Raw genomic sequence first — 255,835 nt, forward strand, 5'->3', positions numbered from 1 at the left:
GGCTTCTGTTAGTCTTTTCCTGTTTTGGTTCCTTTCTTATGCTTTCCCTCTGCTGACTGGCTCGCTGCCAGCTTCTCGCTTCTGGCTCCCCTGCTTTCTCGTCGATTTTGCCCCTCTTTCATACTTGTCCTTGAGTCATTGCCAAAGGTTATTGGTTGGTTTTGTTTTGCTTGTGGTTTTTGCATCATTTCTTGCATAATTTCTATTTCATATTCTCTGCGGGTGAGCTAAAATTGCCTACTGTTCTTGGAATCCCATAACGACAAGCGAAAAGTATTCTTAGTCCAGCAACAAATTGTACAAAACTGGCTATAACTCAAAAGCTAGTAGTAGCATTGTGAAATTAATTTTGCAGTAGTCCTCATTCTACGACGCTACTAGTTAGCAAATTTATATGAAGCAAGAAACAAGTTGTCATTTTATGCTATTCTTTTTACAGCCATTTCATCAATATTTGTGCATAAAATACAATATCTTAGTTAATGAAAGATTATGCTGTATTTTTTCTACTGTTATAATGTACAACATTTTCTAGACTAAAATTATGTTATAAGCTATATCTAAATATACTAAATAAAGTGTTGTAAATAATTGTCTCGCTGATGACTGGTTGCTGATCTGGTGCATGCTGACTGCTACTTCGCTCCAGCAAGTCATAAATCTAGCTGGCGCCTGTAATAATGGTGATATACCTCTCCTTGTGCCTGACACTCTGTAGAGTTGTTTGCTTCACTGAATAGCTATCAGTAATTGTTGTAGCCAGTTAGTTTCTTTCATATTAGGTGGTGTTGGTCAATAATAATCATGATTTAGTAGCAATTTTGTGCTGTTTTTCATTCCTAAGCTCTTCATTATAATGATCAGACAACTCCCAATCCAACTGATGTCCCATATAGGTATTCACACTGCATCAGCAGTGATGGGTAGACAACTCCCATGCTTGACATTTTTAGCAGCATAGCAACTGCCCTAGATTTTCATGTTTGCTTGTTGATGTACTGCAGTGCTTGTTGCAATGTTTTGCAGTAGTTGTGGTATTCGTGTTCCCACGATTTATTATTTACTAGCTGCATTACTCGTGTTCGGGAACGGATTTTGTAAGATTCTGCAAGTTCTGTAGTTGCTGTAGTTCTGTAGTACTCATAGCTGGAAAAAAGTTAAAGTAACTCAGCTGCGGAAAAAAATGAACATGTTTACATACTTGCCAAGTAGTTGAGAAAAAAAAGGTGAGATTGATAGTAAATGTAGTAGTTGAATCTGAAGCCTAGATTTCTTTGTGAAGTTTCTTTTTCTTCAGTGGTACCTACATAGGAGGCCCTTCCACGATTTTATTTAATGGTCAGGTACTCTACTATCAATGTGAGATCATGGTCGTTTGCCAACGATATGTCACAGCTCCATGTATAATCTTTATTTATTGATGAAAAACTGTAGAGCAAATGTTGCTAAATCTAAATAGCCCAGGTTTTATGACAAACATACGGTTTAATAGCAATCTGTTTCATTGTTGCTAACTTTGTATGATGATGGGGGCTCACAACTAATAAACAAAAGGAAAACGGCAAGTAAAAAAATTAAACCACTACTTTTATTGAAAACGCTGGAGGAAAACGGGAGATTTTGTGCAAAAGGGAAACTGACTTAAAAAAATTGGAGGGTCCCAGCCAAACCGGGAGACTTGGCAAGTATGCATGTTCACTATCACAAACAGTGGCAAATCCAACGTTTTCTATCCTTTCACTGAATAAACTCATTCATGCGTTTTCTATGGTCGACCGCCATAGACACATTTTTGCGACTTTTCCAGCAACTGCTAGTAACTGAATTTTATTATTCGTTGATAACATAACCAACGATCTTTAAGACTTTTATGGTAGTGACAGTGTTGTCCAAAGATTTCTCTATAAAATTAGCCTGAAAATTAATTTTAAAACTTTGAGAATTTCTAACTTAAAAACAACTGTTTGTTTGTGTAAGTTTTGAAAACGCCACCGAGTTAGAAAACAATTACTTATGTTGATGACATTATAGCCGATTCAGATTTTTGTGATTACACAGATAATTATAATGCACAAAGTATAGATACAATGAATTTTTTGCATAGCAGCGCTTGTTAATATGTTGGCAAAATAAAATATATAACCAAAACAAACGTTCTACATGTAAATCAGTGGTTCCCAACTACCTTGGAGCCATGGACTCCCTGAGCTCTTTATCTAAAAGTCATGGACCCCTTTATAAACATCATAATATATGGTGTTAAAATGTAGAATAATATAAGAGTCAATAGATTTGACATGTTTCTATTTATTTACTTACATAAAGCAATGCTATACTAAATTGCTTTGACTGTTAATTTTCAGTTTGTTAGTGAGATAAATTATACTTTTTGTTTTTCACCTAATTCTCAATCTTTGGGGAAATGGTTGACAAGGCGCATCGCATGTCGTCTTCAAGTCTTAGTCGGTTTCTTTGTTTCGATTTGAGAACAGCTATGGAGGAGAAAACAGACTCGCATAGGTATGTAGACACAAATGGGAGCAGAGTTCGAAGGGCGTGTTTGGCCGTCTGTGGATGAATCATGGAAGGCCAAAATTCTTCAATGGTTTTATCTTCATAAACATCTTTGGTTATTTTACCGATCTGCTGGTTTCATTTTGTTGTCAAATAAATATAGTTGCCAAATATTGTTACAATTATGATCAGTCAGCTTCCATTAACAAGCATTCATGATATTAATAGTAGCCATTGTGAAATGACCCAAATTTGGTTTTACATCTAGATTTTGAGTATGAAAACTAAACTGCACAGCTTTGCTGCTGTCCCATCTTATTGGCCAGGTCAAACAATGTGACAATGACAAAAGACTATGCCATTTTATATTATAGGTGGAAAAATATTAATCAAAAACTAGGGAAAAAAGGCCGTTGTTTGGGTGATTTCGGGTGAAATATATTTAAATTTAAGCATATACTAAGACCCCTACCAATCTGAAAATTGGTAAAAATAAGTAAGTTGAAATGTTTTATTTTCCATGGATCTTAGTATATCGCTCAAACTGAAGAGAGAAAGAGAGAATTATGTGTTTGCTGGTTACAGGTTTTGTTGTTTTGTACTACTAACCAGAAATCAGGTACTATCCAGCGATTGATGCAGATAGGTGATAAAAGTCTAGACCCAAAAACCTAACATGACAACGCGACCACCTCGCAAGAATTGCATTAGCCTGGAAACCCAGGCTAGCACAATCCCAACAGACTTCGATCATTAAACCCGCCCATATGATAGCCGTCGTCTATCCTTTTAGAGTTTTATATCATTGATCCAACCACTATGACAGAAATAGCTGTAAATATCTAGCTAGAAAAACCAATACTGGCACCAGCCTGTGGACCCCCTCAAAACCTCCTGTGGGCCCCTAGGGGGTCCATGGACCACTAGTTGGGAACCACTGTTCTAGATGGAGTTTCGAATTAAAAAATTATCATGAAGCAATATCGGCAAAATGGCTGACACTAGGCCGATAGCTAAATTTGTACATGGACACAAATGAAAGGGTTATGTATCGGAAGTGTGGCAATTTATAGACAATACAGCATTGAATAAGTACTTACCTTTTTGATGTGGAAATTTAGTAGGTGAGAACGGCGTTTTTCCAGTGACCGCAAGAAACAAACGTTTACGTGACCTTCTCGGTACACGTTGGCAGTAAATATTAATTGCATGTAAATAACTACTCTTTAATTTATTTTATTTAATGATTAGTAAATTTGTATAGCTGTATTGGCACCTTTGTATAGCTGTATTGGCACCTTTGTATAGCTGTATAGGCACCTTTGTATAGCTGTATAGGCACCTTTGTATAGCTGTATAGGCACCTTTGTACAGCTGTATAGGCACCTTTGTATAGCTGTATAGGCACCTTTGTATAGCTGTATTGGCACCTTTGTATAGCTGTATAGGCACCTTTGTATAGCTGTATAGGCACCTTTGTATAGCTGTATTGGCCCCTTTGTATAGACCGCAGTACTCAAGACGGTGCTTTTTAACACGGCAGCAACTTTGCTGTTTAAAACAGAACAGTGCCGTTGGGCACCGTAAAGAGGTGCGCTAACCAGAGATCACGTGACTTTTGTGTAAAAATGATGAATAGGTTATGTATAGAGGCGCACTAACCGGATATTCTCGTTAATGCGCCCTAGCGGTGAAAAAAAAACCACAGAACAGCCGCACCCTTATATAAGCCACATAGCTCAAACCATCAGAAAAAAGTAGTGGGTAATAGTCCGAAAAGTACAGTACTCTTTAAGGCGGATACACAATTACACACACACGCGCACACGCACACGCACACACAGACAACGATTGCCGTTTATATAGTAGATTTTGGCTTATTGGTCATCTATCGTTTCAAACCCTGACAGTAGTGTATATAGATGCAGTCAAGTTCAGATAAATTGGTTATGAACTAATAAGATTCCAAGTAATAGCCAAAACGTTCATCAATATTGGCTATTTATTACTTGGAATACCAACATCAATATCCCAGCCAGCAGCCAACAAATCAACAGCCAACATCGATAAATACTTATATTTACACCCTCTGGTGTTTAATACTGCTGGGCTAGCAACATTTTCCAAATTCTTTTTTCTGCTAGTTGCAAAAGTCGGGAAGGCATTAGGAGTTTTATTTACTCATGTTATACATACTGCGACCAAGGATACCACCGCAATGTGCTGCTGCTTTTGGAAATGGATAAGCATGAACTGCCTGAGACACTAAAATATCAGGAAGGTCTGACTACAGAGAGGAATCTTTGTGTTGGATGCAAAAAAAACTACTAATGAAAATATAGTATAATTATGTACATTGGTAGCAGATGTGAAGAAATGAATACAGCAGCTATAAGTAGCAATTATAGCAGCTTCCAGCAATACTAAGTCAGGATTTCCCAGCTTACTTTGACATAGAGAAGACAACTCAATTCAGCCATAAGCAAGCACCTAGATGCTATAATAATGCATAATACATACATGAAAAAAATGTATTAATACGTACATAACTTTTGGTAAGTTTGATACACTTACCAATAAATATCAGAGTTGTTTTTGTATCTTCAATGCATATAAAATATAATCAATACATAAAATACAACCTATACAACCTATACAATCAATGCAATCAATACTTGGTTCATAAAAGGAAAACCTTACGACTACTGTATACTCTTACAAGCCAAAACTCTTAGAAGTCACACTCTTACAAAAACTGATTATAATTCTGAATAGTAAAGTTAAGGTTTTCGACAAAGAGTTTAAAAGGCACAAACTCTAATGTTTCGTGTTAGCAAATTTTGCAGATGAACGTATATTACATTAATTTTTAGATTTTTTCAGGCATCAAGAGTATTTAGACAATGTTACTTGTAACACCAATCCACTTTCATCAACCACAAAGCAGTGAAAACTGTACAATTGCACAGATAGCGCTCTACAAGCTTTGAATGTGTGAACTACGAACAAAAAAGGTCCAACTATTTGTTTGAAAAACCAAAAGGCTCTGAGAAACCTTCAAAAGATTGACTTACAATAATCCTTGATATGTTCTCAATCAGTTGAGAAAATTATTTTTTTATAATGATTGACTATGATTTATATCGGATTTCTAGGGAATGAGAGCTTTCCATGTTGTCCTGTTACAAATTATTTCAGTTGTTCTTATACTAGTACTTTATATAACAATCTTAATTTGTTGTACTTTACTTCTATCAAATTGTTTCCTCAACTTCAGCACCATGCTAGTAACATTAAACAAGTTGCAGAGTCGGAGTTGACTCTAAAACTAAACACAATGCCATCACTAACCTTTTTGATGCAGCACACAAGATTAGTAAGAAAACCTGCCCATCTGTTATGTTTGCAATGGACTCTGATATAGCAAGAGTCATTGTTTGCATATCTGCCAGAAGTGGAACAAGTTACGGCACGAACCAAATCTGCAGCTGATAATAATATTACTCATCTGATTGTGAGTTAGCCTCCATCTTTGTTCATGAGCTAAAGAATCCAGATATTCAGCACTGATGAATTTGTTTCAATGCTACACTGCACATGTCATCTCTCCACACCGTATTCACTGGCCACTAGGAATTTCATAAGATTAGAACAGTGGCTGTAGCCAAATGTGAATCTGCCAGCAAAGTAAAACTGGCAGTCTCTTCTGCAAAGTTCACTTCTATGGTGTTACATATGTACCAAACGTTAGCCTAAGAGTGAGGGTGCTTAAGGGAAAGTATGATTGTTCAGTTTGGACATAGTCTTTGTTGGGTTAAAAATCTGATAAAAACAAGAGCCTTCGTTAAAAAAACTACATTGCCTCGATTTGGAGTCATCTGATCATGCAAACCTCATATCCTCGGATGAGTTTACAGAGCTGCCATACGGTGTAAGAATCTGGCAAGTGGTGCACAACTCCCAAATGCTGGTATAGGATTGGGAAACGTGCATGTAAGGTAAGATGACCAGAAAACCATTCCATGCGGTCCCATGAATAATGCATCACTGGTTAGTAAAAACATTTTTGTAACTGTATTGTTGATTTCACAGGAGATACTTATGTATATTTTATATACCAAAAGGCTCAGGTATTTTTCAGGGTTTTAGAACTCATCGTTATGGTTACTAATCAGATAATCCAGTCACCAAGATGGCAACCTGAGATGACAGTGTAGAACTTGAGAGTTCGATGCTTATCTGAAGGTTCATGGTATACGACACCAAGTAACAGTTTGTCATACATAAGAGTAGAGTGGTGTCTAAGAAAGATATAACATAGCCTTACATTAATCTGCTTGTGCTATGCACATGGAGTCTGATCTATCTAAGTTTCTATGGGCTGAAGATATGGCTACGGCTGTTCATACCTGCAATTGTGTACTAACACGTGCTACTACTGTTTTCAGCTTACAATTTCAAGTAAGGTGTGACATGACAACAAATCTACACCCATTTTGGCACAAAGCATGCTCCCACATACCTAATAAAAATTGCAGTGTTAGATAAGAAAGCTGACGCATTGATCTATGTAGGCCTCAGATCTATGACTTATCATATCTAGGACCCAAACATCAGCATTGTTGTTGTTTGCCTAGATATAATTTTCAATTAATCCACACGGAGAGTGGTTCCTGACAACTCAACTATGTCACTGGTGAATGGGAAGATAACTCCTAAATGATAAAAGTTAGCCCTGAGATGCTATTCTAGTAGAATCTCTTTAGCTGCATAGATCCACTCATAAATTTCAAGTAACAGATCGTGATCAGGTCTTACTAGCTGAGCTTCTTACATATCCTGCGTGTGACATACATGTAGTTGAGCTTCAAGGTATAAATCAAGCAAAGCAAAGCTAACTACGATTTAGTTAAATGTCAGCAGCAGAACAGGATTACAGTGCATTATGGGTATTCAAGCTGAAATACTCACAGCATTTAGAACGCCTGACCTACAAACAACAGGTTCAGAGGTCACCAAAAAGGTCACTGGTGATGACAAGAATGACATCCAACCTTAAATTGCTTTTTGCGAATAGGTATGTTTCGGGTCATCAAGGTTTTCTTTGCCACCGGACTCAGATATGTCCAGCCAAGATCACTGAGCCACTGTTTGTGTAACAATCTTCTTAAAAACATGCACAGCCTCTGCTGAACAGAAATTGTACCTGATCTTCGCAGATTCGCTCACGCAGCTATCTAATTGATGGATACAAAGTGTAACTTATGGCCCAAGGAGCGAGTCAATACAAAAAAGGAACTCTCTCGCCTATATTCAATTTTACCTCACAAAAGCGGTAACTCCATACGTTGTTACAAGGGTATGCTAATACATCAGATGGATGTCACTGCCTCTTTTCTAAATGGTAGGATCTAAAAAGAACTTCATGCGAGAAGAATCGACAAGAATATCATGCAAGCTAGCTCAAAAAGTTACCGTTTTAGATCAGTTTCTTAAAGCACTCAACTCAGATGCTGGACGAAGTGTATATGCATGAGATGTAGGTTTCAAGGCTGTTATAGTTGTATATGTTGGCGTCCTGTGTGTAACATTATTTAAGAGTATTCTGTCATAGAAAGGTTATTCATGATCTTCCCTAATTCATTAGACAATACATAGATTTTCTGGAGATGGTATTGAAGTGGTTTCCCACTCTCAGTCTTGGGTTGACTTCCTTAGTGGTGCAGCACAGGAGCAATTTTGCTTGCTTTCCTAATACCACCGATGAATGTTTTAGGTTTTGAACCAGCAACATACTGATCGTAAGTCAGCATACTAACCACTGAGCCACAACTGCTCCAGTGAAAACTAGATGGGTGATATAGAGCAATGATTCCCATCGCCTTTCCTTAGCCATTATTCACTGACTTGTGTATAAAAGTGCATGTAAAGTAAGTGTAGTGGAAGTTTTTCATGAGCATCAATCACATACCAAGTTGGTTTTGTGTCCTTTTTATCTGCACTACTTAGCTTATTTCTTTTACATTTTACCATCAATCAAACTAAGTGAAAGTATTATTATAATAGTTTGCTGGTACAATTGGGAATTGTTTACCCATGTCATTTTTTTAGTTTGATATATAAAAATAGTGTTTTCTTCCTCTCTTTTTTTTTAGACTTCTTTCCTTCACTGTTACTCAGTGTAAGGATTAAATAGTTCAACAGCAGATTCAACTCTATAAACATCCTTCATCATACTCAATTACATCATTCAATAAACATTGTGTCAATCCTATTGACATAGTCTGAAGATTATCTGTACAAACGTTTATAAAGTCTATTTGTGACGGTGTCATTTCAAGAGTCCTGAATATTAGATGCTGACAGAAAGTCGGTGTCACAAAGTGAATGCAGCATATCTGGATAAACCATGTCATCAGGAGACAGAATCGTTCGGTCATGAACCATCTGGTGCATATTGTTCATCATAGAGACTGTCTAGTAATTATTTCAAGCAACACAGCTCCTATTTTTTGAAGAATCAGAGCTTTCTAGCAGACGGCTAGAGAGACAAGGATTTAGTCATATATTACACTCATCTGCTGGTTCACAGACTGGTTTGCTGAGTGTCTTGAAAGCAGCTAATCCATGTGCCAGTGAATTAGACTAAACTCTAAGAATGCTTAAAATTCTTGATGAGAAAAGATACAATTTTATGGTGATGCCAGCACTCACAGAAGATTTCTTTGATTAGTTACTTGTGCTGAACAGGTTCTGAGTCAATTTTCTTTTTAGCCTCAGCGCCTACAGTTAAAATTGTAGGATAAGGAACGCAGTGGCTACAACCCGGCATGAAGTAACAAGTGCATATAAACACACGCATTTGTATACATCAGATGATGCAGTTGAAAATAAACAAGGCAAGCTAAATGTATTAATATTGTGGCCTGCAAAAGTCTGATTTGTGGGCGGATTTAATCTCGATTAAATCTCCCAGAACTAATGATTTAGATATCCTTAACTGTTCTAGTCAAAAGTTTGCCGCAAAACAAATAAAAACCAAATCACAAGATGTTACTGGCTTCAATTATTGCTATTGTATTCAAGGTCTGCGATAGTTACTGTTTGCTGAAAACCGTGATTGCTAAAAAACTTAAGTCATCATTCAAAACAGTCAGAGAGGAGACAACCCCTTTATGCCTTATACCATCAAGTACCACCCCAACAGGTACAAGACAACTAGAGTTAGTATCAAAAGTAGCGGACCGATAAAAATTACAAAAAAATACAATTTTCACAATACAGGTAATGCATTTTTTTCAGTTATTTTGTTTTACTCGATCTGCCCCTCAATCTTTCAATCTGTAAGATATAGCTCAGCCAGTTCTCTAGATTTTCATATAAAAGATAACAGCCCATGCAATTACCATAATTATTATCTGTTAAAATTAGTCAGAGTTTTTTATCAAGTTCAGCTCTTATTCATGTGCTGCCATGAACCTCATCAGCAAGTTAGAGTCATGTTCTACTAACGGTCATATAGTACAAAAGGAAATTAACAAAAAACTTTCAAAATGTTTATATCGGCAAACGTAGCACTCTGTTTCATGTTTGAACATATAATCTCCAGGTTCCTACTACTCAACTAACAGTCTAACTGTGTGTTGATTCAATTTTCAACCAATATATAAAAATAAATTTTTGTTTTAACCATAGATGTAGGATATTATGTGAATATCTGTGGCATTTCTGTGATTAGCCAGAAATACAAAATCTGGCTTTCATAAAAAGCCTGGGGACTGGTTAACAGGGACAGCCTGGGGCAGTCTTCCAGAGTACTGGAGACAGCCTGGAGCAGTCCTCAAGGGGACTGGAGACAGCCTGGAGCAGTCCTTCAGGGAACTGGGAGACTCGCTGCATAATGGGCAGTGAATCATTGTTTGGGTGGAAGCCTAATGAAGGAAAGCTGAACATGTGAACTGAGCTACGCAGTTGCCGTGCCTTTCCCGTTTGCTGAGCTGACCATAAAACCTTCAGCTAGTAGTAGTCTAGGCAGATAGGACCATCGTGTAGCTGAGCAGTTATTGGCTTGCCCACAGGTATTGACAGTAAAGACTGCCGTATTTCCCTGAGGTTGATTGTAGCTGTTGTATTGTGCTACGGAGCTGTAATGCCATTGTGGTGAAGGCTGGTGGCAAAGGGGAGGTGGTTGCGCCATAGCTGCAGCTTGATGCTGCATAATAACCTTTGGTTCTTCTGCTCACATTAGATGCAGATTTACGGCTGACAGGTTAAGTACTTACTCAACTTGTCAGCTCTGAACACATAACTTAACGTAACTTAATTACTATAATTTACTATAACACTTAGGCCTACTTAGATCATTTCTATTTATATCAATTAAATCACGGCAAATAAATGATTTATTAAAACAATTAACTGAACACATTCTGATATGACAAAACAGAGATAACAAAATGTTTATTAATAAAAAAAGTTGTATTAAAAGAAATGCAAAGAAGGGGAATCATTCCACATACCAAAACATTATTGCTTTATTAGAAGCTGTGATATAAATGGTGAGAACATTAATTAATTTTATTTTGTTTTTTATACAAAGGTTTTGTGTATTTTGTGACCGCAGTAATGCAAAATCAATTGAAAAAATACAAACTTGTTAAAAATGATTATATAGACATGTATATGATTTTCTCAAACAGGCGGTATCGGTCACACCATACTTCTCAGGAATGGTGGTACAACACTCTCTAGTTATATATACCATTATTGCCCTCTCTGTACTCTCTAGATACTTGTACATTTGTATACTATCTAAACACTCATGATCCCGTACACATACCATCTACACCTTTACAGTGAAGTACACATGCAATCTATACACTTATAGTCCTGTACACATACTCTCTGTACTCTTATAATTCTGTACATATACTCTTTACACCCTTATAGTATTGTACATATACTCTCTATCTAATTATAGTTTTGTACACATACCCTCTGTACCCTTATAGTTCTGTACACATACTTTCTGCACCCTTATAGCTTGTACACGTACTCTCTATACACTTACAGTCTTGTATACATACTCTCTATACACTTATAGTCTTGTATACATACTCTCTATAGTCTTATAGTCTTGTACACATACAAGACTATACATATATGCTACATATACATCCCTGTACACATAAGTTTGCTTGTACATGTTAAATTTGTACTTTATAACAGCTTGCTATATAGTTTGTCATTCTTGTATTATTTCTGTACTAAATTATATAAACCACTCACGTCATTAATGGCAGCTTGGTATACTAACTCTGTGTTCCCCAATCGTTCACTAGCACTTTATACTAATTGCAAATACTTTGGCTTGCTCAGATGCACTTGCATTTGATCATTTGCATACAAAGGTTGTTTGTTTTTATACAGTTTGGACCATCCAAGCTACAGATTATGCCTATGGTCTTCTTCCCTAGGCCTATCACTTGTTTTCTCATACAAAAGTAAATGGTTAACATTATGATGGATGGTATGGTATAGCTAATGTATTCAATGGGTGAGAGTTGTGATTGTTAATGAACTGTCTATGTAGTTATCTGTCCCTTAATTATTATATGGTTATGGGTGATAACTCCTGAAGTTGTTTGTTACAGGCATTGCATATTTCACTCGCTAATAACTGACAACTCCGGAAAATTGCGATTGCAAAACTTTTTACCAAAATATTATTATGCTGCATTTTAATCAACAAACAGGGTCTCTAAAATTTTGTCATACATATTATAATAGCTGCATAGTTAACAAAAAGGGTTTTGGCATAAAAATTTTATTTCTAATCAACACATACAACATTTATCATTTTAACTTTTCAATGAAGGTATTTGTTTATTTCTGTGTGTCTAGCCGATGCGTGGTTCAACTATTTAAAAGCTCGAGGCACAGCTAAAACAGATTGTTGAAAAACATGTCTTATTTCTTATGCTACACATTCGTACAAGATTTTAAACAGCTTATAATGGCAGGTAATGTAGTCGCCATTGGCTAAGTTTCTTTACCGAGTGAATTTGAGTAACTTAAGCTAGTAACTTAAGCTTATATCTTAATATTTACTATAATAAGAACTGTGTTTCTCTAAATCCAGCTTATAGCATTCGGACAAAACTTGCTCTCCGCAAGAATCAAACTCATACATCCAAATGCACAGATGTGAAGCTGAGCACACCACCACTAAACTATGCAGCCAGCTTCACACACTGTAAAAAAATGGTGCATGTAATCATTGCATATGATGATCTTTCGATCTTTGCTGCAAGCGTGCAAGCGTGCAAGCATACGTATTTTAACCAATTGTTGTTACCTGAGTAATAACGGGACTCACGAATGACGACAGACAAACAATTGATTTTATATATATATATATAGGTATATAATGCTATATATAGCTTATACAGTATATACAATATTCCTGCTGCTGAAACTATAAAGCTTTGTCAGTTCATGTGTGAAGTATGCCTTGCTAACACATTTCACATTTGCAAGTGTTGAACTGCAGGCCATACACCAGATCAAACTGTTCAGTGTTTATTAAACCTGCTGTTAATGAAAACGCCAAGCATTGCTTAAAATAGCCGCAAGCGGTTAAGCTGCACCAAGCTGAGTGCTAAACACTTGTGTTTTCCAAGAGCTACTCTCTGATGAATTTTAATTAAATACTAGTGTAATTGCGTTACGTCTCTTGCACCGATTACACTCAACGTTGCACTTTAAGCCCTGGAGGCCCGTTTCTTTTTTGCAAAATTAAACTATATTTAAATTTAAGGCATTACTGTGACAGACTAAATTTTTATTAAGTCTTTCAAATTTTGCCCTACATATTTATTAATACTTTTCTTTACTTTATTTGATGCATATTTTCTTTTTCTTCTGAACATATGCAGCTTTTCATCTTAGATTTCTTAGCCTTCCTCCAACCAATTAAACACTTGTGAGATTAAATCGCTTGGCGCTATCATCCGCAATCTAAAGAAAAAGCATTCAGCGGCTCTCACAGTCCATTAGCTCTTTTCAAAAGCTTTTATTAGCTGATTTAATTTGAGCCCGTGTACCTGAAAGGCTCGCTTGAATGTAGACACAGACGTCGTTCACAAACATAGTTGATAGCTGGAAACTAAACAGTCTTACCTAGTCAACAGATTCTAATGTAGGTGGGCACTATTCTATCATACGCTTACAGTTGTATCTTTAATAAACCCTTTTGGCTTTTTAATTTGTGACAATTATTTAGCACATATATTAGATGATGGTTTTAATAAATCGTAGAGAAATCTTGCAAAATTTAAAATGAAATTAGTCAAAACATGAGTTTATAAACCTCAAAGCAGAACTTTGAACACATGACGTTACAGTTGACAGAAGAGTCAGCTAGGTCAAAAGGTCATGCTAGAGATGGAGAAAGTAAATGGTTCGATAATGAGTGCTTTTCCCTTAGCTGGCAGAGATTTTGGAAGTAGCCACAGGCAAGCTGTGCCAAAGTATTACAAACGTTTCAGCATTGCTTCTGATTGCTTTGGTAGTGGAAAACATGAGGTCAAACACTGTCACCTTCCAGGTTATACTCTGTCACCTTCCATGTTATACTCTGTCACCTTCTAGGTTATACTCTCACACCTTCCAGGTTATACTCTGTCACCTTCCAGGTTGTACGCTGCCATCTTCCAGTTGTAAAGTTCTGGGGCAACTGACAAATGTTCCCATTCAATAGTGAATTAATACAAATCGACCGCCAGAGTTTATCTTATCACTACCACAAGCATTACCAGCAAATTGTCAATGTGTAACTTATGCATATTTTATGGTTGACTGGTTAGACTCTAACATTTCTTTGCCCGTAGTTGACAGTTTACTACTATTAATTATTGGCGGGTAGAAGTGACAGGGTGCTCAGGGTGCTTGTTGTTTGCCAGCTTCCACAATTAGAAACGCTGGTCACAGTAAGTTGGACGTCGCTAGCAGACATGGAGCTCTCACGGCGCATCATCAGTAAGTACTAGTGATGCCTTCCATTCATTCATTCATAGTTAGATTCTTGTTAGCTACTAGTTTCTTGTCAGTACTTACACTTGCTCTACAGACAGCCTAAATTGAGCTTGTGTGAAACTACTTCAAAGTGTTTTAATAATGCGGAGCCTAATCGGTATTGTAAAGATGATAGTGATACACGTGTATGCTGTAACTCCTAAAAATTCTGGATGAGCTTATCAGAACTAATGTAATACATATTCGCTATATTTCTTTTCATCCGCACTGTAATCAAGGTAAAAGCGTACTATCATTTCTATCTTGTCGCTGTGTCTCGGCATCAAGTTGTGACAGGTTGTGACAGGTTATGACAGATGTGTAACGCAGCTATCAATGATCAAATGATAAAGAGAACCATTTCTTAGTGGCATAGTACAGATGGTTTACAACTTTAGTAACTTTACAACACCGATTAGGCTGGCAGTATTGGCGTCTATTAGCGAGTCTGTATACGCTACAGATATCAACCGTTTGGGTAGTGTAGTAGCTACTAGTGGCAGCGATGTCAAAAAAGTGCTCCATCCGCCTATGCTCTGCTTGTTTTAATAAGTAATATCTAATCTTGCTTGTGCCAGTTTTAAGTTGGGAAAGCAATGGTGGTATGAGTCTGTTACAAACATCTGAGCCACTCGAGTTGTTACTAAGTATCTTGTATACGCAAGCTTTCTTACGCTATTTATGCCTTTCAATGCTCTACTGTTATTGCAACTCTAAATGCACGCGTAGTGCTAGTACTGCGAATGCTTGAGTAAATTGAAGAGGGACGCGTGAAAGAAGCCCTTATTAGCCTTAGCAGGCTCTCAGGCTGGCTGCATTTGATGTTTTCGTGGATTAAGACACTGAGTCATTAGCGGTAAGGTAAAGGGGTAAGGAATGGCCTGTAAGAATCCTCCTACTACAGCTTTTACTATTAGTGGTAAGTGTTGATGAAAGCTTTAGTGGAGGGATGAGTAGCAGAGTGGCAGTGATAGCAGGTGCTTTTAGGGTTAGTGTCAGTCAAAACTGTCAGCCAGTCTGATGTGTCACTCCCGCTCTTACTACAATTTTTACTATTAGTGGTAAGTGTTGATGAGAGCTTTAGTGAAAGCCCGAGTAGCAGAGTGGTAGTGATAGCAGGTGCTTTTGAGTTAGTGGCACAAGTGACAGCGGAGTCTGATGTATCACTTCTGCTCTTGCTACAGCGCTTTAGTGGAGGCACCAGTAGCTGAATGACAGTGATAGCAGGTGTTTTTTGGTTAGTGCCACAAGTGTCAGCAGAGTTTGCTGTGTTGAGAATTTTATTATGAAATATGATCTACATGTACAATTACATTGAGATGTTATTCCTAAAGGCGTTAGTACAGTTATTTTTCTGACTTTGGTGTCAAGCAATTAGATTATTCCCTTGAGATGTGATGGAGTCCTCGATGAAATCTTTCAATCAGATTCAAAGTGATGGTTTTAGGTCGTTTTCCGGCATCTTAGCAAAAGATTTGTTGCCGATTTTCATCCTTGATCTTCATCACTGTAATTTTGCTATAGAAAACTAAGATCATGATGCAAGATGTCTTATAAAATGTATTATTTAAACTGTTACAAGGCTGGCAAAGCGGTAAGATAAATGACTTTTTCATATGTTTTAGGATCATACCGTGATGAGGGCGCACCAAATGCCATGACAACCTACCCGGCGCAATCAAGCTCTGCCCTATACCAATGGCTCAGCAGCTCTGTTCAAAAGTGAGTTACAGATGTAACATTCTATTCTATTGATGTTTGAAAAAGACAAGATTTAAGCTTTTGATAGTGCACTGCAGTTGTAAAAGGTTGTTATTCATACAATGTCTCTTTAGACCTGCTCTAGACAGGTGCGTATGTTTATGTCGATATACCTGATGCGAGTATCGGCATTGCTGTTATATTGGCTGAAAGTATTTGCTTTTCTACTATTAAGTATTTCATTGATTACTTTGAGCTGACAGTTAGTCATAGCTTGTATTCATGCTATCTGTCATTATAGTAGAAGTGTGGTGCGGCCATTCTATTTAACCTTTGTCTCATTTCTTCTGAATTGCAATGGCCAAACAAAATGTTTAAAAAATGGGTATTGAAATGAAAGGGGTCAGACTGTTCTCTGAGCAATGACTGATCTGTGGTAATCGTATCAGAGGCTTCCGACTACCCGAATACATGTCCTTCCCACAACAATGTCTCATCCAACCTCATAATCATTCAAGATAATTAATGGTTATTGTATTAAATGAATGCTGTCATTGATGCTAGTTCACGATACTGCCCGCCTCTCATTCACTCGGTTCTCCAACATCGATTGCCCCTTTTGTTGAGCTAATGACATTCAGGCTGCTGCTAGTCGTGTGCCTACCTTCTGTCAGTTTGTCTCAGTTTATCTCACAACTCTAGGCTTAGTTCAATCTCTGCAAAGCTTCTATGGAATACACGTTGATCTGCTGGTATGACATAACATCCTAAAGGATATAATGGAAAGAGCAAAAATAAGGTAGGATTTGGCACTAGAAAGTCAGCAAAGGTTATTATGAGGTCGGCGACAGCAAGAAACCTGCGGCGAAGAATTGATCAGTAGCAAAATATGCGTCACGTCACGGCGATGTTAAAAGGTTTGAGATTAGTTGGCAGAGCTTCAAGTTGAACAATAGATGACAGAGGAAGCCCAGTAAATAGATTGACAGCGGTTAGCTGACAGGCTCGCTCTACTACTTGCAACTAGCTTTTCACCTTTTTTACACCACAACAACTGTTTGTACAAACATCCTTCCCTATGCTTGGTGCCATTCAATGTTGATCATGTGACTTTTTATGTTTTTCTCCACAGTACATAGTTTGGTGTGAGCAATCCGTCAAATATCGAGTATGATGTCTCCTTAGTAGAGGCTGTGCAAATGTTTAACAGCATTGACAATATCTCTATAATCTTGGCTGAACATGTCTGATTCTAGTGGCTAGGGAACCTCGAGAACTGAATACATGTTCAGTTGCAGAGAGCAATTTATGTTCAATTTGCGATCAATTTGCGATCAATTTGAGAGCAATCATGTCATTCCTGTCACCATCAGTGGCTTTTTTCGGGGCTTGAACCCCAGCCAGTTGTTTGCAGGTTGAGGGATCACTAAGCTAATGCTGCTCTCTTGTACATGTACATGGTACACTACTTGTACATGTACATAGTACACTACTTGTACATGTACATAGTACACTATTTGTACATGTACATAGTACACTACTTGTACATGTACATAATACACTACTTGTACATGTACATAGTACACTATTTGTACATGTACATAGTACACTACTTGTACATGTACATAATACACTACTTGTACATGTACATAATACTACTTGTACATGTACATAATACACTACTTGTACATGTACATAGTACACTATTTGTACATGTACATAGTACACTACTTGTACATGTAGATAATACACTACTTGGGGTAAAGGCAGCACATCACTTATTGGTTTATTGTTATCTATCCAAGTTGCTTTGGTCACCGCTTTTTCTGCAGTAACGCAAAATAAAAAATTTTACTCCCTAACATCAAAGCCCCTGATCAGATTATATGAGTCAGATAGAACAGAATGAATGGGATAGTCGCACATGCAGTTCATACAGATAGTCAATACAGCTGCATCTTTGAACAAGTTGTACATTGTCAATCAGCCTGCCTATCTGGCGGTTGCCTAGTGCACTCTGTCTCTCATTGACAGCACAGCTGCTGCCTGAAGCTACCTGCGAAATCACTGTATTGCACTTTATCCATATTTGCAGGATGAAGATATCAGAAGGCGCTCCCGTAGTGAAATGGCTTCAAGACCTGAGGCTAACTACAGAGTCGGAATGCATGTCCATCTTACAGGGAAAATCTGTGGCCAAAGAGAGCCTCTCAATAGATGGTAGAGTGCTACATACAAAGAAACTAAAAGGTGAGAGTGGTGAATCCGTTGCATCAGAAAAATCATTTTGAAAATGACAACAAAAGAATGCTTCTTCAAAATTCAGGTTTAGAGTTTTAATTGAAATATAATTGAATAGCACCTACCTTTACATAAATCAATTATGTGAAATGAAAACAGTGAGTTCCTTTTGTGATGCAAAACTGCTTTATTCTGTTTCGAAAAATGTAGGAGGGTTCCATTAAAAATGCAATTATTTTTCACACATAGATTCATGAATTTCATTATACACTCATGTATAACTTATGTCGTACTCCCAATAAACTAAACATTTGTTAAATATAAATAAAAAATATAATGAAACTAAATATAACTAAAATTTTATAACTACATTAAACTCGGTTCGGAATAACAAGATAATTACAGCTATATCACAGGAAAAATGAAGCTTCACTTTGTTGTCAAACAGTAGCTTGTACAGTTTTGACTCAATCAAATTTAAAATACCGGTGAATTTGTATTTCTAACCTATCAGACTTTGAGGAAGTTTTTCAATTCCGTTAAAAGACTTATTTATTTGTCATGGACAAATTTATTCATTCCGTTATGTTGCCATGTTACGGTTAGTTCACAAGTTTGCATCTGCAAGATAGAAATGGCACAGACATCTACTCACAGACATCTACTCACAGACATCTACTCACAGACATCTACTCACAGACATCTACTCACAGACATCTACTCACAGACATCTACTCACAAACATCTACTCACAGACATCTACTCACAGACATCTACTCACAGACATCTACTTACAGACATCTACTCACAGACATCTACTCACAGACATCTACTCACAGACATCTACTCACAGACATCTACTCACAGACATCTACTCACAGACATCTACTCACAGACATCTACTCACAGACATCTACTCACAGACATCTACTCACTAATTTTTATCAAACGCTTAATGCTCGCGAAAGATGGATGGAAACTGCACTTGCAAATGATTCGCAAGAACATTTTACACAAGCTATTCTATTTGAAACATTTTTCATACTTCAATCGTTCCTATTTCAAAAGTATGACGGAAGTTCGTCGCTCCGACCTCTGACGTAAAATTCATTACTTTTTTAACAAAGTGCTCGTGTTAATCTGCAAAAATCGGATGTCCATTAAAACGCTTATTCTATGGTAACTCAACGTGTGGACAACTCCAAATCCGTGTCTTCTGCGCAATGGAAAGAGTGATTGGCCATAGAAAATGATTGAAATTGTTGTGAAACCGCACTGACTGACCTAACATGGTTTTGTAAACCAATCGCTGCCAAGGATAGTACCTTTTGTACGGTTTGTAAGGTGGGCCCTATTATGCTGACCTCTTTTGTTTGGCCTTCACAAAAAATTATTGAATGGCTGGGAACTTAATTTCTTTTTTGTTACGTGACTAAGAATTAGTAAGACTTCCAGAGACTGCACTAATGATAGTTTGATTGTCACTTCAGTTAACCCATCCTATCAGTAATGCTCATCATTGCCTCAACATCTTCATCAAAGTCGACAATCGTCTGTAGCTAGATGCAGTTACTAATTGTTCATGAATGTCCCGACGCTGACAAGATTGGAAGCTGTTGCTTCGCTGAGACTTCTGCTGACCTTTTTATCTCAATAATAATGAGCTGTGTGTTTGTAGATGGTATCGACAGCATTCGCAATCGAGCACAGGTAGCAAACAATGAGCTTAGCAAACTGCTCAGGTAAATATTTGCTACTTCAAAGTCACCTTCTTATTTGATAACTAGACAGATGGTGTGTAGGGGAGGGAGAGACTCGTAAAGCTTCGTAGAAACCGTTGTTTGCTCTGTTACACAAATTTTTTGTTGACTTAAGGCTGACAGTTGACTAAATGGGAGGAAGTGACAGTTAATATGATCTGTAGCTGATTTTGCGAGAACTTGGCTTCAACACATGATAATTACTGTTTCCACACTTCCATATGGTGCTGCAATACCATCATGGAAACAGTTGTGGCTCATTCTGTCCATGATTCAGTGTCGCTGTTTGGAAGCAGAACATCAGTGTGATGGGCCATCTTTTTTCCATGGAAATGGTGTTAGCGACCAGCTTATGCTTGAGCATAGATCTTGCTTGACCTAGACCTTGACATAAGGCGTCGCACAACTATCCGGAAATATAATCTGAATGTCGGCCCAGCGTAGCGCTTCGGCACTGTAAACTGAATCACTGGCACACCTGTTTTGGGATTTCAAAGGCTGTATGCAGCTTACCCCCTTCTTACAATGCATTGTGGGCAAAGATGGCAGCCCCTGTGACACTTGGATGTATAAGAATGTTAGAAGCTTATGGCGCTGAGATGCCTGGAGTTTATCTTGTGAGATCTCGGTGTCGATTAATCTGTCTGCATTCCTGTCATACATTTACTCAGAAGGTATATTAATTAATTAGAGAGGGTTTAAAATGGGTTTAAAATGGTCACAAGCTATCAGATACCGGTTGTAACGACACACAAAGTTTGGGCTATATCAAGACCTCTATAAAATTGCAATACACGCGGCGCGCGTGCTTTGGCAGAATTTAAAGTATTTCTGACACGAGCCTTTGTGTATAGAATTGTGACTGCGTATGTTAGACTTGCATCAACTAGTAGCCTACTACTGCAGGAAGGTGGAGAAGGGTAGGTGGAAGCATATGAAGTCATCAGGTCTATGGCTCACCCACCATCTGAGAAATCTCCTTCATGAGATCAACTCCCAGATACCTGATCCGCCTATGAGAGTGTATACGGTGAGTCACTCTGTCCAACGCCCTGCGCTTGTGACCTTTGTTTGCCTGTGGCTCTCTCTCTTGTACCGATTAGCCTCTGTATCAGTTCACGGCTCTAACAACAACTCACTTCTATATTACTCCATGGCTGTCTATCAACGATCACCTCTGTCAGACTATTACAGAGATACTTATGTGGTTAAATGCATCTATTTGGTGGCTTAGTATTAAACCTGTAACTAATCAAATTTAGCCATCTTGTGCAGCTAGTAACAGCTTGCCTGAACACCTTGCCGCTTCTCAGATTCATTTAATGACTTTCATGTATTTGATTTCTTTGTACTCTCTAATAAATTGAATGGTTGGCCTTTGAGGTTAAGTTGAGTTCAAATATGGTTAGTGAGATAGCCAACACCCAAAATTTTGATCAAAAATGGTTGTGATTTATTCACATGCAAGAGTTGTCACATGATGCATATCTTATACAGGAGGAACAGTCTATCTTGGCGGAATGTTCCGGTCTCGTACAAAGCACAGAGAGGTAAGCCTAAAAAAATGTTCTACACTTTATCTTATAAATTGAATGCATTTTACTATCTCTCTTTCAAGGTAGAATGAATGGTTGTTATTTTAGAAATGATTGACCTAAGAGATCTTACATAATGCGAGTTATGCGAGTAGATAACTCCCTAATGGGGGCATCTTCGCATCATTCGTTAATCAGCTCTATGAGTTGTATTCATTTCTGAAATCGTTGAGCGAAATGACTTGTGGGTCATATGAACGCGCAAGTAAAAATATTTTTCATTACCATCATAGAGGTAAACATTAGAGCTTGATCACAAATATTATGTTAGATAGTGAGTAATAGTGCTTGTTCTCTCCCTCTCTCTAATAGCGCTTACTAGTAGATAGCATTACAGCTCTGTATATTTAGATTTCTCCAGTCATTAGAATGTCAGCCAAGCAAAATTAAATAATAGAAGTCAGAAATAGATTGTTAAAGATGGGCTTGCACGAAATTTTCGTATCTTTTATTAGAAAGTATTTGTATTTTTCTAATGTTTGCGATTGTTTTTGATGTTGAGGTCATCTGACTACCAGGATGTTTTAGGATTAAAATCGACAGAGCTTGATCGCTTTTAAAACGCTCAAATCAAGCGAATGTACGATTATTAAGTCTATATTTACAGAGAGATCATCAGATTAAAGACTTTCAATACTCCAACTTGAATGCAATAGCCGAAATCAACTATAGCAATCATCTATAGCAATCAACTATAGCAATCAACTATAGCAATAACAGCAACTAACGACATCATTTCACACATATGTTTTCTGAACATTTCAACAGCAATCAAGTTTTGTGGATTTTAATCTTGTAACATCCTGGCAGTCGGATCCTCTCAAACATCAAAAACAATCGCTAATAATAAAATCTACTAAAGTTTTGTACGAGCGCATCTTTAATTAAGAACTCGCCAAGATTGACCGTGTATTAATGCCTCTCCTGGCAGCATACAAGATGGAGTCATGAGCGGCGCAGCAAAAAAGAGTTTGCTCGACCTCCTTACCAAATTGGGTCAGTCGGTGAGTGCTTTGGTGGACACGGTGCTTGGGGTGCAGGTGGAAGCCCTGCTGGATACCCTCGACTCAAGAATATCTTCTACCCACTGCCTCACATCAAGTGTTGGACATATCATAAATCTCGGGCTAGAAGGGGAGTATATGTGCTACATCATAGCCAGGGTAGGTGAGATATTCACATACTTGTACATGTAAACACACTGCTGTTCTGACTAAGTCTTCACACAGTGATAGCATATCGACACACCCCCATATGGTGCTGCAATGCCATCATGGAAACAGTCGTGCCACTCTCTTTCCGTCGTGATTCGTTGTCACTGTTTGGAAGTAAAAAACGCGCGATGTGGCATCTTTCTGCCATAGAAGCGGCCAATAGTGTCGCACTTGTGCGCGCATAGGTTGTGACATAAGGTGACGCACAACCATCGGAAACGTCCTCTGCTTGTGGGCCGAGCATAGCCCTTTGGCACTGGTGCACCCGGGTGTTGCTACGCTACCTCTGTATGGAAATGTTGTATGATTGCTGGATGAAAGCAATTCGTTCGCAATAACCAGTAACAACTAATTGATACCTACTACACATTCCTCAATTAGTAGTGAAACAGCCATTTTGGTCACAAGAAATTAAGCATGTAAATAACGTTCTGTTACCAGAAGACGATATGCTCAGCGCTAACAAGTCATTGCTATTGGCTTTTCTATAATGGTTTCTATTGGCTAACAGTCAAAGTAAACAAATCAGACATTAAAAGCCACCAGTGTAAACTAACTTTTGTTATGGTGTTGTCATAAGATTTGATTACAAGAGCTGCTTCTCCAAATTGCCTTTTGTAAGCCTGATTTCATATTAGAAGGAATAATATTAGCTTCTTGAAAGCTCAGCTCATTCTAGCGCTTAGCTATCGAAGGTTATCTTCTCATGGTGAACAGGAAATGTAAAACCTGTGTAAGGCAAAATGCGAGCATTGTACTTGAGGTGAAGCCTATATCATACAGCGTGAAAGGTGTGGCATACGGCTCACCTATCATGTGTTTTCACTAACTGCACCACTGCAATACTCCTAGCTGATTAAAACATGACTCCTATAGCGGTCGTGAGACCTCAGTGGCAGCCTTGAGCAGAAAGACAGCGATCACAGGCTAGGCGACTTATCTTCACATAATATTGCGTCGCTAGTGATTGCACGACCGGGCTGGTACAAAATCTCAAGGTTGTTTTAAAAAGATTGTTTCCAGCCAACAAAAATGTTTTGGCCGCAGCTCCTGGTAAAAGGGAAGTAGTCTACTCTTGCAGCTATACACAAACTTCATTTTTAAGCTTACAAAAATTTTAATTCTTTGTTACACGTTTTCTTGATCCATCATCATCATCAGTTTTTAGTGGTAACTTCTGTTCCAGTCAGGTTTGTTTGTACTGAGGCGATAATTTACAGGAAGGAGGGGTACAAAGACTATTTGAACTCTGCAGAAGTGACATACTAGAGGTTCTTAGAGCTCAATGTCTTCGAGCCATCGCCACTCTCTGCTGTGTGTCTAAAAGCATTCTAGAACTTGAAGAGGTTTGTGCTGTTATTTGCTGCCATGTACCTTGGGAACAAGCCTGTGCATGCGGCATTACTATGGGCAGTGGCTTGGACATAAGAGTAGAGGTTGTGATTTGGTTCACAACTTTGCAAAGCTATTTCCTTGTTACAAGCTTGCAATCTCATACCATACGTAATATATCAGCCCACTAAGGTTTCAATGTCAGAACAGTTTTTCTGACAAAGGATCCTTGCTAGGTTCTCCTACATTTAAAGCATCAAAAAATAATCAGTTTCTAATTCCCATGATTTCGCTTTAAGCAGCGCATTAGAAGAGACTATCGTTTTGATTTACTATGATGAAATGTTTTTGTTCAGCGTCATAAATTCCAGATTAAGAGCTGTGTTACTGATTGCATAAATCCTCAAAGTGCGATAAATCAAAGGCTAAGGCATAAAACTGTCGCAATATTTGCACCTACATGTAATTGCGGACTGAACTGTAAGCCAGCTACAGCTCGGTATGCTTCATGTGTCAAGGTCATATTCGAATACCTCCTCAAATATGCATCAACAATACTTCTTAGAGCATGTCATTCCTTCTCCTCAGTCTTCTGGAAAACTCAATAAGTCTATTGACCCAATATAATTCACTTCATATGATGATTCAAATCGTTTTGACTAGACGTTGGGCACGACACTATCAATAAGCCACTTGCATTAGCGATGTATAGCACGCACCTTCTACCCTACACTGAGCATTCTCTCATGAACACAGGCGAATGGGGTGGAAGTTCTCTCAGATATTTTGAGTGCAGAAAGATATAATGAGATGGTGAGGTCTGAGGCCGCTGGAGTGGTTGCTCAGATTACGTCTCCCACCCTTGATCATTATCAGCATATCAATGGCTTTATCGAGAATATGGAGGATTTGATCCGTTCTCTCACGGGTTAGTCTTACTGTTTATCTGTACAAATTGGTAGTCGATGAGCAGACGTATGTGTGTGCGCGCGTGTGTATGTGTCTGTGTGTGTGTATGCTATCCTTTTGCTACATTCCACTTTTCCTGATCTGTAGGCACTTTACGCAGGCTACCAATTATAATATTGTGGCATTTACAGCGCTGTGCTTGAACGCCTCATCCCACGAAGTATTTCTGCTTGGTGCTGCGGCTATTGCTAATATTACATTTATGGACCCACTTTCCTCAGACTACCTCCTCCAGTACCATACTATGATGGTGCTCGCGCAGTGCTCAACTCTCCAAAAAGCTGAATCTCTTTTTGCCAAAGATCAGGTTGGTTTAATGCTATACAGTGACAAATTCTTTCTTCTACTAAAATTTCGACCAACAGTTGTGTGCAATTACAGAGCTGATACCTTAGCAGTGTTCGGTTTATAAACATACAAATACCTGCTGGTCAGTGTCATAGCAGTCTCTTCACTTTAGGCTTGGTCTCTAGCTGATTAATATAAAAAAATAGCTCAACATGACGAAAAAACGTACATAAGTGGTCACAAGCGGATATCCCCCGATAATCTTTTCTAATTGATTGTTGGCTTTCGTTGTATGTGTGTTTGTATAACTTTTATTCGTTAGTGGAATTTTTCTCTAATTTTGCATTCTTTTATATTTTCCAAAGATTAACTTTTAGAACATAGCATTGACATCTTGAAATAAATCTGTGATTAACCAGTTTTTAAACTAATTTAGTGATGGGAGGTCCCATGTCAACATTATCAACTGGTAAAACTTGCATGACAAGTCGATTCTTTAGCAAAATTTTTTTAGCCCTTTGACGATTTTTGCAAAAAACAGTGTTTGGCAATAAAAGGCACTGCTGAAGCAGCTCTACAAAATGAACAAAGTGCAAAACACAAGCCTGATAAAAATATATGATGAGTTGTACATAATAATACACGAGTTGTACATAACAGTACACGAGTTGTACATAATAGTACACGAGTTGTACATAATAGTACACGAGTTGTACATAATAGTACACGAGTTGTATACAATAGTACACGAGTTGTACATAATAGTACATGAGTTGTACATAATAGTACACGAGTTGTACATAATAGTACACGAGTTGTACATAATAGTACACGAGTTGTACATAATAGTACACGAGTTGTACATAATAGTACACGGGTTGTACATAATAGTACACGAGCTGTACATAATAGTACACGAGCTGTACATAATGTAAGGCTGACACCAAATATGGTGTTAAACAACCCATTAGCATGATTAACCCAGTTTGCAATTAAATGACAACTCGGCTTTCTCATCGCCTACCTCATCGTCTACCTCATCGTCTACCTCATCGTCTACCTCATCGTCTACCTCATCGTCTACCTCATCGCCTACCTCATCGCCTACCTCATCGTCCACCTCTTCCACATTCTTGTTGCATTTGGTAAAGGTTGATAGTCATTTACAACCAAGACTGGTAGCATATAAAATCATTACAATAGCGTACGATGAAATAGCAAAAGACGAAGATTTTATTAAGCCAGTTCAATCTCTAAATCGTTTAGTTTTGTATCTACTTTCTGTAATACACGTGTTTTGGGTTTATGTATGTAATGCGTGCAGAATTTTTACCAATTGTGTTCCTTACCAAGCTAAGACAAATTTTATGATAATCACATAACAAGAATTACACATATTTAGTTTATCTATGCTCTTTACAAAATAAGTTTGTCATAACATGTTCTTTTAATTAACCTAAATATAAAATACATAAATGTATTAAATCTATTAAAATTGCGGACTTTTAAAATAAATATTTCTCAGGTAAAATATTATTTTTATTTTGTGTTTTAGTAAGCCGAATTTCTTTTACAGATAGTGACAGTACTAGCAAATATGGCTCAGAGTACTTCCTGTTTTGATGAAATTGTCAGTAATGATTGTCTCAGCCTGCTGCTCACATTCCTCAACATTAGACCAACACCGAAGTTGACTGAGGCTGAACTGGCAGCTTGCGAAAGGGTTCATCAAAAGTCTGCGATAGCGCTCACTAGGCTAGCCAAAGATCCAAATAATGCACGCATAGTTGTAGCCCAAGGAGGTAACTGCTTCGTTTTCTATGATCTTAGGCTATACTTGCTATCTCAGATATGATACACATTACTATTTATTTACAACAAAGATCAATAGTTTCCTATTAAAGTGTTATACTGAACATTTGCAGGAGAGCATCGCCTTGTACAGCTTTGTAAGGATAGTGCAGCTAGAAATGGTAGTGATGTTGTACTGGTAGCTGCTTTGGTGAGTATTACCTATGACCTATTTAAATGCTTTTTTGTGTCATTGCTGCCGACTGCCAAACGCTGACCAAATTGATTGGCTTGAAAAGCGTAGGAATCAAATTTTTTTAAAGCTTCAATCATGAAAGCCAGAGTTAAGATTACAACAGCATTGATAACTGCCGCGTTATTGACACGTAGATATCACCTAGCTGCAACTTGATCACCAAGTACCATAAAACTCATTTACATGCTGAGGATTTTCAAGAGAGACACTTTAAAGCTATAATAAAAACTCTAACCAGAAAATTCAATACTTAATATTTTTCTCAATTATTTAGTATTTCATTCGTCAAACTTTTAGGAGCACACAACTCCCTCTCAACTAAATGGTAATTTTTGCAGGCAGCCCTGAGGAAGCTTGTTTCAACTTGTGGCAACAGCAACCTATCCTCTCTAGATATGAAACAACTGGTACAGCCAAAGATTATGGATTCCTACCTCATGTGCTCAAAGCATAGTGAGAGTTTTGTCTGACGAACGACCCGTTGTTTCATGTTTTATCACGTTCCTTGGTGCTCTAACCACATGTTGTTATTTTTAATACTGCTATGCTCTATGCTTTTCTAAATGATACTGCATAATACTGCATACTTATACATAAAACACCGGCCACGATGCGATCTACCATTGCTCATTTATTTATGTTACTACTTTATAAATTTATTTACAAAATGAAATGTTCTTTTTTACAAAAAGTCTTGCGTATTTTTTGTCTAAGTAAAAGTAATCAAAGTCAATATTTCATGCTGAACGACAACAAAACTATGGCAGCTGCAATCAAATCGCAAACCAAAGCATGTAAAACAACATAAACTAAAGATAAGAATAAGATTTTATAGCTCAAGTTCCTATAATACAAAAATATACATAAATTGAAAATATGCATTAACTATATTTATATATGTACAGAAGTAATGTAAGTCTAGGATATGTAAGTAGGTTCAGATCATGCCTCCGTGAGCTACTCTCAAAGCCTGTTTAACCTTTGTAAAAAATGTTTAATTTATTATGTCAATTGTAACCTGTCCTAACTGTCATAGAAGCGTTATAACCAGTTATCAAATAGAACCAATCTATTGAATTTTGAGGAATGTGTCACCTCTCAGCTCACTGGCTGTACTTCGATCTGATGGCTCTACCTGGAAACAGCGCGAAAGGAAGTCTATTCCTTCCTGATGGAAATTTTCGGGTATTGTAGGGATGTTGCCCATGCCGACCTGTGAGAAGCAAAAACTATATAATAGCTTATCTGCGTGTGAAAGCTAGCGAGAGACAAGCAAGCGAGAGACAACATAGCGATAAGAGCTATCGAGCTGACCTTAAACATAATTTGATGCATATTCTCCATCTCGTGCCACGGTCGTTTTCCTGTTACCATCTCCACCACAACACATCCAAGACTCCAGACATCTGCAGATCTCCCATAGCCTTTGTTAGTCACAACTTCTGGGGCCATGAAAGCTGTGAATAGACACCATTAGTCCTCACTAAAGCGTGCTAGTAGGAAAAGTTAACAGAGTACATGTACATCGTAATTTGTGAAGTACCAAAGGCTCCTATCCATACCTCAAATAACCTCAAATATTATTAAGAGATTCACAACCCCAACACCTATCAACCTTTTATTTACAATAGTGCGCTGGCCGTACGGTGTAACGTGAGGGGCGATCAAGGCCTGATAAAGCGCAGAGTATAACTTTTTATGTATACAATTATTGAGAAATGCTGCAAGGTTTGTGGATGATTGGTACGGGTGTGAGAGTGTTGGGCTACCAAGGTTTGTGGATGATTAGTACGGGTGTGAGAGTGTTGGGCTACCAGGGTTTGTGGATGATTAGTGCGGGTGTGAGAGTGTTGGGCTACCAAGGTTTATGGATGATTAGTGCGGGTGTGAGAGTGTTGGGCTACCAAGGTTTGTTGATGATTAGTGTGGGTGTGAGAGTGTTGGGCTACCAAGGTTTGTGGATGATTAGTGCTGGTGTGAGAGTGTTGGGCTACCAAGGTTTGTTGATGATTAGTGCAGGTGTGAGAGTGTCGGGCTACCAAGGTTTGTGGATGATTAGTGCGGTTGTGAGAGTGGTGGGCTACCAAGGTTTGTGGATGATTAGTACGGGTGTGAGAGTGTTGGGCTACCAAGGTTTGTGGATGATTAGCGTGGGTGTGAGAGTGTTGGGTTACCAAGGTTTGTTGATGATTAGTGCGGGTGTGAGAGTGTTGGACTACCAAGGTTTGTTGATGATTAGTGTGGGTGTGAGAGTGTTGGGCTACCAAGGTTTGTGGATGATTAGTATGGGTGTGAGAGTGTGGGGCTGCCAAGGTTTGTTGATGATTAGTGCGGGTGTGAGAGTGTTGGGCTACCAAGGTTTGTGGATGATTAGTGCGGGTGTGAGAGTGTTGGGCTACCAAGGTTTGTTGATGATTAGTGCGGGTGTGAGAGTGTTGGGCTACCAAGGTTTGTTGATGATTAGTGCGGGTGTGAGAGTGTTGGGCTACCAAGGTTTGTTGATGATTAGTGCGGGTGTGAGAGTGTTGGGCTACCAAGGTTTGTGGATAATTAGTGCGGGTGTGAGAGTGTTGGGCTACCAAGGTTTGTGGATGATTAGTGCGGGTGTGAGAGTGTTGGGCTACCAAGGTTTGCGGATGATTAGTGCGGGTGTGAGAGTGTTGGGCTACCAAGGTTTGTGGATGATTAGTGCGGGTGTGAGAGTGTTGGGCTACCAAGGTTTGTGGATGATTAGTACGGGTGTGAGAGTGCTGGGCTACCAAGGTTTGTGGATGGTTAGTGTGGATGTGAGAGTGTTGGGCTACCAAGGTTTGTGGATGATTAGTGCGGGTGTGAGAGTGTTGGGCTACCAAGGTTTGTGGATGATTAGTACGGGTGTGAGAGTGTTGGGCTACCAAGGTTTGTGGATGATTAGTACGGGTGTGAGAGTGTTGGGCTACCAAGGTTTGTGGATGATTAGTGCGGGTGTGAGAGTGTTGGGCTACCAAGGTTTGTGGATGATTAGTACGGGTGTGAGAGTGTTGGGCTACCAAGGTTTGTGGATGATTAGTGTGGGTGTGAGAGTGTTGGGCTACCAAGGTTTGTGGATGATTAGTGCGGGTGTGAGAGTGTTGGGGTACCAAGGTTTGTGGATGATTAGTGCAGGTGTGAGAGTGTTGGGCTACCAAGGTTTGTGGATGATTAGTGCGGGTGTGAGAGTGTTGGGCTACCAAGGTTTGTTGATGATTAGTGCGGGTGTGAGAGTGTTGGGCTACCAAGGTTTGAGGATGATTAGTGCGGGGGTGAGAGTGTTGGGCTACCAAGGTTTGTGGATGATTAGTACGGGTGTGAGAGTGTTGGGCTACCAAGGTTTGTGGATGATTAGTGCGGGTGTGAGAGTGTTGGGCTACCAAGGTTTGTGGATGATTAGTGCGGGTGTGAGAGTGTTGGGCTACCAAGGTTTGTGGATGATTAGTGCGGGTGTGAGAGTGTTGGGCTACCAAGGTTTGTGGATGATTAGCGTGGGTGTGAGAGTGTTGGGCTACCAAGGTTTGTGGATGATTAGTGCGGGTGTGAGAGTGTTGGGCTACCAAGGTTTGTGGATGATTAGTGCGGGTGTGAGAGTGTTGGGCTACCAAGGTTTGTGGATGATTAGTGCGGGTGTGAGAGTGTTGGGCTACCAAGGTTTGTGGATGATTAGTGCGGGTGTGAGAGTGTTGGGCTACCAAGGTTTGTTGATAATTAGTGCGGGTGTGAGAGCGTTGGGCTACCAAGCGGAATGTCATGAGTTCGAATACCGGTTTAAAGCAATTTTTACCCCCAACAGCGGCTCCAAACAGACGAACACATCCCATATGACTGGGTCTAAATAGCTAGGTGGCTGGTAAGTGTTCAACCATAAAGCGTATTTTTAAACTTACAATATGAGTATGCATATGATAAAAGGCGGTCAAAGTGTGTTTCCTAGAGAAAGTATTGATGCATTGATGAGTTTTACAAGAATATTTTTCTCTATGCGTTGATGTATAAACTAAATTCTCATTATAACATTTTCTATGTGCCAGACAATTCTGGCTGATAAAGTGTTTTTGGCTCCTAAAACTACATGCCAATGCAACAACAAACTGCCGGTAATTCCAATCTGGTAAAAACTCAATTTATAGGAGTTATCTTCTTGTTGGAGGCCAGTATTATAGGCTGTTGGGTACGATGATGAAATGCAATATTGGTAGCCATCAAATACCACATCAAATAGTTGAAACGTTAAGTAAGGCACATTGACATTCGTATTCGAACTCTCAATAGTTAGACATGTTTTGATCTCCAAAAACTAAAGTCTCCTGTAACACACAAAAAAAATCAATAAATTGTAACCTACAGCCATGTACGGTCTAAGGACTGCTTCAAATAACTACCACAAATGTGCCATAACTAAAGATGTAAAAGTTAGGCGAGCTGTCATCTAAACTCTCAAACTGATTTTACTATATAGGACATTCAACCAGTCATTGTACTTGTTGAGAAGATGAGAAATGAGATGTAACAAGATACGGGATGTGTACCTGCAGTGCCGACCATAGCCACCATTTCACCAGGAAATGTTGTGTGATCCTTAAGCTTGGCAGAACAGCCAAAGTCCCCTAACTTCAGCTTGTCATTGCAAACTAGAAAGATGTTTGCTCCTGGAGAATCATAAACAGAAGGTTTGTAAGTAACATAGAGAACCCAACTGATGTCTAGTGTAGGTAGTATGTGTGGGTAGTGTGTGTATGTAGTGTGTGTAGGTAGTACGTGTAGGTAGTACGCATAGGTAGTACGCGTGGGTAGTACGCGTAGGTAGTACGTGTAGGTAGGGTGTGTAGGTAGTGTGTGTAGGTAGTGTGTGTATGTAGTATGTGTAGGTAGTGCGTGTAGGTAGTGTGTGTATGTAGTATGTGTAGGTAGTGCGTGTAGGTAGTGCGTGTAAGTAGTGTGTGTAGGTAGTGCGTGTAAGTAGAGTGTGTAGGTAGTGCGAGTAGGTAGTATGTGTAGGTAGTGCGTGTAGGTAGTGCGTGTAGGTAGTGCGTGTAGGTAGTGCATGTAGGTAGTGTGTATAGGTAGTGCGTGTATGTAGTATGTGTAGGTAGTGCGTGTAGGTAGTGCGTTTAAGTAGTGTGTGTAGGTAGTGCGTGTAGGTAGTGTGTAGGTAGTGCGAGTAGGTAGTGCATGTAGGTAGTGTGTATAGGTAGTGCGTGTATGTAGTATGTGTAGGTAGTGCGTGTAGGTAGTGCGTTTAAGTAGTGTGTGTAGGTAGTGCGTGTAGGTAGTGTGTAGGTAGTGTGTGTAGGTAGTATGTGTAGGTAGTACGTGTAGGTAGTACGTGTAGGTCGTGTGTGTAGGTAGTGCGTGTAGGTAGTGCGTGTAGGTAGTGCGTGTAGGTAGTTTGTGTCGGTAGTGTGTGTAAGTAGTGTGTGTAGGTAGTGTGTGTAGGTAGTGTGTGTAGGTAGTGCGTGTAGGTAGTGCGTGTAGGTAGTGTGTGTATGTAGTGTGTGTAGGTAGTGTGTGTAGGTAGTGTGTGTAGTGCGCACACATATAATAATAATGCAAATATTGGGCCACGACTGCCTGAGGGCACTAATCCATAAACAATGCGCACTTAGTTGACCAACAGTGGCAGGTGCTAGTTATCACCTTTGATGTCCCTGTGTATGATATTATGTTCATGGAGGTATTCTATCGCAATGACTAGTTCCCTCGTGTATCTCCGGATAAGGGACTCAGTCAGTCCGATCTTAGACATTTCTTCCAGCGTGCCTTCATTGCAATATTCCATAAATATGTAGATTTCCTCCTGTGAAGTAAGTCTTACAGCTGACCAAATATGTAGCGAGTCAGACACAACAAATAAAATGCAATCAGTTTGTTAAGCATACTAAAATTAAAAAACTTGTTAACGTATAACTTTGTTTGACTAGTTCACACGGATGAAACAGAACGCCTTGAAAAGTTGTTCAGAAGCCAACTAGATTTAAGCTATATAAAATCAGCATTGACTGGCCACAATATTTGCGATAATGTGACTCTTTACCATTTATGTGTTCAATCCGCAATGTTTAATAACATAACCTTTAACCACTCAAGAAGTGAGAGTTATTATCTCCTGCATTGATAAGTAATATTTGAAATTCCTAGACTAATATTATGACACCCAATGCCAGAATATTTAAGGGTGATGGTATGGTTTGAAATGAACCGAAAATCTGACTTTATCATAATTCTTTAAGACAAGCTACATAAAAGATACAACTGCTCCACACAATTTATAAATTAAAATTGTTCCAACCAGGCTATTCCGTATATTCTCAACAAATTCCTCTCAAGAGAGGATAACTACTTGAATTTCTAATTTAACACTGAATGGATGTTATTTGAGTGGACAAAGAATTGCAAAACTGCCTGTGCAATTTTCCCTGATATTGCATGTTTTGTTTGTTTAAGATTTGACTTGATCCTCTTTTGGCATCGAGGTGAGTTGACCCGCTTCACATGGCATGCTGCCACTGTACATACAGGCCATGTTTTTATATCATGAAGTTTTGTAGTGAATAAAGATCACACATTGATGCTAACTAGCAAGTGAGAGGCGAGTATTTTCATGTACCACTCCTCCCATCAGACAATAGTTATGATAAATAAAGACATCCTCTTAATTAAAAAAAGGGTAAACTAACAGTGATGCTGATTCATTCAAATAACAAGTAGACATTACCTTGTGTACCTCTATGCCAAAGTACTTGACTAAGTTAGGATGATGGATACCCTCAAAGGTCTTTAATTCATCAGCTATGGATTTTATCGTTTGCACGTCGTTAGGCTGAAATCTTAACTGAAAGAGAAAAATGCATAACGCTAATCTAGGTGTAGTAGCCCGATAGCCTAATGTAAGCAATGAAAGAACCAGTGAAAGGCAGTGGAAACACATAATATGATAAGAAATAAACTCGCCTCTTTCATGGCCATCATGCAGTTGGTGTCAACATTGATGGCAGTGTAGACCTTCCCAAATGCACCCTCTCCTGAAAAGAAGGAAAACATAAAATAGCATCACTTCCAATAAAACCATCAATATCCAATAATGCTTATAGGAATGACAGAAAAATATATACATACTAGCAATCTAGTTTAAGTACACTTTGTACCAAAACAATCTCTAGACAACCTTATTGGTTATGTTTTGAGCCACATAAATGTCTCAGAGGTAAATGTGGTCAAATATTTGCTATCTCAAATGCAAGTGTCCATTTCACTATTACACTGATCATTAGCGGTGAGACAAATGTGAAGAGCATACGTTTAAATGTTATTGAGAGACATGCGAACCGCAGTGAGCGGTATTAGCTTTCTGGAATGCAGACCACAGGAGTGAAGGTAGTTGTTCTCATAAATAATGTATTAACTAAACTGATACCGATTTTATAATGATGATTTAAGTTAATCAATATTTTGACAGCCAAGTACTGACAATATTATCGACTAGTTACCAAAAGGTTGATATTACTTCTACAGCACTTATGAAAACTTTGGACACTGATACCCTTGACCTCATGTATACAAAATGCTATTCCTATCACAATAAAAATGTTAAATGTTGCATAATAATGTTCCGATACTAAACTCAATTTAGCCTTATAAACAGTGTTTGCTGTGTGTGTATCTACCGCTAGGTACTTAGAGATTAGTATTTCATACCTGACTTTCACTATGTTTTCATGATGCGCAGTGCTTCGGAGTTGCACCCTCTCCGAATCATGGAAATGGCGTCTTCGCACTGAAATCACTGCGCAGTGATCAGTGCGAAGACTGCTAATTCGCAGCAAGGAAACAGCGATTGCGCAGTGGCTGCGCATGACTCTCTTGTTGTGGAGGCAGATTCATCGAGCGCCATAACCACGTACGTACGAAGGTTTTCTTTTCTATTCTTCTGCTCTTCTTTCAATTAAATAATGGTCTGCACTTATGAGGATGATGAAGTGATTACTTTTTTGGACTTTATTATTGATATCAACACTTTTCGAAAGATAGATGGCAAGTCCCAAAGTAATATTAAAATATTCGATATGCTGGCTGCAAAGATGGCTGAACGAGCTGCGGAGGGTGAAGGGAAGTCGTGGAGTCCAAAGACAGGGGCTGAGTGGCGTATTAAATGGAAATCATTGAAGTCGAAATATCTACGCTACAGGCTGAAGCATCAAAGTCAGGTAAGTAGAAGTTTGGTCAAACAAAGGACCAGATACTTTTTCCTATCACGTAAAATTAATTCTATTTTGCAGATAATCGGTGATTGACTTACCTATTATGTATTACACGATGTATTATCATTATTTTTGTTAAAAATAATTATTTTCTAATAGCAATAAAACATGTAATGTACAATAGTAACATTTTATCAATATGTTGTTTTATCTTTGTGATATACCATACACAACTGCTCACACTCACACTGATACAGTTGTCATTTCCGTTATCCAAGAGCACCAGCACCCTCGTGGCGCTTTTACCAAAAGCTTCAGGAGGTTATGGGTCATAGATCCATAGCTAATGAGATCGACACGGAGGAGCAGGCAGAAAATACACAAGGTTTGTGAAACATGCTATTTACATACTATACTATGTGATTGATCTTAAAAATCATTGAACAGAACTTGATTTCATGTAAAACCAAACCTGCTAGCTGCTGTTGAATTGTGTAAGGATCGTGTAAGGATCGTGTTGAATTGTGTAGGGTATTTGGGTCAACAATACAAGACATATTAATAAAATTTTTATGAATTTATTTAAAAATATTCAATTTTAACAGATATTGACTCTGATCAGGAGAGGCCCAGATCTGCTGTATCAGCATGTTCATCTTCTTCGACAAACGAAAGAAAGAGGTCGAGAGATGATGAGGACATGCGTGAGTTGAAGAGGATACTAACAGAGCAAAGGCAAGACGACCTAAAGGCTGTTGCTGCCATTATTGAAAAGAGTTCAATGACAATGTTGAATGGAAATTCTACTATTATGCAACAGATCATGCAACAACTCTCTACACCTTATGCCATGCCAAACCACCTCCAGGGCTCTGTCCCTTTTCCGCAACCTCCTAACGATACTTTTAGCAGCCCACCCCACACCATCAGCAATACATTTCCTCACACCACCCATTCGTCAAATAATGCATTTGCTTCAAGCATACCACCCCACCACCACAATATTTCCCCGGTGCACCCCACACTGCAACCAATCCTGAAAGGCTACCTACCTCATTGGCCAGTAATGAATTGTCAGGGTATAATGTGCCCACGTTAGACTAGTACTTTGAACTATGTAAAGACTTCACGTAAGTATTAGAGACAGTTCATGTATGTTCAGTTGAAATTATTATTTACATTATTATTTTCTATTCTGTAAAGATTTTACATAAATATTGAATACAGTAACACAATTAGTTCAACTCATTCACAAAATTAATGTAACAAATTCAGATGTGGTTTTACATGTGAAAGGAATGGCGTAATGGCTGGGTGTGAGCAAGGAACTCCTTGATAGTATCACGGATCTCAACTGCATCTCTAGTTTGCTCATGATTAAACACAGGTGGCGGCTGTTCACGTTCAGCTGGGTCATCTGCTAATCTGTTGAGAAGGTGGCGGGGAATCACAACTTTTCTAGTTTCTAGCATGTTATGCAATATACAGCATGTAGTAATAAGCTTGGGCACCAACTTATACTTGACATCAATACACTTTCGCAGCATTCTCCAGCGTGCTTTGAGTCTTCCAAACGCAATCTCGACACACATGCGTGCTTTGCTGTGGTACACATTAAATGATTCCTTTTCGGGTGACAAGTTGGCCCCTGTGAAACCTTTAATGATATGTCTAGACATAGGGTATGCAGGGTCGCCAAGGATGTGGAGTGGAAGACTCTCCCCATGAACAATTTTATCCCGCTTTGGCATATTTTGCATCACTAATGTACTCAGCCTTGATCTTCTAAAAACGGTGGCATCGTGAGCACTGCCTGGGGTGTTGACATAAACGTCTCTAAACAGATACTGAACATCAACCATCGCTTGCATGACAACACTTGGGTATATTTTCCTACATAGAAAATCAGCCATGCCATCAGCAGGTGGTATGATCTCAAAGTGTGTTCCATCAACAGTCCCTATGGCTTGTGGGTATTTGTAATTAGCTTCGATGATATCAGCAATCGCCCCTCCTTCTACATCTGAGTACCAGGTGATGAAGAAAGCATACAAGCATCGATGAACTGTAGTCTCACTGACCCCGAACACTGTTGCAACTTTGCTATAATCGCAGCATGAAGCCAGTTTGAAGATTGCTATGCACACCCTGTGAATAAGAGAATATTGCCACAATTAATTGATCAGTCTTACAGGATATATTGAAAATTGTACCATTATTCCTATATGGCATGTTTTCCGTATGCCACAATTTCCACATAACATAATAAATGAATGACATTACCTCTTCTTCAGTGGAACAGGTTCCAGCACACATATTTCTTGAGGAGACATATCGTCACGTACTAGCTCACAAATCTCACCCACAATGGTTTCTAGCATTCTAAAATGCTGCAGCCACACACCTGGCCTTGACTTGGGCAAAACCTTATAATACCAAGAGGGTGCCACCTGTGGGGAGAGAGGAGACGATGAGTAGAAATGACAGAATGGTATGATGTGTTTACACTAATATTTTAGGATGTTTATGTTTTAGCACTGTATTTCCAATTATTTTTATAAATTTTATTGTTATATGTATTGTGAATATTGTTTGAAAAAAATAAATGTCATACAGAAATTAAAATAAAAGCAACTAGCATACTACTAATGAATGACAACTAAACAGACTTACACACTGAACAGATTCCCATTCAACAGGTAACTTTCTCTTTCGTCTTCTTGTCTTCTTTGTCTTTGTCTTATTTTGTCTTCTTGTCCTTCTAGAAGTAGTTTCTAACAGTATGGCGTCCTGTTGTGTGTTACTTTGTAAAAATTGTGTTAAAATTAGTAATACATTGTGAAGGTGTATTGTAAATAAAAGTATAATTACGAGAAAAGCATAAAAAAGACGTTTCTGGCGTTCGGTCTGCATGATCGCTGTGCGCAAGTGCGGCGCGTTCCCATTTATAGAATTGCTCTTCTCCAGCTGTTTTGCTGGAAATCACTGCGCAGCATGGAAATGCCTGATCCCCTCGACTTCGGAGAGCGCAACTCCGAAGCACTGCGCATCATGGAAACATAGTGTTTGTTGCTCTATAACCAGGTCTATACAGAATTAATTTTATAGTGTAATTTAAGAATAATTAACGAGAAAGTTTACGCTCATTTTAACAAGCAGGTAACTAACTAGTGTGTAAGAAGCTAGCAGGTACCTAACTAGTGAGTAAGAAGCCAGCAGGTACCTAACTAGTGAATAAGAAACCAGCAGGTACCTAACTAGTGTGTAAGAAGCTAGCAGGTACCTAACTAGTGAGTAAGAAGCCAGCAGGTACCTAACTAGTGAATAAGAAGCTAGTAGGTACATGTACCTAACTAGCGAGTAAAAAGCCAGCCTAGGTACCTAACTAGTGAGTAAGAAGCCAGCAGGTACCTAACTAGTGAGTAAGAAGCTAGCAGGTACCTAACTAGTGAGTAAGAAGCTAACAGGTACCTAACTAGCGAGTAAAAAGCAGCAGGTACCTAACTAGTGAGTAAGAAGCTAGCAGGTACCTAACTAGTGTGTAAAAAGCTAGCAGGTACCTAACTAGCGAGTGAAAAGCCAGCAGGTACCTAACTAGTGTGTAAAAAGCCAGCAGGTATCTAACAATCAGGTAAGGTAAGCACCTACCTATCTTCACTCCTCTTTGCCATTTAAAGTTTACTCTTTTAACGTTTATCTTCACCACATTCACGTGTGGCTGTCCCTCTACAACTCGCCCAATCACCTGCTTCTTACGCAGGTCATCGTCCCTCTTATGGTCCAGAAGATTGACCGCTGCTTGTGCCCTTTCGGGAGGACACATATCCGTTGAGTAGTTTGGCCCTTCTACAAATCATATCTTCCAGACAACCAAGAATGCCAAAATATGGTTAGACCGAGAGCAAATGGCATAAAGCAATATAAAATATACTTTTGAAAGGTAGTTTAAAAGTTTAATAAGGGAGTTTAAAAAGAAAACATTTTTTTGCTCAGCTCATGATGAAAAAACTGAAATTTCAAGATTTAAAAAAAACTTTAGGCTGGCCTACATTTATTTTATACATCAGGTTTAGATGTCTGGGTCCTTGTTCAGACCTTCAACATGAAATGTTTTCTGATTATGACAAGATTTTAAGCTAATTAAACCCAATTTACAAATGACACATAATGTAACATAAAGGAAATATACGATTTCTTACAATATTATAATTTTAGAAAACTATTACTTTTAGGCAGTATGAGGTGATTTTAAATAAATTGTTACTAAAATCAGAGATGCAGCAGTGGGGTCAATGCAGCAGTCTTCTCTGACCCCTCAGAATGGTTGAAAGGAAGCACTGTTATATGTATTATCAGCATGTCATTCAATAATATTATTGTCCGCTTAAAGCACTTAATTTTTATAACAAACTTGATTATAATAAACATCTCATTTCAGCATTTTACTGAAGCCTTTATTCTTCTTTTAACAAAAAATAAATAACAAAATTTACAATGGTTGAAACAGCACTCTTGTAACAATTCACTAGGAAGCCTGTCTAGAGTATTCAACTAGCTGAGACGGGTCCACACCAGGTGACTACATGACGATTTTATAGTCGCGTATCGTCTGTTACAAAACTTTTAGAGCTGAAGCCCTCTGAAAGTGAAATTTAAAGCATTAAGAAATGCTAGTAGTAGCATCAGCCTTTCAATGAATGCTTCTTTCATATAAATGTCAATGATCTTTTATTATTGACTTAAATTTCCGTTATGCCGCCTTTAATACAAATTGTACATTTTAAAGTATTAGTTTTAATAGTTTTATTTTTAAAATATTTCTCATTCTAGATGATGAAACATCATTTTAAAGCGAGAAAATGTTATTATAAGTCACGTTACTTTCTTTCAGTGCATTTCTTGTTTCAATAAAAAACTTACTCTCCGAGGGTCATCAGCAAATCACGACAGAAAAGGACGGCGTAAATATCAAGCACTTCTAATAGACATGAATACACTAGGACTCAATTTTAGCATATGCCGCGGTGTCAACTGCAGCTTATGCTTTATGTTGTTTTATGCAGTGCCAACGAATTCGCTCAATATTTTTTCAATGTGCTTCAGCCTTCACACACAGAGACTATATTACAAACACCAACAGCGGTTGTAGTAATTGTCAGCAATCTTGGCTGCGTTAAAGAGATTTCTCCTAGTCAAATGGTTAACAATTGAACTTATAGTCAGATGGTTAACAATTAAACTCATAGTCAGATGACTAACAGTTAAATTCATAGTCAGATGGTTAACAATTAAACTCATAGTCAGATGGTTAAAAATTAAACTCATAGTCAGATGGTTAACAATTAAACTCATAGTCAGATGGTTAACAATTAAACTCATAGTCAGATGGTTAACAATTAAACTCATAGTCAGATGGTTAACAATTAAACTCATAGTCAGATGGTTAACAATTAAACTCATAGTCAGATGGTTAACAATTAAACTCATAGTCAGATGGTTAACAATTAAACTCATAGTCAGATGGTTAACAATTAAACTCATAGTCAGATGGTTAACAATTAAACTCATAGTCAGATGGTTAACAATTAAACTCATAGTCAGATGGTTAACAATTGAACTTATAGTCAGATGGTTAACAATTAAACTCATAGTCAGATGACTAACAGTTAAATTCATAGTCAGATGGTTAACAATTAAACTCATAGTCAGATGGTTAAAAATTAAACTCATAGTCAGATGGTTAACAATTAAACTCATAGTCATATGGTTAACAATTAAACTCATAGTCAGATGGTTAACAATTAAACTCATAGTCAGATGGTTAACAATTAAACTCATAGTCAGATGGTTAACAATTAAACTCATAGTCAGATGGTTAACAATTAAACTCATAGTCAGATGGTTAACAATTAAACTCATAGTCAGATGGTTAACAATTAAACTCATAGTCAGATGGTTAACAATTAAACTCATAGTCAGATGGTTAACAATTAAACTCATAGTCAGATGGTTAACAATTGAACTTATAGTCAGATGGTTAACAATTAAACTCATAGTCAGATGGTTAACAATTAAACTCATAGTCAGATGGTTAACAATTAAACTCATAGTCAGATGGTTAACAATTAAACTCATAGTCAGATGGTTAACAATTAAACTCATAGTCAGATGGTTAACAATTAAACTCATAGTCAGATGGTTAACAATTAAACATTTCTCAATCAACACGTGTGACCATGTTTTATGCGGCACGTCTGGCTCATTTATACTCATTTTTTTCGCGAGTAAAATCCTTAAACTGATGCACCAGATGTGAGCTTTTGTTGCCTTTTTTCAAAAGGTTCGACTACCAGCGCTTATCTCCCATCACGTTGTGTAGACCCGTCGTCAGCAAAACTACATTGAAAGTAAAGCGTTATGTGATGCAAGAAGATAATTGTACATAGCATCTAAAGCCTACCAAGGTCAAGGACTCCACCACAACAATGAATAATGGTTTCGCATACCACCACCGAATGTTAATAAATGAAGAGCAGAGCTACGATAAGGACTTGGGATAAGGTGAGGGAGATAATAACAATGAAAATGATTAACTAGCAAAGGTCAAGGACCAACACTAGGACTCATCTACAGGAAGGATAGGTAAGGGCTGACAGGACAATTAATCACCATGAGTGTGAAGAGGTGAATTTGTGTATCTTTCTCCACTTCGCCTCCGTAATATCCCTAAGAAAATGGGAGGAGCTGTAACAATCTAGTGTGAAACAATACTTAGATACAATTTGTATCTGCGGGTCCAAGGCCTCAACCAAAGACCATAAGGAAAGAGTTTAGTTTCATTGCATCAAGGTCAATAACACACTAGAGCGGGTTGCAATAAACACCAGCGGGACTCAAGTAGCAAAAAGGCGTTAATGTGTGAGCGAGGGGTGAGCAAGCTGCAAAACGAGAGATACCTGGTATGGATGACATTGACTGACCGCTAGAGACACTACGCCAGCTATCTGTATGACAAGTCATAACAAGTGATGACAGAATAGAAATAGAGAACGAGCCCATAAAGAGCTTGGAGTGCAGCGGCCAGTCTCCAGACATCCAAGCTAAACATGCCACTCAAACAGTCCAAAATAAGGAAATGAGGAAATTGCACAATGTAGTACCAATTGTTGGTGAGGGTGTGGTGTCCAAAGGGCACATGCTGCTGCCTGCCACATTACCATAGTACCACTGATTCCAGCTCCTGGCAACTGCACAACAAGCATGCAGTTAGTCTAGTTGTGTTGTATCAAATTGGAAAAGTATGGACATGGAAAAGTATAGGATCACATAGCATGGTCTAGAGCTAAACACATAGATGAACGCAAACGTAAGTGACAGGTCATGACAGGTCATGAAAGGATGCAGTCAGTGAACGCATGTCTTTTCTTCTGTTCAACAGTAAAACCTTAATGGACCAAAGCTTGGATTTTACCTATATACTTGATGTAAACATGCAGAGCAACCATAAAATTTGTCTACCATAATAACATATTGATAGATATTAAGTCTACAAGGATACATACAGAACTTTCTCTGAGACACACAAAATGCAGGCTTCCTCAATAACACAACAAACATTCCCTTACACAGCAAATAGTCACATAGAGCAAATATGCTGAAACTATGTGTATTTTGTCAAGTTTCTGAGGTGATCGAGCAGAATACATTTCTTCAAGCTCAAGTGTTCTCCCAGACAGTGCAGCTGGTAGTTATAAAATTTTTTAAGGAGATATGGCCTACCGGCACGTCATGTCATAAGTAGGTCTAGCCCAAGGTCAGCCCTAGCAGCACCTATATTGTCATAACCCTGAAAATTGTTTAGTATGTTGATTTGAAACTAATAACAAAAAGGATTAATAAGTTATATTTTTACAATAATTGAAATTTAACATCTCACTGTACCCTCCAGTTGTTTTTGCTATGAAATAACTCAACGCTTTTTAGATGCAGTTTTCCGTTTGTTGAAACAATTCTCGCAAAACTCACTTGGTAAACAAAAGATTGCTTTGAAACACTCTTGCTTCTGTCAAAAGCTTTTCCAAAGCAGAAATAGTTTTATTAGGAACAGATAAATCGCAGTTAGACCAAGTGTATACTGCTGCAGGAACCTAGGCAGGTAGCACAAGAGAAGATGTGATAATTGCTTCACATAGAGGAGCGTGAACATGACATCGATGTAGTTTAAGTCAGTGTATTTCTAGCTTTTGTATCCTGTACAAGTTTACACTGAGCTCTCCATTTAGTTAGCTATAGGATATCATAAAGCTACAAATATCTGTATAGTAAAATCTAGTTTTCACTTTCACCATTGCATATTAAATTGATGCTGCCATACGATATATGGTAAGATTTATCTGTAAAACAGGAGCTATAAAGGACGAAATTATAAAACTTGCAACTACTTTCAGCATATGACACTAATTTTAGCTAAAAAGAAATAATTGTGAAATTTTAGGTTTACCACTGTCATACAGCGTATATCCTAAGGAATCTCGAGCAAACTGGTTGATTGTGTTCATCCTGATAAGGGGAAACATGGCTCAGTTTAATAACTAGACTTGAGTCAAAGGCTGTGTCAACACCTAATCCAATTGACAAATCAAATGTCTAGTTTTTCATATCACATGTATATACATTCTAATATACGTATTCTACTCCATCTCTTACTAGCTGTTTACATACAGCATATACTATCCACTACTCACATCATATACTCATTTAAGTTCCATCTTCTTTTTTTCTTTTTTAGTATTAGTGAGGTCAACAGAATTCTGTGTTTTCATACTAACCTCAATAAATATTATATACAAACAAACAAACCTAACGACTAACAAACGATAGCGCTTTTAAAGACTGAATTTGAACTGTTACTAATAATCTGTCTAAAACAAACTAGTCAGAGAAATCTTGTTGTGTTGGGTTTTGTTATATTATGTTCTTTGGTTCAGAAACTATATTACTCATATACTCAAAAAGGCACTATTCAAAAAGAAGAGAAAGACTGATGTTTTAAGGTATGATTCAGTTATACTAGTTGAAATGACAAGGTCTGTGTACCACTCCATAGAATCCTAAAACTTATAGCCAACTGCTCAGACAATCCAATCTTTTCTACCCCGCATTATGCAGTGCTAAGAATAAATCTCAATCTGATATCCATGTCTATCAGCAACACGGGGAGACTAGCTCAGCCTGAGTATTATACTGTAGCCTGTGTTTAATTACAGCACAATATTCAATGTTTTATTTCTGGTTGTTGCGTGTTAGTTTTTATTTGAAGAGAGATACCAAAGATTGCATAATGTTTATAATTTATTAGCCATATTTTGATTCACTCCTTGTTTATCAAGTTGAAAGTGACAGTTGATGAATATAGAGTTGGTTGTATAGAAGCATGAGTAGATTGCGTGATTGTCTCATCAGAGCATTGCTTATCTCTCACCTGTCATAGTCAGTCAGGCTAACCCTAAAGGCTGGTTCACACTATATCGCGGTATCTCGGCAATGATGCCACACTACTTCTGGTGATCGTCCATGATAATAATGTTCACACTATCATACACTCATCCGCGTTGGCACAGCAAATATTCTGTAATGTAGAGTTCTCTTTTTTTTCTCAAAAGAACCTCTTTGCCTTTGCGTGCCCGAATCAAATACTACCAGCAGCAACTACATGTATAATAAAAGGAAATAAATGAATCAAACTATTCTCGACAGCGAATTACCATACAGCGAATTACCATCGTCATAATGGTGTATATTGTATAGACTGTCATCAATGACCGGCGAAATATCGGTAAGGTTTAACAGCCGCAAACTTTACTGACATCCGCATTGCCTCGTCGATGCCTTTGGTTTACGATGCACATAGTTAAAGAATAATCGCCAACATACGGTGACATAGTGTGAACCAGCCTTTAGGTACAAGCGTCAGTAGACTTGCGTAATGTGATATTAGAAAGAGAGAAATTGAGCAAACAAATACAGCAACAATAGAACAGAAATACAACATTTTAGTATTTCAACCATAAAAATTCTAATAACCGATTCTAATAACTTTCCTCCAGCACCATCTCTCAGCAGCAAAGAGTTTTTTATTCTATAGAATGATTACGCTTGAATGGTCCACTATGTACCGGTATAAATGCTTACAAGGGGAGATACGGTATCTGCGTTATTTGCAATCTTACAGCTATGATAGTCAGTGTGCACCATACTCTGGGGATATATCACACTTGGAAACAAAAACACGCTACATCTATCATCTTGACAAAAAATAAGCCTAACACACTCTGGAAACCAATGCCATTTTGCTAAACACTGGTCATCTTTTGAATCATTGACAAGATTTCTAGGCTCTTATCGATATCATAAGCAAATGCCAGATAAAGATTTCTAGATTCTTATTGGTATCATAAGCAAATGCCAGATAAAGATTTCTAGATTCTTATCGATATCATAAGCAACTGCCAGAGAAAGATTTCTAGATTTGTATCGGTATCATAAGCAACTGCCACATAAAGATTTCTAGATTCATATCGACGCAATTGCCCAAATAAAGATTCCTAGACTCATATCGGTATCATACGCAACTGCCAAATAAAGATTTCTAGATTCATATCAGTATCATAAGAAATTCCATATAAAGATTTCTAGAATCATATCGGTGTCATAAGCAACTGTCAGAGAAAGATCTATAGATTCGTTTCGGTATCATAAGCAACTGCCACATAAAGATTTCTAGATTCATATCGGTATCACACACAACTGCCAAATAAAGATTCCAAGAATCATATCAGTATCACACGTAACTGCCAAATAAAGATTCAAGACTCATATCGGTATCATCAGCAACTGCCAAATAATGATGATAATAGCTAATAACACAACCACTAATAATAATAATAATTAAAACTAAAACAAAAAGGATCATCACAAGTATTTTTCATGATCACAATTTGTCGGTTTACACGATAGCCACAGCTCTGTCCGTTTATAAGCCTTCTAATCGACAAATAAGAAATAAGGTACGTATATTTGATTTGTTGAAATGAGTGATACTCATTGAACAGATTATAAATTCCATTGTAATTCCTATGTGAAATCAGCTTCAACTGAGATTCGTTTAAGACGAGTCACAGACTCCAGTTGTTAGTAAAAGGTGACTTATGACTTATGAATCAATGTCACGATGTAAACTGCCAGAAATGATAAAGTGCATTATGAATGTCAAAGCCTATGTTTTCTGTTAAAAAAGCAGACTTTTAAATTTACCAATTTTCACGCATTCATGAAATTTTGGACATAAAATTAATGAGACAAATAAAGCATTGGCCAATATGGGGCTCAAACCCATTCAGCTTGTTAGCCAGATGCTCTAACCAATTGAGCTGACCAGCCTTCAAAAGCCTCAGAATAATTGCACCGATCTTCATTCTCTCCGCTTTGCAACAAAAGAGCAAACAGACAAATGGATGGACATGGCCAATAATAATATAGATAATAATAATATAAATAATAACAATAATAATAATGTAGATAATGATAATATGAATGAAGCACATAACTGAGTGGTATAGTAAAAGAAGTCGCTGACTTCCTGCCCCTCCAGTAATAACAACCTACATATATAAAAGGTATACTCACTAACACAAATTAAAATTACCTGTTCGATCATAAAGATTCCCTGGCTCACTGGCCACCCCTCGTTTGGAGCCACTGGAACTGTTGGAGCCCGTACTAAGTTGCCGAGAACTTTTTAGGCCATCGACTGAGAGATACCTACAAAAAATATATTATTTGCTCTATCTCATATTATTATGAGGTTCATAACCTGGTGCCTGTTCACCTGGTGCCTGTTCACCTGGTGCCTGTTCACCTGGTGCCTGTTCACCTGGTGCCTGTTCACCTGGTGCCTGTACACCTGGTGCCTGTACACCTGGTGCCTGTTCACCTGCTTATCAAAGAGAGTCATAATGTGCCAAGCATGAAGAAAAATGCTGGGAAACTGCTGAAAAAGCTAAAAATTAGTCTAGTCTAACAGTAAGTCTACAGAGGATGGTAAGAGAGCAAAGATATACAGTAGACGGGTGAGAGATGGAAGATATACAGTAGATGGATGAGAAAGGGAAGTTATACAGTAGATGGGAGAGAAAGAGATGGAATATATACAGTAGATGGGTGAGCGAGGAGGATGTACAGTAGATGGATGAAAGAGATGGAAGATAGACAGTAGATGGATGAGAAAGGGAAGTTACGCAGTAGATGGTGAGTAAGGGATTATATACAGTAGATGGAGAGTAAGGGAAGTTACACAGTAGATGGTGAGTAAGGGAAGATATACAGCAAATGAGTGTGTGAGATGGAAGATATACAGTAAATGGGTGTGCGGGAGGGAAGATATACATGTACATTAGATGGGTGAAAGACGGAATATATGCAGTAGATGGCTAACAAAAGGAAGATATACAGTAGATGGGTGAAAATGCAGGGTGTAAATCAGTGCAGAAAGGGAGAGGGAAGTGGAGATGGATAGAACAGCTGAAAAAATAGCAATTCTAGAGGAGAGACAACAAAGGAAAATAGAAAGATACCTTTGAGGGTGGTTATCACTGACGGGCTTGTTCAAAGTGTGCAGGCTACCAGACATGCTGGCGCTGCCTGAAACACTGCTGCCGATGATGTGTTTGACAACTTCTTCTACATCCTTCTGCAGTTGCTACAACCCAGGTGTCTACGATGTTGTATAGGTAAAAATTATATTCCTCTAGAGTGTACTCATTTTGAAATGTGAATGGATATGCAAAATATGCCTCTGTACATGAATATATAGAACATAACAGCAAAGCGAGTACAACATAATATATAGATGTGTTAGTTATGGGCATGAGCACAAAGGCAGGTATAATATACATGTAATGTATAGCTGATGTGTAAACCGATAGACATGTTGGTTAAGGGTATGAGGATACGCCCACCTCAAACTTTTCATCTGATAGGAACTTGGTAATAGACGGCTCGATTACTATGCTGAGGAAGTCAAAGCCGGGATTTGCCCACCTACAGCAACAGGATGCAAATGCTTGGAAAACAGAGTAGAGGCATGGTATCAAAAAGCAGCTTGAGTATAGCAGAGAGAAACCTTAACTTACGATCACCTCGACATACGATCACCTCGACATACGATCACCTCGACATATGATCACCTCGACATATGATCACCTCGACATACAATCACCTCGACATATGATCACCCCGACATACGATCTCTCGACTTACGATCACTTCGACTTCTGATCATCTTGACTTCTGATCACCTCGATTTCTGATCACCTCGATTTCTGATCACCTCGACTACTGATCACCTCGACTACTGATCACCTCGACTTACGGTAATTTTACTTACGATCACTTCGACTCACGGTCGCCTCAATTTACAACCTCCTCAAGCAGGAATTTTTCAACATTCAGCTTAAGATGTTTGCGTCAACATGAAAAATAATTTTTTAACACACGGCATCTGAAGCTTCTTGAAATGTAAGTCCTATAGCTCAGTACAATTCTCTTTCACATAGGTTGATGCTTGGAAAATATTAAACAGTGCTGCATACTTTTTTACTTTTACAATCATGGGTTCCACAAAGAAGAGTGAGATTATTGGTGGAGGTGAAGAAAAAAGGTCTTTTCTTTGAATTTAAGCAAGTAATAATAAAAAAAACATGAGCAAACATCTTTATATAAACTCTTGAAAAATTCTATGACACTCTGCGGGGGTTATTGCAATGCAGGAAGCAGAAATTATGCAAAAAGAAAGCCTGAAATGAGATGAAGCGAATAGACTGGCCATGATAATTAGAGATAAAATTGGAAAAACTTGAATATAAAAACAAAAATATTAATGACACAAATGATCGTTTAATGTTGACATAATTAAAGTCAGAATCAGTTCGTATTCTTATCTTAGCATCCATCTACGCACTGTCCGTGTCCTATAGTACCAAGGCTATACTTCAACACACCTGTTTTTAGCATAGAGACAAAATGACAATCAAAATCTCTTTCACTGATTATCATCTTATTTATTTAACTTCTTAGACATCATTTAGTATCTTTACACAGCTTTATATACAGTCGAATCTTGAAATATGCGTTTAATTAGCCTTGTATATCCATCTACATGTACTCGTATGCCAATCGAAATAATCCTATTTAAAAGGTTTGAAATTGAATAAGTGTGTTCAAAAACTAAAAACATCTTGCTATTAGTTTAAATTATAAAGATAGGCGTTTTAAATAATCAATAATTCCATATATTTTATCAATGCATGATAAAAGGAAAGAAAGAATTATAATAGAGCCACAAAGATATTCAATCATCACATCAATTTGCCTTTTCAGCTGAACTTCCATCAGTTGCATTTATGAGAAAGCCTTCGCTGCCGAATAAACACACGATGTAAATCAGGCCGTGTTCTCTTTGTGCACTCTATATGTAGTAACAGCTTCCCCTAAACAATAGCTCGTATCCCTAGTTGTAGCTCATGTGTAGTAACAGCTTCCCCTAAACAACAGCTCATATCCCTAGTTGTAGCTCATGTGTAGTAACAGCTTCCCCTAAACAACAGCTCGTATCCCTAGTTGTAGCTCATATGACAAACAAAGATTCGACTCGAATCATGGTCCGTAAACCAAAAAATCGGGTATTGAGCGGCTCGTATATTGAGGTTTGACTGTAAAGCATTTATTCTAATACTATATGTAATTCCCTCAAGTACTCATCATTAAATTTTGAAGCTGTGAAACGAATTAAATAAAAGTTAATAGATTCCTCTCCGAATATTTGCTCCAACATACGACATTTCTAATAAAGAAAACAAATACCAGAATGGAATACCTCCAGATGCTGAGTAATTGCATAGACAGCCAATATAGGTTATATTATAATACCTGGGACGTGTTCCCTTCCCCTTCTCACAGTGATGCAGCACAATATAGGTTATATTATAATACCTGGGATGTGGTCCCTTCCCCCTCTCACAGTGATGCAGCACAATATAGGTTATATTATAATACCTGGGATGTGTTCCCTTCCCCCTCTCACAATGATGCAGCACAATATAGTTTATATTATAATACCTGGGACGTGTTCCCTTCCCCCTCTCACAGTGATGCAGCACAATATAGGTTATATTATAATACCTGGGATGTGTTCCCTTCCCCCTCTCACAATGATGCAGCACAATATAGGTTATATTATAATACCTGGGACGTGTTCCCTTCCCCCTCTCACAGTGATGCAGCACAATATAGGTTATATTATAATACCTGGGATGTGTTCCCTTCCCCCTCTCACAATGATGCAGCACAATATAGTTTATATTATAATACCTGGGACGTGTTCCCTTCCCCCTCTCACAGTGATGCAGCACAATATAGGTTATATTATAATACCTGGGATGTGTTCCCTTCCCCCTCTCACAATGATGCAGCACAATATAGTTTATATTATAATACCTGGGACGTGTTCCCTTCCCCCTCTCACAGTGATGCAGCACAATATAGGTTATATTATAATACCTGGGACGTGTTCCCTTCCCCCTCTCACAGTGATGCAGCACAAATTTTATCCACTGCTCGGCGAATGATAATAGAATTTCATTCTTCTTTTGGCCACAGCCTGCAGCTACCCTGTTAAATTCCTGTCAATAACGACTAAAATATGTAGTGTATTAATTACAGTAGATGCTCCTACAGCGTAAACAATCCGTTCCAGAAACGCTTACAATAATATAGGAATTTTACATTATACCAACAGTAAAATACACATAAATTGCCTAATATGTTCCATGACCTTTTCAAACTTAACCCATTAGTCCTTCAAAATGAATAAACAGACTAGACTTACCTTTTTAATTTACTTTTAGAAACCGTAACTGTAGTATTATTGGTTTGTATCGACAACTTGTATTGTTTCTTATCACTTTCACTCAGTTCTCGGTCCATGAATATAGTAATTTTACAATGAAAACACACGACCTCAATGTCAATTCCCTCGACTATCTTTTTATTTTAGACAGCAAAGCCTATTTTTCAAGAAGGAAAACAATAACAACGTTTTATATGTATAAAATAAAGTGAAACAAAAACGCAACTTTACTTTAAGAGCGATGTCTATCTGTCTATCTGTCTGTCCACCTATCCATCGAACAGGTTCAAGGTTATGATAGAATACAGCTTTCAACGATATTCCAACTCATGACATTCAGATCAGTAGATAACCACTCTAACACATGCACGGAATAATTGCACGACTACTCTACTTGTTATCTGTGCTCTATCAACACACCTTCTGACAATTTCTCATAGCGAAACAGACTGCCAGGGTACTAGTTTTTATATAATAGAGGTAACAATATACGCCATTTTTTCTCGAAAACGACAGGTGGGAAAGAGATATTTCAAGGGCGTTATTCAAATCCAATCTCAGAACTTTTGCTGACTTCACACTTTACATTATATGAATTTTTTTTCCGTTGTACAAAGCAACAACTTTCTATAAATTCTTTACGTTATACGGAATTGTTGGAATGTTATAGGAGCGTCTAATGTACTATTAAATATGTAGCGTATTAAATACTATTAGAGTAATAAGATTAGACTAGCCTGAGAGACTAACATTGAAAAAGATCTTGTAGCGATGTTGATATGCAAATGATTATGGAAACATCAAGCCGCTACCTGGAGAAACTCGAAGCCAAAGGAATAGCACTGATGTAGAGTCTCTTTGTAAGCAGATTTAACAGTCTTCCTATCAGCGTCTGTATCAAGACTCTGCAGGTCTGTGCTGTCCAACTGATTTTCTACATGCTCTATCGCCGTTTTTACACCCTTTGCCAATTCAAATGCATTTGCCTGTAAATGAGCAAAGAACTCGTGGGGCTAACAATACGGCTCAGAAGATACACCGGCAAAAGGAATGGATAATTATTAACAACCAGTATGCTGACATTGAGAGAACAGGCGTAATAACTATGTGTACAATTATTCGTAGATGTGCACATGGTGTTGCTTGGTGCAGCGGTAGCAAACTTCGAATCCATTTGGCTTCAAAATTGTTTGACTTTGAATTCACTTGGCTTTGAATTCACTTGGCTTCAAATTTGAATACCTTGGTTTGATTCATATGCAATGCAATATTTTTTCCTGACATTTTCGGGATGGTTTTAAACAGATGGCCAGACACGCCTTTTATTATAGAAAAAACTGATGATTGCCCTTACTCTCAGGTCACTCCAGGCTTCAGCAATGGCTTGATGGCATGTTGTTTGCTCATTCACCAACTCGACCGCGTCTCTCGTAACTTCACAGAAAGTTTTTCGTTGCTTTGACAGCAATGAAGAGTGGGCGACTATAAGGAAAAGACCTCTTACCTAGAAAAGAACACGAAGAGCTTGTTTTTTGTCTGGCTATTTTACAAGTTTTCAGTATTTACTGCATTTAAAAGGCTGCCAGAAAAGAGGAGCTAAAGACCATGACAAACTGATGCTATTCAGGTGAAACTAACGCCGCTCAGGTTGACAAGAATATGCAGGTGAAGCATTATTTCTATAGTCAAGAATGTATGAGTAAAAACAGCATAATCCTTATTGGTGAGAGCGTGCAAGGAGACTTACACAGTTCTTGTTGATGACACCTAGTAGCTTCAACAGTATTATTATTATTATTGTGTTTAAATGTTAAGATTTAGAGATGAATAATATGAACACGATAGAAAAGAGAGCAGAGGAAAAATGGCAAAATGGAAAAAGGCATATATTGTAGACATTCCTATATCGTATATTTCCTATAACGTAAATTCCAGATAACGTAAAAAATTTATGTAAAGTTTTTGCTTCGTACTACGTAAAATATTCCATATAACGAAAAGCGCCAAGTCGGGCGAGTTGTCAAATTCGATTTGAACGTTAATCTATCTCGCCGCACTTGCGAAAGAAAAAACGACGCGCATATAGCGTTATACCTAATATATGTATATATACAACTTTTGCAACAATCTAGTTTGTCGTGATAGATCGCCAGATGTGTCAACAAAACAGAGAATAGGGTAGCTGTGCATTGGTCATAAACACAAATGCGATCGATTGGTGCAGACGCTATGGCGTCGGTCCACCGATCCGAATGTCATGAGTTGGAGTATCATCGGAAATTATCTTTTATCTTAACCATGACCCCACGACCAATAGGTAGTACTGCTTTTTTTTTGTCAGATATTTCGTTGTTTTGCTTTGTTGTAGACGTATAAAATATTTGTTATTAGTTTTACTTTGCAAGTACAATTTGCCGTTTAGAAAAATAAGCAAATCGTTGCAAATGAACGTCGAAGATGTGCGCTCCCATCAAGTTATCGTAGAATTACCGCAATCATGATCTATAAAACCAGAGAGATTGATCATGAAAAAAAGAGAAGTTGTTGATGCAAACCAATAATACTGCAGTCACAGTACAGCCCACAAATTAAAAAAGTTGTGTCAAGTTTTTCCTTTTTGCATGGCCAAAAGGGGTGAGTTTAGAAAGATCTTAGAGTGGATTAGGCAATTTGCATGCATTTTACTGTTTCTATAATGTAATATCCTTATAATGTAAACATTCCAGGAACGAATTATTTACATTGTTGGAGCGCATACTGTATTGTGAATGAGAAGAGTGTGGGACACGGGAGCAAGTGGGAAGAACAGCGGATCAGTAAATAAGGAAACATCCGGAATATAGAAGTAAAATTAACAAAGAAGAGGAACAGAGAGCTGACAGATGTAAAATTAGACAGAATCAAAGGAAAACATGTCAAAAGGAGCAAAAACATGAAATAGGAATGTTGTCTAGCAGTCAAGCAGAAGGCATGTTTGTGGTAGCCATGGATGTGAAGTCTGTAGGTTCGAAGGCCCGAATCTAGCCTGTCTTGACAAGCTGTTGTTTTTGCGTAGTTGTCCCCCGTTGAGCGGCGAGCAACAACAGCTTGTCACAAGACGTACTGCACCTGATGCATCAGCTGCACTTATAAGGAGTTATTCTCTTCCGTCTATGCGGCTTGGTTGCGATGTTATGTCGGTCGCTCCATTGGTAATCATAACGAATTTTGCGCAAAAATTTATGTAGAAAAATAAGATTATAACGTTTAACCAGCGACCAGTCTCTGCGGTAAACTTTAGTAGAACTTGAGAACTTAGGCAACAACAGCGACTAAACATGTCGTTATTTGTGCGCTCAGTCAGTTTTAATTCTATTTTTGTATCAGTCAGTTTTATTTGTTCTAATGGATTTTATTTTGAGTTTATTTTATTCTTAAGTTCTACTAAAGTTTATCACAAAAACTGGTCTTTGGTTAAACGTTGTAATCTTGTTTTTTTTCTACATAAATTTTTGCGTGAAATCCGTTATGATTACCAATGGAGCGACCGACATAACATCGCGGCCAAGCCGCGTAGACGGAAGAGAACAACTCTCTATAAGTGCAGCTGATGCTTCAGGTGCAGTACGTCTTGTGACAAGCTGTCGTTGCTCGCCGCTCGACGGGGGGACAACTACGCAAAAACAACAGCTTGTCAAGACAGGCTGCCCAAATCATACAAAGCAGTTTTGGTCGCAATTAGTTTTTGCTATGCCTTCTATACTATGCCACAACCTTCTATACAATGAGCGCTGCTTTTATTCTGGATTACAAGACATTGCTTTGTATTCTCACTCGTTTATCAGTATCAACAGTAGCAGTAGTACTCGCTATTAGTAGCGGTAGTACTTGCTATCAGTAGCGGGAGTACTTGCTATCAGTAGCGGCAGTACTTGCTATCAGTAGCGGCAGTGCTTGTTATCAGTAGCGGCCGTACTTGCTATCAGTAGCGGCAGTACTTGCTATCTGTAGCGGCAGTGCTTGCAATCAGTAGCGGCAGTACTTGCTATCAGTAGCAGTAGTACTCGCTATCAGTAGCAGTAGTACTCGCTATCAGTAGCGGCAGTGCTTGCTATCAGTAGTAGCAGTGCTTGCTATCAGTAGCAGTAGTACTCGCTATCAGTAGCGGCAGTACTTGCTATCAGTAGCAGTAGTACTAGCTATTAGTAGCAATAGTACTTGCTATCAGTAGAGGTAGTACTTACTATCAGTAGCAGCAGTGCTTGCTATCAGTAGTGGCATTACTTGCTATCAGTAGCGCCTGTATTTGCTATAAGTAGTGGCAGTGCTTGCTATCAGTAGCGGCTGTACTTGCTATCAGTAGCGGCAGTACTTGCTATCAGTAGCAGTAGTACTCGCTATCAGTAGCAGTAGTACTTGCTGTCAGTAGTGGCAGTACTTGCTATTAGTAGCGGCAGTGCTTGTTATCAGTAGCAGCAGTACTTGCTATCAGTAGTGGCAGTACTCACTATTAGTAGCAATAATAACACCGTACTGTATACCAATAATATTGGTAAGATTTGTGAAAAACTCACTCCAATGTGTGATAGAGCTATAGTAGTTTCCGTCTTTGGTTCAACGCTGATAACCTCACCCTCCCAAAAGTTTGCATCCTCACCAGTGTTACTAAGCAACAGATAACCTAAAGTAAAAAAGGAAGAGAAAAGAGAGAGGCAAATTGATAATTCGCACGTTTTATAAACGGAGCGCCTATTGAGTTAGACACTCTAACCAAGTCTGAGAGCTTCATACCCCATTTCTGTAGATTAAAAAACCGAAATTTACCTTCTCTTGAAGCCTCGGCAGCGACATCCTCCCGACCACAGGTAACATCTAAGAGGGCGAGTAGAGTCTGTTTATCATCTTTGATGCAGTCAGGTGCGAGTATGATGTAGTTGGCTGTGTGAGGTACTATCACCTGATCAGCAATTCCATAGAGTTACTTATGTAGAAATCAACTTATTGAGCATTAATTGAAACTAAATCAGGTGTTATAATGGGCTATGACTAGTACTGCAGTCAAACCTCTACATGCCAATTTTCAAACGCATTATGTGAATTTTAAGCAAATATTTGACTCCAGCCCCATAACAATTTACAATATTTGAAGTTGAAGGTGTTGTTAGAGTAGGTTATGTTCTGTACCTCTATCATCTCTCTGCCTCTTCCCTATACATTGCCAAACTTCACCTGTACTCATGTGTCTCTAAAGTACATCAACACAAACCTTCTTTTATTAAAAGCTTGTTAACTAATTTATTTTTTAAATCTCCGTTATGATGTGTTTGTTTGTGCAATGTTCTAACTGCAATGTTCATCAAGGAATTAGCAACACGAATTAACTTAGGTTTAGAAACTGTGGAACCAATTAAACGAATTACGGTTTACTCTTCAAATGAATACAAAACGAATAAAATTCCTAAGAAGAGGTTCGACTGTACAAGTTGTACTAGATCGACACTAAGAAATAGTGATATAGAAGTTCCCTTCACCATGCCAGCATGTAGGATTAATGACACCATGCAGAAAGGCACCTACAATAGCTTGTTATACTGTGCTATCTAAACATGGCGCTATGCACGCAGCACTCGCCATGGCTTGTCATCTTCATCTATAATTCTATATATTCATGAGATGTTGTACCAAACACTGTCCATTGAACACTTTACTAACATATATGGATATGCCAACAAGTAGTAAGCACTCACCCTGACATGTTTTGTGGATTGAAGAACTCTCATCAGGTCAATGGACTTGATCTTCACCTCAAACTCTGCTGATATTTCAAGATCCTTGCGCAGTTGCTTAGCAAATCCTAAAGCTTTGGATGCCCACTCTCTCTTTCTTGTGAAAAGGGTTTTAATTTCTCTACATGTCTTAATAAGCATTTGCCTGTAACCAAAGAGCACCCTGTTTATGTAGCAGTACATGCTACACGCAATACAGCAGGTCACTGTAGATTATCTGACACTGCAGAGAACCAGACACTGTAGAGAACCAGAGACTGTTGAGAACCGACAATGCAGAAAATCAGACACTGCAGCGAACCAGACACCATAGACAAAAAGACACTAGAGAACAAGAGACTGTAGAGAATGAGACATTGCAGCGAATCAGACACTAGAAAACCAGACACTAGAAAACCAGACACAAGAAAACCAGACACTAGAAAACCAGACACTAGAGAACCAGATACTGTAGAAAACCAGATACTGTAGAGAACCAGACACTACAAAACCAGACACTGTACAGAACCAGACACTAGAGAACCAAAGACTGTAGAAAACCAGAGACTAGCGAACCAGAGACTGTAGAGAACTAGACACTGTACAGAACCAGACACTAGAGAACCAAAGACAGTAGTAAACCAGAGACTGTAGCGAACCAGAGACTGTAGAGAACCAGACACTGTACAGAACCAGACACTAGAGAACCAAAGACTGTAGAGAACCAGAAACTGTAGCGAACCAGAGACTGTAGAGAACCAGACACTGTACAGAACCAGACACTAGAGAACCAAAGACTGTAGAGAACCAGAAACTGTAGCGAACCAGAGACTGTAGAGAACCAGACACTGTAGAGAACCAGAGACTGTAGAGAACTAGAAACTAGAGAACCAGAGACTGTAGAGAACCAGACACTGTAGAAAATCGGACACTGCAGCGAACCAGACACCATAGAGAAAAAGACACTATAGAGAACCAGAGACTGTAGAGAATAAGACATTGTAGAGAAACTGACACTAGAGAAGCAGAGACTGTACAGAACCAGACACTAGAATACCAAACACTGTAGAAAACCAGAGACTGTAAAGAACCAGACACTGTAAAGAACCAGAGAATATAAAGAATTGGATACGTTAGATGCATATACCGCAGAGAATAGCTACCGTAAAACGTCTAATTGAACGCCATGACGCTCTATTTTTCAACTCTTCCACTATAGTGGTGGCCAATTGGGAGCGGCGTTCAAATAGAGGTTGGCGGTGTATTTTTCAAACAGCTCGTCAGTATTTTTGGAAGATACATTTAGCCCTAACACGGGTGAAGTGAATGTTGCCTATATTTTGCTCTCTTTTTTCGGCGTAGTGATATTAAACCTTTTGGATGCAGTAAATCTGCTAACTTACCTCTAACTTGTCAAAGATCCTTTAATAAATGTGCATCGAGAAATAGCTCTAGCAGTTAATATCTATTGGTTGCAATTGAACTGCGATGATATTATAGCCTGTGTCCTTCTTTGCAATCTGTTGGCATTTTCAATTTTTATTTCATTTTAAATTTGAAGACATATATTTATTTTATGTCTATATTTAACATTGCTGAATAAAAGCTCATTGCACTCACTGATATGTTTGCTACAGTTTACAGCCAAAACTAGCTTTTTATGTGCAATAGAAGTGGAGTTATGAGCATCGATTCATTGTAAGCTGAGTTGAGATAGCCGCAAAAATGCTATTGAACAACATGCAATAAATCTGCTTATTTAGAAGTTACACAACAATAATCTATCAAATGATACAAATATATATTCATGAACAAGTGACATAAACGAACCATACTTATATTACAAGCAGACACTAAAAGTAACATTTTTCAAACAATATTTTCATTGTTGCTTTCGATGAAACGAACATCTAGTTGTCTAATACCTTCCACAATATCTTCAGGCTTCAATTCTTCTTCTGAACTGCTGAACTAGTCGATATTAGCGTTTAAATAATTTTTTAGCAGAGCAAAACTTTTACGCGCTGCATTTAGCACTAATGCAATGTATAAAAGTTTGCTTGCTAGCGTAATCTTTGGTCCAAAATTTGCGAACCGGGTTTTATATACATGTCCTTCAAAGTATTAGGACCGCATTAAACAAAGAACTACTATTAGCCCGAGACAGTAGTAATTTATATTATGTTGCTTTCAAAGTTCATCCACCATCGTAAATGTAAGCCTTTTTTTTATATATTTAGGCTACTTCGAAGTAGAAAGGCTGCGTTAAACAGGGAGCTACTACTAGCCTGAGGTGTTGCTTTCAAAGTTTTAACGGAAAAATGAAAAGCTATGGAATTAGACGAGAGAATTAAATGTTATTGATATAAACAATTCATTATTAATATAATATTGTGGACACTTTTTTTACTTATCAGTTGATTTTATGGACTCGTAAAGATCAAATAATGTCAAAGTGGTGGTCAAATGGAGGGGGCGTTCAAATGGAGAGTGGCGGTCTATTATTCAACCCTTCTCTCAGGCTGGCGGTCAATTGAAAGTGGCATTCAATTAGAGGTGGCGTTCAATTAGAGGTTTTACTGTAAATACTGGTTCACTATATCGCTGCATGTCGGAGTTGTCCTTTCAAAATTCATCCTCAACTATGTGTACCAGGGATCGATAGCATCGACGAAGCAACGTGGATATGTCGAGAAAGTTTGCAGCTGTCAAACTTTCCTGATATTTCGCCGAGCATCAATGACAACCTGTACTATGCATACGATTTCAGCAAAGGTAATTCACTGTGGCGGATAGCATGATTTATTTATTTCTGTTGAGGATAGAAGCTGACTAGTATTTGATTCGAGCACGCAGAAACAAGAGGTTTCTTCGAGAAAAATTAAAAAGAAAAATGAGAACACTAAGTCACGGAGTATTTGCTGATGCAAACGCGGATAGGTTTGTGATAGCGTGAACACCGTCATCATAGACGATCATCAAACTATTTGGTATCAACGCCAAGATACGGCGATATAGCGTGAACCGACCTTTAGATACTAACCTGTAATGAGCTGTTGTACAGTAATCGTCAGTCAAGTGCTCCATATCAGAATCAATGTTGCAGAATGGATCATTGGTGGGTGAGCATGGGCTATCCAAAAAGACAGTTGGATTACTGTTGAACAAAGCTCTATCTAGCTCCTGCTCTAGCTCATTCTGTATCCATTGTAGCAGCATGGAGCACATGCCACTGTCAATATATAAACAAAAGGCTTGGGATGCATCATACAGACAACTCATTAGCAATCAGCAGCAGGTAGTTAACAAAAAAATTGCACGCACCAGAAGCGTTTGCTCGCCTCAGCCATGCCTCCAGTTATGAATGGACAAATCTCTTTGCAGAAGCTCCACTCTTCTTCGAGAAAAACCTTCAACTGATGGGCGGTTGTCTCTTTCTTAAGGGTATCCATGCCGTATTCAACGTAGCCAAAATATACCTCGATTATTTCTTTCAAGTCATTGTTGAACCGCTCGATGTTTCTCTCAAAGAGTTCATCAGTGATCGCGTACTTCTTAGTAACAGGGGAGAGAATGTACTGGTAAGATTGCTTCACAGAAATGGCAACCTTGGCTGTCTCAGAACACTCGTGAACAACCTGCAAATATCAACATATGATTCCAAAATGGACAACTACAACTCAAGATGTCTACACAATCATTCATTCTACTTTCGACCAAGAATAGAGTAAGATCCTTAGTTTTACCTGTCTGATGATGGGCAGTGATGGGTTGTCCACATGCTGCTCCAGTCGTAGCCTGAGACACTCGTGAGTGAGATCGAGTGGAAACCTTGCGAGGAAGACAAACATAGGAATGATGCTGGGCAACTTCATGCTTTGCCATTCAGGATAAAGAGTGAAAAATCCATCCATTGCATCTCGTTCTTGCACCTTTTGGTCTGCTGTTATGACATCTCCATCAGAGGAAAGTGGTAGGACATCACAGTGCTTTACATGCGGAGAGACCAACTGGATAACAACAACAGAAAGTTATGTGAATAATATATAATACAGAAAGGTACAATACAGACATACATGTATATGATAAAGATATACACGATACAGATATGCATGACACAGATGTGTGGTATGTCAGGGACATTATATAAGTACACCGGGGTAGGTCAGGGGAATTATATCAGTACACCGTGGTAGGTCAGGTGAATTATATCAGTACACTACGGTAGGTCAGGGGAATTATATAAGTACACCGGGGTGGGTCAGGTAAATTATATCAGTACAATGTGGTAGGTCAAGTGAATTATATCAGTGCACTGTGTAGATCAAGTGAATTATATCAGTACACTGTGGTAGGTCAGGTGAATTATGTAAGTACACCGGAGTGGGTCAGGTAAATCATATCAGTACAATGTGGTAAGTCAGGTGAATTATATCAGTGCACTGCGGTAGGTCAAGTGAATTATATCAGTGCACTGTGTAGATCAAGTGAATTATATCAGTACACCGTGGTAGGTCAGGTGAATTATATTAGTACACTGTGGTAGGTCAGGTGAATTATATAAGAACACCGGGGTAGGTCAGGTAAATCTTAGCAGTACAATGTGGTAGGTCAGGTGAATTATATCAGTACACTGTGGTAGGTCAGGTGAATTATATAAATACACCGGGGTAGGTCAAGTGAATTATATCAGTACACTGTGGTAGGTCAAGTGAAGTATATAAGTACACCGGGGTAGGTCAAGTGAATTATATAAGTACACTGTGGTAGGTCAAGTGAATTATATAAGTACACTGTGGTAGGTCAAGTGAAGTATATAAGTACACCGGGGTAGGTCAAGTGAAGTATATCAGTACACTGTGGTAGGTCAAGTGAAGTATATAAGTACACCGGGGTAGGTCAAGTGAAGTATATCAGTACAATGTGTAGTGTGTCAGTTAGAATGTTTGGCTAGTAAAAATCTTGTATAGATTAGTCACACTGTCCAGATGTTTGTATAATATAATGTTTAACATATAATATAATGTTTAATGCTAATATAAAAATCAGTCTTTGTATCTGCATTTATTGCTGTTTAATTTAAGAGTAAATGAGTATATCTTATGTCATAACTCTTACAACACCCGTGTAAATGAGGAAACGTAGAACATATAATTTATATATCAAACTTGAGTAACATAGATAAAGGCTATATAAAACAGTATTGATAGTTCAGAGGTGTTAGATGTAGCCATGTTTCACTGTAGTTACTCTCCTAGCGCTTACAAAACTTTCATATCTTACAATACTCTCCTATATACTTACAGTGCTAATAGTGACTACATGATGTACTTACCATACTCTCCTATATACTGACAGTACTAATTGTGACTATATGATGTACTTACATTACTCTTCTATATACTTACAGTACTAACTGTGACTATATGATGTACTTACATTACTCTTCTATATACCTACAGTATTAATTGTGACTATATGATGTACTTACATTATTCTTCTATATACTCACAGTACTAATAGTTACTATACGATGTACTTATAATACTCTCCAATATACATGTACTTACAGTACTAATAGCAACTATATGATGTACTTACAATTCTCTCTTATATACTTACAGTAGTAATGGTGACTATATGATGTATTTACAATATTCTCCAATATACTTACAGTGCTCATGGTGACTATATGATGTACTTAAAGTACTCTCCTATATACTTACAGTTCTAATCGTAACTATATGATGTACTTACAACACTATCCTATATACTTACAGTGCTAATAATGACTATATGATGTACTTACAATACTCTCCGATACACTTACATGACCGAGCTCCATGACGGGCTCCAGTTCCAGTTTAGCGACAGCATATTTTGCCTTTAGTCCAGGTCTGAGCAAGGCAGGTGACCTACTTTTTATCATATCTAACACGCTGCTTTTTCTACAAATTCAGATGCATCAAGCATTGGACAGACAGGAAGATGAGAGTAGAGGTGTGAATGTATGTGGCCAAAGTGACATCTCAGTAATTTATTTCTTCTTTAAAACAAGGAAACTGTTTTCATATTTACGTTTGGAGAAGATGCAACGATCTACAGCACTTACAACACCTAGCTAGTTGATCACACTGTTAGCGCATCCGTGCAAGCAAAGTTTCAATTAAATCAGAACATTAAAAATGCCATGGAGATTATCAACCAAAGGTGATCTATTCTAAGTCAAGGCATGATATACATAAACATAATGTGAGACACGAAGCGTGTCTTCTTATGAAATGCACTTGAATCTGCAAGACAATGTCACTGACACAAGACTGACACCCAACACTAAACATAGATACCAACCTAAGAATCCTGTCTACTTCTGGCCTGTAGAAGGAGGTGGGTGAGGCCTGTATGTCTACGGTAGAAAATGGTGTGGATATAAACATGTGTCTGCTATCGCCACTCGTGCCAGGAGAGGTGAGTTGGGAGGCACTGGTACTTGGACTGCTGGACAGAGCTCCGCTTTCAAATCGCACCTTCTATAAATTAAATGGCGGAATGATATACCATATAGCGCATCTACTCTGTACTCTTGTATAGTGTACTAGAAACTTATGCACTATATACGTACCATTGTAAACTGTGCAAAAGTACATACGTAACACATCTCTACACATACAAAACGTAATTTGAAAGAGAAATCGGCATCATGCAGAAGGATGAGGTGTATACAGTACAATGTGAGGTTTTAACCAAAATCCATAACAGAGAGCTGTTCAAAGTTATCTGTTTGAATTTACAAACAATCTTCCTCATTACAAATAGAGTAAATAATTTTATTCCTGTCCAAGACTAGAAAACCATTTTTAAGTAATTTTACATTACTTCACACCATAAACTGAATATTAAAAGAACAGGCAATATACAAAGAACAATGAATTTATCAAAGTATTCTATTAATAAAGGAGGTTAAGCTGAGCTGAGGCTAAAGTGAGCTGAGGCTAGGATGGCAGCCTGTTCCCAGCCCTGTCCAATCAAATTTTTGGGTAAAATAACGAAGCACAAGAATAGCTTGTATTTTATGCCAATGAAATAAAATAATACACGCAGGTATTATTCTATTGTTTTGTAAGTTTCCGTACAATGTAAAATTTTTCGTATGTTTTAGTAAACATTACGAAAAATTTAAAAGTAGGTATTTTGTAAGCCACAGTAGACAAATCTGCATACAATAGTTAAATGCTAAAGATAATGAGTAATAGTGCCAGTTGGCTTATTTTGAGTGTGTTTGAGTTTAAAATTTTTGGTCAATATCCAAATAAAAAAATTTTTTTAATGTTTGTTCCAAGTAAAATTTGTTTGAGAGCTGATACATTTGAAAACTGAGGTTGAACTGGAAATATGTACATAAAAAGTTGTTTCCTCGCCCTGTTTAACCCAAGTGGGCAGTAATGCCTACTCAAGCTCAGGTCTCCTACGAGAGACCAAGAGGTTTGAGCTTTAGGGGCCTCCGAAGTTTTAGCCATTCCCAATAATACACTTATTAGAACTCACTTGTGTTGATTGCTGATGTGCATGTGTTATTGCACCCAACGCTCCAATAACTACCAGAAATACATAGGCTCTCTCTCTATATACACATTGCATATATCTGCTCTCATCTATATATATATAAATCTTAAAGTTTGTGAGCTATTAAAATCTTGGAATGAAGACTCCGTATTGCAGAAGATTTGATCTTGGAACCTCTTGTTACCCTGACGATATGCTAAACCATTGAGCTACGCGAGATTGAGGGTTTCATAGGGCGATATGAATTATGTTGCTATGTGGGTGAAAATACGCATACCGCTCTCCATTATGGCGCATCCTAATGGAGAGCGCAACATCATTTTATGTTTGCTCTCATGGCTCTTATTAGTAAGTTTAGCAATAGGTTAATAGGTTACTAGCTTACTCAAATTAGCCATTGGCAATGTGCCAAGCTAATGGCAAGCAGCTACATAACCTGTCACTGTTTATAGGCTGATTTTCAATACCGATGCAACGCCGGATATTCCGCTAGTCTGGTGATAACTTGAGAATCTTTCTCCAGTTATCACCTGATGAGGGCAGATATATATTTGCTTAAAACATTCCAATAGTGATTAACTAACATCTAAGTGCTCTTTACATTTTATATTATAGTACATATGTAGATATGTACTGCTGAAGTAAATAATTATAATAATAAAGATAATTACTCATAAGAACAGCCAATAAAGAGTATAAACGAAGCGAGCAAAAGAGCTAAGTAAGTGAATGTAATAGATAAAGAACAGATGGTAGCCTACCCGCTTATTCAGACTGTTGCCTGGAGAGTCATCACTCTCGGCTGTAGAAGGAGATTCAGGGGTGGAACCAACATCACCATCTGTGACACTTGAGTTCATCAAGGGTGTCCCTGCGACCTCTACAGGTTCTATGAATGGCCACGGTACCTGTATACAGAGAAAGCTATACCGTCTGCGAACCTACAGGCCACTGTCTCACCTGTGAGCGTGCGCAGACAATAAACCTGCAAGTTTGAACCGAACTTTCTACAAGTAAGCAAACAAGTTGGATGCGACACCTGCAAGCATAGGCACTTGCAGGCATAGGCACTTGCAGGCATATGCACCTGCATGCATATGCACCTGCATGCATAGGCACCTGCATGCATAGGCACCTGCATGCATAGGCACCTGCATGCATAGGCACCTGCATGCATAGGCACCTTCAGGCATAGGCACCTTCAGGCATAGGCACCTGCAGGCATAGGCACCTGCATGCATAGGCACCTGCATGCATAAGCACCTGCATGCATAGGTACCTGCATGCATAGGTACCTGCAGGCATAGGCACCTGCAGGCATAGGCACCTGCATGCATAGGCACCTGCAGGCATAGGTACCTGCATGCATAGGCACCTGCATGCATAGGCACCTACATGCATAGGCACCTACATGCATAGGCACCTGCATGCATAGGCGCCTGCATGCATAGGCACCTGCAGGCATAGGCACCTGCAGGCATAGGCACTTGCAGGCATAGGCACTGCATGCATAGGCACCTGCATGCATAGGCACCTGCATGCATAGACATACATCTACATTTTATTTGTGTTAGTATATGCGCTTCATTATGCTCATCTCCACTTCCTTATTCGTGATTGGTTAATTCCACCAGTTACTAGTCTGCTATGACTAAAAAGGCAAATCAGACTTTAGTAACTGATTGAATTAACCAATCAGGAATAAGAAATCGCTAGTTTTCAAATATTAATTATTATTATTTCTTTATTATTAAAATAAATAATTTTAATAAATTCATTTTATAGGCATATCTTCATCACAATTCCTATAGATAGCGCATTTTACTCATGCAATATCTTTAGGAAGAGAAAATTAGTTGCCTGCAATACTATTCTAAAGTGAGTCAAAAATGACATTCAGACTTCTGAATAACTTTGATAAAAATGGCCAGCTGACTAGCAGTGGATAACTCCAAAGGAAAACAGGACTGTCATTAGCAAATACAGTCAAACATGGATAACTCGAACTTCAAGGGACCGAGCAAAAGTGTTCGAATTATCAGAGCATTCAAGTTATCAGAGCACTGTCACAAGTCCATATATTTACTTATTTATTAGTAGATACATGTACATATACAAACTATAATATAAATCAAAAGCACAAATGGCTTGTTTCAAATTAAATGCTTCTAATGTAAAGTTTAAAACGTTTTCATGAAAAAGTATAGAGATTTTTCTATCACTTGAGATTGGTTTGTTGTTTGAGGTGATGTTATTGCCAGGACGCTTTTCAGATTGACATTGGCAAAACTTGATCGTTGTTGAAATGCTCAAAAGAAAAGACATTTTTTTTTTGGGGGTTTTACCCACGATCAATTTTGCCGTTTTTTCTTGAAGTTTATGCAGATTACCTTACTTTACCTGGGATTCGTTAAGAGCAACACTCCGAGGCAGTTCAATTAGAAGTTTTACGAGGTTTTACGGTACATTCTATATCACTCACGCTTTTTTAATAGATACTTATTGAATGTACACACGTATTCTGTGTTTAGGTCAAACGATGAATAGTTTTTTGTAGCTCAGACAACGTATACTTTTAATTACAACATTTTTTAAGACGTTTTAAACATTCAACATTCCGACGTTGATTCAACACGGAATCAACGTCGGAAAACTATTCATCACGGGCTAGCCGAGTCACGCACTCAAGGATTTTCGCCACGCACATACAAAACAACATGCGATTTTTGTTTTGTATGTGCGTGGCGAAAATTCTTGCGCGCGTGACCCGGCTAGCCCGTGCTATTCATCGTATGGCAGTATAAATCAAATTTCACCAAACTTTTAGAAAAGTCGTTGACAAAAATATTTTGCCGATGGTGGTAATAACGACGCTTATGAATTACGAAAAGATGAAGTTTACCTCTATGGCTTTGAATAAAGTGATTTTCTAAAGCGAAAACAACCGTTTCGGTAGCTGTTGGGCAAAAAAACAGTTCGAATTAACAGTGTTGAGTTCGAGTTATCTATAGCAATTTATCATTACGTGGGAACGGACCAAAGGAAATGTTCGAATTAACCATGTGTTCGAGCTATCCGTGGACGAGTTATCCATGTTTGACTGTATTGAAAACTATAACCAATACATGCTGACTGTTGTGTCATCACTTATTGCTAATCATTCTGTACTCATAAGTAGATATATTGTACATCAGAGGATGTTTTCTGTAACATCAAGCAAAACATTCTAATCATGAACTAACACAAATGACAAAAGCTGAGTCATTACAAATATAATCAGGCGAAGAGAGCTTAGCAAAAAGCAGCTAGTTTACTGTTGCGGTTGGTATGCGATGAGTTAAAAAAAATATTTATTAGGTTCAACGCATTTTTGCTTTTAGTGTAATCTGACCTCATCTTATCCTTAACAAAGTTGTCCAGTCATATTTGCTTGTCCCTTCCATCATTTTAAATGTGTTAGCATCTCTTAATGCTTTGCAATAGGGTTTAATCTAACTGGAGGTTAAATCAAATAACATTATTACAGTTATCTTTGTCAGCTGATGTACTAGAACTGAAACTTGCAGTACAGAAATCACATGTGACAAATAGTTTTGCAAGCAGCCAACATTGACGAACAGACCGTAGGACTACGACAAATAAAATGATGCCTATCCCTCATTTCAACCAGCGACACAAGCATGGCTATGGACAAAAGCTACCAATAGTGTAGATACTATACATACGCAAGACATCTTCTCTACGCCCATCGCCGTGCCAGCAATTTTGATGGCAGATATCAGTGCATACGTATTGTTTAGCCACATGTTGAGAGCGCTCACTCGTCTCTACAAAAAGCGGAGATATACTATAGGCATTTGTTGAGAGAGAAACACTGTTCATCTAGCAACCTTTTTAACTGTTTCGTCTGAAAAAATCTGTTAACACCATGTTATGATCTGTTAACACCATGTTATGCACACAGAGAGCTTTTTTATAGATGACAAATTTTAGACGGTTTGAAGGACTAGACTTCTTATAATATGTATATAAAAAAGACCAAATAGCCTGAAATTCGGTGACTATATGTAGAAGACTTTGCCGCATAGCAATAATTAATATAATATCCATCTTCTAACGAAATTGTAGACTATTTATAAAATAAGATATGGTCGTTTGGATGATGCATGACAGGGGCTTGTTGTTCAAGGTCAAATCTCACGTGTGTTTCATTGCTTAATTCCGTGCCATTGAGAGTACTTCAAAAATAGATCACCATCAGATAAAATATGTCTAAACTCTCATTAGCATTTTGTAAACGTAAGCACATCAAATGATGTATACATAATTTAATGACTAGTTGACACCAAGGATGTTGTTTAATTTTAGACCAAACACACATGTATATTTTATCCAACTACAAGAGAAATCCTTCAAATAGCCTGAAACTTGGTGATTTTATGTAAAAGACTGCTACATAACATGGCGTTAACAGATCATAACATGTCGTTAACAGATTGTTGAGCATGAAAGTGCTCTAAATCACCGTGAAATAAAAAGCAAGGATGGAGAATAGCTCACCTGATGATTTTCAGACATGTGCTGCACCAATTCCTTCGTCAGAGACTTACTAGTCGGGTAGAGTGACTCTATCAAATCTATCGACTCTAAAACGTTTTTCACGGATTCTATGGCAGCTTCGATATTGTCCAGATATTCATCTGATATTTGAAAAGGATTATTTAGCATTTCCCTAAAATAAAATGAGATACATCTGCAGAAATGTCTCAGAGACAAGCAACCACGTGATACTCGTTGCAAAGTCTGACTGTCGTTACTTACAATATGTTATCATCGACGTAGTGTCCCTCAGGCACAAACTCAAATTGGTCAATGAGGGCAAGCTTGGCAGGAGCCCTATCTCTGTATTCCCATAGCCTCTCAATGTAATCTTCCCTCCTCCTGCATACCAACAGAGCATTGTGCAACCGTAAATGAGATCAGACACAGATACAGAATAGCAGAAGTGGCAGGCAGCAATAAATAGGGTGAAGAATGACCTACATCTTTTTACGATAGGCTTGCAGAGAGACAAAGAGATTTTCTGGGCTCAGTTTATCCCAACCATTGAGCAAAATCTCACTGTGCTGTCGTGCATATGGGACCGGTTTACTTGACAACATGCGACCTTTTTCTTCTCTGTCTTTGAATGCTTTCTTACCTGCGCAATAAAAATTCAAGCAAATTGTCAAAAAGTAAAACATATCAATCACCTATGTCATAGTCTAGTAAAACATGTCACCTACCTATCTCATAGTCTAATGAAACATGTCATCTACCTACAATGTATCTTAGAGTTTAGTGAAACATATCACCTACCTATCTCACAGTCTAATGAAACATGTCACCTAACTATCTTACAGTCTAATGAAACATGTCACCAACCTATCTTATAGTCTAATGAAACATGTCACCTACCTATCTTAGAGTCTAATGAAACATGTCACCTATCTATCTTGAAGTCTAGTGAAACATGTCACCTACCTATCTCAGAGTCTAGTGAAACATGTCACCTACCTATCTCAGAGTCTAGTGAACCATTTTACACACCTAACTTAATAGCCAAAACAAACTTCTTATGGAACATCTTTCTTTCAGATTCTCCATCCCTTTCTCTTGCGGTATCCCCACTCCCATGGCGTCTTCGTGACGAGTTAAAGCTTCCGATGCGCTGCCGAACTGTAGCAGCTGCACCGTTCTTGGCCATCGTTTCAATAGACAAGTCAGAAAGCTGGTGAAGATTCTCGACTCCAACACTGTCCAAATCTGGATCAATCGCGGCTGACCTGTATCACATTACAACCCCAATGGTAGTGCTAATGAAGTGCGATGTGGCAAATACTTTTATAGCTGAGACATAAGGCTACTTATTTTTCTGAAAAAGAAATGATTAACAACTATCCTAAGGAGACAGATATTCGTGTATCAACTTCAACTAAAGGTTCTGACTACATAAGGGTCAATAATATGTATATTATTATTATCGCATGTTATATATAATCGCAGCCTGACGAGCACCAAGTGCGAAACAACGCTGTAGCTGTAGTTTTAATATACTCAACTCACATAGTTTAGAGTTCTCTCTTTTAACTTAACTTCTTTGAAACTACATCTCTATACATCTTATATATATATATATATATATATATATATATATATATATATATATATATATATATATAGATATATATATATAAATATATATATATATTTATATATATATTTATATATATATATTTATATATATATATATATATAGATATATATATATAGATATATATATATATAGATATATATATATATATAAGATATATTTATATCTTATATATATATATATATAAGATATATTTATATCTTATATATATATTTATATATATATATATATATATAAGATATATTTATATCTTATATATATATATATCTACTGTATATAAGACTAAGTGTTTATTTGTTGGTTTTTTGGTCTGTTGTGTGTCCAGTTATAGCAATAAAATATGCACGCTGGCTAGCATTGGAAATGAAAAACCGCTTTGCACCGGCATTGAACTTAGAAACACCGGTTTTGCAGACTGGTGCGCTAACTACCAAGCCACGCGGCCACCTTGCCATACCATTTAATAATTGTGGACATACTTATTACACTTGCTAATCTCTAATGGCGCACAGGACTGCCAGTGTACTAAAAGAAAAATACGTGCCCAGACCTTCCAAAATACTATAAATATATTTGCGTATATATAATATAAACTTGATTATTTTCTGTGCAAAACACTTTTTTATTACCAGTACAAAGCCCCGCATTCAGTAGTATATATATACCTCTGAAGAGGAACTGTGGCAGATGGATTTGTGGTTATGGTTGGATCATTTTTATCATCTCTTTCCATCGACCGAGACTTGTGTCTAAGCTTGGCTTCATTGCGACTCGTCTTCTTTCTGTAATCCACAGTTAAATAAAGTTGTACAAATGAATAGTAAAATAAGCTGGACAAATGCATAGAGAAACCTATAGTCATACTGCACACAGCAAGACTACCCATCGAAAAGTGAAAAGAGTGAGTGAATATGCAGAGATATACATACAGAGATGCATGATAAACAGACTGAAGCATATTCATCATTTTTAGTGAGAGAACTCGAACAAGACAAATCGATCTACACTGATGAAACAAAATTTAAAAATAGGTTGTTTTACTCAATTTAATATCGATGTAGCTCTTAGAAAACTAAAAAACTGTTGGCTCTGTTCAGACCACCAACATATGAACCAAAACATTCAGTTATTTTTTTGAAGACGGCATTTCAGTCGCTAGACACCAGAGGTAACAGATCTATAATATCGATGCATATCATGCACATTGCAAAGAGTTCATTAGCTGATGTTTCAGTCGCTAGACACCAGAGGTAACATATCTATAATATCGATGCATATCATGCACATGACAAACAGTCCATTGGATGATGATTAAATATGAAAAGACTGAGGAAACAAAATTTCCTATTTATACCGGCCACTTCGAATGAATGGTATTGGGCAATGCTAAAGGTATGTAAACAAAATGCTAATGATGGTGAGTGAGCTCGCACGCAAATTAGCACTGATCTTCTTCAGGAGACTTGACTAAAAAATAGGGTCACAGACTACGTTTAGTATAATGAATAGGAAGGATCATATAAATATTAGAAACACTAACCATATTAACAGCTACCTTGATCCTGATTGATTAGCGATTAAAATCAATCAGTCCTTCTGCCTGCTAAAGCTCCTAATTAATCTATGAAGAAGAATGGGGAAGGTTGGAGGTAGGGCAGTATTTAATCTATTTGCTATATTCAATCTGAAGAGGCCATCGTTTAGTAACATCTCAATAATGGAATCAGTAGTGATACGTTTGTAAAAATAAAGCCCAAGCGCCTCTCATGACATCTTCTTATCTTCACCTTTTATGAAGATAATTTATAAACGAAGAGACACTCAAGTATCTTGCGAACAACTTCTTATAAACTTTGATTGCCCTCCGTTATCAGTAGAAGAAGTGCTTTGGGATGCGAGTGAATAAGAAACTTAAATACCCACTTGCAGCAGTGCTCATCCGGCTGTGCGTGGTGGATCTTGTCATATTTTAGATCTCTGGCAGCCTGCTGTCGTTTTCTTAACTCCTTCTCATCAGATCGTGTCTTCGGATATCCCCTTTTGTGTTTTTCCTGCGAGAGTCTCCTATGAGTACGATAATATTTGGATAGACCAGACTGACCATAACTACACAATGAGACGCAATGGTGTCTCATGCATTATTTACTAAATATGAAGAAACCGGTATGATGGCTTCTAAATACTAACTACATGTAGTAAACAACTCCCAAAAGCACGCTTATAAATATATGGATTTATGGATATATTATATCAGAGATAAGAAATGATGAACCATTTGTCCAGTTTTTAAAGTTCAAACAGCAAGTCCAGTATCAAAAGCTGTCCTTATTAGATCGAATGTGTATATGATAGGCATATTAATGTTTTAAACCTGAGTATGAATCTGTTAAAGATGTAGTTGCGTCAAAAAGGTCGATTTAATGAAATTAGGACACTTAAACGGCTAAAACATCAGCTACAATTTGATGTCATTTTTGTCTTTGTAGACTAACCCTGTCCAGAGATACAGGGTTAGTCTACAAAGTGCTAATGTTTATGCGTTTGAATGAGACCATCTTTTAAAAAGCTCAGATTCCAGCCGGTGCTTCATTCGTGACGTAACGAGTGATACATCTGAACATAGTCCATGAGCGATAAATATAAGATCGCTTTATTAGCCAAACACCAGCAAGGAACTTTTATATAGGTCATAATAAATGTTATCACTAGTAAAACGCGTTGTCTGTGATCTCAAATTTAGGGATTTTACTATATTATTGGATCGCATTGACATTTACTAAATTAATGTTACTGTTGACTGTTACTTTAATGAATTACTTGATCGACACATTTTATTGACAAACAACAGAATTGTAAAAATGCTTCCAGTTACTGCGAAGGTGACTCAGAGTTTTCTGAGCATCTGGTTGTTAAAGTTTGGGACAGACAGCTTATAGTTAGAATTGACAGGCGTCAGCAGCGTGATGTTACAGAGGAAGATAGGAAAATGGAGGTAAATTTATCTTTTACTATGAGTCTCCTATAGATATACTGTTGTGTTTACATTCAGATTATATTTCCCTGTTTGAAGCTATAATGTAATTTCCTGTGCGCGTGTGCGAGATACGGATGCACAGTGAGTTCTTGACGGCTTCTTTTTAATCCATAGCATCTAGTAATACAATGTCTTAGATTGATGAATATACTAAAGGTAATAATTTTAGTAGGCCCTACTCATGAATACATTTACTAATTAATAGAATTATAACTTTTTGCTATCACTAATCATTGTTTTATAATTTTTTGATCGTTTCACCTAGCTATGTTTGCTTCAAATTTTCTTTGGCAGTTTTAGCTAGTAAGTTAGATTTATGATTAGACTTTGGATGTTCACTTCTCACTTGTAGAAAGTGAGGCAAATCGATTGATCCATGCACATCTTTAACTTCCAGAACCAAAGCTTCGAATCGTTGGCTTGGCGTACTTATGCTTTTGTTAAACATTTATTCATTTTTAAAATTACACTCGCAATCTAACTCCCAATTTGAAAGCTTTCAGTAGATACACGTTAGAATAACATATCTATGAATGACGTATATTTATTGCATTTGTTTTATTGATTACAGGATGTTTATGTGGTCCCACCAGCTGAAGCAGCTTTGTCAATGTGGAAACTGCTATAAATGGGAAAGAGAGACTTGAATATGTGCGGCATAAACCATGATGTTTTGTTTGAGTTTGCTGCAGTAGATGAATTTGTCCTATTGTATGAGCTGAAACTATGTGAGTGGCCATGACTTAGATGGATATTTTTAATAAAAGCTTTATGCCAAGATGAAAATGTTTTTGCTTGTAAAAATTATATAATAAAATAATATTGTTGAAGACAATGCAAAACATGATTTGCAGAACATATTGAATACATTATAGTGCTGTTATCATCTGTGCTAAAATCTTCTCTGATAGATGGATTTATGAAGTGTAATCAGAGCTGTATTGGTAGGTAACTCTGCATAGTTCGACTCAATTCCAACGGACCAAATAATAAGTTCAAAAAATTTTATGCTCCACCTACTAAGAGAAAACAGGTGAGTCTACAAACTGCCAACCAGGTGCAATAATGGTTTTATTAATCCTTTACCAGAATCGATGGGTTAATTGATTTCAACAAACTTGATGTTGTTTTGCGTTCACTATTTCGGTCAACTCATAAAACCATTTGTTTTGTACTTGAATTAATTAACCGAATGGACCAGTAAAATTTTCTACAAATTGATACTAATAATGACTAGATAATGTAGACTATACATGACTTTTTGGGATGCAGTTGGTTTTGGCATATATTCGAACATATTGTTTCCAAATATGGCGGCGAGCCTATTTTATTTAGTAGCTAGTTTCCGGTGTGTGCGTAGCAACTGAGAACTTAGCTGATACAAAGGTGTGATGAAATAAGCTAACTCGACCCTAAATAATTAATCTAGGGTAAATAATTACCCTAGACCGGTAGAATTGGTAGTCGGTACTCAAATGTTTACACAGCATTTAGAGGAAGTTAATAAGACAAGTTTTCAATTTCCCTTATTTGAGGCGTTTAAAACATTCATAATAATGTATCTGTAGCTATATTTGAAATTTTATTCTAGCCAACATGAGCAAATACAAAATGAAATATATACCAATAGAGCCGTGTAGGACTAGACTTTTATCGCATTAGCCGATGTGAATACGAGAGATAGAGACGGGTTGTATCACGCGTTACATCATTTTGGGCAAGTCTGCGCATGTTTTTTTGGCCTGAGCGTTTTTACTGCGATCGATTTTTTTCGATTTTAATCTTCAAATATCTTGACAATCAGATCGCCTAACACAACAAACAACATATCAACTGATAAACAAAAAGAAATACTTTCTTTTTAAATTGACTTAAATTTTACGCAACCACATCTTTAACAGCATTTAAAAAGCACCTAACCAACATAAAGTAAAACCTACTTGACCCGTGGTCCTGGGACAGCAATAGCTGCTTCAGGAGCATCGAAGAAATCACTAGAGTTCAGACGATCGACAGAGTAGCTTGAGTCATCATCATTACTGCTCAACGGCTGCGATTGGAGGAGACGCTGAGAGGCATTTTTCAAGTATGACCTAATAAAACAGATGGTTGTGTTTCCATACAGCAGGTAGGATCATTGACTGAAGTTAAAATGAACTCGATGATATAGATTTTTATTTTATCAAAAGTTCAGCCACATTCACAATATTTACAGAATGATCTGATCATTATCGCTACACATCTTTGTCTCCAAGCAACTAGCTTTCCTTTAACTTTGCTGGTACCTACTCTCATCATACATACATTTCCAACAACACAAATAAAACTGTGTGCATCAAATATGTGATTAAATTGAAAGTACGCAGAATATAAGGAAAGGACATTAGCTTAACCCCAAGTTTTTCCAAAAGACAAAATGTTTGAAGTAACAAGGAGTGAAATGTACATGTAATGTACTAGCTGTACTTGAAACTATGTTAATGTTATGCCTTTTGATTCATCATAACATTTAGTAACATTTGGAACTTTCTGCTTCAAACCATTTGGAATTAGTGGTATGACTTACCAAGCAAATGTGATAAACTGAGTGTATTCATGCTAATTATGACTGATGGCTAAGTATATTGTACTAAAAGCATTTTTATCAGAAATATATCTTGCTTAGTGCCTGTACCGAATACTTGTATCTGTGAAGCATGCCCTATAGTGTCCTATGCCCTAAGTAGTGAAACAGATCTACAACCTAAACTAAAATATATTAATACGTATCAAGAAAAGTAAACTATACCAACATTAATTTCTTTGAAAATAAGTTTCGTATAGTGCTATCATGTTAAGGCAATGATCATTATTCGGTAACACCACCTTTCATCGTCGCTATTGTCACCATTGCCTATCGAAAACTTCACGCCGGCAGCCGAATTGTGTGATGGCAATGAGCAATCCTTCGAATGGTCCATACATCTGAAAATCAACTGTTTTCGTGCCGACGCTGCCGACTTAACAGGAAAATAGCAAACAGCGCACGCCCTGCGTTTTGGCGAAACAGCTAAAATCGAGCATAAATATTTTGTGGCGAAAGTTTCCGTGCGTATGTTTGTCACCGAGCAACCAATAAGCAAGAAGTGTGGAATAGCTGGTTGCTGCATCGGATATATTTTGAGCGAATATATTAATATAAAGTTTGATCAGTTCTGGTTAAATTGTAAGAATAGTGTTTGCTATTTATCTAAAGCAACATAAAGTAAAACCTACTTGACCCGTGGTCCTGGGACAGCAATAGCTGCTTCAGGAGCATCGAAGAGCATCGAAAATACCTGACATCTAAAGCTGTCAGGTATTTTTGCTAGAAAAGATCTTTCTAAGAAAGAACAAGAAGAGGATTTTCGGCTTCGAAAGGAGTTGAGAGAAACGAGGGAGGCAGACCCAGATTCTGCGTACAAAATCAAAAAAGGGAAAATAATAAAAGTGAACAAGTAATAACATCGATTAAAATCTTGCTGCTCAATGCTAGATCTGTTAGAGGCAAACTGAATGACATCCAAGTTCTGTCTTCGGAATATGATATATTGTGCATAACCGAAACCCATCTTGATCCATCATTTAATAATGAAATGATTCTGAGCTCTTCTCAAAAAATTATATACAGACATGATCGAGATTGTCATGGTGGTGGTGTTTTGTTAGCTTTGACAGCCAGTTTGCCTCAAGAACAAGTCTTTTTCAAAAGATCTTTCTTACCCGTTGAGGCTGTTTGTGTGAAAGTTGGATGTCCTAGAGATGAAAATGAATTTTTTGTTCTTTGTTGTTATGTTCCGCCTGGGCTGGCGAGAGAGGCAGTTGCACCACTTGAGGAATTGCTGGATTTTATGACCTCTGACTTTCCAGGGTCTAATGTACTAGTTGTGGGGGATTTTAATTTTCCAGATATAGATTGGTACAACCTACAAATTCGATCAAACTCAAATCAAAAACAATTGCATAGATCTTTTTTGAACTGCATCTTGTCTCATGATATGCGCCAGATTATAATGGAACAAACACATCAGCTAGGAAACACTTTAGATCTAGTTATGACAAATAAGTCTAGTTTTGTTTATGACTACAGGATAATCAACCCCGGTATCAGCGATCATTTTTTAGTTGAACTCTGTGTAGCAGCAAATTTTAAGACATCTCATGAACAGCCTTCTTTTATCAAATTATACCACAAGGCTGATTCTACTGCTATTAAGGAGCTTTTGACTGATTCTCTGACAGATATAGTACAGGCAATTGAAAGTAAAACGAGTATCAACTCCGTCTGGCAGATTTTTGAGACGTCCATGAATCTAGCTGTCAGTAGATTTGTTCCTAAATGTATCCCTAAGAAAAATGATAACAGGGAGCCAATATGGTTTAATAACTCAGCCAGGCGTGCAGTGAAACAACAGCGAAAACTTTATGACAGAAGTAAGCACACTGGGTTAGAAGTAGATTTCTCCAAGTATAAACAAACTAGGCGTACCAACAGAAAGAGTTTTCGTAAAATGGAGCAGGAATATTACCACCGAGTGCTGTTTGAACCCTTGGAAAGGGGTGATAGCAAACCATTTTACTCTTTTTATAGGCGGAAAACTGGAAAAAACTCACAAGGCACTGCGGTTTTCAAAAATAAATCAGCCTTAGAATCATCTGAGATTTTTAACGAATTTTTTCAGGGTGTTTTTTCAAATAGTGACTGTTTTTCCACAACTCAAACTGAACTTTCTGCAGATAAATGCCCTATACAAGTAACAAGTGATGGAGTTCTCAAACTTCTAAATACTCTTAAGCGCGGGAAAGCCCCGGGCCCAGATAAGTTTAGAAAAGAAGATCTTTGCCTAGAACCTGAAATTATTAGTAAGATATTGGCGAGCATATTCCAGTACTCGTTGAACATTGGAAAACTTCCAGATATCTGGAAAGTGGCCAATGTAGTTCCGGTACATAAAAAAGGCAGTCGGGAAGATCCGGGAAATTTTAGGCCCATATCTCTGACATGCATTGCTTGCAAATTGTTAGAACATATTGTGCTTAGTAACATCAATAAAGATCTGGTAAATGTCATATATTCTAACCAACACGGTTTCAGAAAAGGCCTATCTTGCTCCACCCAGCTAGTCTCTACTGTGAATGAAATAATGAAATTAGTAGATAACAATAATATAGTACATGCAGCGGTACTGGATTTTTCTAAGGCATTTGACAAGGTGTCTCACGGCTTGTTGATCGACAAATTGATAAAATCAAACATAAACCCGTACATGGTAAATTGGATTAGGGACTTTCTGTCAAACAGACTCCAAAGAGTAGTGATAGAGGGTGCTGCATCTTCTGACCTGCTGGTTTCATCGGGCGTTCCACAAGGGTCTGTCCTCGGGCCCACCCTATTTTTGGTGTACATAAATGATATCTCCGATAATCTAAATTTTTCTGCTATCAAGCTTTTTGCAGACGACGCTTTACTTTTTTCTCAGGTAAACACCCTTCAGGATTCAGTGAATTTCCAGGAGGATTTAAACATATTAGACCAGTGGGCCTATAACTGGAAAATGAATTTTAACACTGATAAATGCCAAATCGTTCGTTTTGCAAGGCAGAGTAGCGGAAACCCAGATGTGGTGTATTACCTAAGTGGCAGACCTTTATCTGTAGTAGACAGTTTTAAATACCTCGGAGTTTTTATATCAAATGATTTTAATTGGGATTTACATATAGACTCAATCATATCTAAGGCAAGTCAGCGATTGGGAATGATGAAGCATGTTTTGTTTGATGCGCCGATGAGGGTTAGAAGGGTTGCATATCTCACTCTGTGTAGACCAATATTGGAATATGCGAGTGAAGTATGGGACCCTCATTTGATGCGACAGGTAGCATCATTGGAGGCAGTTCAAAGAAGGGCGGTTAGGTTTATATCTGGTTTGAAAGGTAGGCAGAGTGTTACAGAGGCAAGAATTTTTATAGATCTAGAACTTTTAGAACTAAGACGCAAACATGCAAGAATGTCTCTCATGCTAAAGATTTTATCTGACGACTGCCATGAATCTCTTATCGAAAGTTTTAACCAAATACAAAATGTTCTTCACAGTCATGAAACAAGACTGGTTACGGGGGGTGCTCCTTCAGCTGTATGTGCAAACACCGGGTTTTATATGAATAGTTTTTTACCTAGAACATCGCGCAACTTGCGCGGCTTACCATAATTTTATGTTTTATTGACTATTTTTAAATAAAGTTCTCAACGGCCTTCTTTTGCCCGATTTCGGGATTTACGGGTTCTTAAAACACCTAGACCTAGACCTAGACCTAAACTAATGTAACACTGATATAAAAAATGACTTCGTAAATAGAAGCAATAAACTTTCCACATTAAAGGGTCGATATAGTCAGTAATACATTAACAGCTGCAGTTTTTCAAGGCTGTGAAGGCAAAGTGTAAAAATTACAGTTGTGTTTTTATATCATAAATTTTTTTGATTGACTAGCAGAATCACCAATGTGGCTGAGACAGGCTTTGTCACATGCAACTCAAAAAAATATTGTTTCTCGTATTCTGCAGCAGTGAATCACTAGGCCTAAATGAATTTAAAACGCTTTTATTGGCCCGAGTTTGTTCTAAAACTTAATTAAATAAATCTTCAAAAAGCAACCTTGTTGAGTTATTGAATGTATTTTTTTTAGTAATTTATTAATCGATGCTGCAGCTCAGCTGTTATTACAACTGAAAGCAACAGCAAAAGTTGTAGTTCATGTATAAAAATAAAAAATATAACAATGTTTGTATGACATTTGCACAAACTATTTTTCTATGTTAAAAGTTGATAAAAATCTTAAAGCATGCTAAAGATATTTTTTAGCTTTGCTTGACTATTCCATCTTATTTTTATATCGTGATGCTAACCAGAAGGTTCTGTATGGTTATACAACTCATTTTAGCAAGGATAGTGTTTGTTATTTAGCTACAGTTACTTGCTAAACACGCATCTGACTAGTTGAACACGCGTATTTTGGTAAAGCGTACAATTTTTGGCATATGCAGTACTCATGAACTTTTACAAAATGACAATCTATACCATCAAGTTCATCTTAACTTGTAACCACAATCGATCAGTGTATTCACGCGAAAAGAGACACCAGAAACAGATTATGTTGCCTTTACTAACAAGTGGTGTGAATTGGTTTGACTGATAAAATTGGTATTGCCAAAATGAAATGAGTATTCATTAAATATACTTTTAATGTAAAGCTTTAGACATTTACAATTTAAGCATTACTTGAGCATGAACCAAAATTAAAGCAACCAAAACAATGGAGAAGCTGCTTTGTTAAACCGAAACCAAACTGAACACTGAACATCATAACTTACCACATACCTATAACAATAAGGGGCTAAAAGATTTGGACAGCTACAGCTAGAATTGAGCAATGAGCCACAACTCTTGGTGCAGATTTGGACAATGAGTCAAGAATTTTATTTTCATTAAACTACAAGAACTGAAATGTGAATTGGTAAGCAGTCAACATGTTTTTAGGAGCTGTCATTGATTGCTTAGAGTGAAGCTTTTGTTTTACTGATTTCTGCAGGCTGGAATCAAATAGGTAGCGCTGAATTCACAGGATCATGCTCTGCCAGTTACAGCTGGGTGGGCTGTACTTTGTCATAGTGTGCTAAATACAGTGCACTGTTATGTGTAACTATAAAGTTGAGATGGCTGCTGCTCTCATGTTGAGTTCAATAGACTATTCTAGATATGACAGAAAAATATGTTGGAATTGACACATGTTAGGCTTCAAAAAATTACAGATATATTTTTAAAAGGAGTGCACTTCACTACAAAATCAGCTGTTTTATCCATTGAATCAGCGGAATGCTCGATGTAGAACAGTCAGCACGGTTTATGAAAAAATAGAAGCACTCCATTCCGCATTTACAGTAACATGTTCTTATTTTAAAATTAACATTTAAAATTTTTTTTAACAAAATCCAATTAAAAAAAAAGTTTTTACATATAAACATATTTATGTGCTTTTCAATAACACTAAATAGGTCACTTCTAAAATAATTATCTTTTTGTATACAACTTGCTTTGCATTTGCAATTTTGGTATGGAGTTTGACTTGCTCATAATAAGAAATGGAAGCAAGACCACTTTACTTACTATGCTATCATAGCTGGCTAATAAAATGATGCTAATTACAGAATTACTAAAAAAATATTCGAACAAAAAACATTAATTAAAAAATAATAAATATCTGCTTTGGTAACAACATATTCCAATCTACCAAGCAATTGACATAGAGTGCTGTCCAAGAAGGCATCTGATATATTCAGTACGCAGTCTTTACTATGTGGGACGTGTCTGGCCATCCGTCTATCTAAACCCAAAATTAGAAAATGGGATGGAAGATTAATTTAAGCATGATTTAAACTTGCAGCTTTCATCTTAGTACAGCAACACTTTAACAGTACAGTACTAGAACAGCTAGTACAGCAACACTCTAACACCAATGCCGATCGACTGCCTTTCAGCATTTCTGAACAATTGTGCAAATCGTCGTTCGCTGGGATTTATAAGTTTTGATTTGATTTTTGATTTATAAGTTTTGATCTGCAATCGTCGTTCGCTGCACACATGATGATCGCTCATGGCGCTAGACTGCCAAGGTGCAAGTATAAATAATTCTAGAAGAATAGTTAGGTTTGGCTCTAATCAAGGTATACTATTATAATGTATTAACAACTTTTGATGCAATTTTAAGTTACTTATTTAACTCTAATTTTTTAATACTGGTTTACGTCTGACAATTAAATAACTATTATCAAAAACAATCAGATTTTAGATTCCTAATAAACGCTTTTCTTTCTTCTGGACATTATTCTGTGGTTCATGATGCAAAAGTACAAAAACAGTCTCTTTCTCAAATAATTATAACCACTTTATAATTATAAAGTGATTAGCTACCATTTGTCCATTTTTAAAAATAACTTTAGCACTCTAGTTAGGAGTAAACTGCGCTGGGATACTCTGCAAAAACATTATTCTTTGGAAGCTATTGCGCTAATAATAATGCATTCTTCATTTTTTGAAATGGTGTCCATATAACTGTTGGCTAGCAGCTAACAGTTATATGAACAGTAATCTTTTTTACTGTAAACATTGCCTTTTTTTGTAGTTTTGGCTCTAAGATAGAATGTTGGAAAGACCCTCAAGTAGGGCCCCCTTTGCTGGCCACCCTGCATATGATGAATCGACCAGATATTATGTGGCCACACCCAGACCTGGTCCACGAGTCAAACCTGAAGGACAAGAAAATGCTGAGCGGTGGGTTTATTAATATTCTTTTATATAATATATTTTTCCTCTTTCCACGATCGTTTAAAATGACTGAGCAAATTATCATTCGCATGTAGCATGTTTTTCTACGCTGAAACGCTTGGTGTGGTCTGTATGTCAAGTTTAGTGATAGGTTTTGTTTAACAGGAACAGAGGCAGCTTAGACTTGAGCTGGGAAGGAAGGAGACTAACTAGCGAACTGAACAGTGGCAACACAACTGGCAGGTATTGCTCATCGGAAGGTCGAGAAAATCTCGTAAGAAGTCGAGGCAATCTGTCCAATATACTTTTTACAAAAGGTTAGCTTTTATCTGAGCGCATCAACAAAAACTAAATTGACAAGTTTATTTAAAGGTTTTCAAAATGGGCGGCGTGTGCTTGCCGTGAAAATTTTTAAGTAGACTTGAGGCATCTACTTTATGTGGCAAACTTGAAGTGGATGCCTCAAGTTTTCGAGCTGTTATGGGCCTACTGATTACAAGAGTTATACCAGCTACTGCAAGTAACAGCAGTAAAAACAGGTATCGATAAAAGATACGGCCCAAGTACAAAAAACCCAATTCTCTATTTAAAAAACAAATTTAATAGTTTTCGGTTTAAAAAAGTTAATATTTTCATTGACCAGTCAAAGCTTGTTACAGAAAGTTCTATCGTTAAATGTGAAGTTGAGCGGACCATCGCAAGTACTATGATTGCCGTATTCTGTATTCACAACTTTCTAAAGCTATATTTTTATCATACGCTTCCACTTGTAGTGTTTGCAGTCCATAAAAATTGACCAGAGGCCTAACAAATTTATTATAATAGGTTATCTAATGGCCTTAGTGATCTTTGTCTACGCGACACGCATGTTTCTGTTTGATATTAGCATAAATCATTTTTTAGACACTACTCTTTTTCATTGTTATAGTTACGTAGATGGTACACAGGCTATTTAATTCAAACATGTTTCTACTTGTAAGCAGCATCTGGACAAACACCGAGAGTTGCTGTTCCGTGTCGCGCTGTGACATCTCAGGGTGAAGCAATTGCAGAACAAAGCAAAGGTGGTAGAGTTAGTCTCTTGTTTTCTAATTATGGAAGAAATGAGTCTACGCCGAGAGCTCCACCGAGGGTCAAAGTTGAAGCAGCAGTCAACTACCACTTGAACAGAGGTATTATATATAACTACATTCATAGCAAGTTTGCCAGCGACTAAAGCTGCTCACTGACATTTGTGTTCTATCATGCTTGCGATGTTTTCAAAGGATGTGCGATGAACAGCCTATTGCATGATGTGAAGTCCGTGCCGAAGTCAGCTCGCCCAGGGCCCAGAGTCAAGCCTGAAGCGGAGAATAATGCAATGAAGAATCGTGGGTCAATGAACAGCATCATGAGGGTCTGTACACCTAGGTACTAGTGAGGAGTGGAGGTGACAGCTCCATAAATCAAATTTCTCATTGTATGCTGAATAATGACTGCGCTGACGCATGTAGTCAAAGGATGATATTATTTCGGGTAATTTTATTCAATGTATGTGATGACATTACATGTCTTGCAACATTCTTCATTGTTCTGGCAATGTACACTGGCTCTGCTTCTAAAGCTTATGCATTTTCTTATTGAGCAGTGAATGTTTTCAGACTAGGGAAGACAATATTAGTATTTTTTATTTCTTTTTGCATATTTATTGCAATATATTGTATTATACTTGATTATTTTAATGCATAACAAGGTTGTAAGGGATAATTTAACAGTATAATATCATAATGATAACCTATTTTCAACGGCACAGCTTTAATTTATGTGATAATCGATAAGGCGAGGCAATACACACTGGAGTCGTGCTCTCGCTTGGCACACAAGTCCAACTCCTGCCATATGCAGAGCACGTTATGGTGGACGGTTGATGGGTCTTTTCTAAATTTTCTTCCAGCAACCGGTTGTTGACAGCAGTCATAATTCAGGATACAATGTATATGCAACTAGAGATTAAGGTATTCAGAAAAGATAGTTTGTTTTACAAAAAATCCTTTTAAATAAAGTCCAGAAAAATATGATGCCAGGTATAAATAGCTACTGGTCAGGCAAAATCTTCAACAAAATAGTATATCCATAAGGTTAGATAATAATATAATGATGATATTGAGGCTAATATCTAGCAAAATTACATTGAGATTTAATTACAAGCTCCCTCCAAAACCATGGACTAGAAATGGCCACCCACATAGGATAACATGCAGACAACACAGCCTACTAACAGAGGCGAGGGACCAGTACTGGTTCTAGAAATTGTCCCCGCTTTAGGTGAGTCATTGGGATACAATCGACAACAAGTTTAGCAATAATATGGGAAAGAGAGGGAGTTAGTTATTGATTGAGATAGATAGAGTTACTATCCACAGGTAGCAAGATTACAGCTTCGTTGACAGGATAACTGTGTGTGTGTGTGATCGTTTAGTGTTGAGACATTGACGTCAGCTGTCAGATGCGCTAGACGAGTCTATCGCCGCTGGTTATTAGCAGTTTCAGAGACAAGCATGGTGCGACTGATCGGCCAATAACAAAGCTTGTTATAGACATGTATGTTGACCTTGACCTCACATTTATAATTCTCTGTAAGACATACACAGACATTCAATACATATGGGCTACAGAAAATGAGCAACAGCAAACTACTAGTCGATCCTCAGAAAATATTCTAAGGAAAGACCCTGCATGCACTGTACAACACAAAAATGCAAGGCTAAGCATCGGCAAATCTGATATCTATCTCAAAACCCAGCCACCTGTTGAAACAACTGCATGATGCCTGAGCAAAAGACAACATGGCTCAAATAAGCCATCGTATTTAATTACACCAACAAGCCAGACACATTTTACACCAGAGCTACAGTGTCTACCGAATAGCACATATGAAGTTCTGACAAGATAGATACACAGATTGATAATAAGTGCATACAAGTATACAAAGCAGCTATAACCACATAAACGTAATGTCTGCCACAGATGCATGGATGTATCACACCGCAACAGAAGGGATGGACGTGTCTTTCTGCAGCAGACACATGACCATGTCACTCTGCAGTAGACACAGATGTGTCATTCTGCAGCAGGCACATGGATGTGTCTGCTGCAGAATGACACATGGATGTGTCAGTCTGCAGCAGATACATGGATGTGTCATGCTGTAACAGACATTTATGTATATAGCTGCAAGAGATTCATTGTATCACTTTAAAACAAGTGTAGATGCAAAGAGTTGTGACAAGTATATAGATGTATAGAGCTACACACACATAGAGAGTGTATAACTTCTTGATGCACAGATTTAGTGAGCACATGACAACAAATGTAAAACATGCAACGTATTTCCACCGAGCAGTAGAATTGGAGCTAAGCTGGGACAGCACAAGTCTAACCTAATGATCTGCACACTTCTAGCAGCTGACAGGTAATTGGTGGATGAGGTATTAATTAAGATTGTTCTGTGCAGTTGTAGTAGGTGGCCCCATCGTACCAAGGAATGGGTGTATTTACAGATGCTTGTGCGCTAGAACAAGTGTTGAAAGACTCCAATTATGTAAAATCTTTGTAAAAAATATCGCCTAATCTACTGTTTTTGATTAAAAAATAAGTTATCACCTCGAATATTGTGTAGATAAACAATAAACTACAAAATTAGTAAAAAATAAAAAAGGAAAAGTTAATATATATTCTGAGTATAACAGTGAGGTCGGACATGATTGGTCGACTGAGATCATTCAACGAGCTAGCGAGGCTAAACTGAACACTGTTCCCTTGATTGTTCCAATACATACCAATAAGGCTTATTCTCATTTTTTGATCGCTTTAGTTGAACTTTTAAACGTTTCATTTTAATCTGGTAACCATTCATAGTAGCGATAGCTGCTTGGGCTGATGCTGGATTATCATAGCTCACAAAGCCTGCAATAAAAGTGTTTCTATGTAAATGCAATAGCAGACAACTCCATCATAAAGCAATCAAGAGCTATTTGTGAGTTCTGGCCTATGTACAGATACATATCTACTATCTTCTAATTCCAGTCTGTCTTGCTATTTTAGCTACATCATCTACACCATTAAAGATACGCTTGTAGGAATTCTAATTGCTTCAGTTTAAAATACATTTTACTCAAAACTTCAATTTTTTGAGTTTGTAAATGCGAGTAGATTGGTCACAAATAGCAAGCCACTTCAGTAGTTCATGTCATCCCTTTACTTTCACTCTCGTGGTAGTTACAACATCAGAATTAACCAATGACTGATAAAGATGTAATTATCATTTCAATCTGCACATATTTCATTTTGTTAGTTTTTCATGGAAGCGCTGCAAGGCCGAGTTTAGCTCAACAGGTTTTTGCCATTTTTGCATAACTCTTTAAACGTTGTTTTTTAAAATGAAACAAAAAAGAAGCTTATAATTCCTAATCATTGAATACAAGTTCTGTTCAAGATAGTTATATGAAGTTACGGATTAATCATGATCGAGTTTGAACAGCGATGGTTCCTAGTACTTGCTGTTACTAGCACAATGTTTGCGCAAAAATTAAGGTGGCTACACTGTTTGTATCATGTTTATTATGCTTTCTCTATGGTAGTATAAGGAAAGAAGGCTACAAAGGTTCTTACCAAAACACTTGCTGAGGCTTGTCTGCTTGTCAATAAAAACCTTGGAGCTAATGACTGTGCCAAAAGACTGGAAGTGATGAAGCAAGTCGAGGTCAGTGAAATCTTGGGGCAAGTGATAGATGAACAAGTTTGCACCGTCAGGGCCTTCCGTTTGCTTTCCAGCGGGGGTGTCAGCAGCGAGAGCCGTCTGTACTGGTGCATATGCGTGTGGAAAAGAGGCTGGAATAGTAGAGAAACAAGCATACAAGTGCTGCGGTATGACCAAGGACAATAGGGCACGTGATACATAGCGGACATAACAAGCTTTGAAGACAAGACTGCATGCTGTTAGATAGCCAGCTACATACATCTGTGATAAGACATCTCCCTATTGTTATGTTATGAGAAATAACATTCATTAAGCAAATAACTTTGGAAAGTTATCACGCTGTCTGAGAGACCAATGGGTTTTTACATGTGCAAAACAAAACTCAAAACATTGGCGATCAACGTGCCTTAATCACCAGACAAACTAAAACAAATGGGACAGGAATACACACAACACCTAGACACATGACAAATCACATAGACATGGGCAGACTAGATAAACATATAGAGCAAGACAAGGTGTGCTTTTGGGCTGTGTACCTGCATATTGTGTTAGACCGCTGTAGGCTTGTGCGAGTGTGGCATCTATAGAGTGCTGCGTCTGCAGAGCAGAAATAGGCCCACCACCTAGAGTGTGAGCCGGGTACCCGGCAAGGGGTGGCTGCACTGGTGCCCCGGCCAAGTTAAACTGTTGCTGCATTTGAGCCGGCGTCAAGGCACCACCAGCCGCAGGTTGAGGCGCCGCCTGGGCAACCGGTGCAACCGGAATGCCTGAAATTAACAGACATGAAAAGGTAACACAGATGCTGAACGTTAAGAGAGCGGTGAGTAGAGACCAAATCCATGACATAGCCAGCCACCTCCGAGCATGCACCTTAGATGGTCAACGCAAAGATATGTACTGCCCAAACCAATACAGACGTGAGACCCGAAGCCACTAACCACCTGCTTTCACGCTATTGAACCTAAGAATAACAAGCTAAGAACCAGCACAGAAAGCATCACGTAAATTAACTCCCTAAAAATGGTGTCTATAACACTGAGGGAAATGAGTGTTACAGATATAGCAGCTATACTCGGAGTCGGGTAATCAGTAAAAGCCTGGAACAGAGGACAAGACAATAGGCAAGCGAGTAAGCAGACAAACAGACAACAAACACACACACACATTTTTAAGGCGACAAAACTGAGCAAAGCTTTCGCGTATCTTAATTCATTACAGGACTAGGGCTGATAGGCTATGGCTATACAGGATTTGCTGGGTGCTCGAGTGAAATGCTTGACTAAAGATAGCAGAGTGGGGAGCCAAGGCTACACGCCTAGCAATTCAATTCACCTGTGCTATTACTAGACGTCGATGAGCTGGCTATTTTTAAATTCCCTAAAACAAATGGTCGCAGCATCACCACAGTTTTGCGAGTAGGCTTAAGACATAATGGCCATCATTGTAATCGATGCAGTGAAAGAACCAGCTAATGGTAGGTTAGTGAAATAAAGGGTTCATCGCTGCTTTTAAAAGTCTGTTACCTACATGTAAATTGAAGAAAATTTTTGGCCATGGTATTTAAGTTTGCAAAATTTAGACTTTCTCTGTGTATAATTTCATACAATAAAACATTTACCGAGTATTACCATGCAGCTTTTTCACATAATAAAACACCAGAAACTTGATTAGAAAATCAGCAAATAATTTTAATGCTTTTTGTCCAAAAAAGCTGTTGTTTACATTGTGGCACAGTAAGTATATGGCAAGTTGAATATTCCTTATTTTAACTTGCTAACATTGTACATAAAAGTGAAGGAATTTTGAACTCGATCACAAATAATTTTTGTATATATGTAGAATCTGCTGATACACCATATACAGGTGAAGGCAGATGTAAATGAACTCGGGACTATTTTGAGCATGTTTTGCATTGCTTGTATTATGCTGTCTAAAAGTGAAGCATAAGATCTCTTAATACCTAAATCAACGTAAAGCGGTTGACAATATTTTTTTACACAGGTTTAAGAGAGCCGAGCATTAAGCAGTTAACTATGACTAGTTTTTCCCTCCATATCATTAAAACTTTATAATGATAGGGTATGACAGCCAAGATAATTGCCTAAAAGCTTGGTTTTGTGATGTCCGTAAAGAGACAACCAGCCATTGCCGTAATCACTGTTTTATAATTACGATTTTTAAATTTAAAAGAAATCCAAGTTTTACCTATGTATTTAAGGACGTTACCAAAGCATGTATAGCCTTGAATATTTCTACATCACTTATCAGTGTAATCAGTGATATGCCAAGACTTTAATTGTAGTAATTTTAGGAAAGAAGGACGGTAATGTGCCCTATACAAATAGAGAGACAACTCCACATTAAAATCTGACCTACCAGGCATAGAATTTATAGCTAATGTATGTCCATTGGTCGGGCTTGTCACGGTGCGTGTCATGGAAAGTGGTGTTGCACTGAGTGCTGGAATACCAATTAAACTCTGTCCCGTCAACATACCTGCATCAACGGAACATCTGCATTGCACGAGTGACAGGCTTTTAGAAAATGGATGTCAATTTTGTCCTGAAGATTTCCACTTTCTAAACTAACATCATTTAACTCTTACCCATATTCTGTAGGTTCTGCATGTTGTGGTAATTCATAGAAGCAACATCTAAAAAATAAACGAAGACGACCATCTTTAAACTAGCTTAATGATTGTCGTTTGTAAACTGTATCTGGAAAACTGTATATAATGAGCTTGCGGTAGCGAAATTCTACTTACCCATCGGATTAGGAGGCACTGTCAAACCCATTTGCTGCAACAACTACAAAACAAATAATAGTATTGCACCAAAAACCATCGAAATCTATTTTTTTCTCACAAAAAAGACTGCAATCATGAATATAGATAAAGAATGAATCTATTCATATATACGTGAATCGTAAAGATATGCATCAGTATATGCATACGAATAAACCTGGTTACACAATTAGGTTGCTTTGATGTCAACGAACGGTTTTTAAAGGCCAAAAAAAGGAGTCTACAAGGACAAACAAGTTGGATGCAATTGCTGCAAGGCATGAGAAACCTAATTTAACCTAAAAACCTAATAAAACAGAAAAACTGATTAACCGACAACAAGTTGAAAGTTTTTCTCGCATGTTTGACTTTTGGAAAAAGATTTTACAAAAAGGAACAAACGTCGACAAAAAGATTGAGGTTCTAGTTTATAAAAGCTGCTATTTATGCGGACAGGTTGAGCTGAAGAGCATGGAAGACGTAACGTAAGCTGGCTGACATTTTTGCTGAATGCCATATTGTTGAAATCAATTAGCAGCTCGTGAGATAAGATGGATAGAGTTTATGGAGGCCGGTGATGCAAGAACACAAAGCAATTCCCATGACATGGTTTACAATCTATGCACTACATGACAAGCAATTACAGTCAGAGCTTGAAAAGGCTGAAAATTAAAATCTTTGGCAACCGCTAAACTATCACAGCAAAACACCTTCACTTTACCCACTTCTTGCATTTTCAGAATTACTAGCAATTTTAAACAACAAAGAGCAGTTAATTCTTCAAAGAGCCAGCCGTTAGACGACGCTCACCAATGCTATGCAGAAATTAACTACATCTCTATAGAATAAATCAAGCTCAGCCAGGTGTAACAGCAATGAGCCTTTTGCTGCACATCACGTAGCATCTCATGTACTGCGACACAAAGCTAAGCTTTAAAGATGATAGTTTGAGATCCTTAAGATGATACGTTAAGAAGTTTGAGACCTCTGATACTTACGGTGAATGACAGCTACACTTTGCACAGACAGTCATGAAATACTGAAGTTACCAGAGTTAATGATTACGTTGATAGAAAATAAATTTAAAATAGTTACAGAACTTAATTTGTGAAAGAATTGAACAAAAGATCCCAGACAATTGCGACAGACTCAAAAAAGCTTCAACTTCCACAATGTTATTGCTAATTATTTGATATAAAAACTGTGTTGCATTGAAGCTGATATGAGTAGGACCTGCAGTGGGAGATAGGGATAAAGCTAATGTGAGTGGTACCTGCAGGAAAAGATAGGGCACAAGTTAATAACGGATGGTACCTGCAGAAGGAGACAGGGCTAAATCTGATATAGGTGGTACGTACAGGAGAAGATAAGGCTAAAGCTGATATGGGTGGTACCTACAGGAGAAGATAGGATTAAAGCTGATATGGGTGGTACCTACAGGAGAAGATGGGACTAAATCTGATATAGGTGGTACCTGCAGGAGAAGATAGGACTAAAGCTAATATGGTCGTACCTACAGGAGAAGATAAGGCTAAAGCTGACTTACTGCAAGGTACTGATGTGGCGACATCCCGGCTGGAAGACTGCTTGGGTAGGGATTTGCCGTAACGATATTGTTATTTGGAGGTAGCTTTATTCGAATATCTTTGTCTTTTTGAGTGTCAGCAAATTTCACTACAATTGGAGAGGCGCATCCCTGCAACAGATGACAACGTATTTTAATTTAGTACCAAGTACTGTCAATAAGAGGTTTAAGATAAGATATTAGGAAAAGAGAGGCTTACTTCCATTGTGAGATTGTGATGCATACTTTGTATGGCACTCAGTGCACTTTGCCTAGATGCGAATGTCACAAACGCGCAACCTGCAACAAAAGAGATGATATTCTTACTTAAAATATTAAGTCAATCAAGGTAAAATAAAGGTGATAACAACAAGAAATAAACCCAACACAAAAACAAGAAAGATTTTTCATGAGGCTACGATCCTCAGTGCTCAGAAGCCAACTAAAAACCATGTCATTGTCTGTTAAATCAACCAAAGCAATTAGATGAATTTTTAGCAATAGGTAACTTTGTAGGTAACATGGTGGGATGAAAGGAACCATTACAAAATAATAGATCACATCAGACTTTCTAGGTGACATGTTAAGATAAAAGGAACCATTCCAAACTAGGAGATGATATCAGTCTCGATGGTCACGGCTGGCGGAGAGACTACTATGAGATTAGACAAAAGCATTAATGGTGAAGATGAAACACATCTGACTTGTAGAAGTATTAGCTAAACAGGGTAAGAGAAAGGACAAGAGAAAGATAAGGGTAAAAGAAAAAGGTAAACAGGGAAAGAACGAAGTATCAGATAGAGCAAAAAACACCAGAGGATAATGAAAACAAAGAAAATGGTGAGAACAAAAGCTAAGAGACAGCATAGTATGCATAGATGCAACAGATGCATAGTAGAAAAATGGAAAATAGGAGAAAGAAACGGAGAACAGGAGAGAGAGAGAGAAATGGAGAATAGGAGAGAGATAGAGAAATGGAGAATAGGAGAGAAAGCGAAATGGAAAATAGAAGGGCGTGAGAGAGAGAAAAACGGAGGGCGTGAGAGAGAGAAAAACGGAGGGCGTGAGAGAGAGAAAAACGGAGGGCGTGAGAGAGAGAAAAACGGAGGGCGTGAGAGAGAGAAAAACGGCGGGCGTGAGAGAGAGAAAAACGGCGGGCGTGAGAGAGAGAAAAACGGAAGGCCTGAGAGAGAAAAACGGAAAGCCTGAGAGAGAGAAACGGAAAGCCTGAGAGAGAGAAACGAAGGTCTGAGAGAAACGGAGGGCGTGAGAAAGACACTGAAGGCCTGAGAGAAATGGAGGGCGTGAGAGAGACACTGAAGGCCTGAGAGAAATGGAGGGCGTAAGAGAGACACTGAAGGCCTGAGAGAAATGGAGGGTGTGAGAGAGACACTGAAGGCCTGAGAGAAACGGAGGGCGTGAGAGAGACACGGAAGGCCTGAGAGAAACAGAAGGCGTGAGAGAGAGACTGAAGGCCTGAGAGAAACAGAGGGCATGAGAGAGAGAAACGGAGGGTGTGAGAGAGAGAGAGACACTGAAGGCCTGAGAGAAACGGAGGGTGTGAGAGAGAGACACTGAAGGCCTGAGAGAAACAGGGCGTGAGAGAGAGAAACTGAGGGTGTGAGACAGAGACACTGGAGGCCTGAGAGAAACGGAGGGTGTGAGAGAGAGACACTGAAGGCCTGAGAGAAACAGAGGGCGTAGGAGAGACACTGAAGGCCTGAGAGAAACAGAGGGTGTGAGAGAGAGAAACTGAAGGCCTGAGAGAAACAGAGGGCGTGAGAGAGAGAAACTGAGGGTGTGAGAGAGAGAGACACTGAAGGCCTGAGAGAAACTGAGGGTGTGAGAGAGACACTGAAGGCCTGAGAGAAACAGAGGGCGTGAGAGAGAGAAACTGAGGGCATCATAAAGATATCAATGAAAGTATAGGAAGAAAGATATCAATGACAGGATAGAGAGAACTGGAGAGAGAAAGAAGAGAGGGCAGAAGAAAGGAGGGGGCAGGAGTTGAAAAGAAAGAAAGGCAGAAGAAGAAAGGAGGTTCTTAGGAATAACAAGAAACAGGAATGAAAAGGAGACCAGAAAAACAAGAAAAAGATAGAAAATAAGGATTAAGGATAGGAACAAAGAGTAGATCATGAACAGGGAGACAAAGAACAGCGAGTAGAGAAGCAAAAACATGGTAAGTCAAGAGACAAAATACAAAAAATGATAGATAGATATATAGATATAAAGTGGTACCTCGACTTCCCCCTGACGTGTCACGTAATATCATGCAGTCATCTATCGCACCATATGGCTGAAACATTGTCTTTATGTCATTCTCAGCCAACTTCTTGCTGATCATACCAATAAATAGCTTCCTGTCCTCAACTGAAACAAGAACAAGTAATCAATGTCAAAGCTTTGACAATTTTCTCAAATGTTGAGTAGACTATCATGGTCAGTAGTGAGTAAAAAGGAGCTATAATTTAAACAGCTGGCATCGAAAAACTAAAACGCAATGATCGGCCTCTACAGAACTGTTCTGTAGAGTCCACAGAAGTACTCCATCTCATGAACAAAAAACTATACACAATAGAAGTTTAAGTATTTCCGTATCTCGACTGCAACGATATGACAAATGATTTTCAAGGACATTAACTCAAGTTCAGAAATACCACTTACCATTTTTTTTCTCGTTGTCGGCAGGTTTCATCTGTATTGGGTGGTGCATCTAAAAGCAGATAATCAGACAGATTATAAACGCGAGACACGCGCAACCACTAATTCTCTACCAGCTCAGTGATTTACTTGACCGGCTAAGTATAACAATCTCCAGTAATGTCAGTCAACACAACTCAAGGGTACATTCTAGCCGATTACAGCCAAATTATCAAGATCTTCGAATAACAAAACAACCGTCAAGGTAGCCATTTTGCTAGGTAAAAAAAAGACTCGACCAGAGTAAACCGAAGCACGCAAACAACTAACATTATATAACTGAGTAGATTGGTAAAGACACAACTGCTAATTGGTATTATTCAAGAGCAGGCAATAATAAGGGGGCCATCAATTTCTAAGAGCTCAACGCTAGACCCAGTTCTATGCCCACCAATTACTAGTCAATTTGCTACAATTTTAGCATCAAGCTATGTCAGAGATAACCAGTAATTAATAAACACAATTGCGGGCAATCGATTATCGTGCCTGAAGTCTAACCATGTCTGCTAGTCTACCAAAAGCCATTCTAAATAAATTCTTTGCGACTTGCCAGCCAATCAGCATCCCTATTATAACACTAAAGCAACCTTATTGGTCAGAGAATGCGAGATGTGTCATTAAGAGTCACTTAATCAAGCTACCCAAATACGAAATGGATTTAACTTGTTTTCCTTCGGACTATGAGTAATAATTTTAACAGAATTTAGATTCACAGGCTAAAGAGAAACAACCTTTACCAAGAACCATGCCGAGTTTAATCCTGCTCACAAACACTTATGACCATCAAATGTGAATGTCACGCATACTAAAGCACCGCATCCAGCAAGGAGTAATAATGTTAATATAAAATACCATTGAACCAAATGATACTGGCACCCAGCAGTTATTGCGAGCTATGAAATGTCAGTGTGGTGTGAGACATACTCACCCCTGGTAAAGTGTGTCGTCCGTGGAGCTCGTCCTGGGCCATAATCGCTCCTTTTCTTGTGTAAAATGTCACAAAGCAGCAGCCTACAAGCGTATGACGGATTAGAGCAAGAATGGTTAAACTACGGGAATGGAAAGAACCCAATCAAATATGGGAAAGCAATCAGAGTGCTTTGGTTGAGGCTGGATGAAATATATCGTTAAGCATTGGTGTAAAGTCCCTCATTTCATAGCCACAATCTTAATAAATTGCCAATCTTCTTCAATTAGATAATTTATTTAGATTTTTAATTAAACTAATAGATGAAAGAGTATGATTGAAGTAAAAGATTAACCTATCACTATGGCAACAGGTGATTTGATATGTTCTAGACTCCTTGACGACCCCCTTGTCTCATGTTTAAAGCCAACTGGGAAAGATAGGTGCTTAGAAAGCATCCAAAAGTAGGAAGACCAATAGTCTTAGTAATGCACCAAATAACTAAGAGGAGCGTTAAAGCTCCCACCAATAGGAACGATGGTAAGAAAACTAAAGATCTGAGGCAATAGCTGACAACTTATAAAAACAAGCTTATAAATGGCATAAAGAGCAAGGGCACCTATCCTTATCGAGTGTTCGAACCAAAACTGCAATACTAGCAAAACAACAAACAAGAGGTACAGCTAATGCTAGGGACTGAGGCGTCATTGAAAAATCTTATCTAAAATAGTTGGAAAACTCAGAAAAACTGAGGCTATCGCGAGAAAATGTGAAACAGCTGTCAAACCAGCATACGTAACCCTTCTCCGCTTGTGGATGCTAGAGATGAAGCTAACAACTGTGATGCCAACTAGAGAGTGGACTAGAGTGGCAGCTGAGAGAGAGAGACTGGAGGGTACTCGGTGTCACGAGTGACGTGCTCCGGCACATCTGTGCCGCTACTCCCCCACCACTCATTACCATTAGATGCCATTCATCAGCCGTATTACGGTGTATCTACCATGCTCGCAAGCTACCAGCTACATGCACTACGATTTGGCTGAGTGACTACGCTTGTGGGTTGGTTGGTAAATAACTGACAAGCTTGCCTTCGTATGAGTTAATAATGACAAATTAGCACCTGAGCACCGCGGGAGATGTTCAGCCGTGGGCATGACAAGACACATCTCAGAGGCCATGTTGTGACAAGGCGGCAGATAAGAACAGCAAGAAACATCGAAGAGCACGTCTTAGTTGCCTGCAACTAGTCTATTACCTGTCACGGCAGCCTCTCAGTCAGCACATGTCCTGGCCATGATTAGAGCCGATCTGGTTGGAGGGCAAGCTATCCCACAGTCTGTCATTACACTCGAGTGGACTCGAGTGGCACAATAAGAGCCCCTAACAAGCCATGTACCTCAAATCTTGCAGCCAAATGTCAGCCAAATAACTTGCGTTGTTTAATATCGCTGCATCAATTTAAGATGTAATAATGCCTGCTTTAAAATAGCCATGGGTGCGACAGTATTCGAGTTACTTTGATTCCGAAGGTCTATAGAAAGCATGACACTTCTCATGGTTGAGGGACCTTGTTGGCATCCGATTCCCATCCCAACCATCATCGCCTCTAGCCCAGTAAAGGCTGTGGTAACGACATTTGCCTCATTTGTCAGCCTTCCCTAAGGCTGTAACAATTTAGACTCTAGTCTTACTACCTATCAAAAATTAGCTATCATCTAAACCATCCAATCCTCAGATTTCAAAACAAGTATATGAATATTCATCCAAGTTTATTTCTGTTTTGAAGACTGCTACAGTTACTTTGTTATGCTTTTTCCCAGCAAGTGTTGAACACGGTCACTTAAAATGAAGGCAGTCTGAGCTCTACTGTCAGGCTATTATGTAACAGCTCTAACAAAGAGACATACAGCAACCTGTCTAATTCCAGTGCATTTTACAGAGCTGAAAAGAAGAATCTTACCCGCTACTTGCCATTGTTACCATTCCTCTTGCTAAAACAAGAAACAGCAGTAGCAATAGCTACCAACCTCTTGGGTTATAAGCAGAAGAGCAATTCCGACCTACGTACGTACCTAGTGAGATGGTGACGAGCCGTCGAGAAGAGCTGAGACGACTGGTGACGGTGCGCCTGCAGCTAGACAAATGACAAGTTCAAGCAAGCTAGTAAACCCTTGGTTGATTACCACTTACATCAATCATTATAATCTCCTAAATAGAAGCTCAAATCTCTGTATAACAGAGCTATTGATGCTCCATTAGCTGGTCACACCAAGCATTCTGAGAAGGCACAGATGGAACACTCTTCCATAAACTTCAGTGTAAAAGTTTTTTGAGGTTTAAACTGCACACCACCAGGGTTTGGCCGCATAATTGATTATGGACCTCATTGGAAGATCTTACAAGTCCATTACAAGCAACGTAAAAATTACTCTTTCAATAAAAAAACTTCTAAGCTTATCGAAGGGTCATTCTGCTTAGTATAGTTTGTGTTTTTTAGTTACTAAACAAGAGGTAAGGTTAAGGGTATTACAAAGTTATAGGTAAAGATAATCAATCATCTCTAGCGGGGAAATAGACAACAAGCTCGAAAGAAAGATATCCAAAGCTTTGAAGGAGGTCGGCTTATCAGCCACGAATCAGAACATAGAGTGAATTCATTTCAGAGTGAGTCACATTTTCTGCCTCTTTATAGAGGATATGAAATCCTAGCAGTTTTGTCAGCTTTAGATTAACAACACCTAATTCATCTGTCAATCTCTCAGACTAACTGGGTACAAGTGTTCGCGGTTTTAAAAACTGGAGTGGAACAAACGACAAGCCTGTCTATTATGGCTTCCACTATGTGGTTCCGCTTCTTCAACTAAAGCCTAAATTTCACAAAAATTACAGTACTTTCATTAGTTGCAAATATTATTTTAGGAATGTTTGATGTAGGTATTCGATAAGCGGAGTAGACGTACCACACCAACAGCCAACAGTATCACAAGAGATCAGGTATAATGTGTGACCTGGTCATTTTTATCACAAAGGAGAGTTTATGGGAACTGCGGCACACGCAAGGCGCGTGGCACTCCAAACAAAACTGCGAGATAAAAACCAAATTGCCAACAAGCAAACACTCATCACTAAAATGTAGAGATAAAAGTAGGTAAAAGCTTTAGCCTCTCTCAATTCGACTTACCAGTAGAGAGTTGGCGAGGAAGGCGGGAGAAGGATGACACAGACAGGATGCAGAGGCAAGCAGAGAATGGTTAGATGCGCATTGCAGGTGTTACCCCTAGCTCTATAGACATTATTATGAAAAGCTTTTGTCACCCAGAGTTATTATCGGTACAATGGATTCATTCGGCGAGTCTTACTGACCGCCTGTTATGTTTGAAGTCGGCTAATAATAACAAAATCATCTCAGCATTTGCACAACTTTCCTACTTCTATGGGACGCATAACACTTAAACAGTTTCTAAGCCTTTATTTACAGCAGCCATGAGATGGTAGCGAAACTGTGATGCAACACCCCCAACTAAACTTAGCCATTCTCAAATTGCCAAAACTGTTCATACCAAATTTGGGTCAACTATGTAGAGCAAACAAAACTCGTACGACCTTGAGTTACAAAGTCAAAAGGCATTAACCATTTAATTATAAACAAATTCTATGTGAACATCTTCTAAAGGATACTACAATCTCTATAAAATTCTTGAAATTGCAGGTTAATGCTGCATAATGGCAAAATAGATCTTGGAGTTATCTGCTCTTACATTATAAAATCCTTAGCAATTTTCAAATACTAACACTAGAATAGGATTGTATGCAAACACCATAATCTATAGTCTTCTTTGTCTTTGAGCAGCAAGGTGGAACTGAACAGTAATATATGCAAATGTAGCGATACAATCACACGCGCACACTTCTGAATCAAAAGTGTTATAACAAGGTTATTTATCTGATACTTCTAAATTAAAAATATTAAAAGATTTTCTTTCCAAAACATTGCAGCAGAAGCATTCCGTTTAAGGTTGTGCCTACTAAGCCCTATGTCACACATGTTTTAGTTACTGGAGTCCCAAATGTATATCAAACCAGCTTGGAAAATGTCACCTTAAATTCATTGTTAAATCAACAATCAGTAGTAAACAAAAATGCAAGAAAACAATGATGAAACTATCAGTTAAAATCTAACAGGAACTTGCGAGATGATACGTGTAATAACCACATTCAACAATAACAATGCGGGTACCACCTGCTATGAATTGTCATATCTACGCGAGCCACATACTTGCATGTGGTGGGTCATTGTCAAGACAGAATAAGCTAGTGGCTATAATGACGAAAGCAAACAAGTGATAAGATGAGTATAAAGCTTGTCAACAAACATTCTATTGGTCAGTGATATGGATGGCACACTCCGCAAGCTGTATCTATCTGATCAACTATTTCTTGGCATTAAACTTCTTAATTTTACAAAATTTCAACGACTACAAATCTAATCATGCACACCACATCGGACAGCGACCAGGGAGACTAAACAAGCTAGCTTAGCGATAAAAGATTTCAGGCTATATCCATGGTGCAGGCTGTTTCTAACTGGTCTTCTTTTAATCCATTTTTATAGAATATATTTGCAGCCTAGATTCGCCTGCTTTCTTTCGAATATAAAAGCAAAAGTTTAAGAGATGAAACCTTGAGCTATTCCTAAATTCTTGAGATTTATCTCACAGCATTAAAGGTTGACTTGCAACAAAATTCACCTTACAGTTATTTGATATGAAAAGATTCACCATGTCTTACTCTGTTGTGTTGTAGGTGCAAAATATGTGGAAATGTGATTATAAGCTCTTAAAAGCTAAAAAATGAACAGTTAATCGCAGCCGCACGAGACCGTCGTAGTTTGGATTCTCTTTCCAAAATGGCTCAAATATGACGTAGCTGTGGTAGATGGTTTCTGTTTACACTTTCGTCGAAATATTTTCACAAACATACTTCACGCATTCAATAAAGCCATGTCTATTGTTCTTACGCGTCTGTTCTATCATCATCGTAATGCTGTCACTTTTAGCAGTGATATCCTATAACTTATCGTAAAAATTTGTGTAATTTTTTAGTCTTAGTTTGAAGGAGTACATATCATTGTCTAATAATCATGGCAAGCCTGTTGGTCACTTGTGATAATCGAAAAGTGCTGAAGAAATTATTTACGAAGTATTGGGTCACATGATCAGATTACGACTTGACGACTGAATAATGCGGAAACAAAACTGTAAAGTAGCGAGCATCTATATTTGATACGGGGGTCTTCGGTTAAACCCGAAGTGTTTGTCATAAACGAGTGCTACGATAAGTTTTATATTGAGCTTTTTATTGGCCTTTCAATTCACGTGAGAACATCACGTGACAAGACAATAACCAAATTTCGTGACTACGTCATCAAAATAAAGAGATTCCAATCTACGGCGGTTTGTCTTTTTTGAGCTTTTAAAAGCTTGTAATCACATTCCCACATATTTGGCACCTACAACACAACATAGTAAGACAGTGAATCTTTTGATACCAAATAACTGTTATGTGAATTTTGTTGCAAGTCAACCTTTAAGAAACGGCAAAAGAAACGAGTAAGCGCTCACCATTGTTCGATCAAAACCTACGCTAAAACGGTCTCCAAAAATTAAAATGCTTCCCATTTGGGCACAATTATGGGTGTCTACCGACGCATCTTCACCTGATGATGCCTCCATAAGTTGGCAATATACACCAGCCAATGAGCATTCACTGCTTCCAATATAATGATGCAACAGCTCATTGCACCCAAAAGGCTAAACAATAAGTACTACAAATGCTGAGCGCACTACAAATGCTGAGCGCACTACAAATGCTGAGCGCACTACAAATGCTGAGCGCACTACAAATGCTGAGCGCACTACAAATGCTGAGCGCACTACAAATGCTGAGCGCACTACAAATGCTGAGCGCACTACAAATGCTGAGCGCACTACAAATGCTGAGCGCACTACAAATGCTGAGCGCACTACAAATGCTGAGCGCACTACAAATGCTGAGCGCACTACAAATGCTGAGCGCACTACACAGCGAGCGCACTACACAGCGAGCGCACTACACAGCGAGCCCACTACACAGCGAGCCCACTACACAGCGAGCCCACTACACAGCGAGCCCACTACACAGCGAGCCCACTACACAGCGAGCCCACTACACAGCGAGCCCACTACACAGCGAGCCCTCTACACAGCGAGCCCACTACACAGCGAGCCCACTACACAGCGAGAGCACTACACAGGGAGCGCACTACACAGCGAGAGCACTACACAGCGAGAGCACTACACAGCGAGAGCACTACACAGCGAGAGCACTACACAGCGAGAGCTCTGCACAGCGAGCGCACTGCACAGCGAGCGCACTGCACAGCGAGCGCACTGCACAGCGAGCGCACTGCACAGCGAGCGCACTGCACAGCGAGCGCACTGCACAGCGAGCGCACTACACAGCGAGCGCACTACACAGCGAGCGCACTACACAGCGAGCGCACTACACAGTAAGCGCACTACACAGCGAGCGCACTACACAGCGAGCGCACTACACAGCAAGCGCACTACACAGTAAGCGCACTACACAGTAAGCGCACTACACAGTAAGCGCACTATACAGTAAGCGCACTATACAGTAATCGCACTATACAGTAAGCGCACTACACAGCGAGCGCACTACACAGTAAGCGCACTACACAGTGAGCGCACTACACAGCGAGCGCACTACACAGTAAGCGCACTATACAGTAGGCACACTATACAGTAAGCGCACTACACCATAAGCGCACTACACCGTAAGCGCACTACACAGTAAGCGCACGACACAATACACACTACACAGTAAGAGCTGTTATCAACTAAAATAGCACATATGTACTACACAAACACAAAACCAACCTCTGTGGGCTCCTGTTGACTTGTCCCGCAGCACGTTCAGTTGGTAAATATCTCCGTACTTGCTGAACATTTCTTTCAACTCCGACTCTTCCATAGTTTTTGGAATCTGTAAAGATGAAATGCATTGTGACTGCTTATCCTCTGTGACAAGACAAAGACATCTCATACCAAATGTTTTAGCAAAATTAGAAAGCAAATAAGAATACTAAGCAGCACACAGATGGCCAGCAACTTTGTAGATTGGTCTGAAGCACAAATATGATTAGAATAGCGGGCAGTGCATGATGCCTCCCTCACCTGTCCTACGAACATCTTTATAGAATCGTGTTCTGGCTCCCTTTTATTCTGGTTGAAATCATCCGTCTCTGAAGAGCCTGGAGAAGTCCCAGGACCATCACCTATTGTGAGAGTGGTGTGCGGTGACGTCTCCATCTGTATGCAGTTGGATAAACTATGAGGTTGCACAACTCTTTAAAATTGTTGAATTCTGCTAATTAAGAGTTGTTTCATACCGTTTGCTATTCAATAAGTTAGGGTTACCATGTTAATAAAGAATCAATCAATAGACTCCCAAGAACTGTCAAATTTTACTTCAAGCTTTTTTTGACACTTGTCCAGTTTTCAATATAGCTGTTCACCACTTGGAGTGAATGTTGTCTTCGTTGCCAACTTCTGTAGGCCTAGCGCCTCGACAAGCTACAGTGTTACTGCACATGTGGGCTGAATCATTCCTTACTTATGTAGGAATTAGGCTTTCATTTACTTTTTTATTTTAATCAATATTGTAACTATGTTTGTTTTTGCTTAATGCTATATTTTCACTAATTGATTAAATAACACGGACATACACGCGTGTGCACGCCTGAGCCCATGCACGCACACACTCTTTTGAGACATTCTTGCACAAACTCAAATGCAAAGTGGCATGAATAACTTTCCAAAGCACAGATAATTCATGCCTTGCTTCTTGTGTAAAAATAAGTATAATGGAATCAAATAAAAAATAGATTTTGAACTGCAGTCATAAGACATTTTAATATTAAATGTTATTTTAATATTAATTATGGTATTTTGATTAGCTATAATCAGAAAAATGCAGTCCATGCAATGCTTCTACATGTGAATTTGAGAAATTTGCATAGAGACAGCTCATTTGTCAATACAGGCCAGCATAGAGCTACTTTTTTTATGCGCGATGCTTTCAAGTGAAGCAAGTGGAGAATGTTTAATACAAAAATCGTTTTAAATTGCCTGAGAAACAATAATAACTAATGCTTTTTTTCAGAACAAAAATATTGGAGCGGTTTCAACAAGAGCAAAGTGACAAAACACAACAATCAAATGAAAGAGTTATAAGCAGAAACAGTGAAAAACTCCTCAACTCTTTCACTACTGCGCTAAAATCGCTATTCTGACCAAATTAATTCAAACGGATTTTCGGAAATTTGATATATCGCTAGTATTTATGCAATATCTCAAAAATCAATGCAGATATTGTTTTACTGTAAACTGCATCTTACTCAACAAAATTCTCTTCAAGTACAACTTTTTAGTGAATCACTATCGCTTTCTTTGCATTGAACGAACACGGTGAATTTGTCATGACTTTAGCGATCTGGCTTTCCTGTTTTCATAAATAATTAGAAATGGAATTGCTGAGCAAAATAGCAGAAAGATTTTTGATTGGTTGCATGTGATTGGCAACTAGGTTTTTCGTTAGAGACAAAATTTGATTGGTCTACCTAATGTGTAGGCTTCGTAATGAAAAGAAAAGTGAAACTCTATTGATAAGCCGATATTACCGCCACTGACTTACGGCAGCAAAAGAGTTGATCTTCACATGAGAAAAAAATTTGTTCGTCCTACGTAAAACTTTCATGGTTGCCAGGAGTGATATCGGAAGCTCTGTGTACAAACAGCCTGTTACCACTTCTCTGAAACAGCTCATACAATTAGTAACACTACCTTATCGCTAAAGGGCAGATTATCTCCCTTGTTGCTCTTAGTTTGTGACAGTGACATCATAACTGGGTTGATAGTAGCGGCAGGAGATATGGTCTGCATGGTCAGAATACTCATGGTACCTACTCAAAAGTTGCCTGTCTACAGCTCATACGGTAGTCCTTCACAAATCCTTTTTTTGTAGCTGAAAAAACAAATGTTAATGCAGGAGTTGCCTCCTTCCAAGCTGCAGCTGCCTAACCACCACTGAGTATTTACTGGTGTTCTGCAGCAGGTCATCACCAATTCTTTAGTTAAAAATTTGTAAAAATCTACAGATGGGATCTCAAAATCACTCCAATAGACATGGAAATGCATTTCCATGTCTGTTGGAGTGCATTCCTTCGACTAACTGGTGCAGAGAGACGTCTGCAGCGATAACGCCTAAAGATTTATTAAAATTTATCCAATAGAATATTTCCATGACCAAACACAAGCGAAGCGATTGTTTGGGAGCTTTATGATAAATGCAAATGCGCACACAACTCCCGAAAGATTATCCGTCAACGGCCGTTACCAAACCCTTGTACCGAAATCCCATAGATAAATTTAACCATTTTTGTGTAGAGTCGTTTAAGTATAATAATGATACAAAACACATATAACCATATTTAAATATGTTACCAAGTCTTTAAAAAGTTGACGCAATATCCTAAAACTAACCCATCTGATCGGATTATACATAAATAGACAGATTAATTTGGCCTAAAATCGCAATAAAAACTTGACAAGCCTTTTTTAATCAAAATTAAGACCGGCCAACGAAACGCCAATAAGGCCGTGCGACAGAGAGTAGAACCATTAAGTCGTGCACATTTCACGAGAAAAACGTGCACATTTCACCAGTCTATGGCATTGTCCGATTGCTGAAGGTTTAATTAATTTAACGTAGTAAGTAATTAACGTAGAAGTGCTGAAAAGTAATCATTTCTTTTTTGCCGATTCTACCGGACTCTGACATTTTGGACACTTATAATGAGTACTTTGGCATTCCAACTGATGTCCAAAGCAGTAAAAGTAAAGCAAATGACAATGATATTTTTCTAACAATTCTTATAAGAATATTACAATATTTAATTGTAAGAATAATTGTTTGATTTTATAAGATTTAGTTATAAGAATAATCATTCGAATATACAAGTTCGAAGTATATAGTGACCGATGGTGGGCAATATGTTACTGTTAATATTTTTCTAAAGATTTTGTTGGTGATACTGCGGCTGTGCCCAATATCGTGGTACTGCCAAGCCGTTTTTAATATCTGCAAAATTAAGTTATAGGCCTACATTTTCTTACAGATATACATCTATTTCTATGACAACCAGCTAAAATCTGTTTAGATTTTTAAAATCACCATAATTTTTTAGATATAAATACAGAAATCTAGATAAATATCACAACTTCTTGATATTGGTTGCTATGACCAATGATATACAGCCCCAGCCTGTGAATATTACACAGCAGCTTGCCATTTTACTTCAAATATTGCACTTCTCCTATTGCAGGGAGAGATATAATCATATAATCTTTTCCTTTCATTATTGCTGTTTGTTGAACATAATAACATCCAGTACATTACAGCTACCATTGCAGCTACCATTGCAGTTCTCCTATTGTACTGCAGTGCCATTTGACTGCTAATATTGCGTTTCTCAACTGGCAGTACCCTTTCTTTTTCCATTATCACTTTGGTCGTGGGCTGTATGACAGGGGATTTCTAGTATACATTATGTTGGATAGGTTTAAATTACGATTTTCTAGACTTTATCGCTGCAGACATCTCTGCACCAGCCAGTCAAGGAAATGAACTCTAATAAACATGGAGTAGGAAATGATAAAGCCATGTACAGCATTAAGGAAAGAACACCGGTCTACCTGGCTCTTGCTGAGCTAACAAGGCGGTGCTAAAAGAGGATGACGGCACAGATTATATGGACATTTTAGTAGAGTAACAGTGTGTAGGCTATTAAATGATGCTCTCGTTGACCAGAGTCTAATGGCGATACAGGTACAAGTATAATACTCAAACAATTGCAAACCCTGCAATGGATAGCTATTGTAGAATCATTGCTGAACGCACTTCTCGCACTTCTCACAGGCCTACACTTCCCCGAGGTCAGATCATAAGAGCACAATGCGATAGCCTACAGACCTCTACAGACCTCTTATTTTAGAACCGAGGAGTACTCGGGTGTACTCCTCCTCCTCCTACTCCACTCGCCGTTCACAACTATGGCTACACTCATTACCCATTGAAACTATGATGAATCCATAATTTGCATATTTGGAAGAGAATTTTATGGGAAGTAATTAAGAGTTGATGAAAATATGATAAGGCGAGCCTCGAGTGCTCTCGCTAAAGACATCACTAGTGTAGCCAGCGGGACATCAGTGTATCTTCCAAGTCAGCTGCCTACCAGCAGATCTGTCTCCTCATTTGGTATTTGTTAATTGACATACATACTCTATGTTTTCATGATACAATGATGGAAACTACACTCGCGAATGATGCGCAAGAAAATGCAGCGCAAGCTATTTCATTTTAAAACCCTTCACACTCCAGTCGTTATATTTTCATTTGAGCAGTTCTGAAAGCTCCGTTTCGAATGCTGCTAAGCGTGACAAGATTGCATTGCTAATTATTGACCTATGACGTAGAATTTCTTACCTTTTTTTAACAAGGCGCTGACGTTAATCCGCATCATGCAAATATCCATTGAAACAATCATCACTGGAACTCAATACGCGCACAACTCCAAATCTGTATCATGCACACAACGAAAACATACTGATATAACACGACAATGTCACTAATAGCAAAAACAAAATGACCAAATTACGTACAGACCACGGACACACATTATCTACTCAGAAGTCGCGCGTGTATGTGTTCATAAGACATAAGGCGCAAGAGATACTTACCGGCAGCGTTGGTCAGGAGACCTACTGAAGAAATGTTGAGGGTGCAACTGGTCATACGCCGTCAGCTTGTCCTTGCATTTGTCTGAGAGGCTTGATGCAAGATATAAAATTGGCTCCTTTATGTATTGTACGGCTGGCTGTCGTCCACTCCTACAGGATAAGTGTTCTATACTTGAGAGCCTTACTAATTTGCCTATTAAATTGTAGCGGGCTAAGTGGAGCCTTCTAGGAGCGGGCTATATCAGCTCAAAGACTCTCAGAAAAAGCCATGCTAAACTAGTTCGCTGGCTGGCTTACCCCAGCTTGTCGTACCTATAGCCAAAGGGTAATCTCGCTTAACCGCTTTCTGTTGGTAGATAGCCAGCAGAAACGTATCATTATGGATGTTCACGCCAAGCTTACCAATTTTGTAATTATACAATGAAGAGGACACCGCTTGGTGTGAATGTAGGCTGTCAAACTACAGCACGCTATCGGCAGCACGCTATCGGCAGTCCGAGCATAGCTCCAATTACCCTACAATGCTGACATCAAAAGGCTGTCTGTTCGTTTAATTACGTTTAATGACAGAGAAATGATGGCAGCGGTGGAACGACCGTGAATCAGGCTGCTCTGTGGTTGTAAGGTGAGACGCTGCCCTGTTCACGTACCTAACAACATAGCAAAACAAGATGGATGTGCGGCACAGTAAAATGCCTATAAACCCAGTGCAATAGAGGGTTACGGGCAGTGAGGCCAAAACTGCTGGAGTTATCTCCTCCTAATCACCAGCTGGCATAACTCTCAGCTGACATACAAGGTTGGGCTAAAGAGATAAGCTATCAGCAAGAAGGCCAGATGTCGGTGCCCAGAGAGGTAAAGGTAAGCGAAGTCCGTTTCCCTATCACATTACGCCGTGCGCTGGAGGCCAAATGGTCCAATCGGGTAAGCACGCGCAAATTCATAAGAATTGCAAATGCACTCACGGAATTGATGCCGCGGCTTGTACACAAAGCTATCTATGCATTAAATAATCAAATAACAAACAGAAACAAAAAAGCCCTCATTGAAAACACTCAAAAGAGTATGACTTACAAAAATAATATATCAACAGGCGAAAGCCCATTAGCAAATGTAAATATAGTCTGCACAATAAGCAATAGCTAAGTCAATTACAAGTCATACCTGGTGGATAGACGCCCATGGCCAGAACAACCCAGTTATGCATCGCTGTCAGCCAGCTCGCTGTCTTAAACTCAACTTTGAGATAAACATCCAAATACGGTAGACATAATGAGAATTGACATGACAACTCACTATCTATGTACAGTTGGGACGGGACGGTGTGCATGAGCCCCACAATGCGACAGCAAGCCTCATCGATAGGCTGGTCTACTAGCTGAGCTAGTTGCTCACATAAAACAGGTGATATAAACGTCAGACAACAGCAGATGTACAGTGCTAGTTTATCTGTGTGCAGGTAGATAGGCCATTGCTACCCTCCTTACGTAACCAGAACTCTTTCAGCAGCAAGAGAAGCAGCATGATTGCCGCTAGCTGCCACTGGGGATCAGACAGGCAAAGAACGGAGCAATTAAGCAACTATTATATAACTAGAGAGCTCACCCCAACACGCATTCCTCTAGCCTTAATCCTGTTATGTTGTAACTCTCTGACAAAAGAACAATTACTAATCCAAGGCATTGACTTAGGCTAAACCATAGAGGATAAAGGTGTTTAGAGAGAAGGCTAGACTTGTCCGCTGAGTATCATTACACCAGGTTCGGCTAACGTAAATCAACTGTCAGCAAGGAAGAGCAGAACAACAGCCAACTAAGCCCGGATATTGGCCCATAAACTGATGGGCAGGATGCAACATTCATCTACTAGAAAGTGGCTCGAATGAAATGACATCATTCATGAGTTATAGGTGAAATTAATTGTTAGCAAGCACTTGACACCATACGATTGCAACCGCGGAGGCCACAAGGGACACAAAGAGGTCTTTAAATCAATTGGCAGTAAAAAACTGACAAGCTAGTTGATGGGTGAAAACCAACAAGCGCTGTATAATTACGTGAAAACTTACCTTGTTTAAAACGGCTCAGTTGAGCAAAACTGGACAGAATATTTTAGACAAAACAAGACTGCTTCACAGACCACTACATGAGGCTATTTATTAGCTATGAGCTTGTTTTCCAAGCCAGCTGCACAATCAGTGACATCATTGGAATACCAACATGAAGCCAAACAGCAATTTTAAAATTTTTATAATTTCATAACATTTTAGACAAGTATTATTAGTAATAAATGAAAGAATGCTAGGTGAAAATAGCTTTAATTCGTTCAACAACGCTCATGAACTTACATGGATAAACTACAGGTTACAAAATTCGTACAATTTATTTGCATGAAAGCAGCTCTAATGAAATAACTCGTCTCACAGAAGAATTTGGACAGATGTTTCTATAGTCATGTTAACAGGGAGATTAGGCAAATGAGTGTTCGATAAAGAGAAGATGATAGAGAAGCGTGTGTAATAAATCAGGAAGAATTATCTCCATCCTATTACCAAAGCGCGTTTGACAAAAACGGAGTGATGTCTACAGACTCTGGTGGCCGTTGACTACATCTATGGTGGCCCTTGACTACATCTAAGCGCATAATTTTTCTTAGAGCTGTTAAGCCGCTAAGTTTTCTGACAGTTCTTTCAAATCCATTCAACCAGAGATTTCTTATCGACTTGAAAATACATCAGATAAACACCAGACAGACAAAAAGATGAAACAAGGAGGAAAGATGAAAGGACACTTTGCAGTTAGATAAAGTAATGAAGCGCAAGCAGGATGATGCAGCCTTTGAAAACAGAGAGACTTACGCTAACTTCAAATGACAGCCACCATATTTGATGCATAAGTTAAACAAATTCTAACATGATTTTGAAACGTTTCATCAGCAGCAGCAATAAATATACATAAATCCTGTATGGATATCAAATAAATAAAGTTTCCATTTCACAGAATGTCTATTAGGTATACTTGAGCAAAGAAGGTTAGCACCACCTCAAATATCATAGTTTTTTATACAAAGTTGTGAAAAGTAAATCTGGATATTCACATCTGGGGGCTGCAACAGCCTTCCTTTTGTTGTAATCTAAGTAGTATATGTGTGTATGACTGTATGATCAATTAGTAAGACATAATTGTTAATTCTTGACCCAAGTAACATAGAGCTTCTCTATACATAGTTAGTATATTTATAAACACTTCTTATCACATCGACTCTTCGTTGGCAACATGTTTTATGCGTAGTAAAGACGTAGATATAAATACACTTTGAACTAATAGTAGTACATATCTACATATAAAGAAAGCTAGCAAGCAAACAATAAACATACAGTCACATTAAACGTTGATAAATTGAAAGACAAAACAAAACATACCGTAACCAAACACAACTGGACTGACTTTCACAAAAAAGCTAGTTCAACAACGAATATCGTCCCAAAGCAGCTGACAAAATAGTTTTGTGTCGAATAGCTAAGACCATGTGCTCTAGGAAAGCGCGGTCACGAAAAGGTCATCCAATAAAATGCATTATGATGGATTCGATTTTATGGAGAGATAACTCCATTCCAACTATCGTACGTGATTCGTGTTGTGGTCCAATAAACTCGATTCGCATTCGTAAATTTAGTTAATTGTGAATGAAAATTTTATCGTGGCTCAACAAAACTTTATTTTTTGGATAAAATGCTCATAAAACTCTTTTGTTGTTTCATCTTGTAAACAGATATATTAGATTTGTAAAACTAGTTGAGATCTTATTTTCCTTTCAATATGGTATTAATAGTAAGGATGCTATAGTTTTACTGCATTGCCTAAGAAACATTTTATGAGCAGTCACTTTGACGTTGCTGTTTTGCTTATTTGTTATAATTTTTCAAAGCAAAAAAATACACTGGTTTGGCTCCTTGAGTTTTTACAGGCATCACACAATGACAACTACATTTCGTCTGTTAACGTCTATAACTTATTCTTCAAATGCGTTATGCATGTGTACAATTTTCAGTTTTGTATAGTGTACATATCTTACTTCGACACGACAGAATGTCTAATGGAAGCTCTTACACAGTTCGAACATCTGTGTGGGTCATCCTAATAAGGAGAGCAAAAATCCTATATTCAGCTTTCGAATGAATGTGAAAATGGTGTGCTTGGCTGAATAACTGGCTGGGCTAAAACTGCTACGTATGGTTGACCAATTACAATAATAATTCTCACGACCGATATTCTGAGGGAAACGTGCCAAACCATGAAGGAACATAGATTTATGAATCGAGATACTAGTAGAATAAGCATGATCATAACATTCAACAGAATATCAGCTTCGCAAGTTCTAACATGATCAACTCTTATTATACAAAATAGCAAAAAAAATTCACTTTATAAGTGAAAGTAAATTAAGGAAGCAGTGTTTCTGAGATAAGTTAAAGGTGCTTTGGTGATCACTTAAGCTGTTCCATACACTTGTATTTCATAGTTCCGTACATGAATGCACAGAAGTATGAAATACAAGTGCATACTAGCCTCTACAATTGTATTGAAGCATCAAGGGAAAGAAAGCTATGTATAGATTTACTGTAACTATCGCAATTAGGAGCTCACCACAAGTCTCAACTGCACATGTTCACTTCACACAAAGTAGTTCAACAGCATACAACTCCCCATGAGTGTTCAACTGTTTTCAAACACAAACCTCCATTAGCATGTAACTCTTTATGAGCGTACAACTGTCTTCAATCATATAAAGCTACATGAGCATACAACTACCCATGAGCGTACAACTGCCATTAAACATACAAACCTCTATAAGCGTACGAGTGTCTACAAATGTTGAATTTTTTAAAAAATGCAAACCTCTATGAGCAAACAGCTCGAGAAAAACACATGAAGGCAAAATGTATTGAATTTTAGTCATTTTACAAATTTATAAGCCTCACAGACTATCAGTTTTTAGTGAGAATTGGTTTCTGATAAAATGATACAAAGATATGTAAAAGCACTGCAATACCTATTGCCAAAGCAAGGTTAGCCAATAATAACTTCAAGATAAAAAAATAAAAATTGAATTGCTGCTCTTTTGACTACAAACTGCAAAAGTAACTGAAGGTTTTTTACAAGAATGCTACAAAAGCACATGAATCCATATGTATGCTCTGAGGATATCAAGTCAAGAGCTGCTGTATACGCAAGTATAACACAAACACAGAACTGAATACGTACAGCATCAATGATGGACTTCCCAGAAAAGTATGATTAATTGCAATATATTGGGCAACTCAGAAAATAGCACCATTTTATAACATAAATATCGAGGAAAGGATTGAAGTTCCAGCTTCCACCAAGAAATAGGAAATCAACTTTCCTACTAAATAAGAAGGCACTAGTGACCATGTGCAAATTAGCTTGCACCGCAAGTCCAAATAACCATAAAAACTAACTGAAAAAATATTCAGACTTCTTGACCAGACTGAGGTCAAGATTGCCCTTTGGAATGACACTCCTTACGAGTCTACCAAGAAACTCGTGTTCGGGGTCGTCTGGGTTGATGTAGTTCTTTACAAAGTAGTCAGAGAGGTTTGAGAGAATTGGCTGACTGTGTATATCATAAAATGACTCGCGACAGATCTAAAACATGTACAAATACACATGAGTCCTTCATCCAGTCAGTCATCATTCCTAGTCTCTTGTCAACAAAGCAGTGATGACAATAACAATGAGTTTATAGGTTGTTTGTCATATTTTAGTTAATATTAGTTGTCTTTGATGAACTCCAGAAAACTGTAAACTGATATAATTTTCTTTTCTACAACTCGAACAGTTAAAAAATAGAAAAACCCTGGTCAAATTGAACAGTAATATGTTGCTTATACTAGTGAAGCAATATGAGGAAGCAATATGAGGTAACACTTGTGCATTATTCTGATAAACTTTTGTGTAAAAGTATTAAACAACTTTAAAGCGTAAGGTAACTATCAGCCCCAGCTGACTAGAAACTACCTATGAGCATATTTGCCAAGTGACAGTTCCCCCTTTAGTCTACTGCTAACACTACAGCATCCTACCTTGTTCATAGTGTCAATGCTGTTAGCATGGGTCCAAAAACAGTCATGAATTGATGCAAATGTGATGCCGTGTCGATGGCAACGCAACGCCGTCAACATCATGTGACTGGCATCCAGGGAGTGAATGAAGTTTGGAGGAAAACCATTTCTGTTTTTATTAACATCAGGTCTCCTATAATGGTATAACAAAGTGGGAAGGTGACAAGTGTCTCTTGGAGATTAGGTAGAACGGTAATAGCGAAGATTGTGGGTGTAAGCCCCGTAAAAGTCAACTTATTTATTTTTTGTTTTGATTCTCTTCAACTTTTATACAGGACTTCTTTTATATGGTCAATACTAGCTATTCTTTTATATGGTCAGTACTAGCTATTCTTTTATATGGTCAATACTAGCTATTCTTTTATATGGTCAATACTAGCTATTCTTTTATATGGTCAATACTAGCTATTCTTTTATATGGTCAATACTAGCTATTCTTTTAACCCTATCGCTACCGAGCTCATATGGCGCCGAAGTGCCCAGTGTACCGAGCCAATTAGTAGCACATTTTGGAGTTCCCAGGCGTCGCCATGTTTCAGTAGGCCACATCTATTAATCTCATTCACTATAATGTTCATGACATCTGAAATTATAATAAGCCTTAAGTAAGTAAATATAATTATCTGGCCAGCAATTCAAACTTTTTATCAAAATGCAAACCTTTTGGTTTCAACTCGACTGGTTTTTGATATTCATTGTTAGCACCAGTTCTATCGCCAGCAATTTCACTGTCACTTTTGTTTGGTTTTGGTATGAAAAGGATTAATAATATACTGTTAACATTATGCCCTACATATTATACCCACAATTCTACACAAAAATAAAAGTAAAAACAGCCAAAACTTTAGAGGAAACTGAGGCATGACAAGAGAAAGATAGAGCCAAGAGCAAAGCAGCAACAAGACAATCGGTAACAAGTGTCAAGCATCATGATTCAGAACAAACCAGGAAGCAGGAAGTGTATGACAGGAACTAGGGAAGCTGAAACCCCTGAGCAAACTCATGTATACCATCAATCAGAGAGAGTTAGCCATTAATAGCATCAAGGTACATACCTAGTTACTGGCAAACTAGATCATTCTAACGAGGCTAATTGCATACCAGCGGGAGACTGTTCATGGGCATTAAATTTTGCTTAACTTTGACCAAAAAGCACATTACAAAACGAATCATAGGATTTTTTTTTATCATGAGAATCCTTGTCAAATACACTGAATGTAATGCACTTTGTGTGAAAAATGAACCACCTGGAATTTGTTGCAAAAACCATGAAATCCAAAGGCGCACTGTGACAGAAAATATTCCACCAATATTGAAGCACCGCCTCCAAAGTAGTAATTTTGATTTTGAGCATTTTTTCCTCACATTCGAAAATACAACAGCTGATTTCAGCTAACTCCATTCATTTGGAGACAAAACAGTTGATCAACCTGAGTTTATGCAAACATTTAAGGATTGACTTGCAACTAAATTCACATTACAGTTATTTGGTATCAAAAGATTCACCATCTCTTTCTCTGCTGTGTTGTAGGTGCAAAATATGTGGAAGTGTGATTACAAGCATCAAAAACGATTAGTTAATCGCCGCCACCATGAAAACGCCGTAGGTTGGAATCAATTTATTTCTTTGACGTACTCAAGCAATTTGGTTATTGTTTTGACACGTGATGTTATCATGTGAATTGAGAAGCCAATAAAAGGCTCAATATAAAACTTCTCGTAGCACTAGTTTTATAGTTTATGACAAACACTTCAGGTTTTACCAAAAAACCCGTCTCAAATATAGATGCTCGCTACTTTACAGTTTTGTTTTGGTCTAATCCTCTAGTCGTAATCTGATCATGTGACCCATACGTCCTGCCAAACAGCGCGAATAATTTTTGCAGCATTTGTCAACTATTACAGGTGACCAACAGGTTCCTCATGTTTATCAGAGGATGATATGCACTCCTTCGAGCTAAGGTTAAAAAATTAAACGAATTTTTACGATGGGTTTTGAGATATTAGTGCTCAAAGTGATAACATTACGATGATGATGAAATAGACGCGTAAGGACAATAGACATGGTTTTATTGAATGCGAGAAGTATAATTGTGAAAATATTTCGACAAATGATGTTGCATTAAAATTGACACAGAAGCCATCTTGTTCAGCTATGTCCCATTTGAGCCGTTTTGGAAAGGGATTCCAATATATGGCGTTTTCATGATGATAGCGATTAACGGTTTGTTTTTTAGCTTTTAAGAGTTTGGAATCACATTCCCATATATTTTGCACCTACAACACAGCAGAGTAAAACATGGGGAATCTTTTGATACCAAATAACTGTAATGTGAATTTTGTTGCAAGTAAACCTTCAAGGTTCAAAACCAAGTTTACCATTTAATTGGCTCTTTACTTCTATAAATTGGGGTTCTTCACTTGATCATAACTATCAAGTGAAGAACCCCAATTTCTTCAACTTTATTTCATGGTCGATCAGCAAGAGCAAGCAGAGCATTGTTGAAATTCATTGTTGTTTATGGGATGTTAGGATAATACAATTATAGTTTCATTATTTTGTGATATTTCCCGACAAACGCACAAAACATTTATCATATTTTCTTGGCTTTCAGATAATATATAGTTTACTGCTTTCAAAATAGTAGTTCCGGAGCTATGAAGTGCAACTTGCGTAAATGATAAAACATTTGTGATGTCCCATCATTTACGCATGTTGCACTTCATAGCTCCAGAACTACTATTTTGAAAGCAGTAAATTTTATATTATCTGAAAGCCAAGAAAGTGTGTGTGTGTGTATTTATTTTCATCAACAGAAACAATACAGAAAAATAAACTGCATATTAGTAAATATATCAGGTTAATTACAAATTAGTGAGAAAATGAAAAGAGTATAGCAAAATTCACTCAACCTGAGCACGAGATAATGATGATGGAGCCATAGGTGCGCTGTAGCCCAGCTAATGTTGCGCAAGCCCCAAAAACAGTCAACAGCAGCAGAACAAAGGCAGGCCTCAGCCCACCCTAGTCAGAGAGACAGGAGATAGCATTTTACTTGTTTTTTAAAGTCAAAATTGTTTACAATTTTTTTCAACCTGTCAGGTAGATTATTCCAATAAAAGGTTGTTTGATATTGAATAGTTTTTTGCCCAGCACTAGATGTAAACAAGGGAATATGAAGATTTAGAAGAGAGTGACGAGTACTATAAGAGTGTGTTGGTCCCCCATTCCCAGATGAATAAAATACAGTATGACCCCTTAGCAGCAGCTTTAACGTATATAACTTATCTATAGGTAAAATATTAGTTTGAGTAAACAATTCTTTTGATGGATAGTCAAAGGGTTTATGACATATAATTCGCACTAGCTTTTTCTGAAAGACTTTAATTTTATTTAAAAATATGTCAGGCGAATTGCCCCAAGATTCGAGGCAGTAAATAAGTTTAGAATTCACCAAGGAGTTATATAATGTAATCATTATTTCTCGTGGGAAGTACTTTGATAACCTATAGAAAAGTCCAACCGCTGGACGAAGGTCTTTTAGTATGTTAGATATATGAGTAGACCAATTCAGATTATTATCAAGGCTTGCCAAGTACTGCATCATTTAATTCAAATAATTTTATAATGGGAGCAAATGTGCATGTGTAGTGGCATCAAATAACTCTAAATGTCAAAATTTTATTTATGAACATATATAACATAAATCCCATATATAACATAGATAATCAATAAATGATATCTGTAATAACAGTAATATATATAATATAAAAGCGCATATACTTACTCTACTGACGCGTCGTGGTGAAGGTCAGTGAATCCTGACTCTGATTGGCCATCCTTGTCAGCCTTGAGGCTGCCTGTCCAGTAATTTTGTGTGACAGAAAGTCCGAGTGGAGTTTTCCAGGAGACCGGCTTGCCAACGGTAGTTGTGATCTCTTGAGCGCAGAGGGTGAGCCAGTTCTACAATATTTAATAATTTAAAATGCTAGTCATCTTTTAACTGACTATTTTAATAAGACAATAACAAAACAACAGCTGTTGTGTTGATTAGCTATGCTAAAAGATATTCTGTGTTGGTTAGCTATAACGTACAGTCGTATCTCGTATGGCATAAACCTCCTTTTATGAAAATTCCGTTGAACGTAAATATTTGTAAAGTTATCGTATTGCGTAAGAAATTTCATATAACGGTAAAGCGATGGAAGACAGCGCAAGTTGTCAAATTCGACTTAAATAACAAAAGCCCCATTGTTAGACTTACAAGTATAATTCTCTCTCTTGCCACAGCTGGGAGAGAAAATGAAGAATATTATGAAGACAATATCATGAGGCATTTTAGAAAAGTTTTAAAAAGCCGTCAAGGGCGAGTATCATTAAAGAGGTATTTTAAAAAATACTCATGACGGGGCTGGTTCATCAGAAAAGACGAAAAATTTCGATCAATAAAAAAGTGAGATGAAAAACAAAAAATTTAGATAATGCTAAAAAATACAAGTTTGAAAATTTAAAACAATTTCTAGGTTTAGTTCTCATTTTATTGCAGCCATGAAATAAAAAAGTTAAGTATAGTTTTTTTATTGTAAAAGGCCAATTGGGTGAGTTAGGAAAGATCTTGAAATTAGGCCGTTTACATTTATTTTACGTTCCGTATAACATAAAAACCCTATAACTTGAATGCTGTCGGAACGGATTATTTACGTTGTATTTACAGTATATTAATTAGACTGGCAAAGATGAACTCTTCTCTGGTCATTTTTGAACAATAATGGTGCTTTTGCTGATGCAGATATAATTTATATAAAAGCTCACTGGCCTTCTACAGTACAAAAGTATGCTGATTGTTCAGCTATAACCAAAGAGAGAAGCAGGACAACTGCTATTGGCTGTCGCTGGAGACTAGCCAGGCGAAGAACAGAGCTACTAATGCAACCTATTTTTTGTTTTTAAAAGCGATATGTAGTGCAATATCGCGCTGTGTGGGGCCAATCTGCGCTGAAACTCACCCAGCGAGTTGATGATTAGCGATAACGCCAGACTTTCTCAATCAGAACTTTTTTGCACGCAAGATGCATTTCGATTGGTTGTTTTACCCAAAATTCATTTTTTTGTGTCAATGTTTAACAACATACAGTTACAACATTTTGATATTTTTTTACGATTGAAACATCATGAAAATGAACACTGAATCATTCATAGATTTATTAAGAGCACATATACTCCTGCACGACACAACACACAATTACAAAGATCCCCAGTTGAAAACAACATCTGGGAGTCAATCATTGTGCAGGTTGACCATCTTGAGAATGGTAACCATAATATTAAAAATGAAAAACTACTATGAAGTAAATTATATATAAAAACTTAAATTTTTTCGTCAAAATTGTAAGAATCATTTTTTTCTTATGTCTTCTTGTAGTGTGCAATTCGTGAAAGTGAGATAGGCCTAGCAAAAGCAGAAGCTGTTTATGTCGTTGTCTACAAGGCACCATATTTACTTAAATTTATAAACAACTCCGAAGAAACTCATAATATGGAATTTTATTGGCCGTTTGCAAGCGTGCACGCGTTATCGCTCGCTGGTGAATCGCCCAAGTGTGTTTAGGCAGACGCCAGCGATATCTCTGCGCTCCTCATGACGCATCCGATAAAATCGAATAGTGTGTTTGCGCCTTCAGACCTCTTATTGTAAATACAGATTGTCGCAACCATCCATCTTTAATGCATGTGTTAACCTCCTGTCCTAAAAGAACATTGATGAACCTTGGTTAATGAGTAGATCCATGACCTTCAGAGTTGGTGATACGACATTAAGTGTGACATGAAAAAATATAAAACTCTTTAATATAATTACATGCAATAGTGTTCAAAACCATCAATTGTTCATATAAAAACATTGTTGCTAATGGCCTATAAATCCCATATTAACAGTTATCTGAAAAAGGACTGGCACAACGAGGTACCCTTAATGACCATGTACACTTAAGTTGTGCCGTACTTTTCGGACTTCTGATGATTTGAGCCATGCGGCTTATATAAGGGTGCGGCTATTCTGTGGTTTTTTCTTTCACTGCTAGGGCGCATTAACCAGAATCTCTGACTAGTGCGCCTCTAGCGGTGAAAGAAAATACGAAACAATGTCTAACGGTACTGTTCCATTAGTCACTAGGTTAAAAAGCGTCGATTAATACGAAACTCTGCCGTTAGGCACTGTTCCGTTTTAAACAGGAAAATTCTGCGGCCTATACAAAGGTGCGTAATATGTATTGTTTTATCATTTTTTTGGAAAATAAAGCATATGTGGCTTATATAGGAGTGCGGTTTATAGTCCAAAAAGTACGGAAAGTGTACAGTTTGTGAAGGTATGATAAACATAGCATATGTATTAGAAGTTGTGACTTGATTTTGAAAAATAAACCCACACAAATAGTATTTTATAGGCTGTGTTTAACTCTAGTGCGTCATGCTGCATTACACAATATTAATCCTTTTACTGCCTAACGCAAGTTTGTGCGAAATCTATGATTGACTGTCGTGGACGCATTTTTGCGAAATTTACAGTGGCTGTATAGTAACTGAATTTTATTGATTCGTGAAAACATAACCAACAAACTTTTGGTACGTTTATGGCAGTAATGTTCGAATAATTCTCATTAGCCTATATTCGTGAAGCAAATTATAATCTTTGATCAAAAAATTTGAAAAAGTTGAAAACTTACATTTTTTCTGGCGCTCAAATTTTTTTACTTGGAATTTGATTTCCGCAAGCCCCTCCAGTTTTAAAAAAGAATAGCTTTTGTTGATGACATTATAGCCGATTCAGATTGAGACATTACTGAATGCTTAGACAATAAAAGTGACAGCATTGACTCTGACAGTTGTATAAATAATAGTGTTGCAAGAGTAAGAAACATTGTAGAGGACCATAATTGCTTCGTAGCAACTGTAGCTTCACATTGCTTTAGCAATGCACAATATATAGATACATTGAATTTTTTTGCAGTTTTGTTCATTAACACGCTGACAACATGAAATGTCGACACCAAAAATTTTTTAAGTAGTGTTTGAAATTGAAACAAGTGTTATGCGTATTACGCTGCAAAGTCGACAATTCTGAGTAAAATGGCTGTAGGCGAAAGGTAAATTTGTATATGGATGGCAGTTGAAAGGGTTAAGAAACAACAATACTCAGTGACAACACAAAATTAATTATTTTTCTGGTCAGAGTATCTTTATTGTCTTCAAACACATTCCTGAGAAGCGAAGAACCAGCGTACTCTGTTGACCTTTGACCTGTTGACCTTATTACGCTTTCAGCTGTGAAAGTGAATGTCTAAGACAGATAAGACATCTAAGTCATAAGTGACATCTAAGACAGTGTCTAAGACAGACAACAATTATAGAGGCTCTCAAGGAAAATAGTGTCATCTAAACAGGACACTTCTTACGAAGCTAGGATGATAAGAGAAGGAAAAGGAAACATGCCTGTATCTCTGTGCTGCTGATGAACATAGAGGCCATGCTTTCAAATAGCTTGCTAGAGAGATACGCGGAAGCTTTCTGTAGGTTGGCAGATCCAAGGCCTGGTGATTGTTCAGACAAGTGCTTGTATATCTGCAGCTTGGAGCCGTATTGGGTGACGCCGTAGACTTTGGTCATCACGGTCTGCTTCACTACCTGTGCTCAGACCAACATGAGGCATTTACTAACTGTCATTACAGCTGCTCATGGGCACACATGCTACTCAGACCCACATGAGGCATTTACTAACTGTCACTACAGCTGCTCATGGACATATGCTAGAGGTTATCACATATATGCATGCGGCATACACTACCAATAATAAGTCATACAAGTTGTACTTGCTTAACGACGGGGGAGGGGGGGGGGTACGTTCCGTAAGCCCAACGTAACGTGATTCCATTGTTAAACGAACTTCCCTTTCGAGTGTTCGTTGCATAAATCTAGGCTATTCACGCTGGTACTTCCTCACCTTTTCTCTTTCTCTACTTTCTATTGAGTTTTTTAATAATAAATGTAAACATTCAAAAAATTAAATTAAATTTTAACTTTTTTCATTTAGTTTTTACGTGTGCACGAGTGTTTGAACAAATGTTAGGCTACCGTAGAGTAAATTGTGGTAGATTTTACATATTTTACCCTATTCTTCATGACTACTTTCTCAGGATTTCTCTTTTCAATCGGCACTTTTATATAACATAAGCCTTCCTTATAATGCTTCAACTGCAGCATATCTTGTTTTTAACAATTTTCACAATTTCTAACAGGCTTTTATAACTCGGAGAGAGGAGTACTTGTACTGACAGCCAACAACTGAAACCAGATATAACATCAATAAAGAGGCGAGACAGAAGGCTGCCGGTATAGCTAATGTAAAACAATGTTCAAATGAGAACACAAAGATCTTACCTTGCGAGTGATGTGGCCTTCAAGCATCTGCGCTATCGGATTTCCGTTTGCTGCATCCCTAGCCCGACAGAGCTCAGCCCTGTTAGCTACATCCTGATAAGTGTCATGGGGACGATCGGCAGGCAGAAGGTTAACTGCTGAGGCACCAACCGTGTCACCACCCAAAGCTGCATAGTGTTGAAGGCCATTACATGAGCCATCCTACAATGAAGCACTGTGTCAGAAGGGCTAATAGTCTAGATGAGTGCTAATCGGAGAATTATTTTTTCTTGGTTTAAATCGACTAAGTTGCATTGGGAGTAACTTATATTTCAATTTCGACTTCAAATGCTTACACAAACATGAGGGATTTTCATTTATGCTCCTACTAGCTGTATTACTCAGCATTGCCTGTATAATAAAGAGTCTTTAGACAAAAAATTGATTTGTATTTAACATATAAAAACATTTGCCATTCTAACTTTCAAACTATGTATCATGAGAGAAGTGTTTTGTGTAGTTGAAGTAAATTGAGAGAAAATAAGACAACTGTAAAGGTTTTCAAAACTGGTCAATCAACTGTAACTTCCAAACTTCATATCATGAAGAAAATGTTTTGTGCGGGTCAAATAAACTAAAAAAATATAACAGCTATAAAAGGGTTTAGATGTAAATGTGAAATAATTAGCAAGTAATAGCTAAATTAAGCCTGTTTTGCTACAATTACAATAAAAGATGATTCGGTAATGATACAATTAATACGAACTGAGAAAACTAAATAAAAATCTTGAATATGTTGAACTAATAATAACAATTCCTGCACAGAAGTGTGCGTGTGTATAAAAAGGGTTACTGTTCCAGCAGAAGCTATCAATCCTCTCGATACTGGTACAAATGTAAAAATGAGATATCGTAGTGTTTTTGTTTGACCAAACGGAGAGAAAATGTCGAGGCTCTTCCTATGGAGATAATACAATTTTCTGCGTAAAAAGAATTGGCCTTGACCACAAATTTTAGCAAATGAACTTTACGAAAAACCGAAAATAGAAGTTCAAGAAAACACGAAAAAAGCGTCGTGTTTCATAGAGTTTATAGAATTCATAGTTTCAAATTATATGTCATTTAGAGGGTGCATACGCTATACGGTATATGATAGCGTCTTTGATCAATACACCCTGTACAGTTTAGAGTGCACGGATTTAAGACTTGCGGTTGCAATCTCCGTGAGTTCAAATCAATCAGAATGTGAAATTATAATTTGAATATTTTAATAGCTATAGCTGGACATACCGAAGGACAGACAGACGACCCCGATTGAGAAATATACATACAAGAATATAGATTTACTATGATTCCATATTAGAGCTCTTAAAAATACTATTGAACAGGGTCTTAGTAGAACAATAAGTACATGAAGTGGTTGCCATTGTGAGACAATAACTCCATAATGTTGTGGTAATGTAAGAAGATAACTCCATAGTTTGGTGCAAACTTGAAACACCAAGTTCATGGAGTGGTGGCAATGTGGGAAAGCAACTACGTAAAAAGTGGTCTCATAACAGAGAATAGGATGGAGGAGAGGCGCTATTTTAGAGCAATAGTTGTTTAGCGAAAAATAGCCATGAAATGCAAAACATACCTGGTGAACAGGAAGAGTGCTTAGGTAATTGACTGGATCACCGCTGTCAAAGGCAGCCTTGAGCTCCATGCAGGCAGCCAATCCTTGCCAAGGGCTGTCCAGGTCCTGCCACCACTGCTTTCCCTATGCATAAATATTAATTCTAATATTCACTCCTCAGTCAGATTAACAAAAAGATACCCTAGTAAGACGGACAGGAGATATCCTAGTAATACTGACAGGAGATACCCTAGTAAGATTGACAGGAGATCCAGTCTTCTAATTTATAATGCAGATTACTAAAGAGCGAGGAAAAGATAAAAAATGTATAAACTGGTATCAAGGCGCATATACAAAAGCTAAATGAGCCAGATTAAGAATGAAAAAAAGCTTTTTATTTCCAACATTCCTACCTCTAGAGGCCTGGCAGCACTTTGTAATGCCAAGGGCAGCACTTCATCAGCAAAAGCCAAGCGAGTCGTGGTCGACTCCTTCTTTTTGAAGCCAGATAGATTGACAAGGTGAATCTTCAACCAGTCCAGCCCTCGCTCTCCCAGCGGCTGGCCTATGGCAGCAGTAACTAGCATTAATGATGTGTACTTTACACTATGCCAAAAACTTTCCCGCTAGCGACACAGAACTGAGTGACCAGTAGTAATATTAGTTGATGAATTAGTTGCTAATAGTATTAGTATAGCATAAGTTGATGAGCGCAATAACTAGCACCGTGAACTATTAGCAGTGACTACTACAGCTAGTGAATAGTAATAGGCTCACCTTTGGCAAATGTTAAGATGGCTCTGAGTGGGTCACTGCTGACCTGACTAAGATACCGCGATATTGGGTACGCGCGGCCCCTGAAGTCGACATCATGTGGCATCCAGAATGTTCCATTTTTAAACTACGCAAACAAAACAAAAGCGCTAGAAGTTTTAGGAAAGTTGGAAATAATTTGCAAGCGACAAAGGCTTTTACACAAGCAGTAGTCTTTATGAAGGTGGTATGTGTAATAAAAGACTCTTATTTTACTGCCAATGTCAACAAAAGAGATCAATTGAAACTATTATTATTGTCAATAAACTATTATTGTAATGTTTACCGAATGATTGATCTCTGCTTGGTTAATAAAGACAGACAGTAAAATCAATTAAGTTAGAAACACAAAGTGAGGCAAAAGCAACTGGATAATAAGAAATAGGCATGGAGAGAGGAGACAGACATAAGAAGAGGGAGGGAGGTAAACAAAAGAAAGGAAGTTACAGGGTGGAGGGAGAGGTAGAGAAAAAAAAGTGGGGGGAGGAAGAAAAGTAGACGGAGGAGGGTACAGCGAAGAAGGGAGAGAGAAGGTCGACAGAAGAAAAAAGTAGAGAGGAAGGCGGACGGAGGAGAAAAGTAGTGAGGAAAACAAGGAGGATAGCCGAAAAAATAGAATGGAATGATAAGGATATAGGAAAGAATAAGGTAGAAAGAATAAGGTGGAAAGAATAAGGTGGAAAGAATAAGGTGGAAAGAATAAGGTAGAAGGAATAAGGTGGAAAAAGGGGAGAAAATGAAACACTTGCACTTACATGGTTCGCTACAGATAAAGCCAACTCAAAAGATACCCTTTCAGAAAATGCCTCGGCTTGACTTTTCTTCAGCAAGGCATCGACCTCCTCATCACTGAGGTTCTCTTTACTAAGAATTAAAAACAGTGGGTGTTAAGGACTCATAATAAATTCCCTCATACTAGATAAGTGAGACGAAATAACATCAGAGTATAATGTGATCAGTCGGAAGTAACCATTTATTCATACCAACCTTTTATCAGAGAGCGCAACTTTCTCTTCACTGATAGGAACTTTGAGCTTAGCATCACCTCCAGAGTTGAAAACGTTAAGGAGGTGCGGGTAGACTGCGTTATTAATTTTCCATGGCACAGCTCCAAGGACATTCAACGCATCAAAGACTGGCAACAATTCTTGATCACTCGACTCACCAAAATAGTTGCCTCTAATGCTTCGTACCAGAGGATCTACAGAAGCATTAAAAGATTGGACAAAGGGACCTACAAATACCGTTTTTGTAGGTTTTTATTGTCATTATGTTTTTAGTGATATTATCCTCTGTAATGCCAACACTTTTTATGTAGTTACTTTCCCACATTGCCACCATTCCATGAACTTAGAGCTTCAAGTTTGCACCACACTACGAAGTTATTTTCCTACATTACCACAACATTATGGAGTTATTGTCTGACACTGGCACCACTTCATGTAGTTGTTGTTCTACTAAGACCTTGTTCGATAGTATTTTTAGGAGCTAGATTATGGAATCATAATAACATTATGTTTTTAGTGATATTAGGTCATCTTGTACACATGTGTACATGTGAAGAGCATGATTGGAATAGAAATGACTAAAAATGCAAACAACCTAGGCGATTTTATCATGTGCGTCATGAGTGCGGAGATATCGCTGGCGTGTACCTAATCACGCTTGAGCGATCCACCAGCAAACGATAACGCGGGCACACGCACAAACTGCCAATAAAATTCCGTATCATCAGATTTTTCAGAGTTGTTAATAAATTTAAGCAAGTATGGCCCCTTCTTGACAACGACATAAACACCTGCTTTTGTTATTGGACCTATCGCACTTTCACGAATTATACACTACAAAGTCATAAGAAAAACGATGATTGTATTTTAACAGTAATATTTTACGATGTTTATATATAATTTACTTTATGGTATTCTTTATTTTTAATATAATAAATATTTACTATTCTCATGATAGTCAATATGCGCAATGATTGACTTCCAAATGTTGGTTTCCAATTGTGTTGTTTGTAGTTTTTGTGTGTTGTGTCAGGATTGGGTGTGCTCTTATTGAATCTATGAACAATTCAGTGCGCTTTTTGATGACATTTTAATCGCAACAAAATAGCAAAATGTTGTTGATGTCCGTAGGTGAATATTGACACACAAAAATTAAAAGCCAGAGTATTGCATTCTGGGAAAAACAACCTATCAAAATGCACCTCACGCGCAATAAGGTTCTAATAGAGAAAGTCTAGCATTATCGCCAGCATCAACTCGCTGGATGAATTCTAGCGCAGATTGGTACCACGCCGCGCAGCATCTTGCTACATATCGCCTAGTGTGTTTGAGCCTTAACAGCTGAATTACAGGATGAAACAAAACTACATGTACTTGCACATATTTGCTCTGGCTCTGCCTTTGACTATGCATTAAACACTGGTGATTGAAATAAAGCAATTAATTCAGTGCAAGAATTGTCATGCTTACCTACACAGTGCTGCAAGAAGAACCATGCACTGTGTTTAGCAAGAACACAAGATGAACAACCTACTGTTAGAGAGGAGGAAGGGACCTCGATGTTGGACCCTCCATGGTACAGGAGGAATGACCATGGGCACACAATCCACTTCAATAATATGTCTCCTCAGTTTAGCTTCATTTACTGCCCTGACAATGCTTGGGTGAGGCTACAAGGAGATTGGATACGAGGAGATTGGATACGAGGAGATTGGACACGAGGAGGTTGGATACGAGGAGATTGGATACGAGGAGATTGGATACGAGGAGATTGGATACGAGGAGGTTGCATACGAGGAAATTGGATACGAGGAGATTGGATACGAGGAGGTTGGATACGAATAGATTGGATACGAGGAGGTTGGATAGGAGGAGATTGGATACGAGGAGATTAGATACGAGGAGGTTGGATACGAGGAGATTGGATACGAGGAGATTGGATACGAGGAGATTGGATACGAGGAGATTGGATACGAGGAGATTGGACACGAGGAGATTGGATACGAGGAGATTGGATACGAGGTTGGATACGAGGAGATTGGATACGAGGAGATTGGACACGAAGAGATTGGATACGAGGAGATTGGATACGAGGAGATTGGACACGAAGAGATTGGATACGAGGAGATTGGATACGAGGAGATTGGATACGAGGAGATTGGATACGAGGAGATTGGATACGAGAATATTGGATACGAGGAGATTGGATACGAGGAGATTGGATACGAGGAGATTGGATACGAGAATATTGGATACGAGGAGGATGGATACGAGGAGATTGGATACGAAGAGATTGGATACGAGGAGGTTGGATAGGAGGAGATTGGATACGAGAAGATTGGATACGAGGAGATTGGATACGAGGAGATTGGATACGAGGAGATTGGATACGAGATTGGATACGAGGAGATTGGATACGAGGAGATTGGATACGAGGAGATTGGATACGAGGAGATTGGATACGAGGAGATTGGACACGAGGAGATTGGATACGAGGAGATTGGATACGAGGAGATTGGACACGAAGAGATTGGATACGAGGAGATTGGATACACAGAAATGAAGGCTCTAACAGTTGTTTATATTAGGCACTGAGGAAAGGAAGTGAATAATATCAAAAATGGCCTATAAGAGTTAAAAAAGTAGACAATTACACTAGGGATATAATGAATTGAGTGGGTTATCATGAAATGCATGGAATAGCTGAGTGACATGCTATTGCTGGTTTTGAAAAGGTCACCTTCACAAAATACTGCTAAACATGGGTAGCATTTCACATTGCATGTAAACATTCATACAGCCCAAAGTCGGAATGATTTGTGGTAACCTGCTTTTTAACTCGCTAGAATGACAATAAGAAACATATTCAGCAGTCACGTTAACCTTGAGATCTGCTGACCAATAATATTGCAAATAATATATACGGATACCACATTTATGTAAGCTGAATTACTATGGCTACATTCAGTTCTAATACAATTTGGAACAATTTGGACATGCATATCTTCGAATTTGAAAAACTGATTAAACAACCAAACAAAGGGGAAAGGAAGGAATTGGGCGAAGTAAAACATATGGACAGGATGAACATGCACATGTAGAAGTTTTACCTTGACTTGCTTGGCACGCTTGACACCATTAAATCTATCAACAGTGTAAAAAGCGAGAACAGGCTGGTCAGAGGTTTCCTCCAGCATCTCTCCAGGTACAGTAAGGGAGTTAAGGATAAGCTTGTAAAGGGCCTCCCCGATCTTTAGTAAACAGAGAGTGATGAAACAGCACAATAAAATACTACCATGTGGCAATGTTGACCTGCTGCCAGTAATGTACATGTAAATACAGTTATGAAACCTAACATGTATGTAGAATATACAGTGTACAGTTAATTTCTATGCAAACTCTATGATACGCAATAAATACAAATATAGAAACACAGTGCAATAAATAGACATCAAATCAGCAAAGGAATCTAGTGGGCTGACGATCATCCCGGTGACTGTAACCGACTGTCACACTGAACTCTGGTTCAGGCTGCAGAAAGTACAATGAATTCACTCTAGTTGCTGCTCAATGAGTAATAAAAGTGTCCCTTAGCCAGAGCTACAGGAAACCAAATCGACCTCGGATAGTTTTGGCTTAGAGAAGTGTACAAGCTTCTTCTGTCTTATTCAAAGTACTGGTGAGTAACAGATTCAATGAAGAGCTGAATGAAACAAAAAATCTAAAGCTTTTCTAAAATATGCCATAAATACTGACTTAACTTGGAGATTGTGCTAGATGGGTTGCTGTTATGACAATCTAAATTGTTTTAAAACTCCATCGATTTTTATTCCCTAGACCGTTGTTAATTTCAGATACACCTTGAAATCTACACAAGCTGTGCTAATCGATGTTATAATGCTGACGATTAGACGCTGATAGTTTTTTTTGACACCCAGCTATTATTGACAGAAATATAATTGCAAGCTATATGGAAGTGTATAGATTCAGTTTGTACCATGTACTTGGAACAATGAAGTGTGTAGTGTTATGTAGTGTCAAAGAACAACGCACCAAATGTGTGACAGAATCAGGCCAGACCTGATCCTCAGTGAGCTCCAGAAGTGATGACTCATCAGTGTCCTCATACAGCACACGAAATGTATCTCTGTGGGAGGCCGAGTTGTAGGCTTGCATGTATCTCCGGTGCATGGCTTCCAACTGCAAGGACAGATAGATTTCATGGTTATAACTGCAGGACAGATGGATTCTAAGGTTTATAATTGCAGGACAGATAGATTCCATGGTTTCTAACTGCAGGACAGATAGATTCTATGGTTTCTAACTGCAGGATAGATAGATTCCACGGTTTACAACTGTAGGACAGATAGATTCCATGGTTTATAACTGCAAGACAGATAGATTCCATGGTTTATAACTGCAAGACAGATATATCCTATGGTTTATAACTGCAGGACAGATAGATTCCATGGTTTATAACTGCAAGACAGATAGATGCTATGATTTCAAACCGCGAGGACAAATATATTTTATGACTTCCTTTCCATAAAGAAATATGCTTTAACTATCTTCATGAAGCTCATTGCCTAGCTGACTACTTGCGCGTCACATTAAATAAAATACAATATTATCCCAAGCTTGCTTCATGGATTTGAAGCTTATTTACACTTCTAGCCGATCAGTACATCACGATCACGATGGCCACAAAAGGCCATCGAGCTCCTTTAGAAGGATTATAGCTTATAGATTATAGCTATCCATGAGTAGAAGACCACGTCATGCTGCATATCATTACGATCCTCCGTTTTTATGCTTTCTGAGAAGTACAAACGTGTCATATGATAGAAACATGACATATTATATTTTGCTGAGTCCGAGATTAACTCAATATGTAATGATTACATAAACATAATGCAGATCTACATGTATCTATTACGTCTACATATATTTTATCTACATGTATATATATTTTATATATCTGAAAATCTACATCATATTCCTGCATATATTATTCCAACGAATGATCTTTTCAAATCTTTGCGTCTTCTTACTCTGCCTATGCTAAATGTTTATTTTCCTTCAATTCAAGGTTTCAAGATTTTTCATGGTTTGTGTCCTCATTTTTCACATGACAGTTACAGGTTCTCAACTCATTTCAACTTACGTGATAGGAAAAAATTGCATACAATCACTAACAATTATTTTGAAAATATCATTGCCAGCTGCTTTAACAATCTTCCACCTAATATCCGTTCTCTTAGCAGAGAAAGGCATTTTAAACACTATTTGCCAAACTATTTATTCAATTTTAATAGCTAACTGTTTTTTTTTCCTTTTTTTGTTTTACTATTGTTGTATGGCCTAATTAGGAAAAATTTCTATTTGTGAAACGAAATTAATGCCAATAAAGTACTATATACATATTTCAGCTTTGCATGTATTCTACTTACAGGAGTATATGATATATGTATATGAAGTATACATAGTCCCTTTCATAATTATATTTTGTTAAAAATATTGATAAATTATGTAAAATTAATGTTAACTGATTATTTTTTGATATCCCATCAACTCATGCATAGTCACAAAATTCACTAACCCACTAGTTTTCAGGAGTTGTTTCACCATGCTACTGATTCAATCATTAGCAATTTAACTGCCTTCTAATGCAATTGAACTATTAAAACAAAATTATTTAATGAAAATATAACTGAAAGCCAACAGCAAATAGGAATTACGACGGACTGTCACATTTTGCCTTCCAAAGCCTGGATAAACGATGCAACGCAAAAACTTTCTTTGCACGTTGTTCACAAAACATCTAGCTATAGAACATTTACTAATCACATAAATTTTAGTAACTGTGGGTTTTTTGGTCAAACATGCTTGCCCTGTTTCATCTCTAATACATATTTTGCCCCATATACATTTCCCTGGCATTGCGCTAAGGAAACTGCTCTACTGCATGTGTGCGTTAATATGGTTATGAATGAATCTTTTAAATGCTATGTTGTTTGCTACTTGAGACATCAGAGTGTTTGTACACCACTTTGTACAGGGTGCTTGAAAACCACATTTTACAGAGCGTTTGTACACCACTTTGTACAGAGTGTTTGTACACCACTTTGTACAGAGCATGTGTACACCACTTTGTACAGAGTGTTTGTACACCGCTTTGTACAGGGTGTTTGAACACCACTTGGTAGAGTGTTTGTACACCATTTTGTACAGAGCGTTTGAACACCACTTTGAACAGAGTGTTTGTACACCACTATGTACAGAGTGTTTGTACACCAATTTGTACAGAGTGTTTGTACACCACTTTGTACAGTGTTTGTACACCACTTTGTACAGAGTGTTTGTACACCACCTTGTACAAAGTGTTTGTGCACCACTTTGTACAGAGTGTTTGTACACCACTTTGTACGGAGTGTTAATACACCACTTTGTACAGAGTGTTTGTACATCACTTTTTACAGAGTGTTTGTACACCTCTATGTCACTCTATGCTCCACTGATGAGTCCCATTAAGGATGAAATGGTTAGCAGTTTGTATTTATTCTACACACTTGGCACTAAAATGTTGAAAACTCGTAATACCTTCTAGACTTCTCCTTAGCATTAGCCTGAAGATCGAGTTATCCTCACAAACAGCACTTAAAAATATCCTTACATATGGAAAATCTAAACCCATCTTTAGCAAATCTTTACCTCCGAGTGTTTCAATTTTAATATGCCAAAAGTCTATATGCTGAAAGCGACAGGTTAGCACAGTAGATGTTTATAATGAAGTATTTTTATACATAGTATATAAAATCATGAATATAACATGAATGACGTATGAAGGTAACAAGAAATAGGTAGCAATAAAACAATATAATATAATAACATTATATAATAATATAATGTACCTCCGATGCGCGAGTATGGGACTTCATGTGACTGATATACTTGCAACGAACTCCTTTGCCAAGGCTGAAGGCGAGGTAAGTGAGGTTAGGGCTGTAGTAGTCAGACATCTCACAGAGCCTCTCCGACTCTCTCAACATCACGGATACTATCTGGTCTGTGGGTAAACACTGCAAAAACTCACTCAGCCGGAATCTACTTGAGATCTCATCATGCACTTCGGCGTCAAATGACCGAAGAAGTTGTGAGAACTCCCTTTCAAGACTGAGCTTCCATTTTCTCATCATAGCCTTGTACTGGTCTCGCTGCAGCAAATAATAAATCTCATAGACAACACTCTTGCATATGGAGGATAAAATAATGCTTGCGCACAAATAGATCTCCTCGTGTAGACACTTTGACAGAGGACACAAATCTTCAGCAACTGATATTATATGGTGCCGCCTTTGCATACACAATAATGGGCTTAAAACTTTAGCTAAGCCAAACATAGAGCGGTGCTAGGCAAGAATGAAAGACACTGATTGGTTAAATAATCCTAGTGAATCAAGCTGTCTGCTAAAGGAAACTACACCAGCAAACATCACATATACTAAAAAAACATGTTGCTAAATATATGGCAACATGTATCCGACAAAGGATTATATATATATATATAATATATATATATTGAAATGTATCATACTTCGAACTAAAATTAGAGTGCTCAACATAGGATGGAGCAGTATAAATTAGAAAATTAAATAGTTCACTTATCTTTTTTTCAGCTACTGACAGTTTCCTGCTAGTGCATTCTTCAGGCTGTAGACTTCAACTCTTTGTTGAAGTTTGAGTTGAAGTCTACAGCCTGAAAAATGCACTAGCAGGAAACTGTCAGTAGCTGAAAAAAAGATGAGTGAACTATTTAATTTTCTGATTTAATATATATATATATATACTAAGGTCTAAATCCGATCCAGAGTCTTCAGATTCGCCCATAGTTTGGTTCTCAACCTGATATGAAGAGTTAAAATGTTTTGGTGAACAATAAGAACACTTTTAAGAACACCATACGACATAATAGCAGCCATTGTTATGGTGTACCAAAGTATGTTTTATAACTTCAAAGCTTTACAGTTTTTCTTTAAAACATTGAAAGTAACACCATCAAAATAATTAATAGCTTTATTCGTCTAATGGTTTACTTCAAATAATTGCTTGTTTAACTCCGTCTGCTATGTCAACGTACAGTATATGAAAAACGGTTTAGCATAAATGCTGAAGCCGACAACAGTAATGTCGCTCCGTCTGAAGGAGAGTGCCAAATATAGGCGACATTCGCATTGCTTCGGCCATAAAAGCCTAAAAGGGTTAAATCAATCTTTCTAAAATTCTGACGAGCTATTTAAAAATAAAGCACCACCCTCTATTTAAATGCCATCTCTAATACAACGCCACTATAAGAGAAGGATTGAAAAATACATCGCCATAGTGTTCAAATAAAGGTTTTACGGTGCATACAGTTGACGCTTCTGTGTGAAGCAGTCAAATCAGTCGAATAAGCCAGTAACTCACATGTCTTGCAACATCCTCATTTATCTGTACAGGAACAACCGACTCTATTTCGACCAGCCCTTCATTCTCACTAGCCATGTGATCATCTAGAAGTTTTGTCGCCCTCTCCACAGGTAAGACCCCAGCACTAGAGTTCTTTAGGACCATGGGTTCATTCAATTCATTCACAAGAACATTGGAATAGCGAAGCTTGTCTGGCTTCGCATTGCGAGACTCCATATGGAAGTTGGGGTGAAGTGACATCATATCCTGAAATGCAAAAGCGTGGCAGCATAGTATCAACTGAGTTACTATGTCAAACAAAGTTTTAGCACCGATGCACAAATACAAATAATGTAGAGAGAGACTCACCTCCCGTAGCTGAGACATGGCTGCTGGATAAGCCCTCAGACTAGGGTGGTTAGCAGCTGATTTGAGTAGAGGGAGTAAAGACTGGACAGACATGCTGTCTAACACCTGCGAGGAATATTACATATACGAGAAAGGAAATGAAAAAGAATGAACCTACGAACCACAGTTCATAGTGAACCTAAGTTCACTATGAATACGTGCTTAACTTACCTTAGTGCTGTTAGCTAGCGCATCACCTGAGCCAAGAGATGCGCGTAGCAGCCACACAAATGTGACTAGGTTGGGCACTACAGCAGACGAGTCAACAACTGCTTGGTACAAAGCCCATGCCTCATCAAAGCGCCCCTAAAAAGGAAAGGCTTTTAAAGAGGAGAGATGGATGAACATAAAACTATATGGCGTCGCTGAAGGCATTGGATAAAAGCGATGCATAGTAATTACATAGTATACCCCAAAGAAAGATATACACTTTTTAAATTTTCATAGCATCTATTATAAAGGAAATCACAAATATAGACGGTAAACAAACTTCTCACCTGATTTGAATACGCATGCAGTAGAGTGTTGGGTACTTCAATATCAACAATCTTTCTTAGAAAGAAGTTACTGATACGGCCATTTGTGTTGAGAAGACAACCATTGATTACTGAGAGTGCTGTGTCAAGCTACAAGCAGGCAAATACCTGTTACAAATCAAATACAAAAAGATGACTACGGAAGAAATAACCATAGCTACGACAGCGATATTGAATCTACCAGTAGATACTCTATTAAAAGCTGTCTTTTCCTGAGATTGCAAAATTATCGCTTCTACAGACAAAAAGATTCATAAATATTTACAGATGTCCATTTGTAGCAATTTTTCTTAAAGGGTGGACCATTCCTCATTTTTTATTTTCGCCAAGAAACTTTCAGCTTGATATGTTTGCTAGTCTAACTCCTTCAAATTGGTATTTAGCATTAGTCTAAACTGTTAAATCGCAAGCAATATAATTTGATGTTCATCATGACAATTTTTCACATATCCTCTAAACATATTGCGGTTACAAAAAAAATCCATACTACCAATCCTACTGCAAAAGTCCCACAACAGTTATTGTTTACAGTCCACAGCCTGCTTGTGTGTTGGCATGTGACAGCAGGTAGCATGTGTCTAATGGCAACATTAAGTCTAAAGATAAGAGTGTTTAGTGTCCAGTTTATTTAGTTATAGTCTTAAATTACGACACGCATGAATTGACTGAAAGCAGTTTTTTTAAATATTTATTTGTCAAGCATGTGTCAGGCAGCTGACGTCTTTCGCAAATGAATCATTCAGGGCTATTTTGCAGTCTTAGTGCCGCTTTCCTTAGTAAACAGGTATAAATAGATTTGTATTAAAACATCAACGCATGGCAGCAGTGTTGTTCACTGTCAGGCTTGCTCTACTTCGTATATAAAAAATATGTATAAGTTATACATATTTTTTATATACGAAGTATATAAAAGATACTTACTAAAATACGACAATACTTGTATTGTTCTATTACCATCTGAACAATTGCTAAATACCAACATAAAACATCATGTTTATTGTTTCTCTTGAAGGACAAAAAAAGTCGCTGCTAGGCAATCCGACACTGACAGTTACTAGAAACATAAAAAATAACTCCACCTTTACCAAATAATGCCGTCACCTGCCACCAAACTCATATCCCCAGCATTTTACAAAACCACTATCTTTATAAGTGATGTCTTTGAAATACGGTTAAAAAGCATTTGTTTTATAGAGAGACAACCAGGCCTTGACCTAGGAACGTCTCAATTGTTACATGTGACAAAATTTGAGCAAACATTTCCTTCAACGTTCAAAGTAATTAATAAGATACCATGTGCAGTTTTTCGAAACATACATATTCAAACTATACATATTATATTATCATTAGTTTCTCTTATAGATATTATATTATCAGCAGTTTCTTTTATACGTTGGTAGAAATGGAAAAGATAGTATAAAGAAACTGTACAGTATAAAGATAGTATAAACAGTATAAAGAAACACGAGACTGTCCAGATAAAAGTCACACTGAGACTGTATTGCAATGGTGGGCATATTAAGTTTTCGCATCGAGCGTGTATAATACAGGAAAGAGATACTATGAACCAATGACAACAGATCTATGAAAAATAATAATAAAGGGAAAGACAACAGTAGGTAAAAAATAACTGGCACGATTGAATGATGTGGCACAGCGCAAGTGTAGCTGTTGGCGCAAAATATAAAAATATGCATGGAACTAAAGGGCCAAGACGTTGAAAACTGACCTTGCCCTGATGAGCGCAGATCCTAACATAGGTGATCATCTGTTGGTTGAATGATTGAAGGGATGAAAGCTGTGACATTGTATAATCAGAGTGCGCTTTTTCCTCAACACGCTTGGAAAGTTTTGGCCTCTCTCTTGCAGACTTTTCATAGACCGAGAACTTAGTTTTGCTGAAGAGTAAATAAGGGAAATAATGTAAGTAGTGGAAACAGTAAAGATAATAGATATCACAAAAAAGAGTTTTAACAACTGAAGAAGAGAATTAAGCAGTAAGAGTTAGAAAAGAGCACTTATGTGATGATAATAATTTAACACTGAGGTTACAGACAGGGGAAGAAAACACGTCTGAATTCATTGCTGGGAATTTTTATGTCAAATAGTCAATGAGTCACACGCGCATACGCACATACTCACGTTCATACATCCACATACATAAATACATAATGTTCTAAAAGCACATTATACTTATGAAAAATATTATACTACAGTTGTAACAAACAAGGCTTTCGTACGTGCAATAACCACAAGAAAACTTATAGCATTTTGAAATGTTTCTTGTCTCAAAAAATAACTAATTTATAACTTAATTCAACAATTTCTGTCTCAGCCAAAATTCCAAATTTGGAAGCATAAAAACATTTGTAATATTCTGAAACATGTGTGAGAGTTTTAGGCAGCATGAAAAAAGCAAAACCTACAAAATGACATTAACTTGTTTCTTTATCACATCACTCCTCACTACTTTGAATTGTCTCAAAACATAATTCGGTATGTAGCAGTTTCGACAGATATGCTAGCCATAGTTCAGATACAAATTAACTTGATCAGATTTATTTACATGTATATTCACAGGCACAAAATTTTGGCTGATGAAATGAGGTCACTGCAACCCGTGAGGTATACCTTTGGTTACTATATAAAAATGGTCAAAACCTTGTGTCCAGCAGTGAGAGGCTCAGACTTTCAAAACAACCTAGACCAAAAATGTACTAAATTGGTTGATATAACCATGTAGCTAAACTAAACTAACAGTTGATTGATAGGTGCATGCCAATGCCCCTATCAGTCATCTGCCAATGCCGTATATTTGATAGAATTGTGTGGCTCACCCATATGTCTCTTCTTTCTTCGCCGATGCAGCCTGGGACTCGGATATCTCTTTTATTCTAGTCCCACCTGTCAAAAAATATCATAAGAAGCATCGCAACTGCCACTCACCTACTGCTTTACCATCGCCACTCTACTTGTTAACTCTGCTAAAAAGAGGTGATGTCAAACAAGTCTGAAAATATTTGGGTAGACTCACAGATGAAAAGCATAAATACAAAAAGACTACCTGTGGTCGTTTCCTTCAGGGGTGAGGCAGCAGACGAAGTCATTTCCTGTTGACTTTCACATGCAGGAATGTTTTTAAGGAACTGACTCCCTCGATGAAATCGTATGTCGAACGTCTGGAGACAAGCAGTCCAATCTCGTGTACCACCAGACACATTCAGTCTTCTTTTTTCTGCAAATCAAAAATTCTTACTATTTGTAGCCAAAAATTATTAAATACAATAAAAAAATTTAAAAGTTGACAAATAAAATAAGATATAAATGCAACTAAGGTTGACAGCGAGTGAACAAAATGATTACCTCATTCTATTAAATTGTTTGTACTACACAAATAAAAAATAACAGGCACCTACTTGTAGAATAGAGTAAATCCAGAAGGTCTGTCGTTTTCTCAAGACCAGTGTGTAGTTTTCTCTCTTCTTTGCCGCCTTCAATAGTTTTTATGTCGACAGCTCTAAAAAAGGGCTGCTCGTCAACATGTGGCACTTGACATGTTGTATCTCCCGCGTTGTCTGCCACATCGCTCTCCGCAGCTGACTTTATCTGAGCATTTGTTCCATGACCTAATATGCACACAAAAAACAATATTTACATCAGTTATAGCACAGTCGATGTAGTCCGAATATTGTGAGAAGGGAAGAAATTACCTTGGCTGTAGTGCCTGTTATGGTAGGCGCAGTAAAAGCAGTAAGCAGTATGTGAACGAGAGGTTGTTCGAGTTGTCAGCTTGTTCATTTTAAGTTGGTTCACTCTGCAACTTTCAATATTTACATGTAACCATCGTCGGCTAAAACAACATCTGAAATCAATTGATTTACAATAGATAAAGCATAAATGAATTATGAGAAACATGGCTTGCAGATTAAACTTTCTGCGTACTATACTCACATTGCGTAGGATAGCCCTAAGCTATATAAAATGATTAGTTTAGTCACAGTAAAAATGGTATCTATTTTTGACCTCATGTAAAAATTATTTTATGTAACACCTGCATTCAAGTAAAAAGATTGCTTGAATAAACTACGTACAAACAATTTACTTCCAATTGATTTCTGTCAGTTTCTAATTACTTGTTATCTATTCGATTCCTCGGTAAGCTTGACATATGGAATTAGCAACATTATGTACAAGTAAATAAAAAATATTTAAATTTGATGCACTAAATTATATGATTAAAACTTTTGGTGTTGCTGGCTATCACACCTATTTTAGACAAGAAATCGATACGTACGTTTTCCAGAGGTGCCGATCAGGTTACGCAAGCAAACTCCATGCTGAAATCGAGCGGCCGGGATATAGATTAAGATTTATCGGCCACTAAAATAGGTTTACGAGGGTATGTATAGTCTACTCGAGCATGTATTAGACTTTTAAAGCTAAACATGTTAACTTTGTTGCTCGTTACAAGACTGCGAACTTCGGATGCTACTGACATATAGAAATGTAGCCCAAAAAGAGAAAATTTAAGTTTTTGAAATAGACGTCAATAAAGTATTATACCGAAATAATTATTCAATTTGGTTATGTCTATGAGGCATTTTTTCATCTGGAAAGTTCATTCGTTGCCACTGAAGCCTACAGTGTTAGTAGAGGCTGACTTTATTACTTAAGTGGACACATTGGACGACTAACACTAAGATTGAGTTAATGTAACGCAAGATGGTGCTACATTATTTAAATGGTAATTTAGGCAAACACAGCGGATATTTTTTAAGCAAAATCGTTTTTCAATAACGGGATTATAAAATGTCGAAAAAACTGGTATAATTGCATGTGGCGTACTGGTTGTGTGCTAGGTTGAATAACGATTTAATAATGGGATACGTATACTCCAATCTGTGACCAGTAAATAATTCATAGTGTGCAAAAACTAGCTCAGCAGCAACGAGTAGATATTTGAAGGCTAGACATTAGACTACCTATTTTAGCTATGCCTAGCCGAAGTTGGAAAGAAAGTTTTGTTTTACCGATATTGTGTACACTGGCTGATGTTTCAAGTTGTCGAGATATTAACCTTACGGCTTACTTAAGAGCTCACGGCACGATAATTATTTTAGTATTTATCAAACAGGAAGAACAAAGAATAAAACACATTTTTGTTGTTTATCATTGTTAATAGAAATATGGTTTGATATTATATTATTATAGTATACTCTTAGATAATGCATTTTTGTTAGTGATAATGCTAACATAGTGATGATAATACTACGTAGTTGTAGTCTTAGTAGTAATAGAAGCTGTGGTAATAGTAAATAGTTGTAATATTATTTGGCAGTAGTATTAGTAGTAGTATTAATACTAGCAATAGTACAGTAGTTTACTAGTAACCTGCATCATTCTATTAGTCCCACAAACTTTTGTGTTGCCTTTCAGTTCTCTGACATGTCTGTATGTTTTAACTTACTTTTCCAAAACATGCATTACTTTTTTGCATGCTTTTGATAAGTTGGTAGTACAAACGTCTGTCTGCTCTTGGAGGCTTTATAATCTAAGACTATTTTGCAACATCTGTACGTTGTTTCACAATTCAAATTTCAAATTCATGGTTAGAGACATATACAAGCCTCTTCAGCAATAATCTTACTTGCTTTACTAGTTCATGGAGGTTTATTGATTTTTTACATGCACCAAATTATGCACAAGGCTCTAGCTTGACAGCATTTTTAGTTCTCATTCTAAACATAATGTGAAGGATTTGTTTTTTTTAAATATGCTGCATCGGCTGAAACAATTTTGTTTGCATTAGTTTTCTCTAAAAAATGTCTGGCAACTTCACTGTGTCAAAAACATGCAGAGCAAGACTTTGGAATCATCTTTATGAGCTATACATTTTTGCTGCTGTTGGCACTCTTATAAAAAGTACCCATAGATTGAAGTTCATGCATGCTAGCATAGTGTAGTGATTGGGTAGGGCAGCTGGTGATTGCTGGTGCATACTGCTGAGCAGGCCTACCCAGAATGGGTGTGCTTTATAAGTTAGCTTGTGGTCAAGCTATATGAGAAAAAAGGTAGCGAGGCAAAACATTTGCATAAACTCGACAAATATCCTGCAAAGTGTTGGTGGGCGTATTACGCATGCATCTAAACTTTGCTGCTGCTAAAATTCTAATCGGGTTTTTGAAAGGAATAACTATTTGTCAGACAAGAAAAATCTAGATTTTGTTCTAACACTATTTAGCAGGCAATTACTTAAGCCTTAATCTAAAAGCTCTCCATAAACAAGCAGTTAGTAAAACAATAGTAAACTATTACAGTTATTTTATATAAAGTTAGGAGGAATTTTTCCAACTTTAAAACTACTTTTTTTGTTAGTGTTAAAAGTAGACATTGTGTAATTTCAACAGTGATAGTAATATTTTAGTGTTGTTTTAGTGCTGGCATTATATTCTTTTTATAAGTTTTATGATTTTATCAAAAAGTTAATTGGCAGACTAATTTGTAATTCAATTCTACATATTTAAGCAATTTTAAAAAGAAGCCCTCTGGCTATGATTTAACTCTCATCAAATTTAATATAGTGACTAATTGACTTCTGCTGAACTGAAGGTGATATGTCAGAATCCCTAAAATACATTTGTATTGTTTGTTGATGAAATGCCGAGATCCCTAGAATACATTTCATTGTGTTTAAACCTAAAAACTAAATACTTATTACGAGCGATTGTATCGCAAGATAATGCTGCATTGCTGAACGGATACGGTAGATTTGTTCATTATACAAAAACAGTTTAAAATGCATGTATGGTTTGTTTGATTGGTTTTAATTTGATTATTTTAGATAAATTATATGGATATCTAAAGTAGGGCTTGTTCTTGTTCCAACTAGTGCATTAGAGAAAGTATTGAAGCTTGCATATACTTGTTAGCTAGTTATTGTCACAGATTCGGTTATATTGTTTTTGGGTATAGTTAATGGTGAGAGCACATGTACCTATGAATGCAATTAGAAACAATAGGCATAAGCAAACGATTGCATAGCATAATAGCGACAGGTAATGTGTTCTGATACTATTGTGCTTATCTAGTTTGCCTGCGCAGCTTGTTTGCTGTTATGGCCGTGTGTGGTAGCATTGTTAGTAATGCATTCTTGAGGAACCGCGACCCTATCGGCTAACAAGTATTTAGTTTCCTGGAAATATGTTTAGGTATTTATTATTTACTACATATGGTAAAAAGTTTTTTGTTTCAATTGGAATAAAGCTTTTATATAACGTCAGCTAAAATAAGTAAAAGATCATAGTTCGCAGACTTCGATTCGGCTTCATAAAGTACACAAATTCTTTAACTGGATTGCATTAACAATTCTGTTATTATAGGCTTTTTTGACACTTTGTTGTTTCTGTACGAGGTCTAAAAACTTTGTCACTGCCATACCTTCTACACTTGTCACACCTGCCAAACCTGTCACACTTGCCAAACCTGTCACACCTGCCAAACCTGTCACACTTGCCAAACCTGTCACACCTGCCAAACTTGTCACACCTGCCAAACCTGTCACACTTGCCACTTAGGATACTCAATAATAAAGGAGCCTGGTTTGATTAGCAGGTAGCTGAATTCTAACAGATAATGATTGAACATGGGAGTTCGAAGTTGTACCCCTTGTGACGTTGACATTTTGTTCAAATGTAGTAGCAATTCTATCAGATATGACAACAGACCTCCTAACCCTGGTGAGTTTGAACTAAGTTTTGTCTGATTTATTATGAAAATATGGAGCAAATTAAATGGTATATTACAACGTGACACATCTATGCTCTGATAAATAAATGTGATACATCTATGTTCCAGCAAATAGACACTGTTGCTTGTCTTAGCTGTTAGAGTAAACTCAGTCAGACTCTGTCAGTGAACACTTGATAGAAAGTTCTCTTTGTGGTTTGATTTTTTGTGGTATAAACAGTGGCTACTGTCTAGCTTCGATACCGCCTAGATGTCAGGGTTGGAAAAAACCACGGTTTTTATGAAAAATCTGTGGTTTTTTTTCATAAAGAACCATGAAAAAAATGTTGAACATAAAAAAAAATTTTTTTTATAAAAAAACCAGGTTTTTATGGTTTAAACCGGTTTTCATGGTTTAAACCGGTTTTTATGGTTTAAACCGGTTTTTATAATTTTACCAAGGTTTTTGCAATTTTAAGTCTAATTAACATCCTTTACTATAACTGCATGATTGAGTATTGAACATACATATGTGGAATCATCTGTTAAAGATGGTACTATGGGAGTTTTTATGGGAAAAAAGAGAGAAACTGTATGGAAATTTAAGAATGAATCTTAAATCAAACATGATCGATGAAATACAGAGCAGAAATCTTATCACATAAAGTGAATATTTCACATACAGCTCTATGTATAAGTAGGAACTTTAATCCCAGTGATTAGTCGTGTGGTAGTGTAGAGCATAGCATAATGCAGATGCATTGCTAGTGTATGGAGCAGTGGCAGACGACTCAATTTCTATCACCTGAATATTAGCATCAATGTCTAAATTGGTGTTTTCAACTTGACATTTTGCTATGTGAGCTTTAAGCCTATCTGTGTGACCTCGCGTTACGACAGCACACCTATTACATTTTACCTCAAAACCTTTGCCTTTCAAAGCTTTTCAAAACACAACAAACTTGATAAACTGAATTATAACAATCCAACCACTTTGGCTTGTGCCCAACAAATGAAACATTAGTTTGCAAACTTAAAGCTTTTGCCCAAAAGGATTTTATTGTTTTAATTTCTAATTATAAGTAATCCTGTCTCACTGGCCAGACTTGAGAAAGTATTTATTCATTATTAGAGACGATGATTGGATTAGTATATTTCACGTGGTTTTTATATTTCATCAGTAAAGAGATCATCATATCACTTGATAAAACCAATTGAAAATGAAATTCACTACTTCATTGTTGTGCTAGGATATCATGTAGTTGCAACTTGAGCTCTACCATCACTTTACTACTGTGTCCTAAATAAACTTCCACAGCTGATAATTACATATAATTGCATTTCTACCACACATGAACCACTAGGAGCTTAAAATATTATGTTTTTCACAAAAAATAATGAAAAACCATAAAAACCGGGTTTTTTTGGGCTGGTTTAAACCAAGCCAACCCTGCTAGATGTCACTTATTATTTCCCCAGAATATGCTGCCTTTTGGTACAGCGTACATCCGTCAGCTGTACCAACCCATGAATGTTCACTTTGGTTTTTCGCTAGTATCTTTTCTGAGCAGCAAGTCTCGTAGCTACCAACAACTATGACTCTATGACTCATCGAGCCTTATACTTTAACTTTAATTACACAGTAATTTTAGTTGATTTCAGTGAGAGGTTGTCGGCTCAGTTACTTATGATGTTATTTTTAGTAAGCAAAAACTCTCTTCAGTGAAATAGCTACTAATCTGCTATAAACTGTAATGTTATTTTATCATTAAAAAAATTGTGTGACCAATATAGAATAGACATGTCATTTTCCGAAAGTTTGAAAAATTTAGAAATGCCTTCTTTCTATATATATATATTTCTCGAAGTTTGTGGGTATGTGTGTAGTTCCAGCTATAGCTATTAAAATCATGGAATAAAGAATCCGTAACACAGAAGATTCGATCTCAGACCCTCCGGTTCACCAGCCGGACGGACTGCCTTACTAATTCAGCCTCACAAGCTTGATAGATTCCTAGGTGATATATGTCGGTATATGGGAGCAAATACACAACGGCTTTCAGTTACTACACAGGGTGATGGCATAACGTCACAAGAAACTGATAGCTCTTATTAGTAAGCTTACTCAAATTATCCATTGGCATTGTGCCAGGCTAATAGCAAGTAGCAGGCAACTCTCATTACCTCTCATTGTTCATAAGCTGATTTTTAATACCCGAGCAAAAAATTTTTGGTAAACTTTATTGCTGAGGTCAATGCTTTTACAGGACACAAAAGCTCAGTGAAACTAAAACCTTATTCAGAGGCATGCAGCTACCTGCAGTACAAAGTGCCTCTTACCAAACAACATCCTTATTTCTGTGCACAGATTGGTCTCATGTGTGAGTTGTCTTCTCCATATTTATGCTTCCAACTGTTGCATACTTTCTCCCATTCCATTATGTTTTTATTATCTTTTACTTCACTCCTCAATTTTTTCTCATTCTTCATTCTCTTTTTCTCACTAGTCTACTTAGTGCTCTCATATGTTTGTCACAACTGCATTGAGTAGGCTGCCATTTTCTAACTATACTGCCTTCCATTTTTGTATGGGATGATCTGCAAATGACTACTTTCTTGTCTATCAGAAGACTGTATCTATGTTGGCTCATAAGCAGTAGAGAATATATGTATATATCACATTGACATCTACATGTAGTAAAATCTTTTTAGCAACTTCTAGCAAGGTTACCATTGGCATAGCTGGTGACCATTTGCGAGAAGACACTCATCTTGGCTGTCATAACAACACTATCGGCTACCATAGCGATAGTGGTGTTGTGATGAGTAGTCACTGCTGCAGATCTCAAACAAAGCCACCAAAGTACACTGTAGGTGGGTGTCCATTAACAATCGGTTTTGTGCCGGCTGTTTGAGGTTTCACTTATTCAATGATGTATATGTAGAAGATATATTTTGGAGGATTTTCCTAATCTGTAGGAGACACTGAGCCCGTGTTGGTTTGTGATGCTCTTGAGATGTCGTTGATGCTTGAGATCATATCACGGTTTCCCTTAGATGATTATATTATGGTATTATTATATTATTACGTTACTATTACTATAATTTAGATGATTATACTATAATTCAAGTTGCGGAACTAAAGTATATACCTCGCGGACTTTTCATCTTTCTGCAGGAGATGTAGTCGGCATTTTGGTAACTGAGTTTTATGCAGAGAAATCTTGCATCATGGTCCTGAAGAACGGACATCCTGTCTGCACCAAGTACCACTACGAAAGAGACCACTCGCAGTACTTCCCGACCATAACTTTAGAGTATGGCCCTGTGGACATGGTCGTCTGTTGGCAGACTTCTATATCTCACATTCCTTCCTTCCTGCATGTAAGCACGCTCCCAATCACTTGTTTCCAATGTTTATGTTTTATCTCTTGCCAGGTTTGTATGTAAGCTTTTAACTAATCACATCTTATTTCTTGTTATTCTGCTGTTTATCATCACTATGCACCATTTTCCTTAACATAAGCATCACGTACCATTAGGGTATTGTTAGTATTATTATATTATTACTATCATGCACCATTAGATATGCTACAGTATAAAACATAAGTGTACCTCATTCCTTAATCTTTCACAAATTTTTCACATAAATAACGCATGATTTGTTGTAGATTTACCTGTAGTTCTCCATTCCGACCAAGTCTGTGTGCCACATTATATCCCTAAGATAATTTCACACATGTTACATGTATGTTATGAGCCGCACTTCACAGTTCTGTTCAATTGTAAGGATGGTAAACATTTCTTCTTTAAAGAAAACTTGCTATAAGCAAATGAGTTGATCAACTGGTTGTTTTATTGTAATGCTAGCAGTAAGCCTGGAAAAGCCCAATATTACTTTCATTTTATCAGATAGCCTGCGTGTGGTTGCTTATGAGGCGGCAGTCTCAGGAGCCAGATGGAGTTTTGAAACTAAGTATTTGCGGTAATTCAGCAGAAGGCACGGATCATACACGAATCATAAACTTGTGTAATCCTACACTTATCCGTACGGACTAACAGACACACGGACACGCGCATACAAAGTGTTATTTGTTAATATAGGCGATAATGTCTGGGCAGTGAGTAGCCGCTTATTAGTAAAGTTGAGCTTTACACATTTGCAACCACCTCTTGCTGTTTGTGCAGTATATTAGTTTGAGGTTTTTTATGCTTGATATAAGAATATACAATCAAGCCATGTATTGGTTGCAGACAAGTCCATCTGATTGGTTAGTTATGGCTGGTTTCTCTTTGGAGTCGCATACTCAGACATTCTGTAAAAAAGACGTTAAAGCTGGTAAGAGTGTGAGGGACAAGCTCTGTCTCGCCTCCATACAAGGACCTCAACCATTAACTCCAGGTCTGGCAGCGTGTTTGAAAGATTATTTTTAAAACATACCTTTTTGCATATCTCAGCTTTCATAAAAATCATGCTTGTTCATGTACCATGACAAAATTTTGTACAATTCTTTGATAGGCCTGGTTCTGCTGTCTATAGTTGCTGTAGTGTAGGCGGGAGGTTCAAAGGGTGGGACGTTGCTAATTATTGTTGTTGTTTGAGGAGTTCATATCATCTGAGAAGACAAATCTTAGGAAATATAAAGATTTGAAAAGTTTGTAGGAATATACTGTACTTTATTGCCTATAATATTATTGGCAGATATACATATCACAAACTGACAACTACTCTGCAACTACCTCGCTCTAGTTCAGCTCAGAAAGATCAGTGTAAAACAATAAGGCCTATCATTCTTTTACCAGAATCGTATATTGTCTATCTTGTCTTACGCTGCTTCAAGCTGACATCCCTTTGGGTCAAAAACTAATTAAGAAAAATTGGAACAATTTCAAAAATTATGCTTAGGATTATGCTACCGGATATGAACAGTTATGACCAGCGTCTAAATATCCTGAATGCTGAGGAGCTAAATGCGTTTTTAGATATTTGCTGTTTGAAATACTCAAATCGTATCTCCAATCCGCACTATCTATAACATTCCTACTTCTTCATAAAAACCCACTACACCTTTTACCAGACACCAACACTTTACCAATTTACATTATATAACAGAGTTATGCGAAAAGAGCTATTTTTCTGTACACATGCTTCACTTTAGTATTTGTCTCCATTTCATGGTCTGATTTACTGTTAACAACGGTGTAAATAAACTTAATTTCTAGCTATAAACAACTATTTTGAAAAAAAAAATTTCTGCGTAGATATAGTTTTGCTGTGTCATCACAAATTAGTTGAATTATTGGTGATTGCTATTATATAAAGTCTCACTGTGAAATACTAACAGTTTTGTTACAAGCGACTCACGCATCTGGTTATGGCTTACATTGTATATAGAATTTGAGTTCTTTTCTTATTTACTTGCAGAGAGGAGCTATTATGAGGTAGAGCTCACGGAGGCTTCGCTGAATAGTCATTCCCCTAGTCTTATTATTTGTCTTGTTTCGTGTGGAGCTCATTTATCAGCTTCTTCCTCCTCTCTCTACCACGAAGTACTTAAATTTGCTATCAACACGCAAGGCATGTTCTAGTAGTGACTATAGTGTCAGTAACTGGTGGTGATTGTGATAGCACTAGTGCTAGCTTGACTAGATATTGTTAGATAGAGTATGTATCTTTCTTCTATGTTTAAATTCGGCTAATATTGTACTTAGAGCCAGAGCTGAGTGAAATGCTGTATCATGGTTGGTTCAAGAGTTGTTAGTAATCTCTTTATTAACTGCAACATTTATAGTTTTAGTTTTAAACTGATTCTTTGTCATTTAAGACAGCATATTTTAATTAAGAGCAGTTTGCGTTGATTTGTTCTATATTGTGTCTTCTTTCAGCATTGCACTCCCACAGTTCACTTACTCTTCCTTCTATTTCATATTTTTATATAAAAATAAAAATACTGTATATAAAATACATAAATTTTTGATATTATTAAAACAAACATAATTAAAATAATATAATTTTATATAGAATATAAATATATTTTTTATTTTCAAATATACAATAAAATGTATTTTGTATTTAAAAAATATGAAATAAAATTTTCATTTCATTTTATATTTTTTCTGTCTCTTCATTTGTTGTTGCTTATCGTCTGAGTCTAAAGTTGACCTGAACCTTTTTTACTGTCATGAATGTTGCCACTTTTTATTTTAGTGGTTCAAGCTGGTGATAGATTTGGATGGGGCGTACAGTACCCTCCTCCTATCATCGATGGTGGAGTTGTAAAACAGCCTATACTATGTTGTGTGGCTCTCAACGGTGCATTTCAGACTAGTGTTTGCTACTTGGAACCTGAGGGCGGTTACTATCCCTTTGTAGCTTTTACTCCACAAGGTAAAGCATTTGCCATTGTTTCTTACATTGTATACACACATTTTAAGGGTAGCAATCAGTACCAGACTAATAAAAATTTATATTTTTAAGATTTCCGGTTACGAATTAATAGCTCAGCAAAACAGCTACCCTTTCCTCTCCAATCAGCACAGGCGGATGAGCATGTTTCTGTGTTAAGACAACTCCTTACAATGGAAAGAGAAAACAGAGGTAGTTATCCTACTCGATTTTTTTAGTTTCTTTCTCGTTTCTTAACTCGCTGCTCCTTTCACCTTGGATAATTTTTTTAATTCACTTAAATTTAATTTACTCAATTACACTGCTTGAACACTGTTCATGATTTGTCATCTCAACTTTTAAGCACAACTCAAGTTGAGATGATTGTCTTGAAAAAAATTTTGTCTGTGTTCATTATACGTTTGCATAGACTATAACAGACAAGCTTTAAATAGCCTCTAACCAAATATTTGTTTGAATGACATTTTAGAGCTAAATTCAACCGACTTGGCATACTCAAGCGATTTGGATGTCGATATCCAGTTAGATCATGTCACAGTTTCTCTTCAAGAGGATACTGTAGGTGTTCACACTCTCCAGTATCTTGGACACCCATTGACAAAGGAAAGGCCTGTCTTCCAAGTAAACATCACTAAACTCAGTAAGGAGTTGTGTTCTCTCATCTTTATTGGTAACTTTAGAAGTAAAAAAATTTGTTTATGCTTTAAATTCTTGCACTTGATTAAAGTAGACAACTCAACACACACTAAAGTAGACAACTCGACACATACACTAAAGTAGACAACTCGACATACACTAAAGTAGACAACTCGACACACACACTAAAGTAGACAACTCAACACACACTAAAGTAGACAACTCGTTACATACACTAAAGTAGACAACTCGACACATACACTAAAGTAGACAACTCGACACATACACTAAAGTAGACAACTCAACACACACTAAAGTAGACAACTCAACACACACTAAAGTAGACAACTCGTTACATACACTAAAGTAGACAACTCGACACACACACTAAAGTAGACAACTCGACACACACTAAAGTAGACAACTCGTTACATACACTAAAGTAGACAACTCGACACATACACTAAAGTAGACAACTCGACACATACACTAAAGTAGACAACTCGACACACACACTAAAGTAGACAACTCGACACATACACTAAAGTAGACAACTCGACACATACACTAAAGTAGACAACTCGACACATACACTAAAGTAGACAACTCGACACATACACTAAAGTAGACAACTCGACACATACAGTAAAGTAGACAACTCGACACACACTAAAGTAGACAACTCGTTACATACACTAAAGTAGACAACTCGACACATACACTAAAGTAGACAACTCGACACATACACTAAAGTAGACAACTCGACACACACACTAAAGTAGACAACTCGACACATACACTAAAGTAGACAACTCGACACATACACTAAAGTAGACAACTCGACACATACTATAAAGTAGACAACTCGACACATACACTAAAGTAGACAACTCGACACACACACTAAAGTAGACAACTCGACACATACACTAAAGTAGACAACTCGACACATACACTAAAGTAGACAACTCGACACATACACTAAAGTAGACAACTCGACACATACACTAAAGTAGACAACTCGACACACACTAAAGTAGACAACTCGTTACATACACTAAAGTAGGCAACTCAACACATACACTAAAGTAGACAACTCAACACACACTAAAGTAGACAACTCGTTACATACACTAAAGTAGACAACTCGACACATACACTAAAGTAGACAACTCGACACATACACTAAAGTAGACAACTCGACACACACACTAAAGTAGACAACTCGACACATACACTAAAGTAGACAACTCGACACACACTAAAGTAGACAACTCGACACATACACTAAAGTAGACAACTCGACACATACACTAAAGTAGACAACTCGACACAAACACTAAAGTAGACAACTCAACACATACACTAAAGTAGACAACTCGACACATACACTAAAGTAGACAACTCGTTACATACACTAAAGTAGACAACTCGACACATACACTAAAGTAGACAACTCGTTACATACACTAAAGTAGACAACCCGGCACATACACTAAAGTAGACAACTCGTTACATACACTAAAGTAGGCAACTCAACACATACACTAAAGTAGACAACTCAACACACACTAAAGTAGACAACTCGTTACATACACTAAAGTAGACAACTCAACACATACACTAAAGTAGACAACTCAACACACACTAAAGTAGACAACTCGTTACATACACTAAAGTAGACAACTCGACACATACACTAAAGTAGACAACTCGACACACACACTAAAGTAGACAACTCGACATATACACTAAAGTAGACAAGTCGACACATACACTAAAGTAGACAACTCGACACACACACTAAAGTAGACAACTCAACACACACTAAAGTAGACAACTCGTTACATACACTAAAGTAGACAACTCGACACATACACTAAAGTAGACAACTCGACACATACACTAAAGTAGACAACTCAACACATACACTAAAGTAGACAACTCGTTACATACACTAAAGTAGACAACTCGACACATACACTAAAGTAGACAACTCGTTACATACACTAAAGTAGACAACTCGACACATACACTAAAGTAGACAACCCGGCACATACACTAAAGTAGACAACTCGTTACATACACTAAAGTAGACAACTCAACACATACACTAAAGTAGACAACTCAACACACACTAAAGTAGACAACTCGTTACATACACTAAAGTAGACAACTCAACACATACACTAAAGTAGACAACTCAACACACACTAAAGTAGACAACTCGTTACATACACTAAAGTAGACAACTCGACACATACACTAAAGTAGACAACTCGACACACACACTAAAGTAGACAACTCGACATATACACTAAAGTAGACAAGTCGACACATACACTAAAGTAGACAACTCGACACACACACTAAAGTAGACAACTCAACACACACTAAAGTAGACAACTCGTTACATACACTAAAGTAGACAACTCGACACATACACTAAAGTAGACAACTCGACACATACACTAAAGTAGACAACTCAACACATACACTAAAGTAGACAACTCGACACATACACTAAAGTAGACAACTCGACACATACACTAAAGTAGACAACTCGACACATACACTAAAGTAGACAACTCGACACATACACTAAAGTAGACAACTCGACACATATACTAAAGTAGACAACTCGACACATACACTAAAGTAGACAACTCGACACATACACTAAAGTAGACAACTCGACACATACACTAAAGTAGACAACTCGACATATACACTAAAGTAGACAACTCGACACATATACTAAAGTAGACAACTCGACACATACACTAAAGTAGACAACTCGACACACACACTAAAGTAGACAACTCGACACATACACTAAAGTAGACAACTCGACACACACTAAGGTAGACAACTCGACACATACACTAAAGTAGACAACTCGACACATACACTAAAGTAGACAACTCGACACATAGACTAAAGTAGACAACTCGACACATATACTAAAGTAGACAACTCGACACATACACTAAAGTAGACAACTCGACACATACACTAAAGTAGACAACTCGACACATACACTAAAGTAGACAACTCGACATATACACTAAAGTAGACAACTCGACACATACACTAAAGTAAACAACTCGACATATACACTAAAGTAGGCAACTCGACACATACACTAAAGTAGACAACTCGACACATACACTAAAGTAGACAACCCGACACAAACACTAAAGTAGACAACTCGACACAAACACTAAAGTAGACAACTGGACACAAACACTAAAGTAGACAACTCGACACACACACTAAAGTAGACAACTGGACACATACACTAAAGTAGACAACTCGACACATACACTAAAGTAGACAACTTGACACATACACTAAAGTAGACAATTCAACACATACTAAAGGGGACAACTCGACACATACACTAAAGTAGACAACTCAACACATACTAAAGGGGACAACTCGACACACACACTAAAGTAGACAACTCGACACATACACTAAAGTAGACAACTCGACACATACACTAAAGTAGACAATTCAACACATACTAAAGGGGACAACTCGACACATACACTAAAGTAGACAACTCAACACACACTAAAGTAGACAACTCGTTACATACACTAAAGTAGACAACTCGACACATACACTAAAGTAGACAACTCGACACACACACTAAAGTAGACAACTCGACATATACACTAAAGTAGACAAGTCGACACATACACTAAAGTAGACAACTCGACACACACACTAAAGTAGACAACTCAACACACACTAAAGTAGACAACTCGTTACATACACTAAAGTAGACAACTCGACACATACACTAAAGTAGACAACTCGACACATACACTAAAGTAGACAACTCAACACATACACTAAAGTAGACAACTCGACACATACACTAAAGTAGACAACTCGACACATACACTAAAGTAGACAACTCGACACATACACTAAAGTAGACAACTCGACACATACACTAAAGTAGACAACTCGACACATATACTAAAGTAGACAACTCGACACATACACTAAAGTAGACAACTCGACACATACACTAAAGTAGACAACTCGACACATACACTAAAGTAGACAACTCGACATATACACTAAAGTAGACAACTCGACACATATACTAAAGTAGACAACTCGACACATACACTAAAGTAGACAACTCGACACACACACTAAAGTAGACAACTCGACACATACACTAAAGTAGACAACTCGACACACACTAAGGTAGACAACTCGACACATACACTAAAGTAGACAACTCGACACATACACTAAAGTAGACAACTCGACACATAGACTAAAGTAGACAACTCGACACATATACTAAAGTAGACAACTCGACACATACACTAAAGTAGACAACTCGACACATACACTAAAGTAGACAACTCGACACATACACTAAAGTAGACAACTCGACATATACACTAAAGTAGACAACTCGACACATACACTAAAGTAAACAACTCGACATATACACTAAAGTAGGCAACTCGACACATACACTAAAGTAGACAACTCGACACATACACTAAAGTAGACAACCCGACACAAACACTAAAGTAGACAACTCGACACAAACACTAAAGTAGACAACTGGACACAAACACTAAAGTAGACAACTCGACACACACACTAAAGTAGACAACTGGACACATACACTAAAGTAGACAACTCGTTACATACACTAAAGTAGACAACTCGACACATACACTAAAGTAGACAACTCGACACACACACTAAAGTAGACAACTCGACATATACACTAAAGTAGACAAGTCGACACATACACTAAAGTAGACAACTCGACACATATACTAAAGTAGACAACTCGACACATACACTAAAGTAGACAACTCGACACATACACTAAAGTAGACAACTCGACACATACACTAAAGTAGACAACTCGACATATACACTAAAGTAGACAACTCGACACATATACTAAAGTAGACAACTCGACACATACACTAAAGTAGACAACTCGACACACACACTAAAGTAGACAACTCGACACATACACTAAAGTAGACAACTCGACACACACTAAGGTAGACAACTCGACACATACACTAAAGTAGACAACTCGACACATACACTAAAGTAGACAACTCGACACATAGACTAAAGTAGACAACTCGACACATATACTAAAGTAGACAACTCGACACATACACTAAAGTAGACAACTCGACACATACACTAAAGTAGACAACTCGACACATACACTAAAGTAGACAACTCGACATATACACTAAAGTAGACAACTCGACACATACACTAAAGTAAACAACTCGACATATACACTAAAGTAGGCAACTCGACACATACACTAAAGTAGACAACTCGACACATACACTAAAGTAGACAACCCGACACAAACACTAAAGTAGACAACTCGACACAAACACTAAAGTAGACAACTGGACACAAACACTAAAGTAGACAACTCGACACACACACTAAAGTAGACAACTGGACACATACACTAAAGTAGACAACTCGACACACACACTAAAGTAGACAACTGGACACATACACTAAAGTAGACAACTCGACACATACACTAAAGTAGACAACTTGACACATACACTAAAGTAGACAATTCAACACATACTAAAGGGGACAACTCGACACATACACTAAAGTAGACAACTCAACACATACTAAAGGGGACAACTCGACACACACACTAAAGTAGACAACTCGGCACATACACTGCAGTAGACAACCCAACACAAACACTAAAGTAGACAACTCGACACAAACACTAAAGTAGACAACTCGACACATACACTAAAGTAGACAACTGGACACAAACACTAAAGTAGACAACTCGACACACACACTAAAGTAGACAACTGGACACATACACTAAAGTAGATAACTCGACACATACATGTAGGTTAGACGCACAAGTGATCGCTGGCGGATGCTTGTTTGTCTTTTGCACTCATGTTAGCTGCTATGCTTCGACGGGTTTTATTTCATTGTAATTGAACAGAATGCAATTTTAGTCAATTTGAAACAGTTTGTCTTTGCTAGGGCATTTAGCTTTAAAGTCATTATTGTGTACCCGGGCTGCGATTGCGCCATTGTCACCAAATTTTGTTTTAACCAGAATATACTTACAGAAAGTGTTTGATGTTCTTTAGTTGCTATTTGGTTTCATTTTTCTTTTATTCACTTTATTTTTACCGCTCGTTGTAGCTGAAGATGCAGTGCTTTGTGTTGGAGTTGCGAGCAAGTTCACTTCAAGCAATAAATATCCTGGTAGAGAATTATCGTCTCTCGGCTATCACTCGAGAGATGGAAAGATTCTTTACGATGGAAGATCACAGGCAAACACACAAGGTCACAGGTTTACGGAAGGTACTCGAAGAAGCCATGTAATGCAAGCGAGTATTGCGACGAACTACTAGTTTATAAGCATTGTGTCGTCTTTGCTTTGCCACAATGAGTGTAATAGAAGCTTGTTTTGTCAGGTGACCAGGTGATGATTGAACTTTGCCCTCTCTCCAAATCAGCTAAAACTATTATGGTGAGGGTGTGGAAAAATGAGCTTCCGGTTGCGCTTCGATACCTGGACATAAGAAGTCAGTCACACCTTTATCCCACAGTCTCTCTCTATACCAGCGGCTCAACAATTTCCTGTGAGGTTATAACTCCTAACATGATAGAGCAACTCCCAACCTACTTTGTAAGTATTCATTGGTTGCAGGTGTAAGACAGTTCATTAGTTTTAGAAGACTGTCTTATGTATAATGTAATGATGTTTTATAAGAATAATGTAGAATTACTCCATCTCTCCGATCAATATAATGTTTGTGAGAATGGCATGCATGTTTGACTCCTGTATTTCCCTTCCTTTTTTTCTCTCATGCTTTTTCTCTTTCCTTTTCTCGCTTCTTTTTGGTTGCTCTCTTTCTCTCTGTCTATCGTTCTCTGTTTCTTTCCTTTATTTCTTCCCTTTTTCCTTCTTTCTCTCTTTTTTTCTTTCTTTTCTTTCTTACTTTTTCTCTGTTTGCCCCTAGAGTTGGAGTTGTTTCTCCTCTTTGTTTTTTCTTTCTCTTGCTTTCTTTTACTCTCTGTTATCTTTTTGCTTTATAATTCAGGTAAACAACCCAGAATATTGGTGTCTGCCTTCTAACGCCCATGTCCTGGCTGACTCAACTGATGTCATTCTCTCAAATCAAGCCATTACAGGCAACTGTATAGTCTGTCCAGTGCCTATGTCTCGAGGTATGCACCACTTTGAAGTGAGAGTCTTGGAAGAGCCAACTGACGATGGAGTTGTGCCCCCTATGATAGCACTCACTACAGCTTCCCCGTATGATCCTCCTAGAGAAAGCAATTTTCAGTTAGACCTTCTTAGATTTTGGCCTCGCAATGAGGGTGAGTCCCATTTTTCTGTAAGATATAATGGTCCCTGTTTCATAGCAAGCCTTGAATTAGTTTATGGTTATTAGTGTGCAGCCACAGTATCAATCTAATTTGTATAATCTCTTCAGATAATTCAGTTTGATTCTGATAAACTCATGTACTTCACAGGAAATGTTGAGATGTGATTGTTGGATTCACAACAGACTTCTGTAAAACATTGTGCTTTGAGACCTCTTATTTCTATTATATAACGAAGTATTTTTTAGGTTTTATTCACACGGACTGTAAGTAGCCTTTATCCAAAGATAGTGAGCCATGACCAATATTCTGCACAGAGCCATTTTCCTGCCACCTATATGTTATGCTTGAACACTTTGAAGCACCACCATTTGCCTTTCGCTCTGATTGGTCAACTTTAGTTCGCTCTCTTCTATGTTAATATTTTGATAGATCGTTCTATGATCGATAGTTGGTGATATGTTGCAGCCGCTACACTCATCCAGAAAGATGATACGATGGGTTGGGGTGTGATATTCCCTAATGAGGAACTCTCCGATATAGAAGAGCAGATTGTTGTGTGCTACCTAACAATCAACAGAGACGTGATACTGACTCGTGCTCTCATACAGCCAGCAGGCGGACTGCATGCTACCGTAGTTTTGCCTTACGGCTGTAAGTACTCGTTACAAAGATACTCTTTTGAGTTTTTTCTATGTTTTGTTTTTACCTTTATTTTGTTTTGTATATACCTTTGCTGTCCTTTTTTACATACACTCCTTCGCTATTCCTCTCTTACCCCCAGGGCACCTCCTTCTTCATTTCTGACCAGACTGCACAAATATTCGTCATTTGTTTTAGGTGAGAGAGTGAGGTTAGAGTTTGAAGCTCTCACTATTCACTCACACCCCTTCACTAAACACAACGTAAGCCAACTTTATAGCCAAGCTCAGCAGATCATAAAGGATGAGAACAATGCTGTAGCCTTAGGTTAGTAATTTCACCGAAGCCTTTATTGAATGATGGTTACATTAGTTTCTGTAGCCTTAAACATTGAGAGAGTTACTTACCAGCTCTTTCGTATTTGTTTTACTGAATAAGCCTACAATTTTAGGAGTTGACTTACCATTTGAGCACAAGAGGCTACAAGACTTTTATAAACCACTGCCAGCTGAAGGGAATGGGGACATGACTCCGCATAGACTAGGTGATACTGACCATATCGGAGTTCATGCAGCCGATCATATAGTCATAGGGAAGTCCAAGTCTAAAGCATGCACCATTCTATGATCATAGTTTTTTATGATATCAAGGGTTGTCTTCTCCTGCTGCACTGTAATTGTTTTTTCTCTAAAATAATTATGTTAGAGGCTTTATGATATCTCATTGTTATCATATGGATCTAGAAATACTCGTCTAGTTATGGACTGCTCTTTCCTTAATGCTGTAAAGTTTTATTTTTCTTATATATATATTCAATAATCTTCTAATATTTCCTCTGCTCGTAGCGTCATCTTACAGACAACTTAATACCTCAGATGTTTTCAATCTCCTGTATATTGTTTAATCATTTCTTATATTCTTGTGCATAACCTGTATATTGTCTATTCTAATACTTGAAGTATTTTTTTAGTAATATATATATACTACTTATTTTTTATTCCACATGTACTTTTAATAATAATACATGTATATTGTCTATTTTTTTCTTACGCTGCTCCAAACTGGTATACATTTGTATCGAAAACTGATATTGAAAAACCAGAATGTTTTCAAAAATTATGCTTTAGAGTTATGCTACGTGATATGGATGATTATAATTAGCATCTAAATGCTGAGGAGCTAAATGTCTCCTTAGGTATTTGCTGTTTACAATACTCAAATCGTATCTTCAATCTGCCTGACCATCCCTAGCATTCCTACTTCTGCCAAAAACCACCACACATTATATCAGACACCAAAAACTTACCAATTTACAATGTAGAACAGCATTATGCATAAATAGCTTTTTTTTAATACAATAATTTACTTTACTATTGTTTGTTTTTTGTCTCATGGTCTAATTGGTTTAAAGCCGCATTGACATGTTTAAATAAAGTTAATTTTTATCTATCATCCATATCGAGTTTCACTTCTATAATAGTTTTTTTGTATGGAATGGATGCACTATTGTTAAAATAGTTACTACATTTTGGTTGTGTTTTATCATAGTGTTTAATCTCTTACAAAACCATGTTGATTTGTGTACTTTCAAAAGATAATTTGTTTTTTAAGGTTTTAGAAGCGAGTATATTTCAGAGATAGTCAATTGTACTGCCAGTTCAAACACCAAGCTGACACGTGTTGTCATAACGTTACAGCACAGTGTGACAATAGCAAATGGTTATGTCGTGTAAAATGGAAAAGGTCAAAGTTCAAAAATAGAGGCAAAAAGTTCGAAGTTGGTTTTGTTATCAGCATTGTTACAGGCGCAATCAAGAAACTGTCAGGTGACACTCATCCTTCTGTTCTATCCATCATATGAGCTGTGTAGAGGCAATGGGCTTTTGAAATAATGAGGTATTTAAAAATTATTTAGTGTGTGTTGAGGTAATAGTCATAGTACTGTCACTGCTTTAAATCATTTTCAAAGTAAAAGGAAGAAAAGGAGTGAAAGGGAGTTTTGAAAAGTTGTAAACATTGATCGTGTTAGTTCTGTCAATAGTCTGGGTGTCTCTATTGCGTCTCGCACAAAGGAAGTAAATCAAACGGCTCTTATTCCTTGAATAACTCCTCTCCATAAGAAGAGATTGTGCTCACAACAAAGTCCATGTCCTGTCGCTCGTGGTTGGCCTTGGCAACGACCATCCTAAAGAAATTGACAAACTCTCCTTGTGGCTGATAGCCGACTAACATGCTTCCTTTCTGCTGCATTCGGGCTTTAATTGCGGGAGCCACCTACAAATTGTTAATGGAGCATGGGGAGCAGTTTTTATTTAGCTTAACATTTTAGCTCACATGTATTAGAGTTCTTATAGAAAAGATGTTTGGTTGCAAGAAAAACCAAGGAGGAATTTTATGTCGTTACAATTTAGGTTTAAAACATAACTTTTTCTTTTTATTAAAATAAAAAAAAAGGTTCACTTCAACATAACTAGTTTGCTGACTGAGTCTTATCTGCTACCATAAATTGTAATCTGCAGAATTCATACACTCACAATTTTTTAAGCCGTCTGGATAATGTTCCTTTTGATCTAAGCTAATCCACAAACCCAAAACCTCAACACTTGCAAGTATTTAGCATCATTTTAACAGCATATATGTATTATTTATTTATATTATTTATGTATATATATTTCAAACAAAAATTCACTGAGTATATCTTAAAATCTGATAAACGCTGTTAAAAGCAACAGCGACAGTAATCTACAAATTTTTTGTATTTATCTTAGAATGATTTCTGATGCCTTCATGATTTGCAGAGCTACTGAAACAATAAATTTATTAAACTGTATTTGCATGAAGCGTAGGAGAATTTCAAGGAACTGTTTTTTTATTGAAGTAGTAGATGTTTGCCGCTATCTGTTACATAACTATAGACATGTTTTGATTGTTTTGTAGAGTATAAGAAATAATAATCGGTGATATGCAACATACAAGCTGACAAAACCTCTGGTTAAACATACCCGAGAAAGTTTCTCCCACCACTCACTATTCTCTTCCTTGCCTCTCATACATTTGGGAATGTACCAGAAACAGACATTGGTGCACTCTGGTTCTGATATCAGTAGCCTGAACCCTGGAGTCGTTTCTAGTCGGTCGCGAAGGTAGAGGGCCGTATCGAAACACTTTTCAATATCTTTTGCCAAACCTTCAGTGCCTCTAGATTTCCATTGCACCTTCAAAATGTATTAGTTGTTAAGTTTAGCAGAATCAGTGCCTGAACAAAATTTTGCAAAAAATATCGATTTACTCGCAATGTCACACAGCGGGTAGTCAACTGCAAACTCATGGGTGATCAGAGCGACAGGAACTTCTGTAAACAGTAATTGGTAGTTGATAGTATTGGTAATTGATAATTGATAGTAGTTGGTAATTGAAAAACTACTAGCAAGAGACAGGTTAGGGCTTGAGTTTGACATTTCAACAAACCAAATAGTTATTACTAGGCATCTTATGTTGATGAATTATCTTTTTACAAAGTGACTCACTGTGAATTACTAAATACATGTCTAAGACTATGTAAAGTTCTTAAAACTACAAAAACATTTTTGAGTAGATGCGAAGCAAACTAGTGTGGTCGTGTCCAGCGACAGTGGCAAACTAGTGTGGTCGCGTCCACCGACAGTGGCAAACTAGTGGTCGTGTCCAGCGACAGTGGCAAACTAGCGTGGTCATGTCCAGCGACAGTGGCAAACTAGTGTGGTCGTGTCCAGCAACAGTGGCAAACTAGTGGTCGTGTCCAGCAACAGTGGCAAACTAGTGTGGTCGTGTCCAGCGACAGTGGCAAACTAGTGGTGGTGTCCAGCGACAGTAGCAAGCTAGTGGTGGTGTCCAGCGACAGTGGCAAACTAGTGTGGTGGTGTCCAGCGACAGTGGCAAACTAGTGTGGTCGTGTCCAGCGACAGTGGCAATTATCTCAAAACGCTAGCAAGAGTTATGGCACTTACATGCATCTATGGTGCCAGAACTAGTCACATGTTTCCTAGTAGAGTTTACACTTTATCACAGTTAGAGTTGTTGTTCTATGTGATCATTATTTTATTGCTTCTCTAATAGCCCAATTTTTAGTTTGTGTACAAAACTTTCTTTTGAGCACAAATGTGAAAGTTGTCTTTTTAAATATCATCATCATAAAGTTAATGTTGGCAACATGATAGTTAATACATTCGTTCTATTGTTCAATCCAACGAAGGAATGGAAAGGAAGCGGGTAACGCCCTGTAATCTTTACTATAATAGTAGCCATGTTTGTCTGTCTGGATCCATGCTAAGAGCGTTTGGAAAAGTAATTGAACTGCGCAGGAATCAAACCTGGATACTCAGTTTCTCAGCCAATCACACTATCGTATGCACCACTCTACGAATAATTATGAGGATATTTATCACGCATGATGATCTCTCACGGTTCACGAGACTGCCATCAGACTAACGTAGGATAAAGATACCTACCCAAAGTTTCAAGGCATCCACCTTTCTGCCGCACTGTATCGACTTGTCACCCGTGTCATAGCTAATATCATAGACCTTGTCTTGTTGAAAGAGGTACTTTGCTTTAGCGCTGTGAGCGTTTGCCAACAATCCAACCTGACAGTATAAATACATGTATATACTATAGCAAACAAGCACCTGCTACCGCCTATCATTTGATTTTTAAAACAATTCATTGAACATTCATTCATTACAACATTCATTGATTCTTAAATTTTTGTTAACCTTTTGTCACACCAACATAGCCTGCAATTCTTCCGACTTTTCAAGCCTTTCGTTACTTCCTGTTTGGCAGTGACCAGCTTTTGTAGTAAAAAAGTTACGGTTTTGCTTATCCATGCAGGATTACCATAGAAAGAGTGGCTTTGGCACCAGATTTATATTCTTGACATGGAGCCTTTATAATCTAATTATATTTTGATCAGCTTTTTTCTTTAATCAGAAAAGGACAACTCAAGCTTCTCAATATCCAAGACTGCTCCATCACGCACTGTATGTACTTGAAATCTCTATAAGATTTGCTATAATGGTGTAAGAAAAATGAACTTTTTGGCTGAACACGAGACATACAGGAAGAACTTACATGACGAGTTAGGATAACAGAGCACTGCAGCAGCGGGCCGGCCATCTTATGTGGATCCCAGGTGAAAGAGTCAGCTTTCTCAACACCCCTCAATTTGTGTCTGTGAAAAGGCCATCATTCAACATGTCAGCGAGCAGCGGGGTTCAATTGATAGCTAGTCATATTGGGCATAAATCATCTATCTGGTTACCATATAAAATTATAAAACTGGTTCATTTATAGTAGATAGATATTAATTTTATTTACATAGCTTTTTTAATGCTATTTAGAGCAAATTAAACCATGAGACAAAAACAAAAAATACTAATGTAAATCATGTTTTTGAAAAAGCTCTTTTTGTATAACGTTGTTATATATTGTAAATTGGTAAGGTGTTGGTGTCTGGTATATGGTGTAGTGGTTTTTATAGAGAAGTAGGAATGTAATAGATGGTCAGACAGATTGAAGATATGATTTGAGTATTTCAAACAGCAAATATCTAAAAACGCATTTAGCTTCCATTTAGCTTCCCAGCATCAAAGGTATTTAGATGCTGACCATAACTGTCCATTGTAGTATGAAAAATCATAAACAGAGTCAGATGCCACATGAAAAATCAATGCTTAACAGGAGTTATCTCCCTCTGAATGCATTTTCCTACCTTAGCTTCGGTGAGAGAATTGCTGAACCTCCCCAAGCAGCATCAACATGCAGCCAAATTTTTTCTTTGCCAGTCTGGTTTCGTCGACATATTTCAGCAATCTCTTCAATCGGATCAAAGGCTCCCATGACGGTCGTGCCCGCTGTTGCATTCACAAACAGCGGTTCAAACCCCTGCAATGTCAATTCATGTTGTGAGAAGAGCCAATAAAAAGGACAACATAAAATAACCTCAACAGGCTTGCGGCTGTATAACAACAATCCAAAACTTATGCCATACCATGGAAATAGATTTCTTTATGGCCTTGTCTAACTCTCCTGGAATCATTCTTCCAACATCATCAGTTTCAACGCCAACAATGTTGTCCAATCCAAAGCCAAGGAAAAAAGCAGCTTTTGACAGTGAGTAGTGTCCCTTGAAAATCATAAAATGGTGGCTTAATGAAGAATTCCAAAAGTGAAAAGGCTTTTAAAATGTCCCGTGTTGTCTATGGATTGCTATGACAGATCGGAAAATACACAATCCTTTACGCTTACACCTAGCCTAGAGCGCATACCTCGCTTTATGAAATGAGACGCATAATTTCACTAATTCAAAACAATTGAAGAAGCTTGACTAGAAGCTTGGATTCTTTCATCAAGGCTTATGGCATTAATAATTTAGATTCATTAATATTCTTTTCAATCGAGGATGGGTCTGTTAGCGAGCATTACATAAGGCTATCAAAATTATTAATGTATTATATGAATATTTGTGATATAATGATAAGTGGTGATACTGAAGCTCTTCAACAGCTTGGGCACGCAGTGCGAATCTTTGCTCAGCCATTTAGATAACCTGATTTATGAAGATTTCAAATATTGCAAGCATTTGGCTTACAGCAGATATTGCCTATATCTTCAAACAATATTTAAGAAATAGGGGTATTCACTCTAGATATAACTGATCGAAGGTAACAGCTGTAAAAACTGTTTTATCGAGTTGTAAACCTTTCTAGCGTACTAGTGAACCTTTCCTAGTACTACTGGCGCACTAGTACACCAATGTACTAGGTTGGCATACAGCATGCCAAAGTAACAATACATTATTCCTAGTGACCGGTCACTGCTTGCTGACTTTGATGATCTGTTTGGTTGGTTAAAAAATTTTGTTTTGATGTGAAAACTAAAAAAAACAATAATAGTCACTTTTTAATAAAAAACAACAGATTTGTCTAAATATATCATAAATGTTGTTCCGTATGAAACACAAAAGTTTCTCTTAACATCGCAACTATAGCGACTGTTTACGATGTCGAATAGATTACAGTTAAAGTTCGGTTTGTTTTATATGAGAGCTACTTACCTGTACTTACTGTACTTACCGATTTAGAGGTATAGAGATGTACTGGTGGCAGGGCACGCATTCCCTGAGTCTTACTAAACGGGTATCTGTAGTACCTGGCCAAGCTTAGAGCATTCATGTTGGCTGCGGAACCTCCAGGACAAAATATGCCATCTCCCTTACAAGATGTACAAATAGATAAATTACCGGAATTCTGGTAGAGACAGAATCAAGATGATTTTAACTTTGAGCTTATAGATACAGAAAAGGTCTTTTCATTTGGTGATCAAAGCTTGGGAACCAAGGATTATGCTTGCCTACCTGAGGGAAATGAAGAAACTCGCAACACAGCTTTTGGACTAGTTCTCTTTCCATCAAGGTGAAAACTGGAGCTACTTCAAAGGTATAGCTAAAATTGAATATCAGTGTTGAAAAAGGTAACAAAAGGATAAAACTCGTAAACCGAACAAAAAAGGTCATCTCTGAAAATATTCTAGACTACTAGCCGTGGGCTAGGTGTCCAGAGCACCTGATTTGTAAACAACAGCTTTGAGTTCAATCCTTAAAAAGACCGCCGGTCGCAGCAATAAGGGCATTTAGCCTAAATTCTTCTTTCTATCAAACCGACAGGTTACTGCAGGTTACTGCAGGTTACTCCGGACTCTGACAGGCGATTGCCTTAACCAGATTTACCAGAGTTTGGGAAGGAAGACAGAGCAAAAATGACATTATTGTGAAGCCCTCAGCTTTGGTGCTATTCAACATTAAAACATAGAAACAGAAAGGACCTTACCCAGAGGTATTTAGAGCTTCCGCAAGGATAGCCCCGCTCAAGGCCACTCTGTCGACGCCACCAAATAGCTGGTTAAAAAAATGAGGATGTCCTACAAACAGAGAGAGGACAAATGAGTAGAGGCAGACAGTATAACAAAGACATTCTTGCGTCGGCGTAAAATCATGGTTGCCATTAATGACCAAGCATTTTTACTCCTAGCGCAATTGTGAAAATGCATCAATTAACGGCACGTTTGTTTATGATTGAGATTCTATAACAATGCTCTTACATTAGCTCATAGAACCTAGTGCAGTGCCTGACATACTTACAGAGTAACATAACCTGTGAGCCCCCTCAAAGTTACCTCTGAAGAGCCGACATCTAAGACCAGTCGTAACACAACTATCGAGTATGACATCGTACCTGTTTTCACCGAATATCTGACGACCTGTTCCATGACAGTCTTTAGCTCATTGTCACTCATAGACTGTTCCTTCAAGCTCAAATCTACTCGCTTCCTCAATTCCTCCGGCTGATAAAACTCCAATATCGGTCTACAGCAACAAAACTCACTCTTCAGTTTAAAGCTCTCATGACACCACACAAGCAGGCAACGACAGATTTCATTACAAACTCATAGCTGACTTTAGAGTGTTATCATACGCAATAGAAACATTGATGACAGTATCTATGTTGTCGACAAATGCTATGATGTGTAGACATTTCTGGCAAGTGTTTGTTTCTTAAACTGAATCGGAAGTTACTATAATGTTATTTTTTAAAAAGCAGTTTGTTCTCACGTTAACAATCAATACCGAACAAATGATAGCTTTCTATGTTTAGGATTTTTGATAATCATTTCAAACTTTCAAATCAATTAAAAATCAAACAAGTCACTTTCAAATTTTTTGACAAACAATTGTCTCCATAGCGTACATACAAGCTGAGCCTGTTTCTGTGTTGAGACATTGTTTGCTAGAATTGGTGAGTTTTTGATATCTGAACTCACCGGCTTCGGTCTTCATAGCATTTAAGTATTTCTTTTAAAAACTTGTTCATGACAGCATCCAAGAAGTCTTCTTCGGAAGAAACGCCATTCGTGTGTGGCAGCACCTTTCCATTACAGTAGTTTCCAATCCCATTTGTTTGACGTGCCGTTTTTATTTTGAGCTTTTCCGTGGTCATTTTGAGCTCTGCTGAGACTTGTTGAAAATTGATGAGGCCTGCTCAATTTTTTGCAATCATCCGGTTCTTGTGACTCCCAACAGCGCTCATCTACCTCTGTAACAAAGTGGCAGCAGAGATTACTAATGAGGGTCTCAGAGTAATATCATGTCTGAAACAAACATTCAAAATCGTAACAGATATGCGTATCACTTCAACTCTTTTTCCCGACCTTGACCTAGGAATTTGGAACAAAGTTGCACACAAATGATTTTAAAGGGTACGTAATAAAAGCTTTAGAATTCTTATAACTATTTTATTATTAGAAAATTTAACAGCTAATAATGACAATACAGTTTTATTTAAAAGTTTTCAATTGGTTAAAGATAAACAGAATTTTGGCACTCAGAAAGCAAGTTCTAAACAAATATTTTAACCTGAAAAAGCATAAAAAGTCATAATGTTAAAACTTGATTTATGGCTAGTGTGTTCAGCACATTTTAATTTTACAAATGCAGTTCATAAATCACAGTTAACTTATGTATTTGCACATTCTATAATCATTCACATCGCGTACCAGCGTCGAACCACTTGATGCTTTAGGTTATAGCCTCGTTTTTTCTTTAAATATTCTACGTCATAAACATTTTATTCACAGTGTGTAAAAGCAAGAGCCATGTTTACTATAACCTATCTTACCAGGTCTTCTAGGTGGCTAGTAGGTCCCCAAGACTGTGTGAATGCATTCGACACTCCCACAGGCTAGCCAACTGCTCTGCTTGACACGGTATGCTCACAGCTTATATAGTTTTCATCAAATGCGCAAAAGGGCATACTGAAGGAAAATATAAGCAGTGCTGGTGCGTATACATATTTATGTCAGTATTACATATTTATTTTCCTACAGTTGACCATTTAACAACAATTTTGCCAATTTTTTTCTTTGTTTCTGCAAATGTAGGTTTATATAAATGGTCATTTAATGCTATGTCAAAATTATGTAAAGAGAAAGTTTTATGGTCCATTACTTGTTTGATCAACTGGAAGATTGACATTTATGTTAATCGGTTAGATATCCTTCATTTTCTTCTCTCAAATATGTCTATTTGATAGAGCGGTTCATTTCCAAGGTAAGTGCAATCTATTTTATGCGTGCAAATTTTAAATCGGTACACAAAACAGTACTCGTTGAAAATCAGCCAAAACTACACAAACAGAATTGTGTGCTCACTTGGTATGACAACTACAAATGCATCATACAAGCTAATCCATGCATAGAAAGTTTTATTCAACAATAGAAATATTTCAGTACACAAACTACTACTACAGCACTAGTAATGTTAATGCTAGTAATAGAAACATCGCGTTGTCAGGCCAACAGAGGCACTTTTCTACTCAGTCTATTTTTTAATATTAAATTTATATATTTGACTGTATTTCATAGCGATCGCCGCATCGTAAATAGGAGGTGCAATTTCTTAGACTATTTGGCGTAGTCTGTCACAGAGCTTAGGTATAATTTATGTCATCATAAATTGTATTGCATCAGACTGGTCATTTTATGTATTAGTCCAAACAATGGGATCAGCTCAGTTTCAAAAACTGTAATATAAAACTCACTTGGCTTGCAAATAAAATTAACCTAAACTGTCACATATCAGAATACAAATTATTTCACGTAACTCTGTCACACTCTGGTAGTAGGATGACTAATAGGTAAGAGAATAACTCGATTGTAATCTAGCAAAGAGAGAATATCTCCGATAATGTTGTAAAATGATTAACTGGAAATTAGATGTCTGTGTCGACTGGTGGATTAACCAGCTTTAAAGTTTACCTTCATACAAAATATGTCTAGATAAAAATATGTCAACCAATCAAAGAGTTGCTTCCACTCTATAAAATTAGCTTTAAAAAGTTATCTCTTACAATTGATTCTTATAGTATACTGTTTTCATTTTTATAGAACAGTGAATAATTGGTTATGATAAAGCCTTTTTTACAAAATTATAGTCAAGTGAGAACCATAGAGATGGTTTTTTGGATTACTATAGTCTTTCAGATATTCTGCTAGTTTCTATGGAAACAGAAAGTAGCCGTTGGCCATCTTCTCACAAATCTTTGCTTTTATTTTCACTATCGATTTTCAAGTCAAAACAAAAAAGGTTTTTGGTTTCATGAACACATTTTCACTCCATCAAAATCTTAATTAAAACATATTTGAAATTACACAAATATAGTAATTTTATAGTTTCATCAACAAATGAACTACTTTTAGTTAATTTTTTGTCAGTAAAAATATGTTTGTTTTAGTGGCATTTTTACTCAACATTATTCGTTTTGATAAATTCCTCAGTTATATACATCTTGATTTCATTTCTAAATAATGTATTATTGTTAGCTGATGCCAGTAATAAAAGCAATATAAGAAAAAAACTATAATTTAAACATGTACAGTACATATATATACTATATGTATACTATATATCATAATAGAACCAGCTTCTCAACAGCACCTTGAATTAAAATCAAACTGCCTCCTAGTAGTAACGAGTAAATTCCATCAAGCCTTTACTTGTATCAGCTTTTTTAGATAAAATTAAAAAAAGTCTTCGAAGTATGTGCAAATTTTATAAAAAGCTGTACCAAAACAGGAAACAATCATATTTAATTAATTCTATGAAAGGAACAAGAAATAACTTGTTTAGTTTGCATATTTTAAAAATGGGAAATTGTTGTCTATTTGGAATAAATGGTGCTAGCAGAAATACATGGCGTTGCTCGAATCACTTCTATGAAAGGAATTTGCATGTGGTTTAATTTTCAGCTTTACTCATCAATCACATCATATTCTACAATAATGTCTAATAGAATCAACAATTTAATTTGATTATAAAATCTTAATTTTTAATGACATAACACTTAAAACGCTTAAAATGATATTTCAAAATGTTTGTCTTACACCTCCATATGTCTACACCTTTCTCACACACATTTAAGTTTATTCTCAAAGGTTTAATTTAATTTCTGCAACCGTGATTTAAGTTGCAGTGGTGACCTACAACTAATAAGGTCTAGGCCTCAGAAGACCTCCAACTCGGTCTTCCAGAACATCCAAATCTTTAAATCTTGTTTAAACCAACCGAAGTTTAACTGCACATGTTTCATTATATCTAACAACTATAGTTTGTGTTATAGTTGTAACACTAAAATAAAATTATAATGATGCTAATTTTGTCCACTTGGAGCCTCTAGCCTCAGCCTCTATAACTATATAGCCTAAAACCATCTCTGGACTCATAGAGTTGGTTGGTAAAAGTTTGGTTCAAGTCCGTTCACTAATTTCAGAATGAATAGAACAAACATACAGAAACATACAAACCAAGACAAATTACATGTATGTATAGATATCATTCTCCACTCTCTAAGATCTGACGGACCATCACTAAACCTTTTGTGTTGCTCTCAGACCTTTCAGTCACGATGGGCTACTCCCTCTTTTGATTACGTCACAGGTATTCTCCACAAGAAATTGGACTGCGCCCACCTTTGGAGCCAAGACTCGTTGCAACACATAGAGCTGCACCCATCTCATAAGCATTGATGAGGTGAACAAGCCCATTAATCATAATATTGTTTTATAAGACTCTGCCATATGGCAGACCAACTGCAAGCTGACATGCAACTGTATATCATTAAGCCAATCAGCAAATACACTTTTTTATTATTATTTTTCAGAGCATCAAATTGATTATTAAAGATTGCTCGGTCATCACACTATTTCCAGGCCTCATTGTCAAGGCCTTGCTCAAGGTCACACTTGTTCATGCTATGTACCTAAGCAGGTGCTCTTTGTCCTTGCGAAGTACTTCAGCAGGTGCTCTCTGTTCTTCCGATGTAGCTCAGCGGGTGCTCTCTGTTCATGAGATGTAGCTTAGCAGGTGCTCTTTGTTCTTGCACCGTGTGTCAGCTGATGCTTTATTTTTCTGAGAACAGAAACAGAAAGATCTGCTGAGGCTCCTCCTCTATAATATATCTCAGTAGGTGTTCTTTGCTGAGGGCACCTCTTGTAATGTATTTTAGTAGGTGCTCTCTGTTTCAGCGATGCACTTCAGCAGATGCTCTCTGTTCTTGTGACGTAGGCCTACCTCGGCAGGTGCTCTCTGTTTTTTCGATAAACCTCAGCAGGTGCTCTCTGTTTTCCGGATGTACCTCAGCAGGTGCTTTCTGTTCTTGTGGTGTACCACAGCAAGTGCTCTCTGTTTTTGCTATGTACCTAAGCAGATGCTCTCTGTTGTTGCGATGTACCTCAGCCGATTCTTTCAATGTAATAATAATTGAATTAGTTGTATACACAAATCTTTAGCATTGGTGTAATATTTTACGTAAATATTTTTCTAAAATAACAGAAAATTTTGTTGTTGCCAAATTTAGTTAAAAATAGAAAGTTGTCAATTGGAATTGTAAGTTCAGATGTAAATATGGTAAAATTAACAAAGTTTTAAATGCTTTATTATAAATGTTGAGCTGCATGAATGAAACTTCCACTTGCAATCTGTTTAATAACAGCATCCGTGTCAAGACCTCCTGTCATCCACTTTGTTTCTCTCGCAGCAGTTTCTTTCTCTCTTGCAGTCGGTCATTCCGACAATGACGTTCTTATGCCTTAGGTTGGATCATTGACTTCCGTGCAGCTCTGTTTTTTACTTTCTCTTGCATCTGTTTGTGTCTAGTTCCCTCATCTTCATGTTACGCTTAGCTACAACTTTGTATCTCAGTCTGGTTCTACCCTGATTCCTCTTTGTAGAGTTGTGAATATAATAGATGTCTCAACAATCACTCATTCACCTATTCTGCTCACATGTCCCGGTCATCTTAGGTCTTTTTTCAACAGAATGTCCGCTATAGATGGGAGGCCAGCCCACTTTAGGATTTCAGTGTTCTTGACCTTATCTTTCCAGGTGAGATTCATTATACTCTGTAGTTGTCTCATCATGTAGTCTCAGCAGTACTCACACCTATTCCTATTCTTTTTTTCCACTCTCCATCCTTCAGGCAGATTTGTGTGCACTTAAGGGATTTCCCCGTTTTGTTTCAGAGCTGCTGATGAAGCTTTTCAATACAATGTTTGCTAGTTTCTATTAGCTAACTTGCTGTTTATTGTTTCAGATTATTGCCCGGCACACAATACCTTCAGAGTGTTATCACAATCATGGCTGAAGCAGTTAGCACTGCCCATTGGAAGTCGAGAAAAGATAAACTCACAGAAGATCAGTTGGAAACAGTTAACGCACTTTTAAGTAAGATCTATATTTCAAGAGTTGTACTGATGATATACTTGCATTTAGAGGATATGCAAGTCAAATAGTGACACTTGTCATGGAAGCGAAACTTGTCATAGAAGTGACACCTAGCATTGAAGTGACCCTTGTTAAAGTGTGTGCAAGAATTTTTTGAAAACATTGCAAGCTTTATTCATTTTCTTTTTTTAGAAAAATTTAAGTACGGCAAAGATAAAAACGGGAATTTCTTAACAAGAAGTCAGCTGAAAGCGCGGAAAAAAGAAGCTATTAAGCTTGGTAAAGAGCGTAAGTATGTTTTGTTTTAGTAACTAAAACATTGTTCTCATGCCTTAAGACAGATCCCTTTCTGTCTCGAGTACTGCACTGCCTATGACCTTGAACTTGGAGCATAGCTGGCATGTAAAACTTTATACTATGTCGCAGAGGCTCTAACAAAACAAGCTAACACTATCTTTCTTTGGCTCTCATGACTCTGTGGCTGTGTTCTGGTGGTTCATGACATTGACTAGTGATTTTCATGCAAATGAAATACCCAAGAAAACCTCCGGGCTGAATCAGACAATAGCTATTTAAATATTCTCTTTTATCCTGAACACATCAGCAATCACCTAACGTAATAGCAATTGCATGGTTTTCATATAGCGTGAGTTTCATATAGGAAAGTCTGTATCTAAATACTTTATTATTCAAATATCTTATTATCCAAATAAAATTGATTTTGAAGAAACTGGTTAGATTAAGATGGAATGCAGAATTTAGCTGTTGTAACATCTATTTGGTAGAATCACTATGGGACCCTTGCATGACCTTCCAATATGTGCACTTAGCAAGTTCTTTCAACGCCTGCATAGCTTTATGATTTTCTAGACAAGTTAACATTGAAGATCAAAAACTGTTGATCTATGAACCACATAATCTGCATGATAGTGTTTTGCAGTCAATCGTTTTAGAACTACTGCACTTGTGCATTTATGGTAGCAGAAAGTTTGACCCCTTTAATCAATACAGGAAGTGCAAGCTGATGTTTTTTAAAGCCTACGACCATATATGAGATTTAAAAACAGTGTTTACATGACCATGCTTGGCAAGCAGCATACCAAAAACTCACAGCCACTCGTGTAAGACAACAGCTTCATGCATGAGCTCTGCTTGATATTAGTTATAACTTTCTGTTTAAACTTCCTTAATATTTTTTCATTTATTTTAATACCACACTTTTTGGAAAAGTGAAAATCAAATTCTCTTGCAAATACTTCTGACCAACGTAGTGCGACACATTGTGGCAGGTATAGTTTTTATTTGCTAACATCAACCGGTTATTTTATTCTAGGCAAATTCCAGCCACCGAAGACGGAGATATGCATAACTACATCAGGAAAAATCAAAGAAACTCCTCTTTTATATAATACTAAGGTATAGATAGTGAACTTTATAACAGTAAGGTATAGATAGTGGACTTTATAGCAGTTAAGTATAGATAGTGAACTTTATAACTATAAGGTATAGATAGAGAACTTTATAACAGTCAGGTATAGATAGTTAACTTTATAACAGTAAGGTATCGATAGTGAACTTTATAACAATAAGGTATAGATAGTGAACTTTATAACAGTAAGGTATAACTAGTAAACTTTATAACAGTATGGTATACATAGTGGACTTTATAACAGTCAGGTATAGATAGGGAACCTTATAACAGTAAGGTATAGATAGTGAACTTTATAACAGTAAGGTATACATAGTGAACTTTATAACAGTAAATTATAGATATTGAACTTTACAACAATAAGGTATAGATAGTGAACTTTATAACAGTAAGGTATAGATAGTGAACTTTATAACAGTAAGGTATACATAGTGAACTTTATAACAGTAAATTATAGATATTGAACTTTACAACAACAAGGTATAGATAGTGAACTTTATAACAATAAGGTATAGATAGTGAACTTTATAACAGTAAGGTATAGATAGTGAACTTTATAACAGTAAGGTATAGGTAGTGAACTTTATAACAATAAGGTATAGATAGTGAACTTTATAACAGTAAATTATAGATATTGAACTTTACAACAATGAGGTATAGATAGTGAACTTTATAACAGTAAGGTATAGATAGTGAACTTTATAACAATAAGGTATAGATAGTGAACTTTATAACAGTAAGGTATAACTAGTAAACTTTATAACAGTATGGTATAGATAGTGGACTTTACAACAGTCAGGTATAGATAGTGAACTTTATAACAGTAAATTATAGATATTGAACTTTACAACAATGAGGTATAGATAGTGAACTTTATAACAGTAAGGTATAGATAGTGAACTTTATAACAGTAAGGTATAGATAGTGGACTTTATAACAATAAGATATAGATAATGGACTTCATAACAGTCAGGTATAGATAGTGGACTTTATAGCAGTAAAGTATAGATAGTGAACTTTATAACTATAAGGTATAGATAGAGAACTTTATAACAGTCAGGTATAGATAGTTAACTTTATAACAGTAAGGTATCGATAGTGAACTTTATAACAATAAGGTATAGATAGTGAACTTTATAACAGTAAGGTATAACTAGTAAACTTTATAACAGTAAATTATAGATATTGAACTTTACAACAATAAGGTATAGATAGTGAACTTTATAACAGTAAGGTATAGATAGTGAACTTTATAACAGTAAGGTATACATAGTGAACTTTATAACAGTAAATTATAGATATTGAACTTTACAACAACAAGGTATAGATAGTGAACTTTATAACAATAAGGTATAGATAGTGAACTTTATAACAGTAAGGTATAGATAGTGAACTTTATAACAGTAAGGTATAGGTAGTGAACTTTATAACAATAAGGTATAGATAGTGAACTTTATAACAGTAAATTATAGATATTGAACTTTACAACAATGAGGTATAGATAGTGAACTTTATAACAGTAAGGTATAGATAGTGAACTTTATAACAATAAGGTATAGATAGTGAACTTTATAACAGTAAGGTATAACTAGTAAACTTTATAACAGTATGGTATAGATAGTGGACTTTACAACAGTCAGGTATAGATAGTGAACTTTATAACAGTAAATTATAGATATTGAACTTTACAACAATGAGGTATAGATAGTGAACTTTATAACAGTAAGGTATAGATAGTGAACTTTATAACAGTAAGGTATAGATAGTGGACTTTATAACAATAAGATATAGATAATGGACTTCATAACAGTCAGGTATAGATAGTGGACTTTATAGCAGTAAAGTATAGATAGTGAACTTTATAACTATAAGGTATAGATAGAGAACTTTATAACAGTCAGGTATAGATAGTTAACTTTATAACAGTAAGGTATCAATAGTGAACTTTATAACAATAAGGTATAGATAGTGAACTTTATAACAGTAAGGTATAGATAGTGAACTTTATAACAGTAAGGTATAGATAGTGGACTTTACAACAGTCAGGTATAGATAGTGAACTTTATAACATTAAGGTATAGATAGTGAACTTTATAACAATAAGATATACATAGTGAACTTTATAGCAGTAAGGTATAAATAGTGAACTTTATAACATTAAGGTATAGATAGTGAACTTTATAACAGTAAGGTATAGATAGTGGACTTTATAACATTAAGGTATAGATAGTGAACTTTACAACAGTAAGGCATAGATAGTGGACTTTATAACAGTAAGGTATAGATAGTAAACTTTATAACAATAAGGTATAGATAGTGAACTTTATGACAGTAAGGTATAAATAGTGAACTTTATAGCAGTAAGGTATAAATAATTAATTTTATAACAGTAAGGTATAGATAGTGGAATTTATAACAATAAGGTATAGATAGTGAACTTTATAGCAGTAAGGTATAAATAGTGAATTTTATAACATTAAGGTATAGATAGTGAACTTTATAACAGTAAGGTAAAGATAGTGAACTTTATAACAGTAAGGTATAGATAGTGAACTTTATAACAGTAAGGTATAAATAGTGAACTTTATAACATTAAGGTATAGATAGTGAACTTTATAACAGTAAGGTATACATAGTGAACTTTATAACAGTAAGGTATAGATAGTGAACTTTATAACAGTAAGGTATAGATAGTGAACTTTATAACAGTCAGGTATAGATAGTGGACTTCATAACAGTAAGGTATAGATAGTGAACTTTATAACAGTCAGGTATAGATAGTGAACTTTATAACAGTAAGGCATAGATAGTGGACTTTATAACGGTAAGGTATAAATAGTAAACTTTATAACAATAAGGTATAGATAGTGAACTTTATAACAGTAAGGTATAAATAGTGAACTTTACAGCAGTAAGGTATGAATAGTTAATTTTATAACAGTAAGGTATAGATAGTGAAATTTATAACAATAAGGTATAGATAGTGAACTTTATAACAATAAAGTATAGATAGTGAACTTTATAACAGTAAGGTATAGATAGTGAACTTTATAACAGTAAGGTATAAATAGTGAACTTTACAGCAGTAAGGTATGAATAGTTAATTTTATAACAGTAAGGTATAGATAGTGAAATTTATAACAATAAGGTATAGATAGTGAACTTTATAACAATAAAGTATAGATAGTGAACTTTATAGCAGTAAGGTATAGATAGTGAACTTTATAACAATAAGGTATACATAGTGAACTTTATAACAGTAAGGTATACATAGTGAAATTTATAACAATAAGGTATAGATAGTGAACTTTATAACAATAAAGTATAGATAGTGAACTTTATAACAGTAAGGTATAGATAGTGAACTTTATAACTGTATGGTATATATAGTGGACTTCAAAACAGTAGCAGTTTATAACATTATCGCGCATTGCATTATAAAAACAGTAGCAGTTTATAACATTATCGCGCATTACATTATAAAAACAGTAGCAGTTTATAACATTATCGCGCATTACATTATAAAAACAGTAGCAGTTTATAACATTATCGCGCATTGCATTATAAAAACAGTAGCAGTTTATAACATTATCGCGCATTACATTATAAAAACAGTAGCAGTTTATAACATTATCGCGCATTACATTATAAAAACAGTAGCAGTTTATAACACTATCGCGCATTACATTATAAAAACAGTAGCAGTTTATAACATTATCGCGCATTGCATTATAAAAACAGTAGCAGTTTATAACATTATCGCGCATTGCATTATAAAAACAGTAGCAGTTTATAACATTATCGCGCATTGCATTATAAAAACAGTAGCAGTTTATAACATTATCGCGCATTACATTATAAAAACAGTAGCAGTTTATAACATTATCGCGCATTGCATTATAAAAACAGTAGCAGTTTATAACATTATCGCGCATTACATTATAAAAACAGTAGCAGTTTATAACACTATCGCGCATTACATTATAAAAACAGTAGCAGTTTATAACATTATCGCGCATTGCATTATAAAAACAGTAGCAGTTTATAACATTATCGCGCATTGCATTATAAAAACAGTAGCAGTTTATAACATTATCGCGCATTACATTATAAAAACAGTAGCAGTTTATAACATTATCGCGCATTACATTATAAAAACAGTAGCAGTTTATAACATTATCGCGCATTGCATTATAAAAACAGTAGCAGTTTATAACACTATCGCGCATTGCATTATAAAAACAGTAGCAGTTTATAACACTATCGCGCATTGCATTATAAAAACAGTAGCAGTTTATAACACTATCGCGCATTGCATTATAAAAACAGTAGCAGTTTATAACATTATCGCGCATTACATTATAAAAACAGTAGCAGTTTATAACACTATCGCGCATTGCATTATAAAAACAGTAGCAGTTTATAACATTATCGCGCATTGCATTATAAAAACAGTAGCAGTTTATAACACTATCGCGCATTGCATTATAAAAACAGTAGCAGTTTATAACATTATCGCGCATTGCATTATAAAAACAGTAGCAGTTTATAACACTATCGCGCATTGCATTATAAAAACAGTAGCAGTTTATAACACTATCGCGCATTGCATTATAAAAACAGTAGCAGTTTATAACACTATCGCGCATTGCATTATAAAAACAGTAGCAGTTTATAACATTATCGCGCATTACATTATAAAAACAGTAGCAGTTTATAACACTATCGCGCATTGCATTATAAAAACAGTAGCAGTTTATAACATTATCGCGCATTACATTATAAAAACAGTAGCAGTTTATAACACTATCGCGCATTGCATTATAAAAACAGTAGCAGTTTATAACACTATCGCGCATTACATTATAAAAACAGTAGCAGTTTATAACATTATCGCGCATTACATTATAAAAACAGTAGCAGTTTATAACATTATCGCGCATTACATTATAAAAACAGTAGCAGTTTATAACATTATCGCGCATTACATTATAAAAACAGTAGCAGTTTATAACATTATCGCGCATTGCATTATAAAAACAGTAGCAGTTTATAACATTATCGCGCATTGCATTATAAAAACAGTAGCAGTTTATAACACTATCGCGCATTACATTATAAAAACAGTAGCAGTTTATAACATTATCGCGCATTACATTATAAAAACAGTAGCAGTTTATAACATTATCGCGCATTACATTATAAAAACAGTAGCAGTTTATAACATTATCGCGCATTACATTATAAAAACAGTAGCAGTTTATAACATTATCGCGCATTGCATTATAAAAACAGTAGCAGTTTATAACATTATCGCGCATTGCATTATAAAAACAGTAGCAGTTTATAACACTATCGCGCATTACATTATAAAAACAGTAGCAGTTTATAACATTATCGCGCATTACATTATAAAAACAGTAGCAGTTTATAACATTATCGCGCATTACATTATAAAAACAGTAGCAGTTTATAACATTATCGCGCATTGCATTATAAAAACAGTAGCAGTTTATAACATTATCGCGCATTACATTATAAAAACAGTAGCAGTTTATAACACTATCGCGCATTGCATTATAAAAACAGTAGCAGTTTATAACACTATCGCGCATTACATTATAAAAACAGTAGCAGTTTATAACACTATCGCGCATTACATTATAAAAACAGTAGCAGTTTATAACATTATCGCGCATTGCATTATAAAAACAGTAGCAGTTTATAACATTATCGCGCATTACATTATAAAAACAGTAGCAGTTTATAACACTATCGCGCATTGCATTATAAAAACAGTAGCAGTTTATAACACTATCGCGCATTACATTATAAAAACAGTAGCAGTTTATAACACTATCGCGCATTACATTATAAAAACAGTAGCAGTTTATAACACTATCGCGCATTACATTATAAAAACAGTAGCAGTTTATAACATTATCGCGCATTGCATTATAAAAACAGTAGCAGTTTATAACATTATCGCGCATTACATTATAAAAACAGTAGCAGTTTATAACACTATCGCGCATTGCATTATAAAAACAGTAGCAGTTTATAACACTATCGCGCATTGCATTATAAAAACAGTAGCAGTTTATAACATTATCGCGCATTGCATTATAAAAACAGTAGCAGTTTATAACATTATCGCGCATTGCATTATAAAAACAGTAGCAGTTTATAACACTATCGCGCATTGCATTATAAAAACAGTAGCAGTTTATAACATTATCGCGCATTGCATTATAAAAACAGTAGCAGTTTATAACATTATCGCGCATTGCATTATAAAAACAGTAGCAGTTTATAACATTATCGCGCATTGCATTATAAAAACAGTAGCAGTTTATAACATTATCGCGCATTACATTATAAAAACAGTAGCAGTTTATAACATTATCGCGCATTGCATTATAAAAACAGTAGCAGTTTATAACATTATCGCGCATTGCATTATAAAAACAGTAGCAGTTTATAACATTATCGCGCATTGCATTATAAAAACAGTAGCAGTTTATAACATTATCGCGCATTACATTATAAAAACAGTAGCAGTTTATAACACTATCGCGCATTGCATTATAAAAACAGTAGCAGTTTATAACATTATCGCGCATTGCATTATAAAAACAGTAGCAGTTTATAACATTATCGCGCATTGCATTATAAAAACAGTAGCAGTTTATAACACTATCGCGCATTGCATTATAAAAACAGTAGCAGTTTATAACATTATCGCGCATTGCATTATAAAAACAGTAGCAGTTTATAACATTATCGCGCATTACATTATAAAAACAGTAGCAGTTTATAACATTATCGCGCATTGCATTATAAAAACAGTAGCAGTTTATAACATTATCGCGCATTGCATTATAAAAACAGTAGCAGTTTATAACATTATCGCGCATTGCATTATAAAAACAGTAGCAGTTTATAACATTATCGCGCATTGCATTATAAAAACAGTAGCAGTTTATAACATTATCGCGCATTGCATTATAAAAACAGTAGCAGTTTATAACACTATCGCGCATTGCATTATAAAAACAGTAGCAGTTTATAACACTATCGCGCATTGCATTATAAAAACAGTAGCAGTTTATAACATTATCGCGCATTGCATTATAAAAACAGTAGCAGTTTATAACATTATCGCGCATTGCATTATAAAAACAGTAGCAGTTTATAACATTATCGCGCATTACATTATAAAAACAGTAGCAGTTTATAACATTATCGCGCATTACATTATAAAAACAGTAGCAGTTTATAACATTATCGCGCATTGCATTATAAAAACAGTAGCAGTTTATAACATTATCGCGCATTACATTATAAAAACAGTAGCAGTTTATAACACTATCGCGCATTGCATTATAAAAACAGTAGCAGTTTATAACACTATCGCGCATTGCATTATAAAAACAGTAGCAGTTTATAACATTATCGCGCATTGCATTATAAAAACAGTAGCAGTTTATAACATTATCGCGCATTGCATTATAAAAACAGTAGCAGTTTATAACATTATCGCGCATTACATTATAAAAACAGTAGCAGTTTATAACACTATCGCGCATTGCATTATAAAAACAGTAGCAGTTTATAACATTATCGCGCATTGCATTATAAAAACAGTAGCAGTTTATAACATTATCGCGCATTGCATTATAAAAACAGTAGCAGTTTATAACACTATCGCGCATTGCATTATAAAAACAGTAGCAGTTTATAACATTATCGCGCATTGCATTATAAAAACAGTAGCAGTTTATAACATTATCGCGCATTGCATTATAAAAACAGTAGCAGTTTATAACATTATCGCGCATTGCATTATAAAAACAGTAGCAGTTTATAACATTATCGCGCATTACATTATAAAAACAGTAGCAGTTTATAACATTATCGCGCATTGCATTATAAAAACAGTAGCAGTTTATAACATTATCGCGCATTGCATTATAAAAACAGTAGCAGTTTATAACATTATCGCGCATTGCATTATAAAAACAGTAGCAGTTTATAACATTATCGCGCATTACATTATAAAAACAGTAGCAGTTTATAACACTATCGCGCATTGCATTATAAAAACAGTAGCAGTTTATAACATTATCGCGCATTGCATTATAAAAACAGTAGCAGTTTATAACATTATCGCGCATTGCATTATAAAAACAGTAGCAGTTTATAACACTATCGCGCATTGCATTATAAAAACAGTAGCAGTTTATAACATTATCGCGCATTGCATTATAAAAACAGTAGCAGTTTATAACATTATCGCGCATTACATTATAAAAACAGTAGCAGTTTATAACATTATCGCGCATTACATTATAAAAACAGTAGCAGTTTATAACATTATCGCGCATTACATTATAAAAACAGTAGCAGTTTATAACATTATCGCGCATTACATTATAAAAACAGTAGCAGTTTATAACATTATCGCGCATTACATTATAAAAACAGTAGCAGTTTATAACATTATCGCGCATTGCATTATAAAAACAGTAGCAGTTTATAACATTATCGCGCATTGCATTATAAAAACAGTAGCAGTTTATAACATTATCGCGCATTACATTATAAAAACAGTAGCAGTTTATAACATTATCGCGCATTACATTATAAAAACAGTAGCAGTTTATAACATTATCGCGCATTACATTATAAAAACAGTAGCAGTTTATAACATTATCGCGCATTACATTATAAAAACAGTAGCAGTTTATAACATTATCGCGCATTACATTATAAAAACAGTAGCAGTTTATAACATTATCGCGCATTACATTATAAAAACAGTAGCAGTTTATAACATTATCGCGCATTGCATTATAAAAACAGTAGCAGTTTATAACATTATCGCGCATTGCATTATAAAAACAGTAGCAGTTTATAACATTATCGCGCATTGCATTATAAAAACAGTAGCAGTTTATAACACTATCGCGCATTACATTATAAAAACAGTAGCAGTTTATAACATTATCGCGCATTACATTATAAAAACAGTAGCAGTTTATAACATTATCGCGCATTGCATTATAAAAACAGTAGCAGTTTATAACATTATCGCGCATTGCATTATAAAAACAGTAGCAGTTTATAACATTATCGCGCATTGCATTATAAAAACAGTAGCAGTTTATAACATTATCGCGCATTGCATTATAAAAACAGTAGCAGTTTATAACACTATCGCGCATTACATTATAAAAACAGTAGCAGTTTATAACATTATCGCGCATTACATTATAAAAACAGTAGCAGTTTATAACATTATCGCGCATTGCATTATAAAAACAGTAGCAGTTTATAACATTATCGCGCATTGCATTATAAAAACAGTAGCAGTTTATAACATTATCGCGCATTGCATTATAAAAACAGTAGCAGTTTATAACACTATCGCGCATTACATTATAAAAACAGTAGCAGTTTATAACATTATCGCGCATTACATTATAAAAACAGTAGCAGTTTATAACATTATCGCGCATTGCATTATAAAAACAGTAGCAGTTTATAACATTATCGCGCATTACATTATAAAAACAGTAGCAGTTTATAACATTATCGCGCATTACATTATAAAAACAGTAGCAGTTTATAACATTATCGCGCATTACATTATAAAAACAGTAGCAGTTTATAACATTATCGCGCATTACATTATAAAAACAGTAGCAGTTTATAACATTATCGCGCATTACATTATAAAAACAGTAGCAGTTTATAACATTATCGCGCATTACATTATAAAAACAGTAGCAGTTTATAACATTATCGCGCATTGCATTATAAAAACAGTAGCAGTTTATAACATTATCGCGCATTGCATTATAAAAACAGTAGCAGTTTATAACACTATCGCGCATTACATTATAAAAACAGTAGCAGTTTATAACATTATCGCGCATTACATTATAAAAACAGTAGCAGTTTATAACATTATCGCGCATTACATTATAAAAACAGTAGCAGTTTATAACATTATCGCGCATTACATTATAAAAACAGTAGCAGTTTATAACATTATCGCGCATTACATTATAAAAACAGTAGCAGTTTATAACATTATCGCGCATTACATTATAAAAACAGTAGCAGTTTATAACATTATCGCGCATTACATTATAAAAACAGTAGCAGTTTATAACATTATCGCGCATTACATTATAAAAACAGTAGCAGTTTATAACATTATCGCGCATTGCATTATAAAAACAGTAGCAGTTTATAACACTATCGCGCATTACATTATAAAAACAGTAGCAGTTTATAACATTATCGCGCATTACATTATAAAAACAGTAGCAGTTTATAACATTATCGCGCATTACATTATAAAAACAGTAGCAGTTTATAACATTATCGCGCATTACATTATAAAAACAGTAGCAGTTTATAACATTATCGCGCATTACATTATAAAAACAGTAGCAGTTTATAACATTATCGCGCATTACATTATAAAAACAGTAGCAGTTTATAACATTATCGCGCATTACATTATAAAAACAGTAGCAGTTTATAACATTATCGCGCATTACATTATAAAAACAGGCAGCCAAAAGTTTTATAAAAGTGTTTGCCTGAGCCAATAATAAATTATTCTCAATTTACAAAACCCTTTGTTTAATGGTTTGCGTAAACGTGATTTTATGAACCGTGTATCGTTGTTGACACATATCTGGGAGATTGGCCTTGGGTCTTATCACGTGAAGTTACCGTGTGCCACGCTTGGGTTCAATAAATGGGCAACACAAATCAATAATATGTGAGACCATACAAAGAGCTAGATTGAACTGCACAAAAGACCTGCCATAGCAATACATATGATGTAGATTATGCCTATGTATGAAAGCTTCAGACAAGTTTCAATGATGTAAACTAGTTTGCAAATTACAAGATACTGATTTTCTTCAGACCGGTGAATTTCTCTGAGTGGTCTTTCTAAACACCGATCGTTAAAATCACATTAGTTGTTGTGTGGTGTTACCTAGAATACACCCCTAGTGTTGAACTGCGGTCACAGAGCACGATCGCTTTTCGTGGTAATGGCATGCCAAAAAACCAATATTCATCAAACCGTAAAACACTGCTTGTTACCCTCAACACTGTAATTTAACTACAGAGAGGTGACCCTAACAAAAATGGTGTTCGAAAGTTCAAGACTTCTCCTTGTCGACACTGGCCTAACTGCTCCTACGGTGCAAGCTGCCAGTATGCTCATGGCAAGAACGAGCTTGAGCAATACCGGGGTTTTCAACAATGTCTTGTAAAGTACGACGAGCTCATTAAGGTTGGTACTCTTCTATTGTCTTGTACGGTCTTGTACAAAATTGTATGATTTTTTACGACCTTTTACGACATTGTACGACTTTGTACAACCTTGTATGACCTTTTACGACCTTGTACGACTTTTTATGACCTTGTATGACCTTATATGACATTTTACCCCCTTATACACAACATCACCTCTGTGCTTATTGGCTTGCTCTAGAAAACCAACATTGAACACCATGAACTCTGTCAGAACCAGCAGTGTCCTGTGAGGCTGCGCATATTGCTAAAGAAAACCGTTCTTTGCAAGTATAATGAGGAAGGGTTATGCAACAAACGGAGGTGCACATACGCCCATGGAAAAAGTGAACTTCGCCCTTTGCCTAAATATGAGCTCTGCCAAAAGAATTTGAAAGACATGTGCAGTTTGGAAAGCACAGAGGCAAGTTGTATTTATATGCTAGCTGAATGGCATAACTAACCTTATAGAACCAAACTCTTTTAGAAATAAGTAAGTTTTGTGCATTTAAAATATTTTGGTAAAAAATATTTTGGTAATATTGTACCAGAGATTTAAGATGTTAATGCAGCTTACCTCCCTTGCCTGTTCTAAACCTTGATCGAATCCAGCAAACAATACTTTCTAAAAATTGAGATAAGGCAGACGTTGCGCTTTTCATACTGTCGGCTTATTGTCAGGGGAGACAATAGTAACTAGGATCATCCAACTCAATCCAGCTAAGAGCATCGTACCAACCTAACTGTGCTTCATGCATCTGAAAACAGACGACTAGTGTATAGACCAGTATTTATTAATAAGAGAAATTTTAATATGATATTTTAGCTATGTTGCAATTAGGCAATTTGAATTGAATTTATAATTAAATCAACTAAAACCCCACTAATTTCTCTTATATTTTATATGCTTATTTATTCTACATGCTGTTGTATCCATTCTATATGCTAATGTATATGTATTTTATATGTATCTGAACCTGTATTTTATATACTAATGCATACGCAATCTATATGTCTATAATTTTATGTTGCAACTATTATATATGTACTTTATATGCTAATTTGCCTGTATTCCACATGCTAACCCACATATTTATATATGCTTATGTACATACTTTAACTAATCCAGCACAGTTGTCTCCACTTGCAGTGCGTATATGCTCATAGCAAAAAGGAATTACGAAGTTATGGAGCCAAGAAAATAAGCCCGCCACAACATCTCATGAGAGATGTAGAGAATCAGCAATATGAAGAAACCAGTGATGTGAATGAAGAGACAGAAAGCGACAGTGAGGAAAGTGACAATGAAGAAAGTGACAGTGAGGAAAGTGACATTGAAGAAAGCGACAGTGAATTGGATAACGTTGGTCTGAATGCATATCCAGAGTTAATAAACTATGTCAGGGAGGTGCCAAGGGAAAGCACCAGTAAAGAAGAGGAGGTAGGTTTTTAACAAGCTAAGCAAAGTTCATCCAGCTGATACTCAAAGACCAGCTCACCTCCCTAGCCTGGTGTACAAATAAAGTGCTTATCTATAATAGATGCAATGTAAATAAGAGTCTCTATAATAGATGCAATGTAAATAAGAGGGTCTATAATAGATGCAATGTAAATAAGAGGGTCTATAATAGATGCAATGTAAATGAGAATGTCTATAATAGAGGCAATGTAAATAAGAGTGTCTATAATAGATGCAATGTAGATAAGAGTCTCTATAATAGATGTAATGTAAATAAGAGTGTCTATAATAGAAAAAATGCAAATAAGAGTGTCTATAATAGATGTAATGTAAATAGGAGTGTCTATAATAGATGTAATGTAAATAAGAATGTCTATAATAGATGCAATGTAAATAAGAGTGTCTAGAATAGATGTAAGATAACTAAGAGCGCCTATAATAGGTAGAATGTCAATAAGAGTGTCTATAGTAGATGTAATGTAAATAAGAGTGTTTAGAATAGACACAATGTAAATAAAAGTGTCTATAATAGATGACTTCATCATCCGGGTTTCTGCTGTACCTTGAAGCGGATTATCAAGTTATAAATTTGGTTGTTTTGTTGTAAAATTTACATTTCATGAGATAACTAAAATACATGAATTTGAAGTAGAGAAACTCTTATTTACGTTACATCCATTATAGACACTCTTATTTACATTTCATCTATTATATACACTCTTATTAACGTTGCATATATTATAGACACTCTTATTTAAATTGCATCTATCATAGACACTCTTATTTAAATTGCATCTATTATAGACACTCTTATTTACATTGCATCTATTATAGACACTCTTATTTAAATTGCATCTATTAAAGACACTCTTATTTACATTGCATTTTCTATAGACGCTCTTATTTACGTTACGTCTATTATAAACACTCTTATTTAAATTGCGTCTATCATAGACACTCTTATTTAAATTGCATCTATTATAGACACTCTTATTTACATTGCATCTATTATAGACATCCTTATTTAAATTGCATCTATCATAGACACTCTTATTTAAATTGCATCTATTATAGACACTCTTATTTACATTGCCTCTATTGTACACACTATTATTTACATTGTATCTATCATAGACACTCTTATTTAAATTGCATCTATTATAGACACTCTTATTTACATTGCCTCTATTGTAGACACTATTATTTACATTGTATCTATTATAGACACTCTTATTTACATTGCATCTATTATAGACACTCTTATCTACATTGCATCTATTATAAACACTCTTATTTACGTTATATATATTATAGACCCTCTTATTGACATTACATCTATTATAAATAAACACTTTATTTGCACACTGCAGTTGCACTACTTCTATGTTGCTATAACAACTCACTGGCTAAAGCAGAATCCTTAATGTCGCTATAGCATAGACATGTGAATTGTAGTGAGTAAACCTTGGGTTTATTTTCTTTGTAATCATTGAGCTTTGTCTACATTGTGCATTGCTAGATCACTGTACTTTTTGTACCGATCTCTCAAACATCTATTACATCATATTACAGGATACAGGAGAAGTTCAACTTTGTGAATCTTGTCAATTTCTGCAAGAAAATATACCAACCGCATTAAAAAAGAAATACTTCACTTTTCTCAGTAAAAAAAAGCAAAAAATGAAACCACCCACAGAAAAAGGAAAAATCCTCCTATATAGAACTGAGGTGGTCAGACGGTGAGCATGTGATTTTATAACTTTCATGACCTTTGGTGACCTTCTTGCTTCATTGGCTAGTTGTTAAACTTTTGACCTTCATGCCTTGCAGAGTGTGATTAACTGCATATTTACTTTGTATGGTTTTCTTCCGTCACGGTCACGGGTTTTTATTTTTTGTATTACAATTCGTCTTCACAACTCTATAGAACATTCTACAAATATAAAGTATTAGAAAAAATATGAACACTGGTCTACAACTCAAGGTTTGTGATATCTGTCAGCTGTCATAGCAGTATGGCTTAACTCTTATAGCAAAACTGCAAGCAAGTATTTGGAAAATTTGATTGGAGAATTACCCTGGGTATATCATATTGGACTGCCAATATTCTACAACAGAGATTCGCAGAATTGCAGTTACTGTTTTGCGCTATTTTTAGAAGTTTGTGCGTAACTAATGATAACCTAAATATTCTTCAAGATTCATTTTATCAAATATGTTTGTAAACAATTGCATAAGTTGTAGGATGCATGAAAGCGTGGCTTGCAACCACGGATGATGAAGTCAGCAAAAGTAATCTCACAAAAATTTACCAATGGTATGAATGGGTTGGAGAGTCCAAAGCAAGAGTATGTGTATTGGCAATCCTGACAAAGCCACGCAGTGGTGATTGATAACCCACGCCATCTCCAGAGCACTTTTTTGTTGTGACGCCAGTTAATGCCCAAGCTCGGATTTTGAATATTTTAAAGACGGGTTGACAGTTACCCCCTACCTAATACCTTTAGTAAAGCTAGATTTGAGTTGAGAACAAGGATCTTTGCTGTTTCTATGTTTGTAACGCCCTTAATGAAAACGTGTCATAAATATTTCAGCTTGTCATATAAAATTGTCTTTTGAAAGCATTCAAAATGAGATTAGCATGAGTTTAAATTATTTCAAAAGTTTATTTGAGTATTAGAATGCTACAATATTAACATGTTTTACTTATTAAAATTCTATAATGGATGAGTAGTGACATATTTTGGACGTAATGTTTTATTCACTCATTAAGAAAGCTTCTTGGAGTTTTCTAAGCATCCTTGACACGGATTTCTGGTAGTTTACTTGAATTGGATTGCAGATATACTGCTGAACTTTTACTATAATAAGAGTCATGTTTGTCTGCCTACTCGAAGCTATGCTAAGATCATTAGGAAAAAGATTGTGTGAAGCGGGAATTTAACCTGGATATTCAGATACCGGCTAAGCACACTACCTTCTGCGCCACTCCACCAACTTTTCACATCTGAGAATAATTGTGTACATACATATTACACATGATGATTTTTTACAGCGTGCGAGACTGCAGCTGCACTAGCTGTTTTTTAAAAATCAACTGGAAATTTGGGTCGTATATATAAAAGTACATGTAAGTGTTAAGGAAACCTCTCTACAGTGTTTGATTAGCGGCTCTGAGATGTGTACTCTTTACTCCTAACTAAACAAAGCAATCTTACCTTAGATCAGCTGTCCGTAACCTGGGATCAACCAAACCTCTGGGGATTCGGTGAGTCAGTCTCAGGGGTTCAGCGGAAGAGGCACAGCTTGTCTCTCAAAGGCAAGAGTAGAAATCACACTGATTTTCAAGGTCTTTATGAAAAGATTATAACTTGTGAGTTCATGCATTGCATTGGTTTTAGGTTCTGAATGCACAGTTCATTTTGTGTACCAATAAGCCATATACTCATGTCTTGATTGTAAAAAAAATATTTCCTTTTCCAATAAAGAAGGGTTCAGTGAAAGAGCATATGGGACTGGTAGGATTCAGAGCGGCCAGCAAAGTTAAGAGCCACTGCTTTAGACTCAAATTAGGAATTAAAGATATCGAGTGTTTTAGTAATACAAACAATTATCAAGGAATTTATATTTAATTGTATTATTTTGTATTGTCAATATTTAATTTTCAAGTGCCAACCAGCTGATACTATTGATGTTCATCTTGTCTTTCAATTAAAATCTTCAACCTTTCACTGCCTTAGTAAGAACTTTCTAAACACTATTGATCTCATTAAGTACTATTAATTCTGCCGTACTTAATTTTGTCAGCGGAATTTAGTCAGGCAACAGACCTTGCTAGTTGATAATTAAACTGTGCTGGTAGTTAAACTGTTATTTGTTATGAAGAAGTTGTCTTATCTCAGAAAGACAACTTGTTGAACGCTACTTCCTTGCGTTGGGTCAATATGGAGTACTAGGTGATACCTAGCTCCAAGTACTTTGAGTACTATCAGTATTACCATCACGAGATGATGGTCTAGTGTTATCTCTTGTTCTCTTTCCTTCACTTTATTGTTATCTATTATTATTACCATCGTTGTTGTCGACTTTCTCAGCTCTTCAACCAAATGTTGTTGGTATCTGTTTAGAACTGCTAACCTAAGATGTTCAACACCTTTCTGTTTCTCAGTATAGTAACTGATACTATTAGATCTTCCTTTCAATTACTGAATATTAACATGGCTGCAAAAACCTTTTTACTTTCTGAATATCCACCTGTCTGCAAAAGCTTCCTTTGACTTGCTAGATATCTGTGTGACTGCAATAACTTCTTTTGACTTGCCAGATATCCATATGATACTCAAGGAAAAATGATACCCGGTACAACAAATTACTGTCCAGGTTTACAAAGAAACAGTTGAGGGTGGACTAAAAAGTTGCAAACATCGAGAGTAAGAAAAACCACACTAAGGACAAGAATCTGCTAAAACAAGAGCCAAAGATCAAAAAAGGTGATTAAACAACTACATGTGCATGGCTTTGAATATGAAGGAACAGAAGGACTCATCCTGGCAGCAAAGGAACAGACATTACTAACACGATGGACAAAGTTTCACATATGTAGATACGTGAGAGGGAACGTTGCTGTGCAAGATATGCAATGCAACCGAGGAAGCAATTTTTTATATAGGCCTCCTCAATAGTGCCAGATACTGACACAAATTGAATAGAGGAAGTGGCATGATTATGTGACACAACTACAGTAATGGAATCTGTGCAAGAATTATAGAATTCACCATGCTAGTGGTAAGTGTATACAGCTAGTGGTAAGTGTATACAGCAGAGAGGGTTTTGAAGAATGACAAAGCAATAATTCTGTGAGATCTTTCATTACAAACATAACTTGTCATTCAAATTCACAGAATATATTTGGCAGTAAAAGACCAGGAAAATGACCTCACATGGAGTATAGAAATTGCAGAACCTGGTGACAATAGAAGAGAAAAAGAAAGAAAATAAAATATCAAAAACTTGCAAGAGAACTTAAAAAGCTTTGAAAAACTTCTGCAACAATAATACCTGTTCCGATGGGTAACCATACTGAAAGAATATTATGTTTGTTTTTATTCAGAGTGAAGCTAGTTTTTGGTCTAGGACCAGGTCTTTTTCCCCAAAAACCTAAGGTTTCCAAAATGATATTTTCATATTCAAGTCTTCATCTCTAGTACTTCCAATAAAATGTGTGCTGTTCCCAGCGGAGCAGACTAGTGATTGGTTACAAGGAGAGTGCAACTCAATGCAAAGAAATAACTCAGGTAATCTGTTGTTGTTGCCAGGGCACTGGTTACAATTGGGACAACTGCTGTTTTTATTGGTCAAAAAGCCTTGAGATCTCTCATCTTAAGTTCTGATACTTTTTTATTTTCTTTTACCACCGTTTTTACACCTCCTGGGACAGCATTATCAATATACTGGGATAGCAGTATCAATATCCTGGGACAGCAATATCAATATTCTAGGACAGCAATATCGATATACTGGGATAGCAGTATCAATATCCTGAGACAGCAATATCAATATTCTAGGACAGCAATATCGGTATCCTGAGACAGCAGTATCAATATCCTGAGACAGCATTATTAATATCCTGGGACAGAAATATCAATATCTCGGTACAGCAATATCGATATCCTGGAACAGCAATATCAATATCCCGGTACAGCAATATCAATATCCCGGGACAGCAATATCAATATCCCGGTACAGCAATATCAATATCCTGGGACAGCAATATCAATATCCTGGGACAGAAATATCAATATCCCAGTACAGCAATATCAATATCCTGGGACAGCAATATCAATATCCTGAGACAGCAATATCAATATCCTGGGACAGCAATATCAATATCCTGGAGCAGCAGTATCAATATCTTGGGACAACAAAATCAATATCCTGGGACAGCATTATCAATATCCTGGGACAGCAATATCAATGATGACACACTATTTTAGCTTTTTTGACCTGAATGATATCTGCCTGTTTTGTTTCTGTGAATTCACCAACACAACCATTGAAGTCCTATCACACTATTACCTTATTCTTTACCAGATTTTCAGCTCTATTTTTATGCCATGACTCAGGGTGAGGTATTCATGCGCTTTCATGAGACTCCAATAACAGGTATTACGTGCGTTGCGAAAGGCGGCGGCTTTCGCAACGCATGAATATTTGCCGTATAACGCATAACATTCATTCATCACCTCTTATGCAACTACCAAAAAGTATATTCAAAGTCAAAGAGGCAGCCGAGTGAGCTAACAATATTTTCATAACCATGGTAACGCTCTTATAGGAATGTTTACTTATTTATTCTATTTCTCACTTTAGCAGCAGCATTGGGTTTAGTGCCCATATATCAGTTTGTCAAATCAAGCATTGATTGGCAAAGATAATTTTAAATTGTATCTGGTTTGTTATTAGAGTCAAACAAAGCATAGAACCCTGCTTTGACCAAAAAAATGACCTCACATGGACTATAGAAATTGCAGGATCAGAATACTAACCTATCAGCATTCCTATCCATGCTGATAGGTTAGCTAATCTGGCTGTAGAGGAATGATAACTCTCATCATAGACATAAGACTGCCTTGGCCTATGTAGTCACTATAGAAGTTTTAAACTCAGATAATCTGAGTTATCTGTCCTTACAATAGTGATAGCAAAACGACATAATTTGTACAGTAGAAGAGGCCACTCAATTGTTTTTAAATAACACAGAGTTGGAGTTAGTTCTCCTTTGAAAAGAGCTGATAACTCAGTCAAACAAAGATGTAACTGGCGCTTTCCAATTGACTGACTGTATTTCTGGAAACATTTATGTAGTAAATTCATCTACAGTTCTTTCGCGTATCAGCATGTAACATGAAACAACTAAAAGCTTTATTAAAAGCTTTAATCATAAAATTAAAAAATCAACGCTTTTCATTTTGCTACTAAGAAAATCACATCGCATTACGTGTTGAAGAAGTTTCCTACATAGCTCACAAAAAGTTTCTGGAGAAGTGACCACTTAAAAACTTATATGGAATCAAATGGGTACGAAACCACTTTAACCTCGCAATAATGGTCTTACCAAAACTGGTACATGAATAACAATGGTGAGTTGAGAAAAGGCTTGCGAAGTCATTTGCTGGTTCAAGTTTGTAATTCAACAAGCATTAGCTCACAAACACATGTATGTTAAGCCGCATTCATATTTGTATATTTGTTTGTTTACATTTCATGTTTCAAACAGTTTTGGCTCCCTCTGCTCTCTCTTTTTCACTCTCTCTTTCACTCTCTTCCCTTTATTCTATTTTTCTCTTTTCTTTCTCTTTAACTTTCAGAACAGTCGTGTAGTGCTAAGTAAGCTTTGTGCAAGCTATTTTTTTAACAAATTGTATACTTTGAAAGAGTTTCTTTAGGTAGTGTGTTCAATAAAAATAGAGCAAGTTTAGTAATAATTATAATACTAAAAGTAAAAATAATTACTGTAGATGTGATAGATGTTAATAGAGCGCAAACTCATTATCCCATTTTCACAGCCAGGTAAAAGATAGAACCATTGCTGGCTGCCAAATCTTTACTATAATAAGAGCCATGTTTGTCTGTCCGTCAGTCCGCTCATCCGTCTGTCTGACGCCAAGCTAAGAGGTTAGGAACAAGATTGCACTGCACAGGAAACTCAAATATTCACATTTCCAATCAGGTTAGCAACTGCATCACTCACCCACCTTGCTGTACTACAGAATAATTGCGCAAATATACTTATTACACACGACTCTTTCTCACGGCTTTTCGGCATTACTAGCCAAATAATTATCCTAACAACAAAGTTTCTAAGAGAAAACTCTGAAGATTGACAACTAATTTGTTAAAAGCAAATACCATTGCTGTGAAAATAAAAATGAGCAATTAAACAAAACAATAATTAAGAATAAATTTGCATATCATAATAATCTGTTGAGATAAGTTAACAGTCTGTGTCAGCAAGATAACAAGGATGTTGTTACGAAGCACCAAGCTGCTAGGATAGTACACCAACCTCTCCTTTGCCACCAGCCTTCACCACCACGGCGATGCACGCCCACAACAGAATGCTGTCACAAATTTCATGGCAGTTCCTACTGCCTATTTCTAGACAAATCAATTAAGCAGCCAGGCTGCTATATGATCGACTCTTAAGCCCCACCACCATCCACGGATTTCCAGTGGATTTTCTGTCAGCCCGCAAAAGCATGGCGATTCACTAAATCAGCTCCCTTGCTCTCCTCGCTGAGGCTTCTGTCAAGCATTTGATTCACGGCTATTTAAATAGCGAGACCTGTTAGTTCCTCGGCTTTTCTGTGAAAAACTAGTTTTTCAAAGCCCTAGCTTTCTATGAACGCCAGCCCCACCCCTCTCCCCTTCTGCATTACTGGCTAATCACTGAAAAGCTTAGAATATTTACATAATATCCCACAATCTGTTAAGAGGTAGAACAATGGGAGAAAAGTAGCGCACACTTACATGTAGCAACAGCTTAAGATATAAAACAATGCTGACAGTTTGAGAAAAACTCATATAAAAATGTCCTTCAAGGTTAGAATATTGATAATTGTAAAAATCGTTTCATATCGGAGCCTTACTCTAGCTTGTGAGTTTCAAAAGCTATACATTCAGGGATAATTTATAGAAACAGGAGAAGCCAAGTGATATGGAATTACACCTTAAGAAACTGCCCTTCCTTCCAAAAGTTAAGACACTGGAAGCTTAACTCCGTGTACCTGGTTCCTGCGCTATGTGCGATGAATATAAATAGTACTGTAAATGTCTAGCTATTAAGGAATAGCATTGGCAGCATGCTGAATAATAATTCTACTAGCTCGTGTTGTTAAAGCTGGTTGGAATATAAACATGCAATATGGTTAAGTTTGCTTTCCAAGTTCTATCATTTTTACTATTACACTTTGAAAGTTTGAATTATAAAAAACTGAAAATCTACAACTTTCACTGCCCTAGTTAACTTACTTGACCTAGCTGACCCAGTTCATGGCTACAGAGTAGTAGCTAGGAGGAAAAAAGAGGACATAAATGATGACAACTTAGCAATGAGACACAAACGGAACAATATGATTGAGCCAATGGGTACTAAAATAGCTCATCAGCTTAGAAAATACTTTATAAATATTACGCAAGTAAAATATAAATAAATAGGGTACAAATCTCACTTATTTTAACAAACAACCATTAAAAGAACACATATGCTTTTATTTAGAAACTGGAATCATTAACCGACTGAATTATTTTAAAAACTAGCCAAAGGCAAATGTAAAATAATTGGCTTTGATAATATTTACTCACACGACTGAGAGTACTAATAATAGTGAAAAACACACGCTCATGCATGCGAACACACGCACGTACGCTCGCTCCACACATGTACCAAACACACGCACGCTCGCACCACACACAGGACTTGTGCACCAGAGCCTTTGACTATAAGGTGTGTTTTTATAATCAAAGCTTCATCTACTCAGGCACAGAAATAAACATCGACCTTTATATGCTTAGCAACTATATTCATAGAAGCTCAACTTTGTTTGGTCTTTTCTCTTTCAAGGTAAATTGTAAGCGTTTGGTAAAATAATAGCCATATCCCTGATTAACAAAATTCAAATTTTTTTTATGATGAATTTCAGCCAATATATATGGGTAGAATTTGTCTATGCTTTCTACAAGTAAGTGCCTTGTTATTCAGACCTATAATGACAACTTTTAACGTTTTTAAACGGTTATCAAGTTAATATTAACAAATGAAATCTGCATCAAAATCGCCGAATCCTATCTTTTAAAATGCAGACAAAGAAAAATGATTCATAAGTTAGTTTGATAATCTTATATGATCTTACTTTGTTTAACCCGGATGCAAGTTGCACAATAAAACGTGACGAACATACTGAACAGAAGTAGAGAGGAAAGATTGGTAGCTGAAGTCGTTGAACTTCTTTTAAAGACGGGTAATGTCTTCCATATGCTCTCCTTTACGGTCCCGACCTTTTTCGCTGAGATAAGTGAAGCACCGAGTATTTTCACTAAAGTGTTTATATACATCTATTGATTGTCTAATTGGTGTTTGAAGCTTCGCGCATAGCTCCATCATCCATTGCTGTCTATTTGGTTTAAAGAGAGCCCTGTAGGAATCCCTCCACTTGTGGTACTTGTTAAAGAGTGTCTCATTGCTTGCCACATCATGCAGATGTTGAGCTAGATCCCCGAATGTTGCAAAAGAATCGGCATGGATATAAGAATTTGGTGGCGCGAGCGTTTTATAGTTTACTCGATTTCCTCGAACTATAGGAATCATGCCCAACATGAGATTGCTCCAAAACTTTTCTGTCACGTAGTCGTCACAATCTGCGTTTTCAAAAGCTAAATAGAACTTGTACTTGCTTGCCATTCCCTTTTTGTATTTAAATCCTTTGAGATGGTGCTTCGAGCAATCTCCATAGATGTCAATATCTATAAAATCTTTTAGGCTTTCAACATACTCCTCTCTTCTGCTGCTAGTTACGCAGTTGCTCACCAGCCAAACTACCAACTTTGATCTTTGCGCAAAATTGTTTTTGTTTTTTTTGTTTATTTGAGGCGATACTAGTTTCTCATAAGTGCCATAAGGTATGACTATATCCGAGTCTGACTGAAATGTGACAGTCATATTAAACATATTGTTGAGTTGTTTCAGTTGATTTGGGTAGTAAAATGATTGCGGTTCCTGAATCATGAGTACCCATAGTTGATCATAGCTGTGACGAGTTGGAAGTTTTGATAGGACAAAGTCTTTTCGGTTGAGATTATTATACAAATGAAATACGACTGCGTCACTTTTACTATAAAGTGATTTATCGGTAGTCCATTCACAATGAAGTTGCGAGCGGCTCATAGATTCTAAAACTTCAATTCGCCGTTTCACGTTTAATTTACTTCCATATATGGTAGTGTAGAGCAGGATGCGTTTTGTAGTTGGGCTCTTAGCTCGCCAGGCATTGGTGATATTCTTAGTTTCATCAACATATAACTTAGCTTCTTCATATAATTTTGTGTAACTGCCCAGTGCTCCACTTTGATAACGGTAAGTTGTTAGAATCACCACTAGGGATAGTCCAAAACAGGTGGCAGTTAACAGCCAGAGCACTCGAGTCATCGGCATCCTGCTCCTTTCCAGCTAGTAAACCTCACTAGTAGGTAGCAACTCCTGTTACTGAATGCCTGTTTACTAAGCCGGCCACTAGGAATACTAACACAATAGCATTCAATGCCAAGCTAGAGCTCATAGTTGATGCTGTATCACATATCATTATCTTGACTGAATAACATGAGCGAGGCACTGGATTGTGAATGAATGCAAAACTGAATAGAGAAGAGAACAATTAAGTAACTTTCAGAATACATCTTTTTTTTCAGCATATGTATTGTAAGAACTTTCACAAAATGAAAGCTTGCTAACAATGCGTTGTTCTTCAGATTGCAAGACTAATGCAGACAAGATTTGATTGTTTTTAGTCTATGATGGCCATAGCTTTACCTATAAAATTCATTTCATTTGTTACACCCTACACGCTCATATTAAAAAGTAGAGTGCCACAAATAGCCGATGATCAGCCTTCAATACAAGGGATAACTACGGTAAACATATCAAATAGTTGAGTTGGAGAACATTTATGGTGTAACAATGTAAGCCGAAAGCCCCCAAAGTTTTGAATCCATATCTAAGAGGCTTCCAAAGTTCATTAATAAACTAATTCATTGTCAGTCTGTTGCCCTCATTGATAGCAGCCTATCTGAGACATGGGTAATCCTTGAATTCCTACCTCAGAACTGTGAAGATAATCAACTAGGTGCAATATTGGAGAATGTCACTTATCCTAAAATTTTATAAAAATGTCATAGAACTTTGTTTTGGTAGTGCTATGGGGCACCTGTGAACTAAGACTAGGAGCTCAGCGACTATGCTATGGGCAAGGTCATCAAGCTCTGCAACAATGTGTTGAGACAGATTGTACACGGAGAGTTCCATTCATAACAGGAGAGCTTATCACAATGATACTACAGTAACTCCCATATCGAGCAATGAACATATATTTAAAATGGCTGCTTGTTCTCCATGTAACTAGGCAACTTCGCCCAGTACATAGATTAGATAGGTTTATCAATCAGTATTTTTCTCAGAGTACACAACTGGGTGAGCATACCAAGCGAGATCAGAGCCAAACAATAAGACTTCAGTGACGAATAGATCGTGTATTTATATTATACAGTCATTACGTAACAACATATCTACACCACAAACAATCAATATATTACCAAAGCATCTTGAAAGCAGTGCATGGCCAACGGTGTCAAAGATCAGCTAAAAAAATACTTTGATGAACTAGATATGAAATCCGTTTTACTATCGCGCAGCTTCTATTTTGTGAATCTCTCGTTCTCATAGTCGTATTTGCTGCTGACACCGGAGATAAGCCCCTGCCTCTGCATAACCATACGCTCGATCTACAATTCACCAAGATGTGTTTGAAGATCAGAACCAACAAGATAAAAATATATAAACATTTTAAACAGATTCGCCAGTGAACCACTGAAATTTGAACGCCGTATGCAATACTTACACGTACAACATAGTTGAAAGAGCCATTAATATTACAAAATTAAGTAGTAGTAACAATATGTTTATGTAATTTACAATAAATACTTTGCTTTTATTTCCCTGAGTAAGGCAAATCAACAGAAGGAATCAAAGCATTTTTAAAGTATGACCTGGAAACAGCCGCAGCAGTTTTATATTATAGCACTGAATCAGCCAACATTTTAACTTAATTTTCCTTGGACCAAACGCGAGTGAAGCGAGTATTTGGTTGTGGGAAAAGCAAGGGATGGACCATTTGAAACCTTATTCATAGCACTAACAAAGCAGCTACATGTTACACAAAGATTGTGATGAGGAATAGCTATGCTCTACAGACAGTTTATAAATCATCAACCTACACGATCTGATAGCAACCTTCACAAGGCTATCTAGAGTCAATACAAGTAAACGCCAGTACTTGAACAATGCGCTATCATTGAGATTAGATGCTGCGAGTTACCGGTAAACGAACTGGCCTCGACAACACTGTACATGTGAATTATGGCTGACTCGACAACACTGTACATGTGAATTATGGCTGACTCGACAACACTGTACATGTGAATTATGGCTGACTCGACAACACTGTATATGTGAATTATGGCTGACTCGACAACACTGTACATGTGAATTATGGCTGACTCGACAACACTGTACATGTGAATTATGGCTGACTCGACAACACTGTACATGTGAATTATGGCTGACTCGACAACACTGTACATGTGAATTATGGCTGACTCGACAACACTGTACATGTGAATAACAGCCGACTAGCAAATCTACATCTATCATGTCTGCAAATCAACTGGTTAATGGTGCTGCCAAAACCAGCCTCCTAGCTCTGCTGCGTATGACACGCCTAAAGACATCCAAACTGCAATGATCTAGAGAGCTCAATTTGTCCAAGGTAAATCATAAAACCTACAGAATTACTATAAGTGGCCAATTTAAATTCCTGACAGTCGTAGTCTTTTTAGAATTTAGGCTTTCATAATTTCTGTAAAAGAATATGTAATCCAATTTAATTGAAAAAAAAATTGGTGCAAATCTAAAAACTAATTGAATACAAAATTTGCAACTTACAACTAGTAAGAACAGTACAAAATATGATACAGTAAAATAAAATATATATAACCTCTATAATAATATATATGAAATATAAATAAAATAAGTACAATACAACAAATATGATAGAAAGATAGGATAGAATGCTAGAATGAGAAGGTAAAAAACGAGAGAAAAAAGGAACTAAACTATAGGACTAAAGAATAGGAAAATCAGGAAAAAGAGATATGAGGGTAGAGTGACAGTAGGGGGGAGACTAGATGGTAACGATAGAGAGAGAGAGAGAGATATATGAGGGTAGAGTGACAGTAGGGTGGGAGACTAGATAGTAACGATAGAGAGAGATATGAGGGTAGAGTGACAGTAGGGAGGGAGACTAGATGGTAACGATAGAGAGAGAGATATATGAGGGTAGAGTGACAGTAGGGAGGGAGACTAGATAGTAACGATAGAGAGAGATATGAGGGTAGAGTGACAGTAGGGAGGGAGACTAGATGGTAACGATAGAGAGATATGAGGGTAAAGTGACAGTAGGGGGGAGACTAGATAGTAACGATAGAGAGAGAGATATATGAGGGTAGAGTGACAGTAGGGAGGGAGACTAGATAGTAACGATAGAGAGAGATATATGAGGGTAGTGACAGTAGGGAGGGAGACTAGATGGTAACGATAGAGAGAGATATATGAGGGTAAAGTGACAGTAGGGGGGAGACTAGATGGTAACGATAGAGAGAGAGGAGTAAAAGTAATGAAAAATACAGGAAATTAGAATAAAGGTTAAATGAGAGAGAAAATAGAGAAATTGAAGCATATAAACAAAGGTAGCCAAGTCGGACTACAGACACTAATCACCTGGGCCTGCTGGTGCTCTTTCGTAAATGTCGAAGGTGTTGTAGCATCATACACACAACGCCTCATGAAGATCGACCACCAGAACGAAACAATGAGTACCACAAAGGTCAGGGCCCAGACTATCTTCCACTCCCCAGTTGGCGCCTTTAGCTCAGCGAACGTCTGGCAGAAACTGCATCGAGAATTGAATTGGTAGTTGCAAACAAATCCTCAACTTTTCCGAGTAAATGGATACTACCTATGTGGAACTTGCCATTTTTGAATCTATACGATCATTACATTAAATAAGTATTGTGGGTATAACTAATTTCGTATTTATCACGTTTCAATGCATGCACACAACATTTGCAAACATTGTGGTTGCCTCAAATCAACTGAGAATTCAGTTGAACCCTGACCTTACCAAAATAAATGCAATGCTTTGACCTACCATCTACAGTAAGAATTGTTTTCATTGGTTTGTATGCAAAGCTATGGTATATAATATATGCGCAAACAAAGCCTCACACCTAGCACAGTTGCTGATTCAGTAAACTTTCTATTGTTACGGGAGGGTGTAAAATATACTTAGAAGGAATCAACAAAGATTTAAGGCTTAAGTAAAGACGAATGCTTCATTGAGAATTGCTGAGTATTTAATGATCAAGCGCAAATAAAATTGAAAAGAAAAGCTCCTGACACAGCTAATTTGTTGTAATAAGGTGCTAAAGCCAACCACCATAAATAGGTGTTGAAAACATGGGCAAACAAACATTTTAGTCAAAAGAATAAGGAGTTACTTGCCCTTTTACTACAGAACATTAATTGCCCAAGTATAGTATCTGGATCTATAATTGAACATGCTGCATGATTGCTAAAAGATGTGACAATCAGAGCATTCTCAACACATGGCAACGAAAAAATATCATGTTTTCAAGCCAAGCTAATATTTTTTCCTTTTTTAGCAAAACCTTTTTAGTTTGACGCTAAAATGATTTTAGCGCTGGGCAGGATGCATTTAGATCCTACAATCATAGCCTATACCGTAGGTTGACCTAGAATTTCAACTTCTTACTACCTTCACTGTGAGGATATAACTTTGCCTGCATTGGTAGTCACCAGATACAGAAATAATTAGGTTTTTCTATTAGCAAGCGGCTTTAATGAGCACTCATTAAGCGACCAGCAAGATATAGCACAACAATTACCCACTAGTTATATTATTATATAACACCGAAATGATTATAAGAATATATAATAAAACCTTCACACATCCCCTAATTCAGGCTTTGATTTCACAATACGAACGCATAAGCGCTAATATACATGTAGGTATTAATGTAAGAAATACATGTATTAACATAATTAATAACACAGAGATTAACGTAAGTAATAACACAGATATTAACATAACTAATAACACAAGCTTTAACATAATAATAACACATGTATTAACATAAGTACTAACACAAGCATTAATATAGTTATGAAGTTCACAGATATTAACATAAGTAATAACAAGGGTATTAACACAATTAACAACACATGTATTAGCAGAAGTAATAATACAGCTACTAACAAAGTCAAAAACAAATACTGGTCTGAATATAAACTATTTAAATCCTTTTTATCTCAGTCTCCAACAATTAGTCCATACATAGAAAGCTGAAATCCTCGGAACACCTACCACCTTGGCGATAGAAAATATTTAATATTTAAATATTTTTAAACATTAAATATTTAAAATGTTTTACTATATATTGGTAAAGGACAAGTGAGAAATTCGAAGTCATTTGCTAACATGCTAACACAAAATATACAAGATTATTTTTTATACATATTTTTTATGTACAAAATTCTATATAGGCTACACATATGTTTTTGATCGTCTCTATAATTTTGTTTGCCTAAATGATATAAAAATTGACGATATTAGAATATTACGCAGTTATGCATGTTGTAAATGAACAGTTGTTGCTAATAGTTATCTCTCGAGTTAAATTAAAATGTCAGCAAGATATTGAATGTTTTAGATGGTTTCTAATCGTAAGAGTTGCTAAAAACATATATAGCCACTGCTTGTAAGTATGAACAGGAGGTATTTGGCCAATTCTGGTCAAACAATCACTTCACGTGTATAGTTAAATATATGTTGGTTTTAAAATCTCTCAGATCATCATCGATTTATCTCTAGAGCACATGGTGCAACTATACAATAGAAGGCTTAAAAACGCTAACAGAAAACACTAAGATTAAACCTAAACTGATTATTTTAAAAATATCATAACAACGAAAATTACTGCAACAAAGAAAGTGTCAAGTGACAACAATGATCATGTTTCAAATAAAGAGAGTTACCTGCTCCTACCTAAAGGTTTTTGAGCCTCAGTCATAGTTAAGGCACGAGAGAAGTTATTACAAATGTTGATATAGTAGTATTAATATATCGTGAGAAATTGAGGGAGGCACTAAGATGAGGCATGATAAGTGTCAAACATATTGATGTCTATGACATACTCAAAAAGGTACATTGCAAAAACAACAAGAAAACTCTACCTGTGTCTGTAAAGCAGCTTCTTTTCCTCCATGGTCAGGTTTTTCCAGTCTCCTTGTGCCTTATCCATAAGAGTTTTCGATTGAGCTGTGTTCTGCTCCCAGCGTATGGCTGGATATGGATACATGATATTGTCTAGGTAATGATGCAAGCCATTTCGGCCATGTCCAACCACATCTCGGTTTCCAATTCTAACAAACAATAAAGATACATTAAAAATATTTTTACTGATTAAGATTACTGGTCGTTGAAGACTTGGCCTAGTTTGTTAACTGAACTAAATGGGCACCAGGAGGCTGGAGGAAACTTGTGCTTGAAAATTTCGATTTGTGTTTAATTGCAGAGATGAACCAAGTATAGGTCTTACAAAAAACGACTGAGTGGCTTCCAACAAAGACTCTTAAGAATCAGAGTCGACACATCTGATGATACACAGTTGATGATGTTATTGGATAGCATCATTGCAATTATATAAACTTGGCTTACAATGCTTACAATGGATTGACATTCTTAACTCCTCTTCTTTGCACATAAAAAGCCAGTTTAGCGGCAAACTGTAGCGAGCATATAAATGAGTGCAATGAACTTTTATGCAACAGTATTAAATATAGATATACAAGAAGTCGTCGACGTATGACCTATGCGATATACGTCCACCCGATTTTACGACCACGTCCGTGAGAAGGTCAGGTAGCTCAGTGCGAGGCCTAGCAAAAGCCGTTCTTCCTTATTTCTGTTGAACTTTTTTGTGAAGACAAATTTTTGCTGCCACACAATATCAACAATAATTTCACTCGAAATTGAAAATTGGCAATTGGTGTACTGATTATATAGGTTATTAAGAGATGTATGTTGCTCGCCATGGCGAGTTCAGCTTCACCGCTATGGTAAAAACGAATTCGCAAACAGATAAATGATAAAATCTTAGTTAAAAGTTTGAAGTTTACTAAAATACATAGTAAAACTTCCTTCAAGAATGTGTTCAGTAAGCTAAATTAATTTAAGTTAGATCAGAATTGACAGAATATACAAAATCGATTTACGTCTAATTCGGCTTACGACCGGCCGGAATCAAACACGGTCGTAAGTCGACGACTTACTGTAAAGGGCTATTAGGGTAGTGTCTATATGCACAACACCGTTTGTATCTGTTCGAAGCCCGAAGGTTTGTATGTAAGATAGCGCCTGTATCGGGAAGTTATGCCCACAATATTCACCATTGAGATAACTTCACCTAGTTTCCATTACCATATGGGTCTATCCGTAATCACCATTGTTACAATTAGAGCATAAATTTAATTATAAAATATTGGTATTGCATTTAAGATGATTTTAAATCAGATATTCTCTTAGAACTCAACAAGCTCTTTCGAATGATATATAATATGTCACACTAAAGTTAATTTTTACTGAGAAACCTCTTAAGGGGTGGTCACACAAACGCCGAACCGAACTAAATGACGCAAAACGACGTCGCTCTCAGCTGTAAAAAGTTCGGCCGAAGACATTTCTGGCCGAAATGAACCATTTCGGTCCTGCTTGAAATTTCGTGGCCGAACCCTTGCTCTTATTCACTGGTTAAAATTTCTAGAATTTTAGCGAGCACGCGTCACATTTCTCCTTACGTGCGTGTGAGCAAAGTTTAAAAAGATATGGGACGATACTTTTATTTCGTTAAATAAACAACATGAAGCAATTTACGACAAGGTTCACCCAGACTTGTGATTGTGTTGCATAAATGTAAAATGTTGCACTTAAGTTTTGCATAAATGTAAGAGCATGGTTGTGATTTTCTTTCGTGTAGAAAATAAGTAATGTGTCATATTCATCCTGATGAAGTATCGTTGACTGATTTATTTATGTAAAACCACAGTACTATGATAAAGACTGTTTTTGTTTGTTATGTACTCAACATAGAAAAACATTCATATGTTAATAAAAAAAATATAATTATCTTGATGAGAAGGGTTGGCAAAATCGTATCAAGTGATTTATTTTGAGCAGCTGAACAATTTTCTGATAAATCTGCTTTGTAATTATAATTTATAATTGTTCCTCAAAGTTTTTTGTTTACAATAGAAATATTTAACTCAAATACATAAAAACTACTAATGAAACCGTGTCCTGTCTCTATACGTATGGTATCTAGGAAGCGAAGTGACTTCGGATGCCGTGTGACATGTACCACGAACCGAACCAGCCTCCGAACCAAACCGATCCTACTTCGGTTCGGTGCTCGTGTGACCACGTCTTTAGTTAGTGTGTCACTCGCGTTACATCAGAGAAATATGCATTTTGAAGAGCTAGTTGCTTATCCTTAAAACTCTCTGATTTGTTGGGAAGCAAAATTATAAAAACTTATTTGTCTTATTTTAAAGAAACCTGCTGACATATGCACTAAAATTTATCCAGATATTAGATGGTAGTGGTGAACTACTTGTTTGTAAACATGTCACCGCTGTTACATCCGATTGTCACCATCGTTACGCTTCTTATATTCTGTAAACTTATAAGTATTTAAGTTCACTGTAATGAAATCAATAATGGTATTAAAGCTAGTTATTACAATATATATATATATATATATATATATATATATATATATATATATATATATAGACAAACATTAACTTGAAATGTTTTTTATTGGTTTCAAAGTATAAAATATAATAATATAATAGTTATAAAACATGACAAACATGATTAGGCTTAAATAACGTAAGATGAAAAAATGAATATTGATCATGTAATTGTGAGAATGTACTAACAAAATGTTTTAGATCATTCTGCATGCTCTAAATCTTCTGCAAAACATTACTGACCTCTTTTAGAGAGTAGGACAAGACAGTGACTTGGGTATATTATGAAATTCTACCCATGCTATATTTTTTGTATTAACAACAAAAGTGTTTTTTGGCTTAACTCTTTAAAAAAACTGCACATTAGCTTTGAGGGCATCTACACTGTTTACCACTCCTACATAATGCCGAGAAGTTTATTTTTTCCAGGCAACAATGTTAACACAAAATCATCTTCTTTCACTGTGCTTGCTAGTTGTTTGATGGGTTCGGAATTGCACTCACTTTCTGGGTCACTGATTGCAGGGTCATCAGGATCTATGTAAAAGTTAAAACTTTCCAATGGCATACTTTTACTTTTCTATTTCTTGGTTTTATTTTATCTTTCTTCATCTCTATTGCCATCTTCTGACAATGATAGTCCAACTGTCATTGCTAGTTTATGGACGGTCTGGCGAGATTTGCTTGGGCTGTTTAAAAGTGCTCGATCAATCTTTTTACAGCTTTATCTTCAGATTGTGGGTTGCAAAATTGAGAAGTGGTGGCTACAAAAAATGAATATAAACTTTAATAACTTTTTTTACAAAATACATGAAACATTACCTTGAAACATCCATAATGTACGCATATGTAGTGAAGCATTAAGTTTTTTGAAGAAAATAAATGAATATACATACCTGGTAATTTTACTTTCAAGTTTTTTCCCGATCTCTGTATTGCTTAACTCTAATTCTTGCTTTTTCTCTCGAGTTCCTCCAATTGACCTTCTGTAAGTTGAGCTCTTTATTTTGTTCTACTCTTTTGATTTTGATTAGGGCAGTCAAATATTGAGTCTATTGTTTTGAATATTGACGTATTTTTCACGATATTTACGCATCTGCTCTGCAGAAGTTGTCTCACCCATGTTGAAAGCAGAAATGACCAGCAGACTTTCCACCTAACAATATTCTGTTCCAAGCACTTGTTACAAGTTACCCCCATGAGTAGATTTGATTAAATTTTGAACCATTCTCAGTATCGGAGTCTCAAGTCTTAGTAATACATTTGTAAGGTAGCAACCGTTTGCTAACTTGCTAGCAGCTTGTTAAGTTCCCACAGTGGCTTAAATTTACAATATAATGAGTAACTCATACATGAGAACATCAACAATACCACAAATTACTGTTAAATGTGAAATTCACTCAAATTAATCCTATAGTTAGATGAGTTGAGGGTGTAACAATGGTGACAGTGTAACAGCGGTGACGCAAATTTCGGAAATATGTGCAATTTTGAGCAAAACTGAAATTAGTTAAAGGTACAGCGTATAAAGTTAGCGTAGAAAACAAATTACTACTAATTTTGAACTAATAATACAAGTGTAGTAGAAACTTATTGATGTTTCTTGTCACCATTGTTACTCAAAACACGCCAACCTATAAAAGAGCCCCATACCAATAGATCAGTGCACGCAATGCCAATTTATGCATTAACGGGCAGCAAAGCCATTGTGAAATCTATTACAATTAGATATTTGTGTTCAGAGTAATATGTATACCATGTACAAGCATCTCTATCTTGCCATTATGGCCCTAAAGTATTTTGTGCATATACACTAACTTTAGCAAACTATTGAAACACGATAGAGGAGCACTACCCCTACAATTATTTTCCATCTTAGGGTTTGGTATGTATACTTCATATGTGAAGCATTATTTTAATGAAATTACTGTTTTGAAATTTTGCCAAAAATCCATTTATTTATGGATAGACCCATATAATCTTTTAGGAATCTTTGAACAGTCATAAGCAGAAATGTGCTTTCTAACAATAGTCAATCAAAAACATTTATGGTCGTTAAACACAAGTTTCCCCAAGTGCTGCCCCCATTAAAGTGCTAAGAAACTAAACGAAGAAATACACCGTAAGACCTCTAATTCAAAGCCACCTTTATTTTAACACTACCTCTATTTGCCCGCCACTATAAGAGAACAGTTGAAAACTAAAGCGCCACCTCCATTCTTTATTTGACTGCCACTTCGACATTCTTTTGTTATTTCTGTTCATACCTAAGTTGGTTTTTGAACATCAAAGCTCTTCGGTTTTTTCGTTAAAACTTTGAATGACTCACCATAAAAATAATTAATAACTGTATCAGGCTAATAGTAGTTCCCTGTTTAATTAACGTGGTCTTGATACTTCGTCGTATGTGAAAACCGGTTTACATTTACAATGGCATATGAACAACTATTTTAGGTTAAAAGTTGTGCTTAGAAAGCCAAACTTTTACGCGTTGCATTTGTGGGAAATGCATAAAGGCTTGGCTAAAAAATTGTTTGGATGCTAATATCGACTAGTTGACCAGTGCACAAGAAGAGCTGAGGTCAGAAAACATTGTAAAAGGTGTTAGGCAGCCATAAGAAAATGTTCGTACCATTGAAAGCTACAATCAGAGCCCAACTGGCCGAGCAAACATTTTTGTAAGTTTTAATAGCCTGGACTTATGCCCTTCGCCACAAAACATTAAATTGTGTGGCCAAATCATAGCTTACTATGATTTGGCCGTACAGTCTATTTTGTTGTGCTGTTTGTGCCATTGCGTTTACATTTTATGCTTTGGTCATGTTACATTGCAAAGTTTTCATAGCTACCCTTGAAATTCAAAGCCTACATGTAGATGCACATCCAGTAGGCCACAATATTTTACATACCACGAACTATGCATTGATCGCTGGCTAATTTTCACTCTTGAAAATGATAAACCTTTCCTTGAAATTATTCTTTGTGAGCTACAGACATGTGTCAACCAAGGAGGTACCTAGATATAGATAGATAATTGGTTAATAGAAACATAGTCAAATACAAATTACTAAACCACATTTGTCGTGTAAGACGACTTTAACTGCTTTCTCTTCTTACACTGGCATGTTTAAATGGGCCACGGTGATGGCTGTATACTATTCGGCTTAACACCAGCCTACCAGTACTAAACAAACTGCCTATCTAAAAAGACACCGCCTATCGAGAAAGACACCGCCTAACAAGTAGCAACAAACATTACCAATTCAAGAGACGCTATTTCATCGAGAAATAAATCCAGCAAATAAGTCAGGTGAAGACAAATGTACCAATATCTGAAAAAGCTAAAAAGATAAGTACAGAATGAAAAATATACGTTGTAGAAATCGCCTGCGAAAAACGATGATTGAAGATCAAGACGGCCGGCAAGCTCTACTGAAAAACCAAAACAAATAAGATATCTGTTGAAGCACTGGGCTATTACAACTAAGATGGCAAACTTTTAGATACAAGTTTATAAGCGGAGTCTGTAACAGTAGCATATGCTACCGATTGTACAACACTCAAACTTAGCAATAGCCAATAAAAACTAATAAACGGCTGACAAACGATTAGGTTGAACACGGCAATAATTACTGCTGCTGCTTTTATTTTGCAATTTGTAGAAGTGAGGATTCAAACATTAGGCCAAACCTAAAGCCCACACTGTAAAAACAGCAAAATTGGTGTGCTGGTTTATAAAATGTAAATTACTCTCAAGTGAATCCTATGGAGAAAAAAGCCATATTAACACCGCGAAGAGTTTCGTCCAGAGATGGCCTTACTCAACCGGAAAAAGTCATATATTCCTATCTTTTTCATTGTAATAACATCAAAAAACCCTACTATGTGACCAATATCCCAACAAAAAAAATCTGAACACTGATCAAATATTGGAAAAGAGAAAACGAACCATCACATCGTCATGAGTTAATGGTGTTTTATACAAAAATGCAACTACGTAATCCAACCTGGCATGATATTGATCCCTGTGTGCTTGTTCCGCTGGCTCCATTGGCAAAGGAGCAGTCGGCGAAAGTGTCATAGCACTACGTGTTGAAGTTTTTGGTACATTATTGAGTCGGCAAACACGTAGTGCTCTGTATGAAGCCATTATTTGATATGTACTACTTTGACGTTATCCAAGACGCTTCTCTATCATGGCAGCCGGCAGAAAGCCCGAGGTCACAGATACATGGTAAATCTTACGGTAGCTTAGAACAGAACATATCATGAACATTTTGTTTGTAGGATCCAAGGTTGTGTGGTATGAATATAATAAAAGCCTAAGCTCTCGAACACCGCCCCCCCCCCCGAAACTCATGTCGTCTTAGAACATCCATGAAGGTAAACATAAAACAACTACATACATAAAATGATATGACCGACGCTTCACCCTTTGTATTAAAAATGAGAATAATTTGCACACGAGAAGATAACTTCGAGCAATTGCAAAAGAATGCATCACAAAAAACAGGAAAATCAGCTTGTTCAAACGTATAAACAACGCAGGTAGACATATTTCTTAGATCTGACCTTAAAAATTACCTACTATATTATATCGTAGGTAGTCCTTAGGCCCCCTTCTCTTCCTAGGCCACCTCATTTTCCTGACTTTTATAAATATGCCTAGTCATCAAGACCTCTAAACTCAGACTTTTTGCTGACGACGATCTCCTGTATTCACAGATTGAGTCAACTAATGATTGTGCAAACCTCTAATCAAACCTTGATTCTCTCCTAGACTGGGTTGATAAATGGCAAATGGAATTTAGCATCACTAAATGTGAAACAACTTCTTTTGTAAGGTCCCAAAAAAGCCTCTTTTTTCACAAATACTTAATAAAAGGCCAACAGCTAACATTTGTCACTCACTATAAATACCTTGGAGTTATCATTGACAACAAACTCAACTTTAACCTCCACATGGAAAAGACCATAACTAAGTCTTTATCTACCCTATACATGCTGATGAGGTACCTGAGAAGTTGCTCACCCAAAACAAAAACCCTTTCTTTTAGAACTATCTGCTGCCCAGTCCTTGAGTATGCCTCAACTATTTGGTCCCCATTTTTATCAAAGCGCATTAACTCTCTCAAATCGCTGAATAGGAAAGCTTTTAGGTGGGCATTTAGCCTTAACAAAAACAACATGATTTCTGACCTCATATCTGAGTGGTCATGGGCCATTCTTGCAGAGCGCCAAAACACAAAATCATTACTGAGGAAATTACAATCCTTGTAGATTTTTACTATAATGTCCACCTACACTATACACGCCTCAAAGGTACCAAAGGTACCATTAACACAAACATAAAAAACATTCCTTTGTTGTGAGGACCCTTAACAATTAACTCACATTTTGCATACTCTCTCATTTTAATCCCTTCCCAACACTTTACCCCCAAAATGTTGTTAAATTCAAAAGCTCAATATGTAATACAAACTAAGAATTATCTTCTCATGTTTTAAATAGAGATCAGTCTAATGCTCCATTTGGTGGCGAATGCGATTGATTAAATTGACTTGATGATATAATATTGATATTACTAGTCGTCAAAATAGCTGAAATGGTGAAACCTTCATGGGTGTATCTGTTCTGCTATAATGTTAATAAAATATGATATGATTTTGCAATCAATCCATTACGCTAAATAAATTTTTCTGAACTGTTGCACAGATCCAGCGTCATTAAAGTTGCATCGTTGCATTCTTGCAGTAACCACAAACAGGTACCAATACATACACTGGGGCTTTATACAAAATAGATTTAGCAAATTCCAAGGTCAAAACCCTATTACATGTATGTTGCGATCGATGAGAGACTTGTGCATTGGCGACAATACGTATACTTTTTTGTCTCTTAATGTTATAGCCTTGCTCTAACTTTATTATGTCTTTAAAAACAAATCATGTGAAGTTTAGTGAGTAGATTTTATTTCAAATATTTGAGCTGAAAAAGGTAACCATACTTTGTGACTTATTTGCCTCCAAAAATGCAAGAAAAAATGGTTACTCGTATATGACACCGGCACCAAATAAAGTAAAAATGGGCGCATCTAGTTTGGAAATTTGAGCATTACAAGAAAATATACAAGCAATGTTACACTGGAAATAATCCAAAGATATCTAATCTAAATAACTGAAGGAGTAGGAAGTGAATCGTAGAATGTTAATCAACAAATGACGCTAGGTTGAGTCTGCCGCGACCCCTTCCAAAACACTTCAAAGACCAATCCGCACTCTGACCTTCAGACTAAAATAAACAAGGCTACAGCAATCTGCAGTGCCAGTGAATTAAAGCAAAGGTACATGTAAGTGCAAAGGCTAAGCTACAAATTTATCAAGTGTTCTAGGCTATACAGTTAGCAGTTATTCAACTCCAATCGATATCATCAACCAAACGCTAGTGACATGCTCAACACTCAGATTTCCCAAGATGATTTCTAACTTATACATTTAGACAGTAAATTATTTTTGTATTGAACAGTTTCAATAGTAAAAAGTGTATGACAATTGAAAACAATTACAACGCCGTTTTAAGTAAATGTTGATGCATATTCGTTAATCTACTTCTGAACACAGAATAAATTTCTTTCTGCCAAAGAAAAAACTCAATCATACATTTTACTGTAAGATTAAATTTTGATCATTCATGAATCGCCAGTTTGCCTAAAAATTACACTTGATGACTCATACCTATGTCAGACAGCTGGACATGACTGCATTCAAATGAAAAAATCTAAAAGGGAAAACTTTCAACTAATTTGCGGCAGCTAGCAGGATCAATGAGAATCTGTTTTTGTGCGCTAACAGCTACAATGGTTATGATGTATGTCTGGATACACAGAATACAAGCCAGAAGCTTACAAATCCTTATCAATCAGAGTTGGGCATCCTCACCGTTGCCCAGCATCACACCTGTTCCCTGACATCACCTATGTTGTCAGGCTCCACACTTGTTGCCTGGCATCACACCTGTTCCCTGACATCACCTATGTTGTCGGGCTCCACACCTGTTGCCTGGCATCACACCTGTTCCCTGACATCACCTATGTTGTCGTGCTCCACACCTGTTGCCTGGCATTACACCTGTTGCATCGCACCACACTTGTTTCATGGCACCACATCTGTTTCCTGAGAGCACACCTGTTGCCAGGCACCACTCATGTTGCCTGGCATCACACCTGTTGCCAGGCACCACTCATGTTGCCTGGCATCACACATGTTGCCTGGCATCACACCTGTTGCCAGGCACCACTCATGTTGCCTGGCATCACACCTGCTGCATATCATCACCCGTGTCCTAGCATCAAACCTGTTGCCTGGCTTTACACCTGTTGCCAGGCATCAAACCTGTTGCCTGTCATCACACCTGTTGCTACATGCTCTTGTCAACTATAACGATTGCATCTAACTTGTCATACCTTGGCGAGCTGCTTCTGGCACTCATTGATTTCCTGGTCTAGTTTAGTGACTAAAGAGTCATTGTCTGTACAGCCAGCCGCACCAACCCGGTCCCGCTGTATCCTCTTTCTACAAGTCATTTTTTGCTATAAATGACATTATATAACAGACATAATTAATGAGAAACGGACAGCGACCAATATGCAGCATGAAACTAAAGGGTGACAGGTATGTAAAAATAGTACTAATCATTAAAACATGTACATAAAAGTGCATAAAACATAAGTGGGAGCTGGACATATGTGTGTTTGCCAAAGAACATGGAAGAGATTGTCTAATGGCAAACACGGCTCTCAACATTTGCCTGTTAGTAGTAAACGCTATATATTGTATTAATGATTCTCACTTTGTTAGTTGGAGTCCAGCCAACTTGTACTTGAGATGTTCGGTAGCGGTTAATGCCTGATTAGTCCTGGGCAGATCATCAACTGGGTTGCTGATATCAGAGCTAGTAGGCGAAAGCATTTGAACAGGCACAAGAGGAGGGGGCCCTTGATCCAACCTTTCTCTCTCAAAGGTTGGATTACAAGAATGCACGTGCTCCAAGGGTGGGGGGCTATCACTCCTTCCCTTTGTTACGTCACTAACTGTGTTCTCTGTAGCCATGCTAGATACACTTAATAAGGCTGGGACTTCCTTAGGAACGCAATGTTTTCTGCTTTGTGATTGATATTCTATGCGTTCCAACGGCGGTGGACCATCTCTGCTTCCTTGAACCAAGGATGCAGTATTTGTTGATGTCATCGTATTGACAGTTTGAGGTGTCACTGGCGCGCCTCTACCTTCACCAGTGTCAAAAGATGAAGGTGCCACAGCAAATCCGCCCAAGGGATTTGCTGGCATTATCTGACGAGGAGGATAAAGGTGAGGTTCATACTTATCCGGTGTCGCATAGTAGATAGGTTGCTCTGGAACACGCCCGGTGTAAGGTGCGGCAGGGTGCATATACCCCCTATAAACTGGCAATTGAGTGTGTTGCACACCGCTACAAGAAAATGAATAATTGCTAGGCACATGAAATAGATGCCAAGTTACAGAAACCAAACTCAGAATAAAGAAACACATAAACATCAGACCAAGTCAGGTATAAAATAGACCAATATTGAGCCATTCTCTGTTAAGATGTGAGCCAAATGGGAAAGCCACTACTTGATGAGGTTAAATGTGGAGAGAACCATAAAACTGGTAACCGCGGTGAAGCGCACGCACGCTTATGGTCTTTACACAACTTATGGTAAGTCATGACTGATGTATGAAGTGAGAAGTTAACGAGAGAGCTAGAGCTTACTTCAATTATTGCTCACACACTAGATCAAAAGTACTTGTAAAGCAAAACATTACATTAAAAGATTCCATGGTTCTCGTCGAGTTCAGGATGTTTGGCATTATAAGCCAATTGACTTCTTCATATTTGACCAAAAATGTCTGATAAAGGTTTTGGTTTCATAAAAAAAACAAGCCTACAGTAAAACATTTGCAAATTCTGACTTGCAGTAGAAGCTTACTGCAAGTCAAAATTTGCAGTAAGTTTCTACCTTGAGATACGAGCACACGAGCCGGCGTTATATGAGGTCTCTAAATGGCCAAGTATGCGAGAGGCTGCATTCAAGAACATCATTGCTCGGTCTTTCTCGTCAAATCAGTTTTAAAAAGTTTTAAAAAGGCTGGCTAAAAGTTAGTGAAAGCGAGGCTGAAGGTTTAAAGTTGGAAAAAGGTAATACAAAAATTGAAACGAAGACAAAATTAGAGTTAAGTTTAGTAAAAGATTAAAACTTCGTTTCAAGTGTGCGTTTAGGCAGCTAAATTCATTTAAGTTAAATTCAGTATTTCTTATTTTACAAAGTGCCACAAAAGTCTAGTGTATCTCTCTCACACCATCATTAGCCACTACGTCTATCTCGAAGGTAAAAACTCCATACAGTACTGTACACAGTAATGTTACATTGTATTGTAGATCATAACCACTAAATATATATTTGCAACTTTGTAAGAGTTAGTGAATCGCAACAATTAAAAACACATTTTCCACAGTAATATCCTTTTTTAGATGATTTATTTCATAATTTGGGAGCGGATTAATTTGTACTTTGTTAATTTATATAGGAAATAGTACCTTGAGACTTGAGTAAATTGACATACGAGCTCAGTGCCAGAACCTGTATGACTGTATTCTCTTATTGAGAAATGACCCATGTTGTGAATTAGGCACTATGACATCAATAGCAGTATTTACACCACGCATACTACAACCAGTTCGTTGCATATTCTATAAACATGTCACTAACTGACCGAACGTACTAAAAAAGGCAAAGAAACATTTCTGTGTAAAGGCTATAAATTGTACTCACAATGGTGTAGGGATCACATATGACATCCTCTACAATGGAGAAAATCAAATAAGATCATTGGAGCTGAAAAAGGTTTGTCTACATCTCTGATAAGTTAATGTATTAATTGCAAGGAGCGCAATAAGACAATTTGGAAGGCAGTTCAGTGAGGTAGAGAGACGTTTAGGTCTTTCTATTTAATTAAATAGAGAGGTGGAACAACAGGTTCATTGGCGCATGATAGTGAATTGAAGCAAGCTACTTCATAGAGCAAATATTGAAAGCTGTCAATTTAGCAGATGACAGGACATGTGGCAATTGCAAGCATTGATGATTATCACAATTTCTTATAACCGTTGTTCTCATTACAAGTAAAAATGGACTTGGCAGCAATGATAACGCAATCAAAAAAAGGTACATCAAAACCTTTGTTGTCTGTTTTGTAGAGTATTGAAGTTGATTCTGTAACTCGGCATACGACTTTATTTTAAGACTTCGGATAAATTGCAAAAATTTATGCTCTAGCTGATCTTCATAAACATCAATTTTAAATGCAGACAAGTCTAAAACCTCCTATGGATATCATCGAACACAAAATAGTTTAAATAGCTTATTCCAGAAAATATTGTATATGTTCGGCCAGTGATACAAATGGTTTAAAAGTTTGAAATTTCTACAATTTTAAAATGTACTCTTTAACTCTACTAGATGTTATTTGTGCAAATTTATGGAAGGGTTTAAAATTTCACAATTTATTAAAAACGCACACAATTTTAATTTGCGTGCAAAACATGTGAAGAGAGTCAATTAAATTTCAACTGTTTAATAATAAGAGTATGAAATTATAGATTTGTGAAAAATGTTCGTGTTACAGGTTGAGTGAGAGAACAAATTTTTAATGCGTTAACGTAGCAAATAACATTACAGATTGGTGTTTGAATAGTATTTTGTGTTATTTTGACCGAAAACCAGGTTTTATCAACATTTTCAAGTCCATGAAAATTGATAGAAAGATCGATGATCCATGCAAAATGTCAACAGAAAACAGTTGCGATCCTATATAATTATATTAAAATTGTTCATTGTTTCAACTAGACTATCTAAAAATGGTTTGCTCAAATCATATTTATGAAAGTAGAGCAAGCGTTACTAGGTTTTAAAACAGATGACTTGAGAACAAGATAATTTTTAGGACAATGTTTGAGATTTCCTATTTGTGTGAAGAAAGAAGTTCTTGCTAGTGCACTCCTCAATATGTACACAAAAGCTGATTGGAGTAATTGTAGTCACCACTCAAAAAAGTTAATTTGGGGTGTATAAATAAATGCGACACAACTTCGGTATTTGCGGAATCTGCTTCAACCATGCGTTATAACTATCTGCCATGCTGTGAAACTGAAACATGTCGAGTGGTGACAAAATGGGGTAAAATGTATACAAATAGCAGCTAAGAGAGGGGTTTTGTCTTGCATTGGCATTGACATTGCATGTTGTATGTCCAAGGAAACGCCGAAAAAAATGACCATCTCATGTCACACATTGTTGCTTGCATCTCAAGTGTTTTTGTCCTCAAAACTGTTTTTTCTAAACATCACCGTCATTGCAGAAAAATAAAAAATCATGATTATTTGGTATGAATAGATGTAATTTTAAAATGCTGTCAATTAATCTTAACTTCTATACAGATTTTAGTGTGACCACGATCTCTAAAATGTTGTGGCTATTTAACACCACAAATTTTTAGGCTTAATGTAAATACGAATATGCTCTACAACAATCCAGCCAACAATTAGTAGATACCAGTTATAAAAACAGTAGTACGACTGAAAACAACTTTGACATCTCTGAACAGCTGTGAGAAAGGTTTTAGTGACTGGTATTTGAGACAATAGTTCAAAATCTTTGAAATGGCTCACACTAAGAACAGCCACATACGCTTAACAATGGCCTCCTAAACTTCAAATATATTCTAAACCCATAACTCATCTTGTATGAAACCAGCTTTTACCAATCAAATGCGGTTGGTGTTTTGTTTCATTATCAGGCCTTGCTGAAGAGCTAAAATTTACTTATAACCGTTAAACTATACCTGGTTATGGTGGAAATTTGTGGGTGGATGCTGAAACCTTGGATGTGTGTGAAATGCCTTTTGTGGTTTTACTGAAACAAATGGGAATAATTGAGTGAAATTAATATTTTCGTTGATGTAGCAAAATCCATTGTTCTCCTACGTATATAAAGTGACTAAAGTAATGACCGAGTGACAGATTTGATACAAATAACATATAGCAAGATGACAAAAGCACAATTGGTGTTAAATGCATGGAAAGGATAGTCACAAGAGAAAACATACCTATAAAGACATAAGAATAGAATTGTCTAAATGACTTTAAGCATGTGTAAATAACCATGTAAGTCACTATGGTTTGAGTAACACTATGGGCCATCGAAGATAAATGTCTCAACAACAGCATGTTTGAATAGCTGTAAACATCACTAGCAACTCTATGGGTCATTGAATCGAGCGACTCAATACAAACCTGTTGCCGTCCTTTGTTTTCTGCTAAAATCAAAGTGATTTTGTGCTTGTTGATGTGGAATATTAGCCATGGAAACCAATGGTGGAGGACTGCCAATAGACATCAAGGATGGGATTGTAGATGTACAGCTGAAGGGCACTGATGAAGCCCTGACTGGTGAAGATGGTGAAGATGTAACCACAGAACTCATGTTTGAAGCTGTGGCTGTGGTTACCATGCGTGAAGGTGACGAAGTAGATGCCAAAATTGCTCCGCTAAACAGCACGGAAGAAATTATCCATGCTATTTGAAGGAAAATATCTTAGCATTTCAAGATTAGGGCCTTATAAACCTCCAACATAGGAGGAAAGTGCTGACAACTTCTATCATAGAGCAATGATGAACAAGGATCAGCAACACTTACCAAGTAGATACGACCGGTTCTGGAGATTGCGTGAGTGTGAGTGGAGTAGATGTGCAAGGAATAGTGGGAGATGAAAAAGTGGGAGCTAGTGCATCTTTACTAGCACTCATAGTAGGCAAGGATGTTGGTGCAGAGCGTGATGCAGAGGTTACAGGAGAGTAGGAATACAGAGTCTCATGCGAAGCTTCTATGACAAAATCATCGTCGTTGTCAGAATCACCGCCGCTAGAGACAGACCAGTCTAACTCATCAGCTATCTGAAAATGAGAAAAAACTAGAAAATTATGAGAATGATAGATTAATGAGAATTACGAAAAATATGAGAATTTTCGAACTTGAACCGATTTGAAACTTTACGCTATATGGAATTTTTTACTTGTTTTAACAAAAAAGACTCCACATGTTATGAAAGTTCCAAATGCTATCAAAGTTTTTGTTACAACGCAAAAACTTTCATAACACAAGTTGAACATAACGAAAATAAACATAACAAAAAATAGAAAACATTAATTCATTACATCAAGTGAAATTTAAGTAAAGGGAGGCTTACGTTACAAGAGCGTCTACTGCACTGTTAGGATACAATATTCAATATTATACTATATATTTTTAGTGAAAGAACGCAAATAAGACATCAGATAAATTATGGCATCTTTGCTAACACTGGATTCTTTTTAAGGATCTTTAAAAAAAAACACTTTGTGGTCTAGGATGAACTCCTAACACCAATATTGATTTAGCAACTGAGTCTGAGGTGCAAAGATGCTATTATTTACCGACACTAACTCAGAGCCTTTTTATGAAAAAGAAGCTTTTCCAAAGATAGTGATAGTCTAATTGGTATGGAAGTCATCTTATAATGCTAAGTTTCTAAGAAGCAGCAAGAATTTTATATAACAATTGTCACTATGCAACATAGTTTAATTCAATAAGAGAAGCTTAAAAACTGCAACAATTTTCTTATTAGTTTTTGGTCTGTTGCAAAGGCCAATGAAATTTTGATGCTGCTCCTTTAAAATGAGTTAAAAAAGGACAAGAAGCCAACCTGACGAGGCACTTGAGCTGACGAGTCAGCAAATACAGCGAATTCGCTGGTGACTAAATAATCATTAATGTGGATATCAATTTCTCCAGTAGTATCTGTGAGGCAGACAGACAGCCTTTGTTCCTGCAAAAACACGAATTTCAAAGATAGAAATTGAAGGAATAAACTTGCAGAGACTTATTCCGCAAATGTGAAAAATATACATGTCTATTACAGATGAAGGCTGAGATCTATCAAGTAAAGTGTAAAGATAAAAGATTACGCCATCCAGGGGACCACAACTACCAACAATACAGCTGGCAAGAAAGTTACAAGGACTGGTGAAATGGTCTGCCTAGAGAGTTCTTCCTGAAACTGGAGGTTAGTAATACATGTAAGAATAAGAAAAAACAATTTGATCGCTGAGCAATTATTAGAATGTTTGCTAAGAGCGAGAACTTGAGAAACTATTACATAACTGAGTTGTCTGCCCTTACCCTAGTAATGGCTATCATTTATAAGCGGGTTCTTAATTTGGTGTTTTAGCATTTGTTTGTATGTCGTATTTTATCATGTTTTTACAAACTTACATAGTCAGTTGTTCGAACTAATAATTATTCGGTGACCAGTTTTTAAATATCCCTAAAATGGCTACGCATCATAACGAAAAACTAACGTGATCGGTTCAAAAGGTCTTGTTTTACTCAGAATCAAATTGGATTCTTGGTGATGACCGGAATTTGGTTTTCTTTAAAATAAACTATATTCAGAGAAGACCTAAGGTTAATGTCCAACTCAGACAAGTTCCGAATATTCGACTGAAATACATGTATGTAGATAGATATCAAGCGCATACATATTCACACTGATCTAGATTGACACTATATGCTCGTACAATTAAAACTTACCCGATCTATGGCCTTGACAATTGCACAGAGTCGCTTGGAGGCCGTTAGATTAAGAAATGCTTTGCACGCTGCGGGTGACCAAGTGTCACCTGTAGCGGGTAATATCCCAAACAACGTAGCCCGTTGAGCAAATATTGGTGTAATGAGAAACTTTTGTCTGGAAGTAATACAAACAATGCAAATTTTAAAAAGATGCCTACCACGACAAAATTCACAAAAAGCTAATTTTGTCGCAACATACTTACTTCAGATAGTAGAGATGAGACTTGTGAACGGAACACCGAGTGCCATAATCGACAAATGCTACTTGCACAAAGTTTCCATCTATCACTTTAGTGATACGAGCCCGATGCCAGTGGTTGTCATTAGGGTACCTGCACACGACGAGCTGTCCGGGTACCGCGAATGCCAGAGGCAGCTGATAAGTCATGGATGACTCTAAAGGGCTATATACTTCTCTAAAATAAAGATGTGTTGACTAGACAAGCTTGACAAGTCTTGTCAGGTGTCTACACAGCAAACTTTGAAACTGTTTAGATAAACTAGATTATATTGGAAATGAAATTAAAGGCTGGTGCACCCTATTTCGCCATATGTTGGAGTTGTCCTCTCAGTGAGTATTCTTTGATTATGTGCGCCGTAAACCGATGGCATCGTCGAGGCAACGCGGATACTTCGGAAAGGTTTAATGCTGTCACTTTTTCAATAGTTCACCGAGCATCCACGACAGCCTGTGCAATGAGTACCACTTCGGCAAAAGTGATTGGCTGTCCCAGATTCTACTATCTATATTTTCTTTCATGACAGTTGCTGCTGGACTTGTATTTCATCATTTCCGCGAAACCACATTGTATAATGAGAATGCTATACCACAGACATTTCACTTATGTAAGTGATGGGTTTGCAATAGTGTGAACATTGTTACAGATGATCACTGAAGTATAGCATGATTAACACCAACATATGGCGATATAGTGTGAACTAACTTAAAGCCAAACTACCAGCAGACTGAACTCTCTTATGATGAAAACACAAAACCTACTCGAGCTGGTCCATAAGTTCCTCTAGCCTGCTACCAGCATAAGCATCAGGAAGGAGCTGGACGAAGAAGTTGGATGGATCATAGATCTGACTGACCATGAGAGTTATGTACCGGTCAAGTGGTGGGACAGTTGATGGCACATTGTAACACACTCCGGGGCCAACTGCATCTTGAATTTCTGTGGATAAGCTTCTTAGCTGCAAGTATAGACGTAGCAAAACGATGCCGCTAGCCTGCTAGACTTGGAGATGTTTAGGCACTATCAATTAAAGTACAGATAGGAAACATTTACCCAATATACCGTAAAACCTCTAATTGAACGCCACCTCTAACTGAACGCCATTTCTATATGAATGCCACCTCCATTTGACTGACACCCTGAAAGAAGGGTTGAAAAATAGAGCGCCATGGCGTTCAATTAGAGGTTTCACGGTACATCAAATTTAACAAACTTGTCTAAAACTGGAATGCTCATGAGCTCTCACGCTCACCAGAAAGAGCAAGCTGCCTACACTCGTAAAGGAAGCACTACTAGTAATTCAGACCAATATTTTATTAATTTGTTTGTCAATCCTTTAAGAATGAGTCTATTTACCGCTTCCACATAAGGGACCACTCAATTCAGCAGCATGTTAAGTCACTCGTGAGTGACCAAAATTACGTAATGCCTCAGAAGGTACAACGAAGACAGTGCTTAGCCCAAGCTATTTCTACACTTTTCATTCTAGATAAAAATCAGAAGAAACGAAGCTATGGTACGAGCTGCTACAGATACAACAATACATACGTAACCCAGCCTTGCCATATCTATTAATAGAGTGCATAAGAGAAATTTACTGTGCTTTATATATTACCTGCTCTCTTGCTATACATTTTATGAGGTAAATTATGTAAAAAGACATTTTTTTTAAGGTAAATTAGAATTATATTATATTTAATAAAGAAAATAGTTTTATAATTTGAAGAAATAACTTTTAAAAGTAAAGTCAGACAGTCTCTGCTATCAGCATACAGCTAAAATCTTTTTGTTCAATTCAGTCATAAATGCAACATATCTCAAGCAATTTGTAAAACTGGATGCTTTATTTCATAGAAAACTCACTTTGAACATTTACTGACATGTAAATGTTTTCGCCGATAGAACATTGCAAAAAAATTAAATCCCCCACTGTCCACCCACTAATCCTCCACTGTACACCCACTAATCCTCCACCGTACACCTAAGATACACCGTACACCGTACACACATAAGATTTTATCTTTAGAACACTTACGCAGCAATAAACATTGCTCTGTTAAACTCCGCGCAAAACATTAAAATTAAAAACAAGGAAGCGTTTAAAATAGCAATACACACGAAGCTGGCCTAGAAACTTGCAAGTGAATGTATTGGAACACTTCATCTTTTGTCCTCATAATCGTACATTTGAAAAAATATTCTAAAATTTAATAAAAAATTCACAGGATATGCCATAAATACATACCCATATACAGGCCCTTAAAAGGTCGTTGCATATATACATGCCATCGGTACGACAAGGAAATCAGGCAGAAGATTATTTATATACTCTAGGTCAGACCTTGTTAAAACAAAGGTTAAAGTCAGCGGAAAGCTTCAAGTAGTTCCTTTAAAATAATGTCTGGGCTTACGTGAACAGGCTGAGCATGCTCCGTGACTTCTGCACTTGGTTTCACTCTGATTAGTGGACCAAATTTGGCTGAGATAATCTCAAACTTAGCACTGAGCACCTCAGACAGTAGTGATTGTATGGAAGAAAATCCATATGTAGGAGGAGACAAATCTATTCCTGTGTCTAGCTGCAAGTACAAACATACATGGCATAATCAAATCCTGTGCAGGTACAATTTCTTTAAGCAATTTTAGTACAACAGAAAAATTTAATAGCAAAGGTATTTGATGATTAATCTCACATCTGTTCCAAATTAACAGATTCATGTACATTAATAACAGCCGTAGCTTTCTAGAATAGTGACATCAGCAAAATATAACCACAGTTCTTATTAAAGATCTACTTCTGTATTACAGATCAGGAATTTAGGTTAAAGACCGTTGAGACACGAAAACACCAGGAATGTTGTAGCAATTTATGTCTTGCACTCGTTAGCATTTTGTCATGTATACACTGTTTTTTGGTCAATTGATAAAAAGCTGAAGGAACGAGACAGGACGTTGGAGTTTGTACAGACGAATGGGGTTGTTATGATACACTCGTGTTAATACTAGAACTATACTAACAAGTGAATAAAGCCATCCTCAGTGTTGATGATAGAAAGATGCTTGTACATTGCCAACTCATCAGTTTCTAACTGAATGAATACACACTTCAACCATATATACAACCACTTCTACCATTTCTATTTCTTTACAACCTTGACATTTGTTCTGGTTTTTTGACAAATAAAAAAAACAACACATAAAGAATATCCATAAGTTGTCGAAATGAATTCTTACCAATTTTCTTAGTGATGAATTCAAATGAGAAATTTCACTATTAAAAGTGCTCGGGTTAATTTTAAAATATGATCTATGAAGTCACAAATTCTTAATCTCTAAATCATGTACTTAAAGAAATCCGTCAGATAAAAAGTGTTACAATGTTTCCATACACTTATATCGCTGCTGTAAAATCTATACTTCTATACTTCTGCTACATTCCAGTTTTTGTTACGGAAAGTACGGTATATGTGAGCTTACATTTCAACAACTGGACGGTTCGCTATTTGAACCAATATCAACAACTTCAATATAACAGTAATAAGTGTGAATAGCATACCTTGAAGATTTCACGAAAATTGCCGAGGTATATACCGCACGGTGTTTCTTCCACAACACTGCAAATCTTCTTAACCATTTCATGTGGAATACGCTTCTTTTTTGTTGGTTCATTAGATGGTTGCTGAACAGAACCTGGTTAAAAGAATATCATCAGATTGATAGAATACATACCAAAGTCCTAAGAATCACGCTATTAACCTTTTAAACCCTGGCTATCCTTGTCAATGTGCTTCAGTAACCCGGGGCAATTCGTTCAACGATCTAAAGATTTAAAACTTTTATTAAATATATCTAGATGTGCTCGTAATATAACAATATTTGGTAAAGCACTAGTAAAAATGTCCGGCAACCAATGGCACATGTCACCAAACAGAAAAAAAGTGTTTCACAACTATCCGGGCTAAAACCATAAAAATTAGTACGATTTTAAAAACTTGCAAAATATTTACAGTAGCATCATATCCATCGAACACACGCTTATCATAGTTTTATGGCTCAAGATAAACGGAAAAATTATTGTTAGTATCGTATAATTATTCATTTGCATTACAACCATCCATGACTAAACAACAAACGAGTCACATTTATTTTTTTATGAAGGAAGTAGATAAAGATATTTGAAAACGGCTAAAAACGGAAGCGAAATTTCTGGTCTAATGCCCTGTGCAAGAATGAATTTGATTGGTTTACACTGTTCTTTAGAAACAGCATTTGTAAACAGAGCCATATGAATGCCGTTATTTCGGCCGTTAGGGTTAGTGACACACTCTCGCAATGCCAGAATACTGGCCATGAGGGTTTAAAGTGTTAAACCCACATGGCCAGTATTCAGTGCTGATTCAAACAATACGAACAACTTAAAGATGAACCTACGCAAAAACTTAGTAGATTTTATCAGAGTGTCGATATTTTTCTATTATTTGCGATCGTTTTCGATGTTTTTGATCAGACTGCCAGGATGTTTTAAGATTAAAATAGACAAAACTTGATTGTGGTAAAAACCTTAGATCAAGTGAAAGTACGATTCTGAGGTAAATAGATGCAAAGTGACTGACAGAATAGAAACCCGTAACACTAAAACTTGAACGCAATAGTCGATATTAACTAAAGCAGTAGCAGTAGCAACCAGTAGCATCATTCTACTACATACTTCTCTTCTGAACGTTTTAACCAAGTTTTGTTGATTTTAATCTATAAACATCCCGGCAGTCAAATCACGTCAAACATAAGGAAACAATCGCAAATGATAAAAATGTATCAATACTTTCTGATAAAGTCTACTAAAGTTTTGCTCTACTATGAGCATTAGAGCTCTCATAATAGAGCAAAAGTATGCTCTGTTATGAGAGTTATGACTCTCATAACAGAGCGTACGAAGTTGTGTTAGACAAGTACCTGCACCAGAAGAGTAATTAACATGGCTGAGAAACCAGTCGCCAGTGTCATTTTCTCGACGCAAGTTCACAGTCTCCACAAGGTCATTCATTAGGTTCAAAGTTGAACTGTATCCGTAATGCCTTGGATCAAACTCTCTGCCAATCCTTGCACGATATAGCTCACTGAATTTATAAAGGGGCACCTCTTGATCCCCAAGGACCTACAATGCAGTTGAATTTCGTATGATTATTATGCTTACACAATTACGCAATACCATGCATGCAAGCCAGCATGCATGAAATAAGCACTACCATCAGTCATTCAACATATTGGCCATTTGTGCCATGTAGGTGGCAGCCTTTATAAATAAACTGTTTTAAATTTAATTATTTTCCTATGATGAGAATGTAAAAACTTCATACTATGGTAGAGTGAGAAAGATATGAAAACAGAAAGGTAATCAGTTTTGAGACCGCAAGTTCTCCATTATTTTCCCACTGTATGAGATTTGGAATTTTATTTGAGTGCAACAAGCAACTCGGATTACTTTGTAAATGATAAAATTCCACTGATAATTTTTGTTTGTATACATGTATATAATACGCAAAAACCGCAATGGAAGGCTGAAATCAGACATAAAACTAATAAGAAAAGCGTGACCAGCCTTTGTTACTGCTCGGCACAACGTTTGTCTGGTTGATTCGGAAGGTGGAGAGGACATCGACGAATCTACAAGAGAAGTTGAATATGGAAGACTGATGACTATACATTGATTTATTTAACGATGGTAACGACTTGTTTGACGATGGGTAACATGCATGAACTGGAATAGACCTAAAAGACAATAGCATATGTAACATGAGAAAATTAATCTATGTTGTTTACATGGAATATGCAGGAGACAGAAAATGCATACAAGAATACAAGTACATAATACAAGAAGAATACATATAAAATACGTATAAGAATACAAGGCAGGAATACAAGTCAGTAGATGAATATAGATACTATGAGTAGATAACATTGGTGATACAACAGATAATGGTTACAGCAGCTTGGAAACTTAATAAACACAGATGTAAGATAGATGTAGAAACAGATCACCAGTCATGTAATCACTAAGAGCAAAATTAGGAAATACTATATAAGCGATATTATATAAGCGATATTATATAAGCGATACTATATAAGCGATGCTATATAAGCGATACTATGTAAGCGATACTATATAAGCGATACTATATGAGCGATACTATGTAAGCGATACTATGTAAGCGATACTATGTAAGCGATACTATATAAGCGATACTATATGAGCGATACTATGTAAGCGATACTATGTAAGCGATACTATGTAAGCGATACTATGTAAGCGATACTATGTAAGCGATACTATATAAGCGATACTATATAAGCGATACTATATGAGCGATACTATGTAAGCGATACTATGTAAGCGATACTATATAAGCGATACTATATGAGCGATACTATGTAAGCGATACTATGTAAGCGATACTATATAAGCGATACTATATAAGCGATACTATATGAGCGATACTATGTAAGCGATACTATGTAAGCGATACTATGTAAGCGATACTATGTAAGCGATACTATATAAGCGATACTATATGAGCGATACTATGTAAGCGATACTATGTAAGCGATACTATATAAGCGATACTATATAAGCGATATTATATAAGCGATACTATATAAGCGATACTATGTAAGCGATACTATATAAGCGATACTATATGAGCGATACTATGCGAGCGATACTATGTAAGCGATACTATATAAGCGATACTATATAAGCGATACTATATAAGCTATGTAAAGAACTCACCAGCAGAAGGAAATGATATCATAACTGCATTTCCCTTCATTGTCATTACCATGCCATCAATTGAACTACAAGAAAGCAGACACTCAGTAACGCCTACTTGTTCACCTGTACACAGAACTAGTGTGACAACATACACTAGAGCTACAAACAAACCAACCCAGTTATTCAGACAAACAGCATGCACATACAGGTACAGTAAAAGTAAACTACATGTAGAAACACTAGACAGTAAATGTACTTACAACGCAAATAAATTCTTTACTTTAAGCAGAATTTGTTTTAAGATCAAAGGACAATGACTGAAGATCATTGATATACAATAAATGTGAGCTGTGGAGAAACCATACTAATATAAGCTCAATAATCATTGGATGACCAAGAATCAATAACGCATTCAAAGAACTACCATAATTTTCTCCTTAGCCTGCTGTATCAGAAGGTGAGAATACGGAAAGCAAGTTTTAAGACAAGGCTTAAAGTGGTTATAGAGTTTTAGGGAGACAGTTGATGTAACTCCGATGAAACAACAGGACTATAATCAGCATGTTTAACAAGTACCTAATGGCCTCCTTTAGACAAGAGAATCCGCATGATCGGAAATTGAAGTTTGCGCCATATTCCTCATGGTACATCCTGATAAAACTGCACAATGGAAAGCTGTCTTTTCTTTTCCGCAGCATATTTGTAATATTGGACACAGTAGCAGCAGGAAGCTGTTTCTTTTTAGCTGGCTATATAAAGAATCCGTAATGATAAGCAAAAGTACACAAACAAAGATAAAACAACATGGCGAATCCGAGGGCACACGTGATGGTATTTGTACTAAAAAGAGCAATGACCTAAATGGTATATATTGTTTCGGTCGAGCTGGTAACACAAAATGGCTAATTAATAATGGCATTTTTAATCTTTAGAATTATCTTTGTTTGATCAGAGATTTTATCACCATCCTTTGTCCTTATCTAGAGTAGTGATATCAATATCAACAACATCGAAGATAAGTATAAATTGGCTACCTTTGATAGAAAGGCATTTTACCAGAAACAGCAAAGTAGTCCCAGCTCACAAATATTAGTATACTTGGGTAAAAAGGAAATGTTTTACCATATACACTTAGAAGCGAAGAAGCGTTTTGAGGCAAATCCTTTGATGCGAAATACTGTATGCCAACATGATGAGACTTACATATCTGATGCAACTAAATCACACATAATGCATACAAAACTATATTTATACTAAATATATATAAATAACTAATATCGATCATTTATAACTAATATAATATAGTAGTTTCTCTTGTCAGTATTAGATAATGTTTAGGCAGAAAAACTAGAAAGAGACTGACCGATGGAGTAGTATTCATAGTGTGCCGTGACTTCCCACATCTCTTCCCTTTAGATACTTGATTCTTTACAAGTTTTCGAATGTGAGCTGTGGATTTTTCGGACTGTTAAAATAAGTCACGACCACTGATGAATAGCGGGCAAAATTAACATCCTAATACTTGTTGACAGCACTCTGACATGAAAAACCAATTTAAACTGATCGTTTCCAAATTTATTGCAGTAAAACAGATTATGTGAATGTAGATATGACAATAAAACTTATGAGAAGGATATAGTATAGTCAAAATGACATGGCTCACATGCGAGCACCAAATTTATGCAACAAAACCTACCCCAGCCCTAAACCTATGACCAAACACCGTATTTTCCATCTCTATGGCTCGCTCCTGTGCTAAAGAAAGGAGAAAAGAATCGACATCGCGATAGCCCAATCTCTTCACCTGATCTTTTAATGACTTGCCGACCAGTGACCTGCATGAAACAGCATGCATTGCAAAATGGATGCGTGATACCATTAACGACTAGATCTAGGCTGATCCTGTAACAAACATTGCATTTGCTTAGCCTTCACCAAAACTGACTTTCCATAGCAGTATTGACAAGCATTAAAAGACAAATGAAATGAACACTCGTGAAATACAAGCTACCACGGCATATCTATCACTAAATGATAAGACCATAAGCCAACCTATAGTCACTTTCAATCTGTTGGACATTAAGTCCATCTGGGGTTGAGTCCAATACAGCTCGTATCTCCTTAGCCAAGCATGCAACGTCTGGACGTGACTCAGCCATGTCTTAATCCGAAGTAGGCAAACGTAAATTGGCGGCAACTAGAAGTTAAAATAACGTCGTGTTACAGAAAAAATACATTGACAAGAAATAATCGCATAAGATACCCTTACATGAGGAATAAGGCACAACTGTTAGCTGTCTCTTCTCCAATCACTGTTCAGGGCAAAAATTTGTTACAAAATATGTCTTTAATTTCTGCTAACTAGGATAGATATATAAAATGGGAATCAGCCAAATAAAAGATTATCTGAAAATAGAAACATTAATCTTTTAAAAACATAATTTTAAGCACAACAAAAAGGCCCTGTTAAAGCGCAACTATGACCAAACCAAGATATTTTGTATATCATGAAGCCAAAGAATTAGATAAGCGAGTTGCACCTTTGTGTAGCACTAGTTTATTTCGTCTTAAATGATGAAATAAGTAACAACATCACTCGCTATTGCAGTCCAAAATTATGCTGCAATGACTCCTGAAGTAGCACGATCCATTAAGTGCACACAAATGCTTGACAGTTTAGCTTTTGAAATCGCACTAGCTACCGCTCACAAAAACATTCTTAGTAAGTCACAGGCAGCCTTGTAACAATTTTTATCACTTATCACACTTTTGAGTAATATTTAACGATTTGCAATCTATAAAAGTATTTATCATGGTTTTTATTCCTATTTTCCCTTAAGATGCTAGGCTTCCACTTTCATTTTTTTACCAGGTTTGTTATATTTAGAGGTCATGTTGAAGTGAACAAAATCTGTACATGTTAAGCAGTCTTACGAGAAATCCCCAGATTCCAGATCATTTGAAGCGAGTTTTTTGTAACTGGCTATAATTTACACGCATGTTTGGCCATGACTCGAAAAATATCTACGAACTTTACCAGTCCCCTGAAGACATAGAAAAAGAATTGCACACACTATATGTATACATGCATATGTATCGACAAAGACAGACAATCTAACATTCAATGCGAACTTTTTTGTAGGAGGAGCCTCATGCAGTCATTTATAACTTTAACATATATGATGGATACCAATTGACTGTAAACAATAACCACAAGCTATATAACATGATAGAGTATTCTAATGAGCTTTTGAAATGCTCTAGAATTGTGTTCTCCGCTCTACAACGGTAACAAGAGTTGTACAAGATGAAAAGCAGGGAGATCTAAGCATTAGAAACATCCTCTTGGAATATAAATTTGTGTCAGGAATAATGAATTAATAAGAGATAAATTGTAGTATTTGAGAACAGTTTTGTTAGCTCAACTATGCTATATGTATATAAATTATGTAGTCAATTGGCATTTCTATTGATACATGGTTATTATCGGCTGACTAACTATTTTGTTATGCCATGCTTGTCGTCATATTTTAGTATCTCTATTGCATGGCCACCATAAAAATCACATAAACCTAAATAAATAAGGGGCTTTCCCTTGATTTTGATTTGAAAAAAGACCACAAAGATGCCGGAGGGCCTATTCAGGAAATAACCATTTGTTGAAAGCTTAAGCTTCAATATTACAATTGATCTGTAAAAAACAAGCATATTCATTTCAATTTCAATATTTCATTTCACATTCAATTTCAATCAAGGACAATTTGGCATTCATCAATTCAGCAAAATATCTCAGAATTTAGTAAAACAACTTGTAATTGCTGGACTGAGATAGTAGAGTGGATTTGACCCGATAATATTCAAAAAGGCAACTAATTGAAAAGTGGTCTCCTCTTACAGTAAACTGCTAAACATCTAGTAAACATAAAAGGCACAAGTAAGCTCAGCCAGTTGCTATTTATCTGCAGATTCATGAGTATTGACACAAATTTATGTATGCTATGTTTGTGTCAACCGATTATTTTACGGTTGGCTGTTATAGCCTAAGTTTAAAAATATTCTCCGTTTTTTTCTAGCAATTCTGTAGCGGTTCAAAACTGCAAAAAAGTTTACAGAAAATAACCTTGGCATTAGCTACCAGACTGGCCACTTGGGTGTTTAATTAAATCATTCTGTGATAAAAGCTGTTAAAGAGTTGTTCAGATAGCCACAGACAGCGCTTGAATGGTTTGTATGAACAATTTGCTGCATCAAAACTAGGTAAGTTGTGATTTTTCACGGCTCCTATTTGCAAAGGACATGCTTATTCCGAGATGTAATAAATTTGAACAGAAAGATGTTCTTTGTTGGCAGATTAAAAAGCGTACTACACGAATTAACTCTATGAGCATACGAGAATTCTATAAAATGGTGATAGTAATTTGACTGACAAAACAGGGTACATCATCTAATTGTGTTTTCAACAGGGTTGTTAAAAATCAATGATTTTAAAAAAAATCAAAAAGTCGATTTTTATTATTTAAATTGATTTTTTTGATTATTTTGATTTTTTTTGTTTCAGAAAGACGTTTTGTGTTCTAAATTGCAAGTTATTGCTATCAATTTGGAATTTATGATCTGCAGGGGTATTATGTAGTTTTATTACAACAATTAGGAAATGAAAAAAACATTTACACAGTTAATACACGACAAAAAGGACAGCATAATTTATGCGTTGGACATTAAAACCCAGAAACGAAGATGAAGAATCACAGAGAACAGATCATACAACCGAAAGCGTTATTACATGTTAAAGATGTAGTTGCGTCAAAAATGAAATTAGGACCCATAAAAGGCTAAAACATCAGCTACAATTTGATGCCATTTTTGTCTTTGTAGACCAACCCTGTCCAGAGATATATGCGTTTGAATGAGGCCCTCTTTTAAAAAGCTCACGTTCCAGCAGGTGCCTATTTCGTGACGTCACAAGCAAGGTATCTGAAACAAAACCACGAGCAATAAATATGAGGTCGATTCGTTAGCCAATCATGCGTGCGAAATTTTTATATAGGCCGTAATAAATGTTATCACTCGTAAAACGCGTTGTCTGTGATCTCGAAGATTCTCATCGTTAGAGAATTCATTCTCATCGTTACTGATTCAACGCGTTTCAACAATTACTAAGTTATACATAGTTTTAAAATGGCTTCAAGTTCGAGCGACCGCTACTCAGAGTTCTCTGAGCAACTTTTAGTAAAAGATTAGAGTAGACAGCCTATGGCCAAAGCTGACAGGCGTCAGCAGCGTTTTGCTGCAGAAAAAGACAGAATGGAGGTAAATTAACTTAGAGTCTTCTATACTTTAGTAAATGTAATATTTTTTATAGTCATAAATACATATACTAATTAATAAAATGATAATTCTTTGCTATCTCCAATCATCGTTTCATAGCTTATCTGCCGTTTTACCTAGCTATAATATTTTTTTCGAATTTTCTTTGGTAAATTAGAGTCATGATTACAAATTATTTTCACTCGTAGGAAGTGGGTAAAATCGATTGATCATTGCAAATCTTTAATTTCCAGAACCAAAGCTTCGAATCGTTGGCTTGGCGTACTTGTGCCTTTATTAAATGTTTATTCGTTTTTAAAATTACATTCGCAATCTATTTAACTCCCAATTTGGAAGCTGTCAATAGATACGCTTTAGAATGACATATCTATGAATGACATATTTATTGCATCTACTTTGTTTACATTTACTTGTTTTACTGATTACAGAATGTTTATGTCGTCCCACCAGCCGAAGAAGCTTTGTCAGTGTGGAAACTGCCATAAAGGAGAAAGCGAGACTTGAATGCGTGCTGGATGATGTTTTGTTTGAGTTTGTTGCAGTAAATGAATTTGTCTTATTGTATCAGCTAATACTATGTGAGTGGCCACGACTTGATGAATATTTTTAATAAAAGCTTTATGCCGAGATGAAAATATTTTTGCTTGTAAAAATTATATAATAAGATAATATTGTTGAAGATAATGCAAAACATGATTTGCAGAATATTGTAGTGAATCGGATATGGTATATGGGTGTCCGCAGAACTGGAGAATGTGAGTTCAAATCCAGTTTGCAGCAGACTTCTCATCCTTAAAACTCTATCCCTGTCTATATTCTTTTCAAAGAGGTGGCCTGCTTATTTCACTTATTTAGTATTCGGTAAGAATACTAGTAAGAAACTAGTACGTAGGCAATAGGTAATAGGCGACATAATGTGGGCGGGGCTTACGGGAGGCTGTATATCGTTTATATGGGTAGCTGCAGAACTGTGCTGATACAAAGACCGCGTTCTACATAAAGTGACTTGACAGAATTACCGTAGACCGGTAGAATTGGTAGTCGGTACCCAAATGTTTACACAACATTCGGAGAAAGTGAGTAGAAGAAATTTTCAATTTTCATTATTTGAGGCCTTTTAAACATTCATAATAATGCATCTGTGGCAGGATTTAAAATTTTATTCTAGCCAACATGAGCAAATACAAAATAAGATATATGCCAATAGAGCCGCGTAAGACTAGACTTTTATCGCAAATACCCGATGTGAATACGAGAGATAGAGACAGGTTGCCAAACGCGTGACATCATTTTGGGCAAGTCTGGGCACGTTTTGGTGGCCTGAGCGTTTTTACGGCGATCAGATTTTTTCGGTTTTAATCTTCAAATATCTTGGCAATGCGATCGCGTAACACAACAAACAACATATCAACTGATAGAGAAAAAAAAATGCTTTCTTTTAAGATCAACTTAAATTTGACGCAACTACATCTTTAACATTGACATTCCAAAGTCAGAAACCAAAATACATAGACCTAACTCCTTAGTTCAATAGCAATTTATCTAGAATGCATAAAGTCTTAAGAATTTAAAGTTTTGAACAAAAACACTAGTTTTCCGGCCTTCTCAGTTCCAAGCCTATTTCTGAGTTTGCTATGTACCAAGCCAAATGATGAAAAACAATTTTCCACATTCGCACTACTGCATATGGCACCAACCATTCTCAGAACTGCCGCTTTGTGTTCCTGATCTAAACCGATAGCCGACTTCCACCAAGTTACTGTGTCGACTGCTTCGACAACTCCTTTCTCAAACTGGTAAGCTTGAAATGGCCCAGTTCTGGCTGTTTATAACCTCATCGTTATAAGCTATAGACATTAGTAGGCTTCTAACCCTTCCCTACCCACTTTATTGCTGCACACAATAAGCTAGATTGCTAGAATGGTCTGCAAAAGAGCCTTCAGTGAGCTCAAGATACATAGCAAGGTTTATTTCAAACTTATTTACCGCGTTATAGAATAAAAAATAAAAATAAACAAGATTTTTTTTGGCGATTTAAATCAGATAAAAATCGCTTGATTTAAATCGGTTGATTTAAATCGTAACAACCCTGGTTTTCAAATGTGGCATTTAGGTCTTGGGACCTAACCGACCTTACAAGTCGTTTTAGGGTCTAACTATTTGAAGAGTTGATTACATCCAAGCATGTCACTGTTTATCTCTAATTAGCTGAATATGATTGGATAATTTTTAAATGTGTGACGAATCTATAAACGCAGTAAGAAAAACAGCCCGGAATCACATTTGCAACTTTGATTTTATAAATAACAACTAAATAGTGTTTCATAAAATTCAGTTATATATTACAGTCATTTTTAAACGACAGGTCACAAATATTTGTGGGTTTCAAAGATCCTCAAATAATTTTTGCGTAAGGTGAAATGGGCAACCTTAACTAAACTGATAGCAGCTAACAGCTCTCTGCAACTTACTCAGATTAACTTGGATACCAAAAGTGAAGAAATGATAGCTATCAAATTGGATCACAATATTATAGCATGCTGTTACTACTAACCATTCATTTGGATGCAAAATATGTCTATACTGAGTAGCATAATCAAGCAAATTTTAAACAGATACATTGCCCACTCCATCCTACTTGTTGGTGACTTCAACCTCTCTGAAATGGGGTGGAAGGCTAATCAGCCCAAATCAGGGGCAAGATACATACACATCCAATAAAACTTCCGGGCATCTTACAAGAAAACTGGATGCAACAATTCATCATGCAAACAGCGCATATACAAGGGACCATGCTCAAAATTATCTGCACAAACGATATTGTACTAATTGCAAACATTGGTGTGATCTCTCCTGGACTAAGCAACCATCATATTGTCACTACAAAACTAAACTGCATAAAACAAGCCTCTGTGGCACTGAAACCAAAGGTTGTGAGACAATATAAGGAAAAAAATGAACGAGTTTAGAGACGATCTTCAAGCAGCATGTGATTAACAACAAAACATGAGGGATCCAGATGACGTATGCACACTCTTCATGACGAGACTTCTTGATGTGTGGGAGGATCACATTCAATGAATGTTTAATGGCCCCATAAGACTGCTAGAAAGCCGATTAGAAACACCGGAGGACCTAATGCAAATACCACAAAACTGGAGACAAGTTTTTCCTGAAGAAATACAAGTCTAAAAGGAGATACTACTAAAACCTTCTTTAAAAGAAGAGAGACTATGCGATTGATAAGGTCTGCTAGCCTATAGAAAAAGGAGATTCCAAAACCTTCCGACACCACCAACAGAAAGATAAACAAAACTAATTTACTCCGAAACTAGCGGATCCCGAAACCGATGTCACCACGGATGATCTAATAAGATGCGTCGAAGCCCTTAACAACTTTTCTCAGGGTCAGTTCTACGTAGAACAACAATGCACCCAAGAAAACAATGGCTGAACGTGATGGTGGTGATATTCAGGTGTCCACTGAGAGTCCAGTGTCGCTCACCAGAACATTGCCAATGGCAAATCACCTGGACCAAATGGCATCAAGATAATGTAACTTCTAGTTGACTTTACTATGACTGCTGAATGTCCGCAACACACTTGCAACACCTCCCTGAAAGCTAGAAAACTATTGACTGTGCAACTAACTAGTCAACTAATGACTGTGCAAACCTCCAATCAGACCTTGATTCTCTCATAGTCTGGGCTGATAAATGGCAAATGGAATTTAGCATCACTAAATGTGAGACAACTTATTTTGTAAGGTGCCAGGAAAGCCCCTTTTTTCACAAATACTTAATAGAAGGCCAACAGCTAACATTTGTCACTTACTTTAAATACCTTGGAGTTATCATTGACAACAAACTCAACTTAAACCTCCACATAGAAAAGACCATAATTAAGTCTTTATCTACTCTATACACGCTGATGAGGTCCCTAAGAAGTTGCTCACCCAAAACAAAAACCCTTTCTTTTAGAACCATCTGCAACCCAGTCCTTGAGCATGCCTCAACTGTCTGGTCCCCATTTTTATCGAAACAAATTAACTCTCTTGAATCAGTGAATAGGAAAGCTTTTAGGTGCGTGTTTAACCTTAATAAAAACGACATGATTTCTGATCTCATGTCTGAGTGGTCATGGACCACTCTTGCAGAGCGTTGAAGAGGGTCTGACCAAAACCTAAAACATAATATCATTACTGAAGAAATTGCAGTCCCTGTAGATTTTTACTCTAATGCCCACCTACACTATACACGCCACAATGTACCAAAGGTACCATTAACACAAACATAAAAAAATATTCTTTTTTTGTGAGGACCCTTAAAGGTTTACTTGCAACAAAATTTACATTACAGTTATTTGGTATCAAAAGATTCATCATGTCTTACTCTGCTGTGTTGTAGATGCAAAATATGTGGAAATGTGATAACAAGCTCTTAAAAGCTAAAAAACGAACAGTTAATCGCAGCCATCACGAAAACACCGTAGTGTAGAATCTCTTTATTTTGATGATGTTCTCAAACATCTTGGTTATTGTTTTGACATGTGATGTTATCACGTGAATTGAAAGGCCAATCAAAGGCTCAATATAAAATGTCTCATAGCACTAGTTTATGACAAACACTTCGGGGTTTACCAAAAAGCCTGTGTCAAATATGGATGCTCGCCACTACAGTTTTGATGCGGCTTGGTCTAATCGTAATCTGATCATGTGACCCATACTTCCTGCTAAACAGAGCGAATAATTTCTGCAGCGTTTTTCGACTATCACAGGTGACCAACAGACTCATGTTTATCAGAGGATGATATGCTATCTTTCAAGCTAAGGTTGAAAAATTAAACGAATTTTTACGGTAGGTTTTGAGATATCATTGCTCAAAGTGACAGCATTACAACAATGATGAAACAGACGCGTAAAGACAATAGACATGGTTTTATTGGATGTGTGCAGTATTTGTGAAAATGTTTTGACGAATGAGGTTGCATGAAAGTGTAAACAGAAGCCATTGTGTTCAACTATGTCTCATTTGAGCCGTTTTGGAAAGGGATTCCTATCTACGGCGTGCGTTTTCGTGATCGCTATGATGAATTGTTAGTTTTTGAGCTTTTGAGAGTTTGTAATCACATTAACACATATTTTGCACCTACATCAGCAGATTAAGACATGGTGAATCTTTTGGTGCTAAATAGCTGTAATGTGAATTTTGTTGCAAGTCAACCTTTAACAATTAACTCATATTTTTCCTACTTTCTTATTTATCCTTTCCCAACACTTTTTACCACCAACCTGTTATTAAATTCAAAAGCTCAATATATAATACAAACTAAGAGTTATCTTTTCATGTTTTAAATAAAGATACGTATCGCTCTAATGCCCCATTTAGGGGCGCATGCGATTAATTCAATTGACTTGAGCTAAGCAAAAGCGCATAAACTAAAAAAGGTCAAAATAAAATAACATGACAACGCAAATTCAACACTGATGTAAGTGTGTGAGGTGAAGTGTTGTTTTATACATGTAACGTTACATAAGGCTGTCATGCTAACTAAGTGCTGCTAACCTTGACCTGTGGAGACATGTGCTTGGGACACGATCTAGCGAGCACGTTTTTGGCATTGTACACATTTTGGCTGTGGACTAATTGGATTATTGAGAAAGTGCAATAAAATAATAACGACGAATTAGCTGATTGTTTATTTATATTAAAGTGACAACAGTTAAACCACAAGCTACTTCGGCAATAAACATGGCGACTATGAAGTTATCGGATGTAATTTCAAGATATGAGGATTCCCAAATGAGTGGAGATTTTCTGACTGGCTAGAGAAAGTTGAACTGGTAGCAGATACAGAAAATCGACGATTTAACAGCATTCTTGCCTTTGTTTCTAAATGGTATAGCATTTGCTGTTTATAAGCAGCTGGGAGATGAAACTAAAAATGATTATGCAAAGCTGAAGCCTGCGATGCTCCAGACGTTTGGTGTCAACTGCTATGCTGCTTACGACCAGCTTCAGAGACGTTTCCTACAAGATGGTGAGACCGTAGACGTATATTTATCTGATTTGAGAAAGCTGGTTAATCTAATTGGACAGACAGATGCAGACCCCTTGCTGAAATGTGCATTTATGACTGGCCTTCCATTGGACATATCTGTTCAACTGAAATCGATAGCTTCGGTAGAAACCCTGGAGTTGACTGATTTGGTCGCATGCGCCAGACTGATGTTGTCCAGTAGGTCAGGTAGTCAAGTCTGTGCTGCGGGCTACATCCAATATGGACACAAACCAAAATTAAGTTGTTATATATGCAGAGGTTCTCATCTCGCCCGAGACTGTTCACAGAAAAGGGGTGCTAATCCCTGTAAATTCCAAACATGCTATATCTGTGGTGATCAGTCCCACATAGCAAGAAGTTGTCTCCCAGAAACTTGTGCCAAAACAGGGTCAGATGGAAAACATGGAAGGGGGAACATCGGCACCGGATGCCTCCCCCAGTCAACAATAGCTGACGGAGTGTTACCATTTATCACTATCATATTAGAAAATCAAAGGCCACTAAAAGCTTTAGTTGAAAGGGGTATCAGAAATTAGTGGTTACTAAAAATATATGTGCAGATAATAACATTGTTGCATTAGGACCACTACGAATTGTGACAATGCTAAATGGCAAGAAGACACTGTGCATTGGTGAGGCAGATGTAGACCTACTTGTTGATGGACTGAAGGTAACAAATAGGTGCCTGCTAGCACCAGCGCTAGTGTGTAGCGCTCATGTTATCTTGGGGATGGATATTATCACTACGATGGGAGGCGTGTTGATTGGTAAAGACAGCAGCGTGACCTGGGGCTATCAATGTTGCGCAGCTGGGATGGTGACCTCAGGTAGAGATGGAGCTCTGAGAGTTGAAGACAATGATTTTACAGCTGTATTTGATGGTGGAAAGTGGGTCGCAGAGTGGAAATGGAAGGATGGACAACCAGAGTTGAGAAATACGTGTCCAGAATATTCTGTTTCCAAAGAACAGTGAGGAGTTCTGTAACGAAGTAGAGCGATGGATAGAAGATGGTTGGTTGCAAGCGTATGCTAGTAGTGTGCATGGAAATATTAATGGCATAATACCTCTGATGGCGGCGGCACAGCCTGATAAACCAAAGAAAGTGCGACCAGTAATGGACTATCAAGAGCTTAACCAGCATGTTAGTTTTCCAGGTCAAGACACTGCTGTGTGCCAGGAAAAGCTGAGAGCTTGGAGAAAGGGAAAAGGCAAGGCTTCTATTCTAGATCTGAAGAAAGCCTATCTCCAGGCTCACATCGCAGATGAGCTAAGAAAGTTTCAAGCTGTAAAGTACAAGGGGAGGTTATATGTGATGACTAGGATGGGTTTTGGACTGAATGTTGCCCCCAACATCATGTCAAAAATAGTGAGTACTGTCCTTGCTTTGGACCAAGAAGTGAAGGAGGGGACAGATCACTACATTGATGATATATGGGTTAACGAGGAAGTGGTATCTCCAGAGAGGGTGCCGAAACACCTGCTCAGTTATGGACTGGTGACCAAAAATCCAGAGAATCTCGCAAACACTCGAGTGCTCGGTCTTCGTGTTGTATCTGGGCCTACAGCAAAGTTAGCGTGGAAGCGAGACGGGCTGTTACCTGACCTGAAGAATGCATCTACCAAGAGAGGCTTGTTCTCTGTTTGTGGCAATCTAACCAGCCAGTATCCTGTAGCAGGCTGGTTACGAGTGGCCTGCAGTTACATAAAACGCCAGACGAATGCGATTCAGTGGAATGGTGTATTGCCCTCTTACGTTACATCACTAGTTGAAGACTTGGCTCAGAGACTTGACAATCATGATCCTGTGAAGGAAACATGGAGTGTGATGTGACAAAGAAGCTGTGATATGGTGTGATGCCAGTAGCATAGCTATAGGGAGTGCACTGCAGATAGAAAAGGATATAGTTGAAGATGCGTCATGGCTACGGATAGATGATGTGTCCCACATTTACATTGCAGAATTAAAAGCTGTGATTAAACATATAAATTTGATGCTGCACTGGAGGCTGAGAAGAGCCAAAGTAGTTACTGACTCTGCTAGTGTGCATGCGTGGATGAAGTCAATACTAGAAGGCACCCAGCGTCCAAAGGTTAGTGGATTAAGTGAAATGGTCATTAAGAGAAGGCTCGGGACCATAGCACAGATCATTGCTGATTATCAGCTAGATGTTCATGTAACTCTAGTGCCCTCGGAGAGGAACTTAGCAGACAAACTAACACGGGCGCAAAATATAGCCCTTTCAAAGTGGGAGACATGGTTTTTGTCAAATCCAGATATGCTAGATGTGACTCCCCATGGAAGATTGGACTTGCCACAAATATTGCCGGTGAACATACTCTGATAGTGAATGGTGTGAATCGACATGTCGCTGATGTAAGATGCTCTGATGGTGAGAGATGTAGCTCCGAGAATGATGTGGTGCAGACGCGGTGTGGTGCTGGAGGCATTGAGATGGAGTTCCATATTGACAATCGAGGTAGTAGAGATAGTAGTAGATGATATTGACAATGACATGACACCAGTTCGGGATAGAAGGCTTCCCCTAAACCTGGCAGATTATCATCTTTTTTGATATTGTTAAATGATTTTGAGATCAAGAGGAATGTGGTGAAATGCTGTTTTATACATGTAACTTAACGTAAGGCTGTCATGCTAACTAAGTGCTGCTAACCTTGACCTGTGGAGGCATGCGCATGGGACACGATCTAGCGAGCACGTTTTTGGCATTGTACACGTTTTGGCTGTGAACTAATTGGATTATTGAGAGAGTGCAACAAAATAATAACAACGAATTAGCTAATTGTTTATGTATATTAAAGTGACAACAGCTTGATCACAGTGTGGAGATGGATTAATTGTGTATAACATAATTTCTTCCTAAACACGCATGACAAACTCATCAGAGGTAACTAGTCTTTAACTTGAAAGCTAATTGGTATAGCCGCTTCAATTATCTCCCATTAGTAAAAACGGTTCAAATAATTAGTTGTATGCAAAAATGTATTGCACACATAGGCAACACACTATTATTCAAAAAAATAACGACTTCTCGGGTTGCCGCAGGATTTTAGGCTGCACCACGCTGCAGTAGAGCCGGAAGCAGAATAGTGAACCTCGCGAATAAACAAAGTTTGTAGGAGCAAAATAATGGCGTAAATTAGCCAATCACCTGAAACTTGGAGGAAAAATTTTAGCGAGTAGTCTCAAAGCAGTGCAGTTCGATACACGGCGCTATACCGCAGCGATCCCAACCCTGAACGGCATTTATTTTCGCAAATTTGTTTTAGTAGTTATCACACCATGTCACGATGGGATAACTACCATAGCATCATTTTTGGCTGGTTTTAAATGATGTAGGACATGCAAGTGGATTTAGAAAGCATGCCTCTCGAAAGACAATGAATCACAATTGAAAAGCTTAGAATGAAAAGTAGCCAAATCATGTGTTAAAATATTTAGTCATAAAATGTAGACACCATTTCATCCATGGCCAAAAACATTTTCTAGTCCAAATTTTTCACGCTAGAAGCGGTCAAATCCAAAGAACAAATTGTGTGCAAATAAATGTTTAACCTGTATGAAGTAGTGTTTACTGGGAATGTTATACGAATATTCAATGCTTTTTTGTGATAAGCCAGAATGCGGGTGCTGGCTTTCTACAGCCAGGGCTAATGAACAGTTAGCTTTTCAAAGGAAAGCCAGGGGACTATCTAACAGGTCTCGGTATATAAACGAACGTGAATCAGTAAGGGAAGTCACGGTGAGGAAAGTAAGTAAGCTGAGCTGCTGAGTTGATATGCCTTCTGCTGACAAAAAATATTTTTCAGGTGGTCTGGCCGTCAGGGCCATCATATAGCAGGGAGGATGTTTATTTGGCTTGCGTACAGGTTGGCAGTAGGGACTGCCATGAGATTGGTGATGGCATTCTGCTTTGAGTGTGTATTGCTGTGAAGGCTGATAACAAAGGAGAGCTTGGTGTGCCATTGTTGCAGCTTGGTGCTTTGTAATAACTTTTTTTCTGTTGTTTGGCGTACATTTACATTAAATAATTAAATTTTAGGAATATAAATTGACACATTTAGCACAGAGCTCATTGATTTGGCACGACCATTTATGTAAACGAAAACTGCCAAGTCATCAATAAAAATATCTGATAAAGTTCTTTTTTTGTTGGTCATGAATATTTTAATATTTGCATTTTATATAGAGAAATGGTGTTTATACAATGTAACTTCTGCTAACGATTGTTTTAACCATGGAGTTTTTTAATGTTAATGTATAAAGCAGATATTTAACAAACTGATTTTAAGCATGCAATGCTTAAAGTTTGACGAAGCAACCAAACTTTCTAGTTGGTGCATTCAGTCTTCTGGGCATAAATAATATGTCCCAAAAATCATAGTGCGAGTGATAGCAGGGTTGGAAAATGAAGAATGTAATACATTCCTTAGAACAAAGAAGTATAGAAATATATTAGTAGTATGTGCATGTGTGTACGTTTATAAAACAGGTAATCAAAAATTTTGGTATTATAGATCAGCAGCAGCTGTGAGATTAAGTTGAACACAGTACATCAAACATTGACTGTTGAGCCAAAGAGTGCATCTGTTTAGATAGCAAAAATTAAAAAAAAACAACAGAGCTCAAATATAAAACATTATCAATCTTGAGTAATGGGCTCTTTCGCTCCTCGCTGCCCCTCACCAATAGTTAAAAGGTCACACAGTTGATCAATAAGGTAAATGCGAGAATCGTCGAGTACGTACGTACTTCTACAACCCAGCGGTCGATGTAATTTAGGGTTGTGTTCTCTGTGGCTAGAAGGCGATGCGTATAATACCTAAATGTGCCTCGCTTTTATTACCAAACTCCGCGCCACCTTTCCAACATAGCCTCATATCACTAAAGCCTGCTATATTTTGTTGAACCCGAAGAAGCCAATATATTTGATTGTCGAAATAGCGAGCTAGGCTAAAACTAAAGAGATCAGGCTGACAAATGGGCGGAGCTATTACTTGATGTCAGTGAATTTTATTTCTCTGCGTCCTCTTATTATAACAGGGACAAGGTCAGCTTGTACATCGCCTATTGAATACGCTATCAAATATAGTTGTTGCAAAACATATTCAAGAAAAGCAAAACTAGGATAACTGAGCAACACTTATCAAGCACAAATCTTAGAGCCATAAGACCCCTAATTTGTCATAAGGAAGGTAGGTCCTCTACCATTTCGGTTCATGTTTGCGCACGACCTTTTTTGATGAAACCTAATTGACAAACGATTGCATCTCATAAGTTGGTCGAGTTTTAATATTTCTCTTACGGTTGCTAAAACGCCTGGTTGTATTTATACACCAGCATGGATTTGTTGCAGTAACTCTTATTTGTTGGCTAAGACATTTGTTTGTAACAACGACTTCAAAAGCGACAACGGATACGACCCGATAATCCATTAGTGCTTGTTGGATAACACAGCGGAACCATACTATCTATCTATCTCTGTAAAATATCTCAAGTGGCCGCTAGGCCTGTAGAAATAAAATGGTGCATTAGGCATAAAAATAAGATCACAAATAAGCATAGACTTATTTATCTAAGTCTGAAGGATAAAAGTATAAGATCGCTTGGTCTAGTTATAAGAGAATCAGATGTTAAAATTTCATCGCACGGTTAAAAAAAGAGTGTTTCATTGCACTTGTATTGATTGTGTGTCTGATATTGGAGCCTCGAGTAAAATAGGATGAGTTCTTAATTACAAATCTATTAAAATCGACCATTAGGTCTTGGCTTAAAATTTTTTGCAGTGTGCTTTCGTCCTTGATGCGTCTTCTCTCTGCAAGTGTTTGCCATCCCATTTTCACCATTTCTGATGATATACTATCAAATTTTCTTAAATTGTTGGCCCACCTAAAAGCTTTTCGGTTAATGGATTCTAAATCTTGTATACTATAATCAAAATGTGGACTCCAGATTTCCGAAGCGTACTCTAGCAGTGGACGACACACACTATAGTATGCTGTCCTTTTGACATTAGGAGATGTTTTCTTAAGGGTCCGCATAAGCATAAAAAGAGTGCCGTTAGCCTTACGTATGATGCGATTTATGTGTTCATTAAAATTGAGGGTGCTAGAAACAAGTATACCCAAGTATAAAAAGGATTGCGAGGATATAAGAGATGTACCGCAATAGTTGTATATATGTGAAAATCTAACTGGTTCCACAGATGTAGATGTGCATTTATTAGCATTAAATCTCAACTGCCACGACTCAGCCCATGCAGCCACTCTGCACAGTTGGTCCTGTAGCAGAAGGCTGTCGGACGCACATTCTATTGGTCTAAAAAGTATGGCATCATCCGCAAATAAACGTATGGATGTCTTTGGACAGTTCAGAGACTCTGGAAGGTCATTGATATATAAAAGAAAAAGCAAGGGTCCAAGCACCGACCCCTGGGGCACACCTGATGTTACCTGGGTAGGTGGAGATGTTTTACCGTTAACTATGACACAGAATGTGCGGTCCAGGAGCCAGTGCTGTATCCAAGTCACTACGTTTGCATTTAGGCCATAACTTCTAAGTTTGTGGATCAATTTGTCATGCGAAACTGTATCAAACGCTTTACTAAAATCCAAAACAAGTACATCCACTTGAGTGTTAAGATTATTAAAATTTGCCAAGTCTGATATGGTGTGTATAAGTTGAGATTCACAGCTGTGCTTTTTTCTAAAACCATGCTGTGTTTCACTTAGGATGTTATTCTGATCGAGATAATCTCTTATGTTATGAGCAATAATATGTTCTATAACCTTAGATGATACGCTAGTGAGTGATATTGGCCTATAGTTAAGTGGGGCCTTCTTGTCACCTTTCTTGAATACAGGGACTACATTGGCATGTTTCCAATCAAGTGGCACACACCCTGTGTTGAGGGAGTGTTTAAAAATCAACGTTAAAATGGGAGCAATGTCAACAGCCAAAAACTTGAGCAAGGCAGGACTAAGGTTGTCTGGGCCCATACCCTTACGATGGTTAAGATTATTAAGAAGGGCCAAAACTCCCTCTTCACTGACAGCAATGTCCATTTGGGGTACATGTTCTGCACTAGATTGAGTGAATGATACTTGTGGGACGTGTCCATCGTCTACGGTAAATACGGACTTAAAATTGTTAGCAAAACTTATGGCCATATCGTTGTCATTCACACAGTTATGTAATTGCATAATGTTTGAACATTTTCCCCCTTTTGAAGATTTAGATATAAGCTGGAAAAGAGGTTTGGAATCGCCATTCTTAAGGCTTTCAGTAATATGGGACTCTAAAAATTTATTATAATCTCTTTTAATAAGGCGTTTAGATAGATTACCAATGGACTTTAGTTGTTCTAAATTGTGGCTAGTAGGGTAAGCTTTATAGGTATGAAAAAACCTTCTCTTTTTTCGGCAAACTGTTTTGGCTTCCCTTGACAACCAGAATTTTTTACCTTTGGGTTTACGTACTGGGATGCATGAGTTAGCTATGTTTAAAATAGTGTACTTGAATGTGTTCCATAAAAAATCTGTCGTATTCGAAGCTTCAATAAACTGGAGATGCTTGTAAAGGTGGGCTGTCTGTTCGCTTATGTCAGACATCCGAGCCTTACCAAAGTCAAAAAGAGTTCTAGTAGTGCGAGAAACTGGGGGATCAACCTGTGGAAAAAAACTAAAAAGTTCAAAGCACAGTGCTGTGTGATCCGACATTCCAACATCAGCGTTTTTAAAAATAGGGCAGGGATCAAAATTTGTAAAAATAAGATCAAGTGTGTTGCCTTTAGAGTGGGTAGGGAAGTTTACATGCTGCGAAAAGTTATTTTTCAAAATAAAAGACAAAAAGCTCTCAGCAAGTCCACGACCCCCTGGAGAGACGGCCGGCGTGTCAAGGGTCCACTGGATTTCAGGAAAGTTAAAATCTCCAAGTAAGACAAAATTGCTGACCAGGCTGTCCTCAAAAAAATCAAAAAGTGCACTCATCTTAGCTGAGCTCGGAGGACGGTAGTAAGTTACTACACAAACACGAAACCCGTGAACAGACAAATTGATCACAAGCATCTCCTCATTAGGATCCACAGAAGAATCAAATATCTGAACCCCTTTCAATGATTTAATAGCGACCAAGATGCCTCCGCCATACATGCTAACTCTCGCGCATTGGGCGTGAGACTCACGCAATCACCCCAAAGAAAAATTGAAAATGCGTGAGATTTTTGCCCCAATTTCCACAATTTTATATATACTATCATTGATACATCAATTGCCCCAAAACCAAATCTCACGCATTGCCCCACTCTTGGGTTGGCAGGCCTGAGCGGAACACCATATAAAGTCAATGGTAACGCGCAAGTTTGAACTAGCAATGAATGAAAGTTATGAATAACGCAAATGTTCTCACATCTGCATGAAATATAATAGAACGTGAAAACAGCCAAATTACTAATACATATATATTAGAATATTCGGGATTGAGCTATGTGATTAGTAATAGTTTAGTTTAGTAGTTATAAATGATTAAAAGATCATAAGAACTTTGAGTTCAATATTATTAGTTGAGTCAGTCATATTTGATTCATGATTCAACCTTTCTATACAGTACAATCTAACTAGATATAGCTATGAGCTGATGGATTGTACGTTGGGAGGTTGTAGGTAACATAAGATGTTACCTACAACATGTTATGTAATATAAAATGTTACATAACTGTATGTTATGCTCCATATTACCATTAATTTGGTTAATATAGAGCATATCGCAAACCCAGTTTTCTGTTTGTTTGATATGGTGAAAATAGGAAAAAACACACTTGACTCTATGGGAAAATAAATAGTGTACGAGTAATAAAGTTGAGCAATTTGAATTATTTATCTTGACATCTGCTATCATACACAATCTGCAATCATAGACAGTCTTAGTCGCCTTGACCGACTGGAACAGATAGATCTATGAATTTGTCAAAGCATTAATCATCTCCTGCTCTACTCAAATACAACTGACATCACAAAGTTTCAATGTCTCTGGGCGGTTTTTGTTCCTTAAGTAAAGCTTTTGAATTTTAAGGCTAGTGGAAAAGCTTTTGCCATAGGGCCATCTATCTCCCTTAAAACTTTCACGAGGAAATTTCATTTGCACTCGATGGTGTCTTCAATTTTTACCCCATTTACTGATAGATAATCTTTTTAACAATGAGACTTTTTTCCATATACTCAACATATGCTGGGGATCTCGGTGTGAAAACCAGAAAATTAGAATGTTTTGTGGCAGTCAGCTTATGTTTTAATTAGTTTGTTTTAGTTTATTGACAACTTGTCTTAACACCAGTCATTGGTTCCTCCACCATCTACCTTGTTTTTTTTTATAATCATTTTACAGCAGGCCAAGTTAAACTTTGTTCTTCAGTTATGAGTTTACAACATACTGCTATTGTCGTGTTATTAGGCAGCTACCAGATCAGCAGTTATGTTTACTCTATAATTTACAGTTCAACTGTAGTTATTCAACATGATTAGCACGAAAAATCAAACGGTTTAAATTATTGATATTAGTCACGATTTTTTTCATGAAAAAATTGCAATTTTTTGTGATTTTGCAAGAATCAGTATTTTTTGACAAACCATCTTGTTTTGATGTGTGTAACAAATCTGTAAACACTCCTCTATCATTGATTAATTGGCTAGTGTGATGGAGATAATTGACTTCACTTGTAATACAATTCTACATGAGAACCTATGAGCTTATTTAGTAAAGTTCGACGCAGGATAAATTGTGAGGTAGCAGCTATAACTGGTTGTTCTCCCTCACTACTCTGTTTAATTCAAGATATTATGACATTACATTCTTTACTGCAATCAGCTCAAGTCCAAGCATTGAAAGAGTATTCTCCACCTCTGGTTTCGTTTATTCAAAAAGAAGAAGATGACGAGGTACTGAAATGACTGACAAGCTGATATTTATATTTTGCATGATCAACTGCAGTGATCCCACTAAGGAAAGGTGACTTTTTGTTGGTGTGATCACTACAAAAAGTCTGTATTTGTATTTTGGATATTTGGATCTTAGTCGTAGTTTATGTGAAACTGCTAGTAGCTCTGTTTCACTAATTTTCACGTAGTTTGTGCTTTACGTTTTATATGGCTATGGAATGCAAGCAACATAAGAAGTTGTCAAACTAAAGCATGTAAGTCACTAATACTGAACATTAAGTGGTTTCAGCAGCATTTTGATATGCAATGCAATACACCAATAATTTGCTTGAGCAAAACTGAGCGAAAACAAATTTATCAAAAGAATCATACACATCGAAAAATCAATTAAATCTAACAAATCGATTTAAATTGAAAAAATTCGATGCTCGTGTTTTTTCATATTTCAAATTCAAATAATCGTGTTTTTTCAACCATAAATTATTAAGGCAATTAGTCAACAAATATATCACAGTTTTGGTTTATTAAAATTTATGTAGTTTCGATTTTTATTATCCTGATGTGTTGTTTCATTATTTAAATAAATGATGAAATTAAAATATTGTATGTATCATAATAAAGTAGATAATTGAAAATGTCCCATTGCGGGGATCAAGTGTCAGAACTTCGTTCCAAGATTGACTTCCGGTGTTAAAAAGATCGACTTCATGTGTTAAAAGTTGAAACAAATATGTATTCTTGCAAGGGTACACTGTAGTTCCTTTCACAACCTTGAACACTGCGATAACTCCTTAATAAACATTGTAGGTAATTACGCAGCATTGAAAAATATGCATTTTATAAACTCATACACAAAAACAAATGATATATGTAAATAATGCAATAAAAATAAAAATGGTTTTTATCGTTACTGTACCGGCAAAACATGTGGACAGAAGAGTAGACTCAGCAATACGTAGATTCAAGGGTAGAGGTAATAATAAAAATATGAGGAGAAATTTACTCAAGCAAACGATATCTATGGATACATCTATGGATACATCTATGGATACATCTATGTCTGTATGTTAGTACGTATTCGGGCTATAGATCTTCAAGTCTTGGAGTAAAGATTCCATACCGAAGAAGATTCGATCTCGGACTCTGCCATTCGCCTGTCGGACACCCTGCCCACTAGACTACAGAAACTGAATTGCTAGCTTGCCAATATAAGTCATTATATGAGAGCGAATACATAACGGCTTTGCGTATGACGCGGGTCATCGCATAATGTCATGAAAAGCTGTTCGCTCACATTATTAAACGTACTGGCTAATAGTACGCAGGCTCATTGTTTAAAAGACCAAACACTTTTATCATGATATGTGCAGTAGTTTGAAAGTTAAAATGGCAAATGTTGTTATAAATTGAATACAAATCAATTTTCTGTTCAAAGACTTTTCTATTACCTGGGCAACGCCGGGTAGCACAGCTAGTATATATATATTTCTCAAAGTATGCGTGTCCCTTTAGCTATATCTATTATTAGAATAGTGTAGCTGGACAATGCTGGCGCAACATCGTCATGGCCTACCGTCTTTAGAAGCCTAGCACTTATTAACTAGCTTACTGGAATTTTCCATTGGCAATGTGCCAGGCTAATAGCTTGAAAGTTACAGTTGTTTGACAAAGTTTTAAAACCTTTACAGTTGTTTTATTTTTCTCTTAATTTATTTCAACTACACAAAACACTTCTCTCATGATATGTCGTTGAAAGTTAGAATGGGAAATGTTGTTATGTTAAATGCAAATCAGTTTTCTGTCCAAAGACTTTTTTATTACCCGGGCAACGCCGGGTAGCACAGCTAATATATCTACAAAGCGATCGAACAATAAAAAAAGTTTTGGTTACTTTTCCTTGGAATAAAAAACACGTGGACAGAAGTGTAGGCGGTAAGTGCGATGTGTAGGTTGATTTTAGATGTAGTGATAAAGATATGAGGAGGAATTTACACTAATTCTGACTAGATGAAGTTTAGACTAACTTGGCTGATATATTTTCAAAGATCTTTAGTTTGCTCTATGGTTTATGACGATAACTCCAGACATTTTAATTGCTAATATTCAGCTGAGTCTTTGCATTTCGCTAAAGAGATTATGGTAAAAACAGGTTTGTTTCTATTTGGAGTTATGTTTCTTCAAAATATTTGTTCTAATTCTGTACCCTAACAGTTATATCCAAAATGTTCATGTTCTCATACCTATTGGAATTTACTTTTGTTCATGTTGCTATATAATTCAGGTCTTTTGCAGGTAATTGCTGACGAATTTAAAAATTGTGCTGTGTCACTGTTAAAACTTTTTTTGCTCATTTTAAAAGGCAGCACCACCTTAAACCAGTCAATTTATTATTGCTGACATGTTACACATGAATTTATGCAAAAAATCCAATTTTTAGCTGATGTAAAAGTATTTAAGCATCCTGATTTTTCAATTTTTTCACCCAAATCTCTACATACAAGCTTGTATTGTTTTAAGAAATGCTTTGTAGGTTAAAACCATTTCATGTTGAATAGAATAGGTATTTTCTAAAATTACATCGTAATTAATCTATTTATTAATATCGCTGCCCAAAAACTTACGAAGAACCCGTGAATGCAAATAATTGCACATAGAAATATAACAAATGAGTTAGAAAAATGTAAAAATATAAATAAAAATCAATAAAGAAATAATAGAAAAGCTTTTTATTCTTACGTTACCTTAGCGATATGTGAACAGATGTGTAAACTTGGTGATGTCAAGGTGTAAAGGTAGATGTGGTATACGCAGGGTAACTTACTCTAACTTAAACTAGCTGAAGTTTAAATTAGCTTGCTTATTTCTTTGTTAGTTTATCTCTTTACTATTCTCTTGCACTTGTAAAACTCTGATGTTTGAAGAAATGTCTTATCCCACTAATTACGTTGGGTGCAGAGGCAGGTATTTGCTCGGATTTTACATCACATTTTGGAAAATTTGTCGGCTAAGGCGATCCAAGTCGAGGTTAGATGATTGTTTTGGTTGGTGGCATATAAAATATGACAGACTAAAGGTTGTTTTAGCATACTTCCAAAAGATCTTCACACTTTTAGTATCTGTATTTTGAATGATGATGTATAACAAATGATTTTCTGAACACGGTTAATATATCTTATACTAACACATAATATATGTTGTGGACCGAAATTTTCAGGCAAGTCAAAATATACCGTACAGGATGAATTTATTCGCGGAGTTATATTTCGCGAAAATTGTCTTTTCATGCATATTCGCGGATGAATTTATTCGCGGCTAAAAACTGCCACTCTCTAGGAAAAGTTAACTCTATTGCGGCTAGTAATAGTTATTACTACGCATGCGCACACCGCGTGTTCCGGTTTATATTTAGCTTACAACTGCAAGGCGATCATGCTATTCTACGGTAAACAATTTTTGCTACGTCCAGAGGTTTTCACGAATATTCATCGCTTTGGAGGCCTTTGATAAGCCAACAACTTGTGGTAAGTAATGAGTTTTTACATTTACTAAATTAGTTGATTTTTACTTTGGTTCTTCGGTAAAACGCAATATTACCATATTTTTTTCTATCCCTGCTGCTTCATTATTTGTTTTAGTGTGAGCGAGAGATTTTTCATCATACACCGAAGAACAATGATTGCAAGGGTGGTACATGTCATTCTTAGAAGATCACCAATCATTCAGGGAGATCTGGAAATTGAGGTTGAAGTGACCGCAGCTACTTACGAGAAAAATATATCTGTTTTTAAAAAAGGAACAAAAACGCCTTTACGAGCACAAATCTTTGGCCAACCGTCAGAACTTTGCAATAGTAAGCCACGAGGAGAGTTCTGATGATAACTTCCTTACCAGCCATGTAGTAGCGAGAGAATCGCCTTCAACACCTACCCAAGACAGTGACAGCGACAGATTTGCTATTAGTAAAATAACTAGTCAGAAAGCACCATTACACGCTAGTATTCACATATCAAGAGTACCAGTTTAATTTTATTGCTAGACAGCCATATGGACTAAACTGTTTATATTTACTCCATTCATCGTTTTTAAAATTTTATTTGTATTTGAAATATTTTATTTGTACACTCAAGTTTGTAATAAATTATAATATATCTATACATGAAATAAAATAGATAATTTAATCATGTTTGCTACAGCTATATCAAGGAGTTGTTGTCGATGAAGGGGTCTAGGTTGACTGGTTGCCTCTCTGCCAATATTCCTGCCTTGATGAATATTACTACTTGTCTCTAGTTTTCGTAATCGGAGTAGGTTGTTTCATTCTCAATCTGCAGTAAACACAAAAAAGAAAAAATATTAACGAGTGTTGAGGAAGTACAAAAACAACAGCTGAAGTATTTGATGAAAGCGATCAGTGTTTAAACAAAAGAATTAACTAATACAGTTGATTATGGCAAAACGTATCTGCACTGCAAATCAAATACATACATACCATGATGTCCAGATCAGAATCATGATCGTCATTGACTTCGGTATTAGAGATTGATGAAGTTAATTCTAATGTCGAAAGACTAGGAGAGCTTTTTTGCTATGTTGAAGCCATGCCGAATAACTTGTAAAAACTTTGAATAATTTTGTAAAGTTTGACGCAATGGCAATAAAGCTCGAAGCCTGGCGATGAAGTTTTGGAACTCGGCTACGTTTAGTACTTCTGCCTCGCGGCTATTTTCGCGATGACGCCATTTTGCATATCTTGTGACAACCTCGAATAATTTTGTAAATAAATGTGATGCATTGCCAATGGTGTTAGCTCAAAGCTCAGGCAATGATTTTAAAAATGTTTTGGAACTCAATTACGTTTAGTATTTACATTAAAAACTAGGCTAGCGACTAGTTTTCAATTTGATGCAGTAGTTATTCTCTCTTGTGATTAAAAATAGAACTAATTATTCACTGAATTTAATTCGCGGATTGACTGTTCGCGAATTCGCGAATTTTTGTGACCAACGAATATTTTCATCCTGTAGGGTATTAGACTAGACTAATATTTTGACTAGTCTGCATCTTTCAGACCAAAAACAAATGTAGACCACAACATATATATACATTATATATGTTGTGCATGTATATAATGCATATACACATATACAATATATACATGTATATATAATGCATATCGATGTATATATATACATTATATACATGTATATAATGCATATATATGCATGTATATATAATGTATATATTTACATGTATATACATTATATACATGTATATATATACATTATATACATGTATATATAATGTATATATATACATGTAAATGTAATAAACCCGGCATGCTGGGCTTGTAATTACACAGCTCTGCTTGAAGGCATCAAAGGGCTAAGCTGATCTATAGGACTCGGTAGTTTGTTCTCATCACATGAATAATTGACAATCATCACTGAAAAATGAAAATACAAACGTTCTTGATGCAGATGATGAGTTGCTGGGACATGATAAAGCAATTTCAGTACACGATATATGTATTCACTAAGCTTCCTCTGTGACTAATGCAATTACTCAGCTGAAGTTTGTAATAACTTTTCTATATACTTATAAATTTTTACTTATAGGCCATCTGTGCTTTTGTTCACTCCATGTTCACTTCTCTATTTAAAGCTGCTTGTGAAACATCTGGAGAGGTCGAGTCACTATGAGCAGTAGTGACAAAAGGAACAGCGTCCTATGGCATACATGCATAGCTAGTCTACTCGCGCAAGCCTTTCTCTATCCTAATGGTGAGACGACTCACTAAATGACTTGTATTTTCTATGGATTTCTAGCGGTAGATTGCGCTTTTCTTTAGAGTTGTGTCTACAATTCTTTATTCTCCCCTCATCTTTTCTACACACTCATTTTGTCTCTTCACATTATTTTCTCAGTTTCCCCATTTACACTCATTCATTTTACT

General features: G+C 36.9%; 11 protein-coding genes across 21 annotated transcripts in view; 4 read left to right on the plus strand and 7 right to left on the minus strand.

The window, feature by feature from the left end:
- The first annotated feature begins 13,691 nt into the window (after nt 1–13,691).
- On the plus strand, nt 13,692–28,352 carry LOC137405511 (protein inscuteable homolog). 3 transcript variants are annotated; one of them, XM_068091808.1, is made up of 13 exons: nt 13,692–13,714; nt 16,215–16,311; nt 18,386–18,540; nt 20,210–20,273; nt 21,198–21,321; nt 21,789–21,841; nt 22,818–23,049; nt 24,321–24,446; nt 25,189–25,360; nt 25,533–25,708; nt 27,266–27,491; nt 27,615–27,691; nt 28,075–28,352. In XM_068091808.1, the coding sequence occupies exons 2-13, from the start codon at nt 16,247–16,249 to the stop codon at nt 28,204–28,206; spliced, it is 1,602 nt and encodes a 533-aa protein (XP_067947909.1). In that variant the 5' UTR covers nt 13,692–13,714; nt 16,215–16,246; the 3' UTR covers nt 28,207–28,352. The 3 variants fall into 3 exon arrangements, with proteins under 3 accessions (XP_067947909.1, XP_067947908.1, XP_067947907.1); XM_068091807.1 differs by lacking the exon at nt 13,692–13,714 and adding an exon at nt 14,437–14,553; XM_068091806.1 differs by lacking the exon at nt 13,692–13,714 and adding an exon at nt 15,348–15,508.
- A 145-nt stretch (nt 28,353–28,497) lies between these two features.
- On the minus strand, nt 28,498–77,400 carry LOC137405509 (mitogen-activated protein kinase kinase kinase 4-like). 6 transcript variants are annotated; one of them, XM_068091800.1, is made up of 33 exons: nt 77,310–77,400; nt 76,385–76,537; nt 73,334–73,474; nt 72,076–72,192; nt 70,807–71,042; nt 70,261–70,417; nt 70,039–70,158; nt 69,778–69,949; nt 68,943–69,044; nt 65,979–66,125; nt 64,006–64,184; nt 63,485–63,602; nt 61,401–61,664; nt 60,979–61,292; nt 60,698–60,886; nt 57,637–57,820; nt 56,714–56,846; nt 56,464–56,570; nt 53,265–53,414; nt 52,723–52,896; nt 51,562–51,683; nt 48,963–49,044; nt 48,579–48,703; nt 47,651–47,766; nt 42,903–42,950; nt 42,616–42,672; nt 39,595–39,792; nt 34,700–34,770; nt 34,464–34,580; nt 33,386–33,545; nt 32,278–32,397; nt 29,051–29,193; nt 28,498–28,949 (listed from the first exon to the last, which is right to left on the minus strand). In XM_068091800.1, exons 4-33 carry the CDS (start codon nt 72,141–72,143, stop codon nt 28,806–28,808), a joined length of 4,317 nt encoding a protein of 1,438 aa, XP_067947901.1. In that variant the 5' UTR covers nt 72,144–72,192; nt 73,334–73,474; nt 76,385–76,537; nt 77,310–77,400; the 3' UTR covers nt 28,498–28,805. The 6 variants fall into 6 exon arrangements, with proteins under 6 accessions (XP_067947901.1, XP_067947900.1, XP_067947903.1 ...); XM_068091799.1 differs by lacking the exon at nt 42,903–42,950 and adding an exon at nt 43,107–43,193; XM_068091802.1 differs by lacking the exon at nt 42,903–42,950.
- A 6,260-nt stretch (nt 77,401–83,660) lies between these two features.
- LOC137405260 (uncharacterized) lies at nt 83,661–85,627 on the plus strand. The gene is made up of 4 exons (XM_068091487.1): nt 83,661–83,791; nt 83,951–84,102; nt 84,769–84,957; nt 85,051–85,627. The coding sequence occupies exons 1-4, from the start codon at nt 83,661–83,663 to the stop codon at nt 85,200–85,202; spliced, it is 624 nt and encodes a 207-aa protein (XP_067947588.1). The 3' UTR covers nt 85,203–85,627.
- A 147-nt stretch (nt 85,628–85,774) lies between these two features.
- LOC137404430 (CUGBP Elav-like family member 2) lies at nt 85,775–111,823 on the minus strand. 2 transcript variants are annotated; one of them, XM_068090628.1, is made up of 18 exons: nt 111,765–111,823; nt 108,344–108,493; nt 105,386–105,566; nt 103,718–103,852; nt 103,421–103,526; nt 96,504–96,586; nt 95,540–95,588; nt 95,114–95,245; nt 93,093–93,172; nt 92,855–93,004; nt 91,287–91,333; nt 91,132–91,211; nt 90,903–91,022; nt 89,859–89,903; nt 89,063–89,293; nt 88,436–88,654; nt 87,604–87,730; nt 85,775–86,398 (listed from the first exon to the last, which is right to left on the minus strand). In XM_068090628.1, coding segments are annotated over exons 3-18 (1,719 nt in total). In that variant the 5' UTR covers nt 105,500–105,566; nt 108,344–108,493; nt 111,765–111,823; the 3' UTR covers nt 85,775–86,397. The 2 variants fall into 2 exon arrangements, with proteins under 2 accessions (XP_067946729.1, XP_067946730.1); XM_068090629.1 differs by lacking the exons at nt 103,421–103,526; nt 103,718–103,852; nt 105,386–105,566; nt 108,344–108,493; nt 111,765–111,823 and adding an exon at nt 98,555–98,605 and having other exon boundaries at nt 91,132–91,179; nt 91,291–91,333.
- A 1,470-nt stretch (nt 111,824–113,293) lies between these two features.
- Nucleotides 113,294–135,421, minus strand: LOC137404188 (DNA-directed RNA polymerase, mitochondrial-like). Its single transcript, XM_068090350.1, has 17 exons — nt 135,364–135,421; nt 135,154–135,258; nt 134,803–135,051; nt 133,251–133,553; nt 130,393–130,539; nt 129,450–129,590; nt 127,874–128,009; nt 126,320–126,533; nt 126,088–126,196; nt 125,297–125,420; nt 124,933–125,084; nt 124,541–124,663; nt 122,923–123,123; nt 121,978–122,169; nt 118,277–118,452; nt 114,450–114,621; nt 113,294–114,012 (listed from the first exon to the last, which is right to left on the minus strand). The coding sequence occupies exons 2-17, from the start codon at nt 135,244–135,246 to the stop codon at nt 113,821–113,823; spliced, it is 2,724 nt and encodes a 907-aa protein (XP_067946451.1). The 5' UTR covers nt 135,247–135,258; nt 135,364–135,421; the 3' UTR covers nt 113,294–113,820.
- A 4,995-nt stretch (nt 135,422–140,416) lies between these two features.
- Nucleotides 140,417–159,380, plus strand: LOC137404316 (uncharacterized). The gene is made up of 17 exons (XM_068090505.1): nt 140,417–140,472; nt 143,337–143,464; nt 145,721–145,834; nt 146,166–146,327; nt 146,632–146,837; nt 147,708–147,855; nt 148,879–149,031; nt 149,662–149,841; nt 149,932–150,051; nt 150,329–150,499; nt 156,715–156,876; nt 156,990–157,204; nt 157,620–157,899; nt 158,154–158,171; nt 158,374–158,559; nt 158,746–158,874; nt 158,999–159,380. Exons 2-17 carry the CDS (start codon nt 143,371–143,373, stop codon nt 159,172–159,174), a joined length of 2,514 nt encoding a protein of 837 aa, XP_067946606.1. The 5' UTR covers nt 140,417–140,472; nt 143,337–143,370; the 3' UTR covers nt 159,175–159,380.
- Nucleotides 159,381–160,155: 775 nt separating this feature from the next.
- On the minus strand, nt 160,156–168,329 carry LOC137403919 (cysteine sulfinic acid decarboxylase-like). 2 transcript variants are annotated; one of them, XM_068090040.1, is made up of 12 exons: nt 168,258–168,329; nt 167,404–167,675; nt 166,818–166,948; nt 166,413–166,503; nt 165,941–166,028; nt 165,660–165,797; nt 164,576–164,710; nt 164,297–164,469; nt 163,657–163,756; nt 163,035–163,169; nt 161,588–161,762; nt 160,156–160,823 (listed from the first exon to the last, which is right to left on the minus strand). In XM_068090040.1, the coding sequence occupies exons 2-12, from the start codon at nt 167,577–167,579 to the stop codon at nt 160,639–160,641; spliced, it is 1,527 nt and encodes a 508-aa protein (XP_067946141.1). In that variant the 5' UTR covers nt 167,580–167,675; nt 168,258–168,329; the 3' UTR covers nt 160,156–160,638. The 2 variants fall into 2 exon arrangements, with proteins under 2 accessions (XP_067946141.1, XP_067946140.1); XM_068090039.1 differs by having other exon boundaries at nt 160,156–160,821; nt 161,550–161,762.
- A 28,339-nt stretch (nt 168,330–196,668) lies between these two features.
- On the minus strand, nt 196,669–198,317 carry LOC137404325 (4-galactosyl-N-acetylglucosaminide 3-alpha-L-fucosyltransferase FUT6-like). Its single transcript, XM_068090519.1, has one exon. It carries the CDS (start codon nt 198,278–198,280, stop codon nt 197,081–197,083), a length of 1,200 nt encoding a protein of 399 aa, XP_067946620.1. The 5' UTR covers nt 198,281–198,317; the 3' UTR covers nt 196,669–197,080.
- Nucleotides 198,318–199,356: 1,039 nt separating this feature from the next.
- LOC137403985 (cytochrome c oxidase subunit 4 isoform 1, mitochondrial-like) lies at nt 199,357–211,005 on the minus strand. Its single transcript, XM_068090138.1, has 4 exons — nt 210,796–211,005; nt 204,212–204,400; nt 201,677–201,848; nt 199,357–199,623 (listed from the first exon to the last, which is right to left on the minus strand). The coding sequence occupies exons 1-4, from the start codon at nt 210,936–210,938 to the stop codon at nt 199,537–199,539; spliced, it is 591 nt and encodes a 196-aa protein (XP_067946239.1). The 5' UTR covers nt 210,939–211,005; the 3' UTR covers nt 199,357–199,536.
- A 1,748-nt stretch (nt 211,006–212,753) lies between these two features.
- On the minus strand, nt 212,754–243,018 carry LOC137405261 (tudor domain-containing protein 5-like). Its single transcript, XM_068091488.1, has 21 exons — nt 242,957–243,018; nt 230,595–230,739; nt 230,239–230,377; nt 229,906–230,007; nt 229,119–229,291; nt 228,561–228,625; nt 227,256–227,437; nt 226,727–226,928; nt 225,330–225,463; nt 224,185–224,352; nt 222,535–222,731; nt 221,738–221,950; nt 221,493–221,649; nt 220,606–220,728; nt 219,561–219,817; nt 219,158–219,411; nt 218,707–218,777; nt 216,639–216,667; nt 214,637–215,275; nt 214,251–214,359; nt 212,754–213,079 (listed from the first exon to the last, which is right to left on the minus strand). Exons 2-21 carry the CDS (start codon nt 230,699–230,701, stop codon nt 212,996–212,998), a joined length of 3,405 nt encoding a protein of 1,134 aa, XP_067947589.1. The 5' UTR covers nt 230,702–230,739; nt 242,957–243,018; the 3' UTR covers nt 212,754–212,995.
- A 1,937-nt stretch (nt 243,019–244,955) lies between these two features.
- The window catches only part of LOC137404229 (neurocan core protein-like), a 25,394-nt gene continuing 14,514 nt past the window's right edge, over nt 244,956–255,835 (plus strand). Inside the window, exons 1-3 of one of the 2 annotated variants that reach the window (XM_068090393.1) lie at nt 244,956–245,144; nt 250,093–250,136; nt 255,544–255,662. In XM_068090393.1, coding sequence (XP_067946494.1) covers nt 255,578–255,662 — 85 coding nt within the window. In that variant the 5' untranslated portion in view covers nt 244,956–245,144; nt 250,093–250,136; nt 255,544–255,577. Of the gene's footprint in view, nt 245,146–250,092; nt 250,137–255,543; nt 255,663–255,835 lie in introns of both variants that reach the window. The other variant, XM_068090392.1, reaches the window with a different exon arrangement.

The sequence above is a fragment of the Watersipora subatra genome, chromosome 9, assembly GCF_963576615.1.
Source record: "Watersipora subatra chromosome 9, tzWatSuba1.1, whole genome shotgun sequence".
Lineage (NCBI taxonomy): Eukaryota > Metazoa > Bryozoa > Gymnolaemata > Cheilostomatida > Watersiporidae > Watersipora > Watersipora subatra.

Coding starts and splice junctions, on each gene's coding strand:
- LOC137405511 (XM_068091806.1), top strand. CDS start 15,466: ATGGCCTGTAAGAATCCTCCTACTACAGCTTTTACTATTAGTG. Junction 15,509..16,214: donor TACAGCTTTTACTATTAGTG/GTAAGTGTTGAT, acceptor CATATGTTTTAG/GATCATACCGTGATGAGGGC. Junction 21,842..22,817: donor CTCGTACAAAGCACAGAGAG/GTAAGCCTAAAA, acceptor CTCTCCTGGCAG/CATACAAGATGGAGTCATGA.
- LOC137405509 (XM_068091799.1), bottom strand. CDS start 72,143: ATGGAAAGAGATGATAAAAATGATCCAACCATAACCACAAATCCATCT. Junction 66,126..68,942: donor GCGTAGAGAAGATGTCTTGC/GTATGTATAGTA, acceptor CTCTGTATACAG/GTACCGTGGCCATTCATAGA. Junction 63,603..64,005: donor GAAGTAGACAGGATTCTTAG/GTTGGTATCTAT, acceptor CTGAATTTGTAG/AAAAAGCAGCGTGTTAGATA.
- LOC137405260 (XM_068091487.1), top strand. CDS start 83,661: ATGTTGGAAAGACCCTCAAGTAGGGCCCCCTTTGCTGGCCACCCTGCA. Junction 84,103..84,768: donor CAATATACTTTTTACAAAAG/GTTAGCTTTTAT, acceptor ACTTGTAAGCAG/CATCTGGACAAACACCGAGA. Junction 84,958..85,050: donor CAACTACCACTTGAACAGAG/GTATTATATATA, acceptor ATGTTTTCAAAG/GATGTGCGATGAACAGCCTA.
- LOC137404430 (XM_068090628.1), bottom strand. CDS start 105,499: ATGAGTATTCTGACCATGCAGACCATATCTCCTGCCGCTACTATCAAC. Junction 95,589..96,503: donor GACGACACACTTTACCAGGG/GTGAGTATGTCT, acceptor ATCTGCTTTTAG/ATGCACCACCCAATACAGAT. Junction 91,023..91,131: donor GCAGAACCTACAGAATATGG/GTAAGAGTTAAA, acceptor CCGTTGATGCAG/GTATGTTGACGGGACAGAGT.
- LOC137404188 (XM_068090350.1), bottom strand. CDS start 135,246: ATGTCTGTCCAGTCTTTACTCCCTCTACTCAAATCAGCTGCTAACCAC. Junction 126,197..126,319: donor GTTGCGCTCTCTGATAAAAG/GTTGGTATGAAT, acceptor TTTAATTCTTAG/TAAAGAGAACCTCAGTGATG. Junction 125,085..125,296: donor CATCTTAACATTTGCCAAAG/GTGAGCCTATTA, acceptor CTGCTGCCATAG/GCCAGCCGCTGGGAGAGCGA.
- LOC137404316 (XM_068090505.1), top strand. CDS start 143,371: ATGGGAGTTCGAAGTTGTACCCCTTGTGACGTTGACATTTTGTTCAAA. Junction 150,052..150,328: donor AATGGAAAGAGAAAACAGAG/GTAGTTATCCTA, acceptor ATGACATTTTAG/AGCTAAATTCAACCGACTTG. Junction 158,875..158,998: donor GAACAATGCTGTAGCCTTAG/GTTAGTAATTTC, acceptor CTACAATTTTAG/GAGTTGACTTACCATTTGAG.
- LOC137403919 (XM_068090039.1), bottom strand. CDS start 167,579: ATGACCACGGAAAAGCTCAAAATAAAAACGGCACGTCAAACAAATGGG. Junction 165,798..165,940: donor AGTTTCTTCATTTCCCTCAG/GTAGGCAAGCAT, acceptor ACATCTTGTAAG/GGAGATGGCATATTTTGTCC. Junction 160,822..161,549: donor GGTGGGAGAAACTTTCTCGG/GTATGTTTAACC, acceptor AACAATTTGTAG/GTGGCTCCCGCAATTAAAGC.
- LOC137404325 (XM_068090519.1), bottom strand. CDS start 198,280: ATGCCGATGACTCGAGTGCTCTGGCTGTTAACTGCCACCTGTTTTGGA.
- LOC137403985 (XM_068090138.1), bottom strand. CDS start 210,938: ATGGCTTCATACAGAGCACTACGTGTTTGCCGACTCAATAATGTACCA. Junction 201,849..204,211: donor AAGCTGCTTTACAGACACAG/GTAGAGTTTTCT, acceptor TTCTCGATGCAG/TTTCTGCCAGACGTTCGCTG. Junction 199,624..201,676: donor AAGAGCACCAGCAGGCCCAG/GTGATTAGTGTC, acceptor GGTGAATTGTAG/ATCGAGCGTATGGTTATGCA.
- LOC137405261 (XM_068091488.1), bottom strand. CDS start 230,701: ATGGCTGAGTCACGTCCAGACGTTGCATGCTTGGCTAAGGAGATACGA. Junction 221,951..222,534: donor GAACTTATGGACCAGCTCGA/GTAGGTTTTGTG, acceptor TCTTTATTTTAG/AGAAGTATATAGCCCTTTAG. Junction 215,276..216,638: donor TATGTGATCCCTACACCATT/GTGAGTACAATT, acceptor ATTTTCTTGTAG/CGGTGTGCAACACACTCAAT.